Source organism: Staurois parvus, unplaced genomic scaffold (genome assembly GCF_062004578.1).
Source record: "Staurois parvus isolate SC_StPar_1 unplaced genomic scaffold, SC_StPar_1.0 ptg000059l, whole genome shotgun sequence".
Classification (NCBI taxonomy): Eukaryota; Metazoa; Chordata; class Amphibia; order Anura; family Ranidae; genus Staurois; species Staurois parvus.
In genome coordinates this window covers 2,167,811-2,456,168 of record NW_028317855.1, presented here as the reverse complement: position 1 = coordinate 2,456,168, position 288,358 = coordinate 2,167,811, and the positions used below count along the sequence as shown (strand labels likewise).

At 41.9% G+C, this 288,358-nt stretch overlaps 1 protein-coding gene and 1 pseudogene across 3 annotated transcripts; both read left to right on the top strand.

Annotated features, from left to right (window-relative positions):
* Positions 1-103,597: 103,597 nt before the first annotated feature.
* Positions 103,598-277,707, top strand: COG2 (component of oligomeric golgi complex 2). 3 transcript variants are annotated; one of them, XM_089668544.1, is made up of 18 exons: positions 103,598-103,747; positions 114,356-114,517; positions 125,586-125,651; positions 147,492-147,572; positions 150,204-150,301; positions 154,956-155,064; positions 155,621-155,800; positions 169,918-170,042; positions 172,271-172,397; positions 194,917-195,056; positions 202,614-202,675; positions 212,006-212,157; positions 213,280-213,477; positions 231,073-231,145; positions 232,799-232,941; positions 239,612-239,751; positions 258,230-258,407; positions 276,467-277,707. In XM_089668544.1, exons 1-18 carry the CDS (start codon positions 103,682-103,684, stop codon positions 276,557-276,559), a joined length of 2,193 nt encoding a protein of 730 aa, XP_089524670.1. In that variant the 5' UTR covers positions 103,598-103,681; the 3' UTR covers positions 276,560-277,707. The 3 variants fall into 3 exon arrangements, with proteins under 3 accessions (XP_089524670.1, XP_089524672.1, XP_089524671.1); XM_089668546.1 differs by lacking the exon at positions 258,230-258,407; XM_089668545.1 differs by lacking the exons at positions 103,598-103,747; positions 114,356-114,517 and adding an exon at positions 120,441-120,556.
* On the top strand, positions 119,917-121,986 carry LOC149469775 (uncharacterized; annotated as a pseudogene).
* Positions 277,708-288,358: the final 10,651 nt, after the last annotated feature.

Sequence of the window (288,358 nt, the reverse complement as noted above, 5' to 3'; positions counted from 1 at the left end):
GTGGGTAGCAGGTGGCATTGAAAGTCCTCATCCATGTTTAGGGACAGGTTTTGCAGTGTAGCATAGTTAGTCTCTTTTACACTTCTTGCAAACTAATTGACTGAAATCTTGCAAATCTGCAACTTATGGTTCTTTAAAAGACTGTCCTTTCTCTTTGATGTGCAGTTTACTTTGTGTTAGGGTGTAAAACAGAAAGATGCAATACAATCCTTTTCAATTTTTTTGCAATACCACACATGGTATGACTGTGCGATGACTGACCCAGCAATTTTAACATGATATTGTAACATGGTGTATCACCAGACTAGGCTCTGTGTTTATTACCTTGTGGTAAGAGTTTAAGGTATTACCTAGAAACCAAGTTATTTTCCATTTCATTGGCAGGATCAACAGGTATATGAGGGACATTGTAGGGGGACTAAAAGAAAAACTAATAACAATGTATATATAATTAAGTACAGCAGCACAATATTTTTCATTACTTGGAATGGGAGGCCATAGTTTTACCTTAAAAGTGAAGCCAGCTGTGCCAGCTCCTCTCCTGTCTGGTGCTCCAGTGAGTGTTGGAGGGGCAGAGCTGAAAGCAGTGACTGACAGTCTCTGCTCACCTCTCTGAGCAGACCAACAACTGAGTGGTCATGAGGATTGCTCAGTTCTCAGTCTTAGAGCCAATGTAAGACAGCTGCAGCATCACACTAATGCTGCAGCATAGAGGTAAGTATGTACAGTATATTTTATTTTTATAACCCCAATATTTACGTAAAAAGTAATAAATGTTGTAAAAGTGTTGTATTAAATTTCTGAGTTCTAAATCTTGCTTTTTTTAATTATACTTCTTGTACCATCCCTTAGGTGTTACTTTAGACATCATAAAAACCATTAACATCATCAGTTCTTTTCAATTATCCTTCTTTAATTTTAGCAATACAACATGAGTACAGTGACAGTCCTAGTGAGTCCAGGTGAAATCTGCCATCCAACTAATCCACTCAACCAAAAAGCTACCTTGTTCCAAAACTTTCTGATGGACACCCAAAAAGATATGTAATTAAAACCTATGAGACCAATATTTTGCACAAAGTATTTCCCTTTCTTTAGTGAATCTGGAGAGTCAATTAAAATAAATGTACAACTTATTGAACAGTTTTAAATGCATCTCCCTCAAATCAGTTCCTCTCCATATATAAACCACCTCACCAACATTATGCAGATGTGGAAGATGAGCTCTCCATTTGTTACCATATATCTTCCTCACTTCATAAATCCAAGACTCCAGCAGAAAGTCTTTTCAGTTTGAGTTTGTACACCGGCCCTTCTTGTTTTTAAGGATTTACTTAACACTATTTATATTTCCAACTGAGTGTCATTAAATATCACTCTTACCTTATAAATATAATCCCAGATGTTATTGAATGACAAAACAAGGTTATCTAATTTGTTATCTTTGTTTCACTCTCTGAATTCTGCAAAATGTTGAAATTTGCCCCACTACAAAGGACCTTAAGTTTGGGAATCCATCATTTCCAATCCTTGATATATATCATACCTGGTTCAAATTTGAGATTACCATGTATGGGCAAATAATACAAATATTTCAATGTCCCCCCAGTTGGTGCTAAATAAATCCCTATGCTCCAAGATCCAAGTGTCATCCAAGTAGGTATTAGACCTAAAAATGTAAATGTAATATATTGCAGCTTACCAATCCTTATATGTGGTGGCTGTATTAGATTTTTTTGGCAAAACTTACCAAGTTCCTCGTCTGCCGATGTCTGTTTGCCGACAATTTATGCAATAAATGTACAGCTAAGCAGAGAACTATGCAGACAAGGCAGACCTATTGTTTTGGTTTTTAATTGTGCATGCTGGTATCGGGCAAGGTCTGAGATCTCCAGTCTCTTATGCTTTGGAGTATGCAGATATGGTTCAATTGAGGAGACAAGAATTTCATCTCATCAAAGTGCTTAGATGTTCCTAAGCCAAATTGAATGAGTGAGCTTTCTTAGACAGACTGCATTTGCATAAAGACCATCCTAAGTAACATCCACATGTGATGCTTAGCCTCAATGATTGAAAGGAATAAAGTCCAATTAATAAAAGAGATCAGCCAGAGATATATAAAAAATAAATGAAAGAACAAAGAACATGGTGTACCTGGGGGAGTTAACAACCAGAGCTGATAATTTGGGCAGAAAAAAAACAATGAAAGTTGTAATGCCCACTTACATCAGTGTTTTTTGGAGAAATACCCCCTTACATTGGTGAAACAGTGAAAAAGTGCCTTTTTACATTGATGGTGATTGTGATGGTCCTGTACACTGGTGTCCTGTGGGAGAAAAAACCATCCAATAAGTGGGAGACAGACCCCTTTACCTTGATGGTCAGTGGAAAAAATGCCACCCTTACAGATGGTCAAAAAATATTATTGATGTCAGTGGATATTGAGAGACATCATTTGTTTATTGCTCAATCCCTGGAGAAACCCTAGAATTTCACAGAAACCTGGTTGAGAAAGTCTAGGCTTGATTATCCGCTAGCCTGAAAATGCGTTTGGATTTTGTTCTACTTTCTTTTGCAATCTGTCTTTTGTTTTGAATTTTGTGCGGTAGAGCTAATACCTTCATCTTCTCATGGTACAACCATTTTGGGGTATCGTCCTCTATGGCTGCTAGTCTCCTATGATGAAATTGTGATTGCATATCTTCAAGCTGAGTGTTCTATGACCATTTATAATTTTATGGTTCATCCTGTCTGGTAAGAGACTCTGGCATCTATATGTGGAGGTGGAGGAGTTTTTTCACATCATGGTGTATTATTGGCTCCTAGACAGCACGTGATATTCTTTTTAGAAGAAGAGACTTTAAGGGGTTTATTTACTAAAGCTGGAGAGTCCAAAATCAGACTCCCTTCTGCATAGAAACCAATCAGCTTCTAACCTCAGCTTGTTCAATGAAGCTTTGGCAATGAAACCTGGAAGCTGATTGGTTTCTATGCAGAAGGGAGTCTGATTTTGGACTCTCCAGCTTTAGTAAATAAACCCCTAAGTGTCACTTTGATTCAGTTTTCACATGGACACTTTTATTTTATTTCTATTCACTGGATGTTATCTATCATGATTGATGAAATATTCACGGTTATAAGCATTTGGTTTTTATTTGCTTAATGATACTTAAGGTCAATTTTATTTCCCCTCCCAATTGGAAAAAGGGCAAAAACCTTTCAATCACACATTTCCATGGGTGCCACTTCCTGGCTTCACACCAGGCAAATAAGATTTCCAGGTACGTAATGGAAGCTCCCTGAAGCTGACTTCCTGTCACTCTAAAGTGTGGAGAAAAAGGACTCAAGACCCTCTGATCTTACCAGACCTGGGCTTAAATAGCCAAGTCTTCAATCCTAGCAGTCGTAAAACAGGATACATTATAATATTGGACCCAAGACAATAAGTCTGGGTGGATCGGACGTGTCCAAGGAGCATCCCCTGCCAAATACACTATGTCAGTGTATTAAGCCCTCCTGGGCTAGGCCAGTCCACCACTATTATCAGTGTTACCTCTTCCTGGATACTGCGCAAAAGACATGGCAATAGTTGATTCAGGAGAAGGCATAGATTAGGGGGAACTGGTCACTCAGGTGTGACCAATGCAGCAACCCCTATTGCCAGTGGGACTGTTATCCTGGACACAACCTCTCTAACTTGTTGTAGAACATGGAAGTCAGATTGCTGAGAACATCCTGGGATGCAGGTACCACTCTCCTGATAATAGCCACTGACCTCTGGGGAGAAAAAACCCTATAAGTTTTCTATACCTGGAATATTTACTGCCGACAGACGGCACATGCTGTTCTGTCCCAGACAGAATGTGGTTCACCTTTTACTGAACTGCACTATTCCTGGTGCCGCCCTGGTGGTTGATATGCGCCACATTGTCAGACCAAATCCTGACCACTAATCTGTGGAACTGGTTCATCCAATAATCCAGAACAAGGCATACTGCCTGAAATTCCAAGATATTAATGAGCAGTATTCCCTCCTGTGGAGACTAAGTCCCCTGAACTGTAGCTACCTCCAAACCAGCCTCCCAACCAGAGAGACTAGCATCAGTGGTTACTATTTTCTATATCATTGGAAGGAAAACGACTTCTCTAGATTCTGAACAAAGAACCACCAATTCGGACTTTCCAATACCCTGGGGACAAAGCAAAGTGTTCTCAGAAAGCCCAGCACCATGGCGAGGAGCTTTGTGAACACTCGGGGGCTGTGGTCAGCCCAAAGGACAGTGCCCTGACACAATAAATGGAGATTCTTTACTGCAAATCACAAACCCTTGATGAGCCTGAAAAAATAGGCACACAAAGCTATGCGTAAATGAGGAGTATGGACACCCAAAATCTATCTCTTGCAGAGAAGCCACCACTGATCACACCAATCTCATCCGAAACAGAAGGATGTCTAGTGCCTTGATATCTAAAATAAATCTCACATTCCCATTTGGTTTTGGGCCTGCGAACTGTTGAGAGTCTCAAATCACCTCAGAGACTGCCCTAGCATCCTCTGTCCAAGATACTTCTCAAAACACAGCCGTCTCAGACTCTAGAGGGGAAAAGCTTACAACACCTGGTATTCCCAGGCAGTCTCCCCTCTAAGAACTAACCAAGGCTGACACGGTTAAGCTTCAGACAAGAGTTCAGACAAGGTCAGGCGCGTTCAGGGTGCTGCAGTCACAGTCCATTGCAGCTCTGCCACCAGTAATAGCTGCAATGCCAGACAAACACAGTGGCCCAGATACACCTGACACCAGTGGTCTATTATGAAATGCAAACCCCGCTTGATTACCCCCCCCGAAGTCCACAGGACCTGAGGGTAGTGCACCTACCTCTTGGTCGCCTCCCTCCTCTGGGACCCTTTAAATCAAAACTGAAACAACTATATTGTCACCTAACTATGCAGTCCCGCAGGGATGCAGGTCCATAGTCATGTTGGTCTACAGTTGTGCAATCACGCAGGCAAGCAAGCATCCAGTTATGCAGGTACACAGGTATATAGTTATGTAGGTACATAAGTATGCATTTATGCAGTTTAGTTTATTCAAGTATACAGGTACTCAGTTATGCAAGTATGCAGTCAGATTTTCAAAGAAACACTGCAAATGTAACTTACCATTCTTGCCGCAGGACTCTAAATCATAACATGAGTCCAACTTTCACCCATCACGGTGGGCTTGGTCATAAAAGACCTTCAAGGATTCGGTCCCCCTTATATCTGGGGTCCACCCCCTTGGACCTGTAGAGCACCCTGCTGGAAAGTACCTTGGTCAGAACAAACACTGCACAGGGTTCCATTAAGAAGGTTCCAGCGCACTACGGCTGCATTACAGGCAAACCTCAAGGATTCTTCTCTCCTATCCAAAGAGGCTCGGTCACCATCCATTTTGGCTAACAGCTATTCAAATGGATCCGATTGAAGTCCTTGATTTTCACAGAAGCAATTCCAGACCCCCAAGTATGCTCCAAGAGCACATGCACAGCACATAAGTGACCATCCACCTTACAGACACTGGCTAAAAAACTGAAGTACTTCCTGTGTGGGAGGGGTTATATAGAGGGGACTTCTTCTCTGATTGGTTTAGCCAGTATCCATTCACCTATAGGTGGCATATAACCCACACAGTCATAGATAGCGTGCTCTGTGTCCTGTAATGTATGATAAAGAAATAGAGAGTACTGATGTGTAAATGAGGAATTAACTGTGATTTTGTAATTATATGTGGAAAACCAATAAAACGTTTTGAAATAATAAAAAAAAGAGTGTGCCACAATAAAATAAGTTGGTGTATATATATCCTACATTATCCTCCTAAATGAATTCCTATGAATTATAGTTTAATCCAGCCTTTCAACCAGGGTGCCCAGGCACCCTGGGGTGCCTTCAGGTTTCTTCAGGGGTGCCTTGGCAAAATACCTAAAAATTGCCCAAAAAGATAGCAGGTTGATCAAGCCTGTCTTTTAGTTATGCAAAGCCACAGATTTTCATTGTGCACCATTACAACTTTCTAGCTGCAAGAGACATAACAACCAATAATGTCATCAATGGATAAGAAGGACATCAGGCACCAGCACAGCATCCTTGCTTGCCCCTCTCTGTCAGCACTGGGGTCACATTAGCTGAGTGAGAGAGATAAACTGAGGGAGAAGAGAAACACTGGAATACTAGTCAGTTCCACTGGGAAAAGATGTATTTGCTTTGGAAGAATAAAACAGCTCTAATATTGAGTGTCCTACATGTACAGATGTTGCTGTGTTCTGTAAAACTATTCATTTAGTGTTTTATATTTTATAATGTGTGCCTTCGAGATTGTGCAGAATTTTAAAGGGTGCCTTGACTGAAAAAAGAGTTGAGAAACACTGGTTTAATCCTTGGTTTTGAGGCCTATTCTTTTAAACCATTTATCTTGCTATTCAAATGTGCACCATTTTCAAGAAACCCCTTTGGAGAGTCTGCATATTAAAAACATCTACCACAACCAAACCCCTTCTATCCTAAGTCAATATTTTCTGATAAAACATAATGCACACACATCACAAATATTGCATAGGGTTAAAATTTTCAGTGCCAATTCTAACACATACATACAGTACATACACTGCAACCTTATGCTTCTATTTCATAACTTTTTTTAGCATCTAATCCTTTAGGAGACAGTAGCACAATTCCTCTCTTTTCAAGGAATATGATGTAAAAAGGATCTCACTCACACATGTTCTCTTTGAGTTGACTGCATCTTAGTTTTTCAGACGTGTCTCCTGTAGACACAATGGGATTTATTTTGCAAAGGCAAACAAGCTATTCAGCCCGCAAGGGAATTTTTGCTTTCTTTAATGAATGAAGTACATATTTGCTGACTCTCATCATCCAATCATATTGCAAGCAAAATCTGTTTTTCTTTTTTTTAATTTTCCTTGCACGTGATTAAGTATTCTTTGCAAAGTGAATTATCACCACACCCTATAACCACTTTTAGTGCCGCTCAATGACCTCTATGACTAAGCACTGATGAGTGGGGCAAAATGCTTCAGGGTACAGCTCAGGAAGAGCCTTGCATAGTAAAAATTCCCACGTAAATTGAACATCCTATTTGCTTTTAATAAATCAAGCCCAATAAACAGTATTTGCCCCTAATTTATCAGCATGCTTTAATACATAATATATCTTTACAGTTAAGAGCAATTCTCACACATTCCATGAAATTATATTACACATTATGACATTCTTAAGCCCAACTAATGACTAAATTTACAAAGATATAAATGAAGTTTTCTTTTGGTTAGAGCCCGTGAAGCAAGTCTACAGTCCTAATATATGAACGCCCTACTCAGTTTACAATCTTAGCTTTGCCAATTATAACAGATTTAACAAACAATATATAACTATAGGTTTAGTGTTGGGAACCTTACTTCTTAACCTCTGTATAAATGATAAAGGATTTGGGACTAAAAGTACCACTTCCGTGTTTGCAGATGACACCAAGCTATGTAGTGTAATAAACTCTGTGCATGACATCTTAATCATACAAGCTAACCCTAATGCTCGACTTTATTTGGAAACTATGGTGCAAATGAGGTTTAATGTTGATAAATGCAAAGTTATGTTCAAAACATCCATGCATCATACATTTAAGAGGAGCACATCTGGGGGAGTCGATGGTCAAGAAGGATTTGAGTGTTCTGGTTACATAGACTTAATAATAGCAGACAATGCCAAGCTGAATCTCCTAAAGCAAGCGTAATACTTCCTTGTATTAAAAGTTAGTAAGTTAGAAAGATCAGTTGTGTTGGGCACCAGTTAACAAAAAGGACATTGCAAAGTGGAAAAAGTGCAGGGAAGGGCAATCAAATTAATAAGAGGTGTGGGGCACCTCTGCTGTAAGGAAAGGTTAGCTAAACTAAATTTATTCTGTCTTGACAAGAGGTGATTAAGGGGGGAAAGGATCACCATGTATAAATACATAAGCAGTCCATATAGTGAATTTGGTTCCGCGTTATTCATGTTAATGTCATTACAAAGGACAATGGGCCCTCCACATACAGGAAAGTCTTCTTCAGAGAAAGATCTGTGAATATGTAAAATAGATTTCCGCAGAAATAGATGGCTTAAAAAAAGCTGGATTCATTTCTAAATGCAAAAAACATAACTGGAGTATAACATTTACAGTCATGGCCAAAAATATTGACACCCCTGCATTTCTGTCAGGTAATGCAACACTTCGCTCAGAACATTGTTGCAATTACAAATGTTTTGGCATTCTCATGTTTATTTCTTTTGTTTGTATTGGTATGACACAAAAAATGGAGAAACAAAAAGCCATATCTGACACATTCCACACAAAACTCCAAGAATGGACTGGACAAAAGTATTGGCATTCTGAATTTAATATTTGGTAGCACATCCCTTGGAAAAAATAACTGAAATCAATTGCTTCCTGTAACCATCAATGAGTATCTTAAACCTCTCTACTGGAATTGTGGACCACTCTTCCGCTACAGGTCTTTCAAATTGGAAAGGTTCCTTTTCCTACCTGCTGTTTTGAGATCTCTCCATAAGTGCTCTTTTGGATTGAGAGCTGAACTCATAGCTGACCAGTTCAGTACTCTTCAGCGCTTTGTCTGAAACCATTTCTGGGTGCTTTTTGATGTGTGCTTTGGGTCATTGTCCTGAAGTAAGACCCATGACCTCTGACGGAGACCCAACTTTCTGACAATGGTCCCTACATTGCACCCCAGAATTTTTTGGTAGTCTTCAGATTTCATAATGCCATGCACACAGTCAAGACATGAAGCAGCAAAGCAACCCCAAAACATCAATGAACCTCCACCATGTTTGACTATAGGGACTGTATGTTTTTATTTAATGGCCTCATTGCTTTTTTGGAAACCAGTAGAATGATGGGCTTTACCAAAAAGCTGTAATTTTGTTTTGTCTGTCCATAGCACATTCTCCCAAAAGGATTTTGGCTTCTTCGGGTAAGTGTTGGCAAACTCCAGTCTGGCTTTATGTATTTGTAGCAGTGGAGTCTTCCTGGGTCTCCTACCATAGGGTCACTTTTCATTCAGATGGCAAAGTATAGTGCAAGTTGACACAGTTGTACCCTATGCCTGAAGGTCAGCTTGTCAGGGTCCTGTCCACAGCAGAAGTTCTGGCGTTTCTGCCAATACTCTACATGGCCACAGTGGGACACCTCAGCCTCAGTCTGGTGCCAGACGGCCTATATAAGGAGACTCAGCACTTCCTCTGGTTGCTGGATGATCTCTAGCTCCCCGTGGTTTGTTCCTGTTTCCTGCTTCCTGTTTCCTGTTACCTGTGACTCCCTGATTCCGAAACGGATTGTACTTGGACCTGTCTGCTCTACTGACCCCCCTGATCTGACCTCGGCTTGGCTAAAGGATGCTCTCTCTCTCGCTCCTCTGTACATGACCTCGGCTTTCCCACCTGACCACATCTGTTCTGTTCCCCACCCAGTACCTGACCTTGGCTCGAACTGACTAACCAACAAGCATCCAAATCCCGGAAGGCTTGCATACCACGCACAGGCGCCTCCAGTCTGCAGACCTATCTCCCTGCACCAGCTGTGCTCCTGAGTGGATCACCAACCAGCACTCCTACAGGCGACCTGTGCAACTTTGGGCCTGACTCCCGCTGTCCCACTCTCAGGGGAGTCCGGAACTTAGCCGCAAGGGAAACCCTCTCTCCATTGGCCTCCATCACCAGGTACATGATAGTATCATCCAGCCAGTATGTCCGAGGCCGAGAGAGGTGCTTCCGCACTAGAGGCCCTGTACCAGCAAATGACGGCACTTACTCAAGCAGTGAAAGATCTTCAGCAAGGATATTTCCAGTTGAAAGGGCGTCTTCACTCGCTCTCTACTTCTACGGAATGGGATCTTTCAGCCAGTAATAACCCAGTAGCCGCGCCTGCGAGTTCATACTCCTGAACGTTTCCTTGGGGATCGACGCAAGTTCAGAGCTTTTAAAAATGCCTGTGAACTGTATTTTGCTCTACAACCCAGAACCTTTTCATTGGAAGCAGTCAAGGTCGGGTTCATTATCTCCCCCTGTCGGGAGAACCTCAGTCTTGGGCACATAGCCTACTGGAACAAAAGAACCCAGCACTCAACTCAGTGAGTGAATTTTTTGAAGCCATGGCTGCCCTTTATGATAATCCCCAGAGGACCTCCACTGCTGAGTCCACCCTCCATGCTCTAGTACAAGGTCGGCGGCCTGTGGAGGACTAAATAGTGGAGTTCTGCAAATGGTCAGCAGATACTGGTTGGAACAATGCGGCATTAAAGTACCAGTTCCGCCTAGGCCTGTCCGAATCACTCAAGGACAAGTTAGCTAGGGTGGAAGCTCCATCCTCCTTGGAGAACCTTATCCTGCTCTCTACCCAGTTGGATTGGTGTCTACGGGAAAGACGTACTGAGCGTACTCAGACCTTTTGACCCACATGGGTTTTGCCAAAGATTCCAGGACCAACTGCTCCTGCCCCTATTTCGCAACCCATCAGCACTTCTGAGGTAGAACCAAAGCAAATTGGCCTTCTCCAACCTGCCCTAACTCCCGAAGAAAGGCTACGCAGACAGCAAGGCAATCTATGTCTCTACTGTGGGGCCACGGGCCACTTCCTGCGTAGCTTCCCAGTGCGACCAAGTAAGTCCAGCCAGCTCCATCCTTCGTACCTTCAGTTATCCGGGACTTTAACCACCCATGTCATTCTACCCACGTCATTGCAGGTGGCTGGAAGGAACATAAGGTTACAGGCAGTGATTGACTCAGGAGCCTGTAGCTGTTTCCTGGACATCAAATTGGCCAAGGACCTACACATCCCCCTTCTGCTTAAGAAACAGAGGCTCGACGTTTTACTCGGGGATGGCACTGCTCCGAGCTCTGGACCTGTTACCCAGGAAACCATTCCTATTCTAGCAACCACTGACCCCGGCCATCAGGAGTTCCTTCCTTTTGACGTCATCAGTTCCCTCATGTTTCCGGCCATCCTGGGAATACCCTGGTTGCAAGCCCACAACCCACAGATCAATTGGCCCAAGAAGGAAATCATCTTTTCATCGGAATATTGTTTGCAACACTGTGGTGCCCCTGCTTCCACCAACTCTTCCATATGTCTCTCAGTTCAACCTTCCCCAGAGGCTAGTCAATCATTTCCTTCTATCTACCACGACTTCCTTGATGTGTTTGATAAAAAGAAGGCTGACACGCTGCCCTCTCATCGATCTTACGACTGCCAAATAGAGTTACTTCCAGGGGCAGAAATACCATTTGGGAGAATTTTCCCATTGTCCGAGCTAAAACTAGAAGCCCTCCAACGTTACTTAGACAAGAAACTCGCTAAAGGATTCATCCGCCCCTCTTCTTCTCCCACTGTGGCTGGTATTTTCTTTGTTGAGAAGAAAGATCGGTCTCTCAGACCCTGCATTGACTACCGAGAGCTTAACAAAATTACCATTAAAAATCGGTATCCTCTTCCTCTTGTGCCCGAGTTATTCCAGAGATTCCGAACAGCCCGAGTGTTCTCTAAATTGGACTTACGGGGGGCTACAATTTAGTCCGTATACGGGAGGGCGATGAGTGGAAGACGTCCTTCAGAACGCGCTTTGGACATTTTGAGTACCTAGTGATGCCGTTTGGGCTGTGTAATGCCCCGACTACGTTTCAACACTATGTAAACGACATCTTTAGAGAGTAGCTTGACCTTTTCGTAATTGTCTACCTGATTTTCTCTGCTTCACTGGAACTCCATCGGGATCATGTTAGGAAGGTGCTAAACACTCTAAGGATGCATGGCTTGTACGCGAAGGCGGAGAAGTGCGATTTTGAAAAGCAGTCCATTCAGTTCCTGGGGCTCATAATTTCCACTGAGGGAATCTCCATGGACCCTCAGAAAGTGTCGGCTATCCTGGAATGGCCTGCACCTTCAGACAGGAAAGGGGTCCAAAGATTCGCGGGCTTCGCCAATTTTTATCGGAAATTTATTAAGGGCTTTTCTACCATCATTGCCCCCTTTACCCAACTCACTCGCCAGCATACACGTTTCTGCTGGAGCCACGAAGCTCAAAGAGCGTTCGAGTAGTTAAAAGGTCAGTTCACTTCCGCACCGGTGTTACAGCATCCAGAATCAACACTTCCCTTTATCCTGGAGGTAGATGCATCTGAAGTTGCTACAGGAGCTTTACTCTCCCAGCGCCAGGGCCCAAAGGCTCTGCTTCACCCAATAGCCTTTTGTTCTAGGAAACTAAGCCAAGCTGAAAGGAACTACGATGTGGGTGATAGGGAAATCTTAGCGATCAAGATAGCCTTCGAAGAATGGAGATACCTCTTGGAAGGAGCTAGTCACCCAGTTATGATTTTCACGGATCATAAAAACCTGGAGTATCTAAGATCCACCAAGCGCCTAAGACCTCACAGGCTAGATGGGCCCTATACTTCTCCAGATTCAATTTCCACATAACCTACTGCCCAGGATCCAAGAACGGGAAGGCAGATGCTCTTTCCCGTATGTTCCCGGACCCAGAGGAGCCTTCTCCCCCCAACACCATCTTGTCAGCCCAAAATGTTTTGCTGATCCAACCCAGCCTATACTCTTTGATCACGCAAGCCTCTGCACTATGTCCTGAACCAAAACAAGACTCGTTAAGAAGGCAGGATGGCCTTCTTTGGCACAAGGATAAGATCTTTGTACCCCAAAAAGTAAGATCTCAAGTTTTCAGGGCCTTCCATGATCATCAACTGGCTGGACACTTTGGAGCCCGTAAAACAATGGAACCAATCCAGCGATCCTTTTGGTGGCCCAACCTGAATCAAGACTATAGAGCCTATGTGAAATCATGCACAGTGTGTCTACGTAACAAGGGAGACAAAACCAAGGCTTGGGGGTTACGGAGGCCCCTGCCCATTCCTGATCGTCCCTGGGAGAGGGTCGCAATGGACTTCATTGTGGACTTACCACCCTCTGAGGGGTTTACTACCATTCTGGTAGTAGTGGATCGGCTATCCAAGATGGCCCACTTCTTACCAATGGTGGGTACTCCATCTGCGCCAGAGACTGCACTGACCTTCATCAAAGAGATTGTCAAGTTGCATGGTCTGCCCAGTGATATTGGTTCAGACCGAGGGGTGCAGTTTACTTCCAGGTTCTGGAGAGCCCTCTGCAAGTCCCTGAACATAGAACTCTGCCTATCGTCTGCCTACCATCCCCAGAGTAACGGGCAAACGGAGCGAACAAACCAGACTTTGGAGCAATACTTACGGTGCTTCTCTACTTTCTCCCAGGATGATTGGGCATCCCTGCTCTCATTGGCAGAGTTTGCCTACAACAACTCAGTCCATTCTGCCACCAACCAGTCGCCATTTTGGGCCAATTATGGATTCCACCCTTCCTCCATACCTGACACCATTCCCGAAGCTTCGGTACCCACAGAACAGGACAGACTCTCCATGCTACAGAACAACTGTAAAGTCCTCCAAGAGTCTATACTGAAATCCCAGGCCAATTATAAGAAACACTACGACAGGAAAGGGAGAGGAAATCCTCCCCTGAAGATTGGAGACAAAGTTTGGCTATCAACTGCCAATCTAAAACTCCCGTGACCATCACGTAAGTTAGGTCCAAGGTACATTGGCCCTTTCCAGATCAAGAGGGAAATAAATCCTGTGGCTTTTGAGCTGTCTCTTCTGGAATCATACAAGATCCACCCAGTTTTTCACATCTCCCTGCTCAAGCCAGCTGTTCCTGATCCTTTTCCAGGGAGAGTAGAACCACCTCCTCCGCCAATAACAGTTGGGGAGGAGACGGAATACGAGGTTGAAGCAATTCTGGACTGCAGAAGGCGGGGAAGACAGATCCAGTACCTGGTCAGATGGAAGGGGTACCCACTTGAAGAAAGTTCCTGGGAACCAAAAGGGAATATACATGCCCCCAAGCTTCTCCAAGAGTTTAATTCCAAGTATCCTGAAAAGATGGCCCAGGTGGGCATCCAGAGGCTGCCCTTTAGGGGGGGCACTGTCAGGGTCCTGTCCACAGCAGAAGTTCTGGCGTTTCTGCCAATACTCTACATGGCCACAGAGGGACACCTCAGCCTCAGTCTGGTGCCAGATGGCCTTTATAAGGAGACTCAGCACTTCCTCTGGTTGCTGGATGATCTCTAGTTCCCCGTGGTTTGTTCCTGTTTCCTGCCTCCTGTTTCCTGTGACTTCCTGATTCTGACCCAGCTTGTACTTGGACCTGTCTGCTCTACTGACCCTCCTGATCTGACCTCAGCTTGGCTAAAGGATACTCTCTCTCTCGCTCCTCTGTGCATGACCTGGGCTTTCCCACCTGACAACGTCTGTTCTGTTCCCTACCCGGTACCTGACCTTGGCTCGAACTGACTAACCAACAAACATCCAAATCGCAGAAGGCTTGCATACCACGCACAGGCTCCTCCAGTCTGCAGACCTATCTCCGTGCACCAGCTGTGCTCCTGAGTGGACCACCAAACAGCACTCCTACAGGCGACCTGAGCAACTTTGGGCCTGACTCCCGCTGTCCCATTCTCAGGGGAGTCTTGAACTTAGCCGCAAAGGAAACCCTCTCTCCATTGGCCTCCATCACCAGGTACGTGATACAGCTTGAATTTGTCTGGAAGTTGATCGAGGTTCTTTAGCCACCATTCCAACAATCCTTTGTTGCAATCTTTGATCAGTTTTTCTCTGTTCCATGTTCAGGGAGATAAGCTACAGTGACATAGGCTGTAAACTTCTTGACAATGTTGCACACAGTGGACACAGGAACATTAAGATCTCTGGAGATGGACTTGTAACCTTGAGATTGTCCATGGTTTTCCACAATTTTTGTTCTCAAATCCTCAGACAATTCTTTGCTGTTCTTTCTCTTCTCCATGCTGCATGTGGCACACAGAGACACACAACAGGTAGGTAGAGTCAATTTTTCACCATTTTAACTGGTTGCCGGTGTGATTTCTAGATTGTTAGCACCTGTAAATTGATATAGGTGAGTTTAATTACACAGTACAGGAGCATCACAAACTTGGAATACAATTATTTCTTACAATTTTGAGAAGGTGCCAGTCCATTTTTGTCCAGTCCATTTTTGTGGTTTTGCGTGAAATGAGTCAGATTTGGCTTTGTTTCTCCACTTTTTGTGACATACCAATAGAAACAAAAGAAATAAACATTAGAATGCCTAAACATTTGTAATTGCAACAATTTTCCGGGCGAAGTGGTGCATTATCTGACAGAAATGCAGAGTGACAATATTTTTGGTCATGAGTGTATAAGCAAAACCCCCAAGATTGTTGATCCAGGGAATACTGTATCTGATTGCAAAACTTATTTTTCCACATTTCTAAATTGCCCTATTTTATGGACCATTTTGATCTGAATTCCTGGCTATCTCAGAGCTAATAGTTTTGGCAATATACTCACTGAGCTGTGTGGATGAGGTTGGAGTTCACCACTATTATGGTGTCGAGGAGCATTGTGTGACTGCTGACCAGGAAGAAGGTGCCTGCTGCAGTTGAACCAAAATTAAAAAAAAACCTTTAAACGGTCGAATTTTACCTCACCCTCAATGTACTTTGTACCCTCAATGTACAATGTTTCATTTAAAGAAACTTGAATTGAGCTTTAAACTTCAGTGGTGCAAAACCCTCAGTGTTTTGTAATAGCGGCTTTCTTAAATAGAAATGTAACTACTAGGAAATTGATTAGAGGAAGAAGGCTCCAGTTGGTAAATTTGGAACATGGTATGTTTAAAGCCATGCAGAAAGATTAACCACCTTTCAGGACTCTAAGAACCATCATGTTCTCATCCTTTCTAGCTCATGGGCTGATTACCCTCCCTGCCTCCAACCGGGCATCATGCCGAGGGCATAATTTAGCTGAGTTAAGTTGAAATGTTCTAAGTGCCCTTCAAGGTCTCTAAGTGCAAAGCTTTCTGCTGTTACCTGCTTTTTTCATTTTGGATAGAGCAAGGCAGGATGATAACCCCTGTCCTTTTTTTGCCATCTGAATCCTATTGGGGAGTTTTCCTTTTACTTTCAGTTCCATATCCAAAACAGAAAGTGAGAGGAAATCATAGTGAGTAAATCACCAGGGTCACCAGAACTAGTGTCCCCATTGGAAGATTACCCCTCTATTTCTGCTCCTGAAATTTTGGGTTTTCGTACACTTTCACCTTTGGTGATAATGGTAAACAGGACAAATAAAGAGGGTGATTTTTTTCTAATGAAGACACAGACAGCAATAAAAACTGGCAGGGTTCTAATCCCTCTCCACTTTATCCAAAACTAATTAAAACGATTTGCCTTTAGTTACACATTAATTCAAAAAGGGACCTTTCTCAATTTCATAGGAGACCTTTTTTGACCACTTGGGTGTCAGGGAGCGAGGAGCCAGACACACAAGGAGGTGTAAGGTAGGTTTATTATACAAAAACAAGGCAGAGTCTATGTAAGTCCAACAGCAACAGCGGATGACTTGGTAGAACAGGAAGGATGGTCGCCAGAGCCAGGGTCAGAAGCCAGGAAGGATGATCGCCAGAGCCGGGGTCAGAAGCCAGGAAGGATGGTCGCCAGAGCCGGGGTCAGAAGCCAGGAAGGATGGTCCCAGAGCCGGGGTCAGAAGCCAGGAAGGATGGTCGCCAGAGCCGGGGTCAGAAGCCAGGAAGGAGTCTTGCCAAAGCCGAGTCAGTATCCAGGAGAGCAATGAGAAACTAAACAGGAGCTTGCTGCTGTGCAACAGACAGGACACGAATGCAATGGACAGCTACAAGCAGCAGACTTATATGTGACAAGCTGCCACCTACTGGGGGAGGAGCCGCAGGGGGCTGAAAGCATAAAGGATCTCACAATGCTTTGCAGACACCTAAGATGGATGCCAGCACATGGAGCAGCACAAGCCCTGAGGAAAGGTAGGACCTTGACAGTACCTCCTACTCAAGGGCCCTCCCCCTCCGCGGCTCAACATAAGGCTTCTGGGGAAAGCGGGTGTGAAAAGCGCAGAGGAGAGCAGGAGCATGAACATCCGCGGAAGGAACCCAAGAACGCTCCTCGGGACCATAACCACGCCAATGGACCAGGAACTGCACCAGACCGCGGATCAACCGAGAGTCCAGGATGCGGCTCACCTCATACTCCTCATGACCGTCAGCCCGGATAGGACGAGGCCGAGGACCAGAGGCTTCAACAGGGATACGTGGAAGACATTGGAGATACACATCCCAGGAGGAAGAGCAAGGGTATAGGCAACCGGGTTCACCCTGCGGAGGATCCGGAAAGGACCAACAAAACGGGGAGCCAGTTTCGGTGCGGGCACCCGAAGATTGAGGACAACCACACCCGATCTCCAACCTGGTATGAAGGAGCGGGCAACCGTCTACGATCAGCCTGGAGCTTCTGGCACTGAGCTGAGTCCTTCAAGGACTTCTGGATCTGCCCCCACGAGGAACGCAGGGCAGCAAGATGGTTATCCACAGCCGGAATGTCCTGTCGCGAGCACAATTCAGGCAATACAGCGGGTTGGAACCCATAGTTTTCCTTGAAGGGAGACATCCCAGAAGAGGAGTTGACAGCCAAGTTCCTCGCAAACTTTGCCCATGGCAGGAGATCGCTCCGCAGCCCCATTGGACTGTGGGTGGTAGGCCGAAGAGAAAGAGAGCTTGATACCCAACTGGGAGCAGAAGGCGCGCCAGACACAAACACAAACTGGCTCCCACGGTCTGAGACAATCACCTTAGGTAACCCATGCAAGCGAAAGATCTCCCTGGCGAAAACCATAGCCAGTTCTTGCGCAGTTGGCAATTTCTTGAACGGAACACAATGGCACATCTTGGAGAAACGATCAATGACCATAAGAATGACCGTATGGCCTCGAGACGCAGGGAGGTCTACAATAAAATCCATGCCCAGGTGTGACCAGGGACGCTCCCCATTGGGAATGGGTTGCAGAAGGCCCAACGGAAGATGCCGAGGAGATTTATTCTGGGCACAGACAGAACATGCCGCTACATATGAGGCGATGTCGGAACGGAGAGATGGCCACCAGAATAAACGAGAAACGACCTAGGACAACTGGTTCGTCCCTGGATGACCGGCAGTCTTGGAATTATGGTAGGTACGCTGCAAGCGGGTGCGCAATCCCTCAGGTACGAAACATCTACCAACCAGTCTCTCAGAGGGAATATCAGTTTGAGCCGCCAAAATCGTCTCCCCAAGGGGAGAAGTCAGGCTGGTATGAATAGCAGCCAGGATCTGATCCAGAGGTATGACCGAGGTCGGCTCAGAGTCCTCCCTAGACAGCTCAGAGTATTGCCGTGACAAGGCATCAGCCCTGACATTCTTGGAGCCAGGCAAATAGGAGACCACATAGTTAAAACGCGACAAGAACAGAGCCCATCTGGCCTGCCAGGGCGTCAACCTCTTAGCTTCCGAGAGATACGTCAGGTTCTTGTGGTCAGTGAGAATGAGGACCAGAACCGCAGAACCCTCGAGCAGGTGCCTCCATTCCTTGAGAGCCTGAATAATGGCCAACAACTACCTGTCTCCAATCTGGTAGTTGCATTCTGCAGAGGAAAGCTTCCTGGAGTAGAACCCACAGGGAAGTAGGGGTCTATCGGGCGACCAACGCTGAGACAGGAGGGCGCCTACTCCCGTCTCAGTTGCATCAACCTCGAGGACAAAAGGCAACCCAGGATTGGGATGTGACAGTATCGGAGCTGAAGCAAAGGTGGATTTCAGAGCTTCAAAAGCTAAGATGGCCTCGGATGACCACTCGTGGGGATTACTGCCCTTCTTGATCAGATCTGAGAGAGGCTTGGCCAGCGTGGAGAAGTTCCTGATAAACTTCCGATAATAGTAGGCGAATCCCAAAAAGCGCTGAATGGACCGAAGACCACTGGGACGAGGCCACTGCAGAACCGCCGAAACCTTCTGAGGGTCCATGGAAAATCCCACAGCGGAAATGATGTAGCCCAAAAAGGCAACCTGGGATCAGTGAAATTCACACTTCTCGAGCTTACAGGAAAGCTTGTTCTCACGTAACCGTTGCAGCACCCGTTTAACATCCTGGATATGAGACTCCATAGACACAGAGTAAACCAGGATGTCGTCCAAGTAAGCCACCACGCACTGCTGCAACAAGTCACGAAAGACATCATTAAAGAACTCCTGAAAGACCGCGGGCGCGTTACACAACCCAAAGGGCATAACCAGGGATTCATAGTGGCCGGTTCTGGTGTTGAACGCGATCTTCCACTCGTTGCCCTCCTTGATCCGTATGAGGTTGTACGCAGCCCTAAGGTCGAGTTTAGTAAAGACCGTTGCTCCCTTGAGGCGGTCGAACAACTCGGTAATCAACGGAATTGGGTAAGCATTCTTAATCGTGATTCGATTGAGACCCCTAAAATCAATGCAAGGCCTCAATTCACACTTTATAATCAGTTACTGCAAACATTGTTTTTTCCTTTTGAGATAAAGGTTTTACATGGATAAATAAAGGCTGATAATTTTAATCATCCTTGCCAGTAGTAAATGGATGGTCTCATCCATGTAAGCTGATATATTCTGTTGGAGCGGTTGAACCTTGAACGTGTGAAAAACAGCAGAGTTTCTGGCTGAATCACCAGATGAAACTAGAATAAAGAAAGCCCAAAAAAGGAAACTAACACAGCCTTCACATCTAAGAATTGGTAAGCTGCAATATAATAAATGTTTGCTTTTTAGATTAATACTGCTTTAATGCAAAGATATAAGGCACATGCAGCTTTGCTTGTATAGAAAGTTGATCACAAGCCATAAAAAAGATGAGTGGCAACACAGTTTGCCAGCAGGTACAAATTGCCCAGATCAGGAGAGCACCAGTGCTAGGATACAGGCAAGATAAGGTGATAAGCATTAGAGTCAAAGTGGCAAGGCAAGCTATTACCTATCAAAGGGAACAGGGCATAGGTTACTGCTGTGGAGGATTTTTGCCAATGCCAAAAATTGCATACCTTTTCATACAGCTTGGAGGGCAACATGGAAAACACACAATTTAAAAAAAAAAAAAAAAAAAAGAGGTTTAGGGATGCCTTAAAGCTGTTCCTGATACCAGCACAGTTACCAGGGACAGCCTTAGTGACCAACTACTTTGGTAGTGTATTTTTGGTATTTGCATTTAGGAACTTTTTTTGTGGAATGTTATTCCCTTTACTATTAGATATTGCTTACAGTTAGCAACAGCACACAATTCTACTATTAATTGATTCATATTTGGTAGAAATTGTCCAACAGAACTTAATGCATAGTGGGAAGCCACATGAAGGTGTCTCCCTAATAAATTAGAGCTAAATCCTTCAGGCATGGGAAGTAAAAAAAATAGCACTACAGTTTAATTGCATGGAAAACCAGAGCACACAAAATTCTTCAATGTTGTCAACCGACATTCCTTGTACCCCCATATCCATAATTTACCAAAAATATAAGAGATACCACCATCAGGTACGATTTGATAAAAACTGACCAGTGGTAAGACAGTTTGACCAATTTCACAAGGACATTGAAAGCATGTGTTTGAGGGGCCTTTTTAATGCTCCACACATGCCTATAAAAATTATACTATGGACGGCACACAATGCTGTTCACATTATCAAAACACAAAGTGTTAGCATTGTATCTCTTCAAAATTGAAGCCTCATTTTGATGGTTGTTGAAGTGTATGGTGATGCTCCATAAACGCGCTAGTAGGCGTTTGCAGTGCGGTTGTAGGACATTAATAACATTACAGTTTATTTTAGGCGTTTGTGGCATGGTACATGTCAAAACCGCACATAGGGTGTGCGGGGAGTGTTTTTAATGCTTGTAAACCATCAGTCTACCACCCATACTAAAGCTCATTAACGCCTGTCTAATGTCCATAATTACACTATAGGAGCATTTGTTAACAGTTAGAAATTTAGTCAAGTGTGAACAAGCCCTTAGGCAACTGTGACAATAAAGCTAAATGAAGAGAAACAAGGCACAGGTATTTTCTTCTAGAAAAATTAGAGCTTCAGCCCTCAAATACGGCAGTGTACACATTGACTACTAGCAGCAAGGTTTGTTAACAGGTATAAAAGGCTCAAATACAAACACACAAGACAGCATTTTTTCAGTAAAAATGAGAGCTCCAGCCCTCATATGCACAGAGTTTCTACACTTAGATACAGAAGCATAAAACCAGTAGCAGGACGGTTTTGTGTCAGCTGCCCCCTGCATAAGTGTGGCTTGATTTAGAGCATGGACAGGAACTAAAACAACTTTTTCAGTGGTGTATAACTTAGTTAGTCCTTATTTTGCCACTGTCAGTCTTTCCCCAGAGAAGAAAGACTTGTGCATCATTATAATCTTCCTCTCTTTGTGGCCTCAAATAATTCTGCTGACTCCTTGTTGCTAGTTTGAAGGGGTATACAGGGATTTATTTGAGGAAGAGGACACATCAGCAATGCTTGCTAAATACTGGCTGATCTATGCTTGGAAAGAGGAAGATAATGCAGGCTTTATGAGCCCAAGAATAAACTATATTTTCTGCATGCTGTTGCTAAATTGGTCTGCCATTATGGCAAAGAAAATGCAGATGTGCCTTGCCTCTTCTAGGTGCGAATCTGGCTTTCATGCAGGACCTGTTTGTCGAGCTGATCTCCACTGACTACCTCCTTGCTCAGAATCACTGCTTCTGCCTACAGGCCTTCCTACCCCCTTTTTTTGTCAGGTCAATGCCTAACTTTTATTTCTACTATGGAAACAGAAAGATGGCAGTGAATGTGGGTAAAGTGGTTTTGGTACAAACCGTTTTGCAAATTATTTATTTAAAAGAATGCAGTAGTGAACAAAAGGGAAAAAAGCTTCTATAACAGACTGTTAGCAAAAATGGATTGCTGCATTTTGATCATCCCAAACATAAAAAGTCCAAAACAAATTAAAACCACAATACCACAAATATAGAAAACCCTAAAATGCAGCACAGTGGCTAAATGGTTAGCACTCCTGCCTGGCAGTACTAGGGTTGTTGGTTCAAATCCCAACCATGGCACCACCTGCCTGGAGTTTGCATGTTCTCCCTGTGCCTGCGTGGGTTTCCTGCAGGTACTCTGGTTTCCTCCCACACTCCAAAGACATGCTGGTAGGTTAATTGGCTCCTGTCTAAATTGGCCCTAGTATGTGTATGTATGAATGTGAGTTAGGGACCTTAGATTGTACACCCCTTGAGGGTTAGGGACTGATATGAATGTACAATATATCTGTAAAGCGCTGTGTAAATTGACGGTGCTATATAAGTACCTGAAATAAATAAATAAACCTCCCTAGTGATTGCCACAAGCCTGGAAATTCAATGTAAAAATGGGTATCACAAAGCTTTACTCAACAATCTTAACATGGAATTACTGGTCCAAGTAACTCTGGGGATTAATATCAGGATGATAGAGCACAATTCATGGTGGCCTAGAAGTGGAGAATTGGTGAATTTCCATTCAGGAAATGTCCCTGATGCCTCTGAAATGAGCTCTCTTCTAATAGTACAAAAAAGTGAAGAAAAAATAAACTAATAAAAATCAAACAGAAAAACAGCTCTTACTTCTCTTATACACAGTTCCAAACTTCCCTATTTGCTTAATTAGGAACATGATTTGGGGGAGACTCTAGATATAGCAGATTGAAATAAGATGTTCTGCTGTGGCCAAATGCTCCAACAACATCCAAGCTCACAAACATGTGTAACCAAAAATTGGCCAAATTTACCCTGTCGTGTTCCCCATTATGCTGCTGTGGCTGCTGGGTATTGGGCACATTATACCACATATGGTGTCAGTGTCCCAAAGATTATGGAAAAAATTATGGATACAAATCTACAACATGATATGAACCATTCTCCACAAAAACCTAACTCACAACCCTTGGAAAACTCCTCTTCACAGGCCCATCCAGTGACATATGTAATGCAAGGCAAACTAGGCGTTTGCCTTGGGCAGCAATTTTCAGTGGGGGTGGCCGAACCACCCCCCGGAAGAAAGGGCACACGTGGCAGGGATGGGAACCTGGTGAAGCACTGTGGAACTGCCTGTGCTCTGGCATGGAATCCAAGGAGGCTGCACTCTGCTGGAGGGTGTAAGCAGAGTTCACACACAAGGAAGACTCTGAGCCTGGCTCGGGGGATGACCGACTGCTTTCCAGAGAGGTTAAGGTTCGTGCTTGAATAACTGTGGTTGGCGGAAAGTGGCGGGGGCGGGGTGCTGGTGGTGGGGCACCCAATTTAGTGTTGCCTAGAGCAGCACATGAACTAAATATACCACTGGGCCCATCCCCACCATTACCAGACCAATGCTAAATCATGGAAGCAACCCTCCATGAGCCTACTGGAGGTGAAGCAATGGATTATGGGCCCCATGGTTCATGAAAAACTTTTTTCTATTCTGAAAGACTCACACTCCAAATTTTTGAAGGTTTGGTCCCCATGGCTAGATTACACTCACCATCCTTACTAGACCTCTCTCTTTCACTTTAATGCACTTTTAGGTCATTTATGTGAGGGTTCCTCCCAGCTGGGCTCCCACTTCCTCTCTTTCCCCTAACCTCTCTGGATCGCTTCTCCTCTTTCTTTTACCCCCCCCCCCCCCCTCTTTTTTTCAAATTTTTTTACATCCTTTTTTTTTCCTCCTCTCCACCTCCTCTCTAAATCAGTCCTTTCTTGCAGTTCTTTACCATTTACCATGCCCATAGATACTTTCAGCATTACATTAAAAGAAAAAATTAATTGATCGTGTTTTTCTGTTGGTGCCATTATTGCTCTGCCTACCCTCTTATCTATCTTGCTCATACACTTAATTTTTATGCCTTACATAATTGTACCTTTTTGGAATGTATATTACAGATGTGCCTTGTTTCTGTTTTATATTTTACTTGATGCTGTAATGTTGTCTTTGCAGCCTATATCATAAAAAAATAATAAAATCGATTGTAAACAAAAAAGAAAAAATTGACTCACACCCCTACCCCAATGCACATACCATGAGAACTCCAGAAAGCATATGCGTGTATATGTTTACATGTATGTAAACAATTGCATGAGAGGAAAAGGGATATTTTTTATTGATCAATCTAAACTAATGAGCTTTAAAAGTTTTTAAAGCACCGCTTATAGATAATTTTAAGTATCTTACTTTTTCGTTATTTTTCAATAAATTTCAAGGCTTGACATACCTGGTATCTATTTACTTGACAAAGTAATCTCTTAAATTATGCATGTAAATGTGAATTATACTGTTTTAGTGTGTAATTAGTATTAGTGTATCTTATACTGAAAATATAGGTTTGGAAAACAAGTTGCACTAATATAGTGAACAAAAAGTTATCTTCTTTCAGAAGACATATATTGGAAGAGACTGTTTACTCCTGGGCAAATGAGATTAATGGTTTGGTGCCCTGTTTTTACTGGGATCCTGTCAACAAGGTTTGTGTTTGGAAGCTTCTTCCATGCCATTTGCATGCTCCCTAATCTTGGATTATTGGCTCCCAACCTAAAGCCAGAGAGCTCTCGGTCATGTATGTGGTAGTAAAAATGCCTCAGTCACTCTATTTGGTCATTCCAGTCAAGGTATACAAAACCTGCGCTGGTCAGGTCTGTATGGAGAGGAATCCTCAATTATTGATCTTGGTGCCAATATTTAAATAATCCAGAGAATCAAGAATTGAAAATACAAGTGGATGACCATTCCACCAGAGAGATGTTTGGCTGGGTGCTGAGAAAGTCCTTGACATCGTTAATCACTTTGCTTTTGCTCGATATGAGAGTTAAAGCTGTAAATCAAATTTAAAATAAATAAGTGATGTAGAACTGCTAAATAATAGCTACACAAAATAAAAGAGTGACATAGCTGAATAAAACATCCATAATGAGCTCATATATGTACAGTTGTGTTCAAAATAATAGCAGTCAGACATCACTAACCTGATCAATCACTGTTTTTGGTAGAAATGATATTTCTACATGGCAAATAATTTACTAGCAGGTGTAGTAGAGTAATAGAAATCCAACAAACCCAACAGTCATGACATGCATGCTGCTGATTCTGTGTAATTGAATCACTAATTGAAAGGCGCATGTTCAAAATTATAGCAGTGTGGAGTTCTATTAGTGAGGTCATTCATTCTTTAAAAAACAGGTGGCAATTATTGCCCTTATTTAAGGAAGGAAGGCAGTAAATGTTGTACATGCTGGTTACAGTGCGTTTCCCTCTGAAATTCTGAAGAAAATGGGTTGTTCCAGACATTGTTCAGAAGAACAGCATACCTTGATTAAAAAGTTGATTGGAGAGGGGAAAACATATAAAGAAGTGCAGAAAATGATAGGCTGCTCAGCTAAAATGATCGCAAATGCTTTAAAATGGCAACCAAAACCTGAAAGACGTGGAAGAAAGCGAAAAACTACCATTCAAATGGATAGAAGAATAGCCAAAATGGTAAGGACTCAGCCAACAATCAGCTCCAGGAAGATCAAAGAAGGTCTAAAGTTACCTGTGAGTACTGTTACAATTAGAAGACGCCTATGTGAAGCCAAGCTATCTTCAAGAAGCCCCCGCAAAGTCCCACTGTTGAAAAAAAGACATGCTGAAGAGGTTACAATTTGCCAAAGAGCACATTGACTGGCCTAGAGAGAAATGGTGCAACATTTTGTGGACTGATAAAAGTAAGACTGTTCTTTTTGGGTCTAGTGGCCAGAGACAGTTTGTGAGACGACCCCCAAACACTGAATTCAAGCCACAGTACACTGTGAAGTATGGTTGTGCAAGCATCATGATATGGGGATGTTTCTCATACTACGGTGTTGGGCCTATTTATCGCATACCAGGGATCATGGATCAGTTTGAATACATCAGAATACTTGAAGAGGTCATGCTGCCTTATGCTGAAGAGGAAATGCCCTTGAAATGGGTGTTCCAACAAGACAACGACCCCAAACACACCAGTAAACGTGCAACATCTTGGTGCACGATCGCGCACACGCACGCATACATGCACACGAAGGGCGAAGATTGGCGCTGTACGGCCTGTTTAAGGAGTACCTCTGCTCATGTTCAGTGCTGACTGGTCTTCAGCTCCCCCCCGTGTCCTGCTTGTTCCTGTACGATTCCTCCATTGCTGACCCGACTTGTTCCTGACCTGACTTTGATTGCTCTCCTGTTACTGGCTCCTAACTTCGGCTCTGCTCCTGACCTTGGCTTTTCCTTCTGATTCTGTACCGTACTGCCCGACTGTTGATGAGCCTAGCTATTCCATGACACTGCTCCTGTCTTTTGTCCTCACTACCTGTCTTGCTCTGCTGCACGCCTGGCAATCTACAAAACCTGCTCTGCCTGCTACTCCTGTGCCAAAACCAGAGGATCATCAGCCTTCCAAGGTCTCCATCTACAAGAGCTGCACACAACAATCACTGGCGCTCTTGTCCCCTTGGTCCCTAGACTCCCTCTGTTCCAACTTTAGCGGGGTCAGGGCTAGTGACACAAGTGAGGCCGACCTCGTCAATTCAGTCTCCCATCAGGTACGTGACACATGCTCACTATACCGCTAGCACTGCAAAAAGTGGGCGTGGACTAAAATAAAGCTGTATAGTCTATGACATTTAAGCCTACATAACTCATAATCTAAAATGACTATATATACCCATAGACTTAACATGAATATGAATGAATATGAATGAATATGAATGAATAAATAAGTCCTGAGCTACTAGCCAGGCCTTAAGAGTTACTCGCCACCAGTTGCTATACCCAACCCCTACCTTTCCCCACCCCTAATTCTGTCCCTAAACATACCCTCAAAAATGATCTCATGAAATGACACTGTTAAATGTTTTATGCAAAATAAAGTTACTATAAATAAATATTAACAACACTTTTAACAATATTAGCATAAAGCAATGTAAACATAAAAGGAAAATGAGAGCTTTACATCATTAGGGACACCAAGGCTGAGGCACTAGTGATACCAAAGCTGAGGCGTTATTCCTCCCACTGATACCAATGATGAGGCACTATTCCTTCCACAGCCACCAATGATGGGGCACTATTCCTTCCACAGACACCAATGATAGGGCACTATTCCTCCCACTGACACCAATGATGGGGCACTATTCCTTCCACAGACACCAATGATAGGGCACTATTCCTTCCACTGACACCAAGCATGGGGCACTATTCCTCCCACTGGTACCAATGCGGGGCGTTATTCCTCCCACTGATACCAATTAAGGGGCACTATTCCTCCCACTGACACCAATGATGGGGCACTATTCCTTCCACAGACACCAATTATAGGGCACTATTCCTTCCACTGACAACAAGCATGGGGCACTATTCCTCCTACTGGTACCAATGATGGGCGTTATTCCTCCCACTGGTGCCAAGGATGGGGCACTATTCCTCCCACTGATACCAATTATGGGGCACTATTCCTCCCACTGCCACTAATGATGGGGCACTATTCCTCCCACTGACACCAAGCATGGGGCACTATTCCTCCCACTGGCACCAATCATGGGGCACTATTCCTCCCACTGACACCAAGCATGGGGTACTATTCCTCCCACTGACACCAATGATGGGACACTAGTCATCCCACTGACACTAATGATGGGGTGTTATTCCTCCCACTGATACCAATTATGGGGCACTATTCCTCCCACTGACACCAATCATGGGGCACTATTCCTTCCACAGACACCAATGATAGGGCACTATTCCTTCCACTGACACCAAGCATGGGGCACTATTCCTCCCACTGGTACCAATGATGGGGCGTTATTCCTCCCACTGATACCAATTATGGGGCACTATTCCTCCCACTGGCACCAAGCATGGGGCACTATTCCTAACACTGGCACCAATCATGGGGCACTATTCCTCCCACTGACACCAAGCATGGGGTACTATTCCTCCCACTGGCACCAATCATGGGGCACTATTTCTCCCACTGACACCAATGATAGGACACTAGTCATCCCACTGACACCAATGATGGGGCACTATTCCTCCCACAGGCACCAATCATGGGGTACTATTCCTCCCACTGACACCAAGTGTGGGACACTATTACTCCCATTGGCACCAATCATGGGGCACTATTCCTCCCACTGACACCAATGATGGGACACTAGTCATCCCACTGACATCAATGATGGGGCACTATTCCTCCCACAGATACCAATGATGGGGCACTATTCCTCCCACTGGCACCAATCATGAGGTACTATTCCTCCCACTGACACCAAGTGTGGGGTACTATTCCTCCAACTGACACCAATGATGGGGCACTATTCCTCCCACTGGCACCAATCATGGGGCACTATTCCTCACTCTGACACCAAGCATGGGGTACTATTCCTCCAACTGACAACAATGATGGGGCACTATTCCTCCCACTGGCACCAATCATCGGACACTATTCCTCCCACTGACACCAAGCATGGGGCATTGTTCCGTTTACTGATACCAATGACAGGGTATAATTCCTCCCACTGATGCAAACGCTGATGTGTTATTCTTTCCACTGAAACCAAAGTTAAGGCACTACTACTCCCAATTAAAATCCAGGGAACCTTGAAGTCTCCACCACCATGCAATAGTCCCACTTCATTCCTCCTACACTGAAGTGTGCACACCTCCAGCCTTAACTGAGAATCCAGGGAATCTCAGCATCTCCACCATCATACACGCTGCACGCTTCAGTGGAGGAGGAATGAAGTAGAACTATTGCATGGTGGTGGAGACAACGAGGTCCTTGGACTTTCAGTTAAGGGTGGAGGTGTCCATGGACTGAAATACAGGCACCTCAATCTCAAAGAGAGGGGTGGGGGGGGTGAGAAAGAGAGAGAGGGGGGTAAGAGAGAAAGGGAGGAGGGGGGTCAAAGAAAAGGGGTGAGAAAGAGAGAGAGGAGGTATAGAGAGATGGGGTGAGAAAGAGAGAGAGGAGGTATAGAGAGATGGGGTGAGAAAGAGAGGGGGGGTGAGAGAGAGGGAGGGGGGTCAGAGAGAGGGGGTGAGAAAGAGAGAGAGGGTGTGAGAAAGAGGGAGGGGAGTCAGAGAGAGGGGGTGAGAAAGAGAGAGAGGGGGGTGAGATAGAGGGTGGGGAGTCATAGAGAGGGGGGTGTGAGAGACCCTTAGCCTGTCCCTGTCGGCAGTTCCTCCTGTGCCTCCCTGTCCCAGTACCCATCTGCTGTGTGTGATAAGGTGTGTGTGATGCTCAGTACGATACCTTCCATGCCAGCAGAATGTGCATGATAGCCAGCAGCAGGCAGGGTCTGGTCTTGCTCTTGGTGAGGACAGGAGGTGCTCTATTCCTTCCAGCGAATCTATGTGATGTGAGATGGAGCGGTCCCTGGCTGCCTGCACCTCTAGTCCATCCCCATTCTCTGGGATCCCGGTAAGTCTGTCTTCCGGTCCCGGGAGCAGAGAGGAGGTTGTGTGAGGGGGTGCGCATGTGCCCAACATCACCATAGCAACATCTGACGCCGGAGTGGCAATCGGATACAAACAGCTAGACGAGCCACAGGACACAAGTACTGGGGGACGCGGGAGAACCTCACACAATACAGTAAAAGAAAAGGGAGTGATAGAAGGTGCAGGAGTGGTCAGTAATGGGCAAGGAGTAGCCAACAATAACACTCACCCCCATGTTATTTCCACTCGCTAAATGTGAGCAGGCGAGTGGAAATTAAAAAAAAAAAAAAAAACAGTGCAAATCAACACCCTGCCTCATTCAATATCATACATTGTAAAAATCAATAAAAATGATAAATAACAAAAATATATAATAATATAATTAAAGTGACCCCGAAAAAGAATTCTCCATTCATATTAAAGTGTCAAAATCAATATACATAAAGAAAAGTCCTTTCTCCCCAAGTGGAAATTTTAAGCCCTAATTTATAACATAATGAGCAAGCAATATAATGAATCAAACAAATAAACAATGTATCTTCATAAATAAAACTAGAAATCACTAATGAAACAATTTAAATCAAATTCAATGTTTAAACCACTAGGGGTCAGAGTATCTAAAGTGTGAATCCAACTAGACTCATATTGACTGAGAGTGCGTACTTTGTGACTACCTCTCCACTGTTTTTTAAAACTTTCGATCCCCCAGAATTTTAAATGATAAGTGTTTAGATACACTATGCTTACTGTATCCCTTTTTGATATTTTGTATATGTTCCTTAATTCTGACTTTAAGTTGTCTTTTAGTTCTACCTATGTATTGTAGTTTGCATGTACCCTCCAGCAGATAAACTACTCCTTCCATGTTGCAGCATATAAATCTTTAATGGGATACACTATATATGTGGCAGTTGCCCTAAATTCAGATTTCTTCTCAGTTTTTAGTTGTGGTTACATGCATAGCATCTTCTGCATGGATAGAAGCCCTTTCCCAAGAAAAAAAAAATGTATTTCTGGGTGGTGGTTCAATGACATTCTTTACTATTTTATCCCTTAGGGTGGGTGTTCTTCTGTACACTAATCTTGGTCGCTCAGGTAGGGTGGTATTGAGATGTTTATCAGCCTTTAACCTCTTCATGCCGGCCGAACGCGTCACCTAGACACTGAGTGGCCACACATTTGCATTCTATTAAAAAATTTTCTCTACTTGTTTATGTTGTGTATTATATTCCAGTACAATCGGTACCATAACTGTCTGTTGTTATTCTTTAGTCTTGGTGTTGATCAATTTATTCCAATCCATACTCGCCACTTCTTTTATTCTGTCATTGATGAATTGTTGATCATATCCCTTGGAAGTGAATCTTCTACCTATCATACTCAAGGAAATCCTCCTTTTTATTACAGTTTCTTCTCAACTGCATTAATTGTCCCTTCGGTATATTGTACAGCCAAGACGAGTGATGACAACTGTCAATAGGGAGGTAGCTGTTTTTATCTACATTCTTGAAGTGTGTTTTAGTAGATAGTTTCTGCCCATCCATTGAAATATCAAGATCTAGGAAATTAATCTGATCCTTACTTATATCCCATGAGAGGCATATATTCCTCTAATTTATGTTTAAAGTTTCGAGGAACTCCAATTACTTTTTTACTGCCCCTTTCCAGATCATGATTGCATCATTAATAAACCTCCTTTAAAATATTAATCCCACTGGTGTATTTTGATATATGGATTCTTCCTCCCATTGTGCCATGAATAAATTAGCCACACTAGGCGCGAATTTGGCACCCATGGCTATACCCGTTGTTTGTTGATAGAATGATTGGTTATACCAGAAATAATTATTTTTTAAACAAAATTCTAAACACTTAATGAGGTATCTTCTTTGCATACATGATAGCTGGCTATGCGTTCTCAGTGCCCACTTTGTTGCTTCACATAAATCAGGAGATAATGATTTATGATCTTATACAACGATGACACATCGGCCGTTACCAGATAAGTTGATTCCTTTTCAATTACTACCTCCTGCAGTATTTGTAATAGTTGTTTTGTATCCCTTAAGTAAGCACTTATTTTCTGGACAACCGGCTGTAAATAATAATCGATATACTGGCCAAGTCTCACCGTGTGTAACGAACCACCTGACAGCACCTCTATCAGTCCCCTGATAGTGCCTCCCCAGAGTGCGGAGTCTAAGTACCGGAACACTTGTTCACCAGGGCCCCTGATGGTGGGGATGGACTTGGAGCGCTCCGGGACCAGGTCGCAGCTACCGGGTATCTCTACCAGAGGTAGAGGAGTCTGCCAGAGGCTCCTGTGGGTTAAGAGTCTGATGTGAGGGAGCCCGGGGATCCCTGAGGGATGGATGGATGAGCAAGATCAGAGTCAAACAGGCAGTGTCGGTAACTAGCGGGTCGGTGCGGTACAAGACGGTAGGCAAGGGATAGTCGGGTCACACGCAGGGTCAATACCAGAAGATCAGATCTATAAGGGAGCATCCAGGAGCAGAGTCAGGCAAGCCAAGGGGTCAGGACAGGAGAAGGCAACAAGGTCAGACAATCCAGATCAGAGTACTCACAACACAGGCAACAGGATACGCAAAGACCATTCGGCAACAAGTGTCTGTGCAGGGCTGGTTTAAGTAGCCCGTCCTGCACCTGACAGGCGCAGCCTAGGTCCTAGTGCCCGCCCAGTACTGTCATAGATGACGGGTGCGCCTGGGTCCTAGTGCCCTGCTGCCTGCATATCTTGACAGACACCTACGCATGTGTAGACCCATGCGTCGCGATGGTCCCTGACACCGTGATGGAATTAATACCAGTCACTATCGGTCTTCTTATCCTTATGGATCTTTGGTACAGTATAAATGACCGGTGTTCTACACATTTCAGGAATAAGGTATTTTGCCTCCCTTTTATTCAATATGTTCTTCTTTACTCCCAAGTGGATCAGTTTTTCCAATTACTTTTTGCAATAAGTAATGGGGTTACTAGATAGATTTTGATAGGTACTTTCATCCTCTGATAGTTTGCACCCTTCATGCTACTTCTCTTTTGATTGTATCACAATGCTACCCCCTTTACCTACCAGGCAAACAATCATCTATATATATAAAACAACATGCAGCGCTAGGATGGAAAGTGATTATCCTAAATTATTACTGATAACAAAGACCTGTATGATATATAGATATCTATAGCATCTCTGAATATCGGAAGAATTTAAACAACATTCTGAAACAGTGTATATATGTGGTATTAACGTGACAGTCTTACAGGAGGTGAGAGTAGCAATGGTGACATTGGTGGTAGAGATAGGTGTAGATTGCACTAACCAGATATGCTTATTATTGCGCATATGAATGATGATACATGGGTCATCTGAAGTTGGACATCTGGGATACGGATCGTATGATGGACAGCCACAGGAATTACAGCATATCAGCCATGCTTCCAAAATGATCAAAATCCACCAGAGGGAGCCAGCAATCAAGATGTCCTCACAGGTCTTTAGCCCAGCATCAAAGTGTACGTAGTACACACGAAATCCACCAGAGGTAGGCAACAGTTAAGATGTCATCCAATGGTCTCCTTTTAAAAAGCAGGTTCATAGAGGAATGAGCCCAAGCACAAAGAATGCCATAGTGCAACACTGCTTTATTAAGATGATCAATAATACGTGGTAGAGTCACTGAGAGCCACTTCCTGACATGTTTTGTGCGATAGCACATTTTCAAAGGAAGCTGGCCGCTCTCAGTGACAGTTCTTTTATACTGTGGGCGGCGCATGTGCATTAGGTAGCCGTGACGTCATCGCCATTCATTCGTGCATGCGCAGAGCGCTCACGCGGTGGCCATTTTCTAGAAGTCCAGTATTTACATAGACATCTATTGGAGACATCACAGATCATAGAGAGAAGTGGGGAAACTGCCTCTCTGCTAACTCCCCATAGGATTCCTTTCCTCACAGATCAAAATAATCATAAATTGCTTAGTTTCACCTTGGAAATAAGACCAGAAACTATGTGTGGCTGATCTCATGATTGTTTATGCTATTAAGCAATGTTTATAGGAGGTTGGCAATCCTAATCCATATGGATGGAGTTGTGTAATATTGCAGTAGAACTACAAGTGCCAGCAAACCAAAAAACGTTTGTATGGCATGCGCAGACCCACAAGTATAATAAATAAATATATAAAATATTTACAGTTCTTAAATGTTTGAACAGGTAAAACTCAAAGTGTTAATAACCAATAAAAATATAAAATTGTAAATATAAAAATATATCATATAAATGTATAGGCAATAGAATTATGAGTGATAAAATTATAACAACATATCTAAATACAAAATATAAAACATCATTTCAGAAAAATACTTTGTGCGTAAATGGGATAAAAAGTGTCAGCTATTGCATAATGCATGGTACCATTGTTGTCTAGTTTCAGCTACATCCTATGGAATATAAGTTATAGTACTATAGCTCCAAAACAATGGATCAATCAATACTATAATAATCAAATGACATACGCACCTAAAATGTGGTAATATAGCACCTATATAGGACACCAAACTAACATACTATGTGTAAATAGTGTTAATAAAAATAATAATATCTAAAAATGTATATGAGAAATTTAGCCATAAAAGTTCCATAAAAATCACAACCATAGACCTGTTATTGTATAATAAAATCCTTATTTCATTATTGAACTATTTTAGCATATCGGAACAGGGAGAGTTAACTAGTGTCTATATAACAGTTAATATCCAATTCAACTTTAAGGCCAAGTGGTGCTGAATACATAAATAAATAAATACCTCCCAAAATAAACCCCCACTAAAAAGTCACACTTTCTCCCTAGAAAGTATAATATAATAAATAAACCTTTTTGTAAATCTACCAGTACATACCCAATCGAAAATAAATATACATAAATAAATAATACATCAACTAATTAATCAATACATGCACAAACCATAAATCCATAATGTGTCCAATTAAATTGCAATCTCAAGTATGTCCAATAAAGTCCAGAATCCAAAATTCAAACTCAATCCAGTAGGAAGGATTTCAATCCTATATAATCCGCGAAAACCTCAAAGAAAAGAAATAATCTATAGTGCATTACCTTCAAACATATACATATACCCACTCCAATCCGTGCAAGTTCAAAACCACTCCAAAATGTGTTGATAGTGCAAACACACCCAAAGAAAGAGAAAAAAAAATAAATATATATATGCATTATTAAATATTAATAAATATTATACTCCATGAGTACTCCAAATCCGTGAACACTCCGTGACCACTCTAATACTGTGTACACTTTGTGATCAAACCAAAAGTTTGACAATGAGCCTTTCTCAACAAACTGTAACTTGAGGGTGTTTGCTTTGGGTTATATAGTCCTCCATTTTATCACAGTTTCTACGGATCCGTAGAAACTGTCCTTTGGGAATCCCATTTAGCCATCTCGGGTGGGATAAAACTATTTCTATCTGTAATTGTATAAAAACTTTTAGTTAAAATTCTTGTTCCTTCATTTAAAAGTGTTAAATCTAAAAAGTTAATATCATGATAACTGTGCTCATACATTAACTTAATATTTAAACTGTTATGGTTAAGAGTGTTAAAAAAATTGGTCAATGAAAATTCGTCACCTTTCCACAAGAGTAAAATATCATCAATGTACCGCCTATAAAAAATTAGGTCAGGCGAATCTCTGAAATAAATTATTTCCTCCTCCCAGTTAGCCATAAACAGATTGGCTAAGCTGGGGGCAAATTTTGCCCCCATGGCAACTCCCGTGGTCTGTAAATAATACTTGTCTCCAAACCAGAAATAATTATGCGTCATTGCAAAATCTAGGAGTTCTAATATAAATTTCTTCTGCGGTGTTGGAATGTCATCTGCCATGTTTAAATAAACTCCGCTGCTGACATTCCATCCATGTGTTTGATATTACTATATAAAGACGCTACATCAGCCGTCACTAGATAAGTGGGATGTTGTAGATTAATGGTTTTTAAGTCTGGTAACACCTGTTTCGTATCTTTTAAAAATGCGGGAATATTACTGACCAGTGGTTGCAAGAAATAATCGATATATTCGCCTATGCATGAGGTTAATGAACCTATGCCACTCACTATCGGTCTTCCCAGAGGTTTAACCGGATTCTTGTGCACTTTTGGTAGGCAATACAAACTGGGTAATTTGGGAGCTGTGGGACACAAGTACTCTTTTTCTTTTTTGTTCAATATGCCTACTTCATATCCTTTTTTAAGAATACATTTCAGTATCTTTCTATAAGGAATGAGTGGGTTATTATGTAACACCTTATACGTATTCCCTTCATTCATTATATCCTAAACTTGTGTTAGATAATCTTTCTTATCTTAAACAACTACTCCACCCCCTTTGTCCGCTGGGCAGATAACGAGGTCTTTGTCTATAAGTAAGTCGTCTTTTAATTTCTCCATTTCTCTAGGGCTTTTTGAATCCCAGTTATTTATCTTTAATTTCTCCAGCTCCCGTAAGACCATATTCTTAAAAATGGTAATATGGGAGTGTGCCGGAGGATTGAAAAGGGAGGCATTCCTCAGGTGCGATGATTTTATATTCACTTGACCTTGGTTGGTAATCTGTCGTGTCGATGGATTACTCAAAAAATATCTTTTTAAAGCCAAACGTCTCATAAATTTATGAATGTCAATAAAGGTGTTAAACTTATTGAGATTAGTCTTAGGCGCAAATTTCAAGCCCTTATTCAGTAGCACCAATTCTTTATCGGTTGGGACTTGAAAATTCCCTCTTTATTTAGGTCCTGCGTTTTTTGTCTGTTGATCCTTTTTCCTCCTCTTCTTCCTCTGCTCTTATATTTCTTTTGTAAAAGAATGTCATCTCTTCTAGTTAAACTTTGAATTCCATTCTTCATAGACGCATTATCAATGCATTTCTTTACTTTCAGATTTTTTAGGTCTAGTACAAGTTTTTTAAATACTTCGATACATCTGTAATCTTGTGCTTGTGGGTTATAGAGTGATTTATTTCACAGGTTACTGTGCATCAGCATATCATTGGTATCCACCTTTTTGATGTTCAATAGGATTACTTAATAAGTGTTTCTTGATTTTCAATTTTCTGATGTATTTTTGAACTCCAATGTACATCTCAAATTTATTTAACCCTTTTACAGGGGCATATTTTAACCCTTTATCTAATACCTGTAATTCTTAATTGGTTCGAGGTTTACCACTCAAATTAAAGACACCCTCCCCTAGTGTTCGTGTTTTCTTTTGTTTTCTCTTTCCGGCTCTACAACCTCTCTTCTTGGTGGGCTTCTTCTTGTCCATCCCTCTTGTTCTCGCATCCTGGGTGAGTAGTCCTCTCTTGGTCTCCCTAAAAAAGACCTGTGTCCATATTCACCCTGGTGATGATTGTAATATCGTTCAGGTTCTCTCTCAGGGAATACACCTGTTATATGTAGGGATTGGGCTTCGTTCATATGGTCTATAAGGTCTATGGTCTTGCATTGATCTTCCTCTGTATTGTTGGTGCAGCTCATCTCTGTTCCAATAAACATAAGGTTTCTTGTATGGCTTCCTATTTTGGGGTTTTCTCCAGGGAGTCCTAGGTGTTTGTTCCCACTGGGGATTCTCATAGTATTGTCCCCCTGGGTTCCTTGGAGTATGTTCCTGTTTAGCATAATTGTTTCGGGTTCCAGACATTGATCTTTCTTTACTCCTTTCCATTCTCACTTCCTTTTCGGGAGTAGAGCATGTGGATATATGATCTGTTTATCCCAATTTGCTCTGCCATTTAAATACTTAGTCTGTTCTATAATCACCCATATCTCGCTGGAATTTTTTGCTTTTTCTTAACAGAGCTTCTTTATCCTTACTGGCCAGATCTTTATTTAATTGCATCATGCGTGTTCCATATTCAGTGGTCTCCTTCAATGGTTCTAGTTGTTCTCTTAATTCTCCAATCAGTTCTATTTTTCACATTTGTTTCTGTTTCCTTTTGAGTAGAAACTTGAGACCTTCCATTCCTTTTTCATTAAAGAAGGTGAACTGTTCATTCACTGATTCTTTTTCCAGTAAACCATCATTAATGGGAACTTCCCATCTTAATCTCATGGGAACTTTTACAGTGCTAGCGGTATAGTGAGCATGTGTCCAATAAAGATTTAATGATCACTATTTCCTTGCTCCCATGGTTCTATTATTTTATCCCTCTTGCTCTATTGTGATCTCAACACTACACTTTGAACCAAGGGAATATGGCCACTATAACAAGCTGGACCATTAGAGCGAGCGTCTCACCTGATCCTCCTCGCTGCACATGAGCAATACGTCACTTTCGGCAGGGATGTAAGGTGGATGTGACGCTTGCTCCATGTGACATACAGGTACCCTTAATGGGTATTGTGGATATTTTGACATGCTTTCATTTATTTTATGTGATTGCAATACTTTCTATCCAACAAATGGTTATTAATGGATTCACGATATGAGTTTCCATTCACATCTTTCCCTGATTACGGAGTATAATAGTTTGGAGAATGTCCCGCCATCATATCAGTCTCTAATTGATGAAGGGCTTGTTGATTGATGATCTGTACTACGCTGACACTCGCCACAAATGCTATTGCCTATCAGGTTTGGATGGGCCACGATATCTGGTAAGTGCCACTGAATTGGGGGAGGTTTTCCTCTGGAGCACGTGGTGATATCTGAGTGCACTTTATTCAATCAATTATCGTTATGTTGTTCACCATAATTTTCATTTTTCAGTTGGTGAAGTTATGTCAAATGATTTAAATATTTGTGTATATTTTTTGAAGTGTTATATTTTGTATCATATTCCCATTTTGCTATTGTGTTTTAAATTTTTTTTATTGCGCTGCTTTTATTCGTCATTGTTTCATGAGGTGATTATTGGATTACTCACAGCATCCTAACAACCACTGATGGCATTGGTTGATAAGGACATCAGGCACCTGCACAGCATCCTTGTTTGATCCCACCTGCTGCTCTGTCAACACTGGAGTCACATTAGCTGTGTGGGAGAGAGAAAATAAAGAAATGCCAAAGTACTAGTGGGTACCAATGTTCAACAGTGTCATTGCTTTGAAAAAATAAATTACCTAATGTTTGGTGTCCTGCATGTGTAAATGCTGCTGCGATTTGAAAAACTATTAGTTTTGTTTTTAGAATGGGGTGCCTCAAAATTGTTCATAATTTTAAAGGGTGCATTGACCGGAAAAAAGGTTGAGAAACACTGCTGTGGTTGATTCCTCGCCATAAGAAAAGTATTCTCATGGGGGAAAGTGATAGAGCTTGAGAACATGTTAGCAGTGCTAAAGGCCCCCATTGATAGATTAGTTGTCATGGTTAGCTTTGGAGCTCTTTACCAAGAAATTTGGCTCATTCCACTTTGCACAATGTATACATTTTTAAGCTGATGTTGCATTTTGTTTGTACTGTTTATATAAAATTGTGTTATAGTAATTACATTTTGCTGTTAGGCTATGCCCCCTTTTTGTACCTCAGGTGGCCAAGCATATTTTCATGTGCAGATTTTATATTCAAGCAGAACTCCGGCTAAAAAAAAATGTGTCCTGTGCAGTGGGGCTGTGCCCTCACTGCATAGGTTAACTGCTCGTTTAGTCCAGGGGGCTGCTGAAAGGCTATACTTACCCAAACCTTCAAACCTCCTGAAAACTGCACTCCCTCACATCCAGTGGTGAACTGTTCCTGCCGTCCTCACGTCTGGAGACGTTCTATGGGCATGATGACATCAGGAACAGTCCATGCAGAAGACCAACAAAGTGCGGGGGGGCAGAGGTGGCAAGGCAGGTCTTGTGCTCGGAGGATCTGCGGATTAGGTAAGTATATCTTTGCTCTTATCACCCCTAAACAAAAATGAGTTGGTAACCCATGCATTGCGAGCACAGCCCCACTGCATGGTACACTATTTTTTTTGCCCAGAAATCTACTTTAAGGGGCCATGGGGATACTAAAAAAATGATGCACATTTGTACGGTGCAGAACAGAGCAGTTTATATCAAGTCAATTTTACCTCTGCAAGTTTTTGTACTTTATGGCAGAAGGAGATGAGTAATGGCAGCCTTCATATTCCCTCTCAATAAAGGTTTACTTTAAGATATACACTCTTATGCGATACCTATGAACATTCCCTGTACATGGAGGCATTGTTTTGATATTATCTGCCTCTGTCCCATCTATTACCCCAAGTTATTTAATCCATCACTACCTCAAATTATATTTTTTTCTGAAAGCTCAAAACCTATATCATCAAAACAGAGTAATATTGATTCTGTATCTGACCTGACCTGATCCTCTTGACAACATCTATTGAAATGAAACATACGTCAGGGCTGGCGTCACCCACGCCTGTCTGGCACTAGAGGCATTTATGACTTAAATGATCGTTGTCTTGGAAGTTTGTAAGCGGCTTTTGATTTATTTTCAATAAATCATTTGTACATTATCCCACTATCTGGAGTATTTTCTTTTTTGACCGAGTACACAGCAGATCCTTTTTGATCGAGTACACAGTAGATCACAATAAGGGAAGTGGAGCGGAGGAGAGATACCGAAGTCTGTGACACCTTTCCATCTAGGATGTTACAAGCAAGATACTGTATGCTCAGCATCACGCTCTGTTAGACCACCTATAATGTCAAGTCTAACTATTTGGTAAGCAGCAGTGTATTTTTTGTGGTGGTGGGCACGAGAATCTCTATTTCATTACACATGTGGAGGATTATTGTGGACATGGCTGTTCATCTTAATCAGAATTTTTTCATCAAGAGACTTTTTCATTGTTTGGTGATTCATGCATTTTGATTTATTAATAATATTGGTTGGTTAGTACGTTTAAAGTATAACTGACTCACTATTAGTATATTTTTTACCAATAGTGCAACAACAACTGGATATCGCTTATTGAGATGCTGTATCTCACTTGATTGTTTTCCAAATGTTTAATCAACCCACATTTTCACTAAAAATAAACTAAAATTGTTATGAGTTTACACCAATACACATCATTCTAAAAAAAACCACCTCTTTAAGAAATAAGGAAAACGGAAATGCACCTACATGTGCTGTGTTTGAGTGTGATTCACTGTGAATGGAATCCTAACATTTTAAACTACAGAGCACTATGCACAACACACAATATCACACATACTTTGCATTGTTGTTCACTGTATTGCTAAAAAAGGGTCATGTGCATTTTTTTTATCCATTGCAGTGTGTTGTTTTAGGGCAGCCCATTCATTATGTATGGGTTACCTTACTGCAACACATATTAGCAGGGTAATGTAATACAGGTTTTGCATGCGTGTTAATATACTGCAGAGGATTGCAAAAGTCTGAATGAGCCCTTTATGTTCATGTATGTGTCACAAAGAATGCAATTTGGGGAGACTTTGTTTATTTTTGTTTTGCTTCAGTAACCTTTATGAAATAATGTGTAGACCCTCAGAGAATAACTACAAAAATCAAGAACTATAACTGAAGGTGACAAAATGTGAGTATGGAAAGAAGGCAATTTAGGAATAATGTCATTGTATGTGGCTCTAATGCCATCTGGTGACTGATTTTAGAAGCACTGAAGAAAAAATTAAGGATGAGCTGTAAATTTAAAGAAAAATCCCAAGTTCAGTTAAAAGTAAGTGTATATTACTGTATATAAAGAATTTATATTTGATAATTTCCTTTGGTTGAAAGTTATTTCAATGTATTTATTCAAACATTTTTCAATCATTTAGAAAGGATAGCACTTTTTCAAAACTAAAAAAAGCAGTTAAGTTAATGTACAAGGAATACATGCTAGGAAGAATAAATATGCTAGGAAGAAGTAACGTATTGCTTTTTTGGGTATTCTTTTTCTTAATAGTCTCTTCCAATAAGTAATTAACATCAATATCCATTAAAGTGATTGGTGCCCAACTTATCCATCCCTTTTCATGCCAAGGATCCGGTCTCGAGCAGTTGCACCCAGAATCTACAGGAAAGTAAGTAGACCGTGGCTTGGAAAACCTTGGAGTTGCATGCTTGTTAGACCACTTTGCACAGGGGTTCCTTAACAATAGGAGCAAGGGTGGCAAGGGCAGCATCTACCCAGGCCTACTGCTCCGAGGCGAGGGACTAGTCCCTCTTTTGCTGGGGTCCCTGCATGGATGCAAGTCACCTTCACATGCCTTTAAGACTATCACAATGCACACAATGCAGCAAAATCAGACTCACCTCAGCCACCTGTCAAAATGGCAATGGCCACCTAATGGCACCATACAAGTTGTCACATCCATGAGGCATGTTTGGGCATGTAGTAGGGCATGTTGCATTCATCGGGTCTGTATGTTGCCGCCTGCCAACATGTCCCATAGAAGTGAATGAGGCCATGCTGCAAGCACACTGTAACCATGTCTTAAGGGCATGGTTGTGTCACAGTGAAGAGTGTGTAAAATCATCTTCAAACAAACATATAGAAAGCAGCATATTGCCTCCTGATCACTTACTAACCATGGGCCAAATGCTGCTGACAAACCTATCTACTGCACATAACAACTCAGCATTATTGTCCATGTGCAGCGGGGTACCAGTTCATAAGGGTGTAACCCGACTCATACGCAAAAATGTAAATAGTAGATAAATACATGTAGCACCCTCCTAGTTAGATTGCTAGTAGGATTAAGCTAAATTTAGTTTTTTTGGTTCCTCTGTAGCCAATGGACCAGAGTTTGATTACTTGTGGTTGTTCTGGGTTATGCTGGTTGAAGGCTCAACTACTTCCCCCCACTTTCTATTGAGTTCTAGAATGTAGTGGACTGGAAGAGGCAGACCCCTGACTTGCATATTCACACAGCCTCAGCCAATCCCTGAGGGGAAATGACCAATAGGGAGCTGAGGTGGATATAAATAGGCTGGCCTGGAACAGCAGGGTCTTTGTCCTGGAGGAGAAGACCCAGCCTGAAGAGCTGCTGCCCTTCTGGGTAAATTAGCTGAAGTCTGCAGGGATTTCAAAGAGGTTTCAACTCAGGGAGAGCTGAGGGGCCTGATTTCACAAAGGAGTCCATTGAGGTCTCAGTTCTGGGAGAGCTGGGGGGTCTATATCCAGAGTTCCTGAAGTCAGCTTTGAGGATCTGGCCTACAGGCTCAAGGTACAGCGGTCTGGCTAGTATCGGTTGGAGGCATCCAAGTACATAGGAACACAGTGAGTAAAAGCCTGAGGGAGAGAGATCCTAGTGACTGTTGCTGTTAACCCTTCGAGTTACTGTTACAGATTTGCTGGCTTAGGACTGTTCCTGAAATTTGGAGTCCACTAAGCTGTGTGTCCTTTACTAGGGGCCACCCTGAAGAGTCTAGTTATAACTAGACAATGTCCTTTGTTACACTTTGCACTAATTTGGCATCTCCCAAGGCCCACCTTACACCCCAACCATGTTTAACCAGCATTAAACTTCAAAAAAGACAAGCATGGCCTGGATATTGTGTTGATAGACTGTGAAGCTGTTGTGGGCCTGACTGCCATGAACCCAATAGGGAATAGAACCTGGGAAACAATTAGCAAAAAGTCCTATAATGTAATCCAGTGTCAATCACGTTGTCAAGTGACATTATCCATGTCAATCATGATAAACGACACTCTCCGACATGTCTGAAGAAAAAAAAACACCAACTACCACTACGTCTGATCCTGTTGCTTTACTTATGCTAAATGACAGTTCCTGGTTATGGACCATATTTTGGATATTACCATATTTGGTCAGTGATATCATTACTATTTTCTTTTTCTTTTATGATTAGGGGACTATGTACCTTCTATTTGTTGATGTAGGGGGGTGGTATCATTTAAGAGGGGACAAGGTGCTTTGCCAAAGGGGTCCCCCAGCAAGGCAACCTCCATGTTGATGGCTTGCAGCCAGGTAGTGGTGCACAGTCACCCCTCCTTTTTCTGCATAAGGGTCTGTCAAGAATTTTGGGGGACCCCTCCTTTTTTCTTGTTTTTTTTGGTAGAGGTTCCCACTTAAAATCCATGGCAGACATGCCAGGAATCTCTAGCTGACTGCTGAATGTGCTCGGTGGGAATGAGTCACTAGTTTTAAAGACACTGGCAGCTGCCAGCTGTTTAACAACTAGAGGTCCTGAGCAGGAAACTGCCACATTTAACAGAGGAAGTAAAACCACTGCTAAATGTTTCACCTCCCACTGCAGCTGAAGGCTGGCTCAAGTGGTACAACTTTCCATAGAAACCAATCAGCATCCAGGTTTTATTGCCAAAGCTTAATTGAACAAGCTGAAGTTAGAAGCTGATTCACTACCATGCAGAGCTGCACCGGATTCTGAGTGCACCAGTTTTAGCAAATCTGCCCGTGTGTAATAATGCACCTAAAAGAATTGCTGTTTTGAAGCCAAAGGGTATTCAGCTATTGATTTGATTTATATTTTTCTTCTGTTTTTAAAATTGTTTTAAATAAATAAGTAAAGTATATATTTTTAAAAGCATTCATACTTTACATTATTTTTTCACACCTGCCTAAAACTTTTGCACAGTACTTTTCATAGTGACATCAAAATGTTGAAGTCAGATGTTGCTTTTATGACTTAGAACACTTCAAAAATTCTGAATAAAACTTATTGTTAATATGCAGAAGATTAACATGTCAAAAATCAGTAAATTTTTCTAGTTACTGAATAGTTTTAGCACCATTTATGTCCAGGTCAACATATATGCCTCATAACCTAGGACCTTCAGTTTTATATGTTACTTTCAATCCTTTTATTAAATGGTTTAGCCAGCCATAGATGGTGAAATTTTCTTTTCTGCAACTATGGGTTGCAGGAAAGAAAATTGCTGGATTCCCCTGTGAACACAGTCAGTGTTGATGGGGGAAGCCTTCCTTCAGAGCTATTGTGTTCTCCTGGTGGGGGACGCGGGGAGCCGTCCCTGCTGGAAGAACACCCAGTGATTATTGCCAGTGGCTATAGCCACTGGCAATAATAGAATAAAAAATCAGACATGCTGGTTGTACCTAAGTCGATCAATCCCCCTTCAACCCTATTCTGGTGGCAGTGGATGGTGTGCGCAAGTGAAGGTATACCATGCTTTTATTGACTCAGCATAATTGCTATGCATGTGTGCCTTAAGATTTACAAAAATATAGTGTGGTCCATTCACAAAGTGAAATCTACCACTTTAATAAATGTGGAAAAATACCTCTAATCTTTTATTCAAAAAAGTTTTTGGCATTCACTAAAAATTTTTTTTTCCAGAATACAGTATGTGGTATTTATCTCATGAAACCATGCAGTATTTCATCTCATGCATTATCCAGTGGGATGGATACAGTAAAGAAGAATTAGACCACCCTTTATTTCTAATAAAGAGGTAAAATGGTTTACACCGTACAAATATGCCAAAATAGCAAGTCAGTGCGGTCCCTGCAGCATATGTATTAATACAAGAGAAAAAAGGTGACTAGAATACCAGTCAAAGGGAAGCTGCTTTCGCAAGACACACGTGGTGTATCAAAAACAACTAAGTTAAATGAATACGTTGCTGCCCGGCCTATAGCAGATTGACAGCCGGGTGGTCCTCTTCTCCCTGTGACTGGGCATCATATGACATCCTGTGGATCGCGCTGCACATGCGAGCCCCTGGGGGTGAGCAGCGCGGCCATTTCTATCAGGCTGTGTCCCTCAGACACAGCGCTTTCCCACAGCGCTTTCCCCAGTGAAATAGTTTTTTTACCACGTGATTGGCTGTGACAGGTCATAAGTGTCAACACGATCGGCTGTGACCTGTCACAGCCGATCATAAGTGTAAACACACAGTGATCACTCACTGCTACTATCTTTTCCTCTTCACACACCAATCTTGTGTGAGGAGGAGAACCTAGGAACAGTGAGTTTTTCAAACCCTTTCACTACTGTGCACCACACTGCCCCTAATAAAGAGTCCCTGTCAGTGCAACCAGTGGATCTGTCAGATCAGCCCATCAGTGGATTTGTCAGTGTTGCCATCAGTGGATCTGTCAGTGCAGCCCATCAATACACAGCCCAGCAGTGAATCTGTCAGTGCCGCCATCAATGCAACTGTCAGTGCCGCCATCAGTGCATCTGTCAGTACAGCCCATCAATACACAGCCCATCAGTGGACCTGCCAGTGCCGCCATCAGTGCATCTGTCAGTGCATCCCCATCAGTGGATCTGTCAGTGCAGCCCATCAGTATACTTGTCAGTGTACCTATCACTGCATTCATCAGTGAAGCCTATCAGTGTACCTGTCACCACAGCCATCAGTGCACCCTAATCAGTGTACTTGTCACAAAGTTGACACAACTGCCTGCCATCTGCAGTGTACCCATCATAGCCACCCATTAGCAGTTTACCCCTCATACAGCCACAATCACCAGAGCCGCAATGTGCAAAATATATTTTACTAGTGAGGAGGCGCTCAAAATCCTCAGAATGTTGGATGAGAGCAGCGGGGAGCTCTCACCATCTGATTCCAATTCGGAATACAAGCCAGTAGAAAGTAATGGGTCAGTGACCGAATCAGAGGAGGAAGCAGGCCCTCCTAAAAGGATACCGCCGTTTGTGAATCACAACCCCCTGATGAAGCCGTGTGACCTGCGGTGTAACGCGTAGGGGAGTGGCTACGACATCACAGACCATTCGTGGACAGCAAGTACACACACCACATGCTGTTCGGCTTGTTGAAAGGTGTTCTATTGTTCTTAAAAGCGGTTTTTATGTTTATCTAATGTGAGTGCATTTGGGCATTGAATAAAGAGTTTTACATATAAAAAGGATAAGGCGCTATTCTTTGCACTTCTCTCCTACTGAGGATAAGTCCAAAGGAGGAATACAAGGGAGGAGCTGCAGGAGAAAGAGATCCCAGCAGGGATGAGAGACGGGGAGCCAGTCAAGAGATACCCACCATACCTTCTATGATGCAATACACATCTATTTAAAAGTTTCATAAGAGAAAGAAAGCGCAGTAAGCCTAATATAGGCTATCAAGGAGGTGAGCGTAGATCTTAAATTCACAATAAGGAAGTCACTGGAATTTACCATCACTAAGAGTTGACATCATTATTAAAGAAGGCACTGGAGATTTATCATTTCACTCTAATCACTGGGAGTGGTCACTTCATTATAATTAGAAACTGTTTTCTTTCTTCTTTTTCAATATATGTTATGCACAGGATGTCGTATTAACCTAATTATTTGTTTTTTGAACACATGGGTTTTATTTATTTTTTTATTTTTCATATATATTTTTTCAATTATTTTGGTTATATTATTATGGTACATTTACTAGTTTTATATTGAACGGGTGCACTATTTTATAAATTTGCTAGATTAGGAGCGCGACATTATTTGTATTTATATTTTTTATATTTACACATAAATAGAGGATGTGTTGGATGTCAGCGAACCTATACTAATTATAGTTGGTGGCTCACAAGTACTTCTTACAGTCAACAGAAAGACCCACCACCTTCGCAAATATATAGAAGAAATTATCATTGCCCTGATCTACCAGCAAGGATCCCCCCCAGAAAACATTCGCTGTGGTTGTGTGAGCGGACTTCACGTGTGTCATTTTCCAGAAAACATTCCACCCACAGAATCAGGAAGAAGATACCAAAAAAAAATGTCAGGTATGTGGCAGAAGAGGAGTTAGCAAAGACACCAGTGTTCATTGTCCACAATGTCCCTCCTAACCAGGCCTATGCATCAGAGACTGCTTCCGACGTATCACATGTCACTAAAATATTAGTTCCCCTTATTTTTAACAGCCTGCCATTTCCCAGTTTCTAAAATCCGTACTGATCATTTTCCTGCTGCCTTGATTGACCATGACTTTGCCTTCCACGTTAACTGGCCCTGGCCTGTTTACCAACAATGCTTTTGCCTGCCATCTGGATTGTTTCTAAACTATGTTTCTGCTTCCACCTGCACTGACCACGGCCTGTTAATCAACCATGTTTTTTGCCTGCCGCTTGAACTGATCTTTTGCCCTGCTACTGTAGTAGTGGGATGCAAGATAACACAGGGGTTTCACATATGTGAGGGGCTTCAGAGTCTGGGTCCGGGTTTTGTAATTCCCGGATCAGGGTCTGTTAGTCAGGAAGCTTCAAAAAGATTGGGTGGGACGAAACCTCTACCCCTGTGGCCAGGTGTTACCTGACCAAGGCCCTAAGCCTGATGTTCCTTCCTGCTGCCTGGACCAATATCTCTGTGCTGGCCATATCTCTGCTTGCTGCCTGTAATGACCCAGGACTTTTTTTTTTACCAAGTTCTTGCCTGCTACCTGAACCAGTACTTTGGCTGTGCTGACCATATCTCTGTCTACTGCTTGTAATGACCCAGGAGTTTTTTTGGACTATGTTTTTGCCTGCTACCTGAATAAGTACTTTGGCTGTGCTGACCATATCTCTGCCTGATGCCTGTAATGACCCAGGAGTTTTTTTGGACTATGTTCTTGCCTGCAACCTGAACTAGTACTTTGGCTGTGCTGACCATATCTCTGCCTGATGCCTGCAATGGCCCAGGAGTTTTTATGGACTATTTTCTTGCCTGCTACCTGAACTAGTACTTTGGCTGTTCCAACCATATCTCTGCCTACTGCCTGTAATGACCCAGGAGTTTTTTTGGACTATGTTCTTGCCTGCTACCTGAACTAGTACTTTGGCTGTGCCAACCATATACTGTATATGCCTGCTGACTGTAATGACCAAAGAGTTTTTATGGTCCATGTTTTTGCCTGCTACTTGAACTAGTACTTTGGCTGTGCTGACCATATCTCTGCCTGCTGCCTGTAATGACCCAGGAATTTTTTTGGACTATGCTCTTGCCTGCTTTCTGAACTAGTACTTTGGCTGTGCTCACCATATCTCTGCCTGCTGATTGTAATGACCCAGGAGTTTTTATGGACCATGTTCTTGCCTGCTACCTGAACTATTCGCTTGGCTATTGCTGACAACATCTCTACCTGCTTCCTGGACCACTGCTCTCCTCTGCAGACAACTTCTCTACTACAACCACAGGTAATCTTTTGTTTACCCTTTGTTTAGCTAGGCTGTGAAAAAGTCTCATTCATGTGGTATCACCTTTCTCAAGAGGAGTAGCAGAATGTATTTTGGGGTGTAATTCTTGCTATGTCCATGCTGTGTTTTTAGAAATAACTTATAAATTGACAACTTTGTGTAAAAAAAATGTTTTCACTTTCCACATTTTTCAAAAACTTGAGGAAAAAGAATGACACATTCAAAATACTCATTATGCCTCATAGAATATATGTTGGGGTGTTTGCTTTCCAAATTGAGGTCATTTCATGGGTAATTCCATTGTCCTGGTGATCCAGGTCCTTCAAAAATGTGATAGGTAGTCAGAAAATTAAAAGTGTAATTTATGCCCCTAGAATACCTGATGGTGCTACTTGGATGTTGGGCCTCTGTATGTTGCCAGGCTGTGTAAAGGTCCCACACATGTGGTACCATCATGTTCAGGACAAGTAGCACAATGAATTTGAGGGTGTCATTCTTGGTATGTACATGCTATATGTTAGAAATATCTTATAAATTAACAACTTGGTGTAAAAAAAATATGTTTTCATTTTCTTTCCACATTTTTCAAAAATTTGTGGAAAAAAATGACATGTTCAAAAGACTCATGCCTCATAGAATATACGTTGGGGTGTTTGCTTTGCAAAATGGTGTCATTTTGTGGGTAATTCCATTGCTCTGGTGCTCCAGGGCCTTCACAAATGTGATAGGTAGTCAGGAAATTAAAAGTGTACTTTATGCCTCTAGAATGCCTGATGATGCTACTTAGATCTTGGGCCTCTGTATGTGGCCAGGCTATGAAAAAGTCTCACATATGTGGTATCACCATACTCAGGAGGAGTAGCAGAATGTGTTTTGGGGTGTAATAGCAAGTATTCATATGCTGTGTGTGAGAAATAACTTGTTATAATGACAATTTTGTGTTAAAGAAAAATAATAATTTTGTAGCCTCCCTAGCAGTCTGATTATGTCAGTATTACTGTGCTCAAAGCGGTACATTATTTTGCATGGGAATATGTATTTTGTTTATTGTAAGCCTGTAATTTTTACGAATAACTCACTGAAATCTGTCCGAACAAGAGTCTAGTAAACATCCCGGGTATGTTAAAATTTGAAACACAAAATCATAAATTATAATTTAATAAACTAAAAAATCGACAATTTCTGGGGAAATTGTGTGAAGTGTTCTTGCCTCCAACACTAAGCAATTGATTGATCAAATTTAAAAAGTGCACATGGCAAGCCTGATAGAGTGAGAAATGCATTTGAACTTTTATTTTTCAGCTAACACTTTAGCTTTGGTCACTCTGCTGGCTGCTGACCCCCCTTGGGTTGCTATGGCAACTCACTCTACTGCAAGCTGAGAGTAGCTTTTATAAACACACTGCTCCAACTTGCCAACTTCACTGGCGATTGCCATCTTCAATGGTTTTAAAAGTATAAATCCTACAGCAAAGAGCTTTATATTGTGAGACTCACAAGACCCAGACCTACATTTTGATGTATAGTATATTAAAAATGAAGGCACAGTCGCAGTTTAAAAATGTCCCTTAAAATTTCAGGTGGCTGGGAATGGAGATTCAATGAATGTCAATGGGCGGCGTGAGTTGCAAACAAATGGTCATATTGTGAAAACTATCAGGGCTATGGCTTAGTGGCAGCAGGGATAGCTGAACGTTTTGATATAAGATATGTGTAGGTGGGCTTGAAAATGACAGAGTGATGGCAGTTTAGAAATCATGTCCTGATTTTTCCTTTCACACTCTAGCTTTGTCAGCTCCCACTCTAGTTGCGCCATTCATTCCTATGGGACAAATTTCACCACAAAAACGGAGATATTTCGTGAACCATTCTGCGAAACGTTCCACAAAGTAATAGCACACCAATTGGGAACAATCCGCACGTTTCGGTATATTATTTGTCTATGTAGTGTAAAAACCGTGGGAGGAGTTAGGGTGGTAAATATGGCTATAATAATAAGAATAAGAACTAGAAAATCTACAATTTCTGGGGAAATTGTGTGAAGTGTTCTTGCATCCAACCATAACCAAGTGATTGATGAAATGTAAGCAGTGCACATGGCAAGCCTGATAGAGGGAGAAATGCATTTCAGCTTGTAGTTTGCAGCTCACAGTTAGCCTTGCTAACTCAGCTGCCTGTGAGTCATGTTTGGTTGCTACTGCGAAGAGCTTGATATTACAAGAATCACAAAAAACAAACCTACATTTTGATGTATAGTATGTCTCTGAAATATTAAAAATGAAGGCACAGTCGCAGTTTAAAAATGTCCCTTAAAATTTCAGGTGGCTGTGAGTGAAGTTTCAATGAAAGTCAATGGGAGGGGTGAGTTGCAAACAAATGGTCATATTGTAAAAACTATCAGGAGTATGGCTTAGCCGTGAACATTTTTAGTGACAGCAGGGTTAGCTGAACGTTTTGATATAAGATATGTGTAGGTGGGCTTGAAAATGACAGAGTGATGGCAGTTTAGAATCATGTCCTGATTTTTCCTTCCACACTCTAGCTTTGTCAGCTCCCACTCTAGTTGCTCCATTCATTCCTATGGGAAAATTTCACCACAAAAACCGCGATATTTCGTGAACCATTCGGCGAAACGTTCCACAAAGTAATAGCAATCCAATCGGGAACAATCCGCACATTGATATATTACTTGTCTTTCTAGTGTAAAAACTGTGGGAGGAGTTAGCATGGTAAATTTAGCTATAAATATATTTGTGAGATAACAATACGTGTTCTCGCAAGAACACTTAACCTCTTGCCGCCCAGCCACCGCATTAAAACGGTTGCAGGGCGGCACGGCTGGGCAAAACCATGTTTTAAAACTTAGTTTTGCAAAACAGGTAGGGGGCACGCGCGAGTGATTACGGCCGTTTCCCCGGGATTAGCGGTGATTGCTGACAGAGAGCAGGGCTGCATTTTTTACACACAGTCCTGCTATCTGTCAGTTCCCTGACAAGCTGAAGAGGGAGAGAAGAGTTTCTCTCTCTCCATCAGCCTGCCCCCATCCAGCACACACCCCCGCCCCTAGTAAAACACTCCCCTAACCCTTTCAGTGAAAAAAAATGTTAACCCCTTCCTCCCCAGTGCCATTAGTACAGTGTCAGTGGGTTTTTTTTTCACTGATCACTGTATTGGTGTCACTGGGGATGTCAGTGACCCTAAGTCAGTTCCCCCCCAGTGTCAAAATGTCCACCGCAGTCCCGCAGTCCTGCCATAAGTCGCTGATCGCCGCCATATGTCGCTGATCGCCGCCATATGTCGCTGATCGCCGCCATTATTAGTATAAATAAAAATTTAAAATCACAGTATCTTTCCCGCCATTTGGAAATGCTATAACTTCCATGTAAACCAATTAATTTACACGTATTGGGATTTTTTTTAGCAAAGACATGTCACAGAATGCATTTTGGATGAAATTTGTGACAAAATTAGATTTTTTAATTTTTTTTACTGGACATGTTTTATAGCAAAAAGTCCAAAATATGTTTTTTTTTTCTCAAAATTGTCAGTCTTTTTTTTATAGTGCAAAAAATTAAAAACGCACAGTCGATCAAATACCACCGAAAGAAAGTTCAATTTGTGGGAAAACAACGATGTAAATTTTATTTGGGTGCAGTGTTGCGCAATTGTCAGTTAAAGTAACCCAGCGCCATAACACAAACCTCTTCTGTAACCGCTTCCTGACCACCCTACAGCAGAAATACTGCTACAGGGCGGCATGGGTACGCAAAATCACACATATATATATATATATATATATACGTGATTCGCGCTCCCGTGGTTTTCACGCCCCTCCCAGATAGCGTCAGATTGCCCGTCAGTACACCAGTCATCACATTTAACCCCTTGATTGCCAAGAGTACGCTCATGTACAATAAACCTCTATTGCTAGTATAGTTTCTGAACGGGTCAATAGCTTTGATCAGGTCAGCACTATACCAGCGTTCACATTAGTATAGCGTCCCCAAAAACGCAGCGTTAGCAGGATCAGCCCCGGCACCTGCCAACACCTGCGTTTAGCCCCTATGCTTACCCCCCCTTCTCCCCCAGCAAGTGCAGTGTCAGTAGGTCACTGTCACTTGATACATTGCACACAAAACCGCAGTGTTCGCAGAATCAGGACTGATCTCTGTTAGCACTTGCCGGTAAATTTTGATGACTCTCATATGCAGCAGAGTGCCAGTACTAGTGCCGCTCTACCTTTTGGTGAACTGTCGAGTACCAGCGGTCTAGTACATCATGGTCTTTCACATACCTCCTTGATTTTTGGAGCTGTTTTTCATGGAATATCTGTATGCGTTGATTGTGGATCAAAGCAGTTTATATGCACAACAATTTATTGCCGCTAACCCAAATTCAAACTTTGCCAGACCATTCGCATGGAAACTCATTACAAATTAAAATTTTTTGGGGGCCTAACCCTCAACATGGGCATTACTAAAAGAAATGAATTGCGGTTGTATTGGTCCACAGACCCGATTCATCATATGCCGTGTTCTCTGCTGCCATGGCCAGGCATAGATATGAGAGTATAATGTGTTTTATGCATTTCAGCGACAATACACTCTGTCATCCTCGGGGTAACCCTGAATTTGACCGGCTCCACAAAATTCAGCCCCTCGCAAATCACCTTAACCTAACATTTGCAGATGTCTATACTCCCCAGCAAAACATCTGCATTGATGAGTCCCTTATTAATTTTTCTGGCCGTCTTGCATTCAAACAATTTTTCCCCTGCAAGCGTGCCAGATATGGGGTCAAGATGTAGAAGACCTGTGAGAGGACAACAGGCTATACTTATAAGTTTCGGATTTACGAGGGAAAAGATCACGTGGAGCCCGCCTGGATGCCCAAACTACATGGGGAGCAGTGGCAAGATAGTTTGGGACTTGGTGTCATCATTTCTCCATATGGGGTACCACTTATACGTGGACAATTTTTATTCAAACGTGCCACTATTTAGACATTTATTCAATCTTGGAACTGGCACTTGTGGCAAAGTGTGACCTAATGTGTGCCCACCATTAGAAGTGGGTGGATGCAGGGCGGTATATTCTAATGGTGAGCAGACCACACACTTTTTCTGGCAGAGATTTCTTCTCATTTTTTCATTCAGTCCACTGGCTGCATACAAAAAAAAAAAGAACATAGCATATATACCCAACAAGGACCAGCGACGTACTGGTACATCACTGGATTTGAATGGTTATACCAGGATGATGCCTACAGCTGCAGGCATTATCCTGGTGTCGTTTTTTTCAGCCGGTGATCAGCTTTCATGTAAAAGCAATCCCAGTGGCTAATTAGCTGCAAGATTGCTTTTACAAACAGTGGGAGATGATGTCCCCCCTCCCTCGCTGTCTCGCAGGATATAAACAGCGCCATTTGTAAATTGGGAAAGCATCTGATCACACCGATTTTGGTTTGATTAGATAATGTAAGGGCAGAGGAGATAGACCCCAGATTTCTCAAAAAAGAATATATGACAATGCCCATTGAAGTTATAGGGGTTATTTGCATTCCCTGTTATAGCATTAAAAGTGATAAAAAAAAAAATGAAAGGTACAATGTAAAAATAATTTTAAAAAAATCAAAATAACTAAAAAAAAAAATTGCCCCTCCCATGCGTGCACACCTGTGTGCACAAGCCTTGACCCTGTGCCATTATGTAAACAGCGGTTGCACCATGCATGTGAGGTATTGCCGTGAACGTCAGATCAAGGGCAGTAATTCTAACACTAGACCTCCTCTGTAAATCTAAAATGGTGGCTTTTAAAGGCTTTTAAAGCGCTGCCTATAGATATTAAAAATGTTTGCAGTTTGTCGCCATTGAACGGGGCATGCACAGTTTTAAAGCATGTCATGTTTGGTATCTATTTACTCGGCATACCATTATCTTTTATATTTTACCAAACAATTGGCCAATATATTGTGTTTTTGTGCATTAAAAGTAAAAAAAGTGTATTTTTTTTTTAAAAAATTGCGTTGGAGTACTATGTGCCATAAAAAATTGTAGTACCCACCATTTTATTTACTAGGGTGCCTGCTTTAAAAAAATATATAATGTTTGGGGGTTTCAATTAATTTCCTAGCAAAAAATACTGATTTTTTTTCATGTGAACAAAAAGGCTTGGTCTTCAGGTGGTTAGAAGAGTGAATGATGTGTGGCATAAACTTCTAATGCTGGGCATAAAACGCCCCCACCCCCCAAAATGACCCCTTTTTGGAAAGTAGTCACCCCAAACTATTTGCTGAGAGGAATGTTGAATCAATAGAAGAATTTATTTTTTTACCACAAGTTTTTGGAAAATGACAAAAATAAATATATTTTTTTTTTTTACACAAAATTGTCACTTAAATGATTTACTGCTCACACGTGCCATGGTTATATGTGGAATTACTCCCCAAAATATATTTTGCTACTTCTCCCGAGTATGGGGGTACCACATGTGAGAGACTTTTTGGCAGTCTAGCCAAGTACAGGACCCCAAAATCCAATAGGCACCTTCAGGCTTTTAAAGGGCTTTATTTCCTCATTACACTTCCAGACTACCTATCACAGTTTCGGAGGCCGTGAAATGCCAGGATAGCACCTAACCCCCCCAAATTACCCCTTTTTGGAAAGTAGACACCCCAAGGAATTTGATAAAAAGCACGGTAAGTATTTTGCAGATCTCATTTGTTGCCACAAGTTTTTGGAAAATGAAGAAAAAAAACAAAAACATATTTTTTCTATTTTTTTTATATTTCAAAACCTTGTGTGAAAATAATGAGATCTGCAAAATACTCACCATGCCTCTTTTTAAATTCCTTGGGGTGTCTACTTTCCAGAAAGGGGTCATTTGGGGGGTGGGGTTGGGGCTATCCTGGCATGTCAGGGCCTTCGAAACTTTGATAGGTAGTGAGGAAGTGTAATAAGGAAGTTACGCACCTTCAGGCTTTCAAAGTGGTCATTGGATTTCAGGCTCCTGTATGTGGCTAGGCTCCCAAAAAGTCTCACACATGTGGTATCCCCATACTCAGTAGAAGTAGCAGAATGTATTTTGGGGTGTAATTCCACATATACCCATGGCTTGTGTGAGAAATAAATCATTTAAGTGACAACTTCGTGTAAAAAAAAAAAAGTTATTTTCCAGAAACTTGTGGGAAAAAAATAAATCTTCCATGGACTCAATATGCCTCTCAGCACATAGCTTAGGGTGTCTAATTTCCAAAAACGGGTCATTTGAGGGTGTTTGTACTATTCTGGTATTTTAGCACCTCAAGAAATGTGATGGGCAGTCAGAAAGTAAAAGCTATGTAAATTCCATTATCTATACCATAGTTTGTAGACGCTATAACTTTCACAAAAAGCAATCAATATACACTTATTGGGATTTTTTTAACCAAAAATATGTAGCAGAATACATTTTGGCCTAAATTTATGACAAAATTTTAGTTTTTTTAGATATTTTTTATGACCAAAATGAGAAAATATTGTTTTTTTCAAAAAAAATTTTTTTTCTTCAAAACTTTTTTTGGTTATAGCGCCAAAAATAAAAAGTGCACAGGTGATCAAATACCACAAAAAGAATGCTCTATTTGTGTTAAAAAAGGACATAAATTTCATTTATGACCGCGCAATTGTCCGTTAAACTAGCGCAGCGCTGTATAGCAAAAAAAATGACGTAAATTGCAGTATCTATACCATAGTTTGTAGACGCTATAACTTTCACACAAAGCAATCAATATACACTTATTGGGATTTTTTTACCAAAAACATGTAGCAGAATACATTTTGGCCTAAATTTATAACTAACTTTGAGTTTACTATATATTTTTTATAGCTGAAAGTAAAAAATATTGTTTTTCTTCAAAATATTTGGTCTTTTTTTGTTTATAGCGTGAAAAATAAAAAGCGCACAGGTGATCAAATACCACCGAAAGAAAGCTCTATTTTGTGAAAAAAAGGACATAAATTTCTTTTAGGTGCAGTATTGCATGACCGCGCAATTATCAGTTGAATTAGTGCAGCACCGAGTAGCAAAAAGAGGCCTGGTCATTAAGGGGGGTATATCCTCAAGAGCTCAAGTGGTTAATTAAGTGTTCTTGCATGGCAAGACCACTTACTGTTATCTCACATACAGTATATATTCTTATTATTATAGCCAAATTTACCACCCTAACTCCTCCCACAGTTTTTACACTAGACAGTAATATACCGAAACGTGCGGATTGTTCCCGATTGGTGTGCTATTACTTTGTGGAACGTTTCACTGAATGGTTCACGAAATATCAGCGTTTTTGTGGTGAAATTGGTTCCATAGGAATGAATCGCGGAATGTTCAAAACTAGAGTGGGAGCTGACAAAAGCTAGAATGTGAGCTGAAAAATCAGGACATGATTTCTAAACTGCCATCACTCCCTCATTTTCAAGCCCACCTACACAAATCTTATATCAAAACGTTCAGCTATCCTTGCTGCCACTAAAAATGTCCACGGCTAAGCCATAGTCCTGATAGTTTTCACAATATGACCATTTGTTTGCTTGACATTCATTAAAACTCCACTCTAGCCACCTCAAATTAAAAGGGCAATATCTAAACTGCGACTGTGCCTTCATTTTTAATATTTCAGAGACATACTATGCATCAACATGTAGGTCTGGGTCTTGTGATTCTCACAATATAAAACTCTTCAGTGTAGGATTTATAATTTTTAAACTACAACCATTTGAAGATGGCAACCGCCAGTGAAGTGAGCAAGTTGGGGCAGTTTGTTTTTAACCACTCTTCTCTGCCCTTGCTGTAGAGTGAGTTGCTATAGGAACCCAGGTGTGTGAGCAGGCAGCAGAGTGACAAAAGCTAGAGTGTGAGTTGTAGACTACTGGTGGAGGCAAGAACACTTCACATAATTTCCCCAGCAATTGTAGCTTTTCTAGTTCTAATTTACTATCGCTGGTTTCTAGCTGGTCTAAAAACACTTTTGACCTAAAGGGACGCTTTTTGAACGCCATGGACATTTCTCAGTTTCCAGGCAGAAAGAACAGTAAAAATGCAGACAGGGCACAGGACAAAGCACTAGGGACAAAATGTATGTGAAATGCTTTGATACAGTAATGTTTTACTATGTGATTTTAGTGTATTGAGTGAATGTCACAATATGTCATTTTCAAATTTCCCGCCGTTCCGTCCCCTGTACGTCCCGACGCTCGCAGGGGACGGAACCCAGATGACAGATGCCGGCATTCGCCGGAGTACATTACAGGGGACACTGCAGGAGGGACATCGCGGGAGCGCAGGACAAGGTAAGTGACCGGGGGATCCCGGAGCAGCGCCGCATGGTAAGCCCGAGTGTAGATCGGGGTTACCGCTTTTGGTACTAAAACTTTATCCCGAGCTACACTCGGGAATACCGCCAGGGGGGTTAAGGGGAAGTCAGGTTACTAATGAAAAGCTTTTTATCTTAATGCACATTTTTAAATTTCCCGCCGTTCCGTCCCCGTACGTCCTGACGTCGCAGGGAACGGAACCTGGAAGACAGATGCCGGCATCGCCCGGAGGACGCTGCAGGGGGACATCGCATGAGCGAAGGACAAGGTAAGTGCAGAAGGGATCCCAGAGCAGTGCTGCAAGGTATTCCCGAGTGTAGCTTGGGGTTTCCGCTTGTGGTGCTGAAACTTTACCCCGAGCTACACTCGGGAATACCTCCAGGGAGGTTAATTTTTCTCAAAAATTTATGGAAAAAATGACAAAAAATTCACCATGACTCATACCAAATAGCTTGGACTGTCTACTTTCCAAAAAGGGGTCATTTGGGGGGGTATTTGTACTTTCCTTGGATGTTAGGGCTTCAAGAAATGAGATAGACCGTCAGTACATCAGGTGTGATCAATTTTCAATGATTGGTACCATAGCTTGTAGACTCTAAAACTTTCACACAGACTAAATAATATACCCTGATTTGAGTTATTTTTACCAAAGAAATGTAGCAGTAAAATTTTTTGCCTAAATTTATGAAGAAAATGTACTTATTTGCAAAATTTTAATAGAAATAAAAATTTATTTTTTTTTTTTAATTTTCGCTCTTTATTCACTTATTTTGCAAAAAATAAAAAACCCAGTGGTGATTAGGTACCACCAAAATAAAGCTCTATCTCTGAAAAAAAAAATTATAAAAGTTTTGTTGAGGTACAGTGTAGCATGACTGAGTAATTGTCAAAGTGCCAGAGCACTGAAAGCTGAAAATTGGTCTGAGCAGGAAGGGGGTAAACGTGCCCTGTATTGTAGTGGTTAAGTAAATACGCAATATCTTTAAAAAATGTAAAATATTGAATGAAAATAGTAATTCCACCAATAAAAAATACAATGTTGTCTTTTCTAGAAGAGTATTTATACTATATGTTTGTGATTTATTATACTGTTTTCATTCAGTATTTGACATTTAGAAATATATTTTGTATTTACTCAACCACTTGCCGTCCGGCTGCTGTAAATAAACGGACGGACGGTGGCAGTCCAGGGGCGGGTTGCCGTTTATAAATGGCGCCCGCCATTTTGGACTATGCACGCTCCCTGGGAGCGTGCAGCACCGCGATCCTCTGTGAGAGGTCCCAATCATTGGCCAATCAGTGATCACATGCAGAGTAGTAAGCAATGATGTCACTTCTGACATCATTGTTTACTACGTGTGAAATCTGTGAATGATCACAGAGGTCACATGATACAAGGCTATTCACAACAGTCTTGTGCCATGTGACAAGCTGTGACCAATCACAGCTCACATAGTATTTCTCAATGGCTGCAAGAATGCAGCCAGAGAGAAGGATAAATGATTGCTTTTACAGCCTTTATGGGTGTAAAAGCAATTAGTGTTAAAAAAATATCTTCATCACCCCCCACAAGTAGTACAGTGTCAGCATGGTGATACTGTAATGCTAGGGTGACAGTATGTAAAAAAAACAAATAATAATCATATAAAAAAAAATAAAACTGTAAAAACATTTTTTTTTTAAAATTATTATTGATTTGTTTGTACTAAAAAGATAACATAATACATTTTGGTCAAGATTTATGATGAAATATTATTTATTAGCCAAATTTTATAAGAAAAACACTTTTTTTCAAAATTTTTGGACGTTTTCATTTATATAGCAAAAAAAATAAAAATCCCAGTGGTGAATAAATACCACCAAAATAAATCTTTATCTGTCTCAAAAAAATGCTAAAAAATTCATATGGGTACAGTGTTGCATGACTGCACAATTGTCATTCAAACTGTGATAGCGCTGAAAGCTGAAAATTGGCCTGGACAGGAAGGGAGTAAAAGTGTCTGGACTTGAAGTGGTTAAAGTATAACTAAAGGAACTAAACTAACTAACTAACGGAAAAATGTTCTTTTGTTTTGGATAGTATAGAGAGGTATTAGAACACTTATTAGGTTTTTACTGCTGTCTGTTCCTATTAGGGAGATTCACCCTCTCTTGTCCTCTTTACCATTATCATTGAAAGTGAAAGTAAAATAAAATCCCAAGTTATGAGTTGTCCCCAGAAAAGCAATAGAGGGGACATCTTCCAATAGGGCAAAGATGGCAACAAATTAAATAAAAAGCAGTGGTTATAAAACTCCATTACTCTATCCAAAATGAAAAAGAAAGCTTTATGTTTAGTTATGCTTTCAAGCAGCCTTTCTCAACCTTTTCAACACAGAGGAACCCTTGAAATATTTTTCCAGTCTCTTGAAAACCCTGCTCAAAATTACTATATTTACAACTCATGATATATTAGTGTAATGATCAGTGAGAAGAATACACTTGTGATCACTGGGAAGAAGTACCCCCTTACAGATAGCTAAAAAGATCAATGACGTCAGTGGAAACTTGTCAGTGGGAAGATATCCCCCCCAAAAAAAGAAAAGTAAAAACTGAAAAAGTAAAGTATCCCCACTACAAATATGACAAACGGGTATATTCTCTGTGATATAGACCACTGTGATATGCATGTACATTGTATTATGTTTGGAGTGATTGAGAGGTTTTGTGTAGCAAATTATATATATGCTTGTATATACACAAAAAAGTTTCTAAAAATCTGGCAAAATGACAGGTGTATTTTACTAAATGTAATGGGGTGGATTTACTAAAGGCACATAGAGTGAGCACTTTGCAAATGAAGTTGTTCCAGAGCTTCATAAGTGAGGGGGAGCTTTGCTGACTTCCATCATCATAAACATGTGCAAGTAAAAATGCTACTTTTTTACTTGCACGTGATTGGGTATTCTTTTTAAGTTGCTCTGGAGCAACTTGCAAAATGCAGTCTATTTGTCTTAAAATAGAACTATAGGCAAAACGTTTTTTTTTCTTTCCGTTTTGGATAGAGTAAGGGAGGGTTATAACCCCTATCCATTTTTTTTTTTTTTTTGCTATCTGTGTTCCCATTGGAAGATGTCCTCTCTTTTATCTTTCTGGAGACAACCCAAAATTTTGGATTTTCTGCTACTTTCACTGATATTGGTAAACAGAACAAAGAAAGAGTGAATCTAATGAGGGCACAGACAATAAAAACCGGACAGGTGTTCTAATCCACCTCCGCTCTATTCAAAACTAAAAAAAAAAATGTTTTTCCTTTAGTAAATCAACCCCAATGATTTCCATATTTAGATTTCTTGAGAGAACTGATCCAAAAAGGCAGAGCCTACTCAAAATTTGCTATTGTATTTTTACATTCTTTAAATACCGCACGCCTGATCCACTATTTATTTACCGCATGCATTTACTGTAATTATTTGTTTCCTTTTATGAAGTGAGTTTAACGCCTTTTCATGTGCTATTTACCAAGCGTTTTGCAGTAAATACTGGAAAATGGTATAGTGAATTGATAGTTTCAGGATTGCATGCGATATTTAGGGAAAATGTGTCTCAAAACCTAAATACAGCATGCGCTCAGTATCTTCAATCACGTGAGTTTCATGTTGGTAATAGACTAGCAATTGCATTTTTATGCATGACATAAAATTGGCACCATAATTTCCTATAGAAGAATTTAGTAGTATTTCATGAATAGCATCAAGGTGGTTGGGATCCAGCACATGTTGATACTCTTATAATTCCCCAATTTGTATATATGATAACGATGATCATTTACCTATAATTTTATGTAACATTATATTGGGCTCATAACGAAGGCTTGCATGTTGTGAAAACCTTTTTTTTCTCACTTATTTTTTATTAAAATTTTTCATGTTTACATAACATTGAAAAAGGCAGTGATATGAAACTTCCATTATCAAATAATTACACATAAGTTTCCAACACATAAAGACATTTAGACATATCATACAAGAGATAAAGTAGGAGGGTTCGGAGTAACTCCAGCTCTCTGTAGCTTTAAGGCAGTTATTCAAGAGAACAAAGGTTGCCTGAGGTGTCCCCTGCTTTAGGGCGGGGCACTGACAGGAACAGATCATTGATCTAGATGAGGGAGACTGACTGGGGTCTTATCTGGGGATTCAGGAAAGTGGGCAGCTGCTAGGATTGTGAGACCACCCTATCCATTTTTCATGGAACTTTGTGATCATTAAATGTGCTTTGGCAGACATGAATTCCAATAGATACTGGTCACTGGTCGTTCAAGAGAGAGATTACCATTTGTACGGTGGGTGGGGAAGGTTTGTTCCAGTTATGGTCTATGGACAGTCTGGTAGCTATGAGTATATGGGTGACAAGAGAGCGGGTTGGAGGAGGCCAGGCACTGAGACCCACGCCCAAGAGGGCCATCTGTCGTAGTGTGGAGGAGGTGATTTACATCAGTCCACAGCTTCTCGAGTGGCAGACAAGACCACCAGATATGGATCAAGGATCCCTCCAGATCACAATTTCTCCAGCATTTGGGTGAGGTGGAGGGGAAGATTTTAGCCAATCTGGTGGTGTCATGATCCACCCGGCGGTATCTCTAGCAATGCACAGAACGGGATTCCCCAGGGCGCGGGGTCTAAGCCCCAATCTGCTTATTCACCAGGACCCCTGATGGTGGGGATGGACTTGGAGCAGACTGAGACCAGGTCGCGACCCCTGAGTGCACCCGACTGTGGTAGAGGGAACCGCCGGAGGTATGTATCGAAAGAGAGCCTGATGTGAAGAGGCTGGCAGACCTGGGCAGTGGTGACTGGATCCGTGCAGGATGGATGGATGACAGAGTACGTGTAGCGTAGTCAGGCAGGCCGGGTCGGTAACAGCAGAGGCAGAACGGTACGGAGCAGCGGACAGAGAGCAGTCGGGTCACAAGCCAGGTTTCAGCAACAGGAGGTCAGGTAATCAGGAGTAAGCAAAAGAATAGTCAGACGAGCCAGGGATCAGAGCAGGAGACGGTCAGCAGAGGTCAGGATCAAGCAGGGTCGGCAACAAGGTATCAGACGAGCAGGAAACTGGAAATGAAGACCATACGGCAATGTGAGCATTGCACGAGCTGGTTTAAATAGCCTGCCCGGCGCCGACAAGCACACCTGGGTCCTAGTGCCTGCCCGGTCGTCATTGGTGACAGAGGCGCCTGGGTCCTAGTGCCCGCCTGCCTGTATGTCTTGTCGGGATCCTACGCCTTTGCAGATTCGTGCGCCGTGGTGATCTCTGGGATTCCTGACAAGTGGGGGTGTAGTACCATCGGTAGAAGATTTTCATAGTCGATTCCCAGTGGGAAATATTCCTGGAGAATGAGCGGGGGTTATGTAGCACCTGGTGCCAAGAGGATGGTGGCATGTGGAAGTCCAATGTCCATTCCCAGAACTTGATGGCATTATTTGGAAAGTAGTGGGCAGGGTTTTGAAAAGATTGTAGATGAAGGAGAGGCCTTTTAGCTTTGATTGACGGGAAGTGTAGAACTGCATGAGTTTGTCAGCAAAATGCGTAGGATGAAAACTTCTTTTTATCTGATAAAATCACAAATATGTAAAGAGTATATGAACAAGCAGTACCTAACTAAATTTCGGACATTCAATTTGAATTCAAATCAATCCGATATTTTCGAATCAAATACTTCCGAAAATTGGAATCTTCCAAAAACAAATAAATGTAGCAAAACAAATTTTAAATTCTGCACATGTTTAATCTCTAATCTCAGACCAGTAGAAACTGATAGTAAGGTATTCCCACACCATGTCAAGAAATCCAGTTTCTCTATGATGGCATCTAAAACAAGAGGATGAGGAAATTCTGTGCATTTTATGAAGCCTAGGGAGTATAATACATGTAGTGCTAACTCCACAGGAGCCACTTGGCAGATTGGGTTCTCAGCACCACTGACACATTAGTTAAAGTGTTACTAAACACAGGACCCTGTATTCACTATAACCGGTGAAAGAAATTAAATAATCAAATTCATGATTCAGCAATTATATTGATGGCAAGCTTGCAAAATATTTGGGTTTTATGATTAATCATAATTAATATTAATATTTATATTTTTGTTTGAATGGTCTTTGACAAATGGTAGTATTACAATTCTTCAGTTATAGCTGAGACCGAAAGATATGAGTTAGCTGAGACCAGCTAAACAGCTGAAGGCTATATTAAGGCATAGCTGGTTAAAGGTCTCTAGTAATGTCAAGGGTATTAGGAGTGACTCATTATAGACTTACTATTACTTAATGTATTTTTAATAGTATCTGTGTGTATTTAGTATAATTTATAATATTGATACATATATAGATTAGTGATTATACATTGATATGTTGTAAAGATACGTTCTTAAGTTATATTATCATGTAAATATGAATACCTGAGGCTTATAGTATTATGTACATCAGCATGTACCTGTCCATCAAACACCTGTCTTCTATGATATTGCTTTGCTAGCAGTACTGACTTCCTTACAAGGCCTTAAGAATCTCAAGCTATGACACTCATTCGCTTCATAAAAGGTCCATAAGGGACAGTGGACTGGGACTCTCTGGCATTCAGACACACACACACACATGTCTGAGAACCTTCTGAGAATCTGGAACAGGTGCTTGCTGTAAGACAAGATTGTCACTTCCGTCTATTTCCGACTTCTTCCCAAAGTCTCGAGAAGGACAAGGAGAAGATGAAAGGTGCACATGGTCAGACAGCCATGACAATAAAGGTGACTTTTCTTTAAACTTCTGCTTGATATTTCTACAGTAGTTTTATCTACATGGAACTGTTCATGATATGCTTTACATTGTTATTTTAAGCCATTGTGTGATCAAATAAAATCACACTTTATTTTTTATTTCAACGGCTCTTTCATTCATAATTGCCTCAAGACACTAAAAGAAGTATTATATGTGTCTAAAATCCAACATTTTGGCAAGTCAGCCTCCGCCACAGTTTTTCTCCAGTTTTCCAATCCTTGATAAGGGGAAGAAAAGACGATTCTGTGATTGTCAAGTCTGGGAAAAGCACGGTGAAAAGAACCTAGCAGAAAAGGCGATTAACCAGAGGTGGACAAGAGGTCCAGTGACTGAGCCGGGTCAAACGAGAAAATCTTCTGATTACGGTGAGTAACAATTATGGAATTTATTGATGAATTAGCTAGTGAAAGCAAGCTAGAGTTCAAAGATGTTTCTTTATATCCTGGTGATGGTCATTTATGGCAGTACATGTACAATGAATGTTTACAGGCCAATATTCAGATAGAAAAATCTAGATTTACTGTACACAGACAGCGTAAAAAGATATCTAATATCTTAAATTTAGTGAGAATATTCAACAAAATGATTTGAATGTTGATTTACCTGTTAAAAAAGCTTGTACATTAAAGCAGACAGAATGTAGCACCGTACAGAACACAGAAAAGCATGAAAATGTGTCCCAAGATGCTCTTAATTGCACAAACTGTGACATTTTTTGTAATTACATAGAGAATCTTGAGGAGCAAAATGACTCAAAAACAAATCTTTTGTTAAGACTGCAGAATGACAGTAAACAGGTTGCAATGATAAACACAGATGACAAACAGAGTGATTCAAGATCAGAGCCACGACCGTCCGATATTTCTGAAAGTTCGGATATTGACTCTGATGATGAAACACAAATTAAACATAAAGAATTGTTATGTAAAACTGCAAAACTTAAGTTGCAAATACATAATCAATTAAGTTTTAAAAGACATCCCAGCATATGACTCAAAGACCAATGCTTTTTATAATGCGGATATCTTCGAGTCTTACACCGATCGTTATCACCTGACTGACGATCAGCGTAACCGTATCTATTATTTATGGATAACTGCAAATTTTGCTAGACGAATTAAAAATTCTTTTATTAACGATAAAGATCAGAAAAGATATAGTGACGCGACAGACAGACTGCGACAATTGCTGTTATGTTCAATGGGTGAGAACGTACCTTCTGTAGAAATGCTAGACTTACTTCAGACTACTGCAGAAGAAGACCCTTTTGAATTTAAAAATAAGTTTTCCAAAGCATATAAAATTATATTTGGAGTAGAAAATGAGGGAGACTCAGCTATGATCAAAGCTTTTGTAAAGATATTCAAGTATCTTGACCCAGTAACAGTTGCCATAGCAGAGGAAAAACTAAATCTGAATGACATAGTAAGTTTCATTGACAAAATCCGAAGAAAATTGAAAAATAGCAATCTCACTTACGAGGTAGCTGTGATTCAAAGTGAGAAAAATAGTCATACAGCAGTTATGCCAGGTACCACAAGTCCCAGTAAGAATGACAACGACAGATGCAAGCGAGTTATAAAGAGTATACCACATGCTTTCACTGTCATAAACAAGGCCATATTAGATGGCATTGTTGAAAGTTTAAAATTGACTCACAAATAAAAATTATGGAAATAAAAAATGAAAAAGCAGCTTTTGTACAACCTGCTTTGTTGTGTAATGATAAAGGTTTAACTGAATTGCCTTATGCCTCAACAGTTAAACAGATTCATAATTTGACTAGCAACAACTTTTCAGACAACATGGTGAGAAGGGCTGTCACTGACACAAATGGTTTATTACCAGTTCCAAAAAGAGAATCACGTCCACATTCATCCCCAATACCATTAGAATGTGTCGCTCCAATTGTATTGGATGACAATGAAAGACCATTTGTACAAGGTTTATTAAATGGTAAAAAGATTACATTTTTGATTGACAGTGGATCTGAGATTAGTCTTACCAGAGAAAACGTACCTGTGAAACAAAATTCACCCATGTGTAATATAATAGGTTTTAATAATACAGGTCATTCCACTGCTAGACAGGTGCCTAATGTAATATTTGAAGTACCTGGGCTAGTGAAAATTAACATTGATATTTGGTATTGTAACAACACAGAAAATATTCTTGGCATTGATGTAATCAATAAACAGAAGTGGATTATTGATATTATGACCAAAGTTATTTGGAGGAATCCATCTAGGCCCAAATCAATGTTAATTGATCCTTCTGTATACAGTGATGTTGGTTTCATTTCTAAAATGTCAACAGCACAAAAATTGCCTGATATTGATGGTAATTGTGTTTTAAAGGAATTGGTACAACGTTTTCCAAGTTTGTGGTCAAAGTTTAAAAATGACATAGGAACTTTGAAAAATACAGAATTGAATATTGAGGGAAAAGATCCTATTATTATTATTATACAGTATTTATAAAGCGCCAATAGTTCACTCAGCGCTGTATATTACAAAGGGGGACAGAACATGTGACAGAACAATAACAATACAATGCAAAACATGAGGGGAATGAGGGCCCTGCTCTTTCGAGCTTACATTCTAGGAGGGAGGGGATGGTGGCACAGGAGGAGATAGCTGAGGGGGATGGAGTGGTAGGAAGAGTGGAGGAGGTCGGCAAGTTAGCAGGGGGTGGGGTAGGCTTCCCTGAAGAGATGGGTTTTCAGGGTGCACCTAAAGGAGAGGAGAGTAGGTGATAATCTGATGGGTTGGGGCAGGGAGTTCTAGAGGATGGGTGACACCCTGGAGAAGTCCTGGAGGCGGGCATGGGAGGAGGAGACCAGGGAACTAGAGAGAAGGAGGTCGTGTGAGGATCGGAGTGTGCGTGCTGGGCGGTACTTGGATATTAGGTCAGTGATGTAGTTCGGGGCAGTATGGTGGACAGCTTTGTACGTCAGTGTTAGGATTTTGAATTTGATCCGTTGCGCAATCGGAAGCCAGTGGAGGGATTGGCAGAGGGGGGTGGCGGAAACGGAGCGGTTGGAAAGGTGAATGAGTCTGGCAGCCGTATTCAGGATCGACTGAAGCGGGGATAGCCAGCGGCGAGGCATGTCAGTGAGGAGGGAGTTGCAGTAGTCGAGTCGTGATATGATGAGGGAGTGGATGAGCTGTTTAGTGGTTTCTGGAGTTAGGAACGCGCGTATTTTGGCGATGTTGCGGAGGTGGAGTCTGCACGAGTTTGTTAAAGATTGGACTTGGGGCTGGAAGGATAGGTTGGAGTCCAGAATGACACCAAGTACTCTGGCCTGCGGGGCAGGTTTGATGGTGGCATTGTTGGATGTGATGGAGAAGTCAATGGGGGGTGGTGTCCGGGCTGGGGGGAAGACAAGAAACTCGGTTTTGGAGAGGTTCAGTTTAAGGAAGTGGAGCGATATCCAGTCTGATATGTCGCTCAGTAGGTGTGTGATTCGGGCAGAGACTGAGGGGGTGTGGTGGGGGGTTGAGAGATAGATTTGTGTGTCGTCGGCATAGAGGTGGTAGTTGAAGCCGTGAGAGTGTATGAGTTGGCCAAGGGAGGAGGTGTAGATGGAGAAGAGAAGGGGCCCGAGGACAGAGCCTTGAGGGACCCCAACAGAGAGGGGGAGTGAGGGGGAGGTGGTAGCATTATAGGTAACGCTGAAAGAACGTTGTGACAGGTAGGATGAGAGCCAGGAGAGAGCAGAATCTCTGAGGCCGAGGGAGTGTAGTTTTTTGAGGAGGAGGGGGTGGTCGACTGTGTCGAAGGCTGCAAAGAGGTCAAGGAGTAGGAGCACTGAATAGTGGCCATTAGCTTTGGCGGTTAGCAGGTCGTTGGAGAGTTTGAGTAAAGCAGTTTCGGTGGAGTGTAGGGGACGGAAGCCGGACTGTATTGGATCGAGGAGGTTGTTGTCGTTGAGGTGAGAGCTTAGGCGGGTGTAGACTAGGCGCCCGAGGAGTTTAGATGTAAATGGGAGCAGGGAGATGGGTCTGAGGTTGTTCGGGTCCAGGGAGGACTTTTTAAGTATGGGGGTGATGTGTGCATGTTTCAGAGGGGAGGGGAAAGTGCCGGAGGAGAGGGAGAGATTGAAGATGTGGGTGAGGGAGCGTAGGATGGAGGGGGAGGGAGATCGTAGGAGTTGTGAGGGGATAGGGTCGAGGGGGCAGGTGGTGAGGCAGGCATCAGAGAGGATCTTGGAGACTTCCTCGATGGTAGTAAGGTCAAAGGTGCGGAGTGTTGGTGGAGCTTCAGTATGAGGAATATAGGGTGGGGTGGAAGTGGAGGTCAGAGCAGTGGTGGGGCCGTGGGAGAGGGGTGATGAGGGGGTAGCTGAGTGAGGGCGAATGGGGTTGGAGGGAGTTTGAGAAGCGACGAAGTCCCTGCGGGTTATGTTGAGGGGGAGGGGGGATGAGGGGGTAGCTGTGTGAGAGGGGACGGGTTAAGAGGGCGTGTGAGCTGTGGCAATGTCCTTGCGAATTGTGTCAATCTTGTTTTTGAAGTGATTGGCAATCTCAAGGGCAGTGAGTGAGGTGATGGGTGGAGGTGGGGGTGGCGAGAGTAGAGAGTTGAAGGTGGAGAAGAGTCGGCGAGGATTGGAGGAGAGGGTCTTGATGAGGGTCAGGAAGTAGGCTTGTTTGGCTGCCTCCTAATCAGTATGAGTTACCACAAGAATCAATAGGACCGCTTTCTGCCATTATTCAAGAGTTTGTACAACTTGGCATTTTAAAGAAAACACAAGCTGTGGTAAATAACTGTATTTGGCCTATCAAAAATGCTGACAATTCATATTCTTTGTCAGTTGACTTCAGAACACTGAATAAACATATCACAAATAACAAAGTAGTTGTTCCTTATCATTCTAATATCAAGTTACATTTGAAGGCCGAGTCCAAAGTGTTTTCTGTTTTGGAAATCGATAACAGTCATTTTTCGATCCCCTTAGCTAAAATTTGTCAGTACAAGCTAGCTTTCAAGTTCCAGAAGGAGATTTATGCATTCACTCGATTAGTAGCTGGTTTAGACATCAGTGATGGTGTAGTCCATGAGTCTATAGCAAAAATTCTATCAAAATTTTCAAGGCCAGAATGCATTTTTCAGCATGTAAATACAATTATGCTAAGTACACAGAATGTTAACAAACATATAACTCTTTTGTCTGAGTTATTTATGTTGTTACAGGATGCAGGCCTAAAATTAAACCAGGAAAGAGTTCAGCTGATAAAAAGTCAGGTGAAATACTTTCACATGCAGATTAGTCAAGGAAAGAGACAATTATTACAGTCAGAGCTATCACTGCCATTCCAGTTCCTACAGCTGATAAAGCATTGCAACAATTTTTGAAAAACATAAATCATTGCAAAGAGTTTATACATGGTTTCGCAGAGAAAGTTAAGCCATTATATCATCTTTTGAGGAGTAAAAATAACATAGTTGACCTATGGGGTCCAAATGAGAATAATGCTTTAAAAGTGTTGAAAAAAGATTTGCAAAATGCGCCAGCATTAGATACTATTGAGGTTTGTTCCAATGCTCCTTTTGTTGTAAAAACTCATGTATCTGATAATGCAATTTCAGTAACTTTGTCTCAATCAAAAGAAGGTAATGAGAGACTAATTAGTTACTTCTCCAGAAATGTATCACCATTGGAAAAAACTTTTACATCAGAGGTACAGCAACTGCTAAGTGTCTTTTATGCAATCAAAGCATCAGAAAGCACAGTGAAATCAAACAGTATCATATTACACACTCTTGACAGTTCACTAAGAAGAATTCTTGAGGAAGATACTGTCAGGAGCCGACTGGTGGTAACCTCTAGCGACCCAGTGGCCGGTGTCCCTCAGGGCGCGGAGTCTAAGCCTCAGTCTGCTGGTTCACCAGAGCCCCTGATGGTGGGGATGGACTTGAAGCAGCCTGAGACCAGGTCGCGACCCCAGCTGTGGTAAAGGCAGCCGCCAATGGCGTAAAGCAGGTAAGAGCCAGATGTGAAGAGGTATAACATAGTCAAACAGGCCGGGTTGGTAACAGCGGAGCAGGCAGTACAGAGCGGCAGGCAAAGAATAAACAGGTCACGAGCCAGGTTCAGCAACAGGAGGTCAGGCAATCAGGATCAGGCAGAGAATAGTCAGGACGAGCCAAGGGTCAGAGCAGGAGAGGACAACAGTATCAGGATCAGGCTGGGTCGGCAACAAGGCAGTCAGGAATACAGGAACAATCAGGAACACAGGAACAAGACCATAAGGCAATTTGGAGATGCACAGGGCTGGTTTAAATAGTGCATCCTGTGCTCTCATTGGTGCCAGGCGCGTGTCCGCGATCGCAAGTCCCAGTGCTTGCTGGCTAGTGCACATCGGCACCGCGCAAACCCGCGGGCAGCCGAGATCCCTGACATTGCCCCCCCCCTACAGGCAGCCTCCGGATGCCCAACTGACCTCTCCTTTGTGGGTGGTTGTGACAAAACTCTCGGATCAATCTGGGAGCGTGGACGTTTTGGGCTGGTTCCCATGAATTTTCCTCTGGGCCATAGCCTTTCCATTTAATCAAGTATTGTACTTGACCTCCTCTCCTCCTGCAATCCAAGACTGCCTCCACTTCAAACTCTTCTTCTCCATCAATGTCCAAGGCCACCGGAGGTCTTGATCTGCGATCTGGGAAAGGATCTGGAGTTGCAGGTTTCAACAGGGATACGTGGAACACTGGGTGTTACCGGAAAGATTCGGGCAGTGCCAATTCAAAAGCTACTTTGCTGATTTGTCGTTTTACCTGAAACGGGCCTATGAACTTGGGTGCCAACTTCTTCGATGGACATGCCAACTTCACATTGGCGTTGCCAACCAAACCTGATCTCCTGTGTGTATGACCAAGTTCCCCTTTCTCCTCTTGTCAAATGCTCTTTTGTTATCCTCCTGGGCCTTTGTTACTGCTTCCTGTAGTAGCTTGTTGTTGGATATGAAAAAATTCAAGGCATCTTGAGCTGCCGGCACTGAGTTTTCTGGAATCAGATCCGGAAGGAAAGTGGGATGGAACCCATAGTTGGCGTAAAATGGGGATTGCTTGGTGGCGGAATGGTTTGCATTATTATAGGTGAACTCCGCTAGGGGCAGGAGTGACAGCCAGTTGTTCTGAAGGAAAGAGGTAGCACCTGAGGTACTGCTCCAACGTCTGGTTGGTCCGCTCCGTCTGCCCATTTGTCTGCGGGTGGTATGTCGAGGAAAATGACAGCTTGATCTCCAGCATTTCGCACAGAGCTCTCCAAAACTTTGACGTAAATTGGACTCCTCGATCTGATACTATGTTCCTAGGAACTCCGTGGAGCCTTACTACTTCTTTGATGAAGAGCTGTGCGGTCTCGGGAGCCGAGGGTGTGTTCCTGAGCGGCAGAAAGTGAGCCATCTTGGATAAGCGGTCAACCACCACGAATATTGCGGTATGGTTTTGGGAGGGTGGTAGTTCCACAATAAAATCTATAGACATACTCCATGGTCTGTCAGGTACCGGTAAGGGTCGTAGTAGGCCCCAGGCCTTACTCCGTGTAGGCTTATTCCTGTTACAGATGGCACAGGTCTTGACATAACTTTCACAGTCCTTGGCCATACTTGGCCACCAAAATGTGTGCTGGATCAGCTCTAACGTTTTGCCTATTCCAAAGTGCCCTGCCAATGGATGGTCGTGACCGTAGCCCAAGACCAGGGTTCGAGCTTCTTCAGGAATCACAATCTGTTCCCCCTAACATAGCAATCCTTCTCTGCTTTGCACCGAGATTCCGGATGGATTGGGGGCCCCCATAGATGCAGCTTGCATTTTGGACAGAAGTTCTGACTGTAACAGCAAAAAGTTACCTGCTAGCAGAATGGTATCAGGTTTAGGAATTTCTTTGGGGTCCTCGAACATTCGTGACAGGGCGTCGGGTTTTGTGTTTTTGGAGCCAGGCCGGTAGGTTATGTGGAAGGTGAACCTCGAGAAAAACAGCGCCCATCTGGCTTGCCGTGGTCTAAGGCACTTGGCCGTCCTTAGGTTCTCCAAATTTTTGTGGTCCGTGTAGACCAAGACTGGGTGCAGGGCTCCTTCCAGTAAGTATCTCCACTCTTCTAGCGTGGCTTTAATGGCCAGAAGTTCCCGATCCCCAATATCGTAGTTCCTCCCCACCGGGGTGAGCTTCCTGGAAAAGAAGGCTACTGGACGCATATGTTCCTTTACGCCTCTTCTTTGCGACAGGATAGCTCTTACTGCATTTTCGGATGCATCTACCTCCAGAATGTATGGCAGGGATGCATCCGGGTGACTTAAGATGGGGGCTGCCGTGAACAACTTTTTCAGGGTCTCGAAGGCAACCTGCGCCTCTGGTATCCAATGAAAAAGTATCCCCGATTTAGTAAGTTGGGTGATAGGAGAGAACAGGCCTGAGAAATTCTTAATGAATTTTCTGTAAAAGTTTGCGAAGCCAATAAATCGCTGAACACCTCTTATCTGCAGGGACTGGCCATTCCAGAATTGCGGGGATTTTCTGGGGGTCCATGGCAATTCCCGAGGTGGAGATGATTAACCCCAGGAACTGGATACTGTCTTGCTCGAAGCTGCACTTCTCTGCCTTGGCATAAAGTCTGTTCTGGCAAAGCCGCTCCAGCACGCTCCTGACGTGACCCTGATGTGCCTCCGAGGATGGGGAAAAAATTAGTATATCATCAAGATAGACTACCACGAAGATATCCAGATAATCCTTGAAGATGTCATTTATGAAGTGTTGAAAGGTGGCCGGGGCATTGCACAACCCGAATGGCATAACCAGGTACTCGAAGTGCCCAAATCGGGTGCGAAAGGCTGTCTTCCACTCATCCCCTTCGCGGATACGGACCAAGTTATAGGCGCCCCTGAGATCCAGCTTTGTAAAAATAGAAGCCGCCTTTAATCTCTGGAATAATTCGGGAACTAAGGGGAGAGGATAGCGATTCTTCACAGTAATTTTGTTCAATTCCCAGTAGTCCACACAAGGTCTCAGCGACTGATCTTTCTTTTCTACAAAAAAGATTCCGGCACCCGTTGGTGATGTGGACGGGCGGATAAATCCCTTTTTGAGGCTCTCCTTGATGTACTCTTTCAATGCTCCCAACTCCCACTCTGATAGAGGGAAAATTCGGCCAAAAGGAATCTCCGGACCTGGAAGGAGATCAATTGGGTAATCATATGCCCGATGCGGGGGAAGGATGTCCGCTCCCCTTGGGCTGAAAACGTCAAGATATGAGTGGTAGGCCGGCAGAATAGCTTGGATTAATTCTTCATCAGTGGTCACACAGCACAGGGACTGAGTGGCTACTGGTGTCTTGAGGCAACAGAGTTCCTGGCAATAAGGAGACATAAACTGAATTGCGCCTGTCTTCCAGTCAATGTGTGGGTCATGGGCATGTAGCCAAGGAAGTCCCAGGATAACCGGAAACAGGGGAGACGCGATGGCGTCCAAATGGAGGAGCTCCTGATGGTGCCCAGCTATTGTAGTGTGGATCGGAGGGGTCTCCGATCTACCATCCCAGACTTTAGCCGAGACCCGTCTGCCAAAAAAATATTCAGGCCCAGCTCTTTGGTATGCAATGGAAACTGCTGATGAGCTGCAAAGCCAAGGTCGATAAAGCAGCTACAGGCTCCTGAATCAATAATGGCTGTCACCGGTAAGATTCTTTTGGGGAGCTGGAAAGAAATAGGCACAGCTAGGTGAGTTGTGTTGTTTAGGCACGTAGGAGACACAGCAGAAGCGACAGATGCACACTTACTCATCTTCTCAGGACAAGAACGGACTATATGGCCAGTTGCTCCTCAATATAGACATAAATTATTCAGCCGGTGCCTCTGGCGTTCTTCAAAGGTTAGAGAGGGCAGCATCAATCCGATCTGCATCGGTTCAGGCCCAACAGCCACTTCCTGACCTCAATTCCCAATTGGAGAAGTAGATTGGAGCGGGACCCGGGGCAACACCCATGTTGGCCTGGAACTTGGATTGGCCCTTTCTTGCCGACGTTCCCGCAGCCTGCGGTCGATCTGAATGGCCAAACTAATCAAATTCTCCAATGTGTCAGATATGCCTACTCTGGCCAGCTCGTCCTTAAGTGGGTCGGACAGACTCAAATGAAATTGGTGACGCAGAGCTGCGTCGTTCCACTGTGTATCTCCGCTCCAGCGCCTGAATTCGGCCACATAATCTTCCGCTGCCCGGCAGCCTTGTTGCAGGGTATGCAGAGTCGCCTCAGCCGAAGCGGCTCGTTGCGGGTCGTCATAGAGTTGTGCCATCGCTTTGAAGAATGACGAAACAGAGTCCAAATGCGAATGATGATCTTCCATCAAACGGTGGGCCCAGCCTTGGGGTTCCCCCTGCAATAAGGATATAACGAACCCCACTTTTACAGATTCTGAGGTAAAGGTTTGGGGTTGGAGGTCAAAATATAGCAGGCAGGAGTTCTGGAAGGCCCTGAACTTCTTCCGATCCCTATTAAAACGCTCGGGCGAGGAATGGTGAACACAGCTCCGGCAGAGGATTCTGCAGAGCCCCGGGCCAGAGGCAGACCCGCCGTGGCTGGTGGCGTGGCTGCTGGTGCGGTTAGGGTCTGAATACGCCCCTCCAGATGTGTGTACCCTTCTTGAAGTGTTTTCACCGCCTGGGTAAGTGCCACCAGATGTTGACATATTTCGTCCAGAGGTGAGGGGCCTCTTCCTGGCTCAGTCATTGGCCTTATGGTTCTGTCAGGAGCCGACTGGTGGTAGCCTCTAGCGACCTACTGGCCGGTGTCCCTCAGGGCGCGGAGTCTAAGCCTCAGTCTGCTGGTTCACAAGAGCCCCTGATGGTGGGGATGGACTTGAAGCAGCCTGAGACCAGGTCACGACCCCCGAGTAACACCAGCTGTGGTAAAGGCAGCCGCCAATGGCGTAAAGCAGGTAAGAGCCAGATGTGAAGAGGTATAACGTAGTCAGACAGGCCTGGTTGGTAACAGCGGAGCAGGCAGTACAGAGCGGCAGGCAAAGAATAAACAGGTCACAAGCCAGTTTCAGCAACAGGAGGCCAGGCAATCAGGATCAGGCAGAGAATAGTCAGGACAAGCCAAGGGTCAGAGCAGGAGAGGACAACAATATCAGGATCAGGCTGGGTCGGCAACAAGGCAGCCAGGAATACAGGAACAATCAGGAAAACAGGAACAAGACCATAAGGCAATTTGGAAATGAACAGGGCTGGTTTAAATAGTGCACCCTGTGCTCTCATTGGTGCCAGTCGCGCATCCGCGATCGCGAGTGCGCATGCGCGGCCGCCGCCACGATCTCCCAAGTCCCAGTGCTCGCCGGTTAATGCACATCGACGATCTGCGCATGCGTAAACCCGCGGGCAGCCGAGATCCCTGACAGATACATTCACAGAATGTCGTGAAAGGTATCTTCAGTGAAAAAGAGCACTGTTAGCCAAACACATTGTGATAGATGTAACAGGAAAACATTTTCAGGAAAATACACCAACACATGTTTGTATAGCTGTATTAGGAAAGCCTTTACCTCACATTCACAGCACTAGATGTATTACTGAAGAACAGTCTAACACCAGAATAATGACATCAGCACAGAAAACAGTTACGCATATTTCTAATTTTATAGAGATGAGAACAAAGGCATAGTCCATTGTCATCTCTGGGGTGATACAAAACCTTTCTTTGTTTAGTAAAACAGGGGTTTTGGGGTATGATGAAATATTGCATCCTGTCATACCTAAATATCACACTACTTTTGTATTTTAGTTTAGGTAATTTTAGAGAGGACAAGGACAGTACTTTGATTGATATATAGACGTTTTCTGTAAAAAGAAATAGAAAGTAATGTTACTTCACATACAGTATATGTTCCATACTCATAAACTGATTGTTCCATAATCTTTCATATCTGTTGAAAAAAAAGGTGCAAGAATAAGGTAATGTTTGTGCCAAAGTAATGATACTGCATTTCTTTACAGAAATGGCATCTAAAATCAAATACGAAGCATAACAATCTCCTACAAGCCAACGTTAAGGAATTCGTATGTTAAAAAAGAGATCTTCATGGGAAGAAGTTTGAAAAAGAGCTTAATACTTCTTACATATGACTGCTTTATCACGTTCAACAAAAATTTTTCTAATGTTACAGAACTTAAAGAAGATATTTGTAGAAATTGCATGAAGAAAAGATTCATCAAGAGGAAATATATTTAATTTATTGTTGAAAATATTGTTTTAGGTCACATATACATTTTAATGATCCTTTTATTCTGATACTTACATCCATATTAGGATAATAATATTATTATTTTTATATTTTACATATTCATATACTGAATATTTTTTGGTTAAAACTTCACAGAGTTATTCCAGTTAATAGAATATCTTTTGTTAAAAGGTTAAGAAACATATTACTCTTATAGGAGCAATAGAAACTTATGACACATTTTAGAATGGAAAGTATATTTCCGGAGAGTTAAAATATTTTTTATACAAATATGGAAATATACTACTACATTATTTAATTATTATTACATCATTTAATTATTATTATTATTATTATTATTATATTACTATTATTATCATATATCATTTAAAATTAATAGGATGATTAAGAATTTTTATAGTAAGAGAAACTGAAGATAAGGTATAGAGTTTAGAAGGAAAGTTATTTTTGGTTGGTCCAGTTATGAAGAATACGAACAATTATTTGGTATAAGGCTGTGTGTGTGGGCCATGGATGAAGTGTGCATTGGTTAATAAATTCATTATAGATTAAATCATAATAAGGGGAACCTGAAATAAATTAAATAATCAATTTCATGGTTCGGCAATTATATTGATGGCAAGCTTGCAAAATATTTGGTTTTTATGATTAATCATAATTAATGTTTATATGTTTGAATGGTCTTTGACAAATGGTAGTAAATGGCATTCAGACACACACACACACGAGAACCTTCCGAGAATCTGCAACAGTAAGACAAGATCATCACTTCAATCTATTTCCAGCTTCTTCCCAAAGTCTCGAGAAGGACAAGGAGAAGATGAAAGGTGCACATGGTCAGACAGCCATGACAATAATGGTAACTTTTCTTTAAACTTCGGCTTGATATTTCTACAGTAGTTTTATCTACATGGAACTGTTCATGATATGCTTTACATTGTTATTTTAAGCCATTGTGTGATCAAATAAAATCACACTTTATTTTTTATTTCAACGGCTCTTTCATTCATAATTGCCTCAAGACACTAAAAGAAGTATTATATGTGTCTAAAATCCAACATCCGGTCTCCCACAGTACACAGAACATGGTAATGAAATAATTTTTGTAAATATAAACTGCTAAATGCCTTTTCTCATCAGCAGGTAAAGCAGTCTTGTGACTTCTATCAGTGTTCAACTGAGCACTGGTTAAAGCTTGTAGGAGGAGTTTTCATTCTCTTCTCACAGCCCTATGAGATTGCATAACCCCTGACCCTCTGTCTGGACAGTGCTGATTGGCCCTGTGCTGATCACATGCACTCTCCCAAGAAAAAGCAAAAACTCTCTATCAGTACACACCAAACTGAGCATGTGCAGAGTGTCCTGAGGCTGTGTTCTATCAGGAAATGAAATGGGGAATGTGGAAGAAGGGGAAGATCAGAGAAGACAGGATCAAACATCATTTTTACACAATGCAGAGGTTAACCCCTTAAGTTCCACGGTGAGTATAACAAGCATGCTTTACTGCATATACAGACTGATTTTACTGTTGTGGGTTTAGTATCACTTTAAGCAAATGGATACTGCACTGCTACTGCTAGCACGATTATAGCTAACCTGTACACAACTAAGGTTCAGTGTCAAAAAGCAAACATCAGAGTAGTTAGTTGTAAATAACCCCATGACTGCAAGTCATGCCTTGCAGTAAATAGCAGTATGAACACAAATAAGTAAAAATTAGGCCAATGAAGGTTCACTAGACAATATGTTCATTAGGCTATAGCAGCACAGAATGGCGTTCTATGCAGCTACGTTAGTGTAACTCTGGTAATCCACAAAATCAGCAATACGTAATGGCATTAGAAAACAGTAACAGCAACAAATATGTGTGTCTCCCAGGAAATCAGAACAGTGTTATTAGATTCCAGGAGATGCTATAACAATATTATGTATCAATTATTTCCATTTCAAAATTCATAGAAAAGTTCATGCAAAGTCCCAAAATAATTTAACCAACTGAATAGTAGTGATCCAATCATGCAGAGAAACTAATGGTGTCAGTTTCACACACCAAAGCAATCACCTCAGGTGCTCCACCACTCCTGCTTTGAGTCACCAAATGATTATGCCTCACAATTAAATGATCAGCATAAATCGATTTAATTACACAACTTCCTCTGAAGGATCTTTAAAAAGCTCTTGATAGCATAATATTCCATTTGGTTGTCTCTCAAATATTGGGCAAAAAGAACTACTATAGTGTATTACCGTAAAACCATTAAAATGTATTAAATTTCCAAAACACTACTCACAGGCAAAGAAAGGTAACAGGCATTTTACTTATTAAAATTGATCAATAGCAGCGCAAGTAGACTATCAACCACGTCCCCTGTTAGTCTGCAAGTACTCTGGCATCTCACCTGACTCCTATGTGTGTCTAAGCCACGGTGTATTTTCCAGGATAGCGTATGACATCAATTTCGGTAACATTAATTAACCTGGATAAACAACTAAAAGCAAACTTAAGTCAACATTTACACAATTAGATAATTCTCATTGACATAAGAATTTGACAAGGGAACCTCCTACCATTTGATAGAAGTGGCAAGGTTTCTTGTCCAGAAACCACCGATATTGGGATGACCCACCTACAGTAGATGTGTCAGGAGGTGAGTCAGGGGGTACGTTTAAGGCTCCTTAACTAACTCCACTAACTCTGCAATGTGAAGGGTTGGTGTTTCATGAGACCTTTTATTGTTGAAAATGGCTTCTTCAGAACTCTCACCTAAGGTGTCATAAGTCAGTTTCTTGGGGGTGCAATTGTTCATTTTGCTTCTTGCTCTTTCATCTCGAAGTGCCCTTCTCCCTCTGGTTCTTTTGATAGCTGAGAAGTCTCTGTGTTCTCTGAGTCAGGGAGGTTAGAAAGTATTCTTGACTTTCTAGTGAGTGACTTTAAGATATGAATTCTGGAGCCTCAGGCTGAGGGTTCCTGGATCTGTTTCATCAGGGTATGATGGCCTCCAAGGGTATAGGTGGCCACAACCAGTCCATGCAGATATCTTCCTCTTCAGTGCTCTCCCCCTCATCTGTGTCTGGTGGCAAAGGCTGAGAGCTAGTCACTGGGTGTAGCTTTTGCGAAACAGTCTGAATGGACTGTGAATCTGGTTGCTGAGGCACATGAGCTGCTACTATGAGTGGTAAGAGGTGGTTACAGTGCCAGGTCCTTAATGGGCTTGTTCTTCCTTCTGCCTGGATCTGGTATTACGACAATCCAGGCCACTGTTTACAGACAATATAGGGCCAGGATTTCCTCCAATTAGTTAGCTTATGCTCCCCAGGGACACTCAGATTCCTCAGCAACACTCAATCACTCAGTTGTAGGTCCTGTACCCTCACTCTCCAATTGAAGTTTCTTTTCTTTCACTGACTCCAGATGCCTGAAGCTGCCTGAGCCTGCTCATATACCATCTTCAGATTCTTCCTCAGGTGAAGTACATATCCCCTGTGGGATGTCACAGACATCTGGTCTAGAGATATGCTGAATGCCAGGTCAACAGGCAGCCAGATCTCTCTCCAAAACATGAGCATATAAGGGGAGTACCTTGTGGCAAAGTTCTCTGTGCTATTGTAGGCATGTATGACTGCTGAGATATACTCGCTCCAGTGTTGTTTCTTCTCATCATGGAGCTTCCTGAGCATATCTAAAAGGATGCAGATGAATAGTTCTGGCTGTGGATCTCCTTGCAAGTGATAAGGAGGACTTCTAAATGCCCAGTAGATCCAGCAGTCTCTTAATGAGTCTACTCTCAAAGAGTAAATCAGAACTTTGACCACTATACATGCTTGCTGGTCTTTCATTGGGAATGCCTGGGTGTAGCAGGTGATGTGGTCAGTCATCGCCACGACATTCCCCTGTACACTCGAATCCGGTTCCAAGCACAGAAAATCAATGCACACCAACTCCATTGGTCCTTGATTTTGGAGATGGCCCATTGGAGCATCATATACTAGAGTGACAGCATCTTTCGATTTCAGCCCACATGCAAGGCCAATAGACGTGGTCTCTCAGTGGTTTGACAGTTTTTTTCAGGCCCTAAAGGGCCATGATCATCATGCAAAGCAGCCAACACAGTGTCTCTATGCCTTTCTGGCAGGAACAGTTGCCATTTATCTTAAAGATAGGCCACCCCGTCACATGGCTGTATCCCATTCCTTATGAACCACATGTGCTTCATTTGGAGAGTTTGTGAGCAGCAGATCAAAAGCCTTTCATGTTAACCTGCAGAGAGGGTCATTCATCTGATCCTTCCTCAAGTCTTTCTTTGAGAGCTTGGGCATGCCTTTGTCCCTCCTTTGGGAAGGGTCACACTAGTATTTTGGGACCCTGCAACTGAGATTCCAATGGCTTCATCCCCTGCTGCTTTCTCTGGCCCAATGCACTAATCCAACCACCTATGTCTGGTGGCATCCAACTTGGCTGTAGTAAGTGCATATGTGAGCTGATTATTGTCAGTTTTGACCATGAAGTCTGCACCATACAATAATCTGTTTATCCTCCACTGCTCATTTCAAAGGCCAGGAACTTCTGTGTGGGGTAGTTCTTCTCAGCAGGGGTTAGATTTCTGCTCACCTATGCAGCTGGTCGCAAGCATCCGTCCTGCTATTGATACAACTCCCCACTTAATCCATCTAGGCTGGCATTCACATGTAGTTCATAGGGTTTGGTTGGGTAAGTATTGGCTAGGACAGGGACATTCATTCATACTTGCTTACCTGCATTAGTCAAAGCCGGACCAATGCAACTATATAAATATTGCCATACCTTAACTTCAACTTTAAAGAGAAATTCCATGCAAAAAACTTGAATTTACATATATTCCTTCAGAACCACAAAGGATATGTGTGTATATCAAATATGTGTGCACCAAATGGCTTTACAAACTCAGATATTACCTTATACAAGTAGCAGTGACATCATCATTATGTTATACATAGCCTGTGCAAAGAACAGATTTGTGGGAGTTGCCCAAAAGGCTCCTCACACTAAAGGATGCCTTCAGAAAACTATAGGATGGGGGTGGATACAGGTGAAACTCGAAAAATTAGAATATCATGCAAAAGTTCATTTATTTCAGTAATGCAACTTAAAAGGTGAAACTAATATATGAGATAGACTCATTACATGCAAAGCAAGATAGTTCAAGCCATGATTTGTCATAATTGTGATGATTATGGCTTACAGCTCACTTTCACAAGGAGTGGACTGAGGCTGGAGTCAGGGCATCAAGAGCCACCACACACAGACGGATCCTGGACATGGGCTTCAAATGTTGTATTCCTCTTGTCAAGTCGCTCCTGAACAACAAACAATGTTAGAAGCGTCTTACCTGGGCTAAAGAAAAAAAGACCTGGTCTGTTGCTCAGTGGTCCAAAGTCCTCTTTTTGATGTCAGCAACTTTTGCATCTAATTTGGAAACCAAGGACCCAGAGTATGGAGGAAGAATGGAGAGGCACACACTGCAAAATGCTTGAAGTCCAGTGTGAAGTTTCCACAGTGTGTGTTGATTTGGGGAGCCATGTCATCTGCTGGTGTTGGTTCACTGTGCTTCATTAAGTCCAGGGTCAACGCAGCCGTCTACCAGGAGATTTTGGAGCACTTCATGCTTCCTTCTGCAGACAAGCTTTATGGGGATGCTGACTTCATTTTCCAGCAGGAAAATGCCAAAAGCACCAAAACCTGGTTCAATGACCGTGGGAGTACTGTGCTTGATTGACCAGCAAACTCGCCTGACCTGAACCCAATAGAGAATCTATGGGGCATTGCCAAGAGAAAGATGAGAGACATGAGACCGAACAATGCAGAAGAGCTGAAGGCCGCTATTGAAGCATCCTGGTCTTCCATAACACCTCAGCAGTGCCACAGGCTGATAGCTTCCATGCCACGCCGCATTGAGGCAGTAATTGCTGCATAAGGGGCCCAAACCAAGTACTGAGTACATATGCATGCTTATACTTTTCAGAAGTCCGATATTGTTCTATGTACAATCCTTGTTTTATTGATTGCATGTAATATTCTAATTTTCTGAGATTGTGGATTTGGGGTTTTCATGAGCTATAAGCCATAATCATCACAATTATGACAAATCACAGCTTGAACTATCTTGCTTTGCATGTAATGAGTCTATCTCATATATTAGTTTCACATTTTAAGTTGCATTACTGAAATAAATGAACCTTAGCACGATATTCTAATTTTTCAAGTTTCACCTGTACAAGACCAATCACCCTTCCCACACAAGGAGAGAAAGCTGCAGTGAGTGGTCTTTACTACCAGAAGCTCCTGCACAGATGCAAAGTTTCACACTGATTACTGCACAGACCTTGAAGAAATACTTAAAAGATATTGAGATTCAAGGAAAAATACACACATTTCTGTTATTAGACAACATTAGCTTTAAAGTAGTTCTATAGGTAAAAGGTTTTTTTTAACTTAATGCATTCTCTGCATTAAGATAAAAAGCTTTTCATTAGTAACCTGACTTCCCCTTAACCCCCCTGGCGGTATTCCCGAGTGTAGCTCAGGATAAAGTTTCAGTACCAAAAGCGGTAACCCCGATCTACACTCGGGCTTACCATACGGTGCTGCTCCGGGATCCCCCGGTCACTTACCTTGTCCTGCACTCCCACGATGTCCCTCCTGCAGTGTCCCCTGTAATGTACTCCGGCGAATGCCGGCATCTGTCATCTGGGTTCCGTCCCCTGCGAGCATCGGGACGTACAGGGGACGGAACGGCGGGAAATTTGAAAATAACATATTGTGACATTCACTCAATACACTAAAATCACATAGTAAAACATTACTGTATCAAACCATTTCACATACATTTTGTCCCTAGTGCTTTGTCCTGTGCCCTGCCTGCATTTTTACTGTTCTTTCTGCCTGGAAACTGAGAAATGTCCATGGCGTCCAAAAAGCATCCCTTTAGGTCAAAAGCGGTTTTAGACCAGCTAGAGAACAGCGATAGTAAATTAGAACTACTTGCAGAATTGAGTGATAATGATTCGTGGGGAAATTCGTCATCAGACACTGAAAACAATTCTGCGACTTTGCTCAGTGATGTGTGAACTTGGTGCTATATTTCAAATTTCAGTGTTTTTGGTTTGATTATATCATTGAAATAAATTTATTATTATTATATTAATTTTTTTATGATTATTTATTAAATTATAATTTATGATTTCATGTTGCAAATTTTAACATACCCGGGATGTTTACTAGACTCTTGTTTGGACAGATTTCAGTGAGTTATTCCTAAAAATTACAGGCCTACAATAAAAAAAATACATATTTCCATGCAGAAAAATGTACTGCTTTGAGCACAGAAATACTGACATAATCAGACCGCTAGGGAGGTTAAGCACGTCTGCTGTAGCTCTTCTCTCCTCTTCCTGGTCCCCCTAGAGGCCCTGACGGCAGAAGGAGCCATTGGCACTTGCTGCTATCAGTTAAAATCAGTGAGGGGAGAGTAGGGGAACAAGCCACAATGTGTGCCAATGGACACTTGTAACCTGGCTCAGAAGCGCACCCATGCTCCATAGCAAGCCTCTTGCTATGGAGACACTCGCAAAGGAGGAGTGGAGCCTGCTGCGGGAAATCTAAAAGAGGTGGTTCGGGGCTGCTCTGTGCAAAACCATTGCACAGAGCAGGTAAGTATAAACCTGTTTATTAATTTACGTAAAAAAATTGTGTTTATAACCGCTCTAACCTTCTCTTCTTTAAACACTTGTCTCCTGCCCACAGTACATTTACACAGGCTGGGCAATGTACTTGTACGTCACCCGATACATGCACACTTGTGCACCCCCTGGGGAGCACAGCGTTGCTATCCCACTCGAGCGGCCTGGATCTCATGTGATCGCTGTCACCATTCATAGCAATCACATGATATTTATGTAAGCAAACTGTCACAAATGGGTTTTAATTCACGACAGCTTGATTACTGTTGTGATGCTGTGATTGGCCCACAGCTATGACATGGTACCTGGCTACATGTACCTTGTGATTAGCTGTAGTCAATCACAGCATGTCAACAGTTACTAAGTTGTCATGAATGGAAACCTATTCATGACAGCTAAAACTATTGCTTATAACAGTGAACTTCACTGTTATAAGCAATAACAGTGTACAAAAAATCCCTGATTACCCAACCCCCCTTCCAGAGTAGTACAGTGTCATTTTGGCCTAAATTTATGAAGAAAGATTGATGACTAGACAGGCCTTTCCTCCCTACAGATGGACAGCATATAATGACCTCCTGGTCACGCCGCTGGTGCGCGCCCCTGGTGCGCGCCCCTGGGGGTGCATAGCGCTGCTATCTGTAGTGAGCTGTGCCTCTCGGACACAGCTCATCACAGTTCAAGGTAAAGAGCCAATGACTCTTTACCTTGCGATCAGCTTTACCACGTGATCCAATCACAGCTGATAACATGTAAACTAATGCCGGTTATCGGACTTTCCTTTCCTTAGCGATGTCACAGCGGTGAGGAAAGGAAAGCCCATAACTATCTTTCTTGTGATAGGGGGCGTTTACACTGATAGTCAGTGTCCTCATTATCAATGCAGCCCCATCAGTGCAGCATGTCAGTGCTGGTCAGTGCAGAATATCAGTGCAGCCCCATCAGTACGTCCATCAGTGCAGCATATCAGTGTCCATCAATGCAGCATATCAGTGCCCATTAGTGCCACCTATCAGTACCCATCTGTGCCAGCTTATCAGTGCAGTCTCGTAATTGCCTCTTCATCAGTGCCCATCAGTGCTGCCTCATCAGTGGCCATCAGTGCAGCCTCATCAGTGCTCATCAGTGCAGTCTTATCCATGCCCATCAAGGCAGCCTCATCAGTGCACATCAGTGAAGAAGAAAATTTACTTATTTGCAAATTTGTGTAACAGAAACTAAGAAAAGGGTTTTTTTTCCAAACTTTTAGGTCTTTTTTCATTTGTTTAGCAAAAAAATAAAAAACCCCAGTGGTCATTAAAGGATATGTTCACCTTCTGACCAAAAATAATAAATTCACAGTATTTTGCAGGTAAGAAAAAAAAATGTGCATTTATTATTTTTGATTGCAGGAACCTGTAAATCGTTGCACCAGTGATCAGCAGATCACTGGTGCCATGCAGGTCTCCTGCAGACCTGTCAGTATATCTGCTTGCCTATACGGGATGTACGAGCAAGCAGGTATACTGACAGGAAAATTCAATTAACTATCACAGCACTGTGAAGCATTAATTGAGAACTACAAGCTGACAGCTGCTAAGGTAGTAGGTACTTGTAGTTCATTTATTCACAGAACGCTGTGAATAAATGACATGGCCATGTGGGAAGAGCCCTACTCAGCTGCATTTTTTTTAAAAAGTGACATCTAGTATGGGGAATTTCTCCCTGTACTTCTGTCACAGGGAGTGGGGGGGGGGGGATCGGTCAGAGGCTGCATCATTGGAAACATGTTACATGTTCCACCCTAAAAACATGTGGAACGTGTAACATATTCCCAAAGGTGAAGTTATCCTTTAAATATCACCAAAAGAAAGCTCTACCTGTCTCAAAAAATGCTAAACATTTGGGTACAGTGTTGCATGACGGCGTAATTATCATTTAAATTCCGACAGCGCTGAAAGCTGAAAATTGACCTGGACAGGAAGAGGGGGGGGGGGGGGTGTCCAATACCGAAGTAGTTAAATATGACCAAAAGAAAGCTTAATTTGTGTGAAAAAAAATTATATAAATGTAATTTGGGTACAGTATTGCATGACTGAGCAACTGTCAGTTGAGCACAGTTTAGCACAGGGCTAAATAGCAAAAAAAAGGCCCTGGTCATGAAATGGGTAAGGCTACGTTCACACTAGCCTTGTGTGCAGGCGGCAGAGAGGCGTTTGGGAAGCGTTTTTACCGCTTCCCAAACGCCTCTGCCAATTCTGCACATTACAGCACATGGTGCTGTTCTAACGGGAGCGTTTGCGTCGCGTCGCGGCAAAACGGACGCTTCTGGTCGAGTCAGGAGGCTTTGAAGCCTCCTATTCTCGTCTATGGTGCCGCTCCGCAAACGCCCGGCCGGCGTTTGCGGTGCGGTTGCGACGCGGTTGCGAGGCGTTTGCGGAGCGGTAACACCACTCAAACTGCATTATAGGCGTTTGTGGGGCGTTATTAACGCTCAGCAAACGTCTAGCAACCGCCGCTAAACCGCGCATGCAGCGTTTGCGGAGCGTTTGCCGAGCGTTAAAAAACGCTCAGCAAACGCCGGACCAACGCTTGCCAAACGCTATAGGGGCGTTTGGCAAGCGTTGGTAAAACAGCCAAGTGTGAACGAGCCCTAAAACCTTTCGGAGGTCAAGTGGTTAAAAAGTTAAAAGTTAGTAAACTCATGCACATTAACAAAAAACAAATATCCCTGTAAGTTAAAAGCATAATATGATAGAATGCATCACATACTAGCACATTATGAAATACCTACCTTAAAATTAAGCCCTCCAGCAGCTCCCTGTCACCCCTGCAAAGGCTTCCATCTTCACTCAGTCTCCCCATCAGCTTTACGGGCTCCAGCCTCTTGAATGGATTACCCATGTATGCTGTTCTTTCAGAGCGCATGCGCCGGTGGCGTCACTGGCTTGAGCAACACTGGATATCTCCTAAACGGTGTACATTTAGGGGATATTCCTTTGTGTAGCACCCTCTAGAATGCTACTAGAGTAGTGTAGTGTGTTATAGGCAAAATCATTGTATAACTCATGGTAGATGGGTGAGTCATGTGCTTAAGGTTGGGTTATTGCAGGTCAGCTGGATGACTCAGCAAGTTGTGCAAATAAATAAGAAAGTGTCTCCTGCGCCGCTAAATCTACTAGTACTACTAAGCAGCCAGCACTAAAGGTGCCACAATCTCAACACCAACCGTATTCAGAAGATTAATTTAAATATATAAAACAGTGCGGCGCTCAAACAGTGAATATAAATATATCATCAAATTGTATACTCTTGTATTTTTTCTTATACCACCATATATTATATAGCCCAGACAACCATAACATATATAGGAAAAATAAAATGTAGGCTGGTGGTGTTACACACTCAGACAGAAATCTCATGTACTATAGTGACTTAAAACACAATATAGTGAATAGTGTCCATGTGCACAATATAGAATTTCATGCGGATGTGAACTGCAAGTGCCAATCCTCAAATAGGTGGAGTGCCCCCTCACCTTTCTGCCCAGGCCCCTAAGGACCAATGAGCCTTTTATTATATAGTGGGTCTTTCTCCTGGAGTTGGATGGGTCCTTCAGATAATGATGGTGGGACTCCCCTCCTCTTGTCTCTATCTCGGATCATTGGTGGTATAGGTAAATACCCCTCCCGAGTAGTCATCAGTGAGGCAAAAAAAGACTTACATAGTGTAAAACCGCTTTAATAAGTCAATCATAAAAATGAACAGAGATCTACTCACATGCTCCTCCAGTACAAACAAGCCTTCACACCACTCAAGGGTGTACTGCATTCAGGAAAATAAGCACCAAGATGGCGCCCACGCCGGATATGATGTCAAGTCGTCAGTCGCTTAAGCTCCTCCCACTGGCGTATCTACGCGTTACGTCACTTTGGTCACCTGACTTCATCAGGATATACGCCTATCCCGGGTGGAGCACTATTTATCTGCCTTGTTAGCCAATCGATAGTTTAAATGGGCGGGACTCGACCGCCATTGTATTGGAGCTCAAAACACCCTCGGCCATCATAACACTATGGCTAAGAAAATGGGGACATCTAGTGTAAGTTAATTTGGAGCTATCAGTTGCAGTCCCTCACAAATATATATATATACTCAATACGAGTATATATCAAGTAGGATTATTGGTAGATTAAAAACATAGATTAAAAACATATATAATTCATTATCCTGAATCTTCTAACTGGGTATATGATGTCAGGATCTATCACAATCACTAAGTGTGAACTAAAACTAAAGAAAAATAGAGGTATGAATCCCCACTAACATGGGAATATACCGCTAAAGTTATATGTGTAAAATTACATAAAAAATATACATGAAATTATTTTTAAAAAATTATATTATATTTAGAACCCGAAAAATGCCCTTATGTACAGTACACCATCATCATGGTATTCCTTATACAGCATACTTAGGACGTAACCACCATATACAGGAATCCTAATACATACATGGACTAATTAATACCTAAAAAATAACATAGGTCTAGAGTAGGATACCATAAATAGAATGCCATAGTCATATTAGCATAAATTGAAGATTAGCTGACCCTTGCTTAGAAATTGCTAATGAAGCAATTTAGATCGAATTCTACATTCAGCAAGTTGTGGCTATATCATTTCCTCTTGACTGTGGAGAACCCTAGAACCTTCCAGAAGTCGGTAAGCAGGAAGGTGTGAAGGCCTAATCTGCATATTTATGGGGGGTCTAGCCAATCCCAGGTTTGGAGGCCCTGGTAGAGTGGTAGACTGGTCTATAAGTATGGGAGAGTCAGGCTGACAGGGGAGTTTGTGGAAGATGGAGTGCTGATGAGACTGTCGGTGCCTAGGAAGGTTCCCCTAGGTCTGGGGGGAGGACGGCCTCTAGGCTGGCTCAGGAGGATACATTCTGTGAAAAGACATGGATGGGATCAAGGCCTGGAGCAGCAGGGAGCAAGGAGGACAGCAGTACACTCTGGGTTCTACAAGGGGAAAGACTGCCACAAATAGCAAGCTTTCTAATGTCAGCACTGGGCTCAATCCTTAATCCTTGTCCCAGAAGATGATCCGAGAAGCCAGGAAGGCTGGTAGTGCTTGCAGGCTGCGGAGCAGGGATTAGCTCTACAAGGGGAGAGAAGACGTCCCTGCATGGACAGTGCCTTGAAAAAGTGTTCATACCCCTTGAAATTTTTTGCATATTGTCATGTTACAACCAAAAATGTAAATGTATTTTATTGGGATTTTATGTGATAGACCAACACAAAGTGGCACATAATTGTGAAGTGGAAGGGAAATACAAAATATTTTTCAAAATTGTTTACAAATAAATATCTGCATCATGCATTTGTATTCAGCCCCCTTTACTCTGATACCCCTAACTAAAATCTAGTGGAACCAATTGCCTTCAGAAGCCAACTAATTAGTAAATAGAGTCCACCTTTGTGTAATTTAATCTCAGTATGACTACAACTGTTCTGTAAAGCCCACAGAGGTTTGTTAGAGAACACTAGTGAACAAACAGCATCATGAAGGCCAAGGAACACACCAAACAGGTCAGGAATAAAGTTGTGGAGAAGTTTAAAGCAGGGTTAGGTTATAAAAAATATCCCAAGCTTTGAACATCTCACGGAGCACTGTTCAATCCTTCATCCAAAAATGGACAGAGTATGGCACAACTGCAAACCTACTAAGACATGGCCGTCCACCTAAACTGACAGGCCGGGCAGAGCATTAATCAGAGAAGCAGCCAAGAGGCCAATGGTAACTCTGGAGGAGCTGCAGAGATCCACAGCTCAGGTGGGAGAATCTGTCCACAGGACAAATATTAGTCTTGGCTTTATGGAAGAACAGCAAGATGAAAGCCATTGTTGAAAGAAAGCCATAGAAGTCCCGTTTGCAGTTTGTGAGAAGCCATGTGGGGGACACAGCAAACATGTGGAAGAAGGTGCTCTGGTCAGATGAGACCAAAATTGAACTTTTTGGCCTAGAAGCAAAACGCTATGTGTGGCAGAAAATTAGCACTGCACATCACCCTGAAAACACCATCCCCACCATGAAACATGGTGGCAGCATCATGTTGTGGAGATGCTTTTCTTCAGTAGGGACAGGGAAGGCGGTCAAAGTTTATGGAAAGATGGATGTAGCCAAATACAAGGCAATCTTAGAAGAAAACCTGTTAGAGTCTGCAAAAGGCTTGAGACTGGGGTGGAGGTTCACTTTCCAGAAGGACAATAACACTAAACAAACAGCAAGAGCTACAATGGAATGGTTTAGATCAGGGGTCCTCAAACTTTTTAAACAGGGGGCCAGTTCACTGTCCCTCAGACTGTTGGAGGGCCAGACTATAGTTTAAAAAAAAAACAAAAAAAAAAAACTATGAACAAATGCAGACACAGTACAGGAGATGACCAGAGACTGCGGACATACAACTGCAGCGGGAATACTGGGCCGGCCGCTCCATAAGACGCACAGACATTTCCCCCCAAGTGTGTCTTATGGAGTGAAATAGTGCCCCATCATTGGTGTCAGTTGGGAGGAATAGTGCCCCATCATTGGTGTCAGTGGGAAGAATTGTGCCCCATCATTAGTGTCAGTGGGAGGAATAGTGCCCCATCTTTGGTGTCAGTGGGAAGAAACATGCCCCATCATTGGTGTAAGTGGGAAGAAACGTGCCCCATGAATGGTGTCAGTGGGAAGAATCGTGCCCCATCATTGGTGTCAGTGGGGGGGAGGAATAGTGCCCCATCGTTGGTGTCAGTGTGGGGGGGGGAATAGTGCCCCGTCATTGGTGTCAGTGGGGGAAGGGGATAGTGTCCCAACATTGGTGTCAGTGGGAGGAATAGTGTCCCATTATTGGTGTCAGTGGGAGGAATAGTGTCCCATTATTGGTGTCAGTGGGAGGAATAGTGTCCCATCATTGGTGTCAGTGGGAAGAATAGTGCCCCATCTTTGGTGTCAGTGGGAGGAATAGTATGTCATTGGTGTCAGTGGGGGGGGGGTAGTGTCCCAGCATTGGTGTCAGTGGGAGGAATAGTACCCCATCTTTGGTGTCAGTGGGGGAAGGAATAGTGTTCCATCGTTGGTGTCAGTGGGGGGTGGAATAGTGCCCCATCGTTGGTGTCAGTGGGGGGGAGGAATAGTGCCCCATCGTTGGTGTCAGTGTGGGGAGGAATAGTGCCCAATCATTGGTATCAGTGGGAGGAATAATGCCCCATCATTAGTATCAGTGACACCAATGATGGGGCACTATTCCTCCCACTGACACCAATGACACTTAACTTGCTGACCCCTGCTCCAGCATGGTGCTGCTGCAGCCAGCATACCTGGTTGCAGCAGCACCATCAGCACGGCACACTTACCTGTCAGCTCTCCTTCTTCACTCCGGCCTCTCCCTCACTCGATGTTCGCGGGGACGCTCGGCTCTGCCTCCTCGCAGGTGATTGGCCGCCTGTGTGCCTTTCCTGAGCTACAGTTCTGGCGCCCAATCACCGGTGAGGAGGCGGAGCCGAGCAGCAGGAGTGAGGAAGTGGTTGGAGTGAATGAAGGAGCAGTGCTTACTGGACTGGATCGTCGTGGGACTGGGACTGGAGCCAGGTAGGTATAGCAGCCCCCTGCCCACCCCTGTACTTAGTGTCCCTTCCTCGCGGAAAATATGCCCCTGCCGACGGGCCGGATAAATGGCCTCGGTGGGCCGCATGTGACCCGCGGGCCGTAGTTTGAGGAAACCTGGTTTAGATGAAAGCATATTCATGTGTTAGAATGGCCCAGTCAAAGTCCAAACCTAAATCCAATTGAGAATCTACGGCAAGACTTGAAAATTGTTGTTCACAGATGCTCTCCATCCAATCTGACAGAGCTTGAGCTATTTTGCAAAGAAGAATGGGCAAAAATGTCACTCCCTGGATGTGCAAAGCTGGTAGAAACATCCCCCAAAAGATTTGGAGCTGTAATTGCAGCGAAAGGTGGTTCTACAAAGTATTGACTCAGGGGTGCTGAATACAAATGCACGCCACATTTTTCACATATTTGTCAAAAATGTTGAAAACCATTTATCGTCTATCACATAAAATCCCAATGAAATACATTTACATTTTTGGTTGTAGCATGAGTTGTTGGCTGAATCACCAGATGAAAATAGAAAAAAGAAAGCCAAAAGTAGGAAACTAATACAGCCAATCTAAGAATTGGTAAGCTGCAATATAAGAAATGTTTGCTTTTGGGTTTAATACTGCTTTCCTGTTGTCAGCACCTGTGGTAGTGAGCCCTTGTTGATTCTCAACTTGAGGTTCTCCAGGGCGCGGAGTCTAAGCCCCAGCCTGCTTCTTCACCAGAGCTCCTCATGGTGGGGATGGACTTGCAGCAAGCTGGGACCAGGTCGCGGCCCCCAGGTACGCCCAGCTGAGTTTGAGGAGACCAGAGCAGGAGCAGAGTATAATGGGAGGAGACAAACGGAATCCAATAGGCTAGCCGAGGTCAGGACAGGCAGAAAACAAGCAAGGTCAGAGAATGCCGCCGGGGTCAGTACACAAGTAGTCAATGTAGGATTCAGGCAGTAGCAACACACAGGAGCTCCAACAACGAGGCCGTTGCTCAGACGAAGTGGCCTAGTCTGAGCATGTCTTATATACACAGACAAACAAGGAGGCGGGCCAGGAAGTGATGGAAGGGAAGGAAATAAAACCCAGAGGACAGCAGACGACGCCCATAGATGAGCACAGACAAACATGAGAAGGGATCAGGAACAGGACTGCAGCAAGGAGGTAAGAACACAAACAAGAAACTGCAGGCTAACTTGTGACACCTGTAATCCCAGACAGACTCAGTGATGTTGAGATCAGGGCTCTGTGTGTGCCAAACCATCACTTCAGGGCTCCATGTTTTTCTTTACACTGAAGATAGTTCCTAATGACATTGGCTGTAGGTTTGGGATTGTTGTCCTACTTGCAGACCAAACTTAGGGCCAATTACACATCTCCCTGATGGTATGGCAGATAAGTATCTGCCTGTATTTCTCTCAACATTGAGGAGACCATTAATCCTGACCAAATCTCCAACTCCATTTGCAGATATGTAGCCCCAAACATGCAAGGAACTTCCACCATGCTTCATTGTTACCTGCAGCCCAGTTCCTATGTTTTTGTGCATAGTTGAGTCATTTAACCTTGTTTCCATGTCAAAAGGTATGGCTTTTTGGCTGCAATTCTTGCACAAACACCACTCCTGGCCAGACTTCTCCGGACAGTAGTTGGGTGTACCTGGATCCCACTGATTTCCTCCAGTTCTGTGCTGATGGAGCCCCTAGACCTCTTCTGATGTCTACGAGAAGTATGATGTGTCTTTCATCTGCTAACTTAAGTATCTTTGGCCAACCACTGCATCTACAGTCCTCAATGCTGTCCGTTTCTTGGCGCTTCTTTAAAATAGTTTGAACAGCACATCTTGAAACCCCAGTCTGCTTTGAAATCTTTGCCTGGGAGAGACCTTGCTGATGCAGCTTTTTCAGTTAAAGTGTTACTAAACCTACAACAGTAAAATCAGTCTTTATATGCAGTAAACCATGCTTGTTATACTCAAGGGGTTAACCCTCTGCATTGTGTAAAAAGGCTTTTCTTCAGCAGAGAAAGGGAAGCTGGCAAGTTGATGGGAAGATGGATGGAGCCAAATACAGGGCAATCTTAGAAGAAATCCTGTTTGAGTCTGCAAAAGACTTGAGACTGGGGCGGAGGTTCACCTTCCAGCAAAACAACCCTGAACATACAGCCAGAGCTACAATGGAATGGTTTAGATTAAAGCATAGTCATTTGTTAAAATGGCCCAGTCAAAGTCCAGACCTAAATCCTATTTAGAATCTATGGCAAGACTTGAAAAGTTCTGATCAGACGCTCTCCATTCAATCTGACAGAGATTGAGCTTTTTTGCAAAGAAGAATGGGCAAACATTTCACTCTCTAGATGTGCAAAGCTGGTAGAGACATCCCCAAAAAGACTTGGAGCTGTAATCGCAGCGAAAGGTGGTTCTACAAAGTATTGACTCAGGGGGGCTGAATACAAATGCACGCCACACTTTTCATTTGAAAAATAAACGTGCATATAGCAAGTGCTCAAAATATTTATATAAATAAGATTATAAATATATGAGTATCCAGCAGCAATTGCACTGACATAGGATATCCTAGAAACCCAGTACCAGCAAATATAAATAGACAGGTGCAGCGCTAAAAATTAATCAGACAAAAAGATAAAATAACTCCACATTTATATGTATACGGTGCTGTTGCACCAATCAAAGATATAGATACAGTCTAATTATGTGTGAGAAAGCTTGAAGGCTTGACTCGGATAGGTCAGTAATAACAGGTAGTGAAATCCAACTTCATCACTAATAGGTCCTTGTGATGTGACTCTGTGCACCAATCTTATAACAAGAGCACTCACCAGAAGCACATGGAATTTGTGCATTAAACATAAAATCTCTGCCGGGTCCCCCTTTAGATGGATCAGCCAGCCAGGAGTAAGGATCCTTCGTTCAGACACCAGCTTCTTGTGCAGCTACTCTTCTTCCGGGGGTCTCCACGAGCAGTTGGCTCAGAGCCAAGCCATATATAAAAAAGACTTATAGTGTAGTATTTAAAAGTATCAAATTTATTGTGGATTATATTCCTTATAAAAACAATTAAAAGTCCTCCAAAATATCCTCAAACAGTGAGGAAATAAAGTGCACATGAATAAATGTAGATAACATGAATGCTTCTCCAGGTGGCTGGCCACTTTCCAAAATGGCCGCCGGACCTCCGTTCGGCTCCGGCAGCATGACGTCACGATGTTAGGGCTCCTCCTTAACGCGTTACAATGGGGACACGTAGGTCAAGCCGCATGCGTGGACTACACTGCAACCATGGTCCAGGCAAATAGCTGATCTTTAGTAAGCTAATGCCATACAGCTGGAAAAAGTGCTAGCTTGATGTCAATAAGTCGTGAATCGATCCAATATGCCCCAATGTTATAGCATGGACCATTTGTGGGGCAAGATACATCACATATCAATGCTATACATCAATCTAATGGTACATGTTTTCTTACTGTGACTGAACTTGCATCAAATTAAAAAAGAGAGAGGGGATATAAAACGGGAATTATATACCCTCCAGACTAAAATAATATACCATAAAACATATATATGGGACCTCTTAAAACATATATAATAAATTACTCAAATAAAAAAGCATATTCCTGGCTGCTAAATTCTCCAAACTAAACAATCAAACCCCCAGAAGTAAATTCCAGTATCACCATATCCTATAGGGTGAAGAAATTAACTTACTAGTATGACAGAGTTGTGGACAAACCTTGTATTTTTTGTAACATATATGAATCAATATATATAAATCTATTACAGTTAACTATTGTCAATGAAACAAATAATATCGAGATCTATGTTTAACCCACGTGGGTTTAAGGATTGAATCTCATAGATCCACTTAGTTTCTAGCTGTGACACCGCTCTCCGCCTATTCTTACCTATCCAGTGATGTCTGATCATATCAATACCCACAAATTTTAGGGACGAGGGATCTCTATTATGAAAGTGCCTATAGTGCTTTGATAAGGAATGCTCTTTATAGCCCCTTTTGATGTTATAAACTTGCTCTCTGAACCTGTCCCTCAGTCTACGTGTTGTCCTGCCCACATACTGTTTGTGGCACGGACACTCTAGTAAGTAGACTACATATCTACTATTGCAGAAAATTAATTGTGGAATTTTGTAACTCTTTCCGGTAGTATGGGAGACAAATGATTCACTGTTATATTTTCTACTTCCATTATACTTGCAAATCATGCACTTATTGCAAGGGTGAAAACCTTTAATATCGGAAAAAATGTTGTGGCAACCGGGGGATCAACAATATTGGGTGCTATTTTATTTCTGAGCGACGTAGTTTTGCAGAAAGTGATTTCCGGTCTATCAGGGAGTAGACCGGACAGAACGGATCTGATTTGGTATGCAGTGGGGGAGGAGCCTGAGCATGGCGGCGGCGGAGAGCTCGAGGTAGGAGCTCTCCGATAAGACTCCCCCACCCAGCCTCCCCAGGAACCCTATCCGAGTCGGGATATGCCGGGACGAGACCTACCTGAGATGCTGGGGCCTCGGTAGCGGTGCAGAGATCCGGGGACGAGGAGAACAGGGAGCTGTTGGCAGAGATTGACCCACTTGGAGATCCGGAGCTCGGCAAGTGAGAGAGCCAGGAAGCCGGGTTGCCGGGAGACAGGAGAGCGGCGTGACCACGTGGTCAGCCGCAAAGGAGTGTTGGGAAAGGAGGAAGCCGGCCGGCGTCCCGAAAGGAGAGGAGTGGGATGAGTCGGCTTCTCAGAGTACCCCCTGGCTGGATACCCGGACTGGAGAGAGGACATGTGCTCTAGCATACCCAGGAACCACGGATACCCTTATGGGAGAAGATCTAGGGAAATATAATTGAAGTAACCCTGTGGAATCCGCCTGGAGATCGCTCTGAGGATAGTAGTTGGATGTCAGCAGTTTGGAGCCGTATTGAAGAGAAGGAGGGGAGAGCTGGGTGAGTGGAAGCAGCTTGAAATGAATTAATGTTTTATTTTTTTTCAAGTCATTTTTCATGATACTGTTTAAAAGAGCAGAAGATGAAGGAGAGATGAGGGGATTCCCAGGGGCTTTGAAGGAGAGATAAAAAGAAGAAATTAAGCAACCAAATAAGGAAACCAAGTGGACAATTTATTAGGCAAAGAGGGGACCCTATCATATAGTTGTAACACCTATTATCTTATGAAACTATAGAGGAGAATAAGCCCCACAGAAGATATGAAGAATAAAAGTACTAAAGGAAGTGGGCTTAAAGGGACCCAAATGGGAACAATTAAAAAATAAACGTCTCATGGAAATGTAACCCCAGAAAGGCTACAAGGTATAAACGGAAAAGGGGAACCTGATATTAGTCTGGAAAATAGCCCTAGATTATCATTGGGCTTGAATGTTAGTAATCAGCAAATAATCGGAATGGTGGAGACGAGAGAAATGGAAAGTGATCTACAAGCACCAAAAAAAAAAGAGATGGCAGAAATGTTTGGGGCCTTAGAAAAAATAATAAAGAATGAAATGGCAACTATCCGGAATGATCTGGGGTAGGTGCTGATAAGAGTGGAGGAAACGGAGGGGAAAATTAAACATCATTTCTCAATTAGAGAAAAAAATGAAGAATATGGAGAAAACCCAGGAAAAATTGTTGTATAAATTGGAAGTACAAGAAAATAGCGACAGGAGGAATAATCTAAGGCTGAGAGGTGTCCCAGAGACTGTAGAAGGGGAAATATTGCAAAAAGAAATATGTAAAATTTTAAATTTTATAATGGACAGATCTGAATTAGAAGTGATTAAAATGGATGGTGTTTTGAGAATAGGAAAATGATATCAAAATGTTGGGAAGGAAAAACCGAGAGATGTAATCGTCCAACTCCACAGATATGGGGATAGAGAAGAGATTTGGAGAAAGATTAAAGGGAAAACAACGATTAAATATGGCGAAATGGACATTCAGATTTTTGCAGACCTTACACCAGAGACCTTGTGGAGAAAAAGAACTCTGAAACCTCTGATAGAGCAGATGAGAAAAAAGAATGTGTCTTATAGATGGGGAACTCCAGTATGCCTGATTGGTTGGAAAAATGGAGTAACAGCTCACTTGAGATTTCCAGAGGATATGAGGGATTTTTGTGAAAGATTTGAGTTGCAAAGAATGCAAATTGCCGGATGGGAAGAAGAAAATAGAGAACGAGGAGAGACAAGACAAGAGGACTGGCAGTCGGTTAGGTAGAGAAGGTAGAGGGGGAGAGCGGAGGATGGGAGAGAAAGGGAAGGAAGGGAAAGTTTTTTTTTTTTCTCTCCCTCCTCTTGTTTTTTTTTTTCCGCTCCCCTCCAACTCCTCTCCTCTCCGCTCTTGTGAGATTTTAATATCTCCTTCGGGTGTATATATTAGGAGGTTTGAGAAATAGTAGTGATATAGAAAAATTAGATTCACTGCCTAAATAGGGATCTTTTTGAGATCTTCCTCTGGGGGATATTGTGGAACTTTAACTTTAATGAATTGATTTAATGGATGGGGAGTGCTGGGGAGGTGGGTGGGAGGAAGAGCTGCCCATGGGCAGAGTACAACCTCGAATACTAATCAATAGTGGCGTTTAGGTCCACAAATGATTAATAGGCATATTAGAAGCCTAAAAGTGGGAGGAGGGGAGGTGGGAGGGAAGGAAGGGGTGGGGAGTGGGATGAGAGGGGTGCAATGGGGGAGGGTGGGTAGGAGGGAACAGGAAAAGGGTATTAAAGTCAACACTTCAGGAAAGTGAGGAGAAAAAAAGAGATATAAGAAGTATGGAAGACTTACGGTTTATAACATATAATGTAAATGGACTGAATTGTCCTGGGAAGAGATTTAAGCTATTCAAGGAGTTGAAACATAGAGAAGCATCGGTGGTTTTTTTTGCAGGAGACACATCTTGAGATTAAATCAAATATTAAGTTGAACTCTAGGTGCTAAAGGGGTGTAACCACATATTAACAATAGAAATTCTGAGGAACCTCTGCACACTGGTATATGCCCTTTCAAGCAGACTATGCAATAAATAGCGATATTTTGTTCACACATCTTGCAATACATGCTTAAGCTGGCCAACTGCGTCAAAGTAATCCCTCTATGGCCAGTCCTACTCTGCTCTGCCTACGCAAATGCTACTGTGGACACAATGCTAGCATAGGGGAAAAGACACAATGGGGAGAGCTACAAGGTTCAAAAGGGTCCTCAGAATTTCTAGTGTTAATATGTGGTTACACCCCTTTAGCACCTGATGGATAAATGCATGCACTAGCTGTTGGGATTTGAGCACAGGGATCTCTTGTTTGTTGTATTGTTGGGTCAGTAGCCAGACCTGAACCTTGTAGCTCTCCCCATTGTGTCTTTTCCCCTATGCTAGCATTGTGTCCACAGTAGCATTTGCATATGCAGAGTAGGACTGGCCATAGAGGGATTACTTTGACGCAGTTGGCCAGCTTAAGCATGTATTGCAATATGTGTGAACAAAATATCCCTATTAATTGCATAGTCTGCTTGAAAGGGTATATACCAGTGTGCAGAGGGTCCTCAGAATTTCTAGTGTTAATATGTGGTTACACCCCTTTAGCACCTGATGGATAAATGCATGCACTAGCTGTTGGGATTTGAGCACAGGGATCTCTTGTCTCTTGTTTGGGGAGAGAGGGTAGAGACAATGGGCCGAGAACTTTGTTGCTTATCCAGAAAGTTAGGAAGGGGAAAACTCCGGCGGTGGTGCTTTCGATCGATGCAGAAAAGGCATTCGATAGAGTAGATTGGAGCTTCATGATGGACACTCTGGAGACTATAGGACCGGGAGTTAGAATGAGAGAGTGGATGAAAATTGTATAGAAAGCCCTCCGCGGTTATTTTGGTTAACGGAGAGAGGTCGGAACCTATTGGGATGTCGAATGGAACAAGACAGGGATGCCCACTGTCCCCATTGTTGTATGTATTGTCATTGGAACCTTTATTGGCAACTATTAGAAAAAATATGGACATAAAAGGAATACAGATAGGAGGAATTGAACATAAAGTGGCAGCCTTTGCAGATGACCTGTTGTTCTATGTGGGAACCCTAGGATAACACTCCTAAATTTAAAGAAGAGCTTAAAGGAGTATGGGGAGCTATCAAATTTGAAAATCAACCCGTCAAAAAATGAGATCTTAAATGTAAACTTTCCAAATAGTGAAAAAGAAAAGATACAAAAAGAATTCCCTTTTATATGGAAAGATAGAGAGATAAAGTATTTAGGGGTTAAACTCACTGCTTCATATGCGAACTTGTATAAATCAAATTATATCTCACTTTTAAATGAGATTAAGGAGGAATTAAAGAAATTGGGAGGAGGTAACCTGTCCTGGATAGGTTGCATAAATCTGATAAAAATGGTAATAGTACCTAAATTCCTGTATAAATTCCAGATGATCTCAATTAAACTCCTGGAGGTTTTTTTCAAGGTAATTAAAAAGATGTTAACAAGATATATATGGAAAAATAAAAAACCTAGAATATTTTATGATTTGTTGAGTAGAAATAAAGAGAAGGGAGGATTGGGAGTGCCATATATTAAGAGGTATTATGGAGCAGTAGTTCTAGCAAGAATTTATGACTGGACACACAATCCAGAGGTGAAAAGATGGGTCAAGATTGAAAATGAATTAAGCGGAGTTAACCTGAGTATAATCATATGGGTACCAGCATAATATAGAGGATTAAACGATACCACGAGTGTTTATACATTAAATGTTTTACAGGTTTGGGATAAACTGCACAAGCTTATGAAATGGGATTTTAATTCACAATTAATGTCACTAAGGAACACAGAGTTTTTTCCTCCAGGTAGGGAAGAGAGCACAGGAAAATGGTTTAAAAAGGAGGATATTCAATTGAGGGATGTTATGGAAGGGCAGGAAGTGAGAACACTTAAGGATTTGAAAGAGGACAAGAGGGAACTTTTCATTAAGATAGATGAGTGGAGATACCACCAATTGAAACACTTTGTTGGGATTCTTCCGAAACCTTTGAGATCGAGAAAGGATTGGAATTTGTTCGAGAGGTTGTTGGAATCACGTGGAGACGGGAAACGGGGCACGGCAAAAGTTTATAAAATTCTCACTGAGTTAGACACACACGCAAAGCCGATGTATATTGTAAAATGGGAAAGGGATTTGGGAACAGAGATAGATGAAGATAAACAAAGGAAAATATATAGACTAACACACGAGAATATAAGCATGAGAGAGGTGGAGGTAAATTAAAAGTGTTTAACAAGATGGCACATCGCACCGAATGTTGAATATAAGATGAATGGGGAGAATGCACTGGAGTGTTGATGGGGGTGTGAAGGGATAGGTACGCTATATCACATATGGTGGGAGTGCCCAAAGATTCAGGGTTTTTGGGAGACAATGGTTCATTTGATTGGGATAATATCTGGGATAAAGATAGGATTGGATCCAGTGGTGTGTTTATTACACAGTACAAAACTATCAGTGAACTAATACAAGGATTCGGGTATATGGTATTATCTGAATGCGGCAAAGGGTCTGATACCTAAGTTTTAGCAAAGGTCAGAGGTGCCGAGAGAAGAGGACTGGGTGGAAAGAATGAATAAGATATGTGGGATGCAGAAGCTGTATTATATGCAGGAAGACAGGGTGGGGTTATATTGTAGGAGATGGGGAAAATGGGAAGATTTTGTGTCCAAGGTGAAATATATGAAGCTGTAGAGTGGGATATGTGAAAATACCTAAGAAAAGATTTAATGGAAAAATGCAGAGGGGGTGGTTTTAAGGGGGGGGCGGGGGTAGGTTTGTAGGGTGTTGGGGTATTAGATAGGTGGTGGTGGGGTAATGGGAATAAAGATAGAAAGGGATATAAATGATGGTTTTGTATGTTATATGAGAGTAATGATGAAACTTATTTTATATGAAAAACTAATAAATATTTAAATAAAAAAAAGAACGGATCTGATTTGAGTACCCTCCAATTCTTGTATATTATCCTCTTAACTTCCCTATGCTGTATGGAGAAATTAGTTACAAAAGGACACGTTTGATTAGCTCTATCCTTTCTTGATTGAGATAACATCAACTCTCTATTCATACCGGCAACTTGTTGTGCTGTATGGTCCAAGGTTGCCCTATCATAGCCTTTTTCTCCAAATCTGTTTTTAAGTATTTGGATTTTTATTCTGCCCAGCAACAAAAATATTTCCACTTTAACCAAAAAAAAAAGAGCTGAACAAAACAAGGTAAAATCACATCAAAAACATGTGGAGAACAATGCAAAACAAACTGCAAAAAGCACTGGAGAAAGCATCAAGCAAAATGCATATATGTGAACCAAGCCTCAGGCTAGATTCACATCTATGCAATTTGCGTTTGATCCGTTTCTGCATTGCTTTTTGCATTGCATTTTTGAATTTGCGTTTTTGATGTGTTTTTTTGCCATGTTTTGTGGGGTTTTTTTATTTTTCTTGTTGCTAGGCAGATTTAAAACACAACACACATCAAAATGCATCAAAAAAGCAGGAGAAAATGCAGAAAAAATGCACTACGTGCTTTTCTGCAGTGTTTCCATTGAAGTCTACAGAACCAAAAAAATGCAACTTTTTGCGTTCAAAAAAGTCCTTGACCGTTTCCAAAAACGCATGTATTGTGTTTTTGCTGCAGTTTTGTGTTTCAAATCTGCTTAGCAACAAGAATAAAAAAAATTAAAAAACCCTGCATAACGCGAAATGCATCAAAAATGTGGCAAAAACACAAGTGCAAAAAACGCAATGTAAATCACAATGCAGAAATGCACACAACGCAACCTGCATAGGTGTGAACCTATGCAAAACGCGGTAAACACATCACACCAGAAGTAGTTCATGTACTACTTTTGGTGCGATTTGCATAGACATCTGTGTCAAATGTCTTGCAAATCACACCTGAAATCCACATCTCACCTGTCTTTGAAATTGTGTGACTTCACTGTTAGTCACACTATTTCAAAGTCGGACTTGATGTGACCTGGGGTTTAACACAACCTGCATAGGTGTGAACCTAGCCTGAGATGTGAATGTGTCCCATAGGAAATCAGGTTAATTGGACTGTACTGCGTTTCTGCAAAACGCAGAGGAAAACGCTTCGGTGTGAACCTAGGGTTACAGCATAACCATAAAGAGTTAAAACATAGGTCAATACGTCTGGCGAACACCAGGTGGTGCTGTGACACAAAACTTAAACCTAAAAGCGTGTCATGACGTCAGCGGCGTGCAGAGGTTGGCGGAAGTGCCGCGTCGGCTAAGTTTTCCGTGTGTTTCCTAGGGCTTTGCGATGGAAAAGATGCAGCTCCCGCAGAGCCCCGGCACTTTGTGTTTCGACAAGGATGAGTTCATGAAGGTTCGCTTGGTTGTGGCTCTGACATGTTGTGTTTTGCTGTCCGGCATGATTTGCTTTTAAAACGGATTGTCATTGCTTTGTAGTGGGCTGCCCGGTTTCTGTGGAATAGTCACGGTGCTGAGGGGTCCTCTTTCCTTCTTGAAAAGGGGGAGATGTTGTGATAATTCGCCTGGGTAGTAGTTTGTGCCCTTCGTGCATAGCATCCAGTATGTGTAGAGTGGTAACATTTAGGTTCCCTGGGCTGTCATAGGTTTGCTGATTCTGGCTTTCACCCAGAGACTGGTGCTGACTGGGGAAGATTACTGGGGTGATTGTGGTCTATAGACCACAAGGAGATTTCATCCTACTTTGACAGGTGAAGTGACATCAGGGTCATTACTTTTGTCCCAGAGCTGGTGAGAGGAGTGGACTGTTCTCCAACCTCTCTATCTGGCCCAAGTCCATTCCTGGTGGGTCCTCTGCAGCATCCTAGAGTAAACTCACATTCCTGCCCCATTCAAACTTGAATGTTTTGTAGCTGGATGCTAAAAAACCCTCAACATCCAAAATCCCCACTGATTTAAGGACCCATTCACACAACAGTGTGGTACAGGAAACCCGCATTTATGCATTTCTCACAGTGCAGTTGTGATCTGCAGTTGGTGTCATTAACATAACCACTTGCTCTCCAGAGGATTTACCCCCCCCTTCATGACCAGTCCATTACTTTACCTGGAAATTGTGCGGTCATGCAACACTGTACAGAAATTAAATTTATTCCAGGTACTTCTATAGCGCCGTCAATTTACGCAGCGCTTTACATATATTGTACATTCACATCTGGCCCTAACCCTCAAGGGGGCCATACAATCTAAGGTGATTTTATGTAATTTCTTTTCCCACAAATAGAGCTTTCTTGCGACAGTATTTGATCACTTCTGCGTTTTGGTTTTTTTTTTTATTCGCTATAAACAAAAATAAACCAACAAATTTGAAAAAAAAACAATATTTTTTTTTTTTTTTTTGCTATAAAACATGTCCATTAAAAAAATTGAAATCAAATTTTGTCAAAGTTAGGCCAAAATATTCTGCTACATGTTTTTGCAAAAAAAAATAAAAAATCCCAGTACATGTAAATTATTGTTTTACTGGAAAGTTATAGCGTCTACAAATGGCGGTATGTATACTGGAATTTATTTTTTTTATACTAGTAATGGCAGGGATCAGCGACTTATAGCGGGACTATGATAGGCATTCTGACACTGGGTAGAAAATGACTAACTGCCACTGACATCCCCAGTAACACTAATACAGTGATCAGTGCTAACAAAAAACACTGACACTGTACTAACACTGGGCAGGAAGGGGTTAATTTTTGGGCGATCAAAGGGTTACCTGTGTGTGTGTGTTTTTGCTATGTGTGCTGTTTTACTACAAAGACATGCTGCATAAGGCAGCATGTCCTTGCTGGCAGGAGAGAGACCTGTGTTGTTTACACATAGTTCTCTCCCCTGTAAGTTTACATAGTGATTGCCAGGTGCTGGCGGGGAATCTCGGTCCGGGACCCGGTGATTGACATCCCTAGCTGCCACGGGTGGTGCAGGTAGGAAGCTGTGTGCCCCCTACCTGGCAATGCAAATAGTGTGTGTGTGTGTATATATATAATATATGATTTAGCACAGCCCTGTAGCAGTACTTCTACTATAGGGCAGCAGCCAAATGGTTAAAGTGGTTGTAAAGTCTCAAGTTTTTGTTTTTTTTTTAATCCCTGCATTCTATGCATGAAGGTAAAAAACCTTTTGTGTGCACCAGCCCCCCTACTACTTACCTGAGCCCCCTCTGGATCCAGCACTGTGCATGAAAGCAGCAGCTCTCCTGGGGTTCTTCCTTCTCATTGGCTGAGACAGCAGTCTCTACTGTCAATCACAGTCAGGGGGCGGGGCCAAGCCACTGTGTGTGTGTATGGACAAGCAAAGCAGTGGCTGGGGGTACTTGGCAGGGGGACCCAAGAAGAGGATTAGGGTTGCTTTGTGCAAAACCACTGCACATAGCAGGTAAGTATGACATGTTTATTATTTAAAAAAAAAAATACCTTTAATCGCACTCCAAATGTAGTGCAGTTGCCTTTACTGAATGGCATGGTGCAGTAGTAACATGCAATCCGGTTACTGTGCCTTTCATAAAATAGTTCATGCACTACATTTGGTGCAGTCCAGCGTGATTTAATTCAATTCAAAGGACTGGACTTTAATTGCACTGCACTTGGATCGCATGTCAATCACCCAGGAACGTAGAGCGCATATCTGTGCGATTCATGTTGTAAACCGGCCCTAAGGTCTCATGTACACTGGAAATAAAAATGCTACTTATACAGGCTACTTATACACATTTGGATGCTAACAGGCAAATTTGAAGAGGCATTTTAAGGCCAGGTTCACACCTGTGCTTTTTTTTAATGTGTTTTGCAGGAACTCAATACATGCCATTTATCATGATTTCCTATGGATCACATTCACACCTATGCATTTTTTGCAGGCGCATTTTTTGTAAAGGGTCAGGGGCTTCTTTTCCTTCAACAGTTTGCGTTTTTAGTCCAATAGACTTTAATAGAACTGCATATGAAACGCAAGTGCTGTGATTTTAACGCGTTATAGATGCGTTGTGTTTTTAATCTGTCCAGCAACAAGTTGGCCAAAAAATAAAGCGCATCAAAAACGCATGGATTGAAAATGCAAAACACTATAAAAAGCACTGCAGAAATGGATCAAAAGCAAACTGCGTATTTGTGAACCTAGCCTTACAGGCTGGGGAAAAAAAAAAACCTCACTAGCGCATTTTTGAGAGGAGCTTTTGGGCAGAAAAAAACGTTTGACACACACAAATGCGGCTTTTAGGTGTATTCAGCCTTTTCAAGTATAAATTGATTAATGAAAAATCAGCAGAGGGGAATGTTTTGGAAAGAAAAACCCTTATAAATGCAAATACACATACACACATAAACGTGTGCAGTGCGAGCTGCTATGAGCATTTTTAGGAAGCTTTTTTTTTTTTTTGTCAGAGGTACTGGCATTTTTTTCAGGTCCCTAGTGTGCATGGACCCTAAATAGTGCCTGTTGACACCTGAATGCCCAGGTGCCTGTTGCTCAAAAGAGTACTTAGTTTCAGGCAGATTTAGGCCTCGGTCACATGGGTGTCCTCAAGTGTACGCGTATGTAAGCGCCATGTTTGCCCGCACAGGGATACACAGGCGTTCTGTGCATTCCTGGGCAGGCAGTCCCATTGATGTCAGTTGGGATGCTGCAGCTGCCCAGATTCAGCCATTGCTCCCAATATGACAGCCACGTAGGTGGGTGCAGGTCCCTGAACACAAACTGTGTTCGGGGACCCACACAGATGTCCGATTTGGGAGCAGCAGTTGTGTCCATAGAGCTGCTGCATCTCAATTGACATGATTGGCACTGCCTGTGTTGGGATGCCAGGAACCCCTGTGTGGGCAAACACGGCCATCACACGGGCGTACCCTTAATGACGCCTTTATGATTGAGGCCTAAAGTGTTTTTTAGCCTCGCAGATTTCAATGGAAGCTCCTAGAATAAAAGCAGGAAAACATTTGCACTAATTAGTCTGTAGTAAAAGAGAACAATCCTGCCCCAGAAAAATATTCACATTCATGTATAGACATACATGCTTACAGTATCTCACAGAAGTGAGTACACCCCTCACATCTTTGTAAATATTTATTACATCCAAATTGGGCCCAATTAGCCATTTTCCCTCTCCGGTGTCATGTGACTCGTTAGTGTTACAAGGTCTCAGGTGTGAATGGAGAGCAGGTGTGTTAAATTGTTGTGCTACATAATGATGACCTAGGCTATAAGTAGATTGCCAAGACCCTGAAACTGAGCTGCAGCACGGTGGCCAAGACCATACAGCGGTTTAACAGGACAGGTTCTACTCAGAACAGGCCTCGCCATGGTCGACCAAAGAAGTTGAGTGCTCGTGCTCAGCGTCATATCCAGAGGTTGTCTTTGGGAAATAGACGTATGAGTGCTGACAGCATTGCTGCAGAGGTTGAAGGGGTGGGGGGGTCAGCCAGTCAGTGCTCAGACCATACGCCGCACACTGCATCAAATTGGTCTGCATGGCTGTTGTCCCAGAAGGAAGCCTCTTCTAAAGATGATGCACAAGAAAGCCCACAAACAGTTTGCTGAAGACAAGCAGACGAAGGACATCAATTACTGGAACCATGTCCTGTGGTCTGATGAGACCAAGGTATTTGGTCCAGATGGTGTCTAGCAGCAACCAGGTGAGGAGTACAAAGATAAGTGTGTCTTGCCTACAGTCAAGCATGGTGGTGGGAGTGTTAGTCTGGGGCTGCATGAGTGCTGCCGGTACAGGGGAGCTACAATTCATTGAGGAAACCATGAATGCCAACATGTACTGAGACATACTGAAGCAGAGCATGATCCTCTCCCTTCGGAGACTGGGCCGCAGGGCAGTATTCCAACATAACTCCAAACACACCTCCACGACGACCACTGCCTTGCTAAAGAAGCTGAGGGTAAAGGTGATGGATTGGCCAAGCATGTCCTTAACCTTATTGAGCATCTGTAGGGAATCCGCAAATGGAAGGTGGAAAAGCGCAAGGTCTCGAACATCCACCAGCTCCGTGATGTCATCATGGAGGAGCGGAAGAGGACTCCATTGGCAACCTGTGAAGCTCTGCTGAACTCCTTGCCCAAGAGGGTTAAGGCAGTGCTGGAAAATGATGGTGGCCACACAAAATATTGACACTTTGGGCCCAATTTGGACATATTCACTTAGGGGTGTACTTACTTTTGTTGCCAGCTGTTTAGACATTAATGGCTGTGTTGAGTTATTTTGAGGGGACAGCAAATTTACACTGTTATGTTATAAGCTGTACACTCACTACTTTACATTGTAGCAAAGTAATTTTTTCAGTGTTGTCACATGAAAAGATATAATAAAATATTTACAAAAATGTGAGGGGTGTACTCACTTCTGTGAGATACTGTACATAAAAGCAATGTGGCAAGCTGATGGCTCCAGCATGTAAAACACCTGGTGTTTTTAAAATATATTTTTTTTAATAGGTTTCTGAGCATGCTTCACCATGGAGGAATTCTTGTGTTTTTTTTTTTTTTTTTTTTTTTACCCGCTGATAACATCTGTTGTTGGGTTCATCGGTCTGCCTGTGGTAGAGCTGGGTGTACATAATATATACTGAGCGCACTGTGACCATTTATTATGTAATGATCCATCTTGTCTGGTAAGAGGCCCTTATGCATTGTGATGGAGTCTTTCCCAGTTTTGGCACATTGTTTTGGCACTAAACTGCAGGAATTTTGTTTGGCAACTACACCTGTGGATTGAATTTTTCCTTGGGAGAAGGGATTCCAATTGAGAGATCTTTTTTGGGACTATTCTTTATATGTGGACACTTTTTTGTGATTTTTATTTCTTCATGATTTTATTGTGTTATATATGAATTTAATGTTTATATTTTCACAATATTTTGTGGTGATCACTTATTGATTCTAGTGCTGCTTTCTGCTTTCAATTTTATTGAACTGGTATCATGGTTTAGAATGGTTGATTGTTAATGTAAATTCGTGTCAGCGCAGATTTACTTTTTAGTGTTTGTTTTCTCTATTGCTCACATGTTCCTTAAAGTGTTACCACCAGGACCCTGCATTCACTATATCTGGTCTCCCTCAGTAAACACAGCATGGAAATGTAATTATTTTAATAAATATAAAATGCTAAATACCTTTTCTTATCAGCAGTATATAGTATTTTGACTTCTATCAATGTCTGGCATTGAGCACTGGTTAAAGCTTGTAGGAGTTTTTATTTTCCTCAGACTGTCCTGTGAGGCTTCATAACCCCTGACCCTCTGTCTGGACAGTGCTGATTGGCCTTGTGCTGATCACATGCACCCTCCCAAAGAAAAGAAAAAACTCCTTAGCAATACACACTAAACTGAGCATATGCAGAGTGACTCCTAGAGCTTTGTACTATAATCAGATGGACTAGGGACAGTAGAAGGGGAGGATCAGAAAAGGCAGCCTTTTAAAAAATGTGGAGGATTAACCCCTTAGGTTCCACAGTGAGTATAACAAGCATGCTTTACTGCATATACAGACTGATTTTACTGTTGTGCGTTTAGTAACACTTTAACTCTTCGGTCAAATCTTCTTAAGGCTGTTTTCTCTTAGGCTAAGTTTAGATGTGCAGCTAACGTCTAAAGCAATCTATTCAAGCGAATCGAGAAGCACTGTAAACATCCTGTAGTTGCATTGCATTTGTTGGTAAAAATTGGGTTGAAAACAGTGAGGAGGCATCACATTGTCACCTCACTGCCTGTCAACCCCTTCTAAAAGCAATCCAGACATGGGTGAGCGCTCTTTAGAGTAGTGGTGGAATTAAGAAAATCCGATCAGAAATGTTACATTCACCATGTGAAGGCAACAAATAGAAACTGACATTCCACATTTACTACAAAGATTATGGCTATTTAAGACTTTTGCGTGAATGCTAAGACATTTGCAAAGTATTTTTTTTAATAGATCAACCCCTTTCTTTCAGTGTGTTTTAGGAAGGATAAACTAAAAGCAAATGCACGCATATGTGTTGTTCTCATGCACATCAGGAGTAAGAGAATTTATTTTGGTGGTCAGTCTTGGTAATGGCATACATATACAACTTAAATAATTTATACCTGGATACAATTGTGGGCCACTTTTCCCAGGAGATAACCAGTAACATTTAGCACTAAATAAAGGCCCAATTTGTCCTGAAAAAACAAGGTAGAATTCACCTGGGATGTCTCAAGATTTTTCATACTTTTTAAAACGTGCCGTGACCGAAACATTGAAAAATGCTGGTGTGTTTTCTTTTAAATGTTAGGGTAGTTCGAGTCCTAGTCCACTGTTCCTGGGCAGTTCTGGCTTTTTAGTTATTCATAAAAGTATTTTGTATTGTATGATTTATTAAGAATGACTCTGCCCTGCATAGGGCAGTGTTGTTTTGGTGACATGTCTATTGTTCCTGGGTAGTAATGTCTTTTTTTAGTTATTCGCAGAAGTATTTGTTATGGTTTATTGAGCAGGCTCAATAAAGGGTGGTTTCTGGCCTAGCAGCTGGTAGGGTTCTCTGCTATATTGCCCTCCGGGACCCCTCCTATATACTGTTTTTGGCATTTTAAGTCATTTTCTATAAAAAAAATACAAATTTTAACAATGTAAAAAAATTGCCTGGTAGGCAAGTGGTTAAACTTGCTGATGGTTGATAAAGTAGTAGTAATTTCAAAAAGTGATTGTAATATGCATGTGCTCCAAAATATTTTGATTTTAAGCATTATATGGGAAATGCATATAAATCCCCTTAATGGTCAAGCCTCAAAGCTCCATTACTCAAAAAATATTTCAATATTGTTAACACTGCTTACAATGAAAATTACATTATAGAGGATATAAACAGAAAAGCTTATTAGGCCACAAAATAATGCACGCTCACAAAATCAACAAGTAACTGTAAATTCATTCCAACATACTGTATAGCAAAACATTTTTTTCGCCTCAAATTTTTAATTTGGAAAAGAAACCAGTTTAAAAAAAAATGTGAAATAGACTTCGGCACATATTGGGATAGGCCACATGTACCAGTCAAAGATCACATTGACAGTTGTCTTTACAACTACCCATACAACTAGCTGTATAGGAGTCTTGGGCGGATAGGGAAAAGAAATTATCAATTGGTTCAACACTCTTGTAAATTAATTTTTTTTCTCATTAATCTAATCTAATTTGGAAAGGCATACACCTCTATAAAAGGACTCACAGCTGACAATGCATACTGTATCAGAACAAAAGCCATGAGGTCAAATGAACTGCCTGCACTGGAGGTTCCCAAGAGCACAGTGGCTTCCATAATTCTCAAATAGAAGAAGTTTGGCACAACCAGGACAACTAAACTGTGTAATTGGGGGAGAAGGGCCTTAGTAAGAGAGGTGACCAAGAACCCAATGGTAACTCTGACTGAGCTCCACAGGTCTTGGTTGTCCTTCTGGACCTTTGTACTATCTCCGTACATCACTGCAGCCCTCCACCATTCTGGGCTTTATGGCAGAGTGGCTAGGAAACTGCTCCTTAGTGCAAAACACATGAAAGCCTGCTGAAAGTCCTTCAGGTGCTTTTTTGCAAACTCCAAGTGGGCTTTCATGTGTTTTGCACTGAGGAATGGCTTCCATCTAGCCACTTTGCCATAAAGCCCAGATCGGTGGAGGGCTGCAGTGATGGTTGTCCTTCTGGAACTTTGTCCCATCTCCACGCAGGATCTCTGGAGCTCAGTCAGCACCTGATGGGAGATTCCAGTAACCAGGAACCATAAACAGCACAGTGTATTCATGTGGTTCACAATATATCCATTTGACCATAAGGCCCAATATATATGTATAATCAGATCCAGGCATATCTTCCAAGTCTTTCAGTTGTAAAATAAGTAAGATTATCTCCAATACATCACACAGTTCAGTATATAACAACAAAGGAAATATCCATCTAAAAAAAACAGCAAGACTGGAAGGTTGATAGAAAATAAACAGTTTATCTCATGTGGTTGTCCTAGAAGTGGTTAAGAGGTTTGCACCGCAAGATGTGCTGCTTTTTTTGCTATCACAAGCAAATTTCTCATGAAAACAGTGCCTTTGGGACAGCCACATGTGATAATCTGTTTGCTTTCTATCAAAATTGCAGCCCCTCTGGTTTCAGTCACATGGCTGGTAGTGCTTCAAGACCAGGAGTTTTTTTTTGTTGTTTTATGGTGCACCTAGTTATGTTTCTCTACTGTCATTGCTGTGGTTCCTAATAGCATTATCAGCCAAATCTGTAGGCAATATCCTGTATGTCCTAAATGCCAAAAAAGAAACGGTTCAAAATATAATTAGATTTATATTGGCATTATTAGCATCACACTGAATTGCTTACATACACAAAATTTTGAGGATAATAGACTAACATGAGGAGGCCCTAGTATTAAAATGTTATTTAAACAAAAAATGAAAAGCCCCAAATCCGCAGTCATGCTGGAGCTCAGATTTACACAGCAGGGCTTGGCCAGCCTTGCAAAGGGAAGTTAGCCTGGATTGGCAAAAATGCAAGCAAGAAGAACACAGATTGGGCATATTAATCTTGGCTTTTTTTTTTTTTCCCTTTACAGTTTCAGTTCACTAGTTTACAGAGCTATACAATATGGCCCACAGACATTGAACATACTGTATGTCAGGCCTGATCTTTCAGTCATAGAGTAAAATTCTGTAGAGACGCAATAAAGGAGATAAATTCAACAGTACCCACCCCCAGTGATCCCACCTCAATCCTTAGATGCAAATGATTTGGTTGTAAGGGTTGCTTCATTAATATGACTTGTAACCATGTACCAACGTAGTGGTTGCTAAAGGATGGCAACCTCCCTTGAAATTTTAGAAGTACTACACATTTGTTAATACTAGCCTGTTCAGTGGTTGCCTGTATTTCCACAATGGTCAGGTTACACAATGAGAATTATAAGGAATATTCAAACAACAGTAAATGTGGGCAACCAAGGACTGCTGGGGTGTTTTGTTGGGTATGACATGGTTCAAGATACGCTCAGGGGGTGCTGTTCTAAAACAAAGGAATGAAAACTTACTGCTTAAATTTGACAGTTTTGAAGAGGAAAAGTGATTTTTTTTTTTTTTTTTTTTTTTTAAAAAGTCCTATCACAAATTTTGGTAATGCACTTCTTGACAAGTCAGCGAGGTTGTATCTGTCCTTCCATCAAAACCTGCAATGCTTAAGTTGCAACAATTAGGAGAAAATTTCCTATACCACCAATGACAGCCCAAAAAAGAAAACCATTTAATACGCTTGGGATATAATGGTAGAGGGAGAGAGCATGGTATGGAGTAGCAAGCATGTGGTTGGAGCTTCACCATACAGCTTATTCTTACATTAATACTGCTAATATATATTTTCATTTTGGCCTCTTGTAACCAGCTACCTTCAGTGCTGCTTTTGTGCCCACCTTGGTGACAAAAGGGTCGGCCAAAACATCCTTCCGAAACAATGGCTTGCCTGAAATCATCTTAACACAAATAGGCTGGAACCTGGCCCACTGACAACCATTTCCATTGAAAAAGAGATGTGGTCAGGAGACAAACATTTTCACTCATCAAATACTAAACAAACATCCATTAAAAGTTGTCAGAATCCATGTTCTATATTAAATATTGTGTAAACTGTCCTTCAAAAATAAATAGACCCCAAAGTTTCAGCATCATGGGAAGAAAAAAACTTAAAAAATATATGCAACCGGCATTGGAAGGGCATACAGCAGGGACTAAATTGTTATAAAGCTTTTATTTTTCTTCTGGTGCTGTGTCCTGTATCCACTCCTGATAGATGAGTGTGTTAGAATAACCCATTTACACAGGTCAAAAAATTGTATCAACATGGCTTTAGTGATATAGACTTGCTTATTCAAGTTTCATTGTAGGAAATAGATTTCAGGATTAAAATTGTTTTTCTTTGACTGTGAAATTCTTTTCATTTTATTTCTCTTCTGAAGGACTCGTTTGATGTGGACCAGTTTGTGTCAGAATGCAGAAAGCGTGTGCAGTTGGAGACTCTTCGAGATGATCTAGAAATTTACTATAGACTACTTAAGACAGCAATGGTTGAGCTCATCAACAAAGACTATGCAGACTTTGTAAACTTATCAACTAACCTGGTAAGACTTTGTTTAAATGTTGTATAATGTTTTTAGTGAAGTTCTTTTATATAAACCCCCTGATTGTAGTGGGCATAGTTAAAGTACAACTAAGGGCTCCTGTATACCAGTTTTAAACCAGTGGTGCTCAACTTCTGGCCTGTGGCTTCCAGTAGCTCTGCGTTTCTGCACATCTTAGCTTGGTAAAGGAAGCCTATGTCAGTACAGTAAGATTTATGCTAGATTCCTGCATATGACCAGGTCTTGGTGAGCAGGTGGTGGGGTCTGAAGACTGGTCTATTGCAGTGGAAGGAAGAGGGAAGTTGATACGTAGCCGAGCCAGGGCGGGCAGGCTTCCACTTACCCATTCCAGGGTTTCTGGTGGCATGGAGCCTTCTGGGGACAGGTGACTTCTTCCTTTTTTCCTGGCAGTGGGTAGGCATGTCAGACGAGGACCAGGCCACTCGACGCCACTTGCAGGTATGTGGAGAAAGGCCAGCGTTACGTGGTGACTCCGTTCAGGGAAACCAGGGGGCTACAGTGAAGCCTCTCACTGGGTTCTCCAGTGAAGGCCAGAGCGTGTTCCAAGCCTCGATTCCAGTACGACTTCCAGCAGGGGCAGGACTTACGGAAATATGCGGCGCCGGTCTGCTTCTTCTCCATGTGAGGCTGGTGAGGAGCTCCCATGGGGACCCAGGAGCCTGGCGAAGGCAGCAAAGTCCTGAAGCACCCCGCAAGATGGAAGATGAGGCAGTGGCTGCAGCCAGTGAGAAGACCACGGGTGGTGAGTCTGACTTGACTGATGGGGGAGAGACCTTGCTTCCTCCCCTGTAGGTGTAGGGGGCAAAAGGGATTTTCTCCCAGCGTCTTCCAGGACAGTCCCTTGAGACGTAGAGCTCCTCTTAATCCCCACTCCTTAAAGGCGGACCTCCAGGCCTCCATCCTCAGTTTTTTTTTTTTTTTTTTTTTCTTTTAGGGTATCGTGATCTGGAGGAACACACGTACAGCTTACCTCCTCTCCCGATGCAATCCCTCCATGGTGAGTGGAGTGGGGCTGCGGGTCGGATCACCTTCAGCCCTCAGTGGAGGGACCATCGGTGATAGGTCACCCGCAGGAAGAACGGGGAGTGCCCGTCGGTGAGCCCGGAGCATCCGTTCCCCCAGGAACCTATGGAGCCCTTCCTCCCCTTCTCTGGCATGGCTGTGCAGGGCGCCGAGCAGAAGAAGGGCCGGGCGTGGCTATGTGTTCAAGAGCAGAAAGTGTGGTGACGTCATCAGCGGGCACCAGGAGACGCTGGTTCTGCTCTCCATAGAAAAGGCGCAGGCATCCAGATCGGACTGTCGGTGCGGCGTTTTGAAGCCCAGCAGAGGCAGCGGACTATGCCAAACGAGACGCGGTGGAAGCTGGCTCGTCACAGCAAGCAGACCCTGGTTCCGGCACTAGCTCCTCTCAGGCTTGGGGACAGTCCCTCTTGCTGACTCCTGAGGGGTGGGTGATTGTTTTCCCAGTCTCTGAGGGCAGGTGACAGTGGGGCACACTTCATATTCTCCCCTAGCACAGGGTGTGTGGAAGGAGATTAGGGCTGAGGGTCCTCATTTCCTGTCTTTTTTTGCTTCGGTTAAGACCCAGGACAGGACCCAGAATCGGACCCAAAAGTGTGCAGTGTGCGCGGTTAAATTGGGTTCTACTTGTGAAAAATCCTTATGTTGCAACTGCGTAGATAGACTAGTTAAAGATGAGTCTTTCACATCCTGTCACAAAGTTCTCACCTCTAAGGATGGCATGACAGCTACATTCCAGTCCTTCTGATCCCTGCTGGATAGGATGCAGACACGACTGGGCCCTCGGACCAAATCGGCGGCTACGGCAGTAACAGCAAGGCAAGAGGACCCGGAAGAGGGCCCTCAGTTCCTTGATTCTTCTCAAGCGGGTTCAGATTCAAGGGCAGACAACAATGAAGAGAATAGCGCCTCCAGAAGTTCCAGGTACAAGTTAGCCCTGGAAGATGTGGCCGACCTCCTGAAGGCTATCAACGAAACCTTAGAGATTGAAGAGGAAGAAGTTTGTTTATCTAAGCATGACCTCATGTATCAGGGTCTTCATGCCAAGAAGAGTAGGGTCTTTCCAGTCCATAGTTCCCTGGTTAATACCATTAAGCAGGAGTGGGAAAACTCTGAAAGGAAACCCTTTTTTTTTTTCAGGGTGTTTAAAAAGATTTCCTTTTGACGAGGATGGGTCCCAACCTTGGAACAAGGTCCCAAGATTGGATGCCCCCTTATCCAGAGTTTCCAAGAGCATAGATTTGGATTTTGAGGACATGAGGGCCCTAAAGGACCCCATGGATAAGAGGGGAGAGATCTTGCTGCGTAGAGCATGGGAATCCTCATCTATTCGCATTAACCCGGCTCTATCAGCCACCTGTGTAGCTAGAAACCTTGAGTGCTGGCTTACGCGGTTGCAGGCTCACTTGGCAGCAGTAACCTCAAGGCAGCAGATCTTAAAATCCTTGCCTTTACTGGTTAAGGCGGTAGGTTTTCTCGTGGATGTCTCGAACAGAATCCTTAAAGCTAGCCGCAAGGACTTCAGACTTGGTAAACTCAGCCTGGCGGGCCTTATGGTTAAAAACCTGGGCAGGGGATTCAGCATCTAAGCTGTGCTTTGCCCTTTACAGGTGACAACTTTTTTGGTCCGGGACTAGAGGAAGCTTTAGAGCGTATGGCCGACAAAAAGAGTTTTTCCTGAGAGTAAAAAGAAAATTTACCCCCAGGAAAGTTTTTCATCCAAAATCGCTGGTACACCAGATTAAGGATGTTCAGCCCTAAAAACACTGGACGGGACACAAAAATAGGGGAAAAGGGGGGATTCTATTCAATCATCCTCAAGGCCCCTCCAAGCCACAATGACTTGAGCATCCCAGTGGGAGGAAGACTGGGGACCTTTCTCCCTCAGTGGGCTTCAATCTCCCTGAATACCTATATTTTAGATCTAATAGAGAGGGGATACGGTTTGGGGTTCGACTCCTGTCACCCTGCCAGATTTCTGGTAACCAATCTTCTCAACAACCGAACAGAGCACAAGCTCTGCACAGAATAATTGGAGACTTGGTGGTCCAGCAGGTCCTAGTTCAAGTCCCTCAGAGCGAGCAGGGAAAGGGATGTTATTCTCATGTGTTTGTAGTGGGGAAGCCCTCTGGCAAGTTTCGCCTAATTTTAAACCTGCACCCCCTAAATCAACCACTGAGGTACAAGCACTTCAGAATGGAATCTATTTTTTTTCTGTAAAAAATATCCTTTTCCAAGGTTGTTTTATGGCCACGTTGGATCTGAGGGATGCGTATTTCCATATTCTCATTCGTCGGGCGAGAAATACCTGAGAATAGCGGTAAATATGGGTTCACAGATCCTCCACTGGCAGTGTCAGGCTCTACCCTTTGGGCTAGCCTCAGTGCCAAGAATTTTTACGAAGGTGCTGGCGGAGGCCTTAGTTCCCCTAAGGATGAAGTTCATTACTATCATTCCTTATCTGGACAACCTTCTCTTTGTGGCCAAATCTCACCAGCAGTTCGCTGAAGATCTGCAGGTGGCTCAGGATTTCCTTCAGAGCCTGTGCTGGCTTGTACTTGGACTAGTCATCTTTAACTCCCTCCCAGAGAGTGATCTATCTGGGATACGAGATCTCTTCAGTGAAGGAGAAAATCTTCCTTCCTCGGGAAAAATTTATCAAGAAAGATCAGACGCTAGCAGAATTGCAATGCAATCTGTCGGTGTCAATAAGGAAGGTTTCAAGGGCAGTGGGTCTCATGACTTCATGTTTCCCGGTGGTCCCGTGAGCAAGACTCCACCTCCTCTTCAGGCTTTTCTTCTGATGATTGGGAACGGAGACAGATCTACCTTAGATCTAGCAGTCCATCTCCTGTCCAGAGTGAAGAGATCCCTCTGGTGGTGGCGGAAGGAAGTAAATCTGGCAAGGGGTCTGGAGTGGAACCAGCCTTCACCGCTCATTATTACAACCGATGCCAGCAGTTATGGTTGGGGAGCCCATCTAGGCGATATGGCAGCCCAGGGGTTGTGGTCTTTGGAAGGAGTCTCAGAGATCCTCGAATCAGAGAGAACTTATAGCAGTCCAAAGGGCATTAGATGCCGTTGGAACGAAGCTTTTGGACAGTCGCCTACAAATTCGGTCAGACAATATGGCTACAGTGGCATATATCAACAAGTAGGGGGTACACGAAGCCCCTCTCTGCAGGAGATTGCAGGCAGCATTCTATCCTGGTCCGAGCGAAATCTGCTCTCGGTTTCTGCCATTTATCTGAAAGGTTCACAAAACTCCGTAGCGGACTTCTTAAGTCTGCGGCCTGTCAGTCACGACGAATGGTCTCTCAACCAAGAGGTATTTTCAAGCATAACTCTCAGGTGGGGCATACCAGAGGCCGATCTTTTTGCTTCCCAGGAGAACAGAAAGGTCAGCCAGTTCTTTTCCCTAAATCTGCGAGAGCAGGCCTTGGGGGTGGAAGCCCTGACAAGCACGTGGGATTTCAACCTCTTACGCATTCCCTCCAGTGAGACTGATCCCAGTGGTCCTGCAGAAGTTTCTGATAGAAAAGACAGATCTTATTCCAAAAACACCCTGGTTTTCTCTGCTGCAGAGCCTGCTCAGCTCCCCCATTCCCACTTCCAGAGAGGGAGGATCCAATCTCTGAAGGTCCTATTCTACATCCTCGGATCAGAACCTTTGAAGTTGGCTGCATGGTTTCTGAAGAGCAGCTCCTGAAAGCTCAAGGGTTTTCAGACACCGTAATAAAAACTTTAGTAAACTGCCGTAAACCAGTAACCAGAGCTATTTATGCGAAGGTCTGGAAGAAATTCAACTCCTGGCTGTTAAGTAAACCGCGGGGCCCTCCAGATATTCCGGCAGTTTTAGATTTCTTTCAGGAAGTGGCGGATCGGGGGCTCTCGATCAGCACCTTAAAAGTGCAGGCATCAGTCCTCAGTATTTTTCATCAGGTCCCCCTGCAGCAGGATCCCTTTTGTAATGGATTTTTTCAGGTCTCTCTCCAAGTCCAGACCAGTAAAATTCAAGTCTTGTCGAGTTTGGAATCTGTCCCTAGTTCTAAAGGCTTTGGTCCTCTGTCCCTTTGAACCTCTGGAAAAATCTTCTATAACATTTTTTAATTTAAAAACGTTTTTTTGGTGGCAATCACGTCAGTCCGTAGGGTAAATGAGTTTCAGGCGCTCTCCATTAGGGAGCCCTATCTGACTGTTTTTGAAGACAGGGTTGTGCTCAAAACTTATCCAGGTTTTCTCCCTAAGGTGTCCCCCTCCTTTCATAGGTCTCAGGATATAGTCCTACCGACCTTCTGTTCTTCTCCAGCAGTAGGGAAGAAGAAAGATTGAATTTGCTTGATGTGAAAAGAAGCGTTATGGTCTATCTTAGTAGATCCCGAGAATGTAGAAATTCGGATTCCCTTTTTGTACTTTTTGCAGGAGCAAGGAAATGTTCCAGAGCATCCAAATCCACCATAGCTAGATGGATTAAGTTAGCTATAACGGAATCTTATGAAATGTTAGATTCCTCCCCCATTTGTTAATGCACACTCAACCAGATCCTTATCAGCATCCTGGGCAGAGAGAGCCGGTGCTTCGTCGAAGGAGATATGTAAGGCGGCCACCTGGTCTAGGTTCTCTACCTTTTGTGAAGCGTTATTGCCTGGATCTCCTATCAAGTAAGGAGCAGGCATTTGGGCGCAAGGTCCTCAGGCAGTGGCCCCGCCCTAGGGGTTAAGTTCTTGATAATCGTCTCAAGGGGCTGTCCTGGAAGACGCTGGGACAAAAGTTAGGCTTACCGATAACTCCTTTTCTATGAGTCTTCCAGGACAGCTGGGATTTCCCACCCTAAGAATGTACAAGTAATGTATATTTGGTTACTTAAGTGTTTTGTCTTTCAGTGTCTTCCGGTAGTTCTCAGGTAAAACTGAGGATGGAGGTCTGTCTTTATGGTGTGGGGATTACGTGTTTCCTGACCTGTCCTGTCCTGGAAGACTCGTAGAAAAGGAGTTACCGGTAAGCCAAGCCTAACTCTGGTTTTTCTAACACAGGCCCCCTTTTTATCTCTCCTCAGAGCCGTGTGGAACTCCCCAGGGGAGCGCCCACAAGCCACCTAAAGCTAAAGCCCCTGCTCCAAACCATTTGGTTATTGTAATAAGGTGCCACAAGACCACGACAAACCCTTTTTGTTACAAGTGTATCTATATGTTGTCAGGGAAAGAAACCTCGGTGGTTATGAAGGATTTTTTGTCGGTGCAGACGGAAATATTAGCCACTTTACAATCCTTCAAAATGGCCCTGACAGCTAAGGAGGTGGATGCCTGATCTTCCAGGGAGGGATTTTCTTCCCAGGAGGGAGTTTGGTCGAGGAAACAGTGAGGAGTGTAGGTCCCTCGTCCTCTCAGCTCATGGAGGAGGAAGACTTAGAGGAGGCAGAAGTTTCTGGCCAAAGCTCCCTGGAGGAAGGGGAAGATTTGGATGGTGCTATTGTAGCTAGCAAGTAGTCTAGACTGGGTTAGACACCTCTTTGCTGTGGAGGATATGGAATGGTTCATAAGGGCTATTTATGCCTCAGAGGACATTCCAGAACCACCAGCGCAGATCTCAGCCCAAGACTAGATGTATAGAGGGTTGGGAAGACCGCAAGCTAGAGTACTACCCCCCACACCAGATATCGTCTTGAGAGATTTGAAGGAGCCTAACAGAGGTGTTAAAATTGAAGACCTGGAAAAGGCAGTAGCCCTTTGGGGAAGAAGAGGAGAAGATCCTCAAAACCTCCAAATTGGATGCAGCGTTATCGCAAGTGTCTAAGAAATCTGACCTGTCCTTTGAGGATTCAGGTAACCTCAGAGACCAGATAAGAACGTAGGTCGGAGACGCTGCTGCGTAGGGCCTGGGATGCCAATGCCGCTACTATGTCCCCAGCCCTGGTATCCGCCTGCATCGCAAGAAATGCCGATGCTTGGATGCACAGAGTGATTGACCACATCGTGCGGGGTACAAAGAAAAAAGCGGAAACCTAATCAGAAGTAGTCTTAGATTCCCTGGAGGTGGTGGGTAAGGCAGTCGCCTACCTGGCAGACGCTGGTGTGGTGATGGTCAGGACATCGGCTAAGACCACAGCCCTCCTTAACTCAGCCCGAAGGGCAGTGTGGGTTAAAACCTGGGAGGGTGATCAAATGTCAAGAGGCCATCTTTGTGGTTTACCCTTTGATGATTCCGTCTTATTCAGCCCACGATTAGACCAGGTGTTATCTGGAAAGGGTAAGAAGTTCCCTACAAAAGCCAAAAAGGATAAGGGGGAAGAAGTTTTTTTCGTGCCCTCCTTAATCAGGGCCAACGAAGGTTTAGGAAGGACTCCCGTAAAAAAATGGGCCAACAAAGAGAGACAAGAGGGAAGTTTTTCCTGGCTCAAAACCCACCAGCAAGGACCCCAAATGACATAGACCTCGGGGTGGGCGAAAGGCTGTCCAGGTTCTTTCGTCAATGGGGAAAGATTATGGACATCCCTTACATCCTGCAGCTAAGGGAGGGGTACCAGTTGGAGTTCTCCTCTCTCCCACCTCATACCTTTTTGTTCTGACATCCCACCAGAGACAAGACAAGGGCAGAGGGTCTCTTCGAAGGGATTAGAAATCTAGCGGACCAGGAGGTAATCGTTCCTGTGCCAGTGGACCAATGGTTTCAGGGATTTTATTCCCACCTGTTCGTGGTCCCATAGCCTTCAACTTTCTCAGGTTTATGATTAAGTGGAAATTCCCTGAGCGGTTTCCTACCGTACAAGAAGTTCCGCATGGAAAGTATCTACAGTGTACGGAAGCATCTGCTCAAAGTTCTTCATGGCCACTCTGGATCTCAGGAATGCCTACTTCCACGTTCCCATTTCCCCGGAATACCAAGCCCTTTTAATCTTTGCCACCTTCATGGAGTAGGGTGTTGGTCATTGGCAGTTCCGAGCTCTCCCTTTTGGACTAGCGGCAAGTCCAAGAATATTTACCAAGGTCTTGGCAGAGGTAGTAGCCTTTTTTGCACCTTCAGGGAATTTCCCTCATTCCCTACCTAGATGATCTACAGAGTCTCATGGCACCAAGTCCTGAGAGACTAGGAAAAGGTGTGCCTCACCTTTGAATCTTTGGGGTGGATTGTCGATTGGGTGAAGTCCTTATTGACTCTCTCCCAAACCAAGGTGTTCTTGGGGTACATAGAGTCCAGAAGCTATTTCTACCTCAAGAAAACATCAAAAAAGTAGTGCAGACAGTTTCCATCTTGATAGCGGTTTCAGACTGCTCCCACAGACACATTTATGAGAGTTTTAGGTCTCATGAGTGCCTGCATTCTGGCCTTGGAGTGGGCACACCAGGGAGCTGCAATTCTTCCTCCTATCCTCCTGAAACAGGAAAGAGGAGTCGCTGGACGAGAGGGTTACCCTCCCAGAGAATGTAAAGATCTCTTTGGAATGGTGGCTGACGCCCCAGTTTTTGAGGGCAGGGAGACCCTGTGTGTAGAGGGACCCAGTTTGGGTAACCACGGACACAAGTGAATGGGGCTGGGGGGCTCCTCTAGAGGACCAACAATCCCAAGGCCTGTGGGATTCTCTCCAAAAAGGGACATCCTCCAACTGCAGAGAGCTGTTGACAGTAGGTCAGGTCTTAAAAATCTTTCCATATAGGATAAGAAAAAGGAGAAGTCTTCAAAATTCTGTCAGACAATGTCAACAGTGGCATACCTGAATCATGAGGAGGGGCACCAGATCCTGGAATCTCCTGAACCTAGTTCAAGAGATTCTAGGGTGGACAGAGAGCAGAGTGCTTTCGATATCGGCAGTCCACATAAAGGGGTAGGTCAACACGAAAGCAGACTTTCTCAGCCGACAGCTAGTGCACCAGGGAGAGTGGGAACTCAATCCCGAGGTCTTTTTTCACAAAAGTCAGGTCTTTGGCTGCCCGGAAATGGACCTTTTTGCCGGCAGAAGAAATATGAAGGTGAAACGGTATTTCACCTTTGCTCGGGAACAGGGATCTGAAGGCCTGGACCTGTTGGCACAAGTATGGGATTTCAGACTGGCATACGCCTCCCCCAAGTGTTCGGAGAGAGTAGTAGATATTCTCCTCCTCAGTAGAAAACAGGTCGCCAGAAAAATATACGCCAAGGTGGTAAGGGTGTTTTCCACTTGGTGTCAGGAACAAGGGGGTTTCCTTCCCGTGGTCCCGGTGATCCTGGACTTTCTCCAAGCAGGGATGGATAAAGGTATAGCAGTAAGTACCCTAAAGGTGCAGGTGGCGGCCCTGTCGGTCTTTCTGGATCAAAGGCTCGCATCGGAGCCCCTGGTTAGGAGATTTCTGAGGGCCAGGGAAAGAGTAACCCCAGTTAATTTACATGATTTTCCAGTTTGGAATCTGACCTTAGTATTAGAGGCTTTGACCAAGCCACCATTTAAGCCAGTGGCACAGATTTCAGTTAACGATTTATCCTTTAAGTTAGCCATCACAATGGCAAGAAGGATAGGCGACCTACATAGCTTGTCTATCAAGGAACCCTTCCTGGTGATCTTAGAGGACAGGGTTGTGCTTAGACAGGACTCTGTATTTAGCCAAGGTTGCTTCAAGGTTTCACAGGACACAGGAGATTGACCTACCGTCTTTTGTTCAAAAACCTAAGAATGAGGTGGAAAAGTTTTTTTTTTTTTTCATTTTTTTTTTTTTTTTTTTTTTTGTTTTTTTTTTAAGATGTCAGGCGGTGTTTGTTGACATATTTAAATAGAGTAAGTGGCTTCAGGAAGTCAAGTCACCTTCTAATTTTGTTTAGCGGTCCAAAGAAGGGACAGCTGGCATCTAAACCAACAATAGCTAGATGGATCAGACAAGCCATCTCCTTAGTTTATGAGCAATCAGGAGTCTCAGTACCCTCTAACCTGAAGGCTCATTCTACTAGAGAGCTAGTGACCTCTTGGGCAGAAAGGGCCGGAGCTTTGATTGAACAGATCTGCTGAGCAGCCACATGGTCAAGCCAGGACACCTTTGTGAGACACTACTGGGTAGAGCTGTTGTCACCGGAGGGACCTGGCATTTGGCAGGAAAGTATTACAGGCAATAGTCCCGCCCAAAGGTAGGCCAGAGTTCCTTATCGTCTCAGGTGTGCCGTCCTGGAAGATGCTTAGAGAAAGTACCAGGTGCACTTACTGGTAACGGTGTTTTTGGGAAATCTTCTAGGATGGCAGGCCTGGTTTCCCACCCATGTCTGGTGTTGGTTATTTCAAGTCAGATTGCCTTTCATGCACCAGGGTGTGGAAATACTCTTAACTGAGGAGTGGAGGGAAGGAAGGTGAATTTAAACACTGTCAGTTGTTGATTGTGTTTGCTGTCAGGTGGAGCTAGTCAGCTCTCAGGTGTGCCGTCCTGGAAGATGAATAGAGAAATAAGGTTTTTGATATTGTGGTATGACTGTTTTGTATTTTTAATGTCTTGTTTTTCTCTAATCCTGGAAGATTTCCTAGAAACACTGTTACCGGTAAGAGTAACTGGTACTTATCACAGCGCCATGTCCACATCCCCGTTCCCCCTGTAATAACTCCCTTCCCCTTTGGGAAAAAACAAACCACAACCCACGCACCCTCCCCTCAAGAAAAACAACTACCACAGTAAATACAAAGCCTATATCAGACCTGTATGTGCTCTATATAACTCGGCAGTCAGTTATCAAGATAAGTATCCAGTATGCCACAATAGGCACTGCATTGTAAATACAAGCATATCAAGTAAGACGGCAAGATAAATGGGTATGTTCCAACACATGCAAGGACCGGTCTTAAATGACAGGCAGTTATTCGCCATCAAGTAAACATTGTAATGGGTTCTAGCACTTGTTCAATTCATGTAATGGCTAGAAGAAATTTCCTTATCTTTCATACTTGAGAAGATGTCTCCCTTTTCGTCACCAGCCTATGGAATCTGACTGCTCAACCATGATTATTTTAAATGTAGTATTAGAAAATGCTCCTGTCTTCTGGTCAGAATTTTCAGGTGACCTATTTTCATTCAATTATTAGGTTGGAATGGATAGAGCATTGAGCCAACTTTCAGTGCCACTGGGACAGCTGCGTGAAGAAGTATTGGTAGGTGCAACTTATTTGTGTTTTTCTTGTATACATCCAGTCATCGATTTGGACATGACCATTAGTAGTGTGATACATCACAGGAGATAGAAGAGAGTAACAGTCTAACTTAAAGGCTAAGTGCATGCTTACAATATGTTACACACATTTATTGCTGTGGCTGTATGGAGCCCATTCATTCACAGGAATCTCTCAATGAATAAACAAGTCTCGTCTGCTACCCTGACAGTCAGCTTGTAGTTCTCAATGGACTATGAGTGCACTGGTCACTGAAAAAAGAACAGTATTTTTGACTTTTTGCTATAAAACATATCCAATAAAAAAATCTAGTTTCATAAATTTAGGCCAAAGTGTATTCTACTACGTCTTTGCAAAAAAAAAAAAATCCCAATATGTGTAAATTAATTGACTTATGTGAAAGTTATAGCGTCTACAAATGGCGGTGTGTATATATACTGGAATTTTTATTTTTTATTTTTTTTATACTAGTAATGGCGGCGGTCAGCGACTTATAGCGGGACTGCGGCTGGCATTCTGACACTGGATGGGAACTGACTATCAGCCACTGACATCCCCATTGACACTAATACAATGATCAGTGCTGCTGACACTGGGCAGGAAGGGGTTAACATCTGGGACGATCAAAGGGTTAACTGTGTGCTGTGTGTATTTTAGTAGAGACATGCTGCTTTGTATTTCTTTGATGTGTAGAGAAATACAAAGCAGCATGTCCTTGATGACAGGAGAGAGACCTGTGTGGTTTACATACAGGTCTCTCCCCTGTCTGCTTTACCCGACGATCACCGAGTGCCATCCGGGACCTGGTGCTTGATAGGCCGGTGTGCGTGCCCCCTACCTGGAAATGCACCGTATGTGTGTATGTGTGTATGTATCTGTGTATGTATGTATGTATATGTATATGTATATGTATATATATATATATATATATATATATGCATGTGTGTATAATGTGTGTGTGTGTGTGTATATATGTGTGTATAATGTGTGTGTGTATATATGTGTGTATAATGTGTGTGTGTGTATATGTGTGTATATGTATGTATAATGTATATGTGTGTATATGTATGTATAATGTGTGTGTGTGTATATGTGTGTATAATGTGTGTGTGTGTATATATGTATGTATGTATATATATATATATTACAGGTGAAACTGTAATATATATCATAGAATATCATGCAAAAGTTCATTTATTTCAGTAATGCAACTTAAAAGGTGAAACTATTATATGAGACTCATTACATGCAAAGCAAGATAGTTCAAGTCGTGATTTGTCATAATTGTGATGATTATGGCTTACAGCTCATGAAAACCCCAAATCCACAATCTCAGAAAATTTGAATATTACATGCAATCAATAAAACAAGGATTGTACATAGAACAATATCGGACCTCTGAAAAGTATAAGCATGCATATGTACTCAGTACTTGGTTTGGGCCCCTTTTGCAGCAATTACTGCCTCAATGCGGCGTGGCATCAAAGCTATCAGCCTGTGGCACTGCTGAGATGTTATGGAAGATCAGGATGCTTCAATAGCGACCTTCAGCTCTTCTGCATTGTTCGGTCTCATGTCTCTCATCTTTCTCTTGGCAATGCCCCATAGATTCTCTATGGGGTTCAGATCAAGCGAGTTTGCTGGCCAATCAAGCACAGTAACCCCATGGTCATTAAACCAGGTTTTGGTGCTTTTGGCAGTGTGGACAGGTGCCAAGTCCTGCTGGAAAATGAAGTCCGCTCGTCTGCGGAAGGAAGCATGAAGTGCTCCAAAATCTCCTGGTAGACGGCTGCGTTGACCCTGGACCTAATGAAGCACAGTGGACCAACACCAGCAGATGATATGGCTCCCCAAATCAACACAGACTGTAGAAACTAGAGGCTAAAGACGACTGTCAGTCTCCCTCAGACTGGGGCTCCATACAAGATCTCGCCTCGTGGGGTATCACTGATAAGAAAGGTGAGGAATCAGCCCAGAACTACAAGGGAGGAGTTGGTCAATGACGATAGCTGGGACCACAGTTTCAAAGGTCACTGTCGGTAGAACACTACGTCGTCAGGGTTTCAAATCATGCATTGCATGGAAGGTTCCCCTGCTCAAGTCATCACATCTCCAGGCCCGTCTGAAGTTTGCCAATGACCATCTGGATGATCCAGAGGAGGCATGGGAGGAGGTCATGTGGTCAGATGAGACCAAAGTAGAACTTTTTGGTCTAAACTTCATTTGTTGTGTTTGGAGGAAAAAGGATGAGTTGCATCCCAAGAACACCATCCCTACCGTGAAGCGTGGGGGTGGTAACATCATGCTTTGGGGGTGCTTTTCTGCGAAGGGGACAGGACGACTGCACTGTATTAAATAGAGGATGAATGGGGTCATTTCTTGTGAGATTTTGAGCAACAACCTCCTTCCCTCAGTCAGAGCATTGAAGATGGGTCGTGGCTGGGTCTTCCAACATGACAACGACCCGAAGCACACAGCAAGGATAACCAAGGAGTGGCTCTGTAAGAAGCATATCAAGGTTCTGGAGTGGCCTAGCCAGTCTCCAGACCTAAATCCAATAGAACATCTTTGGAGGGAGCTGGAACTCTGTGTTGCTCAGCGACAGCCCCAAAACCTGACAGATCTAGAGGAGATCTGTGTGAAGGAGTGGGCCAAAATCCCTGTTGCAGTGTGTGCAAACCTGGTCAAGAACTACAGGAAACGTTTGACCTCTGTAATTGAAAACAAAGGCTTCTGTACCAAATATTAACACTGATTTTCTCAGGTGTTCCAATACTTCTGTTCAGCAGTGCAAGACAAATTCTTTAAAAATCATACAATGTGATTTCCTGATTTTTTTTTTTTTTTTTTTTTTTTTTTTTAATTCTGTCTCTGGGTGGGCATGCACCTACAATGTGACTTTCAGATTCCTCAGTGGGAGAACTTGCAAAATCGCAGGGTGTTCAAATACTTCTGTTCCTCACTGTGTAATAAATAACCACACATACACACACACACACGTTATTTTGTGCAGCCCTGCCACCCTGTAGCAGTACGTCTGCTATAGGGTGGTGGGCAAGCTGTTAAAGGTGACTTTATCCTTTTAACACTGAATTTATAACATAGGAGGAAAACGAGAGAGGCAATTTCCCAGAATACAAGTACATGTTGGAAGGAATATAAGAGCGAATAGTTGTAAAGTAATTGGGAGCAACAATTGTAGCAATAAGACTGAGATCAAGAAATGGGAAGACAGAAGACAAACAGGAACAAAGCTGATTTTTACTACTATTCTTATCTACTTCCCTACTGGGCCAATCCTGACATTTCTCTCCTACCTATAAAAATCATAATTTTTGCTAGAAAATTACTTGGAACGCCCAAACGTTATATACATTTTTTTTTTAAACGGAGGCCCTGGAGAAAAAAAAAGGTTTTTTAAAACACAATTTTTTTAAAATTAATACTTTTTAATGAATTTTGGTGCACACAATATGGTATCCATCTTTTGGTAAAATATAAAAAATGGTGTTACGCCGATTTAAATACAAAATTGCGTACAGCGCCAAAGTACGGTACTTAAACCTCTCCGTAGGCGATGCTTTAGAAACCTTTACAGGTGACCAGCTTAGAATTTCACAGGCGTTCTGGTGCTAGAATTATTGCTCTCGCTCTGACGCTTGTGGCGATACCTCATGTGTGAGTAGTTGTACAATGTTTTACAAAATAAAGACAAAACCGTTACAATACAATTTTTGATAAGGGAATTCGGAAGGGCCAACTTTGTGGGAGTTTATAATCTAAAGGGAGAGGTGTTATAAAAGGTAATAACTATGAAGTGATGAGTTGATGGGGAAGGAACAACTACAGTTTTTAGGTGGAGAAGAAGTGGTGAGTTTTAAGAGTGCCTAAAGTCCTGGAGGCAAGCATGGGAGGATTGAAATGAAAAACTATCCATACACATACAATTGAAATAGGCACACAAGCTTTAAATCAAATGTAAGCTCTTACCCAAGGAAAAAAGTACAATACCTTAACTATTTGTGAAGAATATAAAAAAAAAAAATGGGCAAATCCTGTGAATGGAGAGTAGCAACGCTGCATCTCTTCAACTGACATCATAAATCTCTGCTGGTCTTCAACTCTCCACTACCCTTTATGCCATTTCTATAAAAAAAAAAGTTAGCATGGATTAATGTCACAGTACAAACTTTTAGTGCAGGAGTGATGCCTCTGAAGACTTAGACCCCTGATGTCTCCCCCTTCCCTCCAAGGCAGCTGACCAAACACATTGTGCTTGACTACCTGCTTACCTGGCTGTAGCAGCCAGGGAATGACTGATTTGAAACTGGAAGTGATTAAATCCTTGTTGCTTCTAGCCGGGGTGGATTTGATTTAAATCAAACTGATTTAAATCACTAGTCAGTAAGGCTTGATTTAAATCATAGTTTTCTACATAGACTAATTCTTGCTGGTATAACTTTAATATGCAAGTACTGTAGATGAAGATTTTTAGAATAACAACTTTTCATATTAGTTTTTTATCCCCAGTTTAATAGGTTAATCATTCATATTTGGACAACTTTTCTGTCGTACTTTGGAAGAAGAAAAATAATCATTACCTTAATAACAATTTAAATAGATTTATTCAACTGAAACAATAACATTACAGCATACGTTATTTGCTTAAACAAACATCCATGTTTGTTAACTAATTTGGCTAAACAAAATATATATATTTTAGGAAACTTAGACTGTCAGCCCCTTCCTCCTCACGCTTAGTTTCACTTTCTTCTTGTGCAGATCTATTCCACTCCAAACAATCAGAAAAATATTGTTTCTATTCTATTCACTGAACTTCTTGAAACTTAGCACTGAAGGGGTTGATTCTAGTCATAGGTTTGTAGAAGTTAGGATTAAGGTCTTTTTCTTAACTCTGTTCATGTTATAACATTTTTGCTGTGAAGAAGAGGCATGTGATCTCCGCTGAGTCAAATTCAGTTTTGAGAACTGCAAAGTAAACCAAGCATCTGTGATAATATCTTGTAGGCAGAGAAACTGCCCAATAATCTTACAGAAACCTCCTGGAAGAGCATGACGTGAATGGATTAATGGAATTTATTTACCAAAAAAATTAAACATATACAGCCTTATTCTACATAATTAACAAACTAATCTTTATTTCATGATGGAATGACCTTTTGGATGGTAATATATTTTCCTCAAAAAGCATTTTATTCAAAAAAATCCGATTTAAATCAAAAAAATCCGATTTTTGATTTTTTTAAAAAAATCATTGATTTTTATCCACCCTGCTTCTAGCTTTATTCATCACATAGGAGATGGAGGAAAGAATGTTCCCCTATCTCTTCTGTGGCCAGACTGCTTACTTCTCAGTGGAACAAGAGAGCCTGAATGGTGGCAGGAGGTGGGGGCTTCCAAGCACCGTAAAAGTGCTTTTAGCGGAAAGCTGATCGCCGACTTTAAAAAACTGTATCAGGGTCACATCTGCAGTCATGATCCTGATATAACCGTTTGCTGCTCACCACGTTATTTATACACTATATACACTGCACAGCAAGTGGTTAAGGGACACAAGATTTTTAGACTGTAAGAGTTATACTGTTGTCTACAAAAAAAACAGACAGACATTTAAAAAAAGCCATTGGCCAGCAAAGAAGAATGAGCAAATGACTTTTTTTTTTTTCTTTTTTTTTATCCCTAGATTATCCCTTTTCAAATAAATCTACATAAATAAAGTAAAACATAAACATGCAACACAACCGTGCAATAGCAATCAAAAATAAATAAAAATTACAATGCTTTAAAATAAACTAGTGTCCCAAAAAGTCTCTCAAACAATTCCGATCACTTTCTCTCCACCTTCACAACTTCTTCTTGTGATATTATATATGAAATTCCAATATGTGTATCTTAATTACATACAATTGTGCACTGTGTCATGCACACTCCCTAACCAGTGTTCTAACCGTGAGAGAAGAAAAAAAAACACAATTTATATACTAAATGTGCACAAATAAAATTACTCAAAATACGTGTAATGTGTATCTTATTATTTGTGACCGTGAACTCAAAAACACTGCCACCACTACGATCATGCAACCAAACACATATGAATCCAAATAAAATTACCCAAAATACGTGTAATGTGTATCTTATTACTTGTGACAGTGAACTCAAAACACTGCAACCACTACTATTATGCAACCAAACACATGTGAATCCAAAAAAAATTTTGGGGGGGCAAAAGTGATCACTCCAACCTAGTGCAGCAAATGAACAATTACCCTATAGAGGTAAAAATCCGTTTTTCAAAGTGGTGGATGATAGCACCTCCAAATTTCTCACACTTCCTTTGGGCATATATCCAAATCCCTCATAAGGCAAATAGGCAGTTAGAGGCTTGATAATAAAGGTATAATACTTTATTTTGTACACTTACATTGAAAACTCCAACCACATTTTCTCCAGAGAAGTGCTTGTTCTTTTGCCATACAAGCTGAAAGTTGGAGTTTTTAATGTAAGTGTACAAAATAAAGTATTATACCTTTTTATTATCAAGCCTCTAACTGCCTATTTGCATGTAATTAAGATAATACACTATTTGCGGTTTATGTTTTTTTGAGGTTTTTCTATATTGGAGCATCATATTTGGAATTTTGTATATAATATCACAAGAAGAAGTTGTGAAGGTGGAGAGAAAGTGATCAGAATTGTTTGAGAGACTTTTTGGGACACTAGTTTTTTATTTTAACGCATTGTAATTTTTATTTATTTTTGATTGCTATTGCACGGTTGTGTTGCAGGTTTACGTTTTACTTTATGTAGATTTATTTGAAAAGGGATAATCTAGGGATAAAAAAAAAGAAAAAAAAGTCATTTGTTCAATATATCACTTTCAAGGGTGAAAGTTTTTATTTTTTATTTTCTTCATTGTAGTTATTTTAATTTGGGAGTGTTCGCAATAGTGATACAGCAAAGAAGAATACCACCTACAACCATAATGCCTCAGTTTGTTGCTAGTGCCCTTGGGAAAGAAGAGATGCCTTTTTCAGTTCTGCGGTTTTCTGTGCATTGGTAACATTTGTATACTATCTACAGATGCTGGTAACTTCATGTCTGATCTGTTAAATTCTGGAAGTGTCTCCATTAAGCCAATGAGGACTGGTGGATTGATTCCTGATATTTGAAATCCTGGAAGCATCTCAAGTCAGCCATCAAGTGCAGACTTTGCCTTTTTATTTTGGTGTTCTCTGCAGCAGCCCTGAGTTTATTTAAATGTATTCTGTCATGTACAGCTACTCATAAATTCAGGCTGATTATGAAGATCATGAAAAGTTCCACATTTAGTCAAACACCGCAGATTACTTCTTTATCTATGTGGGTGTTCTTGCTACAGTAGGCAGTATGCAGTGACTTACCTATATGTGTTCCCATTCATGCAGAACTCCACTATTCAGAATAAGCTGGTATGCTCTGAGAATCCTTATTGAGTTACTGGTCTGGAGCTGAGGCAGTTGTGACTATGTGACTGCAGCTCACTGTAATGAGTTCCTAGCAGGTTTATGCTAGGTTGTGGTTCCTCCTACCTTTTTATATTTTGTACAGTAGGGTTTCCAGACTTTTTCCCCATTTTTAGGGAGATTTTCCCTGTTTTGAAAAGTGTCCCCAGGAGCCCTGTGAAAGTCCCCTGGAGTTGTGCAGAGCCTCTTCTGCCTGTTCATTTTGTAAAGCGCTGCGCAAACTGTTGGCGCTTTATAAATTCTGTATAATTATAATATTGCAAATTTGCTGTGGGTTTTTCTGTGCAGTTGTACTCCATGCTAATGCAGGCTGAGTAACCATCCAGGGTCAGATTGTACTTGTTTAGTTTTAGTTTCTCTTGCTTAAAAAAGAAAAGAAAAAATGTTAGTTTTTTTTTTCTTCATTATCCAAAAACTTGTGGCAACAAACGGGATCTGCAAAATACTCACCATGCTTCTTATTAAATTCCTTGGGGTGTCCACTCTCCAAAAAGTGGTTATTTGGGGGGGGGTTTGGTGGTATCCTGGCATTTCAGGGCCTCCGAAACTGTGATAGTCAGGAAGTGTAATGAGGAAATAAAGCTCTGTAAAAATCTGAAAGTGATTATTGGATTTTGGGGTCCTGTACTTGGCTAGATTGCCAAAACATCTCTCACATGTGGTACCCCCATACTCCTGGAGAAGTAGCAGAATGTATTTTTGGGAGTAATTCCACATATACCCATGGCATGTGTGAGCAATAAATCATTTAATTGACAATTTTATATTAAAAAAAATAGTCATTTTCCAAAAACTTGTGGTAAAATAGTTTGGGGTGTCTACTTTCCAAAAAGGGTCATTTTGGGGGGTGGGGGCATTTTATGGGGCATTTACACATCACTCGCTCTTCTAACCACCTGAAGATCAAGCCTTTTTTGACACTTTTTGTTCACATGAAAAATAATCTGTATTTTTTGCTAGGAAATTAATTTAAACCCCCAAACATTATATATATTTTTTTAAAGCTAACACCCCTAGTGAATAAAATGGTGGGTGCTGCAATTTTTTATGTCATAGTAGTCGCACAGCAATTTTTCAAACGCAATTTAAAAAAAAAAAACACTTTTTTTCTTTGAATGCACAAAAACACAATATATTGGCCAATTATTTGGGAAAATATGAAAGATGACGGTGTGCTGAGTAAATAGATACCAAACATGGCATGCTTTAAAGCTGCGCATGCCCTGTGCAATGGTGACAAACTGCATTCGTTTATAATATCCATAGGCAACATTTTAAAAGCCTTTACAAGCTACCATTTTAGATTTACATTACAGAGGAGGTCTAGTGTTAGAATTACTGCTCTTGATCTGACGTGATGTTCACGGCGATACCTCACATGCATGGTACAACTGCTGCTTAGATACCGACACAGGGTCAACACAGGTGTGCGCGTGTGTAGAAGCGGCGAGGGTGCTTTTTTTTTCTTTTTCTTTTTTTTTTTTTTTTGATCACTTTTAATGCTATGACAGGGAATGCAAATATCCCCTATAACTTCAATGGGCATTGTCATTTATTCTTTTTTGAGAAATCTGGGGTCTATCAGACTCTGCCCTTACATTGTATAATCAAACCAAGATCAGTGTGATCAGATGCTTTCCCAGTTTACAAATGGTGTTGTTTATATCCTGTGAATCTGAAGCAATGAAATGCTCGTAGCTTCTGATTTCTTAGACTATAGAGATGATTGGCACCATTCCGGTCTCCAATCAGCTCTATGGTCAGCTGGCAAAAACTCTGGCTGCATTCTCAGGTTCCCCCAATGGCACAGGACTGCTCGAGAAGGCCTTGGAAGGCAGCGGTGGAGGGGGGGGACATCATCTCCCACTGCTTGTAAAAGCAATCCTGCAGCTAATTCGCCACTAAGGATTGTTTTTTACATGAAAGCAGATCACCGGCTGAAAAAAATACCAGGATGATGCCTGCAGCTGTAGGCATCATCCTGGTAAAACCATTCAAAGTCCAGTGATGTAACAGTATGTCGCTGGTCCTTGTTGAGTATATATGCTATGTTCATCTTTGTTTGTTAGTTTTTTTTTTTTTTTTTTTTTTTTTTTGTATGCAGCCTGTGGGCTGAATGGAAAAAGAGAAGACATCTTTGCCAGAAAAAGTGAGTGGTATTCCCACTATTAGAATATACCGCCCTACATCCACCCACTTCTAATGATGGGCACACATTAGGTCGCACAGTGCCACATGCGCCAGTTCCAAGATTGTACAAATGTACAAATAGTGGCACGCTTGAATACAAATTGTCCACGTATAAGTGGTACCCCATATGGAAAAAGGATAACACCAAGCCCCAAACTATCTTACCGCTACTCCCCATGTAGTCTGGGCATCCGGGGGGCTCCACATGACTATCTTTTCCCTCGTAAATTCGAAATGTGTGTGTGTGTATATGTGTGTGTGTATATATGTATGTATGTGTGTGTGTGTGTATGTGTTAGCCTGTTGCCCTCTGACAGGTCTTATACATCTTGACCCCATATCTGGCACGCTTGCTGGGGAGAAATTGTTTGAATGCAAGGTGGCCAGAAAATTTGAGGGACTCATTAACGCAGATTTTTTGCTGGGGAGTATAGATATCTGCAAATTTTTGGTTTTAAGGTGATTTACGAGGGGCTGAATTTTGGAGGCGGTCAAATTCAGGGTCACCTCGAGGACGACCGTGTATTGTCGTTGAAATGTATAAAACACATTATACTCTCATATCTATGCCTGGCTATGGCAGCAGAGAACACGGGCATGTGAAGAATCGGGTCTGTGGACCAATACAACCGCAATTTTTTTCCAGTAATGCCCATGGTGAGGGTTAGGCTCAAAAAAAATTTAAATTCGGAAACCGTAATGGGTTTCCATGCGAATGGTCTGACAAGATTTGAATTTGGGTTGGCGGCGATAAATTGTTGTGCATATAAATTGCTTTGATCCACAATCAATGCATACAGATATTCCATGAAAAACCGCTCCAAAAAATCAAGGGGAGTAGTTAAATTTTTGCTTTTTCCACCTGTACGGGTGCTGCGGAATTTGTGGGCTGCCAATCGGGATTTGCAAGCACATCCGGAAAGATACTAGGGGCTCTATGGGCCTGTGTATGAATGCTTGGTGGTTTTGGACAATACTTGTGCTCGCCACCACACCAGCTTGTACTGCATTTATGGGACTCGCCACATCACCAAGTGATACTGCAGTGCTGGTATGTGAAAGATCAGGATGTGCTAGGCTACTGGTGCTCGCCAGTTCACCAAAATGTAGCGTGGCACTAGTACTGGCACTCTGCTGCATATGAGAGTCATCAAAATTTACTGGCAAGTACTAACAGAGATCAGGGCTGATTCTGCGAAAACTGCGGTTTTGTGTGCAATGTATCAAGTGATAGTGACCTACTGACACTGCACTTGCTGGGGGAGGAAGGGGGGAGCGTAGGGGCTAAATGCAAGTGCCAGGGCTGATCCCGCTAACGCTGTGTTTTTGGGGACACTATACTAATGTGGTATAGTGCTGATCTGATCAGATATTGATCTGTTCAGACACTATCCTAGCAATGAAGGTTTATTATATATGGGCGTGTTCCTGGCAATCAAGAGGTTAAATGTGATTACTGGTGTGCTGACCGGCAATTTGACACTATCTGGGAGGGGCGTATATATATATGTGATTTTGCACACTCGTGCCACCCTGTAGCAGTATGGTGGTATTTGATCTCCTCTGCGGTTTTTATTTTTTGCGCTAAAAAAAGTGACAATTTTGAGAAAAAAAATATATATTTTGGACTTTTTGCTATTAAACCTGTCCAGTAAAAATCTAATTTAGGCCAAAATGTATTCTGCGACATGTCTTTGCTAATAAAAAAATCCCAATACAAGTAAATCCATTGGTTTACGTGAAAGCTACAGCGTCTATAAATGTCGGCATAGATACTGGAATTTTTTTTTCCATACTAATAATGGCGGCAATCGGTGACTTTCTGACACGGGGGAGGGGGGAAACTGACTTGGGGTCAATGACACCAATACAGTGATCAGTGCAAAAAAAAACACTGACACTGCGCTAATGGCACTGGGGAGGAATGGTTTTGGAGGCAAAGGATTAACTGTGCGAGGGGAGTGGTTCACTAGGGGGTGGGGGGGGGGGGGTGTGCTTCACTGTAAGCACACTGATCCGGAAGGTTGAGCTCATCCATCTGGATCAGTGTGCTCAAACTGACAGGGAGGAGAGCTGCATTGAAAACAATGCAGCTGTGCTCCCTCTCAATGTTTGCCGATAATCACTGCCTGCGACACGGTGATTGACACCTGCGGCCGCGATCAGCGTCACGGGTAGGGCTGCCGCACGCCCGTACCCAAAATGCAAAAGCGCATATATATATATATATATATATATATATATATATATATATATATATTGTATGTGATTTTGCGCAGAGGTGCCGCCCTGCCGCAATATATCTACTCTGGCTGGTCAGCAAGCGTTTAATTTACATCTGTTGTGGATTCTTGTTTGGAGTTTTTTTTTGTTTGTTTGTTTTTTTTTCCCCATGCAGTTCCACCTACCCTGATGCAGATGTTGACACCCCCCCTCCCGCCAGCGACCAGTGGATTCCCGTCTAGTGTTTCTTTCTGGCCAGTGTGTACTTTTTAGTGGGTGTGGTTCTGGCCAGAGCCCTCCTGCTGGCCTCCTCATTGCATATGAGGGATTAGTTTGGGTCTTTACCCTTGGCTTGTTTTGTTTGGCTGTCACTTCTGACTCTGGCGAACAGCATCCCTGTAACACTCGTGGCAGATACTTAAAGTGGAGGTTCAGTCAAAATGAAAAAAAATAAGTCCGCAGCTACAAAAACTGTCCGCACTGGCTGTCCCGTGTTCCTGGCGCCTGCATCTTCAATGTGGGCACCCGGTTGTGACAGCTTGCAGCCAGTGCGCATGCGCTAGTAGCACTGCGCTTTCTGAATGGCCCCATAGTCTTCTGGAACTTGTCACGTGTCCCAGAAGACTACAATGAGGAAGGGGGTGAGGACAACTCCTTCCGATCGCCTAGGGTACCTGTCCAATTCAGGTGCCAATACTTAACGGGGAGCGGGGGATGAGGCCTTAAAGCAGAACTTCCCCTTTTGGGTGAAGCTCTGCTTTAAGCTGGCAATGCATTGATCAGAATTCAGCTGGTCCAGTGGGGACAGGTCACATTTTACATCAGTGCATGGGCTCCCCCACATAACAGAAGTCGATTTGTTTAAATTACTTTCTGTCCAAAGAACGTATTAGAAGATTAAGCCGCTGGTTAGCGCTTTCTGACAGCGGTGCATGTCGCTGTCAGAATACAATGTTGTATCCATTTCATGTGTGTGTGGATGGAGAAATCCACCCTGCCGGGACATTGTCAAGGAGTCGCCAACTCTCCGCTTTCGTATGGTCAGATGGTAGGCTTTTTTAAGCCAGTTCCATTTTCTCCGTTTAACTTTAAACCTCTAATTTTTGATGTTCTCATCATTTGACAAGTCAATCAGGTGGGCCAAGAAGTTTGCTCTAGAATTGGGGAATTTTTTCATTCCCATATCTTGCAAGATCCTTACGACTGATGTCAACTGTCGGACTGGGGAGGAGTCCTGGACACCTTAAGTGGGATATTTGGATGTCATTGGAGTCTAGTTTTCTGATCAACTTCCTTGAACTTTGTGTGATTTGACTGCCTTTGCAGTTGAACCACCCTGCTGGATTGTCATCTGATCCAGTTTTCAGTTGGACAATGCCACAGTGCTTGCGTACATCTATTAGGAGGAAATTAAAAGTCTCACCATGGCAAGAAAGGTGGTTCTGAGTCTGTCTGGGGAAGAACTTCACAATTGCTGAGGCGGCAGCTACTGGACCCAGGGGTCAATGCCCTATACCCAGGGCCTGTGTCGCAGCTGGAGGGGATGCTGAATGTGGTCCTTCTGGTTGCCAGGTTCAACAGCAAACTGGATAGGTTTCTTTCCAGGTACAGGAATCCTCTGGTTGGCTGTTGAAACCCTAGTTTTTTTTATTTTTGAATTGGGGGCATCTCTGAATTTGTGTTTTTTATGGTACTAACTGCTAAGAAGGTCCAACATCGGACATGGAAGGCATACTTCACTCGGTGTGAGTTATGGGGTTTCCACCCCATAGTTTTTCCCCTTGGGATAAATCCTCTCCTTCCTGAATCTGGGTCTTGACCAGCTTTTGGCACTTAGCACTTTCAGGTATCAGGTTTCTGCTCAGTCTACAGCCATAGCCAAAAGTTCTGAGAATGCTACAAATATTAATTTTCACAAAGTCTGATGCTTCGGTGTTTTTAGTTCTTTTTGTCAGTAGTTACTATGGTATACTGAAGTACACTGCTCAAAAAAATTAAAGGAACACTTTTTTTTTTAATCAGAGCATCAAGTCAGTTAAACTCCTGGGATATTGATCTGGTCAGTTAAGTAGCAGCGGGGGTTGTTAATCAGTTTCAGCTGCTTTGGTGGTAATGATATTAACAGGTGCACTAGATGGGCAACAATGAGACGACCCCCAAAACAGGAATTGTTTTACAGGTGGAGGCCACTGACATTGTTTTCCCTACTCATCTTTTCTGACTGTTTTTCACTAGTTTTGCATTTGGCTAGGGTCAGTGTCACTACTGGTAGCATGAGGTGATACCTAGACCCTACAGAGGTTACACAGGCCGTCCCAACTCCAGGATTGCACATCAATATGTGCCATTGCCAGAAGGTTTTCTGTGTCTCCCAGCACAGTCTCAGGAGCATGGAGGAGATTCCAGGATACAGGCAGTTACTCTAGGAGAGCTGGACAGGGCCATAGAAGGTTCTTAACCCATCAGCAGGACGGTATCTGCTCCTTTGTGCAAGGAGGAATAGGATGAGCACTGCCAGAGCCCTACAAAATGACCTCCAGCAGACCAAACAATCAGAAACAGACTTCATGAGGGTGGCTTGAGGGCCCGATGTCCTCTAGTGAGCCCCCGTGCTCACTGCCCAGTACCATAGAATTTAATTGGCATTTGCCATTGAACACCAAAATTGGCAGGTCTGCCACTGGCACCCTGTGCTTTTCACAGATGAGAGCAGGTCCACTCTGAGCACGCGACAGACGTGCAAGGGTCTAGAGAAGCCGTGGTGAGCGTTAAGCTGCCTGTAACACCATTCAGCATTGTTGGTGGTGGGTCAATGACGGTCTGGGGAGGCATATCCATGGAGGGATGCACAGATCTCTACAGGCTAGACCAGTGGTCTCCAAACTATGGTTCTCCAGGTATTGAACTGCAAGTCCCATGAGGCCTTGCAAGACTGACAGCCACAGACAAGACTCGCAGAGGCATGATAGGAGTTGTAGTACTTCAACAGCTGGAGGGCCATAGTTTGGAGACCCCTGAGCTAGACAATGGCACACTGACTGCCATTAAGTATTGGGATGAAATCCTTGGACCCATTGTCAGACCCTAGGCTCCTGCAGTGGGTCCTGGCTTCCTCCTGGTGTATGACAATACCTGGCCTCATATGGCGAAATTATGTAGGCAGTTCTTGGAGGATTAAGGAAGTGATGCCATTGAATGGCCCCCACACTCTCCTGACCTACCGTATTTGCCGGCGTATAAGACGACTGGGCGTATAAGACGACCCCCAACATTTCCACTCAAAATATAGAGTTTGTTATATACTCGCCGTATAAGACTACCCCCTCTTTCTTTTTGCTGGTGCCATGATAGGGTTGATAGGGGTTTGACTGCTGGACATTTTCTATGCTGTATTGTACTGTACAATGGTGCAGTACTGTGGTTGGCTGTATACAAAGCCTGATTGGATTGGTCCCTGCTCCCTGTCTGCCCTCCCTGTCTCCATGTCACTACCATGTCCCTGCATCTCCCTGTAATTGGCACTAGTGCGCAAGTCCGCATGTGCGAGCTCTGAGTAGACAAGGGGCGGGCCGGAGTGCCGCTGCTTCTCGCCAAGCAGAACGGGCCGGTCACGCCGAAAAGGCTGGCACCCCTGTATCGCTGCTGATGCTCGCCGCAGCCACGCTGATGACCTGCCGCGGCTGGTATGTAGAATGAGGTGGGCGGGCATCGGGAGGCCACTATGGGCACCGGGCGAGTATCGGAAGGCCACTATGGCAGCTATGTCTATCCCAACTGAAGTGCACCCGGCGTATAAGACGACCCCCCCACTTGGAGGCATGTTTTTCAGGGCAAAAAGTCGTCTTATATGCCGGCAAATACGGTAAATCCAATAGAACACCTCTGGGATATCATGTTTTGGTCCATCCGATGCTGCCAGGTTGCACCTCAGACTGTCCAGGAGCTCAGTGATGCCCTGTTCCAGATCTGGGAGGAAATACCACAGGACACCATCCATCGTCTCATTAGGAGCATGCCCCGACGTTGTCAGGCATCCATATAAGCACGTGGGGCCATACAAACTACTAAGTACCATTTTGAGATGCTGAATGAAATTTCAGCAAAATGGACTAGCTTGCTTCATTATTTTTTTCACTTTGATTTTTCAGGGTGTCTTTGAATTCATGGGTTGATAATTTTCATTTCTATCAAACGATGGTGCAAGCTTACTTCCTAACACATTACCCAGTCCATATCAGTATAGATATCCAGCATGATATTTTTCCCCATTGAGATCTGATGTGTTTTCAAAGTTTTTCTTTAATTTTTTTGAGCAGTGTATAATTACAAGCATTTCATAAGTGTTAAAGTTCTTTATTGACAAATTAAGTTTATGCAAAGAGCCAATATTTGCAGTGTTGACTCTTCTTTTTTCAAGACCTCTGCAGTTCGTACTGGCATGCTGTCAATCAACTTCTGAGCAACATCTGGACTGATTGCAGCCCATTCTTGCATAATCGATGCTTGGATTTTGTCAGAATTTGTGGGGTTTTTCGTGGGCTCGTCTGCCTCTTGAGGATTGACCACACGTTCTCAGTGGGATTAAGGTCTGGGGAGTTTTCTGTCCATATTTTCAATGTTTTGTTCCTCCAAGCCACTTAGTTATCACTTTTGCCTTATGGCAAGGTGCTGCATCATGCTGGAAAAGACATTGTCCATCACCAAACTGTTCTTGGATGGTACAATTCTTCATTGCTTTGTTCTTAGGCAAAGTTGTGAGTGAGCCCACACACATGAATGGGGTCAGAATGCTTTACTGTTGGCATGACACAGGACTGATGGTAGCGCTCACCCTTTCTTCTCCAGACAGTTTTTTCAGGAAGCCCCAACAATGGGAAAAGGGATTCATCAGAAAAAATGAGTTTACCCCAGTCTGTTGCAGTCCAGTCCTTGTATCTTTTACAAAATATCAATCCATCCCTGATGTTTTTTTTCTGTAGAGAAATGGCTTCTTTGCTGCCCTTCTTGACACCAGGCCATCCTCCAAAAGTCTTCACCTCACTGTGCGTACAGATGCATTAGCACCTGCCTGTTGCCATTCCTGAGCAAGTGGTGCACCAATCCTGCAACTGAATCGATGGCCCTGGTGCTTGCTTGACTTTCTTTGGTGCCCTGAAGCCTTCTTGACATTAATTGAACCTCTTCTTGAAGTTCTTGATGATCTGATAAATGAATTAATTGCAATTAATCTAATCACTCTTCATAACATTCTGGAGTATATGCAAATTGCCGTCATGTGACCCCATCCTATGTGACATCAATGATGTCACCTGGGGTGGGGTCACTCGGGTGATGTCCCCGGGTGGCCCCGCCCCTTACATATTTAATAACTGTCAAACCACCGGAGCAGGCTGAAAGCTGGAAGCCATCGTTGGAAGCGGAGCCTTTTTTTTTTGTTTCAATTCTTTTTTCGGGTTGGCAGCGGCAGTGACGGTGGGCATCGTAATTGACGTTGGATCTACTGTCCTTTTTTTTTCACTTTTTTACACTGTTTTTCGTGAATGAATATGGGGTACATGGTACCCCTACTCATTCACATAGTGGGGGTGTCTGGGATCTGGGGGCCACCTTGTTAAAGGGGGATTCCAGATTCCGATAAGCCCCTTGCCCGCAGACCCCCACAACCACCGGCCAGGGTTGTGGGGAAGAGACCCTTGTCCCTATCAACATGAGGACAAGTTGCTTTGGGGGAGGGGAAGCCCCCCATTTTGAGAGCATGTGGCCTGGTATGGTTCGGGGGGGCGCTCGCTCGCCCTCCCCCCTTTCCTGACCTGCCGGGCTGCATGGGGGGGCCCCCATGACTTTTTTTTTTTTTTTTTTAATTTTGGCGTGGGAGTTCCCCTCAAAATCCATACCAGACCTGAAGGACTTGGGAGGGGGGGACCCCACGCCTTTTTTTAAAAATTTTATTATTGTGCCGGTTTTCAAATGTAATTATCGCTTTTTTGTTTTTTTTTTTTTCTTCACTATAGTTCAGAAATTCAGCTGTCACTTTACCCCAGCTAAAAGAAAGGAAAGTTTTTTTTTTTTTTTTTTTTTTTTAACTCCCCAAGTTAAGAGAAACAATGTTTCCTTTTAGTTTCTTAAAAGAAACAAAGATTTAGTTAAATCCGGGAAAAGTGACAGTTCTGTGAGCTTTTAGTGAAGAAAAAAAAAAAGCGGCAATTGCATTTAAAAATCAGCACTGACATACTTTGTTTGCGAAAAAAAATTTGTAAAAAACTTGTAAACCGAGGCATTATTTCCAATGGATTTTCATTTGTAAACCGAAAATAACATTATCTGAGGTGTTTGTAAACCAAGGTATTGCTGTATGTTCATAGAGGGCGCCCTGCCAAATATAGCAAAATTTGGGACCGTAGGTTACAAACTGTAGACTAAAATATATTGAATAACTCAAGTGCTAACTATGGTGAAATAAAACAAAAAATTACAATAAATTGCTGTAGCCGCTAGTGCACACAACCCATGTCTCAGTGGGGCAAATGATACGATCATTAAGTGAAGTGCAAAAATGCTGCTCTACATAAACCAATGGTACAAACCATTATATTACCAAAAAACAAAGTGAAAAAATAATTATTAGAAGAAAAAAATAGTTTTAAAAAAAAAGATATCTGTATGTGTATGTGTGTGTGTGTGTGTGTGTGTACAGTATACACACACACACACACTATTAAAAATTAAGAATGATTTTAAGTATCAATCAAGTTCAATCAATAAAGTGTTCGTTCAGTGAACCCTCCTTTTGGATAACGAAAAATATGTGCATCTGTCATCAATTCCCGTTCAAAGACATCCTCCACCATATATCTGCTCACCTCACGCAGTGTGACTTCACATTTTACAATGTTATGGTTTAACTGCCCTTTTGGTCCCATATGGAAGATCAGCTTGCTGAATGAAGACTCCAAAGTAAGCTCCCTCCTGATGAGCGTCTTTGTATCAGCCGTATTCCTCATTAAAAAGAACTCGACATAGTGCTTTATCCTTTTAAACTTTTATTCATCAATTAAAACATATGAAATACACTCTCATTCCAGAGGTGTATTTTGCACCAGGTATGATGAAGATTCAATGATATACTGATTAAACACAAGATGGCAGTATCTCAGCAGCAGAGTCCTGTACAAGCTCAAAACAGACACCATCCATAATATGTTGCAAGGCAAAGCAGGGGCCCACTCAATGAATGCTCTTGCCTGCTGTAATGCCGTTTCAAGAGCCGTTTGTAGAGTACTACAGGCCACTATCCCGTGACATCATCCACAGATTAACTTTTTGTTGCTATTCTGTCTGTGTTTCAATACAACTACCATTTGATTTTTAGACTGATCATTTCTTTGTGAGTGGGCAAACATTCAAAATCGTCAGGGGATCAAATACTTATTTCCTTCACTGTACATCCAAAAGGACCACTTTTACCCTCCTTGGTCCAGTCAGCCTCAGGGTTCTTCCTGGGTAGTCCTAGCCTTAGCAAGATAGATTTTCTGTCCTGGTAGTCCTTCGGTACATAAAACTCCTCCCGCCCCCCCCCCCCCCCCCGCCCCCGTCTTTCTCTTGGACCTTGTGGGATTGGGTGAATTTAATCTTTGGGGCTCATAGGCAGTTTACTTTGAACTTGTGTCACATTGAGCCTGTTTTTGTTTGTGTGCTTTTGCCTACCCCTCAGTTGCACTACTTTTTGATGTCCTGACAGTACATCATTTCCTATATCCTTCAGTGGACAAGAAAAAAAATAGGACTTTTATACTAATCATAAAATCCTTTTCTTGAAGTCAGTTGAGGGACACGGGTCCAACACTTTTGTGTTTTTATTTCATGCAGCTGCTACTGCTTGCCCCAAACTGAGGCAGCATTGGATTAAGAAGCTTATATTTAAACACAGCAACAAATCAACCTATAATGACCCAGAAAAGTTATCCACCTCCACCCTTGAAGGCTAATTAAACAAAATAATAAAACTTTTCCCTAAAACAAATAAATAACAATAAAATAAACAAAAAGATAGAATAAAACCCACATAAAGACATAAGACAATAAAAAATATCCCAAATATCCGAAATTCAAAAATAATAAATAATCCAAAGAAATGATAATCCAAAAAAATAATAATCCAAAAAAATAATCCAAAAAAAAATAATCCCCACAGGTGTAAATGGTAATTTTCTTTCTTCTTTCATCAAACACTCCTTCTCAATATCCGCAAATCCTGATGACAGTGCACCTCAAAAAGAGAAAACTTGACATAGTGTCATACCTTTTACATAATGCAACACACGTGCCACGCAGCATGCAAAAAAATCCTTTATAAATGTGTATACTCTATAGATGAGTATCTATACACATGCAAATATTCTATAGTGAATATAGATATAAGTCAAACACACTCATATAAAAAAGTGTAAAAAACACCATGTGTAAAAACAACTCCCAATTAGCACTGCAAGTGTGTATCTCAGTGATCCCCTGAAACCAAAACAACACTCTCCAACTCATATGCTGATGGGTAATTACCCTATATCAAAAACATCAGGGCAGGACACCACTCTGGGTTAATTTCTCCTCCAACCGATTATATCCAAATGCTAGGGTTATTCTTCCATTCACAAGAAAATCCACAGTCACAGTCTATAACATATCCTCCTTTATTAGTAACTCACATAAAATCTGGGTGAAAACAGCTCCTCCTCACAGGGATACAAGTGTGGACAGATTCAGGGAAACATTGGCCACATGTTCCCACTTCCAAGATGGCCGCGATCGCACTTCTGGTCAACGTCGATACGTCTGACGTCATGTGTCACTGACGCGTTTCGTCACTTCCTATGACTTTTTCAGAAGGGTTATTTTGTTTATTGGATTAAGAAGGGTTGTCCTGGTTGGCCTGGCCTTTCCTGTTTGCAGCAGTATAACCCAATAATGCTTCAAATTGTATTTGCAAATACTCTAAAGCCGAGCATATAAGAGAAGTTCATTGTATGGGCTTATGTACACTTAAATATTGTGATCTCTTCCTGCAAGAACAAGGGTTTTGATATCAATAACAATTCATCCCTCTTAAAGTGTATTTAAATCCAAAACCAAAAATGTATATGTTGCACTATATTAGTCCTTGATTGCATTTGATCTTTTTTTTTTTTTTTTTAAAGCTTCTTTTGTTTTATTTGCACCTGGTGATTCTGCAAATTACAAACTTCCTGTCCTTTATCTGTTCAGAGAGCCCTGGTTGTAACCCTTGGCTGCTACCTTGATATGGATTACAAACATGTCCACATCTCCTCATCTGTTAAAAGGGGACAGGGTAACTTGTCGTTTCCAGGTGATAGCTAGGAAGGAAGATATTCTTTGGTGCAGCTCATAGGAAGTGGAAAGGACACTGCATGTCTGGCAAAGGCAATAGGTATTTTCTGTACTTGCTAAAAATGTTCTTAGCCTGTAAAAAGAAAACAATGTAGCTACATCATCTGAGGACTGTAAGCTGCAACATGTTGTATTTTTTTTTTTCTTGGATTTTTTTTTTCCTTTTAAGTTGACCATACTCTGTACAATGTGATTGTACAATGTCTGTACTATATGCTTTAGCTTTACTAAAACTATGTAATAGGGATACCTACCTAAACCATTCTTTCAAATACTTAACTAATTATTTCAATCAGACAGGCCCGTACACTGTATAGTTGATGGAAGGTCTAAAGAAGAATGTACAGTCAGATTGTATAGTGTATGGTCAGCCGTAAAGTTCATATTTGTTTTTGATTAGCTTTTAGTTTTTAATTTTTTTTTTACGCTACCTTTCTTATATTCTTGTCTAAAGTTAAGTTAAATTGCAATGTTCTTTTTGCAGGGTCTAAAAACATCTGTTAATTATAGCATTCGGGCAGTGGATGACCGTTTGGCTAAACAAGATGACCTTAGGAAAAAAAAGGCAAGTTATATAGCTTTTAAATTGATTAGAGTATCAGATTCAGCGAGTATTTTTAAAGAATTTAGGAGATTTTTTGAAGCTCCCAAAGGAACACTGTACTTGCAGTACTGTACAGTTATCTTTTATTTAGTGCCCAATACCCTATGTCCCCCAACCTTGGTAACTCCTTCCATGTCTCATACCTGCCTATCCTGCTATGTCGATATCTTGATACTGTACACCCCCTCTTCCAAATTTTCCAAACGTTCCCATGTGTTTGAATTGTGGGCTTCATGGTGATGGATGGGCTTTACCAAGGAATGAATGGAGATTCTCTTGCACGTGTAGAGGAAAAGCAGAGCCTCATGGGGAGTATATTGAAGAAGTTGTGCAGCAGCAGCTGGAACTACACAAAGTAGTTTTTGTCTAATGAGAACAGATCGGATTCTACAGTTACAGCTGCCCTTTAAAGTGGTTCTAAAGCTGAAACATGGTTTACGTTAATTTATTCCCTGCAAAAAAAAGTTTAGTAAGCAGATTTTACCCCTCACCCCCCCAATACTTAGTCCTCACTCGATCCAAAAATGTCCCTGGCTGCTGTTTCTCTCCTCTCTCCCTCTTCACACAGGGACTGACAGGCAGCAGCTGGAGCCAATGGCTCCCATTGCTGTCTCTGAGCCAATAAGGAGGTAGGGAATTAGGAGAACCGCTGCTCTCGTGCAAATTGCTAGATCAAGATCGGGCTCAGAAGTATTAGGCAGGGCTGGGAGGCACAGCAGCACACAGAAGGTTTTTTTACCTTCATAGAATACATGAAGGTGAAAAAACCTTCAGCCTTTAGAACCACTGTTAATATGTTGGCCTAATTTTTACTTTTTTATTTCGTTGTATACATTTTACCTGAAGGCTGAGGATACCCCTTTGGGTGGTAATCGTAGAGATATCATATCTCTTTTTATGCTGATATAAAAGGTCTAAATAGATGCCTGATGTTTCCAACATATTCTTGAGAAAATTTATAAAGAACACAAAATCCCCATTGTCTTTCAACACACAGTGTAACAGTTATCCTCAGTTCCCACTACTGTGACCTGAAAGTTGTGCGTCTTTGCCAGGGCATTGCCAGCCAGTTTGCTGGTGACGTGTCTTTGGTGCTGGTGACGACTTTTAATGCGACTTTCATGCCTTGCAACTGGCACAAGTCAGATAGAAGTCACCTTGAAGTAGTATATGAACCTTTTTTACAGTCAGAACGACTTCAGTAGTGCTAATTAAGACAGCTGTCATTGATTATCATGGAATTTCACATGTCATGTGACTTTGGGTCTCACAAGTCGGATCCCAAGTCACGGCAGTATGAACCGAGCATTAGCATGAACCTATAAGAGCACTCCTGGTTCTCTGAGTTGCAAGGAGGTTGATGATCATGTATAGTATGTACACTGATCTCCCTCCTTAACTTCTTGAGGTGAAATGATGAAAATGAAGCAGGTAGCAGGAGAGTATGATCACACTGATCACTTTTACTAAAAGCACAGAGAGCCAGTTTAAAGGAGAAGTTCACCTTTTGAAAAAAAAATAATATATGCACATTTTTTTGCAGGCAAGAATGTGCTTTTTAAAAAATTTTTCCAAGGAGAGTGCAAACATTGCACCCTTGATCAGCAGATCACAGGTGTAATGCCAGACTCCTGCAGACTCTCTGGATAGCTGTCTGCCCTCGTACGGGCAAGGAGTACTTGAGTGCAGGAAGATCAATGAAATACGAGAGTGATCACCAGCGCCCTCTTAGTTCATTGAGAGCTGCAAACCATCAGTCACAATGGCTGACGGTACTTGTAGTCTATTCACAGGAAATCCTGAATGAATGATGTGGCCGTGTGGGCAGAGTCCCGCATGGCCGTGCTGTTTTCAAACTGTAACAGCGGGTGCGGGGAGGTTCCCCCTCCCACTGTCACAGGGAGTGGGAAGATCAGGGGGAGAGGGGGTCAATGTTGAATGTGTTACACCCTAAATACGGGTGTAACGTGTTCAGAATGGTAAACTTAGCCTTTAAATGTATAACCAGTCCATGGATCCTACTGTAGCCTCCAAGTTTTTGTTTTTTTTTTGTTTGTTTTTTTTTACCTTTGATTTGTGAGAGGTAAAGCCCTGGCATATGGCCCAAATCCTTGGTAATCAAGGGATTACAACTGTTTAATTGTGTTTTTCAAGTATCTCGATAGGTCTTTATAAAAGCTATTGCAAATTCCATGTAATGTGTGATTATAGGAGTAAAAGATGTCCTTATCAATGTGCTGCAGCTGCTTTGTTGTCCATTTACAACTAAATTGTTGTTCTTAAAGTGTATTTCAAGCCAAAAAGGTTTTTACTAGTTTTTGATAGGGTGGGGGCTCCTGTCAGGTTTTTACTGATATCCAGGACTTCATTATAATGTTTTCCTCTTTCTTCCTGTCCTGCTGAGAAAGGTTTCACTAGTTTTGTTTACATGATCAGTCCCATTCTAGAAAGAACTTGACTAGGTTAGGTGTAGCTGCATTTGCTGCTGACTGATTTCTTATTTTCTACTCTCCTCTCCTATTTTCTGCACTCCATATGTATTTCCTTTTTGTAGCACTTTTGAAATTCTAACACAATTTTATTTTATTGCAGATGTGTGTCCTAAGGATGATACGCGTAATTCACTCAGTTGAAAAAATTGAAAAAATTTTGCTGTCCCACAATTGCAAAACTAATACAGAGCTGAACAGGTGAGATTTTATAAAAGGGCCCTTTTGCACTGATTTTTTTTCCCTGTGCTTCTACCCCTTTTAAAAGCGCAAGAAAAAACGCAATCAAAATATTTCCCTTTTAAGTCCTATGGGACTCTTCACACCAGTGTGCTGCAGGTGAAGAGCGTTTTTGAAAAGTCCTGCATGTTGTGTCTTTGGTGCACTGTTTCAAAAGCGCATCAAAACGCACCTCAAATTAAAATAAATTCAAAATGCCTAAAAAAAAATGCACCTCCGTTGCATATTTGGTGCACTTTTTGAGCCACTTGTCCATGTTTCACAGGTGCAGGATTGGAGTCAGGCAACCAGAAAATGCACCAACAAAATGAAGAAAAAATTCTGGATGTACCCTCTGCACACTGCTATATACCCTTTATAGCTAACTTTGCAATGAAAAAAACTGTGATTTTTACTGCTACAGGATGGCATTGCTGTGCAAAATCACATATATAAACGTCGTCGTGCACTTCTGCCTCACAGGGGCAAATCTTCAGCTATGAACTGTCACCGCACAAAACAATCTGCAAACCCTGCAGATTGTCGGTCAGGGAGGAAGAACAGAGCTATGGCCATGTTTACATAGCCATAGCACTGTTGTGACAGGGTAAAGTCGTGAATCATGTTTCTCTGTAGAGCTGAAAACACGATCCATCACTTCCCATAGCAAAAGCATCACCTAATGTACACCAAGCACATAGCTAGGCACACATTTGACACTTTGATCACCCGAGATGTTAACCCCTCTTCAGCCAGTATCCTTAGTAGTGCCAGTGCTTATTTTAGCACTGATCACTGTATTACTGTCACTGGTTCCCACAAAATGTGTAAAAATGTCTGCTTTTCGCAGGCCGTTTTTAAGTCGCTCATCGCCACCAATACTAATATATATATATATATATATATATATATAAAAAAAAATTTCCAGTGTATGTACCATAGTTTTGTAGATGCTATAACCTTTGTGCAAACTAATCGATATACAATTTATGGGATTTTTTTTTTTTTTACAAAAAGATGTAACAGAATACATTTTGGTCTAAATTTATTAAGAAATGTGATTTTTTTTTTTTTATTTTTTTTTTTATTGGATATGTTTTACAGTTGAAAATAAAAAATATAATTTTTTCAAAATAGAGAAAAGCTCTGTTTGTGGGGGAAAAAAAAACATCAATTTAATTTGGATACTGCATTGCATGACCGTGCAATTGTCAGTTAAAGTAACTCAGGGCCGTATCGCAAAATATGGCCTGGTCAGGAAGGGGGTAAATCTTCTGGAGGTCAAGTGGTTAAGATGGCCAACTGCAGCAAATTAACCCCAAATGGCCAGTCCCTAACCTACTCTGCAAAATGGAAATGCCACAGTGGATATAGTGCCAATATGGGGCAAATAGACACAAGTTAGAGGAGAGGTAAAGGTTCAGGTCTGGCCCCTGACCTGCAGTGCAATAGAAACAAGTTAGAGGAGAGCTACATATGCATTTCTTATTCCCTCTTCATTCTCACACATTGAGAATGGGATTTACTGAAACTGGGGCACATAGAATCTGGTGCAGCTGTACATACAGTAGTAACTACTCTGCTTCTAACAGCTAGTTCAATTAATTAATACAGGCCATAGACGGGTCGTTTATCGGCTGAATTTTCGGCCGATAAACGAAAAATCGGTCATTGCTGGCAGCGATGCTGCCACCAATGTCCACAAAAAAAGGCCGTTTTCCGAGGATTTTCCAGCATGACCGATAAAAGTAAACGAGAAGATCCGCGAAAAACGGTCAACGGTATTGCCCCACTAACGCCGTGAATATCGGCTGATTTTTTTGTGTGGACGAAAATTCGGCCAATAAACGACCCGTCTATGGCCTGCATAAGCTTTGACAAAAACTAGAAGATGATTGGTTACTATGCACAGCTGCACCAGATTCTGTCTAATTTTTTCACTTAGGCCATGTTTTGACTAACTGGTTTATTCATTAATAATGTGCATTTCTTCTGTCTTCCACCTGTTCAAGTGGTTCTAAGCCCTGATTCACACAGATCAGTGTTTGATGCGTCTTGAACTGCAGGATTTGCATGACATGAGAAAAAATGCGTGTAGCTGTGCGATCAGAACTTGAGGTCCATATAGTTGAACAGGAACCTTATGGGAAACGGTTATGTGTTTAGATGTATGAAACTTCAGCGCAGTCACTGTAAAGAAGTCTATAGTGCTACCACTCTAATCAAAGTGCTATATAGTAAATATGGCTATTATGACCATAAATCAAAGTGCATGGGTGCTTATATATTAAAAAAATAAAAGCATCTAAATGTATAGACTAGTCTCCTTACTGCTTCTGTCACTTCTTGTGTTCCCGCAAGTGAAAATTATATAAATAAACCTCTGACAGTGTTGCGCAGTATAAAGTGCATTAATCCCTTTTAAAATATCAAGTGCGTTGTTCTAACAAACGTGCGTATGCAATATGTCACATATATCAAAATAAACATGATCAAATAAATATCCAAATATGATCAAAGTTCCAAATGTCAGTATGAAATAAAATTTCCACAATAGTCCTTATATATGTGCAAAATCTCGGTTCTTTAATGCATTGATACATTCTCCACTCTTAACTTATCGCCACATGCATCTCTCCCATCATCTATTTTTATATGCTCTTACCTTGATGCTTTGACCCAAATTTAGTTCTCATGCACTTTCCCCTTATAATGGGGTCTCCTTTATCATGGTTGCTCTCTCCTTCTCCTCTCCACTGGTGACTTCAGTCCACCTCCAGTCTCCACAATCCCATGGTATATACTTAGGATTCTCTCAAATAATAAGATATATAGTGCTTTCCATGTGAGTAACAATATTTTATTAAAAGAATAAATTATACTCAACCTATAAAGTACACTATAACTAGCGTACTTCAGAATCCAAATTCATAGTATGGGTGATCTCCAACAAGTTTTGTTGGAGGTCGTCCATACTATGAATCTGGATACTGAAGTGAGTCTTTCATAGGTGTACCCTGTGTTACTGACCAGCTTGAGAGAGAGTCCAAAATCTCAACTCTATTAAAAACACATTGGTATTCCATGTGAATCGCAGGTGAAACAGACTGCAGTTGCTAACTGAATTGCACTAGAACCCTGAACAAATTTGCACCGCTTATATGTGAACCTAGCCCTAAAGGCTTAAACTTTTTTATATTAATGCATTATCTGCTTTAATGTAAATTCTGTTCGGATTTCCCCCTCATAGTTACCTGAACCTGATCTGGATCCAGAGCATTATTATTATTATTATTATTATATCGAGTTTATATAGCGCCAAAGGGTTTGCTCAGCGCTGTACAATAGAGGGGCGGGACAATACATGAAACCGTACAGCAACAACAAACCGCACACGAGGGGTTAGAGGGCCCTACTCTTTCGAGCTTACAATCTAGGAGGGAGGGGGTAGTGGTACAGGAGGAAGTGGCTGTGGGGGATGGAGTGGTAGGAGGAATGAAGGCGGACGGCTGTTAGGTAAAGGTAGGGTACCTGAGACCTGCAGCTCTCTTCACTTTCTCTTTTCTCACAGGACAAAGATGCAGCAGCAGCTGAAGCCATTGGCTCCTGTGACTGTTAATCAAATCCTGTTAGGAGGAAATGGGGGGGGGGGGGCAAGTTGTGCTGTCTGTGTCTACGGACACAGGCAGTGCGCTCAGGATCGAGCTCACTCAAGTGCCCCCATACAAGCAGCTCACTGATGAGGGGTAGCCGGGAACATCAGTGGGGCCACTGGAAGAGGAGGATCGGTCCTGCTCTGTGCAAAATAATAGCACAGAGCAGGTAGGTATGACATTTTTATTATTTTAAAAATCACTATAAAAATAATTCAAGCAAACTGGTTTATGTGAGCAGCAGGAAATGTTCTTGTTGGCATGATGTCTTTTGGGTTTTAGCCTTGAAATGTGGGTTTTTGCTTGGGTTTGAGTACACAGAAAATTAGCGGAGGCAGTAAATATTTACAGCGGTGTCCTGCTTTCACCAGCCCTCTTCTCTCCCCGGCATCTTCAGTGTGGGCACCCAGCTGTGACAGCTTGCGGCTTAACAGCCCGGTGCCCACTGCGCATGAGCAAGAAGCGCTGCACTTTGTGAATGACCGCATTGTCTTGTGGGACCTATCACATGTCCCATGAGACTACAGGTAGGGAGGGGGGGGGGGGGGAGGACAACTGCACAAAAGTAGGAGCGGGTACCTGTCAAATTTCTCCTCTAAAATCTAGTTGTCTTATGATCCGGTGCGTCTTATGGAGCGAAAAATACTGTTCTTTTTTATGAAAGGTTGCCTAGCAGTCATGCTCACCCTCTTGCTTTAAATCTTTGAGTTAAAAACCTTGAACAAGTAAGTAGGTAGAGATGGCTTTCCTGATCAGCTTATTTGTTTGGGGTCAGCGACTCCCCTCGATTAAAAAATGTAAGCTAGTAGGTCAGTATAACTGCTGTAGTATTTTTAGGAATAGTTCAGCAATGGCTGTCCCTGTATTTGACATGACAAAAAAGGCAAGCCAACATATTTGGTAATTATGTTGTAATTCTCTGTATATTTTAAGCTACATCAGTATTCATAAGATGTTTTTATTTCATATTTTTCTTTTATAAGCACATTGCTCACTGGGCAGATCCTGGAAAGAATAGCAACAGAATTTAACCAGCTGCAGTTTCATGCAGTGCAGAGCAAAGGAATGCCTCTTTTGGACAAAGTGAGACCAGTAAGTATAGCACTCATTGCTCCATTATCCATTTGTTACTATCATTTTATATCAGTAAATTCAGAACCTTCTTATCCATATTGTATATGCAATAACCAACTGAAACCGCCATTATCCTCTATTGAGCGGCGAGTGTAAACGGACATGCATCGGCTTAAACCCTCCTACATCCAATCTGATCCGTTAAGAACAAACGGATGGAGATCCTTTCCCCTCCATCTGGCTGGATCAGATGGCAGTCAGGTGTAAACGGATAGGTTGTCCGTTTTACATCCGACCACCCATAGAGGAGAACAGGCTGTGTCTGTGTCCGCTCTGCGTAAGTGGAGCAGACATGATCATGCCCTTTGCCTGCTTAGCGGGCATCAGCAAACGGATCCCCTGCTGAGCCAGCAAATTGCAGAGTCCGCCTCATGTGAAAAGGGCCTAAGGAAAGCAGGAAGATATAAATGGCTTATGGTTAGTTTCCTTTTTTAAAACCATGCTCTACTTTTTAATATGAGGAGTTACAATTATAATATACTAATTTGATTGCAATGTTTTTCTGTTTTTATAGCGTATTGCTGGAATAACGGCAATGTTACAGCGCTCCTTAGAAAGTCTCCTTTTGGAAGGACTTCAGACCTCAAATGTGGATATAATCCGTCACTGTTTGCGAACATATGCTACGATTGACAAAACAAAAGATGCAGAAGCTCTTGTTGGGCAGATTTTGGTGAAACCTTACATTGATGAGGTATGCCTGTATCCAGCCCATAATACAACAGTATGATTTAAACAACATGAAGCCGTAAAAAAGATTTACAACATTGAATGGTACAGCACTATTATAACACTGTTATTTAACAAAGAGAAAACGGGCCTCCTCGTTGTCAGATTGTTTCACATCATAGGAGATATCCGAAATGGGCCACCTGCTTTTTCTGCAATGTTATTGTTCGCATATAAGGCAAATGTGTACCTATTTCTGAATAGATTAAATTACCGGTAGAATTGTTTTGGCCACACACTAGAATGCATTACTGTATCGGGTAGGGAGAACATAGAATGTCATCAAAGGGAAAAAAAAGCGGCAGTGAAATATCATAGAATTGCTAGAGTATTTATCTGATCATGGACAATTGGGGAAAAAATGGAGTGCAGGTAAGCAAGTTTGGGGGTATAAAGGGGAGGATTACTGTGTCTCAGAGGAAAGGAGGTTGACAAGGAGCTGGCCATGTACAAGACAGAAAGGAAGCAGATTGATAACTGATTGCTATAGACTAGAGGTGAGAAATAAATGGCAGTTGATCATGATCAACTGAAAGAGTTATTCAGTTGTATGAATAGTGGCGCAGCTGTTTGCAGCGGACATGACTTCCTTCTGACAATATAAAGCACATAGCCATAGGGGCATTTATAAAATGTCAAGTGGCCTTTTATTTCTGCTTGTGAATTTGGCTGTTATGGCCATCAAGGCACAGTATGGACAGTGTTCCAAGACATTTTGCTACCGGAAAAAATAGCATTGTTGAAAACGGGTACAAATGCCAGAAATGCTGGAAAACAAAGCTGTGATAGTAGTAGCCACCAGATTTTGAGCTGAACTACTTTTTAAATAAGAAAGGTTGGGAGCGCAGGTTTTGTTGAAAGCCATATTTGGCACTTTTTTTGGGGTTGGGGGGGGGAGCCGATACCTTGTTTTGACAGGTACCTGCTCCCACTTCTGGCTTAGTTTGCCGCGTTGAAGTTCCCCTCCTTCCTCCCGCTGTCTTCTGGGACACTTAACAGGTCCCAGAAGACTGCAGGACCAATCGGGATGTGCAGTAGGCACCGCAGTAGGCACCTGGTTGTGAAGCTGTAAGCTGTCACAGCCTGCTGCCCAGTTGAGATGCTGGTACCAAGGAGAGAACAGGGAGAGAAGGTATCATTTCAGAACTTTTTCCACTGTTAATTTGACTTATAAACTGTACAACTCAGTTGAAAAACACACTGAAATCTTCTTTTTTTTATTTTTTTATTTTTTTTGGGGGGGAGTAAATATAAAAAACTATAATTAATGTGGTTGCATAAGTGTGCACACCCTCTCATAACTGGGGATGTAGCTGTGTTCAGAATTAAGCAATCACATTCAAAATCATGTTAAATAGGAGTCAGTACACACCTGCCAACATTTGATTCCACTGATTCACCCCAAATAAAGTTCAGCTGTTCTAGTAGGTCTTTCATGACATTTTCTTAGTAGCATCCTACAGCAAAAGCCATGGTCCGCAAAGAGCTTCCAAAGCATCAGAGGGATCTCATTGTTAAAAGGTATCCATCAGGAGAAGGGTACACAAGAATTTCCAAGGCATTTAGATATACCATGGAACACAGTGAAGACCGTCATCAAGTGGAAAGACCATGGTGCAACAGCGACATTACCAAAAACTGGATGTCCCTCCAAAATTGATGAAAACATGAGAAGAAAACTAGTCTGGGAGGCTGCCAAGAGGCTTACAGAAACATTAAAGGAGCTGCAGGAATATCTGGCAAGTAATGGCTGTGTGGGACATGTGACAACAATCTCATGTATTCTTCATCTGTCTGGACCATGGGGAAGAGTGGCAAGTCGGAAGCCTTTTCTTACGAAGAAAAACATCTAAGCCCGGCTAAATTTTGCAGAAACACATCTCAAATCTCCCAAAAGCATGTGGGAAAATGTGTTCTGGTCTGATGAAACCAAGGTTTAACTTTTGGTCATAATTCCAAAAGATATGTTTGGCGCAAAAACACTGCAAATTACCAAAAGAATACCATACCGACAGTGAAGCATAGTGATGACAGCATCATGCTTTGGGGCTGTTTTTTTTTCAGCTGGAACTGAGGCCTTAGACAAGGTAGAGGGAATTATGAACAGTTACAAATACCAGTCAATATTGGCACAAAACCTTCAGGCTTCTGCTAGAAAGCTGAACATGAAGAGTAACTTCATATTTCAGCATGACAACGACCCAAAGCATACATTCAAATTAAAGGAATGGATTCACCAGAAGATGATTAAAGTTTTGGAATGGCCCAGCCAGAGGCCCAGACCTGAATCCAATCAAAAATCTGTGGGGTGATCTGAAGAGGGCTGTGAACAGGAGATGCCCTTGCAATCTGAAAGATTTGGAGTGTTTTTGCAAGGAAGAGTGGGCAAATATTGCCAAGTTCAGATGTTCCATGCTGATAGACTCATACCCAAAAAGACTGAGTGCTGTAATAACATCAAAAGGGGCTTCAACAAAGTATTAGTTTAACCACTTCAAGCCCGGACACTTTTACTCCCTTCCTGTCCAGGCCAATTTTTTTATTAACGGCAACCCGCCCCTGGACTGTCGCCGTTTATATACAGCGGCCGGGCGGAAAGTGGTTAAGGGTGTGCACACCTATGCAACCATATTATTTTAGTTTATTTTTACTTCCCTCCACCTAAAAGATTTCAGTTTGTTGTTCAACTGAGTTGTACAGTTTTATAGGATACATTAAAGGTGGAAAAAGTTCTGAAATTATTTATCTTTGTCTCATTTTTTTACATCACAAAAATGTGACATTTTAACAGGAGTGTGTAGACTTTTTAGTGTGTGTGTGTGTGTGTGTGTGTGTGTGTGTGTGTGTGTGTAACTAATACACACACTCTACTCCAATTAAATATAATGCCTAAGCCAAAATTCATGTGCTCATAATGGCGCCTGAACGCCAATTAGCCCATCCGCACCTGACATTGGGCTTTGCCCCCGATACATCGGTGCGCAGCATCGCCCCTGCACGTGGTGCAAGATGACATCAAGCATCGCTGACACGCAACCAAGGTGGCCACCGACCAGGAGAGATGCAGTGGTAAGCCCACGATGGAAGGCATCTTAGAACTAAAGGCCGCACTCATTAGGCACAAAGGCACAGTGCCCGGGCACTACATGAAGGAGCCCAATCAGAACCGGGTTCGATTCCCACCACCGTGCAGGCAGGAGTGGGACAGCAGACCACAACCATATTGGTGTACATAATATTACAATTGCGCAAAATGGCAGAGCAGAAGGAGAACAGTGATTATATAGTATATACAGAACGATAATGTTATAATATTAATAATGTCATATGTGAATAATATTTTATTGTATTATTTTGTATGTAATATATAGTGTTTGCTTTTCTGTCCTACTTAAATCTATCCTTATAGCCTCGTGTTCCAAATGGTCTGGGATGGAATAAATGCCTCTTTCGATGTGAATAACATTATTCTGTATATAATGTACAATCACTGTTCTTCTCCTTGTGTCTTCCCTCCCCTCAAATGTTTATAGCCTGCTCTGTTTCTCGTGGTGTAAAATAAAGAAAATTTGTTTTTTTTCTACATACTTGCCTATAAAATCTGTTTCTTGGAGTGCATCACGGAACACCGAAGTCCTTCCCCCTCTTTCTGGAATTTCATTGCTGGCTAGAAAACTGAAGTACTTTCTGTATAGGAGGGGTTATATAGATCTGTTTGATCTGCCAGTGTCCATTCACTTATAGGTGGCCCATAACCCAGATAGTAATGATTATAGCCTGCTTTGTGTCCCATGTTGTACTCCAAGAAATGGATTTTACAGGTACTTATGTAGAAAAAAATAATTTTTTTTCAGCCAGATTAACTATGTGACAGTTTAAAAGGAACCTGTCCAATCAGAAATATGAAAGCTGCTATCGCTAATTTGTTTGAAGACGCATGCTGCAGAGCTGCTTTCCTCATAGTTCCTTACCTACTTGATGAATCAATGGCCACTGATGCTGTCAAGTGTAAAGATATGCACTTGCTGCACGTTAATGACTCCCTAAGTAGTAAAGCAAACCTGACAGTAACTGCCATGGAGCATGCACTAAAAAAAAAATCAGGAATTTTACAGTGCTTATATTTCTGTCCTGAAATGTCTGTTCGAGCTTGATTGCGGGGGGAGGAGCTGGAGTATGGCGCTGTACGGGAGATCGGCAGAAGATCTCCCGATCCCAGGCTCCCCCAGCATCCAGCTAATAGGTCGTTATGACCTATAGATAGCCAGGTAGGAGGAGGGGGATTTGCCTGCTGCCGGGTCCCGTGGGAGAGCTCCGGCACTCGTGTGCCTTCGGTCTGCTGGGAGGTGTGCTGGAGGGAGCTGGAGCCGAAGGGCGGAGAGTCCTGGATTGCCGGGAAATGGAGGACACTGGGCGGTCATGTGACCAGCTGCAGGGAAGCCCAACGAGGAGAGAAACACCGGCTGGTATAGGAGAGGACATGCAGCTTTGATTTCCTCTCTCCCCACTGTCTCCCTCACCCTCACAGATTGACTTCTCCCTGGTACTGCTAAGGAAGCCAGAGTTCAATGATAAGGGAGACAAGTGTTGGGGAACCCCATCTTGGAATTCCTGATTATCTGGAGGGACCCTTTATTGCAACCCCTCTGCCGATGAGACTGTGAGAAGCCACCCCCCACCAGAAGTGGAGAAGTGAGTGTCAAATGGGTGAGTGTGAGTGGCTGAAGAGAATGGACTGTAATAGATGTCAAGCATTATATTGAAAAATGATGTAAATACGGATGGATAAAGGGGTAAGGGTTGCATCTGGGGGTCACTACAGGGACTAAAGAGGGTCTTATATCTAAATATATAAAGAACGCTAACTCTTGCAGGGGGTCAATGAGGGGGATAGGTGGAAAGGAGAAGCGGAAGATTTAAAGGAAGAGGGGACTATTGAACCTGTGAGATATTGGATATATCCAATAGCGTTCCAGAGCTTCCCCCATCCTCTGGAACGCTCTACCCCAATTTATCAGACTATCGTCTGCTCTGCTCACTTTTAGGCGATCTCTGAAAACCTATCTCTTCAGGGAAGCCTATCCTGCCCTCAGCTAATAATGGAATCTTCTACTCTTCCAACCAGTCCATTCCCCACAGTTACTACCTTTTTGTACCACTAGCCCCTCCCTCATAGATTGTAAGCTCCAAGGAGCAGGGCCCTCCTTCCCCTCTTGTAGTGAACTGTATTGTTGCTGTATTGTCTCCCGTTATATTGTAAAGCGCTGAGCAAACTGTTGCCGCTATATAAATCCTGTATAATAATAATATATGAAAATGAAGCACAAAGCAACACAAGGAGGTGGATCAAAAGCCCCCATATCAAGTTCAATTAAGAAATACATCCCCGGGCAGGATAAACAGACCTCTGAGAGGCAATGGGGAATAAATGAAAAAAGTGTGATGGAGAACAATAGTGGTGAGATCCCCAGAATATCCCCTGGAATGTCTGTTAGCCAAAATTTAGAAGAAGCAGACATTGAGAAAATAAATGCTCTGGAGAACCTAGAAGATCAAGATTCTCAATACCAACTAAATCAGAAATAGCAGAAATGTTTAAAGGCCTGGAAATATCTATAAAAAAAACGAAGTGGGAAAGTTACATAAAGATCTGGGATAGGTTCTTTCTAGGGTGGAGGAGATGGAAAATAAAACAAGTAAACATGCCCAAGAGATACAGGCCTTAAAAAATAAAATGGTTCAAATTAAAAAAGAACAAAGGAATCTGCTCCATAAATTGGAAGACCAGGAAAATAGGAATAGAAGATGCAACTTAAGAATATGTGGTCTACCAGAGATTTCCCAAGGAGAAGATCTAAGGGAAATGGTTGAGATCTGCAGCAGAACCCTATAAAATTGATGGGGTGTTCAGAATTGGAACATTATACCACGATGGTGGAAAAGGAGGATCAAGATGCATTCTAGCGCAATTCCATTACTATCGAGATAGAGGAGATCTGGAGGAGGATGAAAGGAAGAGCTGTAATAAAATATGGAGAAATATACAGATCTTCGCTGATCTGGCTGCAGAGACATTGTTAAGAAAGAAAAGTTTGAAACCATTAATAGAACAAATTAAGAAGCAGAACATTCGATATAGCTGGGGGCTCTCAGCATGTTTAATCAGGTGGAAAAATGGAAGATCGGCAAGATTAAAGTTTCCTGAAGAACTGAGAGACTTCTGTGAGAGACTTGATTTGCAGAGAATAGACATTCCCGGATGGGGGGGGGGGGGGGAAGAGGTGGAATGGGGAGAATGAGAGGTGGCAGGTAGCTTAGGAGGGAGGCGGTGTGGTGGGGGGGGGGGGGGGGAGGAGAAGGGGAAGTGGTGGGACTTCACCTTTTTTTTTTAATATTTATTTTTTCTTTTTTCCCTCCTTGATCTCCTCTCTGCCCCCCCATTTCCCCCCTCCCCCCCTTTTCTTCTTGCTCTTTTCTATGTCCTTTTTTTTTTTTTTTTTCTTCCCCCCTAGGCTGTTCTTGCAGGAAGCTGAGGGGAGGGTAAAGGGGACGAGGTGTGCACGTTCAGAGTTCCATCCTAAAGTGGGATTAGGACCACAAATGATAGGCAAAATATGGGCCTAAAAAGGGAGGAAAGGGGATGGGGTGTGGGAATGTGAGGGCGGGGAGGGAGAGGGATGTGGGGGAGGGGGCTGGCAGCCTTAGATTATGCAGGATAGTAGGAGGTACACTAGGCTGGAGAAATTCTAGAGAATGAAGGGTTAGATACAGTGAAGAGAGGAGGAGAAGAGGGATGAGGGGAGGTGAGAAAAAAAAAAAAAAAACGGAAGAGATTAATTTTGTGACTTATGTTAGAGGTTTAAATAGTCCTGGGAACAAATTTAGGATTCTTAAAGAACTTCAGCATAGATTCGCCTCAGTGGTGTTTCTACATGAGACACACTTAGTACAAGAAAATAATGTGAAGTTACAATCTAGATATTATCCAGAGTGGTTCTATGCAGACTCCCCAATTAAACGTGCAAAGAGAGTGGCAGTAGGATTTGCAAAAAACGGTTTAAGTTGGAGGAGAGATTGGTAGACCCGGAGGGGAGATTCCTGTTCTTGAGGGGAAAACTACAGGAAGTGGAATACACATTAGCAAATATTTACTGTCCGAATAAGAAACCAGAGGTAATGTTAAAAAATATTCTGAGGAAATTAATGGATTTTAAAAAAGGTAACTTGATTGTGGCAGGAGATTTACATTTTTGTATGGATCCACAGATGGATGTGGCCTCTCCGGTGCAGAGAGAGGGTAGTAGGGCTTTGAAAATTTTTTTATTTCAATGCCAACTTGTAGATATCTGGAGAATCAAGCATATGAAGGATAGAGATTATACGTTTTACTCTCCTGCACATGAGATGTATTCAAGATTGGATTACATACTGTTGGATCATAGACTCATTGAGTCTCTGGTTAAAGTAAACATAGAAGCCATGTCGATTTCTGATCATGCTCCTGTTACAATGCAATTACTATGGGGAAATGAACAGAGTGGAGGACAATTATGGAGGCTAAATGAGACACTTCTTCAGGATCAAGAGACGGATCAGAAAGTTAAGAAGGAAATTGAGCAATTTTTTGAGGAAAATTATTTGGAGGAAGTGTCGGTAGCCACTGTGTGGGAAGCTCATAAGGCCTATATCAGAGGAATTCTAATAGCGATAGGAGCAAAGAAGAGAAAAAATAAATACACTGTTTAGGGAACTCTGTGACTTAGAGCAGATACATAAAAATAGAGTAACAAAAGAGATTATGCAGAAGATAATAAATAAAAAAGAAATAATTCCCTGGAAGAAGAGAGGAGAGTGTATAACAAAATAAGAAGTGAGAGATATAGATGGGGAGATAGACCAGGAAAGTATTTAATGAGGGCGCAGAGGAAGAAAAAATCTAGAAATTTATATTGAGAAAATAAGAAATAATAAAGAATTAGTGTATTCAACTAAATATATAATAGAAGTTTTCAAAGAATATTATAATAAGTTATATAATATTAAGCCCCATGTTACCATAGGAGGAGATGAAGTAAGAAAAACAGAAGACAGGCATATATAAAAAAGGCTTTGCCGAATTTAAGTGAAGAACTAAAATCCCTTGAAACAACAATAACTCTGGAAGAAATACATCTAGCATTAAAAAGTACTGTAGCTGGGAAAAGTCCAGGACCAGATGGGTATACAGTGAGATATTATAAAAAATATGAAGAAATATTACTACCTAAATTGAGGATATACAGTTGCAAGAAAAAGTATGTGAACCCCTTGGGATTATGTGGAGTTTTGCATGAATTGGGCATAAAATGTGCTCTCAACGTCATCTAAGTCAGAACAATAGAAGAACACAGTCTGCTGAACATAATACTACACAAACATTAGATGTTGCCATGGTTTAATTGCACATAACATGTAAACATTCACAGTGCAGGGAGGAAAAAGTATGTGAGGCCCTAGCTTAATGACTTCTCCCAGAGCTAATTGGAGCCAGGAGTGAGCCAACTTTGACTCCAATCAGTGTGATGATATTGGATGTGTTGCCGACAGCTGTCCTTCCCTTAAACACATACCTGTTTTGTGTTTACTGGTTTCAAGAAGCACTGTTTGATGTGAACCATGCCTCGCAGAAAAGAGCTCTCAGAAGACCTACAATCAAGAATTGTTGACTTGCATGAAGCTGGAAAGGGTTACAAAAGTATCTCCAAAAGCCTTGATGTTCATGTGTCCATGGTAAGACAGACTGTCTACATATGGAGAAAGTTTAGCACTGTTGCTACTCTCCCTAGGTGTGGTCGTCCTGTAAAAATGACTGCAAGAGCACAGCGCAGAATGCTGCATGAGGTAAAGAAGAATCCCAGAGTGTCAGCTAAAGACCTACAGAAATCTCTGGCACATGCTAACATTTTTGTTGACACATCTACAATAAGGAAAACATTAAACAAGAATGGAGTACATGGGAGGACACCACGGAGGAAGCCATTGCTGTCCAAAAAGAATATTGCAGCACATTTGAAGTTTGCAAAAGAGCACCTGGATGTTCCACAGCACTACTGGCAAAATATACTGTGGATAGATGAAACCAAGATTGAGTTGTTTGGGAAGAACACACAACACTATGTGTGGAGAAAAAAAGGCACAGCACATCAACATCCAAACCTCATCCCCACTGTAAAACATGGCGGAGGGAGCATCATGGTTTGGGGCTGCTTTGCTGCGGATTGTTGTCATTGATGGGAAAATGAATTCCAGAGTTTATCAAGACATTTTGCAGGAAAACGTACGACCATCTGTCCGCCAACTGAAGCTCCGCAGAGGATGGGTGATGCAACAGGACAATGACCCAAAGCATACAAGTAATTCAACAAAACAATGGCTGCAACAGCACAGAATACGCCTTCTGGAGTGGCCCAGTCAGAGTCCTGACCTCAACCCGATTGAAATGCTGTGGCATGACCTTAAGAGAGCGATTCACACCAGACATCCCAAGAATATTGCTACACTGAAACCGTTTTGTGAAGAGGAGTGGTCCAAAATTACTCCAGATTGTTGTGCAGGTCTGATCTGCAACTACAGGAAACGTTTGGTTGAGGTTATTGCTGCCAAAGGAGGGTCAACCAGTTAAGTCCAAAGGTTCACATACTTTTTCCTCCCTGCACTGTAAATGTTTACATGTTATGTGCAATGAAACCATGGCTGCATCTAATGTTTGTGTAGTATTATGTTCAGCAGACTGTGTTCTTCTATTGTTGTGACTTAGATGACGTTCAGAGCACATTTTATGCCCAATTCATGCAAAACTCCACGTAATCCCAAGGGGTTCACATACTTTTTCTTGCAACTGTATATGAATGCTCTAGGAGGAGAGATGGAAATATGGAGGGAATCCCTACAAGCTCATGTGGTACTCATACGTAAGGAAGGTAAAGATGATACTCATTGTTCAGGTTATAGACCGATTTCCTTATTAAATACAGACACTAAACTATATGCACAAGTTCTGGCAAATAGGTTGAAAGACCTAATGCCGGAATAGGTACATACAGATCAAGTAGGGTTTGTCCCAGGGAGGGAGGGTAGAGACAATGGATTAAGATCACTGTTCCTTATACAGTAAAGTAGGAAAGAGAAAATTCCCACGTTGGCTCTCTTGATTGATGCTCAAAAAGCATTCGATAGAGTAAACTCGGGATATATGCTAGATACTTTGTAAGTTCTTGAATTGGGACCTAGAATGAGAGAATGGATAAGGAAATTATATAGTCAACCATCGGCAGCAATCATGGTTAATGGGGAATTATCAGAGGATATTGAGATGCAGAATGGAACAAGACAGGGATGCACTCTGTCTCCACTGTTATATGTTCTATCTCTGGAATCTCTCTTGGCTACCATAAGGAATAATATAGATATAAAAGGAATTTGTATAGGAAAAATAGAGCATAAGGTGGCAGCTTATGCAGATGACATGCTGTTTTATGTGGGAAATCTAAGGATAACATTGCCTAACTTAATGAAATCTTTAAAAGAATATGGTGAGTTGTCAAATTTAAAAATCAATTCAACTAAAACAGAGATCTTAAATATAAACCACCTAAATGGAGAGAAAAAAATGTTATAGGAGGAATTTCCCTTTGTCTGTAGAGAAAGAGCACTAAAATATTTTGGTATAAAATTAACTGTATCTTTAAAGAATTTATACAGATTAAACTATATTCCACTATTAAACGAGATTAAGGATGAAATGAAGAAACTAGGATGGGGATCTCAGTCATGGGTAGGATGGATAAACCTGATAAAAATGGTAATTGTTCCAAAAATTCTATACAAATTCCAAATGATACCAATTAAACTGCCAGAGGAGTATTTCAGAATAATTAAAAAAAATTCTAACAAGATTTATCTGGAGAAATAAGCCTAGAATAATTTACCAGACCTGAAAAGATACTATAATTCAGTAATATTGGCGAGAATTTATGACTGGACATACAATGCACAGGGGAAAAGTTGGGTAAAAATAGAAAATACACTAAGTTATATGAATTTAAGTAGAATTATTTGGTTACCTCCTCAATATCATGGGTTGACAGAGAGCACAAGTGTGTTTACACACAATGTTTTAAGAGTTTGGGATGTTTTACATAAAAGGGTGGGAATTTAATTCACTGTTAATGCCCCTAGGAGCCACAGAGTTTTTCACTCCTGGTAAAGAAAGTATCACAGGGAAGTGGTTAAAGAAGAAAGATGTACAATTAAGAGAGATCATTTTGGGAGAGTAAATATTCTTAGCGAACTGGAAAGTAAGAGGGAAATATTTTCGAGAATGGATGAAAGAGGATTGGAACCCTTTTGAGCACTTATTAGATACACAGGGTGATGGGAGGCACGGGATTTCAAAAGTATATAAGATTCTCACAGGATTAACTTCAGTTATAAGACCACTATTTATAGAGAAATGGGAAAGGGATTTAAGAGTAACAATTGATGAGAGAAAGCAAAAGAAAATGTATAGTTTAATTCACTCGAATGTAAATATGAAAGAGGTTGAAATGAGTTAAAAATGTTTGGCAAGATGGTATATTACACCTAATGTAGCACATAGAATAAGTGGGGACAATTCACCTTTATGTTGGCGTGGGTGTGGAAAGAGAGGCACAATGTATCACTTATGGTGGGAGTGTCATAAAATTCAGTAATGTAATAAAAGATGTTATAGTGAGCGCGACTTAAATGCAAAAAGTGTATCAATGTGTATACACAAAAACGTTAGTGAGCAGCTGATACACCGAAAAGGTAACCAAGTAAAAACCTCCAAATCAAACATATATATTAAATAAATGGTGCAGCGCTAAATGCTAGAGCACAGTTTATACACACAATATATAAACATGCATGATATCACTCTGAGGGTGATCAATAAATACAAAAGTTCAGTGTAATAGTGCGGATCATGGAGAGATCCCAATTCAAGGTGAGTGGACGTCCTGATCCAAGGTGTGATGGTAGGTGTGATCACACAAATAGGTGAAAAACGCACTCACCAGATGTGCGTTTAATAAACGCAATAAGTAATCCTGCGTCACCAGGCCATAAAACGATCATCAGATCTCAGATCAGATTGTACCCAGATCACCATCTCGGTTCCACAGAAGTGAAGTCATCTGAAACCGCTACCAGGTATCACCACCAGGGTCCTGAGTCCTCCAGATGGGCACTGCGAATGATAGCACTCACACAGAGTGCCCAATAAGAGACCTCATAGCGTGATACTGCTTTAGATGCTTTTATTCAGGGTTGGTTGGTGTGGGGTACATGCAAAGATAAACCAAAAGTTTACTGACCATATGCATTCCTAGGTGGTTAGGTGTCCTGCTGCTGCTGCCCCCCTAATAAAATTCAGTAATACTGGGGGGATATAGTACGATTAATTCAGGAAATAACGGAGATCAGTATCCCAAAGGATCCCGGGACTTGTCTTCTCTATGGTACTGAGCTTTCGGTAAAAAAAATCTAAAAAAACAGGGTTATTCTATTTTAATGCTGCGAAGGGCTTGATACCCAAGTTCTGGAGGAAACGACAAGCACCGAAAATAAAGGATTGGTTGGGCAGGGTAGAGAACACGTATAGACTGGAAGAACTTTACCATATAGATGAAGATAAAATTGAGGTTTTCTGTATAAGGTGGGAGAAGTGGGAAGGATTTAAAAAGTCAAATCTGTACCTAGAATATGTGTAACAGAGAGGGAGAGGAAATGAAGGGAGGGAAGAGAGAAGAGAGAAAAGGGGGGAAAAAAAAGGAAAAATGTATTATAGTAGTAATAATCTCTGAATAGGAAATATAGAACGAGTAGGAAAAGGCATAATCAAGGCTGAGGGGGGTGGGGTGGGGGAGTGGGGAGATATGGGATAGGGGGCTAGGTGGAGAGGGAGGGGAAAGGGGTAAAATGTTACCAAGATAAAAGTTGATATTTTGATATAATGTCAAATAAGAGTATCTTTTTTTTATGTATGTTTTATTAGCTTTTGTATACATAAAATGGTAATTTGAAAATTGATAAAATATTTAAATTTAAAAAAAAAAAAAAATTAAATGTCCCCGTTAAAATGCATCTGGAGCACAGATGCGAGTTTTCAGAGGGTGAATATTTATGCTGTTTTACAGTCAGAAATCCACACAAAATGGAGAATTTTTATATTCTTAAAACTGAAGTTTAGCAATAAAAAAAAAAAATTGTGTCCTATGGCTGCCGTCACATTACTTATCTGTAAAATAAGTACAGTATATCCCTCATCTGTGATCCTGTAGAACAGGGGTGTCAAACTGGCGGCCCTCCAGCTGTTGCAAAGCTACAAGTCCCATCATGCCTCTGCCTTTGGGAGTCATGCTTAAAACTGTCAATCTTGCAATGTCTCATGGGACTTGTAGTTTGGCAACAGCTAGAGGGCCACCAGTGTGACACCTGTGCTGTAGAAGTTATCTGTGCAGTGATGACAGGTCCTCTTTCTGCTGCTGAACTTCTAGGGCTGAGGAATTTAATAATTCTGAGTCTGACATGCAGCAAAAAAGAACTGAGAGGGGCCCACCTCCTCCTCCTTCCTTCCTTCCATTGAGAAAAACCTGTGCAATGATTGCACTGCATGTAACACTATCTCTGTATGGGGGACAAAATCTTCTCCTTTAGACTCTTCCCCCATTCACAGACTGTTACCTGCAGCATAATCAATGCATGGGCTTTTCTCAATAGAGGAAGGAGTGGGTGGATTCACTGCAGGCACTTTTTTTGCTGCGGCTCAAAGTAGACCTAACGCTATTAACTCCCTCAGCACCAGACGGTTGACAGCAGGAAGAGGACCTGTCATCACTGCATAAAAAGTTTCTACAGGATCCAGCTGCCTGACAGACATGGAACATACATTATTATAAGTAAGTTATGTGGCTGTAGCTATAGGAGAAAAATTATTTATTTTTTTTAAATAAACTTAAATTTTAAGAGAATCTTAAATATACAATAAAAAAAAATTAAAGCCTTTGTTTTTATTTCCAGGTTATAGTAGAACAGTATGTACAGTCCCATCCCAATGGATTCCAGGTTATGTATAATAAACTTCTGGAGTTTGTTCCTCATCATTGTCGCCTACTGCGGGAGGTTACAGGTGGAGCCATTTCAAGGTAAATTAAGTGGATCTCTGGAAACAAATACATTGGTGTATTTGCATGAATCTTGAATTAATTGTGTTTATTTGTAGTCTGTGCAACAGTCATTTACTTTTTTTGCAATATTACAACTGATTTTACACTTCTGCAGAATGTTCTTGCTTTCTGTGCATATGCACAGAATTTTATGGCTTAGAATTTGCTTAGCTGACCTTTGTGGAAGCAGGAAAGGTACCTTTTGCGCTTGCGCAAACACATGCCCAAATATCCTGCCTCCTCCAGACGTTAATTACTGCAAGTCTATCCTTTTTGTGGGAAACCCGTTACCTCTAAGCCCACCGGACCTGCTTAGAAACTACCTTCACAACGAAGATTTGTACCATCCCTGGATGTGCGGGGGGATATCTAGTGACATTTTCTCCAGTTTAGAAAAGTCTTTTAAAGAGGTATACAAATGAGTGGATTTACTAAAGGCAAATTGACTGTGTACTGGAAATTGAAAGTGAGGTTGCAATCATTTTCCCCAGAGCTTAGTTAATGTGGTAAAACTTCACTTTGTAAAGAATACCCAATCAAGTGTAAAGAATTTTTTAAAAACAGCATTTTGCTTGCATGTAATAGGATGATGCATATCAGCAGAGGATAAATGAGTGCAACTGCACTTGCAAAGTGCCCAGTCTATTTGCCTTTAGTAAATCTACTCTAAACATTCTGCATTGCTGTCCTCTTACTGTTCTTTCTACTACTTGCTGCTTCACAAAATGTAAGCCATTTCCCTATACCTCCTTAAAGCTTTACAACCACAAGGAGGTGATCTTCTGCTCCCCTTTTAGGTTGAATTACAAGGATTTTTCAAATCCTACACTTGTCCATTTAGGGAGACAATACCCATCATGCCTTTAAAACATCTTTCCTAATTACTGCAGTAGCTAGGTTATTGCACAGTCTCCTGTAGACCTGTCACTATGCCTCTCATATGAACATTTTTTTTTTCTAGTGACGTCTACATGAGGAGGGTAGCTTCACTGCTTAGAGCTTAAATTACTCCTCATTGTCATAACACATTTCCTTGGCATACAACCCTTGGGCTCTACCCTGAGGTCTAATATATCCCCCCTTCCCTGGATATAGGTTGCTCATTATCAAGTTGCCCATTTTATGGGTTTGAAGCCATTTCTACTCTCTCAGAAACCTTGCCTTTTGTATTGATGTGTTTCCATTTGCCATCTTAGTAATGAAATAGATCACATTTTGTTCCTTCTGCACGTGCAGTCTGTAGGTTCCCTGGCACTTTCCTGCTACCCAAGATCTACTGCTCTATGGAATTGTGCCCAGAGATCTCCCTGCATCTCTAATGTACTGATATCTACCAGTTAGACACATTCCAATCTCTAGGTTTGGTGCCTCTTTCCGTGGGGCATGCAAATATTTCTGCTTCTCATCTAACTTTTCCTGTTTGGATTTGACAGACACGTAGTTCTTTGTATCCTGAAGGTATTGGTTTAGCTTTGTATGTTGTCTTCCCAACACCATGCATTTCACACTTCCCGTACACTCCTTTTGCCAGATGTTGCTCTTTGTCGCCCTTTGGGGCCTTCTGTATCCCTATGGAGCTTTATTCACGTGCTTTTACCCACACAACCCCCCCTTTGTGTTTTTAGGGGTTACCCATTAAAAAGATTTAAGATTGGGGCTTTCTTCTCTCCATTGTCCCTGGAAGCCGTAGTTCTGCCTTGGCTCCCCCAATTTTTTCTTGGAACACTTTTTCCCCTTTTGCTACATAGGCACAAAGTATCCTGGAAATCAGTCTTTCTTTTTTCTCCTGGTGCTCTTCCTACCATCTTTTGTGGGAGATTTATTCGCCTTTCCTAAGTCTTGACTGAAGGCATTTCAAACATTTTACACTTCCCTTTTATATATAGGGTCAGGATTGTCATCTATGGCTACCTGACCCCAAGGGGAGGTAGGAACATTTTTTTTTTTTTCTCTCATAGGGTTGTCCCTCTATGCGTGCTTGGATTTCCTGGTTTGTTTGTTTTTTTGTTTTTTTTTTCTTCACCAGACCACTAGAGAGGGTGATTCTCTCAAGCAGGGACCCAGATTGTAACTAAAGAAAAAAATGTGGCTTTACATTCAGATGTTTTTCTGCAAGCGATTTACAGGCATTCTAAGAATATGTACCAGAAGGTTTGACATTGTACAAACCTTTCTCATATTAAATATTCTGTTTTGGTGTTTTATAGTGGAAAGGCTGATATGGTACCAGGATATGACTTCTTAGTCAATTCTGTCTGGCCCGAAATTGCACGTGGATTAGAGGAAAAGCTGCCATCGCTATTTAACCCAGGAAATCCTGACATATTCCATCAGGTAGTTTTACTTGATAACAACTATATGTGAATGATTTTAGTATATGTCATATGTTTAGAGGGAAAAACTTTTTTTCTTATTTTGTGAGCAACATAAAGTACATTTAAAACAACCCTGTAACATGCAGAATTGATCCCTTATTTGTGGACCGTAATAAGAGGTAGCTGACACCACCATGTTATTCACATTAATAGTCATTAATAGTGAAAAAATAGGTGCACACTTAGAAAATAGCTGATTTGTTTCACTATATTTGAACAAGTAAACATTAGTTCTTCTTTCAAACAGCGCCTACAAATAAAGATGTACTGAAACATTTGGAAAATTGCCTTTTTCAATAATTTATTCAACAAAAATAGCAATAGATGTACTGTGAAAATTAAGTACTCCATTGGCCTTGAAATCTGATACTGCCCCTTTAGCAGAAATAGCTTCTTGTAGGCCTTTTGCCCAGAACACAATCTCATGTGAGGGGATTTGAAGCAAACAGTTCATGCAAGGAAACTTGCAAACATCTTGTAACTGAAGGAATTTTGCATACAGGAGTGGTCAAACTATTCACGTCACTCTCATAAACTGGTGATTCAATTCATGGCTTTGACTAGACATATCCATAACCCTCCATGTCCTTTGCTTGAGTGCTTTAGAACATTATTATGCTGAAAGAACCATTTCTGATTTAACTAACGTGATTTTGAACCTGAAAGCTTTAACCAGTTCCCGCCCGGCCAATAACAAAATGATGGCTCTGCAGGACTTTTGTTGGTCCGGATGGATGTCATATATCCACACAGCCGATGACCGATCTGTGTACCGGCCTGTTGCCAGTACCAATCACAAAAGGTCACATGACCATTGTAAACAATGGAGGTATCCTTTCATGCCATCCATTGTAGACAGTTGTGTTGCTAGCTGTGATTGGTCATGGTAATCACATGGTACAGACTGGGCCAGTCACAGCCCATCTGTGTCATGTGATTAGCTGTGGCTAATCGCAACAAAAAAACACTTAACACAGTTAAATGCTTGCCTAGGCAAACATAATTTTGTAAAAAAAAAATACTGATCATTTCCCCAGAGTAGTACAATATTACTATGGTAATATCATATTACTCTGGTCATTGAGTTTTATAAAAAAAAAAAAAGTAATAAAAAGAAAAAAAAATGTTTTTCTCACATGGTCACAACTCTGTGTCCCTGATCACCAGTTATATGATGACACTGCACTAGTGACACTGTGTAACAAAAAAAAAATGTAATGGATAGCTGTACTGTCCTGACATTTTTTGTGCCTAAAAAATGAGGCTGTCGTTACATCGGGATTGATTGATTTTTCAGATATGTATCATAGTTGGTGGCCTCTATAACTATCCTACAGACTATATAATATACACTAATTAATTTGGGTTCTTTTTTCCAAAAAAATGTAGCAGTATACATTTTTGCCTACATTTTATGAGACATTTATTTGCAAAATTATATAATAGAGACAAAAACTTGTTCTTCAAAATTTTCAGTCTTTTTTCATTTATTTAACAAAAAATAAACCCAGTGGTGATTAAATACCACCAAAACAAAGTGTGAGCAAGATCATAAAAATTTTGTATGGTAACAGTGTTGCATGACCATGCAATTCTCTTTCAAACTGTGAGAGCTCTAAAAGCTAAAATTGGCCTGGGCAGGAAGGGGGTAAAAGTGCCGGTATTGAAGGGGGGCAAACAAAGTTGTGAGGTACTAAACCATTCCAATTGCAATCGATATTGTATCTAGGAATCTTACTCTCTCAAAGTATATATGGTCACCCAGGACCTCAAGGATACTTAAATATCCCCATTAAGGAATCACTAGAAAAATTCTAAAAGCTTAACTCCAAGTTTGATGTCCCTTTTTAAATAGTTTGTGGGCCAAGCTGACCCAAACAAACGTTTTACTGCAAGAACAGGTGCGCTTACTGGGCATGCTGCATTAATTGTATGTAGAGTCAGTTACCTGTTGGCTGAGGCGGACGGTTGATGTCACAATTCCTGACTTGGCCAATCAGAAGAAGCTTTGTATTCAGTCATCAAATACAAAGCTTCCTGTGAATGGCAGCGATCAGCACAACTCTGCTGGATCACAGCGCTGTATACTGAGGCTGAGTTAATTCAGCATGCCAAGCAAGCACATCTGATAATGCAGTGAACTTCTATAGTTCGGAAGATACTTATCAGCTTAAAGTGGTTGTAAAGGCAGAAGGTTTTTTTACCTTCATGCAAGTTTGAAATGCCTTCATGCATGAAAGTAAAAGCCTTTGGTGGTGATCCCCCTCTTGATCCAGCGAGGTGCACAGGAGCCTCGGCAGCCAATGAGCCAATAAATAGAGAGCGGGAACAACTATGTATCTTATGGATGCTAGAGTGGGGCTCAGAAGTGATCAAGGTGTAGAAGCCAGGTGGGGAATATGAGAAGAGGATTGAGGCTACAAAACCATTTCAGAGCTGGTAAGTAAGGCATGTTATTTAACCGCTTCCCACCCAGCCACTGCACATAAACGGCCAGGTGGGAGCTTCGCGCAGCTGCACGCTCTCGGTGTGCCTGTGTCCCTTGGACACTGTGCAACACCGCTCGACAGAAGGGCACTCTGATTGGCCCTTCTGATCACATGATGGGAGTGTCCATACACAGCTGTCATGTGATGTCAACAAAGCTGCCATTCAGTGGAACGGCTCTGCCTCTCCTCACATAGAGCCTGTGAGTGAGGAGAAGCAGAGCCGATCAGCGAGTACACACACAAGCACACCGCCCACACATCACCCTGTCACTGGTACTGTGACCGATCTGGATCACTGGTATCCACATCTGGATCATTATGTGATCCACATCTGTCACAGTACCAGTGATCCACATCTGTCCCAGTGTCAGTGAGCCACGTCTGTGCCAGTGCCCGTGAGCCCCATCTGTGATCCCCAGCTGTCACAGTGCCCGTGAGCCCCATCTGTGATCCCCATCTGTCAGTGCCCGTGATCCCCATCTGTCACAGTGCCCGTGATGCATATCTGTGATCCACACCTGTCACACAGTGCCCGTGATGCATATCTGTGATCCACACCTGTCACACAGTGCCCGTGCTGCATATCTGTGATCCACACCTGTCACACAGTGCCCGTGATGCATATCTGTGATCCACACCTGTCACACAGTGCCCGTGATGCATATCTGTGATCCACACCTGTCACACAGTGCCCGTGATGCATATCTGTGATCCACACCTGTCACACAGTGCCCGTGATGCATATCTGTGATCCACACCTGTCACACAGTGCCCGTGATGCATATCTGTGATCCACACCTGTCACACAGTGCCCGTGATGCATATCTGTGATCCACACCTGTCACACAGTGCCAGTGATGCATATCTGTGATCCACACCTGTCACACAGTGCCCGTGATGCATATCTGTGATCCACACCTGTCACACAGTGCCCCGTGATCCATATCTGTGATCCACACCTGTCACACACTGCCCGTGATCCACACCTGTCACACACTGCCCGTGATCCACACTTGTCACACAGTACCAGTGGTCATCCACATCTGTACCAGTGATCCACATCTGTAACGGTGTACCGGTGTAAAATTCACATCTACACCAATGATCCACATCTGTAACGGTGTACCGGTGTAAAATTCACATCTACACCAATGATCCACATCTGTAACGGTGTACCGGTGTAAAATTCACATCTACACCAATGATCCACATCTGTCAGTGTATCAGTGCTCATCCACTTCTGTACCAGTGATCAACATCTGTCACAGCCTACCAGTGCTCATCCACTTCTGTACCAGTGATCAACATCTGTCACAGCCTACCAGTGCTCATCCACTTCTGTACCAGTGATCAACATCTGTCACAGCCTACCAGTGCTCAATATATGTCAGTGTACCCGTGTCAAATCAACATCTGTACCAGTGATAACATCTGTACTAGTGAACATCAAAATGTCAAAAAAAATTATACACCAGCGAGGAGGCTTTCCAGATACTATGGCGGACGAGAGTAGCGGGGAACTCTGTCAGACTCAGATTTTGAGTATGAGCCAATTGAAAGCAGTGGGTCAGCAACAAATTCTGAGGAGGAGAGAGTCCAAACAAAGAGCTTCAGAAGATCTGAGGAGGAGCAAGCACCCACCAGTAGCGCAGTGGCGAGTACAAACAGCGCAAGACTCCCAGAAGATAGGCAGGCATCCAAGGGTAATTCCATTGTCCTGGTGCTCCAGGGCCTTCAAAACTGTGATAGGTAGTCAGGAAATGAGATGTCATTTATGCCCGCAGAACGCCTGCAGGTCCTACTTGGATGTTGGGTCTCTATGTGGCCAGGCTGTGGAAAAGTCTTACACATGTGGTATCCCCATACTCAGGAGGAGTAGCAGAATGTATTTTGGGGTGTAATTGTTGGTATGTACATGCTATGTGTTAGAAATATCTTACAAATGGTTAACTTTGTGTAAAAAAAAAAAAAAAAAACTTTTTTCATTTTTTTTCACATTTTCTGAAAACTTGTGGAAAAAATGACATGTTCAAAAGACTCATTATGCCTCATAGAATATACATTGGGGTGTTTTCTTTCCAAAATGGGGTAATTTTATGGGTAATTCCATTGTCCTGGTGCTCCAGGGCCTTCAAAATTGTGATGGGTAGTCAGGAAATGAGATGTGTAATTTATGCCTCCAGAACGCCTGTAGGTGCTACTTGGATGTTGGGCCTCAGTATGTGGCCAGGCTGTGGAAAAGTCTTACACATGTGGTATCCCCATACTCAGGAGGAGCAGCAGAATGTATTTTGGGGGGAAGCTGCAAGTATGCATATGCTGTGTGAGAGGAATAACCTGTTAACCTCCCTAATGGTATTCCCGAGTGTAGCTCGGGGTAAAATGTCAGTACCAAAAGCGGTAACCCCGAGGTACACTCGGGCTTACCATGCAGCGCTGCATAGGGAGTCCCTGCAGCACTTACCTTGTCCTTGGCTCCCGCGATGTGTCCCCTGCAGCGTCCCCGGCCATCTCCTCTGGCTGATGCCGGCATCCGCCTCCTGTGTTCCGGTCCCTGTGACGTCGGGACGTACGGGCGGCGGCGGGAAATTTGAAAATTTTAAAAAAATGACATTTTTTTCAAAATGATTTTACATAGTAAAACATTGCTGTTTTTTTTTCCCATTTCACATACATTTTGTCCCTAGTGCTTTGTCCTGTCCCCTGTCTGCATTTTGATCTTTCTGCCTGGAAACGTAGAAAAGTCCATGGCGTCCAAAAAGTGTCCCTTTAGGTCAAAAGCGGGTTTAGATCAGCTAGAGAACAGCAATAGTAAATCAGAACCACTTGCAGAATTGAGTGATAATGATTCGTGGAGAAATTCGTCATCAGACACTGAAAACAATTTTGCGACTTTGCTTAGCGATGTGCGAACTTGGCGCTATATTTCAAATTTCAGTGTTTTTGGTTTGATTATATTGAAATAAATGTATGATTTAGAATTTTGTTCAGACAGATTTCAGTGAGTTATTCCTAAAAATTACAGCCTACAATAAAAAAACTACATATTTCCATGCAAAAAAATGGTACCGCTTTCAGCACAAAAAAAGAATCATACCGCCAGGGAGGTTAATATAACAGCTGTGTGGAAAAAAAAAACAAATTTTATTTACTTCATTTTCCAAAGAATTGTGGGAAAAAATTACAGGTTCAAAAAATTCACTAAAAAAAAAACCTCACTAAATACCTTGGAATGTCTACTTTCCAAAAAGGGGTCATTTGGGAGGGTATTTGTACTGTCCTGGCTTGTTAGTGTCTCAAGAAGTGAGATAGGCCGTCAGTACATCAGGTTTGATCAGGTGTGTTCAATTATCAATGTTTGGTACCATAGCTTGTAGACTCTATAAGGCTACGTTCACACTAGCATTGTGTGCAGGCGGCAGGCATTTTGGAAGCGTTTTTACCCCTTCCCAATAAAACATCCACTGCTAATTAAATACCACCAAAAGAAAGCTCTATTTTTGTGAAAAAAAATTAATTTGGGTACAGTGGTGCATGACTGAGTAATTCAAAGTGTGAGAGCGCTGAAAGTTGAAAACTGGTCTGGGCAGGAAGGGGGTAAAAGTGCCCAGTATTGAGGTGGTTAAAAAAAAAAAACTGAACCTTTAATTTCACTTTAATAAAAGACCGTATAGAAGCGTTTTTGCTATAAAAAAAAATATATATTTTAAGCAATAGCATGAATTCACGAAAGGCCGATGTCAAACAAATCCGATTTTCTTTTTATGAGGATGCAATGAAAAACTTAGACAAAGGAGTGGCTGTGAATGTAGTATACGTGGATTTTGACAAAGCATTTGACACTATTCCACACACGTAGCTAATCTGTAAATTAAAGTATACAGGCTTAGAATATTACGTTTGTGCATATAATTTACGAGCAGAGAGTTCACTTTTATGTTGGAGGGGATGTGGGATGAAGGGGACAATAGCACAGTGGTGGGAGTGTCCTAAAATACAGGAATTTTGGCAAGGAGTAATACAACAAATACAGGAGATAACGGGTATTGGTGTATTGAAGGACCCTTGAGTAGGTTCACAATTCAGAGTATACAGTGAAACAATATAAGGGCATGATGATATTTAATTTATTAAATGTGGCTAAAGGACTAATCCCTAGATTCTGGCAGATACAGGTAACCCCGAAATTAAAACAGTGGATAATTAGAGTGGAGCATATACATAGGATGGAGGCATTATATCATACTGGAGAGGATAAAATTTAAACATTTAAGAAAACCTGGGGCAGATGGTAGGACTTTAAAACCTCTAAGAGATATTGGGAACTAATTAGTGTATAAAAAAAGGAATTGATAAGGAAAGAAACCAGAGCCCTAATTGTAGCTGGAAGGTAGAGAAGAAGGGAGTGAAGAAGTAATATAGTAGGAGTAAATAATGGAACATATACAAAAGATATAGGAAAAAAATGTGGAGGTGACAGGTGAGGTGGGAACTGAAGAATATTCAGTTTGTAAATGGATAGAAAACTGGCTAAAAGACTGCTAAACACACCTAAACACTTGAACTTTCAAAAAAAAAAAAAAATGCTCAAACTGAGTTTTTTTTCTTCCTGCTAAGAAAACTTGCATTTTATTTTTAACCTTCACGCTGAGTGGCCGCATAAATGCAGCCCTTTGTCAACAACTTACCGTGCTGGGAGCGAACTCTTAAAGTGCCAGGGAGCAGTCAGCATGAAGGAATTAACCACTTGCCTACTAGGCATTTAATACCCCCTTCGTGCCCAGGCCAATTTTCAGCTTTCCGCGCTGTCACACTTTGACAATTGCGCAGTCATGCAACATTGAATTTTTTCACACAAATAGAGCTTTCTTTTGGTTGTATTTAATCGCCACTGGGTGTTTTATTTTTTGCACTATAAACAAAAAAAAGCAAAAAATGTGAAAAAAGTTTCTTTGTTTCTATTATAAAATTTTGCAAAAGGTAATTTTTCTCTTTCACTGATGTGTGTTGATGAGGCTGCACTGATAGGCAGCACTGATGGCCACTGATGAGGAGGCACGGATAGGCTGCACTGGTGGTCCTTGAGGAGGTACTGATGATGCTACACTGATGGGCACTGATAGGTGGCACTGATGGGTGACTGATGGGCAGCGCTGACTGGCGGCACTGCTTGGAACTGATGAGCAGCACTGGTGGGAGGCACTGCTGGGTGGCACTGCAGGACACTGATGATCAGTGCCGATCTCCTCTGTGACAGCTGCAAGTTATCAGCAGTACTTTCCTCACGTTGTGATAGTGTGAGGAAAGTGCTGCCAATAATTGGCAACTGTATTTACTCCGTGATCTGCTGTGTCCATAGGATACAGCAATCACAGAGATCACCGGGGGTGCGCAGGAGGGCGTGTTCTGGGAGGACGTCTTGTAGCGCACTTACCAAGTGGTTAAGAGAAATATGGGATTTGTTTGTTTTTTAGAATTATACCTACCTAGGTGGATGCAGCATCGGTCCCCCGCTGCCTCGAAGTTTGAGAACGCAGCGATCAGCCGCTGTGAGCAGAGAGCAGTGACTGGCATTCACTGCTGTTTGCTCCCCCCAGGGTAGCTCCAGACTTTAAAGTTGGTATCTTTCCCCAGCCTGTACCGGCTGAATGACATCAGTCGACAGCAGGCTTCAGCTGACTGTCAGCTGAAAAATGGTCACAGGAGTGCAGATCTCCACTACTGTGATCCACAGGAGAAGTACAGCCAAAAGAGCTTTGGCTGTACTTCTTCTTTAAGCTAGTAAGCATGGACCCTAAACCTTCATATGTGGAAATTCTTCTTAACAGCAAGTACTGTGAAAATGTAGAATGGACTCCCTGAAGAACTGATTCTAGCTAGCTCAGTGGATCATTTTTAAAAAAGGCTGGACATCTTCCTAAATGCACAAAATATGACCTGATATCAATATTTAGAGTAAAAAATGACAGGGTAAATTGATCCAGGGCTTTCCAGTCGCCTTATGGGAATCCCATTGGGGCAAATTAGATCATGCTTTATTGGGTTTGTTGCCTACCTCAGCTGTGGGTATAGGATTGTGTTTATGGAGGTTTCTGTGTGTGTGTTTTATTCTTTAATTGCTTTTTATTGGTTGAACTAGATGGCCTAGTGCAGCAATGGGCAAACTACGGCCCGGCGGACCTTTTAATCCAGCCTAGCGGGAGCTAGGCTCCCGCTAGGCTCCTCTCACAGTCCGCCCTGAAGACCGGTGTAGCATGAAAATCTGTCTCCTATGAGGATCTGTCCCCCTCGACGTATCTGCGCATGTGCCGGAGATCGCCGATCGGCTGCTAATGCCTGAAACTGGCACATGCGCAGATACGTCGAGGGGGACAGATCCTCATAGGAGACAGATTTTCATGCTACACCGGAACGGCGCGGGAACACGGCGAGAGGAACGCGCGGAGCAAAGGTAAGTGAATTGACACAGGGGGGACTTGGGGACTTAATATGGGGAATGAATTACTATATGGGGGATGAATTACTATATGGGGGATGAATTACCATATTTTTCGCTCCATAAGACGCACCTGACCATAACACGCACCTAGGTTTTAGAGGCGAAAAACAAGAAAAAAAAATATTCTGAACCAATGGACTGCAGACACAGTACAGGGGATGACCAGAGACTGCAGACACAGTACAGGGGATGACCAGAGACTGCAGACACAGTACAGGGGATGACCAGAGACTGCAGACACAGTACAGGGGATGACCAGAGACTGCGAGCACAGTACAGGGAATGACCAAAGACTGCGGACACAGTGCAGGAGATGACCAGAGACTGCGGACACAGTGCAGGAGATGACCAGAGACTGCGGACACAGTGCAGCAGATGACCAGAGACTGCGGACACAGTGCAGGAGATGACCAGAGACTGCGGACACAGTGCAGGAGATGACCAGAGACTGCGGACACAGTGCAGGGGATGACCAGAGACTGCGGACACAGTGCAGGGGATGACCAGAGACTGCGGACACAGTGCAGGGGATGACCAGAGACTGCGGACACAGTGCAGGGGATGACCAGAGACTGCGGACACAGTGCAGGGGATGACCAGAGACTGCGGACACAGTGCAGGGGATGACCAGAGACTGCGGACACAGTGCAGGGGATGACCAGAGACTGCGGACACAGTGCAGGGGATGACCAGAGACTGCGGACACAGTGCAGGGGATGACCAGAGACTGCGGACACAGTGCAGGGGATGACCAGAGACTGCGGACACAGTGCAGGGGATGACCAGAGACTGCGGACACAGTGCAGGGGATGACCAGAGACTGCGGACACAGTGCAGGGGATGACCAGAGACTGCGGACACAGTGCAGGGGATGACCAGAGACTGCGGACACAGTGCAGGGGATGACCAGAGACTGCGGACACAGTGCAGGGGATGACCAGAGACTGCGGACACAGTGCAGGGGATGACCAGAGACTGCGGACACAGTGCAGGGGATGACCAGAGACTGCGGACACAGTGCAGGGGATGACCAGAGACTGCGGACACAGTGCAGGGGATGACCAGAGGCTGCGGACACAGTGCAGGGGATGACCAGAGGCTGCGGACACAGTGCAGGGGATGACCAGAGGCTGCGGACACAGTGCAGGGGATGACCAGAGGCTGCGGACACAGTGCAGGGGATGACCAGAGGCTGCGGACACAGTGCAGGGGATGACCAGAGGCTGCGGACACAGTGCAGGGGATGACCAGAGGCTGCGGACACAGTGCAGGGGATGACCAGAGGCTGCGGACACAGTGCAGGGGATGACCAGAGACTGCGGACACAGTGCAGGGGATGACCAGAGACTGCGGACACAGTGCAGGGGATGACCAGAGACTGCGGACACAGTGCAGGGGATGACCAGAGACTGCGGACACAGTGCAGGGGATGACCAGAGGCTGCGGACACAGTGCAGGGGATGACCAGAGGCTGCGGACACAGTGCAGGGGATGACCAGAGGCTGCGGACACAGTGCAGGGGATGACCAGAGGCTGCGGACACAGTGCAGGGGATGACCAGAGGCTGCGGACACAGTGCAGGGGATGACCAGAGGCTGCGGACACAGTGCAGGGGATGACCAGAGGCTGCGGACACAGTGCAGGGGATGACCAGAGGCTGCGGACACAGTGCAGGGGATGACCAGAGGCTGCGGACACAGTGCAGGGGATGACCAGAGGCTGCGGACACAGTGCAGGGGATGACCAGAGGCTGCGGACACAGTGCAGGGGATGACCAGAGGCTGCGGACACAGTGCAGGGGATGACCAGAGACTGCGGACACAGTGCAGGGGATGACCAGAGGCTGCGGACACAGTGCAGGGGATGACCAGAGGCTGCGGACACAGTGCAGGGGATGACCAGAGGCTGCGGACACAGTGCAGGGGATGACCAGAGGCTGCGGACACAGTGCAGGGGATGACCAGAGGCTGCGGACACAGTGCAGGGGATGACCAGAGGCTGCGGACACAGTGCAGGGGATGACCAGAGGCTGCGGACACAGTGCAGGGGATGACCAGAGGCTGCGGACACAGTGCAGGGGATGACCAGAGACTGCGGACACAGTGCAGGGGATGACCAGAGACTGCGGACACAGTGCAGGGAATGACCATAGACTGCTGACCTTTGGGGAGGGAGGGGGAGCGGGTACCTGAATTTGACAGGTACCCGCTCCCACTACCGCGGAGTTATCCTTCCCTCTTCTTCCCGGGCCGGCTTCTGTGACAGCCGGGTGCCCACTGCGCATGCGCGAGAAGCGCTGCACGTTGTGAATGGCCCGGCGCTTTCTGGGACCTGTCATGTGTCCCAGAAGACACCGGATCATTCACAAAGCGCAGCACATGCGCAGTGGGCACCCGGCTGTCACAGAAGCCAGCGCGGGAAGACTGTGCAGCGCTGGAGTGAGGAACAGGTAAGGCCCTGCAAGAGAGAACAGCTGAGCGGCCGGCCCGGTATTCTGACATGGTGGCGGCAGAAATACCGGACCGGCCGCTTTATATTCGCTCCATAAGACGCACTGACATTTTCCCCCCTTTTTTTGGGGGAAAAAAGTGCGTCTTATGGAGCGAAAAATACGGTACTATGGGGGATGAATTACTATGGGGGATGAATTACTATATGGGGGATGAATTACTATGGGGGATGAATTATTATGGGGGATGAATTACTATATGGGGGATGAATTACTATGGGGGAATGAATTACTATATGGGGGAATGAATTACTATATGGGGGAATGAATTACTATATGGGGGATGAATTACTATGCTTACTATGGGGGAATATTACTATACTTACTATGGGGGAATATTACTATACTTACTATGGATGACACATACACATCATTCATCTACTCTTGGTCCGGCCCCCGGGTCCAATATATGAACCCATTGCGGCCCTCAAGTCAAAAAGTTTGCCCACCCCTGGTCTTTCAACCTGACTTACTATGTAACTATTCAATAGTTTGTTTTGGCCAGTTTGGCCCAAAAAAACTATTTAAAGGACGTTAAATGTGGCATTGGGCTTTAATGTTTGCTGTCAAAGGTCCAAGGGAGATGAGCTCAGCCATTTGACATCTTGTTTGCTCTGAGGATCTTCACAAAAATTTTAGTTAAAGCACTCACCAGCATAAGACATCAACAGTTTGGAGTGGTTCTGTATCTGGACAACTTTTTATTCATTTTTATTTTTTTTGTTCATCAAAAGGAATCCCTTTGAAACAATCTGCAAGTGACGACAAACACCTAAAAGGTTGGCTCGTTAATTAACCAAGATCGGTTGATCTACCAAGAGAAGTCTTCTCTGACCCATTGCAGAATAATATTTCTAGGTCATGTTCTGGACATGGAGACAAGAATCTTTCTAATGGAAGCAAATGTCTCCATACTAAATAAGACCGTTATCAAACTTGAACTCTTTTGGAAGTGTCAATAGGAGAGATTGAGAGTTATAAGCCCAAGGATCGCAGTCATCCCAGCAGTTCTCTGGGCCCAGTTAAACTCCCGACCCTTAAAAAAAATGTTTCTATTGGTCTGGAATGTGAACCATCACTCACTAGAGACAACTATAACCATTCCCCACAAGGTCACAGAATTTTTAGTCTGGTGGCTCCAGACAAAATGTACCTAGGGATCACCTATGGAGTCCACTAAATCCAATCATAATTATCACAGAATCCAGTGTCAAATGGTGCGCTTACATGGAGCTATGGATATTTCAGGGGCAGAAGTTACTTCTTCAAAGTGAAGAAGAACTGAAAAGCTATTGCAGAAGCAATTCACCAGTTTGGGCCCCATGAAAAACCAGCACTTTCAAATTCTTTCCAACAGTGAATGCTACAACAGTGCTATACATCAACAGACAATTGCATTGATTGAAGATAGCAGAGAAAATGCTTCTTTGGCCAGAACAAAATCTACTGTCTTTATTTGGTGGTCACTCTAAACAGAGAATTGAACAACCTGGCAGATTTTCACACTAGGAAAAAACTGACAGAAGGGTCTCTGGACCAGCGAAGTTCAATCTGATTGTAGTCAGATGGTGGGGTCCTGGAGGTGGATCTTTTTGCCTCAAAGCACTTCAAGAAATTGGATGAAATCAAACTTTCTGAATATAAGATAGCAAAAAACCTATGGCTCCCTGTCAAACGTTAAAGTTAACTTACAAAAAGCCGAAGCACTGAATGTCTTACCCACTCGTGTCTCATCACCCCACCTTTGCATTAAGATGAGCATCTCAGGCAATGCAGTATTTGGACACCAAAATATCTGCAGATCCCAAGCTAATATTCAAAATAAACTTCTTCCCTATCTCCCATTCCTTAAAAACAATCCTAGAAAAAATGGAAACTTCTAGCATTTTCCTGGTTCTGTGACCTAAATGTGATCCCCTGCCTTCTTTACCTCCTACAAACTTCATCTCTTACTCCCTTTTTTTTTTTTTTTCTTTTTTTTGTAATGCATATTTTCTGGGAATCATCTTTACGACTTTTTGGCAGCAGTGACCCAGTTTTTGCCCATATACCTTCCCCCTCCCTCCCTAATGCTAGGCTTCACCCTGCTTATGAGCTGACCTTGTGGGCATTGAAGCACTTGAGGCTCAAGATACCAAATGCTGTTATTCTATGCATTGTCATTTCAATTGTTTGCACACCATTGTATACCAGAGTTGCACATTTTTTTCCTTTAAAAAAAAAAAACAAATGGGACCAAAAAATTACAGCGTCAAAAAACTTGCGATGCCTCTTAACTGCTTCCACACCACCCTATAGCATAAATACTGCTACAGGGCAGCACGGGTGCGCAAAATCACGTGTGTATATATGTGTGTGTGTGTGTGTGTATATATATATATGTGTGTATATATATGTGTATGTATGTATGTATGTATGTGTGTGTGTGTGTGTGTGTATATATATATATATATATATATATATATATATCTCCTACCCGCGCTTCCATTTGTGGCCTCGGCTGTCAATCACTGGGTCCCAGCTGCTGATTTCCCACCAGCACCCGGCGATCTCCGAGTATCACCGATGGGGAAGAGACCTGTGTATAAACAACCCTGTCAGTTCCTGCACACTGCTTTGTATGGCTCTGCATATCAGAGCCATATAAGTGTGCTTACAGTGTAAATCATGAACACAGTTAACCCTTTGATTGCCCCACATGTTAACCCCTTCCTGCCCAGTGCCATTAGTACAGTGTCAATGCTTTTTATTAGCACTGATCACTTTATTGGTGTCACTGGTGATGTTAGTGACACCAAGTCCGTTCCCCCCAGTATCAGAATGCCTACTGTAGTCCCGAAATAAGTTGCTGATCTCCACCATTACTAGTAAAAATAAAAAAATTCCAGTATGTATATATACCGCCATTTGTAGACGCTATAACTGTCACGTACACCAATTAATTTACATGTATTGGGATTTTTTTTTTAGCAAAGACATGTAGCAGAATACATTTTGGTTTAAATCTATGAAGAAATTTGAATTTTTTTTTAATTTTTTTTACTGGACATGTTTACAAGTAAAAAATACAGGTTTTTTTTTTTTTTTTTTTTTCAAAATTATCGATCTTTTTTTTTTTTGTTTTGTTTTATACCGCAAAAAAATAAAAAACAGACGCAATCAAATACCACCGAAAGCAAGCTCTGTTTGTGGGGAAAAAAAAGGATGTAAATGTCATTTGGGTGCAGTGTCAGTTAAAGTAACGCAGTGCCGTATCGCACAAAATGGCCTGGTAAATAACTTGGACTCTCTACTTTCCAAAAGGGGGTAACGTGGGGGGTGTTTTTACTGTCCTTGCATTTTAGGGCCTCAAAGGCTGTGAGTACTATAATCCTTGATCAATTTTCAAATATATGTATCATAGTTTGTAGACAGTATAACTTTCTCACAGACTAAATGATTGTAACGGAACCGGATCCTGACCACTCTTGGGTATATTCCGTTATACCGCAGCTTCCCTTGTCCGAACACCATCCACGGACCACACCCCTGAAATTCCTCAGGAAATAGACAGCACCCAGCTCTTCTTAAAACAGGAAGCCAACTCTTTATTTTAACACAAAACACAGGATATATACAGAGGGCGGGGAAACACAACCAGGAACAGGAAGAACATCATCAACCCGCCCCATCAGTGGGAAGAGCTACAGGGAAACACCCCAACCAACCCAAGACACAGAACAATGGGATTAAGCACATGGCAAACAAACAATGGACAGCCAGGTGGCCGAGAACAAAGGAATAGCCACATGGCAGTAGACAATGGTCAACCACATGACCGAGAACAAAGGAACACACACTATACACAAGACTGGGACCTTCACATTTACACCCTGTACCCCTTAACAGGCACAGGGTGGGTTAAACATAATGAGGGGGACATGAGCTGACCAAGCGGTCCCCCCACCCCCAAAAGTCACTCCCGTCACAATGATATACACTGATTTGGGTAATTTTTTTCTAAGAAATATTGGCCTAAATTTTTTAAGAAAGATTTGTTTGCAAAATTTAATAACAGAAACTAAGAAAAACTTGGGTTTTTGTTTAATTTTTTTCACACTTTCAGCACTTTTTATTTATTGCTGAAAATTTTGAACTTCATTTGGGTACACTGTTTCATGACTGAGCAATTGCCAGTTAAAGTAGCACTTTAAAGTAGCACTGAATAGCAAAAAATGCCAGGTTATGTAGGGATAAAACCTTCCAGAGGTCAAGTGGTTAACAAAAGCAGCCTCTTAACAAAATCAGCCCAGGAAATTACAGTTCCATCTTTTGTGCTAAAGTTAGTTACTAGTAACTAGAAGGTAACAAGAAGGTAGCTTTTCACAAATTGGATGTCTGGAGATGCCTGTTGACATATCTAAAGGTTACAAAATCTTGGAGGAAGTCCAATAGTCTTTGTTCTGCATTCAGGGAAAGGGAAATGGAGCAACAAAAAAAGCATTAGCAGATGGATTAGAAATGTTATTTTGGAATACTCTCAGGCCCCACTGCTTAAACATTCAGGACACATGGCACATTCAATGAGGGCTTTGGCTTTGTCATGGGCCGAAAAAGTAGGGGCTTTTTCAGACATTTGTCTGCCATTACTGGATCAGTCTACTTAGCAGTCAAGAATATGGCAGGAAGGTTTTGCAGGTTGTCGTCCTTCCCTATTAAGTGTTTTTTGTTTGTTGTCTTATATCTGGTCTGGAAGAATATTAAGGAAAATAGTTATCTTGTAACTCAGATTCCAAGAATGTTCCAGGAATGCATTGGTTCCCTTTCTGTATTCTATGTGGTATTTCTGTGTCACATTTGTCTGATACCTTCAGTTCTTGCTTATTACTGAGGTGACTGGGTGACGCTGCTTATTTTAATAATTGTGAATATATTTCAGTTTTCAGGTAGGTGAAGCCTCTCCTATATGATGTCCTAGAAGATTCCTGGAAATTGAGTTACAGGGTAGTTGCAGGCTCTGCTTTTTAGTTACATCGAAGTGGTTGTAAACCTTTGCATATACCCATTGAAGTGACTAGCTTCAGGGGATACACAGTGATGAAACCGATCCACCTTCATAAGTTGTACCTGTCTATCTGCAGCCATCTGTCATTTATACAGAATCTGTCAGTATCTCAGCAGCAAAAAGCATGGCGTGGATATTTGAATTCTCACATTTCACAGCTAAAGGAGAACAGCCCTGATTATAAGGGAAGGCTGAGTGATTGAAAAGCCTTTCACTCACTGCACAGAAACCATGCAGGGCTGAGCATATGAATCACTGGCTGTGTGCTGTAGCTCTCGTCCCCCATCACCTTTTTCATCACTCGTGTCCTGAAAACTTGTCAGAAGTGACTCATGCTGATAACAGAGGAACAGGGTATCAGTCAAAAATGGCACTCAGTGCTTTGGAAAGAAGAAAGTAAACATGATATAACCAGTATGCAACCGCCCTATAGCAGCTATAGCAGGTAAATATACATGATTCTGCACTTCCTGGTAGGGCGTGCCACTCTGCTGAACACCACACTGTACACATGTAAACACTGTCTAGGCACACAGTTAACCCGTTGATTGCCCTAGATGTTTAACCCCCTCTTAGCCAATGTCATTAGTACAGTGAACATGTATCTTTTTAGCACTGATCACTGTATTTTTGTCACTGGTTCCCACAAAGTGTCAGTGTCTGATTGTTCGCCGCAATATTGCAGTCCCTCTATAAGTTGCTAGTCGCTGCCATTAGTTCCAGTATACAGTGAAGGAAATAAGTTTTTGATCACCTGCTGATTTTAAATGTTTGCCCACTTACAAAGAAAGGATCAGTCTAAAAAGCGAATTGTAGGTGTATTGTAACACAGAAACAGAATAGCAACAAAAAATTTAAAAAAATGCATGTCTAACAAATTATGCACTGATTTGAGTGTTCATGAGGGAAATAAGTATTTGATCCCCTTCACAAAACATGACTTAGTAGGTGGCAAATCCCTTGTTGGCAATCACAGAGGTCAGACGTTTCCTGTAGTTGGCCAACAGGTTTGCACACATCTCAGGAGTGATTTTGGCCCACTCCTCTTGGCAGATCCTCTCCAAGTCTTTAAGGTTTAGTGGCTGACGTTTGGCAACTCGAACCTTTCAGCTCCCTCCACAGATTTTCAATCAGATTAAGGTCTGCAGACTGGCTAGGCCACTCCAGGACCTTAATGTGCTTCTTCTTGAGCCACTCCCTTGTTGCCTTGGGTCATTGTCATGCTGGAACACTGATCCACGACCCATTTTCAATGCCCTGGCACCCTGGCAAATCACCCAAGATTTGACAGTACATTGCCCCATCCATCGTCCCTTTGATGCGGTGCAGTTGTCCTGTCCCCTTAGTAGAAAAACACCCCCAAAGCAGAATGTTTCCACCACCATGTTTGACAGCTGGGATGGTGTTCTTGGGGTCATAGGCAGCACTCCTCCTCCTCCAAACATGGCGAGTTGAGTTGATGCCAAAGAGCTCGATTTTGGTCTCATCTGACCACAACGCTTTCAACCAGCCCTCTTCTGCATCATTATTATTATTATTATTATTACTATGAGTTTATATAGCGCCAAAGGGTTTGCTCAGCGCTGTACAATAGGGGGGACAATACATGGCACAGTACAACAACAACAAACAATGTACGAGGGGTAAGAGGGCCCTACTCTTACGAGCTTACAATCTAGGAGGGAGGGGGTAAAAGGTACAGTAGGAAGTGGCTGAGGGGGATGAAGTGGTGGGAGGAATGAGGGAGGATGGCCGTTAGGCGAGGGTGGGGTAGGCTTCCCTGAAGAGATGGGTTTTGAGGGAGCGCCTGAATGTGAATAGGGAAGGCGACAGTCTGATGGATTGGGGCAGTGAGTTCCAGAGGATGGGGGAGGACCTGGAGAAGTCCTGCAGTCGTGCATGGGAGGAGGAGACCAGGGAGCAGGATAGAAGGAGGTCCTGTGAGGAGCGAAGGGTACGGGTAGGGTGGTACTTGGTGATAAGGTTGGTGAGGTAGTCAGGGGCAGTGTTGTGAACGGCTTTCATCATTCAGATGTTCAGTGGCAAACTTCAGACTGGCCTGGACATGTGCTTTTTTGAGCAGAGGGACCTTGCGGACACTGCAGGATTTCAATCCTTGTCTGCGTGCTAACAATTGTTTTCTTGGTGACTGTGGTCCCAGCTGCCTGGAAATCATTGACAAGATCCTCACGTGTAGTTCTGGGATGATTCCTCACTGTTCTCATGGTCATTGACACTCCACGAGGTGAAATCTTGCATGGTGTGCAAGACCAAGGGAGAATGACAGTTGTTTTGTGTTTCTTCCATTTGCTAATGACTGCACCAACTGTTGTCACCTTCTCACCAAGCTGCTTGGTGATAGTTTGATAGTTCAGTCCAGCCTTGTGTAGGTCTACAATCTTGTCCCTGACATCCTTGGACAGCTCTTTGATCTTTGCCATGGTGGAGAGTTTGGAATCTGATTGATTGCTCCTATGGACAGGTGTCTTTTATACAGGTAGCAAAATGAGATTAGCAGCGCTCCCTTTAAGAGACTGTTTCTAATCTCAGCTTGTTACCTGTATGAAAGACACCTGGTAGCCAGAAATCCTGCTGAATGATAGGGGATCAAATACTTATTTCTTTCATGAACCAGCAAATCAGTGCATAATTTGTTAGACATGCATTTCTTTTGAATTTTTTGTTGCTATTCTGTCTCTGTTTTACAATGCACCTACCATTCAATTTTTAGACTGATCATTTCTTTGTGAGTGGGCAAACATTCAAAATCAGCAGGGGATCAAATATTTATTTCCTTCACTGTACAGTTGTGTTCAAAATAATAGCAGTGTGTTGAAAAAAGTGAATAAAGCTCAAAATCCTTCTAATAGCTTTTATTTCCATACACACAAATGCATTGGGAACACTACACATTCTATTCCAAATCAAAACATGAAGAAAAATATATAAAATTTGTGTTGTTCCTCTAAAAAATTGAAGACAAGTGAATATTAGACTGTTCAAAAAGATAGCAGTGTTTGTATTCTTCTTTACAAACTCAAACATTCACTATATAAACTGAAAAATGTTTGAAGATTTTGCTTTTCTTTGAATCACTTAATTAATATTTCGTTGTATAAGCACTGTTTCTGAGAACTGCTGTACATCTGTGTTGCATGGAGTCAACCAACTTCTGGCACCTGTGAACAGGTATTCCAGCCCAGGATGATTGGACTACATTCCACAGTTCTTCTCTATTTCTTGGTTTTACCTCAAACTGCATTTTTGATGTCACCCCACAAGTTTTCTATTGGATTAAGATCCGGGGATTGGGCTGGCCACTCCATAACGTCAATTTTGTTGGTCTGGAACCAAGTTGTTGCACGTTTACTGGTGTGTTTGGGGTCGTTGTCTTGTTGGAACACTCATTTCAAGGGCATTTCCTCTTCAGCATAAGGCAGCATGACCTCTTCAAGTATTCTGATGTATTCAAACTGATCCATGATCCCTGGTATGCGATAAATAGGCCCAACACTGTAGTATGAGAAACATCCCCATATCATGATGCTTGCGCAACATGCTTCACTGTCTTCACAGTGTACTGTGGCTTGAATTCAGTGTTTGGGGTCATCTGACAAACTGTCTCCGGCCACTAGACCCAAAAAGAACAATCTTACTTTCATCAGTCCACAAAATGTTGCGCCATTTCTCTTTAGGCCAGTCAATGTGCTCTTTGCCAAATTGTAACCTCTTCAGCAAGTCTTTTTTTCAACAGTGGGACTTTGCGGGGGCTTCTTGCAGATAGCTTTGCTTCACATAGGCGTCTTCTAATTGTAACAGTACTCACAGGTAACTTTAGACCTTCTTTGATCTTTCTGGAGCTGATTGTTGGCTGAGTCCTTGCCGTTTTGGCTTTTCTTCTATCCATTTGAATGGTAGTGTTTTTGCTTTCTTCCAGGTCTTTCAGGTTTTGGTTGCCATTTTAAAGCATTTGCGATCATTTTAGCTGAGCAGCCTATCATTTTCTGCACTTCTTTATATGTTTTCCCCTCTCCAATCAACTTTTTAATCAAGGTACGCTGTTCTTCTGAACAATGTCTGGAACAACCCATTTTCCTCAGAATTTCAGAGAGAAATGCACTGAAACCAGCATGTACAACATTTGCTGCCTTCCTTAAATAGGGGCAATAATTGCCACCTGTTTTTCAAAGAATGAATGACCTCACTAAGAACTCCACACTGCTATTATTTTGAACATGCCCCTTTCAATTAGTGATTCAATTACACAGAATCAGCAGCATGCATGTCATGACTGTTGGGTCTGTTGGATTTCTATTACTCTACTACACCTGCTGGTAAATTATTTGCCATGTAGAAATATCATTTCTACCAAAAACAGTGATTGCTCAGGTTAGTGATGTCTGACTGCTATTATTTTGAACACAACTGTATATACCAAAGTTTGTGGACGCTATAACCTTTGTGTAAACCAATCAATATATGCTTATTGGGATTTATTTTTACCAAAATATGTAGCAGAATACATGTTGGCCTAAATTTATGAAGAAATTAGATTAATTGGATGTTTTATAGCTGAAAGAAAAAAAAAATTATATATATATATATATATATATATATATAATTTGTTTTTTTTTTCGAAATTCTTTTTTTTGTTTATAGTGCAAAAAGAAAAAAACTCAGCGGTGATCAAATACCACCAAAAGAAAGCTCTATTTGTGGGGAAAAAATTACATAAACTTAATTTATGTACAGTGTTGCATGACCGCGCAATTGTCAGTTAAAATAATGCAGTGCCGTATTGCAAAACATGTCCTGGTCAGGAAGGGGATGGGGGGTAAATCTCCCGGAGGTCATGTCGTTAAATGTGTGCCCTTATGCTCAAATTTCATGTCTGAGGTTAACCACTTTTAAGGACAAATTAGGAATCTTCCTCCTCCTCTTCTGCCTCCTCCTCTTCCTCCTCTTCCTCTTCCTCCTCCTTCTCTTCCTCTTCCTCCTCCTTCTCTTCCTCTTCCTCCTCCTTCTCTTCCTCTTCCTCCTCCTTCTCTTCCTCTTCCTCCTCCTTCTCTTCCTCTTCCTCCTCCTTCTCTTCCTCTTCCTCCTCCTTCTCTTCCTCTTCCTCTTCCTCCTCCTTCTCTTCCTCTTCCTCTTCCTCCTCCTTCTCTTCCTCTTCCTCCTCCCAGCCAACAGGTGAAAGAAATCACCTAGAAACTATTACTAGAGTGCCTGAATTCAGACAGGAAGTGGCAGAAAATTCTGCAGTAGATCATCAACACTGAGATGCAGCAAAGAATGAGGAAGGATGAAAGTTAATAAAAAAAGGGCAATTGAGGCTCATGCCTGCTGTAGTCCACGAAAAGCTCACATCCATCTTAACATACACCCACACTAAGTTTCTGAAGATTTGGGACCCGTGGATTGTCTTGATCAATTGGGCCTGGACTAAGCTATCCATATGACTGCTCATGCAGTCCTCCCCTTTACTTCTAACCAGAGGCTTTTGTGGAAGGTGGCTTCTGATGTCTTGCCTCCTCCTTGGGAATTTCTGCCATTCCCCCACCTCCTCTTCTGCTTATGCTCGAAGGGAATCTTTGTTGGACAAGTTGCTGTTCTACTGGAAAGCCTTTTCTGTTGCACACTGGCCGGCTTAGTATACTTATAGATTTTTATTCATGTGTGATGAATCCCTGTATATTGCTCTTGTGTCCACACAGAGTTGTCATCATATACCTGCCTACCTGCCTCTGCTATGCCTTACGTCACTCCCAGTACTGCATCTTTCTGTGCAAACAATTTTGTGAATTTTGTATAAAATCCTTAAAAACGCAAACTTTTGTAATACAAAAAAGGACAGTTGCTTAAAACACACTGCATTAGAAAACAGTATTTCATTCATTTAGGGTTTACATTGACTTAACTTTTTCTATATTTCTACAGAAATACACAGTCAGCATGGATTTTTTGAGGACTTTTGAACGCCAGTGTGGGTCCCAAGCAAGCGTGAAGAGGTTGCGTGCTCATCCCTCCTACCACAGTTTTAACAACAGATGGAATTTGCCAGTGTATTTTCAGATAAGGTAAGCACAGGGGTTCTCTTTTTCACCTCCTCAGGTTAAAATTTCCTGTCCATTTAACTTGACACAAACTTTAGACGTTTTAATTAAGCAGTGTAAGTTGAGTATAAAACGAGCATAATTTTGTCATGATTGGGTTGACCAGAAATTTCCTTGTTTGGTTAGGCATGCATGAGACTGTACTGAACAGTACTGATAGTAAATAGTTGAGGTGATGTAAATTCTTTCTATCTTGTACATTTCTGTCCTGTTTGACAAGACATGACAGAAATTACAAAAATATTGCATTTACATAACCATAAGAACATAAGGAAGATGATCACTGCATACCTGTGGGACGTCATTTCTCACAGCCAGACCACAGTTCAGCAGTCATAAATGTTTTGGTTCTTAAGCGGAACTTTAAAAGCTTTTGAACTACAAATGGTAATTCTACTTGACACAAAAGATAACTGACTAAATGTGGACCTTGGTGTTTTAAATTACAATCCCACAGTTGTATGCACTAAATGTGGGCCTCGATTCTCTAAATCACTTTATTGAACATTTTCACCTCTGACCTTAGGCAGTCAATAGATGAGTAAGTCTTTTCTTCGTTCAACCATTTGGTTGTACAAAATTAAAAAATTGACTTGACCCCCCCCCCCCCCCCCCATATATCCACACATTCACTGTGGATAGGGGAATCTTCCCCTCTGAGGTATTGTTTTCTGACAGTAGGGAGACTTCCCGGCCATTAGAATACACTAATTATCATTGAAGACTATAGGCTTACAGGAAGTCTGGTTGATCCTTTGGCCCAGGGCATCATGTTGGGAAATTTGGGTAGACATGTTAATAAACATATTTCCTTATTACTTGCTCTCAATCCTAGTTTTCAATTACATATTGGGTATTCACTGATGATCGCAAAGCAATCAGAGTGGTTCCTGATCATGTGATTGTTATGTCAGCTTTGGCATAGTGTACCCAATGTTGAGATATAAGCGCCAAGTTACAATTTCATGAACTTTGAAAGAGAATTTCATCATGATGTTTGGGAGTTTGTGTATCTAATGTTAAAGCAGCATGATCTAAGCCTTCAGATCGACATTTGTTTTTGACTAGGGCGACGAGAGGTTTTTCTCGAAAAATGCATTTCTGACAGTGAATGTGGTCTTTGTTTGAGGTCCATTTGCTCCAAAATTGAAAGCTAAAAGCAAACAAAATTTTAAGGTACTTCTGAATGAAATTTTTTTAAGCCCTTGATTGTACTAAAATATTTCATACCAATGTTCATACAGATTTTCATACAAACATTTGTTCGACAATCTACTAGTGTATACCAGATTATGAATTTTTGATTAGGAGGTTGGTGTGCATTGAAGGGTTGAAGGATCCCGTTTCAAATTGTAAAATGAGCTTTAAAATTCAGTAAAATCGTTAGCTTTGTCTGCAGTGTTTCACTTATAGTTAGTTTTGAGGTAGAGTTTACCTGTGCTGTTGCACCTGGAGTAGAGCACTTTAGGAATCACAAGAAACATCTCAAGCTCCTAAACACCAGGGCTCTCGGCTCCCTTCTACAGTTAAGCATGTTACTCACGTGTTTGGGGTTGGGGTTAAATTATTTTGGGGTTCTAGGAATTTATTTTGGTCTAGTAAGGTAATTATGTGAAATCCCCAAAGATGAGCAGGTACCTTTTCTACATTTAATTAGCCTTTATGAAAAGGGGAATTGGTTTGAATTAGGTGTATGAAAGTTGACCAATTATGTAGGTATGAGTGTTATTACAAGTTAGGATGATAAATCTACCATTCGAATCTAAAATAAGATGGAGGTGAAATGAGTCCCTAATAGCTATAAGATCACACTTTTTTCCCATAAAGCATGGAAATTACTCTTTGCCACATATATGTTTCTTTCAGCATCTGCCCAAAATGCAGATTTCTTATGGGGGCTGTTCAAACTTTAAGTGTTAATGTAAAGTAGTTTAAGAACTATGTTGGTACCTTAACAAGTTCACCGCTGGTAGCATTTTTCAGTAGACATAACAGGGGTGTGGACATTTTTGAAAAAACTACTTGTCCAGGGACTAAAACAGTGTCCCAGTCTACTTGTCCCTCATGACAATCTACTTATTTAACCAATACTGTATTTAAATCAGAGGTGATTTTAGGAATGTTTTAAAAACAAAAGGGGCTTTATGGCAACTTAACCGGTTCCCGTCCCGGGCAATAGCACAAAGGCGACCGGCAAAACACCTTGTCCCTCCGGGTGGACGCCATATGGCATCCTTTCAGGCAAGTGCAGTGCGCCTGCCTGCAGGCCCGCTCTGCGTCGCGATCTGTCACCGGCCGTGTACCTAGGACATGGCCGATGACAGATCTGTGTACTGGCCCTGTTTCCAGTACCATGTGACCTGCTGTGACTGTATACAATGGATGGCTTCCTTTCATGCCATCCATTGTATACTAGTGTGTCTAGCTGTGAATGGTCACAGCGATCACATGCACAAGCTGGGCCAATCACAGCCCAGCTGTGTCATGTGATTAGGCGTGGCAAAATCACAGGTAAGCACAAAAAAAAAAAACCCTGAAGGAATCGGTCATTCAGGTAAATGCTTGCTTTTAGCAAAGTATTTCTTTGCTATCACAAATTGTGTATATAAAAAAAAAAAAAATTACTGATCACTTCCCCAAAGTAGTACAATGTTACTATGGTAACATTATACTACTTTGGTCATAGTGAAATATTAAAAAAAATCTTAAAAGAGGAAAAGAATGTAATAAAAAATTAAAACTAATAAAATTATAATTTTTTTTTTCGTACTGTCACCAGTCAGTGTCCCTGATCACCACCATGCCAGTTATATCATGATGCTGTACTGCACTGGTGACAGTGTGTAAAAAAAAAAAAAAAAAAAAACTGTGAAAATACTTTTTTTTTAATTTTACGAAAAATTATGACAAAAAAAAATTACAACTTCAAAAAACTCGCCATGCAAATACGAATTATGAAATACGTCGGACTGTCTACTTTGCAAAAAGTGGTCATTTGCGGGGTATCTGTACTTTTCTGACATTCTTGGACCTCAAGAATTAGATTGGCCGTCAGTACTTCAGGATTGATCAATTTTCAGATATATACCATAGTTTGTAAACTCTATAACTTTCCTACAAACTAAATATTACATCCTAATTTGGGTTATTTTCATCAGACGTGTAGGAGAATACATCTTTGCCTAAATTTATGAAGAACAATTATTTGCAAACTTTTATAACAAACGTGTTTTTTTTTTTTCAAAATGTTTGGTCTTTTTTTGTTAATTTAGCAAAAAATAAAAACCCCAGTGGCGATTAAATACCACCAAAAGAAAGCTCTAGTTGTGTGAAGAAAATGACAAAATTTTAGTTTGGGTACAGTGTTGTATGACCGCGCAATTGTCATTCAAAGTGTGAGAGCGCTGAAACCTGAAAAATGGCCTTGGCAGGAAGGGGGTAAAAGTGCCCTGTATGGAAGTGGTTAAACATATAATATTTTTAACATTCCGCTGGTTATCTCCTCTTCTCCTCCCTGCCGGTCTCCAGCACCGCACCTGGGGGCTAGCAGGGAGAAGAGACACCTTGCAGTGTAATAAGCACCGACTGGCTGCTCCTCAGGAAAGGGGAGTGTCCGGCTTATCCTTTATCCCTTTTGTTTCCAGAGCCGTTTTTGTGTTTTTTGCACAAGATTTAAAAATTGTTTTAGGCCTGAAGATTTCATAAAACCCCCAAACATATATTTTCTGAAATCAGAGATCCTAGAGAATAAAATAATGCTAGTTCCAATGTTTTATATCGCATGATATTATCACAGACTTTCAGTAAAAAAAAAAGTAAATTTTAGGGCACAAAAAAAACAAATTACCCTATTTTTTTGTAAGATATAAAAGATGAGGTTGCACAGAGTAAATAGATATCCAACTTGTCAAACCTTAAATTTGTGTGTGCTCATGAAATGACGATGAACTTCAGTACCCTATATTTTAGGTGACCCTTTTAAAGCCCCTTATAGGCTGTCCGTTTAGCGTTACGAAGGAGGTCTGAGCGTGCATGGTGATATATAACTTGTGTATCGCAATTGACGTCATGCGTAGGCGCCCCAACATGTGCTTTTACAATTGTACATGCGTTTATGTGGCGGGGGGGATGTTATGTACTTGGGTGACAGGTTCTCTTTATTGAGACATCCAGGGTCTAAAACACCCTGCATGTCTCCCCTATACTACACTGAATGTAATGCAGTGCACATCGCACTGCATTACATTCTTTCATGGCCTCAATGGCTGGGAATCTCTCATCATGATGTCACTTCTGGGTCAGGACAAGAAGGGGAGTGGATGTGCCCACTCTCCTCCCTCCCCTCTAGCCCATGGCAGTAAGCCGATCCTGGGCCTGCAGATGGGCAAGCGGAGCCCGGGAGACAGTGGGGGGGGAGGTTCACACAGGGGAGGGGGGGCGGCGGAGAGGCTGGCACTGTGTGGAAGCAGTCTGCGGCAGCACTGCCGCCCAAATGCTTCCACCTGACAGGTGAGCCCTGCTGCTTGCCCACTGCAGGGTTAAAGATAAACAAAAACTACCTGCCCGGCACCCGGAACTACATGCCCTGGGCGTTGGGTGATATGAATTCAGCATTCCTGCATAAACAAGTGTGGTGGGAAGCTATAACTGAGGCAAGAGCATTGTCAAGTTGAACACTGATGCAGATGAAGACCATGAGTTGCTGACAGTAGAGTTCTGTAAAGTTGTGACACTTGAAGGAAATTGGAGAGGAAACTGAAACAAAATCACTGTGAGCTTTAGCACATTCTCCCATTTTAAGCTCTTCATTATTGACACTCCCCTGTATTATGTTCTTAATCTTTAAACTGCTGCATAAATAGAACATTTCAATATATATGTTAGATAATAATGTGTTATATAATTTATTATATAATATTATAGATGTTATTAGATATTACTATTATTAGATGTCATATTATATTAGACGTCGTTGTCGAGGGAACCTCATGATGATATCAGAGGGGTATCTAGTACAAGTTGATTAGATGTGGGGTACTCGTTTGTGGGGATAGATAGCTGCCTGGTGTCATCCAGGAATGTTATGGTCCCTCACCTCCTGTTCCTGTGCTAAATCCGTCATTCTGGCTTTTGATATGGCTGGGCTGAAGAGGAGTAGAAAGTTAAATAGGTGTCTCATCAGTGCCCATCATGGTGGCAGGATGTCAGAGGAAATCCTTCCCATGGAGAGGAGCTTGTGGGATGAAGGGGAGGAGTTGCTGATGCCCATCTTGGGCTCGTGTTGCCTTAGCTTAGGCAATTAAGTATGTCAATTCACATGGCCCTTATTTCTCTTTCCTTTTCCACATTGCCACACACGTCATGCTGTGAAAAGTATAACCACGCAGAAAGCCCTTTCAAAGTGTGGCCATCTATGTAGCTGATGATTAATCCCCCAGAGCAGGAGTTTAGTACCAAATAAAAAGATAACCTAGGCGTCGGTGAACTCTGATCACAAAAGGATAAACTTCCTGAAACTGGAGTAGAACAATTCTGTTTTGTGAGAATGTGGATTTAGAATCTCCAAACTCTTTCTGGGGTACCAAATGTTTATGCTTTCTGTTTGAGGTTCGATAACTCTACTGAAGCGTAACTGGATCTTTTCAATAATAGTTTGGATTGTTTACAAATAGGTTAGACGTGGAGGATAAATGCTAACAAAAAGGATGAACTTAAGTAGTTCAATGGGGAGCTGGGAAAGATTCTTTACCTATTGACACATTTTGGTACATTGGGGGTTCACACAACAAAGTGCCTTTCGCTGTCTCATCAAGAGAGCATGACCACGGCCACCGTTTTTGCCCATCAGTTCCATTCGTAAGAGCTGCAGTACAGCATCCATGAATCAAACAGGATCTATGAATGCAGGATGGGCAGATGAATGATCGTTTCACCCCCTCTTTTTATAGATCCTATTTAATTTATAGAAGCTGTAGTATAGTTCCTGCTAATGGAGCAGCTGGGCAGAGATAGTCAGGCTCTCTTTGAGGCACTTAAACTGTAATTGCTATGAGCTTGGAAAGCTATTACCACAAGGTTTTTCATTTGACATGGAAGCCTTCAGGATTCCACCCCAAGTTTCTCTAAGGGACAAATTTGCTTCCCTGCACTATCAAGGGCCAATTTTCTTCCCTTTCTAAGCTGTTCAGAAATGATTGGCCTCTCATATCTTGATGAAGATATTTGTACAGCGGATCTCCAATGTGCTTCCTCTGTGACCATAGGATCGGCATCTGGATTTCTGTGCACTTCAGAAATCACTGTTTGAGCCCACAAACAGATTGAGTTCTGCTTTCACCCACAAGGTCATTCTTTGCGGCCTTCACTTCTGTAATGCAAATGTCTGAACAAACTACTTTATTCTGCAGAGACCTTTCTGGTTTTGCATAAAAGGTGGTGTTGAGGCCCAGGGGTTTTTTGGTTCAGGCTGTTTCTCAACCACTTCAGAAAGACTTTTGTCATCTTGGATGGACCCCAGAAGGGTGCTGCAGCTTCTTTTTCCACTATTTCTAGGTGGCTTAGGCAGACCATCAACCAAGCTTATGGTCTCAAGGATCAGGTTCCACCATTTTCTTTCAACGTGTACGCCACTAGGGATTTTCATCCAAGCATCTTTTCTCAGGTTTGCAGTCTATCATGTGGTTCCCCATGTTCCTCAATGGATGAGAGAGAAAATAAGATTTTACTTTTTGTAAAGTTGGGGCAATATTTTAATCTATTGTGTTTGGATCTGATATCTGTTGTTGGGGTTTTTGGATTTTTTCCAGCTACTAACATGATCTTGGACACCTAAAACTATGTTGCTGAAAGGTATCCTTAGCTTTATTTGCAGGTGCTAATTTTATGTTTTTTTCACTTGTATTTTTGCTTTGAGAAAACGTTTTGCAAAGAGAACAATTTGCTTTGTGTTTTAAATGTCACCCATAGGGTTTTAAATCGATATTTTAGTATAGTAATCAGTACTTTGGTGTAATAATGGTCTTCTGAATTCAGCATCTTTAACCACCTTGATAGATCAGCTCCGGATAATGTAATTCCTGTGCACTCATGTAGGTGTTAAATCATTCCAGGATCAAGGCATGCCTAGATTGCACACTGACTTTCACACAGACATGCTGCGTTTGTACAAGAAGCTTTGATTGCAGAAAAGACATAGTCTCTTCTGCAAAAAGCCCTTTTGGCAGGCAAATTTTTTTCAGCTAAAGTTCCATTTTAACCCTTTAGGAAATACTGGGGATTACAGGACATTACAAGAAACTTTAAGCCCTTATACTAATCTGCATTTAAAATACATTTAATGGTTATATAACTGCATATTATTGTGCCTGCAGTTCAGCTTGAAATACATCACTGAAAGCACTTTGACGTTTAAAAATATGCAAATAACCTCATGATAGACTATCTGTAGTGATGTAGTTAAAGTAACGCATTGTGCATTTCTTGGAAGTAATTGTTTTTTGTTTTGTTTTTTCTCCTTCCAAGGTTTAAGGAAATAGCAGGACGTTTGGAATCTGCATTAGTATCTCCCCTGCAAGAAGTTTCAGGTATATTTTATTTGTTTATTACAAATAATTTATTTGTATCATTTCTGAATAAAATACTAAGATTAGCAAATGGGGAATATGTCATCTATGTAAAGAATTGCTTGTTTTAAGAAAATGTCAAACACTTTTCGCAAGTTGTTTGGGGCTCTCTTTTATGTGACCTGGTCAAAATTGTCCAGACTGAGCTTCAGGCCTCATGTCTGAATAAGCAGATGTGTTGGAATCAACATCTAGACATGGCATAGCACTAAGGAGCAATAAACAAACAAAATAAAGAGACACACACATGGTGTTAATCAACATCTTTTGGTCATGGTCTTTATTTAAGGGCTAAAACAACAATAGTAAGCTGTTGCTTGGGGAGGAATCTTGTTGTAGAAACCCCAGTGGCCAAAGTGTTTATTTAACAGGTACCCCCAATTTAAAGGCAGGTATGCCACCAAAAGAGCCAGTTCCAAAAATCCAATCACGATGTCCATCCAGACTACACTAAATCCACGTTTACTATATCTAAGCCTACATCAGACAAGTGGACTAGGTTGAGCTATAAAGCCCCAGTACAAAACCTTCCAAATCTATATGGTAACATAATAGACCATGAAAATAAACCAAGAAATTATGAATGGTTCTATTATGGAATCTCTGAATTTCATCTAAATATTAAAACTTGCCCAAAGGAGACCAAAGAAGTTTTTGGCACCACTTCAGAGAAAGCAAAAACTGTATGTGGAAACAGAACCATCAGCCCGGGTTCACATATATTTTTTAAATTATTTTTACGATGTCCCTTTTTAATTTTTTTTTTTATTCTATCACTTTTAATGCTATCACAGGGAATGCAAATATCCCCTATAACGTCAATGGGCATTGTCATATATTCTTTTTTGAGAAATCTGGGGTCTATCAGATTCTAGATATCTCCTCTGCCCTTACATTATCTAATCTCACCGAGATCGGTGTGATCAGATGAGATCAGAAATTTCCCAGTTTCCAAATGGCGCTGCTTACATCCTGTGAAACTGAAGTGATGAAATGCTTGTAGCTTTCGATTTCTTAGACTATAGAGATGATTGGCACAATTCCAGTCTCCAATCAGCTCTATGGTCAGCTGGCAGAAACAACGGCTGTGTTCTCAGGTTCCCCAGATGGCACAGGACTGCCCGAGAAGGCCGTGGATTAGCCACTAGGATTGCTTTTACATGAAAGCCGATCACTGGCTGAAGTAAACGATACCAGGGTGATGCCTGCAGCTGTAGGCATCATCCTAGTAAAACCATTCAAAGTCCAGTGCTGTACCAGTACGTCGCTGGTCCTTGTTGGGTATATATGTTATGTTCCTCTTTTTTTTTTTTTTTTTAATATATGCAGCCTGTGGGCTGAATGAAAAAAAAAAAAGAAATCTCTGCCAGAAAAAGTGTGTGGTATGCCCACCATTAGAATATACCACCCTGCATACACCCACTTCTAATGATGGGCACACCGTATGGCGCACGGTGCCACATGCACCAATTTCAAGTTTGTGCAAATGTCTAAATAGTGGCACGCTTGAATAAAAATTTCATTGGTACCGCATATGGAAGAAGGATGACACCAAGTTCCAAACTATCTTGCCACTACTCCCCATGTAGTCTGGGCATCCGGGGAGCTCAACGTGACTATCTTTTCCCTCGTAAATCCGAAACTTATATGTATAGCCTGTTGCCCTCTCACAGGTCTTATACATCTTGACCCCATTTCTGGCAAGCTTGCTGTGGAGAAATTGTTTGAATACAAGGCGGCCAGAAAAATTAATTAGGGACCCATTAACTCAGATGTTTTACTGGGGATTATAGACATCTGTAAATTTTTGGTTAAGGTGATTTACGAGGGGCCGAATTTTGTGCAGCCGGTCAAATTCAGGGTCACCTCGAGGATGACAGTGTATTGTCGGTAAAATGCATAAAACACATTATACTCTCATATCTATGCCTGGCCATGGCAACAGAGAACATGGGCATATGATGAATCGGGTCTGTGGACCAATACAGCCGCAATTCATTTTTTTTTTTTAGTAATACCCATGTTGAGGGTTAGGCTCCAAAAAAATTTAAATTCAGAAACCGTAATAGGGTTCCATGCGATTGGTCTGGCAAGGTTTGAATTTGGGTTGGCGGCGATAAATTGTTCATATAAATTGCTCTGATCCACAATCGGTGCATACAGATCTTCCATGAAAAACCACTCCAAAGAATGAGGGGAAGTAGTTAAATTTGCCGTTTCCAACTGAATTCTGGGTTGGGCAGTGAACGGGGAAGTACGGGTGCTGCCGAAGTTGTGGGCTGCCAATCAGGATTTAAAAGTACATCTGGAAGGATACTAGGGGATCTACGGGACTGTGTGCAAATTCTTGGTGGCTGCGGGACTCTACTTGTGCTCGCCACCACACCAGCTTGTACTGCACTTATGAGACTCGCCACGTCACCAAGTGATACTGTAGTGCTGGTATGTGAAAGAAATTTGCCGGCAAGTGCTAGCAGAGATCAGGCCTGATTCTGCGAACACTGTGGTTTTGTTTGCAATGTATCAAGTGACAGTGACCTACTGACACTGCACTTGCTGGGGGAGAAAGGGGGGGGGGGGAGTAAGCGTAGGGGCTAAATGCAGGTGCTAGGGTTAATCACTCGAACGCTGTGTTTTTGAGGACACTATACTAATGTGAACGCTGGTATAGTGCTGATCTGATAAAAGATATAGAATCGTTCAGACACTATACTAGCAATGGAGGTTTATTGTGCATGAGCGTGTTCCTGGCAATCAAGGGGTTAAATGTGATTTCTGGTGTATTGATGGGCAATCTGATGCTATCTGGGAGGGGCGTGAAAACCACGGGAGCGCGGATCACGTATATATGTGATTTTGCGTACCCGTGCTGCCCTGTAGCAGTATTTCTGCTAAAGGGCGGTCAGGAAATAGTTAAAGAAGCGTTACGGTGCTGCGTTACTTTAGCTGACAATTGCGCGGTCATGAAGCGCTGCACTCAAATGAAATCTACGTCCTTTTTTCCCACTAATTGAGCTTTCTTTCGGTGGTATTTGATCGCCTGTGTGGTTTTTATTTTTTGCGCTATAAAAAAAACAATTTTGAGAAAAACAATATTTTGGACTTTTTGCTATGAAACATGTCCAGTTAAAAAATGTAAAAATCAAATTTCATCATAAATTTAGGCCAAAATTCATGCGACAAGTCTTTGCTAAAATAAAATCCCAATACGTGTAAATTAATTGGTTTACGTGAAAGTTATAGCGTTTACAAATGGCGGTATAGGTACTGGAATTTTTATATATATATATATATATATATATATATATATATATATATATACACACTAATAATGGCGGCGATCAACGACATTGGGGGGAACTGACTTAGTGTCAGTGGCATCCCTAATACAGAGATAAGTGCTAAAAAAAAGGGCAGTGTGCCCAAACTGACATTTTGCGCGGAGGGCCCACCGTGCAGCAGTCAGTGTACTGTGCCTGGCCTTAAGCAATTAATGAACATCTAAATGATTCAGAGAAGGACTGGGAGAAAGTGCTGTGGTCAAATGAGACCAAAATTGAGCTCTTTGGCATTAACTTGACTCGCCGTGTTTGGAGGAAGAAAAATGCTGCCTTTGACCCTAAGTCAAACCATCCCTACAGTCAAGCATGGAGGTGGCAAAATTATGCTTTGGGGATGTTTCTCTGCAAATTCTGAAAGGTATAGGTTGAGTTTGCCGCATTGAGGGGCAGTGGACGGGGCCATGTATTGTAAAATCCTGTGTGAGAACCTTCTTCCCTCAGCCAGAACACTGGAGATGGGTCATGGATGGGTCTTCCAGCATTACAATGACCCAAAACATACCGCCAAGGCAACAAAGTAGTGGGTCAAGAAGAAGCACATTAAGTTCATGGAGTGGCCTATCCAGTCTCCAGACCTTAATCCGATTTATGGAGGTTGCTGGAACTTCGAGTTGCCAAGTGACAGCCACGAATCCTTAAGGATTTAGAGAAGATCTGTAAAGAAGAGTGGACCAAAATCGCTCCTTAGATGTAACTAAATACAAGGAACGTCAACAAGGGTTTCTCCACCATGTACTAAGTTATGTTTTTCTTGGGGATCAAATGCATGTTTTACTCACTGTACTAAAGCTCAATTTTATAACATTTGTATCATGTATTTTTTCTGGCTTTTTGGTTGATATTCTGTCTCTATCATTTAAAATACACCTATGATAAAAATTATAGACCCTCCATTTCTTTCTAAGTGGGCAAACTTACAAAATCTGCAGGAGAGCAAATATTTATTTTCTCCACTGTATCTTCCAATGGAGACATTAGTTCTAGTGACAACCAGGAATTCCCTTCCTTTCACCCACTTCCTGATTTGGCTATGGGAAAGATAAATCTCCCCAATGGAACTCTCATTATTATTATTATTATTATACAGTATTTATAAAGCGCCAATAGTTCACTCAGCGCTGTACATTACAAAGGGGGACAGAACATGTGACAGAACAATACCAATACAATGCAAAACATGAGGGGATCGAGGGCCCTGCTCTTTCGAGCTTACAATCTAGAAGGGATGGGATAGTGGTACAGGAGGAGATAGCTGTGGGGGATGGAGTGGTAGGAAGAGTGGAGGAGGTCAGCAAGTTAGCAGGGGGTGAGGTAGGCTTCCCTGAAGAGATGGGTTTTCAGGGTGCGCCTAAAGGAGAGGAGAGTAGGTGATAATCTGATGGGTTGGGGCAGGGAGTTCCAGAGGATGGGTGACACCCTGGAGAAGTCCTGGAGGCGGGCATGGGAGGAGGAGACCAGGGAACTAGAGAGAAGGAGGTCTTGTGAGGAGCGGAGTGTGCGTGTTGGGCGGTACTTGGATATTAGGTCAGTGATGTAGTTCGGGGCAGTATGGTGGACAGCTTTGTACGTCAGTGTTAGGATTTTAAATTTGATCCGTTGCGCAATCGGAAGCCAGTGGAGGGATTGGCAGAGGGGGGTGGCGGAAATGGAGCGGTTGGAAAGGTGAATGAGTCTGGCAGCCGTATTCAGGATCGACTGAAGCGGGGATAGCCAGCGGCGAGGCAGGCCAGTGAGGAGGGAGTTGCAGTAGTCGAGTCGTGATATGATGAGGGAGTGGATGAGCTGTTTAGTGGTTTCTGGGGTTAGGAACGTGCGGATTTTGGCGATGTTGCGGAGGTGGAGTCTGCACGAGTTTGTTAAAGATTGGACTTGGGGCTGGAAGGATAGGTTGGAGTCCAGAATGACACCAAGTACTCTGGCCTGCAGAGCGGGTTTGATATTGGCGTTGTTGGATGTGATGTAGAAGTCAATGGGGGGTGGGGTTCGGGCTGGGGGGAAGACAAGGAGCTCGGTTTTGGAGAGATTCAGTTTAAGGAAGTGGAGCGACATCCAATCTGATATGTCGCTCAGTAGGTGTGTGATTTGGGCAGAGACCGAAGGGGTGAGGTGGGGGGTTGAGAGATAGATTTGTGTGTCGTCGGCATAGAGGTGGTAGTTGAAGCCGTGAGAGTGTATGAGTTGGCCAAGGGAGGAGGTGTAGATGGAGAAGAGAAGGGGCCCAAGGACAGAGCCTTGAGGGACCCCAACAGAGAGGGGGAGTGAGGGGGAGGTGGTAGCATTATAGGTAACGCTGAAAGAGCGTTGTGACAGGTAGGATGAGAGCCAGGAGAGAGCAGAATCTCTGAGGCCGAGGGAGTGTAGTATTTTGAGGAGGAGGGGGTGGTCAACTGTGTCGAAGGCCGCAGAGAGGTCAAGGAGTAGGAGCACTGAATAGTGGCCATTAGCATTGGCGGTTAGAAGGTCGTTGGAGAGTTTGAGTAAGGCGGTTTCGGTGGAGTGTAGGGGGCGGAAGCCAGACTGTAGGGGATCGAGGAGGTTGTTGTCGTTGAGGTGAGAGCATAGGCGGGTGTAGACGAGACGCTCGAGGAGTTTAGATGTAAGTGGGAGCAGGGAGATGGGTCTCTCATGGTAAAAATCAACATTACAGTGCTTATAACCCTACCTTATTCTATCCACAATAAAAAAATAAACGTTTTTTCTTTAGTTCTAATTTAATGTATAGCCATGAGAAGCAATTAGTGTTGTAGTGTATTCTAAAGTACACCTGTGCCTGCAGACGACATGTGAAAATAAAGCTGGTCACTAATGGCTAGTTTTTGGTTTTTTTTCGTTCCGGAATCCCTCCAGCCGGTACGTTGCATTCTGACATCGGCACCTGTTGCAGTCATACACTGATCAGAGGCTGCACCAGCTTACCAAGAAAATTTTCCAACATGTCCCTTCGACAGAAATCAAACAATGGATGTCTGTCGAGTGGAGACGGCCACACAGTGAAATTGGTCTGGTCTATGCTGTTATGCTATGCTGATTCGGCCAATTTTTTTTTTCTTAACAGATCTCTTCAAGAGAGACAGTTGCCAATCAACACTATTCTTTTTGTCTACGTTCTTATTAAAGTGGACTGGAGCCATCCAGTTGTTTGGCAGTGCAGACAACCTCTCCTACTTGCTGTTAGCCCTATGAGTTTTCACACCCTCCTCCCAGTCTGCTTATCTGTGAGAACAGTGTAGCTAAAGAGGAGTTTTTGTGAAAACATCTATCCTAGGGCTCAATCCTACTTTCTAACCTTAAGTCCCTGCCTTTATGGCGTGGCTAATGAAGACATTGTGCTGAGTGAGTTTGGTCTCTGAGGCCGTAATTACTACCATCTCCAGACTCACAAGAATTCGTCTTGCAAGATCTACCACTGCACCTGCTAGGGTTACATTATGTGGTTATGAAAGAAAAGAAGGTAGTAAAAAAACAAACCCTTAGCAATCTGTGTCTTCAGGGGACAATGAATGGGTTAATAAACTGCAATGAGGTAATAATCAGGATGGTAGGTGACTCAACAGACATAAAGTTGTACTCAATCCTGCTGCTGAAGCTCAGTGGAGGGTTATCCATTTACTAAAAAATGACAGCAAAAACAGAGAAAAGTGCTTGAGAAAGAGGGACATCCTCAAAACAAGTTGCCTCACCGCCAGGACCCACACTTGTATACAGCCTGCACCCCTTTTCCATCTTGGTGAAACCAGGAGGTTCAAATAGCTGCTCTATTTTCATCTGAGAGTAGATCCCATCTGTAGGAGTGACATCTGCTGCCTTATTCTACAGCCCTGCCACTGGCCATGGTGTGTGGGCTTACACAAAACTCTCCCCTGCTGGCCCGATGCTCTTTTTTTTAATCACATGAGATCCAAGCACTTTTTATTTTTTTTGCTATTTCTTACATTAGGTAGAACCTATATACAATTTACATTCTAAAACCACTGCCACAAAGGCGTAAGAGATGCACATGTGCATAATGCAAAAGGAACAGTTTGAAACGTTTACCCTATGGCAGCAATGCTCAAATGGTGACTCTAAAGCCACAATAGCTTAAAGTGAGTTTGCCATCTATTGTCTGTTGCTGTATAAAATCTCAATTGGTACCTATTACAAGCATTACTTCTGTGATCCATTGTTATTATTTTATTTTTTTTTTAACAGCATTTACTTAGGCTAGGTTTACATTTATGCAGTTTGCATTTGATCCATTTCTGCAGTGCGTTTTGAGTTTTTTGCAAACGTTTTTGATGTTGTTGCTGGGCAGATTAAAAACTGCGTCAAAAACACATGCTTTTCTGCAGCGCCTCCACTGAAGTCTATTGAACCAAAATGCATAGTTTTTGCATTTAACCGCCTCCCGCCCACCATATAAGGAAATGACGGGCGCAAGGCAGTTCTCTCGTTCTGGGAGGACATCCTATGATGTCCTCCCACTCTAACCGCGTGTGCGCCGTGATCGGTGGTGCGCTGGTTCTCTCGGACACAACAGATCACCGATCACCAGAAAGAGCCAAAGATGGCGGCTCTGACATGTGATCAGCTGTGTCCAATCACAGCTGATTGCATGTAAATAAGGAAATGCCGGTTATCGGCATTTCTCTCCTCACGAGCTGTCACGCTGACCGCTCATGAGGAGAGCCAGTAATCGGCATTCCTCAGAGGGGACATCTATACTGATCATCAGGGCACTGATGATCAGTGTAGCCCTATCAGTACCACATATCAGTGCCTACCAGTGCACATCCATGCCACATATCATTGCCCATCTGCCCTGCCTATCAGTGCCAGCCAGTGCCGCCTATCAGTGTGCAACAGTGCCAGTCAGTGCCACCTATCAGTTCCATATGAGTGCTGCCTTTCAGTGCCCATCAGTGATGCCTGTCAATGCCCATCAGTTCCACCTATTAGCGCACATCAGTGAAGGAGAAAAATCACTTCTTTATAAAACAGACTGAGAAAAAAAATTTTTTTCAGTTTTTGGTTTTTTTAGCAAAAAATAAAAAACCCAGAGGTGATTAAATACCACCAAAAGAAAGCTCCATCTGTCTCAAAAACAAATGATTAAAATGTCATATGAATACAGTGTTGCATGACTGTGCAATTGTCATTCAAAGTGTGACATCACTGAAATCTGAAAATTGGCCTGGGCAGGAAGGGGGTATAAGTGCCCTGTAAGCAAGTGGTTAAAAAAGTCTGACCCTTTCCAAAAATCATACCAGTTAAAAACATGGAGGTGTGAACTTCACCCATAAGAAATCATGTTAATGGACTGTAGTGTTTCTGCATAACGCAGAATGCTTAGGTGTGAACCTAGCCTCAAAGTTGTATATTTTTTTTCTTTGTGTATTTCATAAATCATAGTCTCCATCATAGTCATGTACTTCTTCCATCTGAAGTACCTGGTTGATCCTGCCAGCCACTTTTCCTCCTTTTTCTAAACTGACCCTACAAACAGAATCTGGTCTGTGCTTTTGTGGTCAGTTTGCAAGCATTGGCTGGCCATTCAGAGGTGCAGGACACTGTGCAGGCACACAGCATGCTTGTAATAGGTAGTCTGTTCAGCCACCATACTCCCTGGCTAATCACAGCCTGACTCTATCACACATCTCTCCCAATCACAGCATGCCTCTTGAACACACTCCTTGAACAAACTATGGAATACAGGCGCGCTATGTGTCTGCACAGTGTCCTGTAACGCCCCCACTATAAAAAAAAAAAGTGGAGATGCATGGTCACCTGACAGAACTTTTTAACCTTGTGGGGAAAAAAGGGTAAGAAAGAGATAATTTTTGTAACTAAACAAAAGCAGTTATGGTGCCTGTATAGTTAGACCTGTATTAAAAAGTATCTATAACCTAGTATGTTTACAACTACTTTAACAATTATTTAATAGACTTTATAATTTTTTATAATTTAACAGATGGGGATACACTTTGCCTTCAAGCTTCCAGTGTCCTGTGGACATGTCTGACTACATGCTGGTCTGATCAAATCTTTCTACCTTTACTTGCTCATCGTTTCTGGAAACTGACCCTGCAGCTCCTGTCACGTTATTGTATTTTCATTAAAGAGGTAATTAATTCAATTAACATGTTTGTGTTTTGGATGCTACAAATTTCAAATAGAAAACTCCAAAGAAAGTCTTCAGGGTATATATACAACAGGAAGTGGTAATAGCCTGAAAGTGTTCAAGACCTGGGAAAATGGATAAAGCACACATTAATGCCCAGTTCAATTATTTAGATTCAGCAGGGGGCAAAATACATTAGAAAGGAGGTCATGGATCTTCTGTCTTTAGTTGCTGCTGAACAAATCAAGTTGTTTTGAACTGTATGGACTAGTGGAGTGTGTGGCATCACACTTTATTCAAGTTCCCACTTGCAGGGAACAGGCTTTTCTACTCAAGCAGTGGCTGCTTTCTCAAGAAATCAAGAAGTGTGCACACCTTTTTGTTTTGGTCCAATTGCAACGTACAGTATTTATCTGATTTAAAATAAAAAGTTCAATTGAGCTTTAACCCTTTTTAGTATCATGGATATAATTGTTCGGCACAGAATTGCTTGCAGCTGGCTTAGTAACCCTTATGTCCAATGCAGTTTCAAAGGCTGTAAGTCTAAGGCCGTTACTGTGACCAAGAACATACAGCCATCTGATGCCCAGGACTGCCTGTAATTATAATTGTGATAGCTAATGACATTGCAGTATTGTTTTACATTGTTTTCAAGTTGGAGACTGGGGGAGATTAGTAAACTTTATTCTATTTACCAATCTTTAACGTACAACTGAATTTTAAGTGCTCGTTCATGAGCACTCCAGAGTTCAGTACAGTGCTGGGTGCCAGGACAGAGGGAGACTTTTTTTTTTTTTTTTGTAATGTTTGTTGACTTTTATCAAAGAGTAAATCCATGTTACCTCAACCCAGCAGAGCAAACTAATACTAATCTACAGATTGTAGGCATTAAGCAGTACTGTTAACAATGGATTTAGCTTAATCATTCCCTAACTTTACATTCCTAGTTAATTGTGACTCAGCAGAGATCTTTTTTACATTTTGCTTTTTACATTTGTTTTTTACTTCTATTCATAGTATATTACATTTTTATTCAAACATCAACTTTACTGTCAGACTTTTTTTTTTTTTTCATTTTTCACAAATTCATTTTTTTTGTTCTGTGTACTCTGACCCTTTGACAGGTGGCTTCCCGTATCACTTCAGAATCCAGTATGTCTGAGGGTAAAGGTTTTACACAATACACTAACAAAGATACAGCGCCCGCATGTGTGGTTTCTGAAGAACAAGCTGCGACAACGTTATCAGAGACCCAGTCCTCCAGATTATCAATGCATCAGTTAATTCTGCTTGTTGCCGATGTGGATAAAATCATAGATCAGGTAGGTAGGCAAAATTTGTGAAGTTCAGTGTTTTCATTTACTATACATTAGCGTATGCATATGGTTATAATAAGAAAAATATATTTTCTCAGATTGATGGTACGTACGTAAAAATTATATGAATGTAATATTCTGTGTTCTATAGTCATCAATGAAATTTTTCCTGCAGGTTCTCAAGGTGGTTGCCAAGCAAAAAAAGACACAAATTATGTATTAAAAATTATATTGCATATAGAGACGTGAATATAGAAAAATATTGGTTGATAAAAATAACTTCAAATACCAGTAAAAAAATATTTTAACATACAACATTGCAATGCACATTTTAGCTATCATTTGATTCACGCTTTCGTCAAGCCCAACCCATCCCTCCAGACCTAATTCTGGATGTCTTGTCCTTCTGGCCAAGGTGCCCACTTTATTTTGCAAGTCCTACTTATTATGGTCAAAATGTCTGGAAAAATCTGAGTTCACACACCCCATCTATGCTAATAATGTATTGCGCTATAACCACTCAAGAAATACTCCAAGAAAGTGATCGTTTTGGAAGAGCCTTCCTGATGGAACACACTCATAATACTGGCTTATAAATTTCCCAAAATAAGTATACAGTTGTGTTCAAAATAATAGCAGTCCAGCATCACTAACCAGACCTATCACTATGTTTTTGGTATAAATTATATTTCTTCACCAACCTGATTCCCAGGTACCACCCTACCCGTACCCTTTGCTCTTCACTGGACCTCCTCCTATCTTGCTCCCTGGTCTCCTCCTCCCACGCACAACTGAAAGACTTCTCCAGGTCCTCCCCCATTCTCTGGAACTCACTACCCCAATCCATCAGACTGTCACCTTCCCTCCTCACCTTCAGGCGCTCCCTGAAAACCCACCTCTTCAGGGAAGCCTACCCCACCCTCACCTAACAGCCGTTCTCCTTCATTCCTCCTACCACTCCATCCCCCACAGCCACTTACTCCTGTACCACTACCCCCTCCCTCCTAGATTGTAAGCTCGAAAGAGTAGGGCCCTCTAACCCCTCGTGTGCTGTTTGTAGTTGCTGTACTGTTTCATGTATTGTCCCCCCCCTCTATTGTACAGCGCTGAGCAAACCCTTTGGCGCTATATAAACTCGATGTAGTAATATTAATACATGGCAAATAATTTACTAATAGGTATAGTAGAGTAATAAACCCAACAGCCATGACATGCATGCTGCTGATTCTGTGTAATTGAATCAATAATTGAAAGGGGAGCATTCAAAAAAGTAGTGTGGAGTTCAATTAGTGAGGTCATTCAGTCTGTGAAAAAACAGGTGGCCCTTATTTAAGGACGAAGGCAGCATGTACATGCTGCGTACAGTGGAAGTCTCTCTGAAAATCTGAGTAAAATGGGTCATTCCAGATATTGTTCAGAAGAACAGCATACTTAACCATTTGCCGCCCGCCCTATGGCCGAATGGCGGCCGGCAAATGTCATCAGCGTTCCGGGTGGACGCCATATGGCGTCCTCCCGCACATGCGCAGATCGCGCTCCTGCGCGATCTGTCATCGGCCGTGTACCTCGGACATGGCCGATGACAGATCTGCGCATCGGCCCCCGTTGCCGGTACCATGTGACCTGCTGTGACCAATCACAGCAGGTCACATGACAGTTGTATACAATGGATGGCTTCATTCATGCCATCCATTGCATACTAGTGTCTAGCTGTGAATGGTCACAGCTAATCACATGCACATGTCATGTGATTAGCTGTGGCCAAATCACAGCTAAGCACCAAAAAAACCAAAAAAAACCCCTGAATGAATCGATGTCATTCAGGTAAATGCTTGCTTATAGCAAAGTAATTCTTTGCTCTAAGCAAATTTGTGTAAAAAAAAAAAAAAAAATACTGATCACTTCCCCAAAGTAGTACAATGTTACTATGGTAACATTGTACTACTTTGGTCATAGTGAAATATGAAAAAAAATCTTAAAAAAAAAGAAAAAATTTATATATATATATATATATATATATATATATATATATATATATAATATTATTTTTTTTTTTTTTTTTTTCTTCATACTGTCAGCAGTCAGTGTCCCTGATCACCACCATGCCAGTTATAGGGTGACGGTGTACTGCACTGGTGACAATATGTAAAAAAAAAAAAAAAAAAATAGTGAAACTAATTTTTTTAATTTTTTCATTTTCCGAAAAATTATGACAAAAAGAAATACAACTTCAAAAAACTCGCCATGCCTCTTATGAAGTACGTCGGACTGTCTACTTTGCAAAAAGGGGTCATTTGGGGGATATCTGTACTGTTCTGACATTCTTGAACCTCAAGAAATTAGATTGGCTGTCAGTACTTCAGGATTGATCAATATTCAGATCTATACCATAGTTTGTGAACTCTATAACTTTCCTACAAACTAAAAAATACATCCTAATATGGGTTATTTTCACCAAATACATGTAGCAGAATACATCTTGTCCTAAATTTATGAAGAACAATTATTTGCAAACTTTTATAACAGAAACAAAGAAAAACGTGGGTTTTTTTTCAAAATGTTTGGTCTTTTTTTGTTAATTTAGCAAAAAATAAAAACCCCAGCGGCGATTAAATACCACCAAAAGAAAGCTCTAGTTGTGTGTACCCAAACTAAAATTTTGTCATTTCCTTCAATTTTGTATGACCGCGCAATTGTCATTCAAAGTGTGAGAGCGCTGAAACCTGAAAACTGGCCTGGGCAGGAAGGTGTAAAATTGCCCAGTATTGAATTGGTTAAAAAGTTGATTGGAGAGGAAAACCTATCAAGAAGTGCAGAAACTGATAGCTGCTCTGCTAAAATTAGCTCAAATGCTTTAAAATAGCAACCAAAACCAGAAAGACATGGAAGAAAACGGAAAGCTACCATTCAAATGGATCGAAGAATAGCTAAAATGGCAAAGACTCAGCCAATGATCAGCTCCAGGGTGATCAGAGAAGATCTGAAGTTACCTGTGAGTACTGTAACAATCAGACCCCTATGTGAAGCCAAGTTATCAGCAAGAAGCCCCCGCAAAGTCCCATTGTTGAAAAAGGGATGTGCAGAAGAGGTTACAGTTTGCCAAAGAAAAGATTGACTGGCCTAAAGAGAAATGGCACAACATTTTGTGGAATGATGAAAGCAAGATTGTTCTTTTTGGGTCCTGGGGCCGCAGACAGTTTCAGATGACTCCCAAACACTGAACTCAAGCCACAGTACACTGTGAAGACAGCGAAGCATGGTGGCCTAAGCATCATGATATGGGGAGGTTTCTCATACTTTGGTGTTGGGTCTATTTATCACATACTAGGGATCATGAATCCGTTTGAATACATCAAAATACCTGAAGAGGTCATGTTTTCTTTATGCTGAAGAGGAAATGCTCTTGAAATGGGTGTTTTAACAAGACGATGACCCCAAACACACCAGTAAGTGAGTAGCATCTTGGTTCCAGATCAAAAGATTAACATTATGGAGTGGCTAGTACAATCCCTGGACCTTAACCCAATAGAAGACTTGGGTGACATCAAAAATGCTGTTTCTGAGGTAAAACCAAGAAATGTAGAGGAATTTTGGAATGTAGCTCAATCGTCCTAGGCTAGAATACCGGTTCACAGGTGCCAGAAATTGGTCGACTCCATTCAGCACAGATGTGAAGCAGTTCTCAACTAGTGGTTATACAACTAAAATATTCGGTGATCCACAGGAAAGCTAAATCTTCAAGCATTTTTCAGTTTATGCTGTAGATGTTTGAGTTTCTAAGGAAAAATGCAGACATTGCTATTTTATTGAACAGCCTAATATTCCTTTTTCTTCACTTTCTGTAAAACAATAACAAATTTTAAAACATTTTTCTTCATGTTTTGATTTGGAATAGACCAGTGGTCTGCAAACTCTGCGGCCCGGGGGCCAGATGCGGCCCTTTGTTTGCCTCTCTCCTGCCCTTTAGACACTATTGTTTCAACTGACACCAATGATGAGGCACCATTCCTCCCACTCTCACCATTAATGGGCCACTCTTCGTCTCGCTAATACTATTGATGGGGAACTATTCTTCCTGCTAAGACCAATGATGGGGCATTATTTCTCCCAGTGATACCATCGATAGAGCACTATGCCTCCGATTGATACCAACCATGGTTCACTATTCCTCCTGCTAAAGCCAACAACAGGGCACTATTTCTCCTGTTAAAACCAATGGTGGATCAGTGTTTACTCCCACTGATGCTGGGATATTTTCTACTGACACTGGCCATAGTTCGGCCCCCCTAAAGCCTTAAGGACAGTCAACTTGCCCTTTGTTTAAAAAGTTTGGAGACCCCTGGAATAGACTGTGCAGTGTTCCCAATGTATTTTCGTGTATAGAAATAAAAGCTATTATAAGGAGCTTTGCTCACTTTTTTAAACAAACTGCTATTGTTTTGAACACAATTGTATATACATAATTTTTTTCATACATACACCTTTCAATAATAATTGTCAATAACAAATCTCAAAAATTAACTGATATTGCAAGGTCCTCCAGAGGTCTGAGGGTTTATAACAACTAGTATTCTTTTCTTTTATTCCCCTTTTAGCTTTACTCATAGGGGGGGTTTAAAAGATTTTTCCCTAGCCCTGTTAGAATCTTCCTTTTCATTTTTGCACCATAAGCTCCAAGAGAGACAAGGGTCTTCCTGTTGGACCCCTTATATTGCTGTGGGTAATGCCTTCTCCCACTCCAGATCACCTGAGTATCTCTTGCACTTCCCATTTTTCCCAGGTAGACTCTCAGGCTTACTCTTTCATTTACGATTGATAGGAAAATCAGTCAAGAGTCAGGTCCATGTGAGAAATCATTAACCCAGTCTTGCAATAAAAAATAAATGAGTGTACTTGTGAGCTACTATGGTGTTTGTCTAAACTCTTACCATTAATTAATTTGGCAAACAAAACACAATATATGATACACCTGTGGTTCGCTGGCACTCACACCTACTCATTAGACAGTGTTCTGTGAGAAAATTAGATATATAAATTGTGCCGCGCTCCTGTGTATAAATAATTACAATATTCACTATTTCAAATAACAATCCAAAGTAAAAAATGATATATATACTTATAATCTAGTGTATAAAATAAAATTATCTACTGCTTATAACATCATAAATAAATACCGCATATTGTGCTGGTGACAATAATAAATAATGATAGTGATGAAAATATATAGCAGAACTGCAGGACAAGCTGAAACTTCCTTACTCTGAGCCAATGCTAAAACTCTGTATGGAATTTGCAGCAGCAAATAAAGCCTTAATTTTAAAAGGATAAAGCACTATGATGATTTTGTTTCTTCATATAATAACTCTGTAATATATTGGAGAGAAATCAGTATAGGAGGAAGGAGACCTTTGGAGGAAAAAGCGAAATATCCGTCCAGCCATCAAATCCTGATTGATATGCAGGGGCATAATAGCCTTGGCCAAAGGAAACTCACCAGACCACTCCTTCTCCAATCTAGGCCTGATCTTACCATCACCACAAATCCAGTAGATATCACCTAAAGTTTGTGTCTGATTCTGTAAAAGCTTAGATGAGATGTTGCTGTATGTGTGACAAAAACCTTTTGTAAAATTTCCCAAACTTCTCTTTGTTGCCACTCCTCTATAGCAGGTATAATTCCCTGGGTAAATTTTTAAGCCTTCACCTGGTTTGGGGTTTTTGGTGACTATGGGATACTTTGCTTTCCAGGTTTCACAGGAAACAATTTTGTCATGTGTTTCTGTAAAAAGACTTAGGAAACATTCTTCAACATCTTCAGGAAGATTTAGTGGCACTGTTCCCACATGGGGTCTGGCTGCTCCACAGACATAACAATTAGACTTGTTGTGCTGCAGGGCACTGTACCTCATCCATTCTAACCAAAGATTTACATCTAAAAATCCAGTTTCCGCTGCCACGGTATATTCGAAAGAAGGATCAGCGATGGCAATCATATCCCTGAAAGTACTGAAGTGTGGCCTCAGGGGATTGTAATCATTGTTGTTATACATGTCTTGTATCTTAAATTGCCCCCTTGTGCCCGATATACCCCCTCCCCAGTATAATCCAAATACATACATTCCCAAATCACTAGGGCTGGGATTTTCTATGGTAAGTGTATATTTGGCATTGGGCTTGGTAAGAGTCATTCTATATGAGGGATTTTCCGTTCTTGTCCTTATTTATGGCCGTGTCAGGTTTGTATCCCCAGTCAACTCCTATGTTCCATCCCACTGCTCCCCAATAATCAGTTACTCCCCCAATAATCATCAGTTACACAGATGTAACCTATTCCCTCCCTCTTGTGCGCCCTTTTCCTGATACTCTCTTCATCCCCTTTTTCTGTGAGGTCTTCATAAGTGAAGGAAAAGCTAGCAACATGGGTGTTAGAAGAATTGAACCACAATGTAGTAATCTTCCCCTCTCTGGTAATAGCAACCTGTGGTTTCTGTACTGGTATATTGGTTTCTCTTTTGGTCCTAGTGTGTATTAGGTGTGCGTTTTCTGAAGTATTATTATCACTGTTGTTTGAACTGTGTGTATTTGCTGAGATATTCTGGTTCTCCTTGTAGCCACATATGACCTGAACAGCGCCCAGGTCTTCTGGGGAGTATATGCAGTTAGTCACGATCCATATTGGGGTAAACACTAAAAATGTAATCAGTCCCAGCAGAATCCATAGTTTGCCAGAGTCCTTGGCTAATAGAATGCTCATCTTGATTATTTTCAGAGACTTTGTTACCGACTTCACTCACTCTTCGAGGATTTACATCACCTGCTTCACCTCCTTTAATAGGCAGCACCTTGTCCTGGTCCTCTCCTGTGCCTGTGTCTGTCTTTGGCCACTTTAACTCTTTTTACCCGACTGGCATGGATCCAGGCTTGCTGACCTACTAGGACAGCGGTCCTAGTCACTGCGATCACTCTGGTCCAAATGGATATCCGGCCTTCTTGTTCTGGGCTAGCTGCTTGACCACTACGATATCACCAACCTGGAAAGGATGTGTAGGGACCTGTGAAGAAAAAGGAGAGGTGCGAGCAACATTTTTCAACCATATCCAAAGTTTCAATCAATTTACGGACATACTCTTCCCTTATCTGCTCTAGATCTCCTGATTCTAACAATACTGGTATTCTAGCCCATGGGGTGGGGAACGGTCTTCCCATCACAGTTTCAAAAGGTGAATATCCTGTGGTTTACTAGGTGTCATCCTAATCTCTGCAAGAATAACGGGGAGCATCTTTGTCCAATTTGCAAAAGTGCCCCCAGTTGCTTTCCTTAGTTTGTCCTTTATGGTCCTGTTCATTCTTTCTACTATCCCTGAACTTTGTGGATGATAGGTTATGTGAAATTTCCAGTCGATTTTTAGGGCTTTCACTAGTTCCTGACAAACTTTTGAGGTGAAAGCAGGACCATTGTCTGAATTGATCTGTGGAGGGCACCCCCATCTAGGAATAATTTCCTGTGTGAGAATACGGACAACTGTCTGGGCATCTTCCTTTGTAGTCTTGAAAGCTTCTACCCACCTAGAAAACACATCTAAAATTACCAAAAGATATTCTTGCTTCTTTCCTATCTTTGGCATGTGTGTAAAATCAACTTGAAGATGTGTGAAAGGAGTGGTAGGATATTGTAGATGCTCATGCTTAGGCTTATTTGGTATGTTTGGATTGTTACGGATACAAACAATGCATCTGGATACAAAAGCCACAAACAAGAGATCCCTGTGCTCAAATCCATACAGCTAGTGCATGCATTTATCCATCAGGTGCTAAAGGGGTGTAACCACATTAACTCTAGAAATTCTGAAGGACCCTCTGCACACTGGTATATACCCTTTCAAGCAAACTATGCAACAAATAGGGATATTTGGTTCACACATATTGCAATACATGTTTAAGCTGGCCAACTGCGTCAAAGTAATCCCTCTATGGCCAGTCCTACTCTGCCCTGCCTACACAAGTGCTACTGTGGACACAATGCTAGCATAGGGGAAAAGACACAATGGGGAGAGCTACAAGGTTCAGGTCTGGCTACTGACCCAACAATACAACAAACAAGAGATCCCTGTGCTCAAATCCATACAGCTAGTGCATGCATTTATCCATCAGGTGCTAAAGGGGTGTAACCACATTAACTCTAGAAATTCTGAAGGACCCTCTGCACACTGGTATATACCCTTTCAAGCAAACTATGCAACAAATAGGGATATTTGGTTCACACATATTGCAATACATGTTTAAGCTGGCCAACTGCGTCAAAGTAATCCCTCTATGGCCAGTCCTACTCTGCCCTGCCTACACAAGTGCTACTGTGGACACAATGCTAGCATAGGGGAAAAGACACAATGGGGAGAGCTACAAGGTTCAGGTCTGGCTACTGACCCAACAATACAACAAACAAGAGATCCCTGTGCTCAAATCCATACAGCTAGTGCATGCATTTATCCATCAGGTGCTAAAGGGGTGTAACCACATTAACTCTAGAAATTCTGAAGGACCCTCTGCACACTGGTATATACCCTTTCAAGCAAACTATGCAACAAATAGGGATATTTGGTTCACACATATTGCAATACATGTTTAAGCTGGCCAACTGGCGTCAAAGTAATCCCTCTATGGCCAGTCCTACTCTGCCCTGCCTACACAAGTGCTACTGTGGACACAATGCTAGCATAGGGGAAAAGACACAATGGGGAGAGCTACAAGGTTCAGGTCTGGCTACTGACCCAACAATACAACAAACAAGAGATCCCTGTGCTCAAATCCATACAGCTAGTGCATGCATTTATCCATCAGGTGCTAAAGGGGTGTAACCACATTACCTCTAGAAATTCTGAAGGACCCTCTGCACACTGGTATATACCCTTTCAAGCAAACTATGCAACAAATAGGGATATTTGGTTCACACATATTGCAATACATGTTTAAGCTGGCCAACTGCGTCAAAGTAATCCCTCTATGGCCAGTCCTACTCTGCCCTGCCTACACAAGTGGTACTGTGGACACAATGCTAGCATAGGGGAAAAGACACAATGGGGAGAGCTACAAGGTTCAGGTCTGGCTACTGACCCAACAATACAACAAACAAGAGATCCCTGTGCTCAAATCCATACAGCTAGTGCATGCATTTATCCATCAGGTGCTAAAGGGGTGTAACCACATTAACTCTAGAAATTCTGAAGGACCCTCTGCACACTGGTATATACCCTTTCAAGCAAACTATGCAACAAATAGGGATGAACCAAATATCCCTATTTGTTGCATAGTTTGCTTGAAAGGGTATATACCAGTGTGCAGAGGGTCCTTCAGAATTTCTGGATACAAAAGCCTTCACTAATTTGGGGAGACCTGCAATGTAAAAATCCTGTAATAAAACTTCACAGGTGTTTTGCCAGCCTCTGTGACCTACTCCGTGGTATTGTTCTATGAACAGTGGAGCACTAGCTGCAGGGATGCATGGCTTCCCCTCTTTGAGAAAGAGGCCTTTCTCATCTTTTACTAAATATTCCCCTACCCAATCATTAAGATCTTGCTCTGATGCATATGTTTGGAGACTCAACAAGGTACTGTCCAGAAGTGTGATCTCCGGGGTCAACATAGGCATTTGTATCTCAGCCGTTTGCGTGCTAGCTGCTTGTCTAGCTGCTAGGTCTGCAAGCGCATTCCCTTTTGCAATGTCAGTTTGTTTTCCCGTGTGTGCCTTGCAATGAATGATTGCTAATCTATTTGGCAGTTGGATAACATGACGAAGGTCCTTCACTAACGTGGAATGTGAAATGGTCTTTCCATCTGCAGCTACAAATCCTCTCCTAGACCAAATCACTTCAAAATCATGTGCTACACCAAACCCATATTTGGAATCAGTGTAAATGTTTACATTATTTCCTGTGAAAAGCTGACAGGCTCTTGTAAGTTCTATAAGTTCTGCAGCTTGGGCAGATTGATAGGGAACCGCTTTGGCCTCTGATTTCATTTGGCAGCCTTACTACTACGTATCCTGCATGGTAGGTGGGTCTGGAGCAGGACCCATCCACAAAAAACGTCCTGAGCATCTGATAATGCGACAGATGACATGTCTGGGCGGGGAGAGGTATCCTGGTGAATCAGATCTACACAATCGTGCCGGGGAACTGGCTCATCTTCTACTCCCTTTAATCCTAACAGAGCATTGAGAATGGGAGCAGGGCCTGAGGTGGCTGATGCATATTTGATAAGATTAGGATTGGACAAAAGAATGACCTCATAGCTGCTCAGCCTCTGGGAGGACATGTGCGGAGTGTGCTACATTATGTGTAGTGTGCAATGTTGTAGGGTGTCCTAAGGTGAATGACATAGCCATCTCAACTCCCATCGTGCAAGATGCTAACGCTCTGAGACACGCAGGCATGCCTTGGACCTAAACTAGCACCATTTTTGAGCAAAAAGCTACAGGGCGAAGTCTGCCTCCGTGCTCCTGGGCAAGTACACCAGCCATGGTCTTACAATTGTCCCTTGCATACACATGAAACATTTTTACATAGGAAGGCCAAGGCCTGGGGCAGTTGCATTGCATTTTTCAAATACACATATGCATCAACCATGTCATCTGACCATTTAACAATTTCTGACATTTCCCGGGTTGTGGCTTGTCTCAACAAGTTGTCATAATAGGTACAGTCAGGTATCCACTGGCGGCAGTAACCAATGGCTCCAAGAAAGGAGAGCATGTCTTTCTTGGTTTGTGGGCGAGCAAGTTTCAGGAGAGCTACAGCTCTCTTTGGACTGACTAGGAAACGGACTAGGAATTCCCCCTTTGTAAGCACAAAACCCAGATATTCAACACTTGTTTTACACCATTGTAGTTTTTTCTTTGACACTTTGTGTTCACCTTCAAAAAGACATTTCAACAAACTCTCCCCATCCCTTCTTTGTAAGACTACAGAGGAGGATGTCGTCCACCTACTGTAGTAGGACTGATCCATGGGCCAGTGTCCACCCCCTCAGAGTGGCCTGGAGGACAATTGAGTAGACTACAGGGGAATCTACGAAACCCTGAGGCATTTTACACCAGGTCATCTGGCGATTTCGAAAACAGAAAAAATGGGCTGTGTCTCTCCGTCAACAGGGACGCTAAAAAACGCATTTGCTATATCAATTACTGAAAAACATTCAGCATCAGACGGTATGGCCGTGAGCAGAGATGGCACATCAGGCACCACTGGGGCAATGGGGACCTCTAGGCTATTTATTGCCCGCAAGTCCTGGACAAAACGATAACTGCCATCGCTTCTCTTTACTGGATTTATGGGCGTATTGTAGGGAGATATTATTTCCCTTAATATTCCCTTCTCTAGGAAGTGTGTAATGATGGGTGTCATTCCTTCCTCTTCCTCTTTAGACAGAGGGTATTGTTTGTGATAGATGGGGCTTGTTCCCTGTTTCAGTGTGACTCTATATGGTGTGCAGTCTATCTGCCCCACATCCAGAGAGCCATTACTCCACAGCCGCGGGTCAATGTTCTCTGGGAGAGGGACCTCCTCCATTATTGCGTAAAAATTTGGATTTATTTAATCTGGGGTGTATAGCTGCATTTTTTCTGACTTTACCATCAGTCCTCCTTGTAAGGAGGCTGCTAGCCCTATTCTGTGTTTTCCCATTAAATCTCTTCCCAAAAGACTCTCTGGGCAACTGGTGATTATTCTGAAACTGTGCCATATAGTAGTGCCTTCCCCCGCTGGATCTGTTATAGGTAGGGGTGGTGTTCTATAGGTCTTGGTGGGGATCCCATTAATTCCCATAGAAGGTTCAGCGTTCACAATTTCTCCTCTCCAATATTCCTTGGTGATAATACTGCAAGTCGCGCCGCTATCGACCAAAAAAGGGACATATCTGTCATTCACACAGAGTGAGATCATAGGTTGCTCTTTGTAATGGAGAGAGACCATGGGAAACGCTGGGTCCCCACCTTCCGGGCAGCTTCATTGGTGATCATTTGAGTTCCAGTCAATGGGGAAATTAACCTGAGGTCTGGTAACAGGAGTAGAGGGGACGGGGACGGCTTTTTGTTATTGACTGTCACTTTGCCTCCTATCTTCGTAAGAGCAGTCCTTCTTCCAGTGATTTGGGTCCCCACAGTTAAAACAACCTGCCCTAGAAGTTGTTCTATCAGAATATCTTTGTCCTCTTCCCCTGTTATTATATCCTCTTCCCCTATCTCTACCCCTATTCCCCTGGTATCCCTTCTGGTAATGGACGGGGACGGGTTTCTCCTTCTCCCTGGGGATTTCAAAACATCCTGCAGCATCTTTCTCGGTGATTTTAGTTTGCATATCATCCATGGACAAGGTTGCCCACTCTATTTGCTGCTTAACCATCAGCATATAGTGGGGCTTTAAGTTATTTAAAAATGTTTGGATCATTAAACACTGCATGTTTGTAGTGACACTTAAACCCGCCTCATGACTCCAAACAGTCTTGAATCTTATCCAAAATTAAAGCACTGTTTCTCCGCTCTTTTGTTTACATGCTACTGCAGTGGGTAGGGAGGATTTCGTTTTAACAACTTTTTAATTCTGTTTCTATTTCAGTCCACATTCTATTAATTCCATCCTGTGTATTTAAAGCATAATTAGTAGCAGTGGTGTTGCCTAGAATTATGGGTGTATTGATACTGGGGACATTTTCCCAATTCCACTGAGAGGTAGTACCAACTAGTGAATCAATAATCAATCTAATATCTTCCTGTGTGAAATTTCTCCCCTTACATGCCTTCTTCAAATATGCCAGTGTTCCCCCTGGTGTAGTGGTAGGTTTAGGACAGTGTTTGGAGGTAGAGGATATTGACCGTATCACTAAACACTTGATTATTAATGTATCTCAAACTGTGAGGAATGGGAATTGCTTGGTCTGTGTTGCCGTTTTTAACCTAGTTCTGTCTGCTGGTGCAGGACTAAGGAGCTCTCCCAGTCCCGTTTTGTTTGCCAGATCTACTAATAGATGTTCCTTCTTATCCTTCAGCAGGAGACGTCCTCTCATCCTGTGTGGAATCAGGGATTGGCTGCTGTGTACCTAGCACCCCTTCAGGTGGGGGTTCGGGTTGGTCTTTGACAACGGGTAAAGCCGGAGTCCGAGGTGGGGCTGTGGGCTGAACTCGTTGTGCGGCAACCGCCGTCAGAAAATATACATCTTCCTTTGAAAAGGACGGGTAGATTTTGGGTACCCTTTCAGGACCTAGAACATAAGATGGTGGCTATATATTGAGTGCCACCATAATCCTCTTGTTCCTAGTTTTCTCAGCATGTAGACCAGGTGCCTGTCTATCCTTTGGATTTTCAGTCACCCTTTTTGATTTCTTATCCGTCCTATCATACCAATATGGCACATATTTAAGCCAGTTTTCTCCTCCCTCTCTCATGTACTCCTTGTCCCATTGTGGATCTCCCGCGTAGTATGGGAAAGCCTCAGTATCTCCTAAACATAATCCATTTATCATATCCATGTGAAAGGTGTCATTATCTCCTGTTCTCGGGAACGGACTTGAACTGCCCATTGTTTCAGTCCATCCTGCTAAATTATCCACCCATGGATTTATGAAATAATAATTAGTCCCACAAATCCATGCTACAAAATCCTTACATGTCTCCCCTAATTCGGGACAAGGTGTATTTTTACTCTTAACTTGTCCCATTCTGTCTATTCTAAAAGATTTTACAGATTTAGAAGAAAGGAAAAATGAAAGTGATTCACAATGCTCGACTGCCACCCGGGGTTTTAATTCAGATGCGTCTTCCCTAAACGTGAATCTAGTCACACCTGCATCTTCTCGGGTCGAGTGATCTGTGACCAATGATCACTCTTATCACAAAGACTATAGAAAGACAGAGAGAAAAAGAGAGAATACACAATTTTCCTACTTTGTACCATGAAAAGGACACTATATATAATAATATCCTTTGTCTCTAACCTGTCTTTTAACTTCTTCCACTGTAAGTTCCTCTTGAAAATCTACTGGACAATGTAAATTGACTCTTTCTATCTGTATCTAGGAGTACCTTGAGCAAAGTAAAATCTTTTGCCTAACCTATGTTTATATCCTTTTTCTACCTTACTCACAAGGTAACCTCCAGGAATACGATGATTAAAAAGTAGTCCTCATACACATTCAGGACAAGTCATTTGCACAACTTTTAATCTGTAACTATCAGTCCATACACTTACCACCTGGACATCGGTGTCACACAACAAATTATCTTATACTTTAAGCGACAGAAAGATAAGCAACAGAATTTTGGCAGCCCAAACCTACCAGTGTCAATATTTTCTTATTTCTTGGACAACCCATGTCCCTGGACATCCAATGTCCTCAAAAGTACTTACCAAAAGTACCTGTACTCACCAAAAGTACATACACATTTTCTGGACAACCCGTGTCCTTCAGTACTTCCCAAAAGTACTTATGCCGGCCGGCAATCTTTTACACTATACCCTTTCATTAAAACATACTCCCAAAGTATGTGGGCATCGGAACTCAGCCAGAGCCTAGTCACGTAAATATCAAAAAATATAAATCAGATACTTACCAGAGAGGATGACTATCTGATCCCGGGACGAGCCCCCAATTCGAAAGGGATAAGTGCTTCTAATAATACACTGGCAGGCTTAGGCCCCGATTGGATCCAAGAGACCATGTTCTGGAAGAAAATTAGCATGCACACACAGAGGTTTCCAGAAGACGATCTGATCTTTATTCGTAGATTCTTCTTCTTATATTGTAACAAAAAAAACATACAAGATGCTTGTCAAGGCTGTGAACATGATTTTTCTCAGACCTTGAAATCAGTTACAAGTAACCAACAGTTATTTTCCCATGGGACAGAAGTATTTGACTTTTAACTATATCATAGCAGAAACAGGTGCTGTTAGTACAAAGAAATAATTGGATACTATCCCTGCCTCTACCAAGGCTAAGCTAAGATAAAAAAACAAAAGAATATTGTGAGTACAGTTCTATAATACATACACAGCATTTACATGCACGTCTTCATATTTTTATTAACTCATTCTGGGTATGATGCAAAAGCAATTAATCAAAAATGGAATACAAGAAACAACATGGAGTGTGGACAGACCAAAGAAAAACATCCATTTCCCTTCATCTCTCCCTGGAGGGTTCTCTCCAAGAGCTGCTTTATCTTTCTAATCAGCTAGTGATGGGAACAGGTTCTTGTATAAAACTTGCCTAGGTCCTGCAAGTCTGATGGCCCTCATCAGCTCTTCTGCAATCACCCATAGCAAGATTTTGTGGCTTAACGGTTTGGTCCTAAGAAACTATCTCTAAGAAATGAGCAAAACATTAGATAATATGGCAAATGTATTTGTACAAACAGTAGTAATCTGTAATTAAACAATTATAGTGTTCTAAATGTTGGTCACAGTGATAATACAGACTGGGCACCCCAAAAAGCTGTGCCAGAGGGAACAGGGCAGCCGTGTTATTCAGAATTCCTAAGTCAGCCATGACATTTAGTAGAATAGGAGACACGTAACATCAATGATTTCCTTTCTATTATCCCAGAATATGCATCTCCTATATTCGCAACCTCTTAGCTGCATTGCAAATATCCTTATCAGCATTTTGATAGACACAGCAGTTCCTCTTAAGCAAATTAACCAGCATCAAAAGAAAGCATGGCAAACAGATAATCCTTTGATTTAGCCATCATAAACACACTTAACAGAAACTAGCCTGATACACATCCCACTCTCGGGCTAATAGTCTTCATAAAACTGTTAAATCCAGGCTTAAAGTGATTCTAAACCCTCACATAGTGAATAGTCTTAGGTGATACATAGAGATGAAACCAATCCTCCTACATAAGTTGTACCTGAATATGTACAGTCATCTGTACCCTTTATCCATTCAAAGTGCAGAATTTACACAGGATCTCCCAGCTCTTATAAACCGTGGACGAGGAGCTGAAGTTGCATTTGTGAGGTGAGCTCTGAGATGGACACTGGATGTACCCTCCCCTGTCACCTTTTTTTTTTTCTCTTGGTGTCAGGAAAACGTGTCATAAGTGACGAAGCAGCAGACAAAAATGACACTTGGTGCTCTGGATTGAGACAAGTGCACACTATAGAGCAATATGATTTGTTCATATTTCATGTCTGAGGTTTATAACTTTAAGTAACTGCTAATCTTAATCAGATAACCTTCCTAGATAATAGTATCAGCCTAATCACCTGTCATAAATAGCTTAGCTGGAGGAGTTAACAAATACACATTTCTGTCTGTCTCTTTCTGCAATCAAAACTTCAGTGTATTTTATAACTCCTGAGAAAATAATGGTACCGCCAGAAAAATTAACCTGTATTAATTGATTAGTAGCATTTTTAAGCCCAAACACCACTATATTAGAATGTACTAGAGGCAAGCTGGACATATTACATCTTTTAGGTGAAACAGACATCTTATACCCATCATATTTGTGCTCATTCAAACGAAAATTTCATACTGGACAATATTCTAGTGGTTACCAGGATGCAAGCTGTAAGTACTCGAAGATACTCGTATCTGTATGAAACTTTTTTTGGAGGGAGTGACGGCTACATCGTTGTATACACTGTGACATTCCATCAGCCACTCCTCAAACCACCTGAGTGGCCAGATCATTTCTGTCCACACACTCATCAGGGACAAGAAAAGAGTGACTGATCAGCAGTCTGGAGCTTTCTTTTACCATCAAACAAGGAACGTCAGCCAAGATGTATGAGAATCACCGATCCTTCTTATGCTCACTGAGTTCCTGCTGAATTCAGAAAGCAGGACTCTGCTAAGTATTTCTACGTTTAAAACCCTTTTTCTTTACATTTTTTTTTTTGTTTACACCATTTTACCTGCTTACTTATGCAACAGTTTTAAAATCGCAACGTTATTTCAGATGCAGTAACGCAGAACTTCAAGTCCCTTTCTGTTTGCTACCATATAATAAATCTCTGGATATAACTGTCTGTGGTGACATTGTGTGTTAGACATTTTATTTTAAGTCCTAATTGTTATCGTTAATAATGTGAACATTTGATATTTACAACAAAATAATCAGATGGTAGTGCTTGATTTGGAGTATCAGTGGTTACCTGTTCAGTTAGCCATACCCAGCGATAATTGCTGTGTTTGCTGGCACTATGGGCTGGAAATTCTTTGTGCAGGGTTAGGCTGAGAGTTTCATTGTTGCGTATCAGTGACAGAGCGGTGTGAGTTTGACCAGCCACTTGTCACAAATTGGTAAGTGGCCAGGGACTGACACCGCATCTGATGAGTCTCCATAAGTTTATTTTGAATGATTCTTCTTTATACTACCTTACAAAAGCCTGCTTCAGTTTTTCTATAAAACATACAAGTCCAGCGGGTACTGTTAGACATTTAGTAAACACTGCTGTAGTGATTCCATTATAACTTCCCTCATTTGCTGTTAATGCCTTTCAGATTGTTTTTAAATCATTCAAATCCCGTATAAGATACAATTGTACTTATTTTATAGTAACTGCTCCACATTTATTCATTTGTACTTATTTTTCTAGATACCAAAATTAACTGACATGATTGAGACCAAGCTCAGCCTCATTTGCTTTAAAAACATGGCAGTAATAACAGGTATGGTAATTTTTTGCTATTTCAGATTTTTTTTAATCCAGTAGAGACTTGTTTCCTACACGAAAGGTAGGGTCTATTACCAATCGCCAGTCTCTAACTAGCTTAGAGATCCTTGGCATCGGGGACAGTATGGGTTATCTTTCCTATGCCAACAGAAAAGTTTTAGTGGGGGTGCGGTAAGATCTTTGCACTATGAATAATTGAGTCAGTCTCTGGGTGGCTGACAGAGAAACCATCAGGACTTGCTCCAAAATGTTATCCCAAACATCATCTGCCAAAGTGCCTAGATCCTTTTCCCACCCTACCCTTCCCGGGGTCGGAAGATCTGATAAAGAAGCAATCAGAAGTGATGAATAAGACCCTTTTTACTATTGAGGACTTCTGATGGACAGGCACCATTCAGTTTCAGTCATACCTATCCTTTTGAAGGCTAGGAAGTTGACTTTTAGTAACGCTTACTATTGTACCTGGAAGGCTCATTTTACTTTGTTCAAGTCAAACTTTAATCCTAGAAACTACTCCATGGGGCGTTCTGTCTTTTCTCCAGTCCGCTCTGGACCAGCATCTGGCTTTGGCCATAAAAGGACAAATCTTAGACTTGGCAGCTCTGTTTCAGAGATCTTTGGCCTCTCGTTATCTTTTTAGTTTAGGCCTTTTTTTAGGGCATGGCTCGTATCTCTCTTGTGCACTCTCCTACGCCCCTGTGGTACCTTAGTCTGGTTCTTCGTTTTTCTACAAACACTTTTGTACCTATTAAAATTATTCCCTTATCTGACCTTACTTGTAAGGTGGCTTTTCTTGTTGTGATCACCTCTCTGTGGATAGTATCTGAGTTAATGGCCTTGGCAATGTAAAGATAAATTTTTAGTGTTGCACAAGGAAAAAGTTATGTTAAGGTATCCTCCTCCTTAACCAGAATATTGTCCTTCCACCCTTGTGTCCTCTAAAACATTCGATGGTAATTTCTCGCCACTCTAGGCGTTATGTTGACTGTTATGTTTCACTTTCACCTTCTGTCTCCTTCAGGCTATTGGATTTCTTCTTTCCGTCATTGATAGGTGGATCAGAAAATGTATCAGGGCTTTTAGTCTGATTGATAGGCTCCCTTCCCTGTAAAGGCTCACTTTACTAGATCTGTTAGTGCTTCATGGTCTTTACAGCATCAGGAATGAGGTTTCAGATTTTCAAAGCCATCTCCTGGGCTTCTAATAACACATTTAAAGCGGAGTTCCAGCTCAAAAAAAAAAATCCTGCCAGTAATCCTGCCAGTAATACACTATCTGTCCTAGGGTGACAAGGCTTACATGTACAGTAACTATGCAAGAGTAGCATTGTCATCCTAGGGCCGAAATGCAGAATATATTTCCCTCTCCTCTCCTTTATAACATAGGAGAAGGTGTTTTGTAGTCTGCACAGCCCTCTCATCAGTTTCATTGTTCCAAGCAGTAGAGGCCCAAGATGTTGTCAGCTGATAAGATTTCTGGCAGAATAAACAGGTATTTTATTTTTCGTTGCACTTATTGAAGAGACATAAAAAAATGCTTTCAGATGTATATTTAACTGACCAAAATTAAGCAATAAGAAAAGTTAATTATTGGGGATTACATTTTAAGTCACAAGTATTCCATTTTATTTTGGACCCATATGTTTTAGGAGCATTGGAAGATATTTTCACCTCATTATCAGCACCTCTTTTGGTCATAAATAACAGAATCTCTCTGGACCTTAGTGAATCCTGCCTGGTTTACTTGAAGAGCACCCTAGAAGTCCCTAGGCTTTACAGAAGAACCAATAAGGCAAGTATGATTTTGTTGTGGGTCATTATCTCTTTAAAATGTGACCTTTCAAGAAAGACAAATGGGATTTGACTGCAAGGTTCTTTCACTAGCACTCAATAGCAGTGCTACGTATTAGCACTCATGACCCTTGTCAATTTGTCCTTGACTCTTGTCCATTTTGATGGGCCTGTTGGCATGGTTCTTTTTGCCTTGTTGCCCACCCCCTCAGATTCATTGATTTGGGATGTCCCTGGTTCTATGAATATACAGCCTGTGTCTTTTTTAACTGTACGTTTTGCCTTACACAAACCACCTTTCTTGTGTTATAATCAACTGAAGATTGTAACCTTTTAACCCTGGGTCTATGAATATCCAGTCTTTGTCCTGTACTGTACCCCAAGCTATGGGATTTACAGGTTAGTCAAAATTCTTTTTTTTTTTTTTAAGTCTGCAGGTGATTGATATTCAGGTAATATGTAGTGTTAAAAACTTTGTAGGAAATACAAAATGTGACTGACCAGATAAATTTCTGAATATGAATTATGTAGATCTTGGGTATGGCTGGTTTAAATCAGAATATCTCATCCAATCGGTCAACCAGTCGGTTTTTAAAAAAAACCTATTTATTTATAGAACATGAGAAATGTACAAAGATTCAGTTTTACAATGAAGGACCTAAAGCGTTCATACAAAACATACATCACAAGGGACAGACCATGCTTTGGCTCCATATTTTGGTCAATAAAACATTTTACAATATCAGTGGTGCCTTGATTGTAGATAAGATAGTCAGGATATGTTTTGATCTTCTGTAAGTATGTAGCATTGGTAGAGGATATAAAACGGAACTCTGGGTATTTTCTCAATATCAAGATCGGACAGGGTGTAAGGAGGATCTAAGCAAGGGAAGTTGTTTCAGGATGAGCGTAGAGGGAGAGGTAGGAAGAGAAATTGGGGGCTTGGTATGGTAAAGAGCCAGAGTGGGAATATGGGATTAGGTGGGCTGCCACGGGCAGACAGATGGGAGTAGCTTAGTATGTGTGTGTGTACATTAAGAAGTATCTTCCTAAAGTGAGGCCTGACCCTAAGGGTCTGTCATGGAATTTTTTGGGGGACCCCATGCTGTATTTTTGCCTTCTTTATTTACATTTGTCTGTCAGTTGAGAGTCTCTGGCTGACAGCTGAATTGGCCAGGTTTCATAGGATGCCCATGGATGTTGGCCTCCCAGCAATCAGCAGCCCTGAACAAAGCTGCCACATTTAGCACCTGTAGTAATACTGTTGCTAAATGTATCCTTTCCTATTTATTTTCATCATTCTCCAAACTAGCAAGGCTCATCCCTATTTAGAAAGTGTCTGAGGATTGGGTCATCTGGTACGATGAAGTCTGTGAACTCTTGTGATATTTTTGTAACTTTTTTGCAAGATTTTAATTTGGACCATGACCAGAACACACGAAAGACTCTTGAGCCCTTATCTAATTGGCATCTCCAGCATTAATCACTGATGACTGATTAATATGTATGTATTACAAGTGCAGTCCTGTACCACCACCTTGATAGGATTTTTAAACTGGTTTCTTGGCATTTGGTACTAATGAAAAATTTAGGTGAGAAGTGTAAAATTCTCTGGTTATCTTCTGGGAGAGAAACTCAAGTAGAGGTCAGTCTCCCACTGTTGAAGATTGGTGGTGATGTGCCCTGTATTTGGGGGAGAGAGAGAGTGGACAGTGTGTAAAGCTGGGCTTGGACATACATGGGTCAGTTTCTTTTCCATCAGTGGGCCGATTCATAACCGATTCCCCCATCTACCCAATCGAGGTGGATAGTGGAATCCTCCCTGTTGTGCTATTGTATTCTGATAGCAGGGACTCGCACTACACAGAGGTTTTCAAAAGTGAAGGTCTGGAAATATGATTTTTTTCTTTTTTTTGTTTTTTTTCTTCTCCTGTTCTCACCCATTAAAGGATACATGCATTCATAAACAGTTGAGTTATACAGCCTCCTTCAAGAAGTTGCGACACTGGCAAACAGCAAAATTGCAAGCCAGCCACTGTTTAACCACTCCTCTACCCAGCATGGCTCAGTTCTTTGCTGTCTCGTAGGGAGGCTGAACACCTTTTCTGCAGCTCTGCTGAAAAAAGTCTGTTTTCCCTGCTTCGAGGAATTTTTTTCCTGTTACCTCAGTCAAGATTTTTGTTACATCACTGCCTCAGCTGATCTCTGTATAGAAACTATCCAGATGTATCATGTGAAAAGCTGTGACCAATCACAGCTCGCACAGTATTTCTCAGTGGCTGCAGGGCCTTTACTTTGAACCCAAATATTATATATATATTTTAAAGTAATTTTCTAGCAAAACAAAAGTGTGTCAGAAAAGGCTTGGTCTTCAAGTTGTTAGTTGGCATGATGAGTATTTTCATTCAATAATATGTCAATTTAGATTCACAAAAACCAATTACACGTATTGGGATTTTTTTTTTCTTTTACAAAGACATGTAGCAGAATACATTTTGGCCATAAATCCTCCAAGTTTATTGTATACTTTTTTATAAAAAGGTAGAAAATATCGGGGGGGTCTTCACATTTTTTGGTTTGTCACAAAAAATAACCCAGTGGTGATGAGATACTAGCAAAATAAAGTTCTATTTGTGTGAAAAAAGGACCATAAATTTAATTTGGGTACAGTGTTACATTACCACACAATTACTAGTTAAAACTTTGCAGTGCTGAATACCAAAAACTGGCTTGGTCAGGAAGGGGGTAAAACCTTCTGGGGCTCAAATGGTTGAATATTTGCATATATATTGTTATTGGTTCACACTGGATGAGATTTAAAATCGCACGTTTTGTTTACCTCTTTTTCAGAAGATTTCCCAACGATTTCTTGCATTTTCCATTGTGTTTTGCAGCGCAATTTCTATTGTAGTCTATATGAAATTGCAACAAACTGCAGAAAAAGTAATACAAGAACTACTTTTGAAATCGCGGTGCAGCAAATCGCATACGTTAAGACACTCACATTCACATTCATTAGATCCGATTTCAGGTACGATTTCAATTCCCAAATTGCACCTGAAATCGCGGCAGTGTGAACCAGCCCTTAATAGCATAGAAAATATATATTCAAAATAGTGGTATAAACATACATAGAGGATCTCACCATTCAGACCACAGTACTGAAAGCAGAGGTCAGTCACCTAGGGATACAATGAGGAGATCATGTACACATACAGTGGATATAAAAAGTCTACACACCTTTGTTAAAATGTCAGGTTTCTCTGATGTAAAAAAATTAGACAAAGATAAATAATTTCAGAACTTTTTCCACCTTTAATTAATAAATTATATAGTGCAGCGCTAAGTATACGAACCTTATAATATATAAATAATGCAAAATAATATATAGATAAAGTGCAACAATGTGCTCCGATATACGTGATCCAAACCTATGTGACCTAAGGTCCTGATGAATTATCAGAACCTATGCCTAATATAACAATATATTATAAACCCCTCAAACAAATTCATAAATAAACCACACTAAAAGTGACAAGTGCAAAGAAATGTGACCAAACTGTGTGTGTGTGTGTGTGTGTATATATATATATGTATGTGTGTGTATATATATGTATGTGTGTGTATATATATGTATGTGTGTGTATATATATGTATGTGTGTGTATATATATGTATGTATGTATGTATATATATGTATATATATATGTATGTATGTGTATATATATATATATATCTATATATATATATATATATATCTCAACCCCTCAAACAAATATATATACCACACTTAAAGTGACCAGTGCAAAAAATGTGACCAAACTGATCCAGATGTAAAATATCAAAAATATATGTTTATATATATCAGAATAATAAAGTTCATAAATCCTCCAATCACAGCGTCAAACAGCATAAAACCTCATGCCTGGGTGTACTGCATGGGTTAGGACTCTTTCTGGGAGTGCCAAGATGGCGCCCGTACCGGAAGTACATCACCGCAGACCGGAAGCTGCGTCACGGCGTATCTATGCGTGGCGTCACTATACCACCTGACATCATCAGGATTGCAGTGATATTGATGTATACCAAGTGAGTGGGCATTTTTTATTAAAGAGTCTGATTTATCCACTAAAATACTGCGCTATGAAGGATCTTTTTTTTCACTTACCATGATTTATGGTGAGTGATATGCAGAGCTGGTGTTTCAATCCTGGGAAGTCTGGAGTTCAGATCACTTACCGGAGAGGGGAACCACAGGAGGAATAAAGAGGATACCAGATACTGCTGGCTAAGGATCTAGGATTGATTCTGGAGGCTTAGTGGCCCATTTGGGTCGCAAAGTGGAGGTGAGGGGGCATTTTAGCCACAGAGGATAAGTGTGCTGACACCAACACAGAAACCATCACTTTCATCACTTTGCATGAAATTTTTGTTGTTTGAGCACTAATTGGAGGATTTATGAACTTTATTACTCTGATATATATAAACATATATTTTTGATATTTTACATCTGGATCAGTTTGGTCACATTTTTTGCACTGGTCACTTTAAGTGTGGTTTATATATTTGTTTGAGGGGTTGATATATATTTATATTATACTTTATATCATACAGTATTTGATATATATATACACACATTTTTTTTTGCACTTGTCACTTTAAGTGGGGTTTATTTATGAATTTGTTGGTATATTTAGCGCTGCACTATATAATTTATTTATTAGTTATTTCACTGATTAAGGTTCAGTTTTGAGTGTGAGCTGCTTCATAGTATATATATATTTTTGATATACTCCATATAGCACAGGAGGATTTTTATATATTTATATATTTTATACATTTAATGTAACCTATAAACTGTACAACTCAGTTGAACAACAAACTGAAATCTTTTAGGTGGAGGGAAGTAAATATAAATTAAAATAGTATGGTTGCATAAGTGTACACACCCTTAAACTAATACTTTGTTTAAGCCTCTTTTGATTTGATTACAGCACTCAGTCTTTTTGGGTATGAGTCTATCAGCATGGCACATCTTGACTTGGCAATAGTTGCCCCATCTCCATTGCAAAAACACTCCAAATCTGTCAGATTGTGAGGGCATCTCCTGTGCACAGCCCTCTTCAGATCACCCCACAGATTTTCGATCAGATTCAGGTCTGGGCTCTGGCTGGGGCATTCCAAAACTTTTATCTTCTTCTGGTGACGCCATTTCTTTTGTTGATTATGCTGTCTGCTTTGGGTCATTGTCATGCTGAAAGATGTGCCAATATTGACTGGTATTTGGAACTGTTCATAATTCCCTCTACCTTCACTAAGGCCCCAGGTCCAGCTGAAGAAAAACAGCCCCAAAGCATGATGCTGCCACCACCAAAATTTGCAAAATTTAGACGGGCTTGGATGTTTTTCTGAAGAAAAGGCTTCCATCTTGCCACTCTACCCCATAACCCAGGCATATGAAGAATATGGGAAATTCTTGTTACATGTACCACACAGCCAGTACCTCTTGGCAGCCTCCCAGACCAGTTTTCTTCTCTTCATCAATTTTGGAGGGATGTCCAGTTCTTGGTGATGTCACTGTTGCGCCATATTTTCTCCACTTAATGATGACTGTCTTTACTATGTTCCATAGCATATCTAATGTCTTGGAAATTCTTTTCTACCCTTCTCCTGGCTGATACCTTTTAACAATGAGATCCCTCTGATGCTTTGGAAGCTCTCTGCAGACCATGTCTTTTGCTGTAGGGTGCAACTAAAAATGTCAGGAAAGACCTACTACAACAGCTGGACTTTATTGGGGGTTAATCATAGGCACTTTAAACAAAGGCAGTTGTGTACTGACTCCTATTTAACATGATTTTATATGTGATTGCTTAATTCTGAACATAGCTACAACCCCAGTTATAAGAGGGTGTGCACACTAATGCAACCACATTATTTTAGTTTTTTTATGTTTACTTCGCCCACCCCCCCCTAAAAGATTTGGGTTTTTTTCAATTGAGTTGTACAGTTTATAGGTTACATTAAAGGTGGAAAGAAATGATTTATCTTTGTCATTTTTTTACATCAGAGAAACCTGACATTTTAACAGTGGTGCGTAGACTTTTTTTTTTTATCCACTGTAAACATAGAAACATATAGTACAAAGAAAGTAACTCATTGGGAAGTGGACACCTGGAGGCAGATGGAGCTGGAAGTAACCCACAATGTTGCAGTGTGAGAACCCCTTTTTCAAGTCATGTCTGGTCCATATTCTTTGGTCCTTCTGGTAGTCATGAGTTGCAGACTGTCCCTAGTACCTTCTTGGATCTGTCAGTAGCTGTTGCCCACCTCTCAGCTGGACTGCTATTGGACATCCTAAATGTTTCTGAATTTTTGTATCCCTCGATGGATGAGAACAAAAATTTTATTTTTTTTTTTCCATTGAGGGTCACAAGTCCCACTGTGTTTTTTGCTGGTGCCTGTGTATTGCTGCTCACAAAACTCTCACACAGGCATTCAGGGTAGGGGAGAGGGTTATACAGGGGCTAGTGTACAGCTTTTCTGTTTGCCAGTGATCTAGCCTCCTAAAGGGAGCAGTATAACCTGTTTCTGCATTCTTGTGTACCTCAATGCACTCTAAGAAAATGTTTTTTTAAGACAAATACTAAAATATTTTTTTTTTTCCTGCAGGATTTACCAACAAAGCCTTCATTTTATGTTGAAAATGCTCTTAAGCCACTTTTTCTCCTGCAAAAAGAATATGAAAATATACTGAAACAAACCACCAAAGAAAAATGGTTGAAGGGAGCACTAACTGAATGTACACATAAGTAAGTCTGACATCAGTTTTTGTCTATCACATCAGGTTTTTGAGATATAAAATATTGCATTTTCAATAAAAAAAGCAAATTTATGCTCCTATACGAACAGCTCTACAGGCATACATACAAGATATTATACAATATACAATAATAATGAAACAAACATTTAATGAGCCATAGCACAAAGTTTTAAGTGACTGCATATCAATGTGAGTGAATGCGTATTGCCATGTAAGAATTGAATTGTGAAGATAAGAAAAATATGTACAAAAAGGTAATTCACAATAGTGATGTTACATCTGCATAAACTACCTCTTCTTTGATGATCTCCGATTGTACAGCTTGTGGTATGTTTCTCATCAAGGACCAACAGTAATCTGCCATCATGTTTGAGTCCCATCAGCCTTGGTAACGTTCTTCCATAACTTTAATGTCTTGATGACAGCATTCACCTTGCTCTTCGCTCACTTGACCCATGTTCTCTGGAAACTGGGCCAAGTGACTATGCAAGTAGTGAACCTTGATGCTCATTCTACATCTAAGTGCTTGAAAACTCAAGAGCAGCTCCTCCACAATCTCTTGATAGTTGTCCGCATTCCTGTTCCCAAGGAAATTCCACACCACATCAGAGAATGCATTCCAAGCTCTAGCCTCTGCCGCAGTCATTGTAACAAAGCGTGTATCCCTGATGAGTGTTCTTATTTGAGGGTCATCAAATATTCCTGCCTTTTTCTTCTTGGCACTGAAACGTGAAAAGGTTTAACATATGTAGCTGAAGCAGTCTCCAGTGTGATCAAGAGCTTTGACGAATTGCTTCATTAACCCAAGTTTTATGTGTAGTTGGGGAAATACAATTTTATTCCTATCAACCAGAGGCTCATTCTTGATGATCTTGTCACCAGGCGTCAGACTGATTCTTGTTGGCCAGTTTTTTAACCTAGTGTTCTAATGTAGCCCTACTGTCCCAGTACCACAGTAAACAAGGGTATTTTGTGTGACCTCCTTGCTGACCCAGCGGAAAATTTAACCATTTTCAAATCAACACAAATTACCCATCCATGAACATGGTATTCTAATCTATCCAGAACAATCTTGATGTTGGCATACTCTTCTTTCATTTTTACAGAGTGTCCTATTGGGATTGAACCATATACAGTTGTGTTCAAAATAATAGCAGTCAGACATCACTAACCTGATCAATCACTGTTTTTGGTAGAAATGATATTTTAACATAGCAAATAATTTACTAGCAGGTGTAATAGAGTAATAGAAATCCAACAGACCCAACAGTCATGACATGCATGCTGCTGATTCTGTGTAATTGACTCACTAATTTAAAGGGGTATGGTCAAAATAATAGTAGTGTGGTGTTCTATTAGTGAGGTCATTGATTCTTTGAAAAACAGGTGGCAATTATTGCCCTTATTTAAGGAAGGAAGGCAGCAAATGTTGTAAATGCTTGTTACAGTGCATTTCTCGCTGAAATTCTGAGGAAAATGGATCGTCCCAGACATTGTTCAGAAGAACAGCGTACCTTGATTAAAAAGTTGATTGGAGAGGGGAAAACATATAAAGAAGTGCAAAATGATAGGCTGCTCAGCTAAAATGATCGCAAATGCTTTAAAATGGCAACTAAAACCTGAAAGATGTGGAAGAAAGCGAAAAACTACCATTCAAATGGTTAGAAGAATAGCCAAAATGGCAAGGACTCCAACAATCAGCTCCAGGAAGATCAAAGAAGGTCTAAAGTTACCTGTGAGTACATTGAGCACATTGACTAGCCTAAAGAGAAATGGCACAACATTTTGTAGACTGATGAAAGTAAGATTGTTCTTTTTGGGTCTAGTGGCCCGAGACAGTTTGTCGACCCCCAAACACTGAATTCAAGCCACAGTACACTGTGAAGACAGTGAAGCATGGTTGCGCAAGCATCATGATATGGGAACGTTTCTCATACTACGGTGTTGGCCCTATTTATCGCATACCAGGGATCATGGATCAATTTGAATACATCAGAATACTTGAAGAGGTCATGCTGCCTTATGCTGAAGAGGAAATGCCCTTGAAATGAGTGTTCAAACAAGACAATGACCCCAAACACCAGTAAACGTGCAACATCTTGGTCCCAGACCAACAAGATTGACGTTATGGAGTGGCCAGCCCAATCCCCGAACCTAGAAATAGAGAACTGTGGAATGTAGTCCAATCATCCTGGGCTGGAATACCTGTTCACAGGTGCCAGAGGTTGGTTGACTGCATGCAACACAGATGTACAGCAGTTCTCAGAAACAGTGGTTATACATCTAAATATTAAGTGATTCAAAGGAAAGCAAAATCTTCAAACATTTTTCAGTTTATATAGTGAATGTTTGCGTTTTGTAAAGAAGAACACAAACACTGCTATTTTTTGGAACAGTCTAATATTCACTTTTCAATTTTTTTAGAGGAACACCACAAATTTGATATATTTTTCTTCATGTTTTGATTTGGAATAGAATGTGTAGTGTTCCTAATGCATTTGTATGTATGGGAATAAAAGCTATTAGAAGGATTTTGAGCTTTATTCACATTTTTCAGCACACTATTATTTTGAACACAACTGTATATTTATGTTGTGAAGTAACACACATTTCAAACTCCTTTTTACTACTGTCAATAAAAAGTCTCCATTCACTTGAATCATATTCGGGCAGTCCCATATTGAGAAGAAGCCCTTCAACATCATTACAATAAACAAGTTGACCATTTGAATGGAAGTACTTTTGCAGTGCTGTTTCTCTCTTACAATAAAATGAGACACTAGTGCCAGGTCTGAGTAGGCCTTTCTCTTGAGCCTGGAAGCCAACAATTCAGCAGACTGCTTTTGCAAATACAAATCTCTTACAAGATCATTCAATTCAGGCTGATTAAACAGAGAAATTGTATCACAATCTGCATCAGATGGCGTATATTCGATCTGAGCACCATCATCATCTGTAGAAGCAGGTAAACTGAGGGATTCAACATCAATTATTGGTAGCTCAGTAAATACAGGCACAGGGATTTCCTCACAGTGCTCAACTGGTCGTCTGGCAGATGGGATATCTGGGTATTGTAAGTGTTGTTTGTTTTTCTTATTGAAACCTTTTACATTGACAAGGCAGAAGTAGCAGTTATCCAAATGGTTTGTAGGTTCTCTCCAAACCATTGGCTCACCAAACTTCAGCTTAGCTTTCTATTCTTTAGACCATGATCGCAAAGTTTCAACACAGGTTTTACACACTTTATGAGGAGCCCAATTCTTGTGTTGGTCTCCAAGTCGTACTTTAAAGTAGGCAAGATAAACCTTCTTGACAAAGGTATTTGATGTTGCGGCTTTGATCCTGCAAAGTGAAGCTGCCACAGATGTAGCAGAAGATATCTGGGTCATTACTGCATTTCCTTCTTTCGGATGTTGTAGCCATTGTTAGATCACGCCCTTCAGAAGCAAAATATTAAATATATGTGGATATCTACATAAAATTATATTATAAACACACTATCCTAAAAATGCAGCACCATATTTTAACACTAAAGCAGTCACTGACTCACAACAACTTGCAATCATAAGTGACAAAGAGTTAGTTTTGGGTAAAATCAATGAAAATGGGGTATGCTGATAGCATAAAAATGAGATCTGATAGAGCAAATCTGAAATTAGTCTAAAACAGCTGCTAAAGTCAAAGCCAGAATTTAAATTTTTTTTTTGTTGACCAGTGTAATTAAAACTTATCCCAGACTTTATGGCATCATTGTGATTGGATTACAGAAAGAAAACAGGATGGTTTTACAAATGATCAAATCTTAGTTTTTAGACAGTCAGCAGACAGTAAATACAAATACATTTTGTTTTGTTTTTTTTAAATAAAAAGCTCCGACAGTGGACGGGCTACAATATTGGGGTGTCATTTTAAAGAACGCAAAATGCAATGAACAGTCACTGATAAAAGCAATTCCACTTTTGTGGGGAAAAATGCCAAATAAAAAAAGTATAGCATATAAAATTGCTACACAAGCCAAAGTGTAATTGAAGGTTATTAAAAATTACTTTTCCTTTTCAATCTGCAGTGCTGTAATTTTCTGTAAAGAAAAAAGGTACAGAACACCTCCAGAAATGTCATTACCTGCTTGTGTAATTGGCTTACTTATTTTCCCAGAAGTCTGCACAAAGATACAAGTCAGATTTTAGGAATCCACAAACAAAAATTTAATTTTTGGTATGAAACTTGCAAATGGTTAATCAAACGGGATGCAGACACAGCATCTTTCCTCATTCAATAACTGCAGGTACATCAACTGATTATTAATGAGTCATTCCCATTCAGATTCACTCTGCAGAATACAAACAGCTTTTTCTTCCAAACAGAAACCGATAGGAATCTGCAACAAAGTTTGTTAAAATCCCTGCAATGTACATTCTTTACCCAGGGAGTATTGGGTTTTTTTTTCTCAGCAAAAGTGGAATTACTGAGATTCTGTTGTAATCAGTTTGAAATATATATTTATAGCGGAATAAAAGGCAGCACAAAGCATGACAAAGGCAATAATAGATGCAAACGTGCATTGCCTAACCGCTTAAGAACCGCCCTGTAGCAGATATACTGCTACAGGGCGGCACCTGTGCGCAGGATCACATATATATACGTCATTCTGCATTCCTGGGTAGGGTGACCGGCGGCCGTGGATGTCAAACACCAGGTCCCGGCCGGTGATTACCAAGCATCTCCGAAGGAGAGTTAGATTGTTTACATACAATCAAACAATCTTCCTCCCTGTCAGCTCGAGCACACTGCTCAGGATGGCTGTGCACAGTACAGCTAATCCCGATCAGTGTGCTTACAGTGAAGAACCCCCCCTCCCCCGGCCCCTAGTAAAACACTCCCAGCACACAGTTAATCCTTTGATTGCCCCTCACATTAAACCGTTCCTGCCCAGTGCCATTAGTACAGTGTCAGTGCTTTTTTTTTTTTTTAAGCACTGATCACTGTATTGGTGTCGGTGACACCAAGTTAGTTTCCCCCCAGTTTCAGAATGTCCGCCACAGTCCTGCTAAAAGTCGCTGATTTCATTTGGGTGCAGCATTGCATGACCATGCAATTAGTAAAAGTAACGCAGTGCCATAACGCAAAAAAATGGCCTGGTCATGAAGGGGGGTAAATCCTCAGGAGGGCAAATGGTTAATAAAATCCATGCTTTTGAGATCCTGCAAGCATGCTTGAAAAGCTGATGTCAGATACAGAAAAACAAATGCCTGTGTAAACACAGGCTTTGGATTCAAAAGCAAGGCAAAAACCCAGCCTGCTTTCAGAAAGAAAAGGTCTTTGTTTTAGAACTATGATTCCCTTCATATTTTTTTCCTGCCTTGCTATTGCTTACACTCACACTGACATGCATGGGGTCTAAGTAAATTTAGACAGAATAGAATAATCTGCCTTTATCAGGACACAAAGCAATAAATATAAGTAAACACCGCTCCTTAAAGTGGACCTTCAGTTTGTTTTTGTAAAGCCTCACAAATATTGTAGCTGCTGACTTTTAAAAATCAAGTACATATCGTATACCCCGCTCCACCCTATACCGCCCTAAACTCGATGGAGGTCTAGGCCTACCTGACATCGGCAAATATTATCAAGCAGCGCATTTAGCCCAATTACCTAAATATCATGCAACCTTTGAAATCCCTCAGTGGGTTGCACTTGAATCAATAGAATGTGATCCCTTATCCACCGCTAACCTACTCTGGTTGAGGCCAATAGACCGCCGCTCTATAACCAACCCCATCACCTCTCACTTTTTATCCTCATGGGATAAACTGAAAACCCGTTATCTCCTCCAATCACTACATAATCCTATGCTCTCATTTCTACGAAACCCAGCTTTTCCCCCGGCATGGCAGACACCCCGTTTATTCAAAGCCTGGTCCTCTGCTAATTTGCTCCGTACGCATCATTTCCTACAGAGGAATAAGTTTAAATCCTTTGCCTCGCTGCGGGAAACGCATAGCCTCCCGGCCTCCGAGATATTTAGATACTTGCAGCTACAACACTTTTACGCCCCCCAAGCTACAATAACCAATCGGCCAGACACCATGTCTCTCTTTGAACGAGCATGTTGCAAAGACCCTCATAGACGTGGGCTTATCTCCTGCTTATACTCACTCTTCGCCACTTCGACCACCACGTCCCCCCCTCTATATACCCATAAATGGGAAGTGGATCTAGGTAAGAAATTCGACCCGTCTGATTGGGACCACATTTGGGCCAACACAAAATCGTCTTCGCAGAATGTTGTAGCATTGGAAACGAATTATGAAGTTTTAACCCGCTGGTACTTGGTCCCAGCGAGAATCGCAAAATTTACCCCTAATTACTCGCCCAATTGTTTCAGAGGCTGTACGGATCTGGGAACACATTACCATATATGGTGGGACTGTCCTGTAGCCCGAACCTTTTGGGATGAAATTTTCACCATGATATCTACATTTAGCACTATCACTATACGGCCCGACCCAACAACAGCCCTACTCAATCAATGCCCTCCTGGCATCTCCAACTCGCAATTCAAGCTCCTTATGCAAGTCACGACAGCGGCTAAACAGGTTATAGCGAAGTCTTGGAAATCCCCTACCCTAAGTGTCGCGGCCGTCAAAACCAGAATAACACAAGCCATGATGCACGCAAAAGTGGAAGCCACAGTTCTTGACACAATCCCTAAATTCCTGCGCATATGGAGCCCTTGGGTAGAGCGCTTCCTCCCGTCCAACTTTGACGAATCACTACTTCTCCCTTGAGTTCTGTACTGTACGCCAAGGATATGGTCAATAGCCCTTCGTGCGTAGCGCCTGTTGTAAACTTGATGAATGTTCATGGAGTCATGGTTGTTGTTCTTCTTCCCCTTCCGCCCCTGTCTGACCCCCTCAAAACTTCCCCCTATTTCTTTAATGCACTTGGGAGACATTGCTATGCTTGGCTGACACCATATTGTGATCTGTTGTTGATTTTTATTTACCTGTTTCCGTTGGAAATGTATAGGCATTAATGCCTTGACCCTCATTTATTTTATTATGTCCTACTGTCACTTTAATGCCTAGTATACATTAACGATGTCTCCTTGTTTGTGTCATTCATGTTTATTGTTAATAAAATTGTTTGAACAAGGAAAAATCATGTACATATCAGTGCCTGGGGTCCAGAACGGTTTTCCCACAGCCGGTTCTTCTTAGCACTGTGGGTCCCTGGCACACCATCTTGGATATGGGAACCTGATGAATCATAGCAAACTCCCCACTGCACATGCACAAGCTTGTGAGGCACTTTGTGAATGGTCCTGCAGCCTTCTGGAATGTGTGATGTGTCTCAGGGAGTGGGGGAAGGTTCCGATAAAAATGGATACTGTCCCCCGACCCCCCCGCGAACAAATCTCTAACTCAGTCACAGGGTTGGAGGAGGAGGGGGAAGAGAAAACAAACCAGTGGGCCTTCATTTTTTTTTTTTTTAGTGAAGTTTTGCTTTAAGAACAATTTCAAAATTCTTTATTTTAAAAATATTTTAAAATAAAGCTATAAATGCAAATAAAGGTTGGCTGCAGGCAGGAGAAAGCGTTACTTCAGTCATTTCCCAACTAGTGCTTACACAGCCATGCAGCAGATCTCCATGAGAGGAATCAGAAGGGTACTTATCTGTGAGACAACATACAGTTGTGTCCAAAATTATTCAACCCCCAATGCTGTAAAGGGGTTTAGGGACTATAGTGTACATTTGGAATTGTATTCAGAATCAAATCCTACAAGGACGTTGTAACTACCCAAATGCAACTAAAATGACATCAATTGTTTATGTAATACAGTAGTAAATGGTTCTTATGTGGTTTCTTCATTGCCACAATTATTCAACCCCTTAAAGACTACCACTCTGAAGAACAGAGGTTCATACAGGTGCTTTCCATCAGGTATTGAAAACACCTGTGGATGTCACCGAGCAGCAATCAAGCATAATAAGCACCAATTAGGCAGCTTTAAAATGACTGTGATACTCAGCTCCTTCTAGACATTTACTGGTGTGGTTACAAACATGGTGAAGGCAAGAGAATGGTCCAGGAAGACAAGAGAAGAGGTGATTTCTCTTCACAGGAAGGGCAATGGCTATAAGAAGATTGCAAAGATGTTAAACATACCAAGAGACACCTTAGGAAGCATCATTCGCAAATTCAAGGCAAAGGGCACTGTTGAAACGCTACCTGGTCGTGGCAGAAAGAAGATGCTGACTTCGACTGCTGTGCGCTACCTGAAGCGTAGAGTGGAGAGAAGTCCCCGTGTGACTGCTGAGGAACTGAGAAAAGATTTGTCAGATGTGGGTACAGAAGTTTCAGCCCAGACAATAAGACGCACACTGCGTAATGAAGGCCTCCGTGCCAGAACTCCCAGGCGTACCCCCTTGCTGTCTCCAAAGAATAAGAAGAGTCGACTGCAGTATGCCAAAAGCCATGTGGACAAACCACAAAAGTTGTGGGATAGTGTTCTGTGGACTGATGAAACAAAATTAGAACTGTTTGGGCCCATGGATCAACGCTATGTTTGGAGGAGGAAGAACAAGGCCTATGATGAAAAGAACACCTTGCCTACTGTGAAGCATGGTGGAGGGTCAATCATGCTTTGGGGCTGTTTTGCTTCTGCAGGTACAGGGAAGCTTCAGCGTGTGCAAGGTACCATGAATTCTCTTCAGTACCAGGAGATATTGGATGGAAACGTGATGCAGTCCGTCACACACCTGAGGCTTGGGAGACGTTGGACCTTTCAACAGGACAATGATCCCAAGCATACCTCCAAGTCCACTAGAGCATGGTTGCAGAGGAAAGGCTGGAACATTTTGGAGTGGCCATCGCAGTCACCAGACTTAAATCCGATTGAGAACCTCTGGTGGGACTTAAAGAAAGCAGTTGCAGTGCGCAAGCCTAAGAATGTGACTGAACTGGAGGCCTTTGCCCATGAAGAATGGGCGAAGATACCCGTAGATCGCTGCAAGACACTTGTGTCAAGCTATGCTTCACGTTTAAAAGCTGTTATAACTGTAAAAGGATGCTGTACTAAGTACTAAGATTGAATGTCACTTGGGGGTTGAATAAAACTGATAATGCTGTGAGCACAGAAAAGACATTTGTGGTTATTTCATTATAACTGTTATGTTATATTTGTCTGACCTACAAGTGCCTCTTTAATGTAAATGTAAGCAAGATGACTGAATGATCAAAAGCAATGTCAAACTGGCCAAAACACTCAATTTCAGTGGGGGTTGAATAATTTTGGACACAACTGTATGTCAACATAGCAAATATATAAATGTTATTTCAAAAAGCCCCATTCTAAAAGCCAGGGAGAAAATATATAAGAAATACACAATACATTACTAAGTAACATGCACCAATATATTTATTGATCCCTACTAAGACCACTTAAAAACAACCTAGCTGGACCCTGCACGATGCATAAACAGCAAAAAACATTTGAGATCTATCAAAAACAAATATATACTCTAAGTATATTGGGTAAGGAAAACTACTTTTACAATATTGAAAACTATACATATGTACAGGTATAGTTCAACTCAAAATTAACACAGTGGTTGAAAATCACGTAAGGTAATCATTCCATGTGTGATGTATATGCAGAGAGATACAAGATGCGGCTGCTGTCAGCCTGTCATTCATGTGTACCGGCTTATTTGCCTCAGCTGCTTGCATATACTTGTGATTCAAGCCTCAAGAATATGCCAGTTCTTCCCACAAGAATCCGCTGTATGCACCTAATCACCTGTGTGAATGTAGCCAAACAGTAAAGGCCTTTGTAGTAAACCTTTATTACAGAGCCGAGAATAGTAAGTTATTTCATATATACAGTTCAACTGATTCAAATGTACATAGCCAACTTTATTCTCAATGTTTTTGAGTAATATGTGTGGCAGTGCTCCCATGTATGTTGATTATTTGTACAGGGAAGTATTACAGCCAGCATTCACTGGGGGACATTGCAGACATCTGTATATATGCCCTGCCTCTAGGAATTTTGTTCCCTTCCTGAACTGGCATTACAAGTAACATTTTTTGCTTTGTGTCTCTCTAGTTGATTGATGGATTGATGCTTTTAAAAAAAAAATCACTACTATCCTGGATAGTAGGGAGGGGTTTTCCCTGGGGCCCATATTAAAGATCTCTGCAACCTAGACTTGAAACTTTCTTCTGATTTTGTTATTGACCAAAACATGTATTGCTATATTATTACATGTATTACTACTATATTATTAGTATTATTATTGTTCCCTTTTGTTTAGTAATATTATCAAGCAGTCTTTCCCGTGTCGAATTCCAACCCATGTGTTCACGTGTCCAAAGGGTATATTGGGTGAAAGGGAATGTGAATGTGCTTTGCCTTTTTAATGTGTGAGGTTATGATTTGAGTAATTTAAAACCATATACAAATAGCAGTTACATTAGTCACATAAACTAATAACAAGCACACAAGGTATCAATCCTTGAGACCTAGAGAGTCTACCCTACATGCTTTCTCTAATCAGGTTTCTGCTCTGTGCTTCAGTCTGCTCCTCCTTTTAAATGCTGCAGCATTTTTAACAGGTTGTAAAACTATTGCACATGGTTTATTTACAATGCATCAAGTAACTAGGGAATGATACTGGATACCAAGATAGTGGAGGTCTACACTTTACAAAGCTGAGTCAGCAGATCTCCCTCCTCTGAATACAGCATTTTTCACTCATTCATTCGTTTATGCATACATGTTTTTGACTCATGTTGTCATTCTTCCAGGTGACTGATTTTGCCCAACTCCATGCCAGAACTTTTCAGGGGGCATTTTTTTTTCCCCGATTGGACAGGTCTCTTTGCATGGACAGAGGAAAATGCCTATTGCCTCACACCGAGTTGGATGTCCTTTGGGGGCTTTTTTTACAGTAGTTTCTCAGGGACACTAACTCCTTCCTCTTTTTGGTAGCAGGCCTTTATAATAAATGCAGCTCTTCTGGCTGGGAAGAAGCCCTTGGCACCCTGTCAGGAAGGGCAGAATCTTTCACTTGGTAGAACATGTACCTGCAATGACTTTTAGTAGTTTACTAATCAATCTGGATGAATGGACACCATCATGTATTTTGCCAGATTAGTATTCTCTGAGGAGCCCCAGACATACAGTTAGGTCCATATATATTTGGACACAGGAACAATTTTAGTTTTTTTCAGGTATTTACTAAAACATATTCAAGCTATAGTTTTATATAATGGATATGGGCTGAAAGTGTGCACACTCAGGTTTAATTTGAGGATATGTACATCCAAATTGGAAGAAGGGTTTGGGAATTACAGCTCTAAAGAATAGCCATCCCCCTTTTTCAAGGGACCAAAAGTAATTTGACAATTGAACATAATCATAAATAAAGTGTTCATTTTTAATATTTTGTTGAGAATCCTTTACTGGCAATGACTGCCTAAAGTTTGGAACCCATGGACATTACCAAAGACTGGGTTTTCTCCTTTCTGATGCTTTTTCAGGCTCTAACTGCAGCTGTCTTCAGTTGTTCTTTGTTGGTCTTTCTGCCTTTTTAGTTTTTTAGATTTGCCTTCAGCAAATGAAATGCATGCTCAATTGGGTTGAGATCAGGTGATTGACTCAGCCATGGCAGAATATTCCACTTCTTTTCCTTCAAGAGCTCCTGGGTTGCTTTTGCAGTGCGCTTTGAATCATTGTCCATCTGTACTGTGAAGCGCCGTCCAATCAACTTTGCTGCATTTGGCTGAATCTGGGCTGACAGTATATCTCTAAACACTACAGAATTAATCCTGCTGCTTCTGTCTTCTGTCACATCATCAATATACACCAATGATCCAGTACCACTGGAAGCTATTCATGCCCATGCTATCACACTGCCTCCACCTTGTTTTACAGGTGACATTGTGTGCTTTGGATCATGAGCTGTGCCAAGCCTTCTCCACACTTTTTTCTTCCCGTCATTCTGGTACAGATTAATCTTCGTTTCATCCATCCAAAGAATGCTTTTCCAGAACTGGTTTGACTTTTTTAGATGTTTTTTGGCAAAGTGTAATCTGGCTTTTTTATTCTTCAGGCTTATAAATGGTTTGCACCTTGTGGTGAACCACCTGTATTTGCTCTCATGAAGTATTCTCTTTATTGTAGACTTTGACAATGATACGCCCACCTCTTGGAGCATGTCCTTTACCTGTCTGGATGTTGTGAATGGGTTTTTCTTTACCATAGCGAGGATCCTGCGATCATCTACCACTGTTGTCTTCCATGGACATCCATGCCTTTTTATGTTGCTGAGCTCACCATTGCATTCTTTCCTCAATGTACCAAACTGTTGATTTGGACATTCCTAATGTTGCTATCTCTGATGGATTTGTTTAGTTTTTGAAGTCTTACAATGGCCTTTTTCACTTGCATGGACAGCTCCTTTAAGCGCATGGTGTAGGTTCACAGCAATAGATTTCAAATGCAAATACCACACTTCAACTCCAGACCTTTTACCTGCTTAATTGATGACACAATAATGGAGTAGCCCACACCTGGCCATGAAACAGCTTTTGATTCAATTATCCAGTTACTTTTGGTCAATTGAAAAAGATGGGTGGTTACTCTTAAGAGCTGTAATTCCTAAACCCTTCCTCCAATTTGGATGTACATACCTTCAAATTAAACCTGAGTGTGTACTTTCAGCCCATATCCATTTATATAACTATAGCTTGAATATGTTTTGGTAAATACCTGAAAAAAACTAAAGTTGTGCCTGTGTCCAAATATATATATGGACCTAACTGTAGGTTTGACTGCATCTTGTCACAATTTGAATTCACTGGTTTATAACTTGCTAGTGGGTGCCATCAACCACTCATTGCAACATGCGTTGTCTTCCCAAACTACTTTTTTCTTAAGCGGATGAAATTGGATGAAATGCCCACCATCCAGAAGACTACAGATTGACCAAGAATAGGCTGATTCTAATAACTAACTAGTCTCTTGTCACAGGCACCCCCAGCCTCTTCCTGACATCCAGACCTTCTGTGTCAATGTCCAGTATTCAATTCTTCCCAGTTGCTAACTTCAAATGCATGGCTATTGAAGCTCATGTGTTAAAAGAACAAGGATTGTTGGAAGTAGTATATCCACCATACCTCGGTCCTTGCCAGCGCTCCTGCCACATTCATCCCACTTAGTCTCCTCCTGCTGTTTTCATCTTATGGGTTTCTTCCTGGCATGCTTCTTCAGTCAAGCTGACCCAGAGGAATCTTGGCGTACCTAGACCCAAGAACTAAAATGTAAAATATTGCAATTTGCTAGTTCTTAACCTCCCTAGCGTTCTGATTATGTCAGTATTTCTGTGCTCAAAGCAGTACATTTTTTTGCATGGAAATATGTATTTTTTATTGTAGGCAGCGTTATAGGTAACGGTGTAGGTGCGTTGGGATAGGTAAGAGGAGAACCAGGAGAGAGCAGAGTACCTGATGCCAAGGGAGTGTAGTTTAGTAAGGAGGAGGGGGTGGTCGACTGTCGCGAAGGCCGCGGAGAGGTCGAGGAGTAGGAGGACAGACTGGTGGCCGTTGGCTTTGGCGGATAGCAGGTCATTAGTGATTTTAAGTAGGGCGGTTTCGGTGGAGTGTAGGGGACGGAAGCCAGACTGTAGTGGATCAAGGAGGTTGTTGTCAGTGAGGTGGGCACTTGTAGACTAAGTGCTAAAGGAGCTTGGAAGTGAGTGGCAGCAGGGAGATGGGTCTAAGGTTGTTCAGGTCAGTGGCGTCCAGGGAGGGTTTTTTGAGTATGGGGGTGATGTGTGCGTGCTTTAGGGGGGAGGGGAATGTGCCAGTAGAGAGGGAGAGATTGAAGATGTGGGTGAGGGAGCGAATGATGGAGGAGGGGGGTGACCGGAGGAGTTGTGAGGGGATAGGGTCCAGGGGGCAAGTGGTGAGGCGGGCTTCAGTGAAGACCTTAGTGACCTCAGTGGTAGCAGGGCTGAAGGAGCGGAGTGTTTGGGAGGTTATAGTGTGCGGGACGTTAGGTGTGGTGGGGGGCAGTGCGGTTGCGAGATCAGAGGAGGGGAGAGTTGAGGGGGTGATGGAGGCTAGGTGGAGAGGTAGATTGTGAATTGGCAATGTCCTTACGGATTGCATCAATCTTGTTTTGGAAATGATTGGCAATCTCGTGGGCGGTGAGTGAGGTACTGAATGGAGGTGGGGGGGGGGGGGAGAGAGCAGGGAGTTGAAAGTGGAGAAGAGCTGGCGAGGATTGGAGGAGACGGTGTTGATGAGGGTTACGAAGTAGGCTTGCTTGGCCGCGTGGAGGGAGGAGGTGCAGGTGAGGAAGGCAGATTTGTAGAGGGAGAACATCAAAACAAACCATCACTAAGGCATGGAAATCACCCACCTGTGGCTTCTTGAGACAACATGGATAACGCAATTAATAATTCATAGTAAAATAGAGGCTACACATCTCGACTGAATCCCTAAACACTTTAAAATTTGGCAGCCTTGGGTGGACGATTATTTACCTTAGGACTTCAACCATTGTTGGAACCTTGACCATGACCCATACAGGTACCCAGCAGTGCTCTCTGCTGACAAGAGGCTTGCTGCTACAAGCATTAGACCTCCCTGCCTCTCCCCCTTTCCCTTCTCTTTTCTTACTCTCTTCTACTTTACAAACTATTTGCTTGAACAGCGCAAGACCAATAGGCTGCTCTCCATTCTTGGTCTCATAGAGCTCTTAAGTGTAACTACCCCTTTGAGTTTGGGCTGCTCTTAAATATTTCATATGTTTATACTGTATCTTTGCAACTCATGTAGTGGTTTGTTTTTGGGGGTTTTTTTTGAAACGCGCTCTGCGGTTTTTTTTTTTGTTTTTTTTTTTATTTTCACCAGGTAATCATGGCCAAAACAAAGTTCCCAGTCATGGGTGACACTTACTTTATATCTTTGGAGAAGCCGCATTGTTACTCTAGCAAAGAAAGTGTATTTGGACAACAGCACACCAACGCCTCTCCTAGTCACCATAAAATATTGGGGAGTTATGTAGTCTACATAGGTGAACTATGCAGGGCTAATAACATGGTTTGAGATAACACTGCAGAGTGCACTAGGATTTGCAAGCTCACTGGATTTCTGACAGGAACAACAGGTATAACAGAACACTTTCAATGGTATATTTTACAGACTTAATGGGAGCAAATTATAGCATTTCATTTGTGTTTATGTACAGTTTAAAGGATAAGTTCACTCTTGCTCCATTCTCGGTGTAACACGTTACAAAAGAACCACCCCCCAATCCCCTGTTTTCAAAGCTAGCGGGTGATCTCCCCAAAATATGGCTGTGTGGGGCTCTGCCTTCCTGGCCGTGTCACTTATTCACAGTATTCTGTGAATGGGAAAACCACAGGTTTCCTTTGCGGCTATCAGTTTGTAGAAATCACAGCGCTGTTGAGTGCTGTGGTAGTTAATTGATTCCTCCTGTCAGTGTGTACCTGCTTTCCCGTACAAGCACACAGAGCCACTGACAGGTCTGCAGGAGTCCTGCATGGCACCAGCGGTCTACTGATCGCTGGTGAAATGCTTTCCAGGCTCCCAAAACAAAAAATAGTAAATGCATTATTTTTTTAACCTGCAAAGAAATGTGCTTTGTTGTTTTTTTTTTTTTTTTTTTATAAAAGTATTATATATCCTTATTGACAAAAATTACCTTATTTGTGCTCATCTCTGCTCATAGATTGTCTGTCTGCTCATTCATGTCTGCCAGCTTTTGCCATTCTCCACAGAAAAAAGGTGTTTCTTTGAGATTTGCTTCTCAAAGTACTGTTGTCATTTTATATTAATAAAGCTATAATTTCTTCCATTTTCCCATCTCCTTATCTTAAGGAGATTTCACTTCATCCCCTGCATGTGATAGGAGCAGATATGGTATACATGGCGTTCATTACTGTTTTTTCATAAACCAGACTCCTTCTACGTGAGTGGTTGGTACTTACTTCACTTTTCGGTTTGAAGCATCTGTTCTCTCAAATCCTTTACTCCCCACTTGGTTCTCGTGTTTACTATATTTTACTGTATGTATCTTCCTTCCAAGCTATCTGATGTAAGCCACGTTATACAATTTACCCAACTGTCCCATGTAACAGAGGTGAAGAGAGGATGGTGTGTTTGCAGCCCAGTATGACAATATTGCCTCCTCCATAGACACAGTGAGCATAGTCCCTCTAGGACAGGACGTGTTATTTGCAGGATCACCATCTGAAACATCAACAAAAGAAAACTAATGCAGCGACCATATCTAGAGGTTGGTAAGCTGCAATATGTAACATTTTTACATTTGAGTATAGAAATGCTTTGATTCCATCTCTTTTATTGATGGACTACTTTTGTCCCAAGAGGTCTTCTATGTCCATAATGAATGCTGAGAGCAAATATTAATTTTGGATTGGTGTCACTGCCTGTACAGTGGGGTGTAGCTCACAAGGAGAAGTTGTTGCTTTCTGCTTCAGCTTAGTGTCCAGGCGTCGAGACAGACATAGAGGTCTGCCATTTCCCCCATTAAACTGCTGTGGAAAAGGATTTTACAGTGAGTATATAAAATACCCTTACTACATAACATAGTTGATTGATCATATTCATATTGTTTTTGACATGGTCTCAACACCTTTGACCTTACTACCATCGAGGAAGTCTCCAAGGTCCTCTCTGATGCCCACCTCACCACCTGCCCCACATCTTTAATCTCTCCCTCTCCTCTGGCACTTTCCCCTCCCCTCTGAAGCATGCACATATCACCCCCATACTTAAAAAGCCCTCCCTGAACCCCAATGACCCGAACAACCTCAGACCCATCTCCCATTCACATCCAAACTCCTCATGCACCTAGTTTACACCCGCCTAAGCTCTCACCTCAACCACCTCCTCGATCCCCTACAGTCCGGCTTCCATCCCCTACACTCCACCGAAACTGCCTTACTCAAACTCTCCAACGACCTGCTAACCGCCAAAGCTAATGGCCACTATTCAGTGCTCCTACTTTTTGACCTCTCTGCGGCCTTCAACACAGTCGACCACCCCCTCCTCCTCAAAAAACTACACTCCCTCGGCCTCAGAAATTCTGCTCTCTCCTGGCTTTCATCCTACCTGTCACAACGCTCTTTCAGCGTTACCTATAATGCTACCACCTCCCCCTCTCTGTTGGGGTCCCACAAGGCTCTGTCCTTGGGCCCCTTCTCTTCTCTATCTACACCTCCTCCCTTGGCCAACTCATACACTCTCACGGCTTCAACTACCACCTATATGCCGACGACACACAAATCGATCTCTCAACCCACCACCTCACCCCCTCAGTCTCTGCCCCGAATCACACACCTACTGAGCGACATATCAGACTGGATGTCGCTCCACTTCCTTAAACTGAACCTCTCAAAAACAGAGTTCTTGTCTTCCCCCCAGCCCGGACCCCACCCCCCACTGACTTCTCCATCAGTCCAACAACGCCACCATCAAACCCGCCCCGCAGGCCAGAGTACTTGGTGTCATTCTAGACTCCAACCTATTCTTCCAGCCCCAAGTCCAAAATGTAACAAACTCATGCAGACTCCACCTCCGCAACATCGCCAAAATATGCACGTTCCTAACCCCAGAAACCACTAAACAGCTCATCCACTCCCTCATCATATCACGACTCGATTACTGCAACTCCCTCCTTACTGGCTTGCCTCGCCGCTGGCTATCCCCGCTTCAGTCGATCCTGAATACAGCTGCCAGACTCATTCACCTTTCCAACCGCTCTGTTTACGCCACCCCCCTCTGCCAATCCATCCACTGGCTTCCGATTGTGCAACGGATCAAATTCAAAATCCTAACACTGACGTCCACCATACTGCCCCGAACTACATCTCCGACTTAATATCCAAGTACCACCCAGCACGCACACTCCGCTCCTCACAAGACCTTCTCTCTAGTTCCCTGGTCTCCTCCTCCCATGCCCGCCTCCAGGACTTCTCCAGGGTGTCACCCAGCCTCTGGAACTCCTTGCCCCAACCCATCAGATTATCACCTACTCTCCTCTCCTTTAGGCGCACCCTGAAAACCCACCTCTTCAGGGAAGGCTACCCCACCCCCTGCTAACTTGCTGACCTCCACTCTTCCTACCACTCCATCCCCCACAGCTTTCTCCTCCTGTGCCACCATCCCCTCCCTCCGAGATTGTTAGCTCGAAAGAACAGGGCCCTCGAACCCAATGTTTTGCATTGTATTGTTATTGTTCTGTCACATGTTCTGTCCCCCTTTGTAATGTACAGTGCTGAGCGAAATATTGGCACTTTATAAATACTGTATAATAATACTTTATGTTTCACATCTATACGTTGTTTTACATTACTTTGTACAGTTCTTTTAAATGTGTTTTTAAAGGTTTTGGCATTATTTCTAGGTACTATGAAACGGTATCTGATGTTCTAAGTTCGGTAAAAAAAATGGAAGATAGTCTTAAGAGGCTCAAACAAGCACGTAAAACTGCTTTCTCCAGTAATAGCACAAATGGAGGCGTTAGTGATGACAACAAAATAAGACTTCAACTAGCTCTTGATGTTGAACATTTTGCAAATCAGGTATGTTAAATGTGTTTTAATGTTTTCAATTTAGATTAAAATCATTGACTAAACCTAATTTGATTGAAAATTAGATGAGGCTTATCCCTTAGGAATTACACATACTGGCACATTCTATCCATGTGCTAGCACAACAGAAGAATATTTAAAATAGGCTTTTGTCTCCAATAATTATGGGGCCAATTTAACAAATTAGCAGTATGACCTAACAGCAGTCATGCCTCTGCTTTTTAAAGGAAAACAACCCTCTTGCATATTTTTAAAGCCCAGCTGTGTGCTTTACAAATGTGCTTTTCAACCTATGAAGCAGGAAAGGTCTATTCATTCTAATGAATGGGGGGGAAAGGTGTCAGGGGGTGGAGGAAACCTATCTCAACTGACATTTAAATGTGATATGGCTCCTATATCTGAATGTTCTCTGTAGCCTTGTGCAGAGAACACACAGTGAAAGACAGCCCAGGCTCTACTACTTGCACTGTATTTTATAATTACAGCTCAAGTTGCAAGTGTAGTGTTAAAGGGTTAGTTCACCTATACCAAAAAACTGCCTATGCAGTTAAGGGGCACCTGTAGATAAAAACAAAATCTGTAGCTTCAGTCTGGCCACGGAACTGGGTGTTGTTAAAACACTCCCAGCCATTACCCCATCATCACAGAAGTGAGCTCTCAAACCCCAGCACAATTGTGGTCCTTTCTCCTCCGTTGCAACATTTCTGAACTCACAGATAATACAACAGGGAAGAGAGGATGAGTGCGAAGGTGTTTGAATAAGCTGGAAGTGTCTTGGCAGGATGGGATGAGGCCATCTATGGAGTTTTTTTTTTAGCCAGGCTTCATGAGGTACGTAAATGGCCTTCACGAATAGCAAAGATAATTAAACCTTGGTCAAAACTGCAGTTTGTTTTTTTTCTACAGGCGCCCTTAACTTCATAGGCAGTTTTTAATAAATGTGAACTAACCCTTTAAGTAATTTTTACAATGTCATCTGGAGAGCAGATACCGCTCTTTATAATGAATAGGGTCCAATATCAAACCTTTAGCAATCTATGCTTATTTGATAAGGATATTGTATGCCTAAAGGCAGATCAGGCTGTGAGATATCATTTCTGGTAAATATTCCATATACAGTATTTTACTAGGACTCACCTGGACAATCAGTATTACTTTGAGTATAGGATGGCAGAATAGTAAACCCAGTTGTTTTACAACGTGCCAAGAACAGAGGCATCTATTGAAGTACTTTCAAGGAAATCAGTCCATGATTAATCAGTACATTTGTAAATGGTCAAATCATTTAAGTGTTTGTAAGCCCTTAGACCTGTTTCACACAGACTTAAACTTGTATTAGGACAGTGTGAACAGTCAGCTTTTACAAAGCATTTGCGGAGCTTTCAGGAAGATTTGTTGAAGCTTTTAGAGCTTGTTTACACTTGCGACTGAAGGCCAGTAAAACCCTGTGGTTGAGCAGCATTTTTACTGCCCCTCAGTTGCTCCACCTATTGCTGCTGAGGCAGCGGTCAGGACTATAAACATGCTTAGTGCTTTGATTTGCGGCAATGGCAGGTATTATGCCCCATTGTGCTCAGTAGGTGGTAATGCCCACCCAGTGTAACCCATTCAAGTGAGTGGAGCCGCATTGCAACCGTCCAACTCACAAGGTTGTGGCACTGTTGTCCAGTAATTAGGGGATTGCTATTTGATATGAACACTGATGATGCATAAAACAGCAAAACAAGTCTTAACGAGGCCTTAAAGTACCATTCAGCTTCAGTTTGCAAATGTTGAACACCCATCCAAATGGGAGCGCTGATTGCCATTTTAAGCAAGGTGCTAGCAGGCTTGCTTCATCACTACTGTTGAAATCGACATTTAAAAACAGGAGCTAAAGCGTGCATTATCACTTCCCATCTATAGGACGTACCGATACATCCTTGGATGGAAAGGGTGATATCTTGGGAATTGCTGCAGCAATGACCAATATATCATCAATGTAAAAGTTATCCTGGTGGCTATAGAGCTGCCTGATTACTTTTACAGGTGGCTTCCCCTCACTGCCTTTACTGGTAAGTCTGCAACTGGTGGCATCTGCTTCCTGGGACACAGTGAGAGGAACTGATGTTGTTCCTCCCACTGTGTGATGTCAGAAATCGGAAGCGACGAGGATTTTGTCACTTCCAGTTCCGGTTTTATGTAAACCAGCTTGTGAAAGCATCTGATCAAACCAATCTCAGCTTGATCAGATGCTTTGAAAGCCAGAGGAGCGATATCACCACTTGTTAAATGCTGGCAGATTGTCCCGAGAACCCTGACTTCCCTGGTCCAGACACAAGTTACAGACATACAGCAAGCACACTTTAATATCCCATGACTGCCAAAAGATGTCAAGAGGGTGGGCCTTTGGCAACTAGATGACTTGGGTGAGGACTTCAAAGGAAGAGGAATGAAAATGAGGCTTAATTTGAGTAAAACCAGCAGCGATACAGCTGTCACTGTTCTGCTCACAGTACCTCTGAATTCCACTAGAGGGAGACTTAACCCCTATCTATATAGCTGGCATTACATAGGTACAGTAATACCTCGGTTTACGAATTTAATTCGTTCTGCTGGACTTTTCGTATAGCGAAAATTTCGTAAACCGAAACACCGTTTCCTATAGGAATCCATTGAAAACCAATTAATCCATTCCGGAGGTCATAAAAAAGTAAACGCTATTAAAATACCGCATGAGTTATTTTATTAAGTCATGCGGTATTTTATTAGTGACAACCGTGTGTTAATGTTTCAGCTGTCAGCGGGGTTCCCAGCTGACAGCTGAATGTAAAAGAATTGCCGGCAATTAAAAAATGTATTTTAAAAAACGACGTGGGGTTCCTCCTTCCATCCATACCAAGCCCTTCGGTTCTGGAATGGTATTGTAGGGGAACTTCCATGCCCAAATTAAAATAAAAAAATCCTCCTGAACCATACCAAGCCACATGCCCTCAACATGGGGCATGGGGGGGTTCTTTGGGGCAGGCGGGGCTCCCCCCCCCCAAAGCTCCTTGTCCCCTTGTTGATGGGGGCAAGGGCCTCTTCCCCACAACCCTGGCCTGCAGTCTGCGGGCAGGGGGCTTATTGGAATCTGGAAGCCCCTTTTAACAAGCCCTCAGATCCTGCCCCCCCCCCCATGTGAATGAGTACGGAGTACATGGTACCTGGTACTGCTACTCATCTCCCTGCTGCCATTCACTTCCAAGCTCTTTGAGCACTTAGTCTACAATCGCCTAAGCGCCCACCTCACTGACAACAACCTCCTCGATCCACTACAGTCTGGCTTCCGTCCCCTACACTCCACCGAAACTGCCCTACTCAAAATCACTAATGACCTGCTAACCACCAAAGCTAATGGCCACTACTCATTCCTCTTACTCCTTGACCTCTCTGCGGCCTTTGACACAGTTGACCACCCCCTCCTCCTTGATAAACTACACTCCCTCGGCATCAGAGACTCCGCTCTCTCCTGGCTCTCCTATCTCTCCCGGCTCTCCTATCTCTCCCAGCGCTCCTTCAGCATTACCTATAACGCTACCATCTCCCCCTCTCTGTTGGGGTCCCCCAAGGCTCTGTCCTCGGACCCCTTCTCTTCTCCATCTACACCTCCTTCCTCGGCAAACTGATACACTCCCACTGCTTCAACTATCACCTCTACGCCGATGACACGCAAATTTACCTCTCCACCCCTCAACTTACCCCTTCAGTCTCCACCCGTATCACCCACCTGCTGAACGACATATCAGACTGGATGTCGCTCCACTTCCTCAAACTGAACCTTTCCAAAACCGAGCTCCTAATTTTCCCCCCAGCCCGTGCCCCCACTCTCTCCATCACGACCACCAACGCCACCATCAGTCCCACCCCGCAAGCCAAAGTCCTAGGTGTCACTCTAGATTCAAACCTGTCCTTTCAACCCCATGTCCAATCGTTGGCAAACTCATGCAGGCTCCACCTCCGCAACATCTCCAAAATACGTTTGTTCCTAACCCCAGACACTACTAAACAACTTGTTCACTCCCTTATTCTCTCACGTCTGGACTACTGCAACTCCTTCCTCACTGGCCTACCTCATCACAGACTATCCCCGCTTCAGTCTATCCTGAACTCAGCGGCCAGACTCATCCACCTTACCAACCGCTCTTCTGCCACCCCCCTCTGTCATTGCCTCCATTGGCTCCCGATTGCCCAACACATCAAATTCAAACTACTAACACTGACATACAAAGCCATTCATAACGCTGCCCCAAACTACCTCACCAACCTGATACCCAAATACCACCCAACCCGTAATCTTCGCTCCTTACAAGACCTCCTACTTTCTAGCTCCCTGGTCTCCACCTCCCACGCCCGACTGCAGGACTTCTCCAGCACTTCCCCCCCCCCCCATCCTCTGGAACTCACTACCCCAATCCATCAGACTGTTACCTTCCCTCCTCACCTTTAGGCGCACCCTGAAAACCCATCTCTTCAGGGAAGCCTACCCCACCCTCACCTAACTGCCGATCTCCTCCACTCCTCCTACCGCTCCATCCCCCACAGCCACTTCCTCCTGTGCCACTATCCCCTCCCTCCTAGATTGTAAGCTCGAAAGTGCAGGGCCCTTGAACCCCTCGTGTATTGTTTATTGCTGTATTGTATCATGTTCTGTCCCCCACTATAATGTTGAGGGCATGTGGCCTGGTATGGTTCAGGAGGGAGGGGGGGGCGCTCGCTCATCCCCACCCCCCTTCCCTGACCTGCTGGGCTGCTCGGATAAGGGTCTGGTATGGATTTTGGGGGGGGGGCCCCCCCCCACGACTTTTTTTTTTTTCTTTCTTTCTAATTTTGAGTTCACCTCAAAATCCATACCAGACCGGAAGGGCTTGGTGTGGATGGGAGGGGGAACCCCACGCCGTTTTATTTATTATGGTGCTGGTTTTTTAATTTTTTTTTTTCTTTTTTTCTTCACTATAGCTCGGAAATTCAGCTGTCACTTCCCCCCCATCTAAAAGAAAGTTTTTTTTCTTTTAGTTTTATTTCCTCAAGTTAAAAGAAACAAAGTTTCCTGTAACTCCGGGGAAAGTGACAGCTAATCTTGTGAGCTATAGTAAAGAAGAAAAAAAAGCCGGCAATTGCATTTAAAAATCAGCACCAACATTCGTATTGCGAACAAAATTAGTAAATAAATCATAAACCGAGGCATTATTTTCAATGGATTTTCATTCGTAAACCGAAAATTACGTTAATCGAGGCATTTGTAAAGCGAGGTACCACTGTAGATAAAAATCTTTGAATGCCTATCAATATACACACATTTCTGAGTTTCCCCAGGCTATCCTAAGAACTGGAATCCTGGCCAAGTTTACCTGTTCTACTGTCCCACACGCATCCAAATACATCAGACAACTAATTTTAAGGTCGTTTACCCATCACCACAATGTAACACCCTTCAAGGAATAGGAGTCTTAGGTTAGTACACAGAATGAACAAAAATTTAACCTAGTGGACATTAGAAGCCCTTGAGCGTGGTGGTGTGTTTTTTCAGGCTTTTTTTTTCCTTTACTTTCATCTGGTGATCCTGCCAATTCCATACTCTGTAAATATTGTGAGTGAATATTGTTACCCTTGAAAATGAAGTGGTACCTTTTTTAGGAGATAGGCTTTGTTACAGTCTGTGGCTGCTGTTTGAAGAAAAAGAAACTAACATTTTGAACACTTTTATTTTTGATGTATTAAATGATTAAATCTGAAAGTTCACTTGCATTTTAACCCTTTTACTGCCACCTCCGTATGTCTTACAATGGTGGCAACAAGAGTACTTACACACTGTGTGTAGACGATGGCTATGTGTAGACTCCCATATGCTGACTGTCGGCTTCCCTATGAAAGAGATCTGAGGGCTACACAGCTGTATATTACAGTATATCACATAGGAGACTTTGTCCTTTTTGTGATTTTGACTGTAAAAAAATAGTTGCTTGCAATACACACTGCAGTGAGTGTAATAATTCTAGGGCCATGATTACCTCTAAACTGATGACTTGAAGGGGCTTTTAAAGCGTTACCTTGGAGAATATGTGGTACTGAAATGTTGTTATTTTGCAGGTGTACAGATTTAAAGCTTGACATGTTGGATATCTGTTTACGTAGTGTAACCTCCTCTTTTTTTATATTTTACCAGAAAAAATGTGTAATATATTGTTTGTGTGACCCGGAGTTAACTCAAGTGTATCTTTTGCTGAAATTTTGGACTTGATAAACTGGTGCACAAACATATAAAAATATATTAAAAAATTGGAATTACCAATGTTTTATTCTCCAGGGTTTTTGCTTTCAGAAAATATATAATGTTTGATGGTTTAACCACCTCCTGCCAGCCATATAGTCCAATGACGGGCGCAAGCTGGTTCTCTCATTCTGGGAGGACGTCATATGACGTCCTCCCATTCTGACTGCACATGCGCGGCTCAGGGAGCGCGCAACGCAGCGATCGGTGGTGTCCTCGGACACAGCGGATCGCCAATCAATGGAAAGAGCCAAAGATGTCGGCTCAGTCATGTGATCAGCTGTGTTCAATCACAGCTGATCACATGTAAACAGGGAAATGCCGGTTATCGGCATTTCTCTCCTCACGAGCTGTCACGCTGGCAGCTCGAGAGGAGAGCCAGTAATCGGCATTCCGCGGAGGGGACATGTACACTGATCATCAGGTTACACTGATGATCAGTGTGGCTCCAGCAGTGCCACCTGTCAGTGTCCATCAGTGCCAGCTGTCAGTGCTGAACAGTGCCCATCTGTGCCACATTTCAGCGCCCATCAGTGCCACATTTCAGCGCCCATCAGTGCCACATATCAGTGCCCATCTCAGCTGCCTTTCAGTGTCACCCATCAGTGCCACCTATCAATGCCAATCGGTGCCGCCTATCAGTGCCAGTCAGTGCCGCCTAACAGTGCCATATATGAGTGCTACCTTTCAGTGCCCATCAGTGATGCCTGTCAATGCCCATCAGTGCTACCTACCAGTGTCCATCAGTGCAGCCTATCAGTGCCCATCACTGCAGCCTCATTAGCGCACATCAGTGAAGGAGAAAAATCACTTATTTACAAAATTTTATAACAAAAACTAAGAAAAAACTTTTTTTAATTTTCAGTGGTTTTTGGTTTGTTCAAGAAAAAGAGGTGATTAAATACCACCAAAATAAATTATAAAAATTTCATATGGGTACAGTGTTGCATGACCGCGCAATTGTCATTCAAAGTGTGACCGCGCTGAAGGCTGGAAATTGGCCTGGGCAGGAAGGGGGGTATAAGTGCCCTGTAGGCAAGCGGTTAAACTAAACTTCAGGCCTAAAATGATTTTTTTAATGTGTTGTGTGCCATGTTACATACCCTGTGAGAAAATTTGTCTTTTAATGAAGCACTTTTATTAATGATAGTACACTACGGTTGTTTGCATTGTTTTTACTTTCCCTTACAACTCTGTGCTCTGCAAGTTCCAGCATTCAGTACCTGAGAAGGTTTAGCAGCATTCACACACACATCATTCTGCCTTACCACCACTAAATGGTAGAGAAATGCATCCATCTCTGGCAATACCCATTTGGGTGAAGCTGGCGATACTCAACCACTTAACGCCGGCAGATTTTACCCCCTTCATGACCAGGCCATGTTTTGCTGTTCAGCACTGTGCTACTTTAACTTGAAATTGCGTAGCCATGCAACACTGTACGCAAATAAAACGTGTATTTTTTTTTTTTTTTAAACAAAGCTTTCTTTTGGTGGTATTTGTTCATACTGGGTTTTCTATTTTTTATGATAAAAATGAAAAAATAAAAATTTTGAAAAAAAAAAAATCTGGGTAATATTTTGGGTGTTTTCACTGTCCTGGTTCTCCGAGGCCTCCAAAAATGGGACAGTCAGGAAATTAGATGTGTAATTTATTCTCCTTGAAAGCCCAAACATGCTCCTTGGATTTTGAACCCATCTAGGCTGTTAAAAAAAAAAAAAAGTCTCAAACGTGGTATCCACATACTTGGGAGACATACCAGAATGTTTTTGGGGTGCAATTAGAAGTATGTCTATGCTGTGTGGGAGAAATAACTTGACAACTTTGTGAAAAAAATTATTTAATTTCTTAATTTTTCAAAAAAATTACAACTTCAAAAGACTTTTCATGGCTCTTACTAAATAACTTGGACTGTCTACTTTCAAACAGGGGCTAATTGGGAGGGGCATTTGTACTATCCTGGTATTTTGGGATCTCATGACATGAGATAGGCAGTCAGTACATCAGGACTGATCAATTTTCAAATCTATACCATAGTTTGTTGACTCTATAACTTTCACACAGACTAAACAATATACATTGATGTGGGTTATATTAGAAATATAGCAGAATACATTTTGGCCTAAATTTATGAAGAAAGATTTTTTGAAAAATTTTATCACAAAAACTGAGTGGTTTTTTTTTTGTTTTGTTTTTTTTCAAATGTTTCAGTATTTTCTCATTTTAAATTGCAAAAAAATAAAAAATCCAATGTTGATTTAAATGACCACACAATTGTTACTGTGTGACAGCACTGAAAACTGAAAATTGGCCTGGGCAGGAAGGGTATGAGAGTCCAGTATTGAGGTTGTTAAAAAAAAAAAAAAAAAAAAAAAAAGTTTTAAGGCTAAGCATCCATAAACCTTTATCTTCCCCTCATACCCATTTTAGCCCCCATTTTCTGTAACCTTGAATTTGTACCTGGCTCACCCTGCGTTTATTTCAGTGGTGGATTAATAACGTCCTTTTCTGTGTCAGGGATTGTTTAGATTGGGATCAACTGTACTCTCTACAACATTTTCGAGATAAACACCAGCTCCCATCCAGTGAGGCCTTATGATATAACCAAATTGCATCCATTATACAATCCAAACTTGTTGACAGAACCCCTAACAGAACTATCCTGGCATGCTACCAGTATGCTGAAAGGTTGAATATCCAATATATATATATATATATATATATATATATATATATATATATATATATATATATATTTCATTGGGAATGGGACTTGCATATCTCCCTAGAACTAACTGAATGGCAGGACACTGCTTACGCTCTGTCAAAGGTTTCTCTTAACACACTAATAGAATCTAACTATAAAACACTTCTATGATGGTACTTAGTGCCTATGTGGCTTGCAATAATACATCTTACTACACCGCCTTCCTGTTTTCAGTGCTGTGGGCAGGAGGGAACCATGTACCAAATTTGGTGGCAGTGCCGAGAGTTAATATCCATAGATCCCCAGAGATAGCCCTTTTTCAAAAGTTACCCTCAGGAATCCCTAAGAAATCGACCAAATTGATCCCGTTACATAATCCTGGCTGCAAGAATCACTATTGCTAAATATTAGAAGCGATCAGTGATACCACTCGACTATGTTAAAAATATACTGAATTAGATCATGGTTAATGACAAACTCACCTGCATTCTCAAAATCAATACATCAAAATTAGACAGAACCTGGAATCCATGTATTCAATACCTCTCCATCCCTTAGAGGGACCATGGCTGACCCTCATTTTCTTTACTCTTTTTCTTATTCTCTTTTTCTTTGTTTTTTTTTTTTCTTTTATACCTTTTTATACCCAACATTACTTTTTGATGTATCTTACTTTAGTATCTGACTATGGTTTGGTTATGCTCATGATTAATCATTCTTCATAGTGAAATATGTTCTGGAATTCTGCCTATTGTTGCAGCTTATCTTTATTATCTGTAGATTACACAAGAGGGTCTTTGGTCCCATACATACAAGCTATGTCCGATTCCTCAAACTTTCTGTACAATGTCAGTTTTACCTATTTTCACAAGTGAATATTGTCCTTGAAGTTTCATATCTCTCATTTGTTGATATTGTTGGTCTGTATGTTTGATCCTTTCAATAAAAAGATTGAAATATAAAAAAAAAAAAGTTATTACTTAATTTTTTAAAAATTTTTAGCTTTTTTTTTTTTTAAATCAAAAACAGAGGTCGCGTGAGGCCCGCTGCATGCCCCCCTTAGCCAGATCAGGCACACCTGCATGCATACATGTACGCGATTGTGCTTGCTTGTTTTAACCCACCGCAGTATATGTACTGTGGCGGGTCCGCAAGTGGGTAAGAAAGCAATCTTTTGTTAATGTTCGTATTTCAACCAGTCTGCTCCCCATATGTTTGTGCCGGACAAAACGGTCCAGCATTTATATTGCTGATTAATGTGCTAGGCTCGTTACAATTTTGAATTTTACAGCAAAGATGCAATTGTTCTTTAAAATCTAATTGAACTTTCAGATTTTAGCAACTAATACATTTCAAGTGCAAATGTAAAAAATGCTAAATTTAAAAGGTTTTTCAATATTTATTTTCCTAGAATAGCAGCCACAATCTAAGAAGAAATGCCTATCCCCTTTGAGCATGTTGTAGAGAAGGACTCTTGCTCTCTTATAGAAGCAGTGATCCCTCTAGAGGGGCTTGAAACATTTCCTGCTGAGTCAGACATAGAGCTGTACAATCAACAAAGCTCATGCTTGTTGCTGATTTGGAGAGATCTAGCTCTGACCATGCATTGGATGGTAAAACTCTGCATGGAGACCACTGCTTCCACAGAGAAAGCATGGGTCCCTCTCTACAGAACGCTGGAAGGATACCTTTTTTTTCTACTTTTCTTTGGCTGATTCTAATGAAGACAAATTACACAATTTTGCTATCCTGGAATGTATTTAGTAGACCTGAACTGAAAGTTAACTTCATAATCTAAATAACTTCTGAATCAAATTCAGTTCTAATTCAGAATAAAATTTTGTTTTTATTAAAGCTTGTGTTCATTATAGCAGGGTTTTTTAACATTATATTGCACATAGAGAATATTTTCTGTTAAACAGCCTTTCAAGAAATGATCTTTGTGACTTTGAAAACACTACAGTCAGCAAATGGGCAGTGAAGAGAAAAATCAAATATGACCATTGTACCCTAGTTCTCTTTAGGAAAGCTTCTACATTGAGGACATTCACTTCACCTACAAAAATACAACATTTCAGTGCAAAAACACAAACTCTTGGTTTCTTAATTTGCTATTAACGCCTTTTTTAATCCTTGAAAACAAGATAAGCACCTCTGTTACATTTCTTATTCATAACAAGATAGTCAGTAGGGAACAAGTATAAAGGATACATGAGCTAAAGTTGGACAGTTTGCTCATTTGCTATATGGGGTTTAGATGTAATTGTTCAAGCAGGGGTAAGTTCCGATCTTGTTTTACAGAAATTGTAGGGACACTTTGTTGGGAATGCTGTAATAATTCAGATGCCTGTCATCGAAAACATATTTCTGTGCTATTCATTTTAAAAAGGTACACAAGAAATGATAGCTATACGTAGCAGACATGCATCCAAAGAAGTTGTCTGTCATCATCAGTACCTGAATCTGGCATACAGGTGGGAGAGAAATAGGAAGGACCTCATTCTTTATTGCAAATAACAGGCTGGTTTCTGCACCTGACTGTGTTACTGGAGTATATAAGTCATATATTAAAAATCCTCACAGATCCCTGCTGCTTGGATGGTTTGAGCTTTAGAGCAAGTATGGCCAACTTGGCCAACACCTTACTTCGTGCTTTATAAGACCAGCCTGCAAATTTATGCACCTACTCACAAGAGTCCTACAATCTCAGCACTAGGCATCTATTTTTGGCAGCTTGACCATTGCTGGGAATGCAGATTGTATTGCACATGTGCAGCAAGGCAGGTCACAGAAAAACATGTCTATGTAAACAAGCAAGAGCAGCTTTTGCATATAAGGAACATATGATTTGTAAGTTTTATTCTTTAGCACTTATAACATCTATATTTCATCCATCCACTTACAATTAAGTTTTAAAGCTAAACTGTAACTATAACCTTCAAGCAATTTGTGAAATACAAAGATGAAAAAGTTGGTACCACCTGGCTGTACCGTACTGCAATTAAGACTGAACCCCAGATATTAAAAAAAAAAAAAATTATAAACTTAGATTTTTCAACATATTTAAAAAGGCAAACATGATATATTTTAATCGATGACATTTAAAATTGACATGGTGAATTAGCTCTCAAAGATAACGGAAATGCAGATTTGTTACATTTACCATCTCCACGAAATTAGACCTAGGTGTTCCAGATTAGGTGTCAGTGTATAAAAGCTCATCAGGGAATAATCAGGTGGAGTCTGTTTAACCACTTTACTACCGCGCTATAGCCAAATGATGGCTACAGCGTGGTAGTCCAGTTCTGAAAGGGCATCATATGATGTCCTCCCAGAACACACCCCCATCAGCAGGCTTGAGGTGTGGTCTATGATCACTGTCCTTTGGACACAGCTCATCACATGACATGGTAAAAGTCCAATCACAGCGGCCTATTTCTACGTGATAGCTGTGACCTATCACAGCTGACCGCTACGTAAATACATTTGCCAATTATCAACAGTACATTCCTTACACTGTCAGAGCATGAAGAAAGTACTGTAGGTAGTCGGCAACTTTCAAAGCACACATCTGCACTGATAATCAGGGCACTAATTATCAGTGCCGATTATCAATGCAGGCCCAGCAGTGCTGCCCATCAGTTCCCAACAGTGCTGCCAATCTGTGCCTTTCAGTGCTGCCTCATCAGTGCTGCATCATCAACACACATCAGTGAAGGAGAAAAAAAACCTGTTTGCAAAATGTTATAATAGAAACACAGAAAACTTTTTTTTTTTTAAATTTTCACTCTTTCTACATTTAGTGCAAAAAATAAAATACCCCAGTGGTGATTAAATACCACCAAAAGAGAGCTCTATTTGTGTGCAAAAAATTATAAAAAATTGCATATGGGGATAGTGGTGCATGACCACGCAATTGTCATTCAAAGTGCGACAGTGCTGGCAGCTGAAAATTTGCCTGGGCCGGAAGGGGGTAGAAGTGCCCAGTAGGCAAGTGGTTCATTTAAAGTGGTTGTAAACCCGAAAAATTATGAGATTAGTAACATGAAGATCACCAGCATTCCGCACTCCATGTCCGTAGCAATCCTTCCTGGTGTTCTGAGCATTTGAAAGCCAACGCATGGAAATATATATATGGGGATGGCCCTCCCCTTCTGATTTCAGTGACAGACTGTGTAGAGAGGAGATGTGCATGAGTCTTCCAGTATAGCTGTGTAAAAGGGTTGTGTCCCTGCTGTTCTATGTCTCTGTAATCGGACCTGGAGAGCGTGAATATACTGCCGTTTACAGTATGTGATTTGGCTTCTGTTTTGTAACTTGTGAACTGCTTGTAGAGGTACAAAGTTTGATAGTTGCATATAATTGAAATGGAGATTTTTAGATAGATTTTATGTGTATGGGAAGGGGAGGGAGTGACATCGTGTCTCTGTCCCTCAGGCTCTGGTGCTATACCATGCCCACAGGCTGGCAGAGTTATAAGAGCTACAACTGAATGAGGATAAATTTTGCACAAGGCACAGATCGGAGGGCTCATAATTGCACAGCATATTCAATGCAGGGGTCAGGAGGGCGTAACAGACAAAGCAAAAGGGCTCAGGAGTGTGAAATACACAGGGCTCAGGAGCAAATACTGCATGAAGCGCAGGGTACAGAAGTGGGTAGAGTTCAGAAATGGGTAATACATGGAGTACAGGAGTCACTTGTGCATGATGCAGAGACCACGGGTCAGGCAGGCATAAGGTACAGAGCAAAGGGTCAGGAGTGCATAAAGCAGGTTGCAGGGAGGGCGGGCAGCATCCCGAGCACAGGGCTCAGTAGTGCATAAAGCATGGAGCTCAGGAATGCATTGGATCACAAGTGAAGGGTCGGGTTCATAAGGTACAGAGTGCAGGGGTCAGGAATGTTTAAGGCACAGAGTGTAGAATTTAGGAGTACATAAACCAAGGGCAAGGTCAGGATTGTGCATTGAGTGTAGAAGTCATGTGTGTAACGTACAGAGTGTCCCCCCACCCACTTCTAGTACAGACCTCCCTGAAGTCCACTTACTGTACCAGGCTTCAAATGCAATGGCAGTGCACAGTAAGAGGAAGGTTTCCCCTCAGCTGTTTCATGTGGCACTGCATATAGAGCCAAAGAGGAGTTTAGGGAGCTGTCCTCGTCTCTGCACAGCCACAGTATCTGATGTGTGAACAAGCCAGCTGGTGCAGTGAAAGTGGCATTGCAGCACTGAATCTTAGAAAAAAGGGGAGCATGGTAAAATTAAATAGTAGCACCTTTTTCAAGCAGAGGAAGATGTACTGTATATTATATGAAAGTTGAGATCCCGGAGAATAAAAGGGTGGTTGTTCCAATTTTTTTTTATGTCATGCGACATTAGCAAAATTTATCAAATGTAAATTTTCAGTAAACAATACGCTAGAGTTAATTTTGATGTACACAAACCTAATATTACTCATTTTTTTGGGTAAAATATGAAAAACATGAGGTGGTTGTGCCAAGTAAATACTGTAGATACCATACATGTCAAGCCTTAAAATTGCTTGTGCCTGTGAAACTGACAACCTTCGGTACCTAAAAATTCCTATAGGCAATGCTTTAAAAGCACTCTCACGTCATAAGTTAACTGAATAATTGCTCTCACACCGGCATTGCTTCTCTCTGAAAGCTAGCAGTCGGTGTGAAAGATTTTTGGAACCCCCCCCCCCCCCCCCACTGCAAAATGGGTAAAGCTGCACTTCTGTCACACTTTAAAAATAAATATTGTGTCTGTCGTGGCCCTCCATCAGGGAGACTTTCTAGCAGCGGCAGGCATCAGAGACATGTATTTACATGTCCCTATTTTTCCAGCACATCAACACTACCTTCACTTTCTTGTGGACACTCAACTTTATCTTTTTGTGGCCCTACCATTTGGCCTATTTTACCAAGAGTCTAGCCCATATGCTAACCTTACTAAGGGCATTGTAATGAAAAATCCCACAACAGGATCTAGGTATCCCACAAGAGCAGTCAGCTCAAGCCCTGTCTGTCAATGCAATCCAGATCCTAAGGCCTCTTTCACATGGGGTGTACAAGTGTGTTCACCCATGCAAGGCTGTTTTGCCCATATGGGAAAGGTGTTCTGTGCATCTGTGTTTAGGCACACCCATTCAAATCATGTGGCCCACAATGTCCCAGTTTGACATCTTTGCAGGTGAGGGTGTGTCCTGGAATGCACATTGTCTGTGTTAAGGGATATGTACTTGCCCAGATATCAAATTGTGTTCAGCAGCTGTGCCAGTGTTGCCTATGTGGCTCAACTGACATGACGAGAACTGACTGCATGCAGATACATAGAGCCTCTATGCATCCTCTGTGGACAGAGACAGCCGTTGCAAGGCTGTATGCATCAATATGCCCCTTATGAACAAAACCCAAAAAAAAAGGTTTGTTTGGATTCTGACAACTGGTGGAACGCACGTGACATCTCATTTTTGACACAGTTCAGGTAAAAGCTTTTCTTCCTCAAACATTTCTGACTGAAAAAACATGACCAATTCTGCACTTCTGTAGTATGTTAAAACAGCTTGTACTTATTGTATAATAAAAATTAATATGCACTCACGAACATCCCAGGAGGCAGAGCATGACATGACAGATGAGCTGCTCGGATGTGGATGGAGAGATGGTCCTCGGAAAGTCACACCAGGCTGTGCATAGTGGAGCTGCTGCAGAAACCTGGAAAGCCAAGCTCACAGAGGGAGACACTGCTACTGTCTAGGGAAGCTTGCTGCCTGGATGACAACCACATAGACTAGTGCCAGGGGTGGAGCACATTTCCGAGGGATTTACTGTCTTCAGCCCTACTACTAGCCTCATCTACTTTTGCAAGAGAGTGTTGGGCTTGATGATGACGACCTCCCTCTAAGCTGTTTTGTTTGCTTAATTCCACTCTAAACCCCTTTAACACATTTTCTTGTGGGACAAATTGGCTAATTCTCTATAGACAACCCAACTGCACAAATCATATCTTCTAATCAACATTCTGGGAATATGAATAGTTTGGCTGTCTTTAAAATGCTGAGCACCCTAGTTGGAGGGTCATCTGCTCAGGATATAGTCGGACGATGTCATGGCAGTGGCGTACATCAACAATTAGGGAGGAAGTAGAAGTCTGGCAGTAGCAAAAGAGGTAGAAGTGTTTCCAAAACCCCACATTCTACAGGTGGGAACTCTGCATGTGAACCTCCAGGTTCAATAAAAATCTGAACAGATTTGTCTCCAGGTGCAGAGATCATCTGGCCAAATCAGTGAATGCTCTTGTGGCTCAGTGGTATCCGTAAAGACTAATCTATGCTTCTCTGAAACTCCATCCTCCATTCTCTGCAGTAATAAAAAATAAATATATATACAGTTGTGTTCAAAATAATAGCAGTGTGTTGAAAAAAGTGAATAAAGCTCAAAATCATTCTAATAGCTTTTATTTCCATGAACACTACACATTTTATTCCAAATCAAAACATGAAGAAAAATATATCAAGTTCCTCTAAAAAAAATTGAAGAAAAGTGAATATTAGACTGTTCTAAAAAATAGCAGTGTTTGTGTTCTTCTTTACAAACTCAAACATTCACTATATAAACCGAAAAATGTTTGAAGATTTTGCTTTCCTTTGAATCACTTAATATTTAGTTGTATAAGCACTGTTTCTGAGAACTGCTGTACATCTGTGTTGCATGGAGTCAACCAACTTCCGGCACCTGTGAACAGGTATTCCAGCCCAGGATGATTGGACTACATTCCACAGTTCTTCTCTATTTCTTGGTTCGGGGATTGGGCTGGCCACTCCATAACGTCAATCTTGTTGGTCTGGAACCAAGATGTTGCACATTTACTGGTGTGTTTTGGGTCGTTGTCTTGTTGGAACACCCATTTCAAGTGCATTTCCTCTTCTGCATAAGGCAGCATGACCTCTTCAAGTATTCTGATGTATTCAAACTGATCCATGATCTCTGGTATGCGATAAATAGGCCCAACACCGTAGTATGAGAAACATCCCCATATCATGATGCTTGCGCAACCATGCTTCACTGTCTTCACAGTGTACTGTGGCTTGAATTCAGTGTTTGGGGGTCATCTGACAAACTGTCTCCGGCCACTAGACCCAAAAAGAACAATCTTACTTTCATCAGTCTACAAAATGTTGCGCCATTTCTCTTTAGGCCACTCAATGTGCTCTTTGGCAAATTGTAACCTTTTCAGCACGTCTTTTTTTTCAACAGTGGGACTTTGCAGGGGCTTCTTGCAGATAGCTTGGCTTCACATAGGTGTCTTCTAATTGTAACAGTACTCACAGGTAACTTTAGACCTTCTTTGATCTTCCTGGAGCTGATTGTTGGCTGAGTCCTTGCCATTTTGGTTATTCTTCTATCCATTCGAATGGTAGTTTTTCGCTTTCTTCCATGTCTTTCAGGTTTTGGTTGCCATTTTAAAGCATTTGCGATCATTTTAGCTGAGCAGCCTATCATTTTCTGCACTTCTTTATATGTTTTCCCCTCTCCAATCAACTTTTTAATCAAGGTACGCTGTTCTTCTGAACAATGTCTGGAACGACCCATTTTCCCCAGAATTTCAGAGAAAAATGCACTGTAACCAGCATGTACAGCATTTGCTGCCTTCCTTCCTTAAATAAGGGCAATAATTGCCACCTGTTTTTCAAAGAATGAATGACCTCACTAATAGAACTCCACACTGCTATTATTTTGAACATGCCCCTTTCAATTAGTGATTCAATTACACAGAATCAGCAGCATGCGTGTCATGACGGTTGTGTCAGTTGGATTTCTATTACTCTACTACACCTGCTAGTAAATTATTTGCCATGTAGAAATATCATTTCTACCAAAAACAGTGATTGATCAGGTTAGTGATGTCTGACTGCTATTATTTTGAACACAACTGTATATGCTTTATTATGATTTTTCCTCAGTTCATATGTATATCTGCATAGTGTTTTACATCAGCAATCTGTAGTATGTTTGCTTTGTATTTATGTAACAGTTACTTTCTTTCCATAGGTCCAACAGTTTGGTCTTCATCCAGAAGATGTAAATTGTTCAGCTCTCATAGAGTTGGTTCAAGCTGCCAAGGAACATATTGGGATGGACTAAGAACAAAATAACTGTCTATTATTTTTTCAACCATTTTTCAGCCATTTGGCTTATTTCTCATACATGTAAATACTGGTGAGTTAAAAACCAATAAGTGGAATTTTAAATGTGCGGAAGCAAGAGGATAATATTTCATGATTACAATTTTCTAACAAAGCAGCCCACACTAATTATGTGTGAAATAGTTCCCATCAGAGAGCACCGTGTTTAACATAATCTTGTGGGCTGCCTTTGAATCAGACAAATCTCAATGTTCACTGTGACTGCAGCTGTCGGTGCACATTAATTATATTGCACTCCTTCAACACTTCAAATGCTGCATACATTATATTTGATATAGTGACATTTGTAGTAATATACAGAGTGATATCTGCCTCCACCCAAGAATAGCCTGCAGTTGGGATGCGGCTAGTGTTTCAGTCTTGTATGGAAGCTAACACTCACAATGTAACTATTTTATTTAAGGCGAATGCACAGTCTTATCAATTATATTGCTGTAAAAGAAATCAGCTGAATATAATTATCAGTGTGTATTAATGTTTAGTAAGATGTTGCTTCTGTGTACAGATTCTAATCATATATGTACATATTGTCATTAAATATGCAGAATCAGCTTCCAGCTTGGCAGGTCTACCCAGTAGTTTTGCTTTACAGCTTCGCACATTGACCAACTTAATAAAACTATTCATATGCAGATTTTATCTTGGCAAGTGCTAAGAATAAAAACAGAGTGATTGTCTATAGATTGTTTGCTCACTGTAATTGCAGATCTTTACATTTAATACAATAGTAAATATATAAACAAGCAGGCACATAAAATCTGAAACTCACATCAACAGTTACTTAATGGTAATCTTTTAAGATTGGTGGTGTATTTCTGAATGCTCCTATCAACAATTCAAAATAAACAATAAAATGTTTTATGATACAGAAGTTGGTAGTAGCTTTAATTTGGTTCAGTTGGTCTTTCCTTATATTGATTTCCAAATAATCTAATTTGATTTGTATGTATTTCGACTTTTGTGTAACTTTGGATTTTTGGTAAGGTACACTATATCGTTGTATAAAAAAAATAGACTGTTGATAACACTGCTTTGTAAGACAATACATTTTTATTATGCCTAAAATAAAAGATCCAGATGTTGAAATATTGTAGTTTTATGTATGAAATTTAGGCTCCATTCACACTAGTATGATTTCTGATGCAACTTGAGTTGCACATAATTGCATGAAAATGGAAAGCACATTGTGTTCAATGGTGCCTGTTAACATCAATGCCACTCGCATAGCACAATTTTGGAAAAGGTTCTTGTACTACTTTGGTGTGATTCCAGCGTGATTTAAGCCCATTAGAATATGCAAACCACATCCAAGTTGCACTAAAAATCAGATCGCAGCAGTATGAACCTAGCCTTACAGTAGAACATGTTTTGTACAAGTATTAAAAATTAACAGCATTCTGGAAAGATTGCTCATGTACCAAGACATTTGCCTTCTCTGTTGGTTAGTACCTCAATATTGTCAAGGCAAACTGGGGTGGAAAAAGGGCAGGGCCTGTAACTTATACTGAGGCAGTTCATTTGGGGGGGGGTCACTTTGACCTTTTCAATCGAGTACTTAATGACCTTGTTGCAACACTGCTAGGAGGTAAGAAACCGGCAGAAATGCTTGCCTTATTTCTATCTTCCCTTATAGCTGGTGCTCTCCTTTGCAATCTTTCATTTATATAGTGAATGGGCCCTTAACATCCTCAGGAACAATGCAGGTCCACTACTAGCAATGTTTCTTCTAAATGTACACTGAGCTATGCATGTGCAGCTCAAGAAAGCTTTGGCAATATTTCTTTTAAAACATAATTTTATCTGGAAGGCTATTTGGGAGTCCACAGCCAGCTGCTCAAGAAATGTAATTGCACTTGATAACTCATATAAAGTACTTAGCATTGGTATCTTACATCGGCCCATATCTCTAAATTTGTATCTGGCCACTTAACTCTCTGTTTTCGGTTGTGTGGACAAGAGGGCACAATGGCCCACATCTGGTGGACCTGCCTGAGAGTGCACAGCCTCTGGATCAGGGTGTATTCCTTGATAGACATGCTTCTCCACTATAACTTGCAAAAAGACCCAGTTGAGTTGCTATTGCTTAAACCCATACAAGCAGTTTGTAAAAAACAGGTTAAAGTGATCGCATTCTTGTTTATCGCTACTAAGCAAACCATTGCTCACTCAAGGAAGTCACCATCCTTTTTCCCCCTCTGTTTTTACCTAGTGATCTGGCCAGTAACACCTCCTGTATTAGAATGCCCCCGCTCGAGAAGGAGCACCTCACACAGCGGCATTGTCAGTCTGGGAGGAGAGTGTTCAAATTACTAGCAGAAAGTCACATAAAAACAGTTTTATTCATCACCAATATGCTTACATGTAAGAACGTAGTATACAGATATCCAGCACTCAAAATGGGCACCTGGTTGTTTCTGGTACTGGCATGACGTCACTTCTGACACATTTCGTTCATAGACTTTGACCCCTTTTTATATATAGACACCACATTGGCCTTGTGCCAATCCAGTGGTACTATGGTGTCCATATTCCTTTGACAAAGTCTTTACCAAGTAACTATAGACCTGTTAGTTTAACTTCTATAATGGGGAAGATACTGGAGAGTTTAATTAAAGACCACATAGATTTCTTACTGGAAAAAAGTCTTTTAGGCAACAGACAGCATGGATTCATGACAGACAGAAGTTGTCAAACCTTATTTCTTTTTATGAGGAGGTAAGCAAAACCTTAACCCCTTTACGCCGGTGCCTCCCAGGCCCTTTAAGGGTTCCGGGAGGCGGAGCAGGGTTTAGGGTCATGTGACCAGCGTGACGCGACTTCACGGTGGTCACATGATCGGGAAAGGTCCCGATCGAAAGAGGACATTGTGACCCTTCCTTGAGTACCGGACGTGTGCTGGGGGCACGCGCTCTCGGCACATATGTCCTTTTTTAATAGAACACAAATGTGTGGCCGCTCGGCGTCTAGGCCCAGATGCCAGGAGGCTGCACATTTGTGTGCGGCCGGCATGAAGAGGTTAAACAATGGAGTGGCTGTGGACATGGTATACTTGAATTTAAAAAAAAAAACATTTGACACAGTTCCCCACACACCGCTAATGTGTAAGGTAAAGTCTACAGGCTTGAAAAAATCAGTTTGTAAATGTATAGAAAACTGGATAAAAGACCGTATTTAGAGAGTAGTGGTAATGATTCTCTTAGATTGTAAGCTCCAAGGAACAGGGCCCTCCTAACCCTCTTGTGTTGAACTGTATTGTCTCCCGGTAGATTGTAACGTTCTGAGCAAACTGTTGGCGCTGTATAAATCCTGTATAATAATAATAATGATTCATCTGAATGGTCTAGGGTTGTTAGTGGTGTACCCCAAGGTTTAGCGCAAGGACCCTTACTTTTTAATATATTAATAATTAATAATTAATTGGGCAACTGTGGCAAATGAGGTTTAACCACTTGAGCTCCTGAGGATTTTCCCCCCTTAATGACCAGGCCTTTTTTTTGCTGTTTGGCGCTGCACTAATTCAAATGATAATTGCGCGGTCATGCAATGCTGTACCTAAACAAAATTTACATCCTTTTTTTTCACACAAATAGAGCTTTCTTTTGATGGTATTTTATCATCTGTGCGCTTTTTATTTTTTGCGCTATAAACAAAAAACACAAATTTTGAAAAAAAACAATATTTTCTACTTTCAGCTATAAAAAATATATCGTAAACTCAAAGTTAGTCATAAATTTAAGCCAAAATGTATTCTGCTACATGTTTTTGGTAAAAAAAATTCCGTGCATTAGCGGGCAAACTGGCGCTATCTGGGAGGGGCGCTAACACTATTGGAATTCGCCAGCGACACTGATACAGTGATCAATAAAAATCTGTTCACTGATCAATGACACTGGTGACAGGGCAGTGAAGGGGTTAACTCAGGGGGAGGGGGGGGGCGATCAAGGGGTTAGACGGGATTACTGGTGTATTAGCAGGCAATCTGGCGCTATCTGGGAGGGGCGCTAACACTATTGGAAGTCGCCAGCGACACTGATACAGTGATCAGTAAAAATCGGTTCACTGATCAGTGACACTGGTGACAGGGCAGTGAAGGGGTTAACTGGGGGGGGGCGATCAGGGGGTTAAATGTGTTCTAACTGTGGGTATGTGCGGTTTTACTCACTGTTTGTATGTCTTCTTCTCTGTCTGGAACAGAATGTGTCCTGGCAGAGAAGAATGACATCATATCCTGTCCTGTGTAAATGTCAACACAGGACAGGATAGGACAGGGACCGATCATCTGATTTCAGCCAGACATCACTGGCTGAAATCGAATGATTGATCCCTCCGGGATCAAATGGTGTCACCCGCGGGTCGGCGGGAGCGCGCGCGCGCCCCCTGCCGACGAAAATGTCGGGAGCGCGGAGCCCGTTTTAAAACGTGCTTTTGCGCCCCATTGCCGCCCTGCACACGTATATATGCAGTGGCAGGGCGGCAAGTGGTAAATGTTGATAAATGTAAAGGTATGCACTTGGGAGCTAAGAAAATGCATGCATCATACATACTAGGGGAAGTACAACTGGGACAATCAATGGTGGAGAAGGATCTTGGGGTTCTGGTAGATCAGAAGCTTAATAATTGCATGCAATGCCAAGCTGCGGTTTCCAAAGCGAGCAAAATCCTCTCGTATTAGTAGAGGTATAGACTCCAGAGAGAGATATATTTTACCCCTGTACAAATCATCTGAAATATGCAGTTCTGTTTTGGGTACCAATTCACAAAAAGCATATTGGGGATCTGGAGAAAGTGTAGAGAAGAGCAAACAAACTGATAAGAGGCACTGAAATACACTGCTCAAAAAAATTAAAGGAGCACTTGTAATCAGAGTATAGCATCAAGTCAATTAAACTGTGATATTGATCTGGTCAGTTAAGTAGCAGAGGGGGTTAATAAGTTTCAGCTGCTTTGGTGGTAATGAAATGAACAGGTGCAGTTGATGGGCAACAATGAGACAACCCCCAAAACAGGAATGGTTTTACAGGTGGAGGCCACTGACATTTTTTCCCTACTCATCTTTTCTGACTGTTTTTCACTAGTTTTGCATTTGGCTAGGGTTAGTGTCACTACTGGTAGCATGGAGTGATACCTGGACCCCACAGAGGTTGCACAGGCAGTTCAATTCCTCCAGGATGGCACATCAATACCTGCAATTGACAGAAGGTTTTCTGTCTTTCCCAGCACAGTCTCGAGCATGGAGGAGGTTCCAGGAAACAGGCAGTTACTCTATGAGAGCTGTATAGGGCTGTAGAAGGTCCTTAACCCATCAGCAGAACCGGTATCTGCTCCTTTGTGCATGGAGGAACAGGATGAGCCCTACAAAATGGCCTCCAGCAGGCCACTGGTGTGAATGTCTCTGACCAAACAATCAGAAACAGACTTCATGAGGGTGGCCTGAGGGCCCGATGTCCTCTAGTGGGAATGTGCTCACTGCCCGGCACCATAGACCTCGAACACCAGAATTGGAAGGTCTGCTACTGGCGCCCTGTGCTTTCCACAGATGAAAGCAGGTTCACCCTGAGCACATGTAACAGATGTGAAAGGGTCTGGAGAAGCCTTAGAGAACGTTATGCTGCCAAAAACATTGTTCAGCATAACCGTTTTTGATGGTGGGTTAGTGATGGTCTGGGGAGGCATATCTTTGGAGGGACACACAAACCTCTACAGACTAGACAATGGCACCCTGACTGCCATTAGGTATTGGGATGAAATCCTTGGACCCATTATCAGACCCTACACTGGTGCAGAGGGTTCCTGGGTTCCTCCTGGTGCACAACAATGCCCGGCTTCACATTCCTCCTGTTTTGCTTTGGTGTCTAGTAAAGTTACTTTGCGTTATAATCAAGGAAGCTTAAACCTCTGTGCTATATTAATGTGCTTTTACTCTACAGCAGTTACAGGAGATCGGGCAAAAATGTTGTCATCTTCTGTCTGAGATCTTCCTTGGTGGTAAGTCATCTTAGAGTCCTCCTTTTCAGCATCTGTTGTTGGCTTTTTATTGAAAGGTTTTACCTTCCTACATGGGTTTGGCTCCTTTCGCAATAATGTTTTTCAATGGGAGAAACATTCTCCAATTTGGCTTCTAGGTGGCACTGTATCATACATGATGCCATAGGTTACATATGTCAGAAGGTCAAGCTATTAAGTATTGATTAACTTGACATGTTGATTTCAATTATGTAATTAAATGTAGAACAATAGAAGAGCCCAACATACAACAATGTTATCAAAGTTTTCGTTGTAGAAGGTAGCTTGTGTAATTTGTTACCAAGGCATTAGAGAAGTCCACTCAAACAAACTAGATGTAGTTCTGGGCACCGGGCAGGTTGTTTTTCCTTGCATTTAGCCCTGCTGCGGGCAAGCAGCAGGGCTTGCTTAAGAAAGCGATTGATAAACTCTGGGGCGGACAGGATGCAGCTGTGCACACGTGTCTGACACTCATTCACACAGAACAATTACCCCCCCTCCCTCCCCACATAGACGGGAGAGGAGAGAGATTACGTTTTGCTCCACCTCTTCCCACCCCTCTCCTCCGTAACTGCCCCGTTATATAGTTAACATGGCTGAAAAAAGACAAAAGTACATCCAGTTCAACATTTTTTTTAAAAAAAGTTATAATCCTATACCCACAATTTATCCAGAGGAAGGCAAAAAAACAGCAAATCGTGATGCAATTTGCTCCTGCAGGGAAAAAAATTCCTTCCTGAACCCCCGAGAGGCAATCGGATATTCCCTGGATCAACTTTACTTATAAATGTTAGTATCCAGTTATATACTGTGTATCTAAGAAGTAATGCAGGCCTTTTTTAAAGCAATCCACTGAGCTGGCCAGAACCAACTCTTGAGGGAGTCTATTCCACGTTTTCACAGCTCTCACTGTGTAGAAACCTTTCTGTGTTTGGAGATTAAATTTCTTTTCCTCCAGACGTAAAGAGTGCCCCCTTGTCCTCTGTGATGAATTTAGGGTGAATAACTCCACACCGAGTTCACTACAAGAACCACTGATGTATTTATACACGTTGATCATATTCCCCCCTTAATCTCCTCTTCTCAAGAGAGAAAAAATCAAGTTTCCCTAATCTCTCCTCATAGCTGAGCTCCCCCATTCCTCCTATCAGTTTGGTTGCCCCTCTTTGTACTTTCTCCAGTTCCCCAATGTTCTTTTTGTGAATTAGTGCCCAAAACTGAACTGACTTGTACAGGGGTAAAATGATATCTCTCTCTCTCTGGAGTCTATACCTCTTTTATTTCAAGAGAGGATCTTGCTCGCTTTAGAAACTGCAGCTTGGCATTGCATGCCATTATTAGGCTTCTGATCTACCAGAACTCCCAGATCTTTCTCCACTATTGACTCCCCCAGTTGTACCCTAGTATATTGATGCATGCATATTTTTAGCCCCCAAGTGCATAATCTTACATTTATTAATATGAAACCTCATTTGCCACATAGTTCCCCAATTACACAGAGCATTGAGGTTGGCTGGTAAGTTGAAGATATTCTGTAAGGACTTTATTCCACTGCACAGTTTGGTGTCTTCTGCAAAGACTGAAATGGTATTTTTAATCTCAGACCCTATATCGTTTATAAATATATTAAAAATAAAGGGTCCCAACACTGAACCTTGGGGTACACCACTGACAACCCTAGACCATTCAGAGTATGAATCATTAACCACTACTCTCTGAATATAATCTTTTAGCCAGTTTTCTATCCATTTATACACAGATTTTTCCAAGCCTGTAGACTTTACTATATATTAGCTGTGCGTGGGGAACTGTCAAACGCTTTTGCAAAATCTAAGTATACCACGTCCACTGCCACCCCTCTGTCCAAGGTTTTGCTCACCTCCTCATAAAAAGAAATCAGATTTGTTTGACAACTTCTGTCTTTCATGAATCCATGCTGTCTGTTGCTTAAAATATTTTTTCCAGCAAGAACTCATCTGTGTTTTTTTATTAAACTCTTTAGTATCTTCCCAACTATAGACGTTAAACTAACAGGTCTAACTTGGTAAAGATTTTGACCCCTTCTTAAATATTGGTACCACGTTGGCCATACACCAATCCAGTGATACTATGCCAGTCATTAAAAAGTCCCTAAAAATTAGAAACAATGGCTGTAAAATGACAGAGCTCAATTCTTTAAGGACTTGTGGGTGTATGCCATCCGGTCCAGGTGCTTTATTCGCCTTTATTCTGTCTAAATATTTCTGGATCATATCAATTGTGAGCCAATGTGGATCATCTGGAGCTGTGTCAATACCATGCCCATTATGGACAAGAGCTCCCCCATGCTCCTTTGTATACACAGAGCTGAAGAAGGCATTTCATAAATTTGCCTTCTCTTTGTCACCCACTCTAGATTAATTTGTAAAGGGCCTACATGCTCGGACCGGACCTTTTTACTATTAATATATTTGAAGAATTGTTTGGGGTTTGTCCTGCTATCATTTGCAATCTGTCCCTTTTGCAATTTTTGCAGCCTTTATTTGCCTTTTGCATATTCTGTTATAGTCTTTGTAATGTTTAAATGATCGTGTTCCTTCATTTTTATATTTAATAAAAGCTCTTTTCTTATTTATAGCTTTTTTAACTTTGGCCGTAAGCCACATAGGTTTGATTGTTAGACTTTTAAACTTGTTGCCCATGGGAATATATTTTGCAGTGTGTTCACATTTAGTCTTTTTGAAGAACTCCCATTTCTGTGTTGTGTTCAATGCCAATATTCCCTCTGTCTAAGTCTTGGAGAGCAGCTCTCAGCCTCGGAAAATTAGCTCTCTTAAAATTGAGCGTTATTATCTTTCCCATATGTGCTCGCTGTTTACAGCTAACAATGAATGAAATCATGTTATGGTCACTGCTAACCAGATGTTCTTTTATATGGACATTTGTAATAAGCTCTGCAGGGTTTGAGATTACCAGGTCCAGCAGAGCATCATTCCTAGTAGGGGCCTCTATGAACTGTACCATAAAATTGTCCTGTAGTAAGTTTAAAAATTTTTTGCCCTTTAACTGTTCCTGCAGTATCATTACTCCAATTTCCAGGTAGTTAAAATCCCCCATTATTATCATCACTGTACCAGCCCTTTCGATCTGTCCAAGGATCTGAGTCTCCACCTCCCCATTAACACTGGGAGGCCTATAACAAACTCCAATGATTACCTTTGTAGTATGCACCCCATGTGCAGTTGCACCCATAATACTTCAGCCTCATCACACTCGCCATCAACTAGGTCCTCTTTCACACTCGCTCTGAGATCACTTCTCACATAGAGACAAACACCACCACCTTTCCTATTTACCCTTTCTCTCCGAAAGAGAACAGCCAGGAATATTAATGGCCCAATCATGTGAAGAATGAAGCCAAGATTCAGCAATACCAATTAAATCATAGTGCTCTTCATGCACCAAAGCTTCCAACTCACCTATTTTACTTGGCAGACTTCTGGCATTAGTGAACAAACACTTTAACCACTTCCCGTCCGGCCCATGTATATAAACGGCCGGACGGGAGCAGTGCAGGAGCGGGTTGCTGTTCATAAACAGCGCCCGCCATTCTAGCCTTTGCGTGCTCCCCAATCGCTGTATGGGACCTCTGTGTGAGGTCCCGATCATGTGATCACTGATTGGCCAATCATTCATCACATGAATAGTAGTAAGCAAGATGTCACTTCCTCACATCATTGCATACTACTACTGAAATGTGTGAATGATCACAGAGGTCACATGGTATAAGGCTATTCACAACAGCCTTCTACCATGTGACAGGCTGTGACCAATCACAGCTATCACAGTATTTCTCAATGGCTGCAATAATGCAGTCAGAGAGAAGGAGAAATGATTGCTTTTACAGCCTTTATGGGTGTAAAATCAATCTGTAAAAAAAAAACATCACCCCCCATAAGTAGAACAGTGGCATTATGGTGGCACTGTACTGCTAGGGTGACAGTATGTTAACAAAAAAAAATAAAGTAAAAAAAAATTTGGATAATTATAATGTTTGGTTATAAACTAATTTGGCTTATTTTTTAAGTAAAAAGATAGCTGGATACATTTTGGCCAAGATTTATGCAGTAAGATTATTTATTTGCAAAATTTTATAAGAAAAACACTTTTTTTCAAAATGTTTGGACTTTTTCATTTATATAGCAAAAAAAATAAAAATCCCAGTGGTGAATAAATACCATCAAAATAGTTTTTTTTATCTGTCTCAAAAAAATGAAAAAAAAATTCATATGGGTACAGTGTTGCATGACTGCGCAATTGTCATTCAAAATGTGACAGCGCTGAAAGCTGAAAATTGGCCTGGACAGGAAGAGGGTGAACGTGTCCAGACTTGAAGTGGTTAATTCATTCCCTTGGGCAGGAAATTTGAAGATCCATCCAGCTGTATGATTGCTGATGTCTTAGCCTACAGAGAGCAGCCTGGGAATGAATGATCTCTGCTCTATCAGGGAGCTTTCCCCACCTCCTTCCCTTCTTCCTTATCTACCTCCCCCCTCCCTGTTCTTCCAGGAGTTTCACACGCAACTATTTCATGTCCAGTTAGCAGCTGAACTTTGACTAAAGTGGGCACTCCTCTGAGCCCTGATTTGAAGGGGGCACCCCGCTGAGCCCTGACTAAAGGGGGCACTCCGCCAGGGTCTGATGTAAGCAGGGACTCCGCTGGACAGTGATGTAAGGGGAGACTCTGATGTATAGGGTTAAAGATGGGGACTTTGATGTCCCCAGGTGCGGTGCTGGAGACAGGCAGGAAGGGGAGGAGGAGATAAAGTGTAATGTTAAAAAAAAATATAAAAAATGTAGGTCGCCATAAAGCCCCTTTTTTGTTATTAAAAGCCCCAGATATTCCTAATATCACCTCCCCATATCACCAACTAATAAAAAACATCAATCCATCATATTTTCCATCCTGGCAAAGTCAATTCATGGTTTAAAGGGACATACATCCATTGAAAACCCCTAGTGATAAAACTGTCTTTCAGTAATAGTATAAAAAAGACCTTATTTAAATACAGTTTTGGTTAAAAATATTTTTTTCTATAAGGTCAAGTAGATTATCATAAGGGACAAGTAGTTTAGGACCCCGATTTAGTCCCTTGGACAAGTAGTATTTTAAAGCGTATCCATATCCCTGTGTCTGTTTCTAAGTCAAACATATTCTTATATATACAGTAAGTCTGAGATTAAAATCAGAAAAAAAACCACATATACTGTATATAATATATCTCAAACGCAACACATTGCACCCTTTATTTTTCTCAGACTACATAGACCATACTTCATTACTAACAAAACTCATACTAAACATTCACCTTGAAAGCTTCCTCTCCCGTATTTCTGACACTGAAAAGTTGTTTCAGTCTTTAGCAAATGTTCATTATAAAATGTCCATTATAAAACAAGTCTAGGCTTGGAACGCATCAAAGGCCTTGATCTCCACAGCTCTTGTAAAATTCCATCATTTTGCCCATCATTAAGCCACTTTCTCTGGTCTTTCTATGGATCAAATCAGACACTGCCTGCGGAGTGGAAAACAAAGCGGATTATCTGTTCCTTCTAATAATACATACACAGTAGACAAGAGCGAGATACTGGCTGAAGAGAGCACAATAATCTGGCAAACAGGAAGTGCAGAGAAATGGCTTAAATTGGGAAGTTCATTGGAGGAGCAAAGGGTTCAAGGTTTGTGACCAACAAG

What these genes read in the sequence shown, in the direction of transcription:
- COG2 (XM_089668544.1), top strand. Translation starts at nt 103,682, where the DNA reads ATGGAAAAGATGCAGCTCCCGCAGAGCCCCGGCACTTTGTGTTTCGAC. An exon ending in TGAAACCTTACATTGATGAG is followed by an intron (nt 155,801 to 169,917) that starts GTATGCCTGTAT and finishes TTTTATTTCCAG; the next exon opens with GTTATAGTAGAACAGTATGT. An exon ending in CCAGTGTATTTTCAGATAAG is followed by an intron (nt 195,057 to 202,613) that starts GTAAGCACAGGG and finishes TCTCCTTCCAAG; the next exon opens with GTTTAAGGAAATAGCAGGAC.